The sequence below is a fragment of the Capra hircus genome, chromosome 5 (assembly GCF_001704415.2).
Source record: "Capra hircus breed San Clemente chromosome 5, ASM170441v1, whole genome shotgun sequence".
Lineage (NCBI taxonomy): Eukaryota > Metazoa > Chordata > Mammalia > Artiodactyla > Bovidae > Capra > Capra hircus.
Genome location: NC_030812.1, coordinates 41215474 through 41495999, shown reverse-complemented (window position 1 = coordinate 41495999; position 280526 = coordinate 41215474). Strand labels below are relative to the sequence as shown.

At 37.3% G+C, this 280526-nt stretch overlaps 1 protein-coding gene and 1 pseudogene across 19 annotated transcripts; both read right to left on the bottom strand.

The window, feature by feature from the left end:
- KIF21A (kinesin family member 21A) lies at positions 40638 to 225054 on the bottom strand. Of its 19 annotated transcripts, none has more exons than XM_018047922.1 (38): positions 224606 to 224982; positions 121449 to 121671; positions 121136 to 121318; positions 119608 to 119757; positions 118338 to 118472; positions 117699 to 117866; positions 115755 to 115870; positions 107939 to 108134; positions 107367 to 107556; positions 106716 to 106779; positions 97716 to 97919; positions 92937 to 92975; positions 86844 to 86934; positions 84334 to 84451; positions 83808 to 83996; positions 83170 to 83369; positions 81710 to 81817; positions 78371 to 78439; positions 78063 to 78277; positions 77766 to 77919; positions 77065 to 77259; positions 76545 to 76646; positions 75828 to 75993; positions 75333 to 75353; positions 70358 to 70418; positions 69938 to 69992; positions 67265 to 67476; positions 64772 to 64879; positions 63444 to 63572; positions 61279 to 61317; positions 60606 to 60620; positions 56257 to 56393; positions 54543 to 54723; positions 52592 to 52756; positions 50129 to 50246; positions 48538 to 48708; positions 46522 to 46721; positions 40638 to 41887 (listed from the first exon to the last, which is right to left on the bottom strand). In XM_018047922.1, exons 1-38 carry the CDS (start codon positions 224647 to 224649, stop codon positions 41794 to 41796), a joined length of 5025 nt encoding a protein of 1674 aa, XP_017903411.1. In that variant the 5' UTR covers positions 224650 to 224982; the 3' UTR covers positions 40638 to 41793. The 19 variants fall into 19 exon arrangements, with proteins under 19 accessions (XP_017903411.1, XP_017903412.1, XP_017903415.1 ...); XM_018047923.1 differs by having other exon boundaries at positions 60606 to 60617; positions 224606 to 224785; XM_018047926.1 differs by lacking the exon at positions 92937 to 92975 and having other exon boundaries at positions 224606 to 224807.
- On the bottom strand, positions 256758 to 257407 carry LOC102189463 (annotated as a pseudogene).

Here is a 280526-nt window from a genome sequence, read left to right as displayed (position 1 = left end):
GTTGACGTATTTCCAGATGCATTGCGGAGTTCCACCAGCAGAGGGGAGTGTAAGAAGCTTGGTATGGGAGGAGGTTCAGGGAGGAGTCCAGGAGGGAGCATGGGCCTTCCATACATCACCTCAAAGGGGCTCAGCCCCAGGGGCTTTCTGGACAAAGCCCGTATTCTGAGGAGAACAATTGGCAAAAGTTTAGTCCAATCCAGATGTACTTCGAGGGTTAGTTTGGTAAGGGTTTCTTTGATTATTTTATTCATCCTTTCTACCTTTCCTGAGGACTGGGGATGGTATGGAATGTGAAATTTCCAGGGTATCTGTAAGAATTGGACAAGCTGTTGGGTGACCTTGGACGTAAATTCTGGGCCATTATCAGACTGTAGGGATGAAGGCAGACCAAACCTGGGGATAATTTCTGTGAGGAGGATTTGGGCCACGGTGTGGGCTCTTGTTTGCAATGGGAAACCCATCCCGAAAAGGTGTCCACAAGGACCAGGAGGTATCTGACTCTCTGGACTGGGGGCATAAGTCTATCTGCCAGTCCTGTGCTGGGAGGCTGCCTTGCATTTGATGGGTTGGAAAGGATGTCAATTTAAGGTTGGAATTGGGGTTAGTACGTTGACATGTTTGACAGGAGTGGGTAAGGTTATCTAAATATTGTTGATCAGCATTGGATATGGGGAAGTGGTTGTGGAGGAACTGTTGGAGTGTCTTGGACAAGGGATGAAAAAGTGAGTGTAGGTAAGAGAGGATTTCTCTGGTATTGGGAGGGTAGGGTGGAGTCAGAGCTAAAATGACAGGGGACTGGAGGGAAGGATGGGACAGTGCTATCTCCTTTGCCTTCTGGTCTGCAGCATTGTTGTAGGCTAATATGAGACTTCCCTTGGGATGTCCCCTACAGTGGAGGATGGCGGCTTTGTTTGGTAAGGATGCTGCCTCTAGAAGTTTGTGGATCAGGTCTGAATTAATAATGGGGGATCCCCTTTGGGTTAGGAACCCTCTTTCTCTCCATATTAGGATGCTTGAATGAAGCATGTTATAGGCATATTTGGAGTCTGTGTGGATGTTAACCCTTAGATTTTTAGTCAGAGTTAAAGCTCTGGTGAAGATATCAGTTCTGCCTGTTGGGAGGTGGTGTCAGGTGGCAGAGATGAAGCTTCAATTGTCTGGGTTCCGTGACTGTGACAAAGGTCCCCCTGGATGATGGCATATCCTGATGCAAAGGGTGGGGATTTTTGAGAGCTGTGTGGGGTGTCTGGGTCTAGGATGGGCTGATCTGTTAAATGTTGGAAGGAGTTTGGGGTAAGATCTACTGTTCAGTTCAGTTCAGTTCAGTTCAGTCGCTCAGTCGTGTCCAACTCTTTGCGATCCCATGAATTGCAGCACGCCAGGCCTCCCTGTCCATCACCAACTCCCGGAGTTCACTCAGACTCACATCCATCGAGTCAGTGATGCCATCCAGCCATCTCATCTTCTGTCATCCCCTTCTCCTCCTGCCCCCAATCCCTCCCAGCATCAGTCTTTTCCAATGAGTCAACACTTTGTATGAGGTGGCCAAAGTACTGGAGTTTCAGCTTTAGCATCATTCCTTCCAAAGAAATCCCAGGGTTGATCTCTTTCAGAATGGGCTGGTTGGATATCCTTGCAGTCAAAGGGACTATCAAGGGTCTTTGCCAACACCACAGTTCAAAAGCATCAATTCTTTGGCACTCAGCCTTCTTCACAGTCCAACTCTCACATCCATACATGACTATTAGGCTGCAGCCATTTAGGAGGGAGTCTGTTGTAGAGGACATGGGTAATAAGCTGGCGGGGTTAAGGGGAGAGCAGGGGGAGAATGAGAGCTGAGGGTTGAGGAGAAAGGCATGTAGGACCTGTACCCTGGAAGGGGGAAGGGAGAGGAAAGCCTAATGTGATAGTAAGTCTCAGAGGGTGTGTGGAGAACAGACTGTTAAAGGGGCATATCTAGAGAGTTTATTTGCTTCAAGTACAAGGGCTGTGATAGCAGCCATGGCCTGTATACAGGGAGGCCACCCCTTGGTCACCATGTCAAGCTGTTTTGATGGATAAGCTATGGGAGCCCAGGTGTCTCTGGCCCACTGACACAGAAGTCCCAGGGCGTGTCCTTGGTTGAAATGTGCAAAAAGAAAGAATGGTCTGGTGTGATCTGGCAGGTGGAGAGCTGGCACTCGGAGGAGGCTCTGGGTGAGCTGGCAAAGAGGATTGGCAAGCGAGGAGGAATTAAAGAGGGGCTCACCCAAACATCCTTTAGTTGCCTCATAGAGTGACTTTGCAATGAGGGAGAAGTTAGGGATCCAGATATGGAAAAAGTTTAGGAGGCCGAGGATAGACAGTTCTCTTTTCATTTTTGGAAGTGGACAGTTAATTAAGGCCTGGATTCTATCTGGAGAAATAGTTCTTTGTTGATGGAATATGGAGAGCCCCAGATAGGTGATGTTTGTCTGGGCTATTTGGGCCTTAGATTGGGATACCCGATAATCCCAGGTTCCTAGGGCCCCAAGGAGTTTGGCAGTATGTTGGAGGCAGAGTTTTTGGGTTGGGCTACAAAGGAGGAGGTCATCTACATATTGGAGGAGATGACTCGGGGCTAGGTCGAATGTAGGTCCGTTTGTAAAGCCTGTCCAAAAAAAATGGGGACTGTCTCTGAACCCCTGGGGGAGAACTGTCCATGTTAGTTGTTGGGAAACGTGAGTCTCAGGGTCTTTCCAGGTGAAGACGAAAAGGGTTTGGGAGGGGGATAGAGGAGGATGGTGAAAAAGGCGTCTTTGAGATCAAATAACGTGAAGTGGGTTGCAGTTGGGGGTATGGTAGACAGAAGGGTGTAAGGGTTAGGGACTATTGGGAATGTCGATGTGAAGGCCTCATTGACTTTTCGCAGATCCTGGACCAGTCTCCAAGAGTTTGGTCCCTTCCTTACTGCCAGAATAGAGGTGTTGTGTGGTGAATGGGTAAGAATTAGGATAGAGACTTGAAGACGGTCTATGATAGGCTTAAGACCCTTGTGGGCCTCTGGGGTGAGAGAGTACTGTTGTTGGGTGATTATAATCGAGGGGTCTTTTAGGGTAATGTGGACTGGGGGATGATATTTGGCTATGGATGGGTGATTAGTGTCCCAGACTTGGGGGTCTAAGGCAGGTAGATACAAGGGAAGGTCAGGGGTGAGGGATAGGGACCATCCAGGTGCCATCTGCATGCAGAATATAGAGACTGTACTGAAGAGGGGGTATGGTAATAAAGACCCCCAATTTGGATAACAAATGTCTCCCTAGGAGTGCCATCAGAGAAGGCAATGGCACCCAACTCCAGTACTCTTGCCTGAAAAATCCCATGGGTGGCTGCAGTCCATGGGGTCGCTAAGAGTCGGATACGACTGAGCGACTTGACTTTCGCTTTTCACTTGCATGCACTGGAGAAGGAAATGGCAACCCACTCCAGTGTTCTTGCCTGGAGAATCCCAGGGACGAGGGAGCCTGGTGGGCTGTGGTCTATGGGATCACACAGAGTCGGACACGACTGAAGTGACTTAGCAACAGCAGCAGCAGCAGGAGTGCCATCAGGCATTGAGGCATTATGAGGAAGGAGTGTATAAGGGTCGATTTTCCAAATTGACAGAGTAATGGAGGGCTGATTTTTGGCCTTAGGGAAACTTCAGAGACCCCCTTGATTGTGAGTTTTGAGTCTTGAGTTGAGCCAGAGTAGAAAGTTAAGAGAGAGAAAGTGGCTCCAGTGTCTACTATAAAAGAGGTCTTTTTTCCAGCCACTACCCCGTCTACCCTAAGAGCTCGTGTTCAGGACACCGGCTGCGGGGCTGGAACCCGGGCCCCATCATTGGAACAACTCTTGTAGGGTTGGACTGGGGTTCTGGTGAGAAGGGGGAGTTCCCCCAGAGGCACCACGGCATCCCTGTGGACATTCTACTCTCCAGGTCTGGGAGGTGGGGACGTCCCCAGGGGTGCCAGGGTGTCCCTGGGGACAGTCCATCTTCCAGTGTCCCCACTGGCCAAAAGTTGGGCATGCTTTTGTGATGGCTTGTGGGTTTGGGCATGCCTTTGCCCAGTGTCCTGACTGGTTGCATTGGAAGCAGGGTCCGGGGTGGTATTAAGCCCCGTTCTGGGATGACTTGGGCCAGGCTGATCTCATCCCTTAATTGCTGCCACCAAAAAGGCATATTTAGCTTTTCTCTCATGTTCTTTTTCTCTCTTAGCCTCCTCCTCTCTATTATTGAACACCTTGAAGGCTACTTCTAGAAGATCTCTTTGGGGGATCTCAGGGCCCTTTTCTAGTTGTTGAAGCTTGTGTCTAATGTTAGAGGTGCACTGGCTGATGAATCGAGTGTGAAGGTAGAGTAAGCCAGCAGGGGTGGTGATATCTAGGTTGGTATACTTCTGGATTGCCTCTGTGAGGCATGCCAAGAATAAGGCTGGATTGTCATCTGCCCCTTGGGTGATTTCTCTGACTTTATCATAATTGACATGGATATGAGTATTTTTCTGCACTCCTTCTAGAATGCAGGTAATCATATTATTGAGTCTCCTGATACCTGGGTCACCAGGCTGGTAAGTCCAGTGGGGATCTAGCTGAGGCACCGCCTCATCAGCAACTGGGCTATCCTGGTCTTGGTTATGTAAATGATCAGCATGGGCTTTTGCCACTTTCCAGATACGGTCTTTTTCATCAGGGGTGAGAGTGGCATTTAGGGTATAATATACATCCTTCCATGTGAGGTGATAGGCCTGGGAGAGTCTCAGGAATACTTTTCTGTATCTGGTAGGATTTTCAGAAAATGATCCCAACTTTTCTTTTATCTGGCTCATATCTGACAATGAAAATGGCACATGGAATCGGGTGGGGCCCTCTGGTCCTGCCACCTCTCTCAGGGGAAATGTGTTGGGTATGTGACCATGTGGCAGAAGGGGAAGGAAGTGGGGAGGGGGAGTCGGGGAGATGGGATAGCAAGGTCAAGGGGGAGTCAGGAGAGGTTTCTGGGCCAGTAGGTGAGTTGGATGAAGGGGAAAGAGAGGATTGGTGGGGTGGGAGGTAGGAAGGGGCTCGTCCACGGGCTTGAACTCTGGGGGTGCGGAAGGTCGCAGTCTGCAGTCAGTTGAGGAAGAAGTACCCTTTTGCTTGGGAGGCAAGATGCATAGAACGACCTCGTGGGTGCAGCAGGCCTTGCATAGGGAGGGCCTGCTCTGAAGGGCCCAAAAGGCTTGGGCATATGGGAGCTCCGACCACTTGCCATTCCATTTAAGGAAGTCGGTGAGATTTTGAAGAATGTTAAAGTCAAATGTGCCGCTTTAGGCTAGCGGTCTTGATTATCTAATTGGTATTGAGGCCAAATCTGTATACAGAGTTGTTTTAAATGGTTAGCTTTGAGTTCAGTGAATGAGAGTGGTTTGAGATTTTTGAGAACACAGGTCAGAAGGGACTCTTTTGGGACAGATTGGCCAGATCCCATAATTGAAAGGCAAGCAGAGGCTCCTATTGAGAGCTAGAGTCATCACCCATAGTCGCAATAGGAGTTATGAGAAGAGAGCTCTGTGTTGAGGTGGAGCATCCCCCACCATTGCTTACAGAGTGGCCCTGCCCAGGGGGTCCCCAGGACCCAGAGAGGACTGAGTTCTAGGGTGCCTCTAGAACACCGTCCAGATCTTACCTAAATCTAGGGGCCAGCTTGAGCAGAGTGTTGCATGTAGAGCAGTCGAATGGCAAGAGTTCCCTATTCCTGGGGTCGTCAGAGAGAGAGGGAGGGAAAGCGGGTAGAGCCTCGGCCTGGGGGCATGCAAAGCACCAATAAAGCCTTAGCACAAAGCTTGCACCTCACGAAGGCACTGGGCATCCCTGAGGGGAACTTGAGCCCTGGCAGAAAAGTGAGCTCCGGGGATGTTCCTGCTCCCAGACTCTGGGGAAAAGAGAAAATAATGAGAGGGAGGGAGAGTGAGAGAGAGTGTGCCGAGTGCCTCCCCCCTTCCCAGTTTTTGGCACCAAGAATGTAAGGTATAGTTCAGGCTGAGGCAGAAAGGGGAAAGATGACCTCATCAGAAGTTCAGTTCAGTTCAGTACAGTCGCTCAGTCATGTCCAACTCTTTGCAACCCCATGAATAGCAGCACACCAGGCCTCCCTGTCCATCACCAGCTCCCAGAGTTCACTCACTCAATAAATCGAGTCAGTGATGTCATCCAGCCATCTCATCCTCTGTCGTCCCCTTCTCCTCCTGCCCCCAATCCCTCCCAGCATCAGAGTCTTTTCCAATGAGTCAACTCTTTGCATGAGGTGGCCAAAGGACTGGAGTTTCAGCTTTAGCATCATTCCTTCCAAAGAAATCCCAGGGTTGATCTCTTTCAGAATGGGCTGGTTGGATATCCTTGCAGTTGAAGGGACTATCAAGGGTCTTTGCCAACACCACAGTTCAAAAGCATCAATTCTTTGGCACTCAGCCTTCTTCACAGTCCAACTCTCACATCCATACATGACCACTGGAAAAACCATAGCCTTGACTAGACGGACCTTAGTCGGCAAAGTAATGTCTCTGCTTTTGAATATACTATCTAGGTTGGTCATAACTTTTCTTCCAAGGAGTAAGCGTCTTTTAAATCCATGGCTGCAATCACCATCTGCAGTGATTTTGGAGCCCCCCCCAAAATAAAGTCTGACACTGTTTCCACTGTTTCCCCATCTATTTCCCATAAAGAGATGGGACCAGATGCCATAATCTTCGTTTCCTGAATGTTGAGATTTAAGCCAACTTTTTCACTCTCCTCTTTCACTTTCATCAAGAGGCTTTTTTAGTTTCTCTTCACTTTCTGCCATAAGGGTGGTGTCATCTGCATGTCTGAGATTATTGATATTTCTCCCAGCAATCTTGATTCCAGCTTGTGTTTCTTCCAGTCCAGCGTTTCTCATTATGTACTCTTCATAGAAGTTAAATAAGTAGGGTGACAATACACAGCCTTGAGGTACTCCTTTTCCTATTTGGAACCAGACTGTTGTTCCATGTCCAGTTCTAACTGTTGCTTCCTGACCTACATACAGATTTCTCAAGAGGCAAGTCAGGTGATCAGGTATTCCCATCTCTTTCAGAATTTTCCACAGTTTATTGTGATCCACATAGTCAAAGGCTTTGGCATAGTCAATAAAGCAGAAATAGATGTTTTTCTGGAAGTCCCTTGCCTTTTCCAGGATCCAGCAGATGTTGGCAATTTGATCTCTGGTTCCTCTACCTTTTCTAAAACCAGCTTGACCATCAGGAAGTTCATGGTTCACATATTGCTGAAGTCTGGCTTGGAGAATTTTGAGCATTACTTTACCAGCGTGTGAGATGAGTGCAATTGTGCAGTAGTTTGAGAATTCTTTGGCATTGCCTTTCTTTGGGATTGGAATGAAAACTGACCTTTTCCAGTCCTGTGGCCACTGCTGAGTTTTCCAAATTTGCTGGCATATTGAGTGCAGCACTTTCACAGCATCATCTTTCCTTGAGAACCCCATGAACAGTATGAAAGAGCAAAATGATAGGATACTAAAAGAGGAACTCCCCAGGTCAGTAGGTGCCCAATATGCTAATGGAGGTCAGTGGAGAAATAACTCCAGAAAGAATGAAGGGATGGAGCCAAAGCAAAAACAATACCCACTGTGGATGTGACTGGTGATAGAAGCAAGGTCCGATGCTGTAAAGAGCAATATTGCATAGGAACCTGGAACGTCAGGTCCATGAATCAAGGCAAATTGGAAGTGGTCAAACAAAAGATGACAAGAGTGAATGTCGACATTCTAGGAATCAGCAAACTAAAATGGACTGGAATGGATGAATTTAACTCAGATGGCCATTACATCAACTACTGCAGGCAGGAATACCTCAGAAGAAATGGAGTAGCCATCATGGTCAACAAAAGAGCCCAAAATACAGTACTTGGATGCAATCTCAAAAACGACAGTATGATCTCTGTTCGTCTCCAAGGCAAACCATTCAATATAACAGTTATCCAAGTCTATGCGCCAACCAGTAATGCTGAAGAAGCTGAAATTGAACGATTCTATGAAGACCTATAAGACCTTGTAGAACTAACACCCCAAAAAGATGTCCTTTTCATTCTAGGGGACTGGAATGCAAAAGTAGGAAGTCAAGAAACACCTGGAGTAACAGGCAAATTTGGGCTTGGAATGCGGAATGAAGCTGGGCAAAGACTAATGGAGTTTTGCCAAGAAAATGCATTGGTCATAGAAAACACCCTCTTCCAACAACACAAGAGAAGACTCTACACATGGACATCACCAGATGGTCAACACCGAAATCAGATTGATTATATTCTTTGCAGCCAACGATGGAGAAGCTCTATACAGTCAACAAAAACAAGACCAGGAGCTGACTGTGGCTCAGATCATGAACTCCTTCTTGCCAAATTCAGACTGAAATTGAAGAAAGTAGGGGAAACCGCTAGACCATTCAGGTATAACCTAAATCAAGTCCATTATGATTATACAGTGGAAGTGAGAAATAGATTTAAGCGCCTAGATCTGATAGATAGAGTGCCTGATGAACTATGGAATGAGGTTCGTGACATTGTACAGGAGACAGGGATCAAGACCATCTCCATGGAAAAGAAAGGCAAAAAAGCAAAATGGCTGTCTGGTGAGGCCTTACAAGTAGCTATGGAAAGAAGAGAAGCAAAAAGCAAAGGAGAAAAGGAAAGATAAAAGCATCTGAATGCAGAGTTCCAGATAATAGCAAGAAGAGATAAGAAAGCCTTCTTCAGCGATCAATGCAAAGAAATAGAGGAAAAGAACAGAATAGGAAAGACTAGAGATCTCTTCAAGAAAATTAGAGATCCCAAGGGAACATTTCATGCAAAGATGGGCTCAATAAAGGACAGAAATGGTATGGACCTAACAGAAGCAGAAGATATTAAGAAGAGGTGGCAAGAATACATGGAAGAACTGTACAAAAAAGATCTTCACGACCCGGATAATCACAATGGTGTGATCACTCATCTAGAGCCAGACATCCTGGAATGTGAAGTCAAGTGGGCCTTAGAAAGCATCACTATGAACAAAGCTAGTGGAGGTGATAGAATTCCAGTTGAGTTGTTTCAAATCGACAGAAGTAGGTTAACTTTATTCTGGCAAGGAGGGGCGACTGTCAGCCTAATGATCGAGCTTAGTGTGGCGAGGGATCAGGGAGGCTCTATATTTATAGGGAGGTTTGTGGAAGCGATAAGGGAAACTTTAACCAGGTGGGATATTTGGGTTATTCTTTAACTGAGATGGCATTTGTAGTTGGGCAGCGGGTGATAAGTCTTCTGGGCAGGTGTAGGGGTGGAAGGTTTCTGGACAGGGAGTGATAAGTCCCAGAGAGATGCAATTGGCCTAGAGCATCAGGGCGGGACCTAAAGTTCTGTTTTGTTTTCTCCGAATTTAAATGATTCAACAAGGGCCTTTGAGACTGTTGTTTTCTTTTCTAGGCCCCAAAGACTCCTTTGTAGGCCCCCTCTTCTACTCTACCAGGTGGGTTTCTCCTCACCTGAGTGCTCAGTTCCCCTGCTTCTGTTCACTATCTGCTAATGTGAAAGGTCCGGGCGTTCAGAAGCAGAATCCTTCCAGAAGAGCGAAAGACCTTCCCCCTGTCTAGAAGATTCAAGCTGCAAGGCCTTGGAGTAGTCCTAAATGGGACTTGTCTCCTCAAAGTGAGGAGTTTCCCGGCCAAGGCACCAGATGTTTTAGCCACATGTTCTGGGAAACCAATTCACTCAGAAGGGCAATGCAGATAGTGAAGTGCAGTTTATTACACCGGCGGGCCCAAGGCAAAGTCTCCTCTTAGCCAAGGACCCCAACCAGTTTTTGTGAAAACCGTATATACCCTAAGTGTACGTATTCAAACCCACCTCCCCAAATTCTCTGAAAGTAGTTTGAACAAAGGAAAAGAAAGATACAATTAAAGTTAACCTGTGTTTCATATGCCTTAAACCTGTAATTCATATGCCTTAAGCCTAGGTAGTTAACAGCGGACAATTATCAATAGGCCTGTGGTCATACCCCAATAAGCATAATAGAATTTATGATTCTATTCAGTTACACAGATAATTAGGGTATTCTTTTAGGTGAAGGTATGAGCCCTGGGGCTCTTCCATCCAGGGGGTCTGGTTTTCCAGTTGGTATATCATTTCCATAGATACTGGGCACACAGCTCAAAGCCTGCAGTATGGCCCAAGATGGAGTCCTGCTTTCAAGACAGAGCCTGTTCTGTATGTCTCCTCCTTCACCTGGATATATGTAAGTAGTGGTGTCTAAAGGGAGGGTTTTTAATGTTGAGTTGGAAATAAGAATAGGATTCTTGCATTTTTATCATGAAACTTGAGACAGTATATTAATGGAAAAGTCTTGAAATAATTATGGAAAATATAGCTTTTTTGTCTTTTATGGTGTAGTAGAAAGTATTAAATTATTTCCATGTGGTAAACTTTGAAATACATAAAATCATTTCACCCTAAAATAAAATTGGCAAGTTTTTTTCTTTGTGCAGCATTTTTGTTTTTATTAGTATGAATATTTAGTCAAAGTTTGCAATCATTCTTTCCAGATAAATCAAAGCCAAATAAATGAAAAATTAAAATGTAATACTGTTCAAAAATTTAATGGTGGAACGCAGGAGGGCCTAGAGAAGCTATCCCACGTTGAAGGTCAGGAAGGGTGGCAGTGAGGAGATACCCTTCCTCCAAGGTGAGGGGCAGCGGCTGCGCTTTGCTGGAGCAGCCGTGAAGAGTTACTCCACACCCAAGGTAAGAGAAACCCAAGTAAGATGGTAGGTGTTGCAAGAGGGCATCAGAGGGCAGACACACTGAAACCATGCTCACAGAATACTAGTCAATCTAATCACACTAGGACCATAGCCTTGTCTGACTCAAAGAAACCAAGCCATGCCAGCGGGGCAACCCAAGACGGGTGGGTCATGGTGGAGAGGTCTGACAGAATGTGGTCCACTGGAGAAGGGAATGGCAAACCACTTCGGTATTCTTGACGTGAGAACCCCATGAACAGTATGAAAAGGCAAAATAATAGGATACTGAATGAGGAACTCCCCAGGTCAGTAGGTGTCCAATATGTTACTGGAGATCACTGGAGAAATAACTCCAGAAAGAAAGAAGGGATGGAGGCAAAGCAAAAACAATACCCATCTATGGATGTGATTGGTGATAGAAACAAAGTCTGATGCTGTAAAGAGCACTACTGCATAGGAACCTGGAATGTCAGGTCCATAAATGAAGGCAAATTGGAAGTGGTCAAACAAAAGATGGCAAGAGTGAATGTCAACATTCTAGGAATCAGCAAACTAAAATGGACTGGAATGGGTGAATTTAACTCAGATGACCATTACATTGACTACTGCGGGCAGGAATCCCTCAAAAGAAATGGAGTAGCCATCATGGTCAACAAAAGAGTCCAAAATACAGTACTTGGATGCAATCTCAAAAACGACAGAATGAACTCTCTTCTTCTCCAAGGCAAACCATTCAATATCACCATAATACAAGTGTATGCCTCAACCGGTAATGCTGAAGAAGCTGAAGTTGAACGGTTCTGTGAAGACCTACAAGATCTTGTAGAATTAACACCCCCAAAAGATGTTCTTTTCATTCTAGGGGACTGGAATGCAAAAGTAGGAAGTCAAGAAACACCTGGAGTAACAGGCAAGTTTGGCCTTGGAATGTGGAATGAAGCTGGGCAAAGACTAATGGAGTTTTGCCAAGAAAATGCACTGGTCATAACAAACACCCTCTTCCAACAACACAAGAGAAGACTCTACACATGGACATCACCAGATGGTCAACAACGAAATCAGATTGATTATATTCTTTGCAGCCAAAGATGGAGAAGCTCTATACAGTCAGCAAAAACAAGACCAGGAGCTGACTGTGGCTCAGATCATGAACTCCTTCTTGCCAAATTCAGACTGAAATTGAAGAAAGTAGGGAAAACCGCTAGACCATCCAGGTATAACCTAAATCAAGTCCATTATGATTATAAGGTGGAAGTGAGAAATAGATTTAAGCGCCTAGATCTGATAGATAGAGTGCCTGATGAACTATGGAATGAGGTTCGTGACATTGTACAGGAGACAGGGATCAAGACCATCTCCATGGAAAAGAAAGGCAAAAAAGCAAAATGGCTGTCTGGTGAGGCCTTACAAGTAGCTATGGAAAGAAGAGAAGCAAAAAGCAAAGGAGAAAAGGAAAGATATAAGCATCTGAATGCAGAGTTCCAGATAATAGCAAGAAGAGATAAGAAAGCCTTCTTCAGCAATCAATGCAAAGAAATAGAGGAAAACAAAAGAATGGGAAAGACTAGAGATCTCTTCAAGAAAATTAGAGATCCCAAGGGAACATTTCATGCAAAGATGGGCTCGATAAAGGGCAGAAATGGTATGGACCTAACAGAAGCAGAAGATATTAAGAAGAGGTGGCAAGAATACACGGAAGAACTGTACAAAAAAGATCTTCACGACCCGGATAATCACAATGGTGTGATCACTCATCTAGAGCCAGACATCCTAGAATGTGAAGTCAACTGAGCCTTAGAAAGCATCACTACGAACAAAGCTAGTGGAAGTGATGAAATTCCATCCAGTAGAGCTGTTTCAAATCCTGAAAGATGATGCTGTGAAAGTGCTGCACTCAATATGCCAGCAAATTTGGAAAACTCAGCAGTGGCCACAGGACTGGAAAATGTCCATTTTCATTCCAATCCCAAAGAAAGGCAATGCCAAAGAATGCTCAAACTACTGCACGATTGCACTCATCTCACACACTAGTAAAGTAATGCTCAAAATTCTCCAAGCCAGGCTTCAACAATATGTGAACCGTGAACTTCCTGATATTCAAGCTGGTTTTAGAAAAGGCAGAGGAACCAGAGATCAAATTGCCAACAACTGCTCCGTTATGGAAAAAGTAAGAGAGTTCCAGAAAAACATCTATTTCTGCTTTATTGACTATGCTAAAGCCTTTGACTATGTGGATCACAATATAATGTGGAAAGTTCTGAAAGAGATGGGAATACCAGACCACCTGACCAGCCTCTTGAGAAATCTGTATGCAGTCCAGGAAGCAACAGTTAGAACTGGACATGGAACAACAGACTGGTTCCAAATAGGAAAAGGAGTACCTCAAGGCTGTGCATTATCACCCTACTTATTCAACTTCTATGCAGAGTACATCATGAGAAACGCTGGACTGGAAGAAACACAAGCTGGAGTCAAGATTGCTGGGAGAAATATCAATAATCTCAGATATGCAGATGACACCACCCTTATGGCAGAAAGTGAAGAGGAACTCAAAAGCCTCTTGATGAAAGTGAAAGAGGAGAGTGAAAAAGTTGGCTTAAATCTCAACATTCAGAAAACGAAGATCATGGCATCCAGTCCCATCACTTCATGGGAAATAGATGGGGAAACAGTGGAAACAGTGTCAGACTTTATTTTTGGGGGGCTCCAAAATCACTGCAGATGGTGATTGCAGCCATGAAATTAAAAGACGCTTACTCCTTTGAAGGAAAGTTATGACCAACCTAGATAGCATATTCAAAAGCAGAGACTTTACTTTGCCAACAAAGGTCCGTCTAGTCAAGGCTATGGTTTTTCCAGTGGTCATGTATGGATGTGAGTGTTGGACTGTGAAGAAGGCTGAGCACCAAAGAATTGACGCTTTTGAACTGTGGTGTTGGGGAAGACCCTTGAGAGTCCCTTGGACTGCAAGGAGATCCAACCAGTCCATTCTGAAGGAGATCAGCCCTGGGATTTCTTTGGAAGGAATGATGCTAAAGCTGAAACTCCAGTACTTTGGCCACCTCATGTGAAGTGTTGACTCATTGGAAAAGACTCTGATGCTGGGAGGGATTGGGGGCAGGAGGAGAAGGGGACGACAGAGGATGAGATGGCTGGATGGCATCACTGACTTGATGGACATGAGTCTGTGTGAACTCTGGGAGTTGGTGATGGCCAAGGAGGCCTGGTGTGCTGCAATTCATGGGGTCGCAAAGAGTCAGACTTGACTGAGCAAATGAACTGAACTGAACTGAAGCAGCATCAATTTCCTTAATCATGTTCCAAGCTCTATTTCCCTTTCATTTTGATTACAAAGAATAAATTTATGAAGTTCTCCAAACATATAGCTCTTGATAATGATTATACACAAAAGTCATTATAGAATAATGAATTCTAATTTGTATGCCCCAAAGTCACTTTCATATTAATTACTACAACTAACTAATGTGGCTCCAGGATCAATATTTGTAGTTCTTCCCTATCAAAATGAAAATATCTGAATCCATCAACCACTTATCAACCATGTTATTGTACCCAGCTAGAGAAACTTCCTTTTCCCCCATTTGATCCCCATATTCCTTACAGGAGATTAGAAATTTATACCACGCCCAGGGACTCCAGGCAGCATTTATGACTGAAGTGGGGTGACAAGATGAAAAACAGGAAATGGAATGAGTATTTCCACCATAAACAGTGAATATTTCAGCCTCCTTCTCACACCTGTTCCCAGAAAACTGTAAACATGTGCATGAGCCGGATTCATTCTCTCTTTCAGAAACTGAGCTACCTCAGATACGTACTAGTTCCCCAAGGCTGGCAAGTTGCTTGACCTTCCTGCAATGAAGCCCACTTGTAGATCATAGATCTTTCATTGTATATTCTGGTACTTCACTCTTAAGAAGGAGAAAAAGGGAACCTAATGGATAGAGTGCCAGAAGAAATGTGGATGGAGGTTTGTAACATTGTACAGGAGGCAATCATCAAAACCATCATCCCCAAGAAGAATAAATGTAAAATAGAAAAAATGATTCTCTGAGGACGCCTTCCAAAGAGCTGAGAAAAGAAGACAAGCAAAAGGCAAAAGAGAAAAGGAAAGATATACTAATCTGAATACAGAGTTTTAAAGAATAGCAAGGAGAGATAAGAAAGCCTTCCTAAATGATCAATGCAAACAAATAGAGAAAAACAATAGAATGGAAAAACTAGAGATCTCTTCAAGAAAATTAGAGAAACCAAGAGAACATTTCATGTAAAGATGGGTGCAATAAAGGACAGAAATAGTTTGGTTCTAACAGAAGCAGAAGATATTAAGAGGTGACAAGAATATGCAGAAGAACTATACAAAAAAGATCTTAATGACCCAGATAACCATGATGTTGTGATCACTCACCTAGAGCCAGACAGCCTGGAGTGCATAGTCAAGTGGGCCTAAGGAAGTATCACCATGAAGAAACCTAATGGAGGTGATGGAATTCCAGCTGAGCTATTTCAAACCCTATACGATGGTGCTGTGAAAGTGCTGCAATCAATATGCTGGCAAATTTGGAAAACTTAGCAGAGGCCACAGGACTGGAAAAGATCAGTTTTCATTCAATCCCAAAGAAAGGCAATGCCAAAGAATGTTCAAACTACTGCACAATCGCACTCATCTCACACGCTAGCAAAATAATGCTCAAAATTCTCCAAACTAGGCTTCAACAGTATATGAACCAATAATTTCCAGATGTTCAAGTTGGATTTTAGAAAAGGCTGAAGAACCAGGGATCAAATTGCCAGCATCCATTGGATCATAGAAAAAGCAAGAGAATTCCAAAAAAAAAATCTACATTTTCTTCATTGACTATGCTAAAGCCTTTGATTGTGTGGATCACAACAAACTGGAAAATTCTTAAAGAGATGGGAATACCAAACCACCTTACCTGCCTCCTGAGAAATCTGCATGCAGGTTAAGAAGCAACAGCTAGAACCAGACATGAAACAACAGACTGTTTCCAAATTGGGAAAGGAATATGTATCAGTATAATCTATATTAGTGAGTTTCAGAGGGGCTTTTTTTTTTTTGCTATAGATTTTCTTTTTCTCAATAAAATCTTACTCTGGGCTTCCCTAATGGCTCAAATGGTAAAGAATCTGCCTGCAATGCAGGAGACCCAGGTTCAATCCCTAGGTGGGGAAGATCCCCTGGAGAACAGAATGGCAACCTGCAAATACAAATGGTATTCTTGCCTGGAGAATTCCATGGACAGAGAAGTCTGGCAGACCACAGTCCATGGGTTTTCAAAAAAATTGGATATGACTAAGCGACTAACACACATACTCTAAAGAATATTCACATAGAACTCAATGCATTTCTCACTAACAAGTACATGATTGTGAAGGCTGATATAACCAAAATAATTCCTTTTACTTTAGACCTAATAGGTCCCAGAATTTTGCAACTTATCTAGGCTGTGTTTATTGATGATGAAATATACTCTAGTTACCACCACGGAAAATGCCAATATATGATTTAGTGTTTGAAACAAAGCTAAAATAATCACTGAAAAGCTCAAGATCTGAAGACTAGTAAAATACTGACTGATTACTATAAAGACAATCTTCCTTCATAGTCATGTCCTTGTTAGTGAGGAATGCATTGAGTTCTATGTGAATATTCTTTAGACTATGTGTGTTCGTTGCTTAGTCATATCCAGTGTTTTGCAAACCCATGGACTGTTGTCTGCCAGGCTTCTCTGTCCATAGAATTCTCCAGGCAAGTTGGCTCCTTGAGTTACCACAAAAATAATTATTTAGGAAAACATTTTATCATTCTTCATTCAACTTTAGAGATGTGTCATTATTTTTTGAAAATTTCTCTTTTCTGTGCCTGAAGTTATATTATACCTAGTGCTAAGCCAAGTGCACCATGTTTACCAAGTGTTATATGACTAGGATATATGTGTCTGTCATTTTTTTTCTGAAATATTTGAGTGAAAGGATAGTATTAAAAAGAAGTTTTTCATTTGTCAGGGGAAAATATATTTGTGTGTTAAATAGAAGATAGGCATACTTTAATTGTATAAGAGTTGTCTGCCCATATCTGTTGGATTTTACAACACCCACATTTTGCTGAGATTGCAACACAAATTCCAGCTATGGATCCTGTCTCCTATCCCCAGATTAGATTTCTAGATATTGAGTTGACACGTATTTTGACTGTAGGATGTATGAGGTACTCTGGACTCAGACTTGGATTTAAATCTAAGCTTTGCAATGAAGAATTTATGGGATCTTATTCTTTATGATATTTTACTTCTCATGCTTAAGATGGAGTTTAAGAGGGCCTTTTCAATAGGAATCATGAGAGTACTTGATGGTACAATAAGTAAAAAGCACTGAGCATGATGCCTGGTAAGGTCAACAAAGAGATGGATTTTCCTGCCCAGTTTATACTATGAGTGTCAGGCTCAGCCATCCATTAGGACTCTGGCTTTGTCCTTCAGTTTGCCTGACACCCTGGATCCTGCCCACTCACATTTCAAAGCAAAGATGGTGATTGCATTTAGTTAGAAAAATGTCATGACCTACTATTGAGAGAAAAGCAATTTAGAAAAACATATAAACTACACAGTGCGCTGGTACTTCCATGAGGTGGACTCCCAAGTTAGGGAATAATTCTGTTTTTGAAGAAATGGTTTGAAGAAACACTATCAAAATGACAGGATCCTAGATGGTAATAGTCAGAGTTCTTTGTAATTGGATAAAGCAAAATGGGCACACAGCAGAAGAGAGGAAGTCATACTGTTTTAGGAGATGAAATGTTTTAAGCCCTCTGTTAAGCCTAAAGTAAAAGACAGACATGCCATCTCTGCCCTTCTCTGAATACAGTTGTTGCCACAGCACAGGGAAAAATACCTTCTTCATATACATTATAACTCTTCTAACACATTTATTATAATATGTGGCACTTATTTGCTGTTTAATGATTTTGGTAAGCTCCTTGAGAATGCGGAGTCAGATGCTCCTTCTTTCCCTCTCCACTTCCTGAACTTATTACAGTGGTAAACATGCAAAACAAAAGATACTTACCAAGTTGAACATGAAGTTATTTAAATTCAGACATGAATTATGTTCCACTGTGGATTTTGTACATAGGTAGTAATACCTATTAATCCTGAAATAAAAACCTACCAAAGCCTTTTGTGGATGGTATAAAATCTGAATTGTGAAGTAGGAGGAAACACACCAGAAGATAATGTATTATAAGATAATGTATTATAATCAGACACATGTAAGTCCAGAAATCTTTATGTAGTAGAAGAACAGAAATGGTCAAGCATAGAAATGTTATTTCCAGGTCTATTTTGACTCTTTCATTGGTCAAAGTTTACACCCAGGGCCAATTCCACAGCTGTCAAATGATGCTGATTCTGGGAAGCTGTGAGACTGGTTTATCATGCTGATGCTTTAGGAAAATCATAAAAATTCAAAATTACACACACATGCAGATCAAATCATTTTCCTCAGCACTTAGGAACTTGATATGCCAACTCCTTTTAAATAGATTTTTTAAAGAATCTAATTAGTAACTGGAATTTATGCATTCCCACAGCTTCTTTTTTATCTGTCTCTTTTGTCCTCTCTAGACAAGTGGTTCTCAATTCTGGTTGCATATTAGCAATTACTGGGGAACTTTTAAAATACCAGTATGGGAGTGCAAACCCAGGAGATGGCCTGAGTTAATTGGTCTAGGATAGAATCTAAGGTTCAGAATTTTTCCAAACTCCCTAAGTTACTCTAATGTGCAATCAAGTGTGGAGGAATACTCATCCAGCAATCTTATTGTTACCTAGAGCTTCAATTACTATTTATACTGAATCCAAAATTAGATCTTTGGTCCAGCCTTGCTTCTAATCTCCTGATCTAATATTTGTTGACATATTTCTTTTGTCCTGCTAGACTATAGAGTTCATGACGATGAGAAGCATGTTGGTTTGCTGCTGTTCATTTTATCCCAATATCATTCATAATTCTTGCCACATAGGAAAAACTTGTTTAATTTTTTAAATTACTTAATTTACCATTTTGGCCATCTTGCAGAATCAAGGCAGTTAATGTCTTTCAGGGAAAAAAATATCTCATTTTTAGCTGAACCAGTAGCCTTCATTGGCAGGAGAGCAAGACAACTAGAAAGATCTAGGGCATCTAAGTCTAGTCCAGTAAATTTTCTCTCTTTTATTATATGTATTCAAACTTGAGATAATGATGGCATTTACCTAGTTGCATTCTAGGGAAGTTTTGAGGGTAAATCATCCCATTTATTCAAAAATTGCTCTGAATTACTTAGAAAAGCAGGAATAAAGTGAAAAAAATGATAATTCTACTTGATTATTTATGAAGAAAATGAGTTACTCTAAGATTTTTAGAAGTTAATTCAGAAAAATTAAATTTGACCTATTGCCAGTTAGTTTTCAAAACTGTCCTCTCAAAACAGAAATAAAATATAATGAAATGGTTAAATTTTTATGTATTAAACAGCTCTTTAACACATTATCATGTATATCTTCTTGACTAAAATTTTCATCTGGTCATGAAATCTTCAACTCAAGTTAAAACCACTTGAAGGATGTGCCTAGAAATGGAAAACAATGGCAGAGTAATCTGGGCATTTTGTATTAATGTTCTACGCACTGCAAAAAAAAAAAAAAAAGGAATTGGCCTTGTCATTTTTGTGACGGTAAAAAATAGCCTTGAGAATCTGGAAACTTCTATTGTTTCCCTGAATTTTTATTCTCAGCATGTTAGCGTGAAAAGCCTTTTGAAAAGTCTATTCTACCTTAAACACTTGATAAGTGACTGAAACAAAAACCCAATTCAAGCATGTTTGTCTCCAAAACCTGTGCTTTTTCCCTTATTCCACATTACCACTATAAATGTCATCTTGATGGCATCAAGAGCCTGCTTTCCATCCTCTTACTAGAAGCTCCCTCTTAGAAGAATGATTGGCTATCACTGGTGAGTGATCTGGTGAGTCTTCTTCAGCTCCCAGCTCCCAGTAGCTTTAAGCACATTGCTTTAGATGGCTAAGCTGACTTTCCATCTCTCTTGGTCCTCACTTTCCTCTGTTGAGGAAAGCACAGGGTAGCTTTCATATCCCATTTCCTGTTTCTTTGTATCATCTAATGAGGAGAGATGAAGATCCTTTTATCTCCAAAAGCCTGAGAGAAATATAGTAACATCATTTTTAGAATTTTAGTTTTGTTCTTTCAGTTTTGCTTTCCTTTTTATCATGATTCAGTGGGAACTGAATCACAGCACTTGTGAATTTTTATAATTGCTGAGAAAATGTAAGCAAAGAGCGATAATCACTCAAAAGAAATAGTGAAAAACAATTTCACAAGGAGAAACCTTTATTTACCTAAAAATGTTTATTATTCTATTGATGACCACAGTATATATATTACAGTAACTATCACTGAATTTGATTAGTTGTGAAAAAAGAAAAATTTGGAGAAATAAGAAGCTTAAGAGACCTAATAGCTAATCAAGAAAGCTTAATAATCTCAGAGTCATCTGTAATATATCTACCCTCTTAGAAACAGATTTTCAGGACTTGCTGAATCAGAAACTCTGAAGATGAGCCTATCATTCTGTTTTTATAATAACAAGCAATACACATAATGCTGAAGCACCCAAAATTTGAAAATTACTGTGATAGAATAGTCTGTGGCTCATCCAGGTGTAGATTATAGGAATTCATTGGAAATATTAATAAAGGGTTACAGTTCTGGACTAGGCTTTGGTTGCCCTTGTCTTATTCACCTCTCTAAAAATAGAAAAATTCCTTAGCTGAAAGATATGTATTGGGGCATGCTCACCATGAATAAATCAAATGAAGTACAGATAAAGCATTTGGAATTTTTCTTGAAAAATTAGCAGATAATGGCTATAACTTCAATATTGGAGTTACACCACTCTGAATTACAGCAGCAAATTGTTTGCTTAGGACCTAGAATGCAAGGCTAGGGCCTCTCATGGTAAGCAATTAGGGCAATGATTCGGAAGAAATGGACTCTAACTTTGAAAAAGTTTTAGGAATACCAATTTATTTCATTCATGATTTCCATTGCTGTTGCACAACATAATGTATGACCAAAAAAGTATAAATAAGCCTAGAAAATACAATTTCAATAAGTACAAAGTGCTAGTTCTAATAAATAAGAAGGTATTGTGATAGGGATTAATTGACACATTTGTTTTGCCGTTAATGGTACATAAAAATAAAGATGCATGTTACAATTAATGAAATTTTAATTCTGATGAAACATGATTATCAGAGGGTCTCAGTTCAGTTCAGTTCAGACGCTTAGTCATGTCTGACTCTTTGCGACCCCATGAATCGCAGCACGCCAGGCCTCCCTGTCCATCACCAACTCCCGGACATGACTCCCGGTCACTCAGACTCATGTCCATCGAGTCAGTGATACCATCCAGCCATCTCATCCTCTGTTGTCCGCTTCTCCTCCTGCCCCCAATCCCTCCCAGCATTAGAGTCTTTTCCAATGAGTTAACTCTTCACATGAGGTGGCCAAAGTACTGGAGTTTCAGCTTCAGCATCATTCCCTCCAAAGAAATCCCAGGGCTGATCTCCTTTAGGATGGACTGGTTAGATCTCCTTGCAGTGCAAGGGACTCTCAAGAGTCTTCTCCAACAGCACAGTTCAAAAGCATCAATACTTCGGTGCTCAGCCTTCTTCGCAGTTCAACTCTCGCATCCATACATGGCCACTGGAAAAACCATGGCCTTGACTAGATGGACCTTTGTTGGCAAAGTAATGTCTCTGCTTTTGAATATGCTATCTAGGTTAGTCATAACTTTCCTTCCAAGGAGTAAGCATCTTCTAATTTCATGGCTGCAGCCACCATCTGCAATGATTTTGGAGCCCCCCCAAAAATAAAGTCTGACACTGTTTCTACTGTTTCCCCATCTATTTCCCATGAAGTGATGGGACCAGATGCCATAATTTTCGTTTTCTGAATGTTGAGCTTTCAGCCAACTTTTTCACTCTCCTCTTTCACTTTCACCAAGAGGCTTTTCAGTTCCTCTTCACATTCTGCCATAAGGGTGGTGTCATCTGCATATCTGAGGTTATTGATATTTCTCCCAGCAATCTTGAGTCCAGCCCAGCGTTTCTCATGATGTACTCTGCATAGAAGTTAAATAATCAGGGTGACAATATACAGCCTTGACATACTCCTTTTCCTATTTGGAACCAGTCTGTTGTTCCATGTCCAGTTCTAACTGTTGCTTCCTGACCTGTGTATAGGTTTCTCAAGAGGTAGGTCAGGTGATCTGGTATTCCCATCTCTTTCAGAATTTTCCACAGTTTCTTGTGATCCACACAGGCAAAGGCTTTGGCATAGTCAATAAAGCAGAAATAGATGTTTTTCTGGAACTCTCTTGCTTTTTCCATGATCCAGCAGATGTTGGCAATTTGATCTCTGGTTCCTCTGCCTTTTCTAAAACCAGCTTGAACATCTGGAAGTTCACAGTTCATGTAGTGCTGAATCCTGGCTTGGAGAATTTTGAGCATTACTTTACTAGCGTGTGAGATGAGTGCAATTATGTGGTAGTTTGAGCATTCCTTGGCATTGCCTTTCTTTGGGATTGGAATGAAAACTGACCTTTTCCAGTCCTATGGCCACTGGTGCATTTTCCAAATTTGCTGGCATATTGAATGAAGCACTTTCACAGCATCATCTTTCAGGATTTGAAATAGCTCAACTAGAATTCCATCATCTCCACTAGCTTTGCTCGTAGTGATGCTTTCTAAGACCCACTTGACTTTACATTCCAGGATGTCTGGCTCTAGGTGAGTGATCACACCATCGTGATTATCTTGGTCATGAAACTCTTTTTTGTACAGTTCTTCTGTGTATTCTTGCCACCTCCTAGAATCGTGCTAAGGATAAAAACAAATTTTGTGAAACCAATGAACTTATAAATATTTAGATGGGAAAAAAATCACACTGAGTTCTTCACTTTATTTTTTTTTTAAATAGTACACATTTCAGATTTCTCCATTTTTAACTTCACTATTTTAAATAGCTCCAAAATAGGACATTTTTTGAATTGATGCAAATTTTGGCTTTTCTTTTGAATTGATGCAAATTTTCAATTTAGTCTATTTTACCTGAATCTGTGCTACTCAAAGTGTGCTCCATGAACTAGCGATATCAGTAACACCTGGAAATTTGTTAGAAATGCAGAATCTGCATTTTAATAAGATTCTGAGATGATTCTTATGAAAATTAAGGTTTGAGAAGAACTGATGTAAATAACAATAGAACATGCTCAGTGATCTCACTTGAAATAATCTAAAATATTTATATTGTATATAATCATAGAAACTTTAAAATTTATTTTTAAAGTAAAATTTTTTTACATAACTAAAAAAAGTTACTAAAGTGTAATAAGCATATCTCATAATTAGAGATTAAACACTAGAGGAGTAGAAAATGATTAAGAGATAATTAACAGATGTTTTCACAGTTGTCTTATTCTCTACTTTGTCTATTTGCTGGCTTAGCAGTTTCAGAAAACTAATAAATAATAGTTTAGCTTTAGAAGGGTTTTGAATACTACAATAAAGACAAACCAAACCAACAAAACTCGGCTTGAAAAATAACAGTTCAGTTCAGTTGCTCAGTCTTGTCCCACTCTGCAACCCCATGGACTGCAGCATTCCAGGCTTCCCTGTCCATCACCAGCTCTCAGAGCTTGCTCGAACTCATGTCCATCAAGTCGGTGATGCCATCCAACCACCTCATCCTCTGTTATCCCTTTCAATCTTTCCTGCCTTCAATCTTTCCCAGAATCAGGATCTTTTCCAATGAATCAGTTCTTTGCATCAGGTAGACAAAGTATTGGAACTTCAGACTCAGCATCAGTCCTTCCAATAAATATTCAGGACTGATTTCCTTTAGGATTGACTGGTTGGATCTCCTTGCAGTTCAAGGGACTTTCAAGAGGATTCTCCAATGCCACAGTTCAAAAGCATCAATTCTTAGTTCTCAGCTTTATTTATAATCTAACTCTCACATCTATAAATGACTACTAGAAAAACCATAGCTTTAACTAGATAGCTTTGACCTTACCAACTAGCTCTGTTGGTAAAGTATTGTCTCTGCTTTTTAATATGCTGTCTAGGTTGGTGATAGCTTATCTTCCAAGGAGCAAGCATCTTTTAATTTCATGGCTGCAGTCACCATCTGCAGTGATTTTGGAGCCCCAGAAAAATAGTCTGTCAATGTTTCCATTGTTTCCCCATCTATTTGTCATGAAGTGATGGGACTGGATGCCAAGATCTTTATTTTTTGAATGTTGAGTTTTAGGACAGGTTTTTCACTCTCCTCTTTACTTCTTCTTCACTTTCTTCCATAACGGTGGTGTCATCTGTGTATCTGAGGTTATTGATATTTCTCCCGGCAATCTTGATTCCAGGTTGTGGTTCTTACAGCCCAGCGTTTCTCACGATGTACTCTGCATAGAAGTTAAATAAGCAGGGTGACAATATACAGCCTTGACATACTCCTTTGACGTATTCTTTTCCCAATTTGGAACCATTCCATTGTCCCATGTCCAGCTTTAACTGTTGCTTCTTGATCAGCATACGGGTTTCTCAGGAGGTGGTCTGGTATTCCCATCTCTTTCAGAATTTTCCACAGTTTGTTGTGACCCACACAGTCAAAGGCTTTGACATAGTCAATAAATGAGAAGTAGATGTTTTTCTGGAACTCTCTTGCTTTTTTTATGATCCAGCGGATGTTGGCAATTTGATTTCTGGTTCTTCTGTCTTTTCTAAATCCAGCTTGAACATCTGGAATTTCACAGCTCAGGTACTGTTGAAGCCTGGCTTGGAGAATTTTGAGCATTACTTTGCTACTGTATGAGATGAGTACAAATGTGCAGTAGTTTGAACATTCTTTGGCATTGCCTTTCTTTGGGATTGGAATGAACACTGACCTTTTCCAATCCTGTGGCCACTGGAAATGGTTAGTTATACTAACCATTGTTTTAATTTGCTCTTTGTTTCCGAAGTATTCATGCTTTGTGTTTCTTCTGCTGACTATGACTTTATTAATACTACTAGCTATATTACTTATATCCTGTATATTTTATTTGTTGTCTCTTAAGTTGTCCTATGTATAAGCAGGCCTCCACAAAATTAGTGATGGCTTAATATCTTGAGGAAATAGATCACATTTATAACTCTACACAGAATAATTGTTAAAGTGTGATTCTATGTATGGGGAAAAGCAACAAGGAAAACATTTACTGAATCTTAACAAACTACCAAGACAGGAGATCCAGAGAACCTTAAATTATCAATCAGATTTAACCCAGAAATGAACACTTTGAGTGGCGTATCAACAGAGTCTTTGACTAATCTAGGAATGAAATTTCTTAGCACCATGTGACAAAAATTGATCATGAAATGTTTCCAAAAGTGAAAATGAAGTCACTCAGTTGTGTCTGACTCTACGACCCCATGGAGTGTAGCCTACCATGCTTCTCCATCCATGGGATTTTGTTTCCCAAATAGTGGTCAAATTTATAACCAAAGTAAGGAATTGTAAATGGAAAAATGTTGCCTATATCAGTTAACAAAGGATGTTGCAGCTGTCAAGCCATCACATTACAGCCATCCTTACCAGTGAGCCCTGAGGAAACTCAGGATGGAAACAGGATGACCACCAGCAAGCAGTTGGCATTGGAGCCATCCCCAAAGACACATTCTGAGGAGACTTAGGAAGAGAAAACACGGTCTTCAACAGCCCTAGATGGCTGAGGTGCATATCAAAGAAATTATTTGAGTAAGCCCAGACCCTATATCTTCTCATACATATGAAAGGGTTAAATTCATTAACTTGAAATGTCTCATTTTCTTAAATTAGTAGTAATCTTTTGATGTTTTGACTACCTGGTTTTTGTTACAAAACTCCTACATATCAAGGCTCCTTCCTTACCTCTTTGGAGTAGTCTTTCAGAACTATCTGAGAGACTGTGCCCTCAGTTTTGACCACCAAATAAAACATAGTTCTCAATTTTTAGGTTGTGCATTTCTTTAGTCAACACTATGCTTAATAAACCACTAGACCATTCAGGTATGATCTAAATCAAATCCATTATGATTATACAGTGGAAGTGAGAAATAGATTTAAGGGCCTAGATCTGATAGAGTGCCTGATGAACTATGGAATGAGGTTCATGACATTGTACAGGAGACAAGGATCAAGACCATCCCCATGGAAAAGAAATGCAAAAAAAGGAAAATGGCTGTCTGGGGAGGCCTTACAAATAGCTATGAAAAGAAGAGAAGCAAAAAGCAGAGGAGAAAAGGAAAGATATAAGCATCTGAATGCAGAGTTCCAAAGAATAGAAAGGAGAGATAAGAAAGCCTTCCTCAGCAATCAATGCAAAGAAATAGAGGAAAACAAAAGAATGGGAAGGACTAGAGATTTCTTCAAGAAAATTAGAGATCCCAAGGGAACATTTCATGCACAGATGGGCTCGATAAAGGACAGAAATGGTAAAGGACAGAAAAGGACATAACAGAAGCAGAAGATATTAAGGAGAGGTGGCAAGAATACACAGAAGAACTGTACAAAAAAGATCTTCATGACCAAGATAATCATGATGGTGTGATCCCTCACCACCAGACATCCTGGAATGTGAAGTCAAGAGGGCTTTAGAAAGCATCACTATGAACAAAGCTAGTGGAGGTGATGAAATTACAGTGGAGCTATTTCAAATTCTGAAAGATGATGCTGTGAAAGTGCTGCACTCAATATGCCAGCAAATTTGGAAAACTCAGCAGTGGTCCCAGGACTGGAAAAGGTCCATTTTCATTCTAATCCCAAAGAAAGGGAATGCCAAAGCATGCTCAAACTACCACACAATTGCACTCATCTCACATGCTAGTAAAGTGATGCTCAAAATTCTCCAAGTCAGGCTTCAGCAGTACCTGAGCTGTGAAATTCCAGATGTTCAAGCTGGTTTTAGAAAAGGCAGAGGAACCAGAGATCAAATTGCCAACATCTGCTGGATCATGGAAAAAGCAAGAGAGTTCCAGAAAAACATCTATTTCTGCTTTATTGACTATGCCAAAGCCTTTGCCTGTGTGGATCACAAGAAACTGTGGAAAATTCTGAAAGATATGGGAATACCAGATCACCTGACCTGCCTCTTAAGAAACCTATATGCAGGTCAAGAAGCAACAGTTAGAACTGGACATGGAACAACAGACTGGTTCCAAATAGGAAAAGGAGTATGTCAAGGCTGTATATTGTCACCCTGATTATTCAACTTCTATGCAGAGTACGTCATGAGAAATGCTGGGCTGGATGAAGCACAAGCTGGACTCAAGATTGCTGGGAGAAATATCAATAACCTCAGATATGCAGATGACACCACCCTTATAGCAGAAAGTGAAGAGGAACTAAAAAGCCTCTTGATGAAAGTGAAAGAGGAGAGTGAAAAAGTTGGCTTATAGCTCAACATTCAGAAAATGAAGATCATGGCATCTGGTCCCATCAGTTCATGGAAAATAGATGGGGAAACAGTGGAAACAGTGTCAGACTTTATTTTTGGGGGGGCTCCAAAATCACTGCAGATGGTGACTGCAGCCATGAAATTAAAAGACGCTTACTCCTTGGAAGGAAAGTTGTGACCAACCTAGATAGCATATCCGAAAGCAGAGATATTACTTTGCCGACTAAGGTCCGTCTAGTCAAGGCCATGGTTTTTCCTGTGGTCATGTATGGATGCGAGAGTTGGACTGTGAGGGCTGACCGCCAAAGAATTCATACTTTTTATCTGTGGTGCTGAAGACTCTTGAGAGTCCCTTGGACTGCAAGGAGATCCAACCAGTCCATTCTGAAGCAGATCAGCCCTGGGATTCCTTTGGAAGGAATGATGCTAAAGCTGAAACTCCAGTACTTTGGCCACCTGATGAGAAGGTTTGACTCATTGGATAAGACTGTGATGCGGGGAGGGATTGGGGGCAGGAGGAGAAGGGGACGACAGAGGATGAGATGGCTGGATGGCATCACTGACTCAATGGACGTGAGTCTGTGTGTACTCCGGGAGTTGGTGATGGACAGGGAGGCCTGGCGTGCTGCGATTCATGGGGTCGCAAAGAGTCGAACATGACTGAGCGACTGAACTGAACTGAACTCTTATCTTCTGTTGGAATTCAGTTCCAAATCCACCCTAATGTTCATGGGCAGTCAGATTTAATCAGTTTTTCCCAGTCACACCAACTTCAAGTCAGAAATAAGTAAATATTGCTCTTCACCCATAATCACCAAATTTTAGAGGACATCGCTGCCCCCTGGTGGAAAAACTAAAATCTGTTTCTGAGACTGTTCTCATAAAGTTCAAAATCTAAGGACAAAAACTGCGCGCTCAACAGGAAAAAAACACAAAAACTAACCCGTTAGAAACCTACAAGTTAAAAAGGCTATAGGAGCTTAGTCACTATTATTCGATTTCTTTTTTTCCCCTCACCTACCTCTCAACCACTGATTTAGCCTCTGTGCTCTGCGTTGTCATTCAGTCGTGTCCAACTCTTTGCAGCCCCATGGACTGCAGCCGATCAAGTTCCTTAGGAGACCCTGGTTCGATTCCTGGGTTTGGAAAACATCATGGAGTCAGAATAGGCTACCACTCCAGTATTCTTGGGCTTTCCATGTGGCTCAGACAGTAAAGAATCTGCTTGCAATGTGAGTGACCAGGATTCCATCCCTACATTGGGAAGATCCCTTGGAGGAGGGCATGGCAACCCACTCCAGGTATTCTTGCCTAGGGAATCATACATTGCATCTATTTTGATTTAGCCTCAGTCACCTTAATTAATTCATCTTCAAATGGTTTCTACAATAAAAACCCTAAAAAAATTTTAGTGTCTGAAAATGAAAATTTAGTGTCTGAATTGAGATGTGCTATCAGTGTTAAATTACCCTAGGTTTACAAAAACAGTGAAAAAATAATATAAAATATCTCAACAATTTTTATTTTGATTCTATGCTGAGATAATATTTTGGATTCAGTTCAGTTCAGTCGCTCAGTCGTGTCCGACTCTTTGCGACCCCATGAATCACAGCACTCCAGGCCACCCTGTCCATCACCAACTCCCGGAGTATACACAGACTCACGTCCATTGAGTCAGTGATGCCATCCAGCCATCTCATCCTCGGTCATCCCCTTCTCCTCCTGTCCTCAATCCCTCCCAGCATCAAAGTCTTTTCCAATGAGTCAACTCTTCGCATGCGGTGGCCAAAGTATTGGAGTTTCAGCCTCAGCATCAGTCCTTCCAATGAACACACAGGACTGGTTTCCTTTAGAATGGACTGGTTGGATCTCCTTGCAGTCCAAGGGACTCTCAAGAGTCTTCTCCAACATCACAGTTCAAAATCATCAATTCTTCAGCACTCAGCCTTCTTCACAGTCCAACTCTCGCATCCATACATGACCACTGGAAAAACCATAGCCTTGACTAGACGGACCTTAGTCGGCAAAGTAATGTCTCTGCTTTTGAATATGCTATCTAGGTTGGTCATAACTTTCCTTCCAAGGAGTAAGCGTCTTTTAATTTCATGGCTGCAATCACCATCTACAGTAATTTTGGAGCCCCCCAAAATAAAGTCTGACACTGATTCCCCATCTATTTCCCATGAAGTTATGGGACCAGATGCTATGATCTTAGTTTTCTGAATGTTGAGCTTTAAGCCAACTTTTTCGCTCTCCTCTTTCACTTTCATCAAGAGGCTTTTTAGTTCCTCTTCACTTTCTGCCGTAAGAGTGGTGTCATCTGCATATCTGAGGTGATTAATATTTCTCCCGGCAATCTTGATTCCAGCTTGTGCTTCTTCCAGCCCAGCATTTCTCATGATGTACTCTGCATATAAGTTAAATAAGCAGGGTGACAATAGACAGCCTTGACGTACTCCTTTTCCTATTTGGAACCAGAACAACCATCCATTGTTGTTCCATGGATAGATTATGCTAAATAAAATATAATATTAAAAACAATTTTACCAAGACGTCCCTGCTGATCCAGTGGTTAAGACTCTGCCTTGCAGTGTGGGGGATGGCTTGCCACGATGAAAGATCCTGCATGACACGATGAAGATCCTGCATGCTGCAACTAAGACCCAACAGAGCCAAATAAATTTGTTTTTTTTTTATATTAATTTCACTTATCCTTTTTACTTTATTTTAATCTAACTGCTAAAAATTTTTTAATTATGTATGTTGCTCACATCATATTTCTATCAGAGAACACTGACTTACAAGAATTCTCCATAAAATGAATGAGTTGAAACCCTGCTCACATTTCACATACTTCCTCATCTGACTCTAACCCAGCAGGAGACCTCTCCATGCAAAGGTCAGATCTGTATTTGATGTTTCCCATCAGTGTCATGGGGTTCTCCTAATATGTTTACACTTACAATTAAGATTATCATCTGATATAAGTAGCAAGGCTACAAAAGGGAAAAGATGCCTCAAATAGATTAGCTCTGATAAATGTGCCTTGTCATAGTTCCCACAGATACAATAATACAATGTCTAAATTATCCTAGCATCAGAATTTAATAAGCAAACCCTGGGTGTTCTCAAATAATAACATAAATAAAAGAATACACAAACCCCAAATTAATAATAGTTTTTGTCCTCTATACAGAGGCGCCACTGTATCACTCTAGTTATCTTGTGTCATAATCTTTATTCAGCAGCAAAACACCAGCATTCTTTCTTGTGTTAAATAACTACAAAATAGATGTAATTGGTATCTTTTCCTATGGAGCTATTTGGTTTCAATAAAATGACAAATTGATAGGAATATATATTCTTTTCTGTGCTGGACAATTGTCAAGAGTATCAAAATTCACAGGTGAATGTCAAGTGTTTTCTAGGCAACATTAATAGAGTATGACATTGATAATTTCCTTGCATGGTGACATTTTAACATTTTGAAAATTTCATGAATCTAAGTTTTATTGTTTTCAATTCTGAATAAGCTCCTTGATGTACACGACAAGATTGTAAATTAAGAAATTATTTAAAATTTTTTGTTTAATCAGAGCGTTCTCCTTTCTGCCCAGTGGCACAGATATTATATGACTTTGTGTTTGTGTTATCATTCGTGGCGATTATAGTAGGAAAATCCTATAAGAGAAGGAAGTCTCAACTCAGCTCCACAGATATGGAAGTGATTCTTGACTAAGGATCTTCTCTAAGCCAGATAGCTGAAAAACTTAATATCATCAGATGTATCATCAGTAATTTCTCTGATTAGGTTTCCTCTTGTCCCAGGTAGTTTGATCTCTGTTTTAGTTCTATTCACAGTATCCACTTGCCCAGAGTTTGACAAAAATTTTGATCATGACCCACTGTAAGAAATACCCTTAACATGTCACCTCGACTCAGAGGCAAAAAAACTAATACGTACTTCACCAAAAATATTACCCTTACCAATAAAGATATTTTCATGTTTTCTATACTACTATTTGTTATTCATTTAAAAGATAGTAAATTGGTTTCAAGCCACTGAACTTATGTCAGAACACACTAAGTGTTGGAACCCACTGTTAGAAAAACACAACCTTAGTTTCCTTTGAACATGGGAGGAACATAGCTCTTCAAAGAATATTTTTTTAAAAACACCTTGTTCAGCCTTTGATACCATAATTGATCTTTCAATCAATGAAAATTTAAAATTTACATCATAACCTCATGATAAGTTCAGTTCAGTTCAGTTCATTTCAGTCGCTCAGTTGTGTCCGACTCTTTGCGACCCCATGAATCACAGCACGCCAGGCCTCCCTGTACATCACCATCTCCTGGAGTTAACTCAGACTCACGTTCATCGAGTCCGTGATGCCATCCAGCCATCTCATCCTCTGTCGTCCCCTTCTCTTTCTGCCCACAATCCCTCCCAGCATCACAGTCTTATCCAATGAGTCAAACCTTCTCATCAGGTGGCCAAAGTACTGGAGTTTCAGCTTTAGCATCATTCCTTCCAAAGAAATCTCAGGGTTGATCTCCTTCAGAATGGACTGGTCGGATCTCCTTACAGTCCAAGGGACTCTCAAGAGTCTTCTCCAACACCACAGTTCAAAGGCATCAATTTTTTGGCACTCAGCCTTCTTCACAGTCCAACTCTCACATCCATACATGACCACAGGAAAAACCATAGCCTTGACTAGACGGACCTTAGTCAGCAAAGTAACGTCTCTGCTTTTGAATATACTATCTAGGTTGGTCATAACTTTCCTTCCAAGGAGTAAGCCTCTTTTAATTTCATGGCTGCAATCACCATCTACAGTGATTTTGGAGCCCCAAAAAATAAACTCTGACACTGTTTCCACTGTTTCCCCATCTAATTCCCATGAAGTGATGGGACCAGATGCCATGATCTTCATTTTCTGAATGTTGAGCTTTAAGCCAACTTTTTCACTCTCCTCTTTCAGTTTCATCAAGAGGCTTTTTAGCTCCTCTTCACTTTCTGCCATAAGGGTGGTGTCATCTGCATATCTGAGGTTATTGATATTTCTCCCAGCAATCTTGATTCCAGCTTGTGTTTCTTCCAGTCCAGCGTTTCTCATGATGTACTCTGCATAGAAATTAAATAAGCAGGGTGACAATATACAGCCTTGACGCACTCCTTTTTCTATTTAGAACCAATCTGTTGTTCCCTGTCCAGTTCTAGATGTTGCTTCCTGACCTGCATACAGATTTCTCAAGAGGCAGGTCAGGTGGTCTGGTATTCCCATCTCTTTCAGAATTTTCCACAGTTTATTGTGATCCACACAGTCAAAGGCTTTGGCATAGTCAGTAAAGCAGAAATAGATGTTTTTCTGGAACTCTCTTGCTTTTTCCATGATCCAGTGGATGTCGGCAATTTGATCTCTGGTTCCTCTGCCTTTTCTAAAACCAGCTTGAACATCAGGGAGTTCACGGTTCACGTATTGCTGAAGCCTGGCTTGGAGAATTTTGAGCATCACTTTATTAGCATGTGAGATGAGTGCAATTATGTGGTAGTTTGAGCATTCTTTTGCATTGCCTTTCTTTGGAAGTGGAATGAAAACTGACCTTTTCCAGTCCTGGGACCACTGCTGAGTTTTCCAAATTTGCTGGCATATTGAGTGCAGCACTTTCACAGCGTCATCTTTCAGGATTTGAAACAGCTCAACTGGAATTCCATCATCTCCACTAGCTTTGTTCATAGTGATGCTTTCTAAGGCCCATTTGGCTTCACTTTCCAAGATGTCTGGCTCTAGATTAGTGATCACATCATCATGATTATCTTTGTCTTGAAGATCTTTTTTGTACAGTTCTTCCATGTATTCTTGCCACCTCTTCTTAATATCTTCTGCTTCTGTTAGGGCCATACCATTTCTGTCCTTTATCGAGCCCATCTTTGCATGAAATGTTCCCTTGGGATCTCTAATTTTCTTGAAGAGATCTCTAGTCTTTCCCATTCTGTTCTTTTCCTCTATTTCTTTGCACTGATCACTGAAGAAAGCTTTCTTATCTCTTCTTGCTATTCTCTGGAACTCTGCATTCAGATGCTTATATCTTTCCTTTCTCCTTTGCTTTTTGCCTCTCTTCTTTTCACAGCTATTTGTAAGGCCTCCCCAGACATCCATTTTGCTTTTTGCATTTCTTTTCCATGGTCTTTATCTCTGTCTCCTGTACAATGTCACAAACTTCATTCCATAGTTCATCAGGCACTCTATCTATCAGATCTAGGCCATTAAATCTATTTCTCACTTCCACTGTATAATCATAAGGAATTTGATTTAGGTTATACCTGAATGATCCAGCGGTTTTCCCTACTTTCTTCAATTTGAGTCTGAATTTGGTAATAAGGAGTTCAGGATTTGAGCCACAGTCAGCTCCTGGTCTTGTTTTTGTTGACTGTATAGAGCTTCTCCATCTTTGGCTGCAAAGAATATAATCAATCTGATTTCAGTGTTGAGCATCTGGTGATGTCCATGTGTAGAGTCTTCTCTTGTGTTGTTGGAAGAGGGTGTTTGTTATGACCAGTGCATTTTCTTGGCAAAACTCCATTAGTCTTTGCCTGCTTCATTCCATATTCCAAGGCCAAATTTGTCTGTTACTCCAGGTGTTTCTTGACTTCCTACTTTTGCATTCCAGTCCCCTATAATGAAAAGGACATCTTTTTTGGGTGTCAGTTGTAATAGGTCTTGTAGGTCTTCATAAAATCGTTCAACTTCAGCTTCTTCAGCATTACTGGTTGGGGCATAGACTTGGATAACTGTGATATTGAATAGTTTGCCTTGGAGACGAACAGAGATCATTCTGTCATTTTTGAGATTGCATCCAAGTACTGCATTTCGGACTCTTTTGTTGACCATGATGGCTACTCCATTTCTTTTGAGGGATTCCTGCCCGCAGTAGTAGCAAACTAAAACTAAAATGGACTGTAATGGGTGAATTTAACCTCATAATATGGCAACTATTTTTCAGATATATTTAAAAATTTAAATGATTTTTTTTCTAAAGCTGCAAAGAAAGGAAATCAATCATGTTAAAGTGAAGGGTAAATAACAGGGAGGGAACACTGCCCCCCCCCCCGCCAATCAACAGAAAATTAGATTAAAGATTTACTGAACATGGCCCCGCCCATCAGAACAAGACCCAGTTTCCCCCTTAGTCAGTCTCTCCCATGAGGAAGCTTCCATAAGCCTCATCCTTCTCCATCAGAGTGAAAACCACAATCACAGGAAACTAACCAATCTGATCACATGGACCACAGCCTTGTCTAACTCAATGAAACTATGAGCCATGCCATGTAGGGCCATCCAAGACCCTCTGGACTGTAGCCCAGTGGCCTCCTCCGTCCATGGGATTCTCCAGGCAAGAATACTGGAGTGGGTTGCCATTTCCTTCTCCGGGGGACCTTCCTGACCCAGGGATGGGACCAGTGTCTCTTATGCCTCCTTCACTGGCAGGCAGATTCTTTGCTACTAGCACCACTGGTGGGGTTGGCTGGTAATGGGGAAAAGTCTGTTCAATAAACGGTGCTGGGAAAACTGGACTGCTACATGCAAAAGAATCAAACTGGACCTCTCTCTCCCATCATGCACAAAAATAAATTCAGAAAGAAATGAGACTTAAATGTAAGGCTTGAAACTATAAAACTTCTAAAAGAAAACAGGAAGTATATTTTTGACATCAATCTTGGATGTTTCCTCAGACAAGGGAAGCAAAAACTAAAATTAAAAAAATGGGAATACATCAAACAAAAAATGTTTTTCATAGCAAAGGGAACTATCAACAAAATGAAAAGGCCTCTTACTGAATGTGAGAAGATATTTACAAACAACATGTCTGATAAAGAGTTGATATCCAAAAAATACAAAAATTTTATATTATTCAATATCACCAAAACAAATAACTTGATTAATTAATGGGTAAAGGATCTAATAGACATTTTTTGTGAAGAAGAAATACAGATGGTCAACGGACACATGAAAAGATACTCAGCATCAATAATCATCAAATAAGTGTAAAGTAAAATCTGCAATATGATATCTCACACCTGTCCGAATGACTATTATCAAAAAGATAACAAGTAAAAAGTTTTGGTTGGTGAGGATGTGGCAAAAAGGGAATGCTTGGTCATAATGTAAATTGATGTAGCCACTACGGAAAGTAGAATGGAAGGTGCTCAAAAAATTAAAAATAAGACTACCATATCATGCCACAATTCCACTGGGTACTTATCTAGATAATGAAAATTTTAATTGGAAAGTTTATATGCCCACTGATTTTCATTGCAGCACTATATACAGTAACCAAGATATGAAAGCAACTGTAGTGCCTATTGATAAATGAATGAGTAAAAAAGACATGGTATTTGAGTGTCTGTATACATAAACACTCGCCACATAAAAGAATGAAACCTTGCCACTTGGAAGAACTTCATGGACCTAGAAGGCATTATGCTAAAAGAAATAAGTCAAACAGAGAAAGACAAGTACTGTATGATTTTGCTTACATGGCTTACCTGAAAAACAAAACAAATGAACAAGCAAAACAAATCAGAAACAACCGCAGGTATGTAGAACAAAAACGCAGTTGCCAGAGGGCAGGTGGATCAGGGAGGAAAGAAATAGGTGATGGAGATATAAGAGGTATAATCTTCCAATCTCAAATTAATTTCAAATAATATCAATTAATATTTCAAATTAATTTGAAATTAATAATTTCAAATAATAGTATAAGGGACTGGATGAAAGTGAAAGAGGAGAGTGAAAAAGTTGGCTTAAAGTTCAACATTCAGAAAACGAAGATTATGGCATCTGGTCCCATCACTTCATGGGAAATAGATGGGGAAACAGTGGAAACAGTGTCAGACTTTATCTTTTGGGGCTCCAAAATCACTGCAGATGGTGATTGCAGCCATGAAATTAAAAGACACTTACTCCTTGGAAGGAAAGTTATGACCAACCTAGACAGCATATTGAAAAGCAGAGACATTACTTTGCCGACTAAGGTCTGTCTAGTCAAGGCTATGGTTTTTCCTGTGGTCATGTATGGATGTGAGAGTTGGACTGTGAAGAAAGCTGAGCACTGAAGAATTGATGCTTTTGAACTGTGGTGTTGGAGAAGACTCTTGAGAGTCCCTGGGACTGCAAGGAGATCCAACCAGTCCATTCTGAAGGAGATCAGCCCTGGGATTTCTTTGGAAGGAATGATGCTAAAGCTGAAACTCCAGTACTTTGGCCACCTCATGTGAAGAGTTGACTCATTGGAAAAGACTCTGATGCTGGAAGGGATTGAGGGCAGGAGGAGAAGGGGACGACAGAGGATGAGATGGCTGGATGGCATCACCGACTCGATGGACGTGAGTTTGAGTGAGCTCCGGGAGATGGTGATGGACAGGGAGACGTCGTGTGCTGTGATTCATGGGGTCGCAAAGAGCCGGACATGACTGAGTGACTGAACTGAACTGAACTGAACTGATAGTCAATAATTATGTAATATCTTAGTATGATGACAGACTGCAATTAGACATATCATGGTGATCATTCTGAAGTGTATAGAAATATGAAATCACTATATTGTGTAATAGGAACTAGTACAGTATTGTAGGGGCTTCCCTGGTGGTGCTAGTGGTAAAGAACCTGCCTGTCAAGCAGGTTATTTAGGAGACTCAGGTTTGATCTCTGGGTCCAGAAGATATCCTGGAGGAGGGCATGGCAACCCACTCCAATATTCTTGCCTGGAGAATTCCCATGGGCGGCGGGGCCTGACAGATTCTACAGTCCATGGGGTCACAAAGAGCTGGACATGACTGATGCAACTTAGCACGCACACACCCATAGTGTTGTAGGTCAATTATATTCCCCATGAAACAAACAATAGAAAAGAGATCAGATCTGTGATTATTAGAGGTGGGGTTAGGGAGAGGAGGAATTGGATAAAGTTTGTATAAAATATACAAACTTCCACTTATGAGATAAATAAAGACTAGGGATGTAACGTACAACTGATAGTTAAAACTGCTATATGCGATGTATGAAAATTGTTAAGAGAGCAAATCCTAAGAGTTCTCATCACAAGGAAAACATTTTTTTTCTGTTTATTTAATTTTATATCTATATGAGATTGTGGATGATGCTCATTAAACTGTCATAACCACTCCGTGATATATAAAACTCAAATCATTATGCTTACATCTTAAACTTGTACAATGCTAAATGTCAGTTATATCTCAGTTAAACTGCAAGAATAAAAAAACAGTGGTAACTACTAGATCCAGACTTAGGATCCTTTATGTGTTTATACTCAGCTTTTACTTTCCTTTTGGCCTTTAGGTATGTATGAAGGAGGCAAGCAAGTACAAAAGTTACCCTGTCCAAGTGCACATTTGCGGACGTTTTAGCGTCTTAGTGGAGATGATAGTAAGTAAGTGCAGCAAGTGTCCTGCCCAGTGGCTGCCATGACACCACGTGGGATCCAGAGACAACATAAAACCTGTATTAAATAAAATTCTGATCAAAAATTTCAGTTATTCACAGAACAATTGGTTACTAGCCACAGATAAACTATTAGTATGCCATCTCATCCAAATCTTTCCATTCAAACAGTTATTTTTATCATTTTTTAAAAAGGTATGAGAAGGAAAATATTGTGGTACTTAAAATTTTTATTTTTTAATGAAAAATTACATGAAGCCAGTTTCCTGAGCTACTAATAATTTTTAAGGAAAGAAATTCATTAATTTTTAGTGGCCTTACATAACAAGGAGTGGACATCATAGGGCACTAGGCCATATGCACCCCTTGTTCAAATTAGAAAAAGATGCCTTTCTTATCATAGTTTTTCTTCCATATGCTGAAATTATCATTGTATTCTTTTACTTTTAATAACAAGTGACTTAATGTCATGTAAACTTTTAACAAATGTATACATTGATCATTTCTAAAAGTGAATGGTATCTCTTTAGTTGTGCAGTGCACAATCTGTGCAACCATGTTTGGTAGCCCTGAGACACTCCCTCTGTGCAGAAAACCTTTTCTAGAGCTTATTTTTTTCAAAGTTCTATGTAGCTATATGTGTAACTCTGTGTGTTATTGGTTGGACTGCTTTAACAAAGGATCTTAAAATTCAGTGACTCAAAACAGATACAAGTTATCTTTCTCTGATATAACAGTTAAGCAAACTACAGCCTATGAGCCAAATTTGGTGCCCAACCTCTTTTTGCATGGTCCTCAAGCTAAGAATTTTACATATTTAAATGACTGGTAAAGAAACAAATAATAAAAAATCAAATGTATGACAGGAGAAACATATGGCCTACAAAACCTGAAATATTTATTATTTGGCCTTTTACAGAAAAAAAAATTTGCTCTCCCTAGTATATTGTCACCCTGCTTATTTAACTTACATGCAGAGTATATCATGAGAAACGCTGGGCTGGAAGAAGCACAAGCTGGAATCAAGATTGCTGGGAGAAACATCAATAACCTCAGATATGCAGATGACACCACCCTTACGGCAGAAAGTGAAGAGGAACTAAAAAGCCTCTTGATGAAAGCGAAAGACGAGAGCGAAAAAGTTGGCTTAAAGCTCAGCATTCAGAAAATGAAGATCATGGCATCTGGTCCCATCACTTCATGGGAAATAGATGGGGAAACAGTGGAAACAGTGTCAGACTTTATTTTTTTTTGGCTCCAAAATCACTGCAGATGGTGATTGCAGCCATAAAATTAAAAGACGCTTACTCCTTGGAAGGAAAGTTATGACCGACCTAGATAGCATATTGAAAAGCAGAGACATTAGTTTGCCAACAAAGGTCCATCTAGTCAAGGCTATGGTTTTTCCAGTGGTCATGTATGGATGTGACAGGTGGACTGTGAAGAAAGCTGAGCACTGAAGAATTGATGCTTTTGAACTGCGGTGTTGGAGAAGACTCTTGAGAGCCCCTTGGACTGCAAGGAGATCCAACCAGTCCATTCTGCAGATCAGCCCTCGATTTCTTTGGAAGGAATGATGCTAAAGCTGAAAGTCCAGTACTTTGGCCACCTCATACGAAAAGTTGACTCACTGGAAAAGACTCTGATGCTGGGAGGGATTGGGGGCAGGAGGAGAAGGGGACGACAGAGGATGAGATGGCTGGATGGCATCACCAACTCGATGGACTTAACTCCGGGAGTTAGTGATGGACAGGGAGGCCTGGCGTGCTGCAATTCATGGGGTCGCAAAGAGTCAGACAGGACTGAGCGACTGAACTGAACTGCAGCATAAAGTCTGTTGGATGCTCCAAACGAGAAAGAAGCCCTGTGCCACAAGGTCACTCCTCAGATTTATTCTATCATATTGTTCTACTATCCCTCACCAGGATGTCATCTTCATCTGTATGGTCAAGGTTGGTACATTACCACTATTTCCACATCCTAGTCACTGCAAAGGGTGCAGTTAGAGTAAATGTCAAGCACTTTGTTTTTTAAAAGAAGACCAGACGTTTCATGTATCACACCCTCTTGAATCACATGGCCAGAAACATGGCGTTTTGCCATGGTGAACTACGAGGTTAGGGGGAAATGTAATCTGTCTGCACAGCCATGTGCTCAGCGAAAATCCTCAGACTTCTATTACTAAAAAGTAAGAGAGGCAATACCTGGTAGTGGGTAACTACCCATTAAGTTGGACATAATTTAACACCTGAACCACCATCACCATATCCCTCTACACTCCTAGCTCACCTCCTGCAATACCTGCCTTCCATTTCCTCTCCAAGTAACCAAGGTTGCTATTATCCTAATCATTATGGGAATATTTTTATTTGTTTAATCATCTATGTTCAAATCCCTGTACTATATAGTTTAATTCCTTTAAATAGTAAGTTTCCTTGGTTCCTCCAGATTAGGTTATGGTTTACACTTTTCAAGAATATTTCACATCTTGTGTGTGTTAGTCATTCAGTTATGTCTAACACTTTGTGACCCCATGGACTGTAGCCCACGAAGCTCCTCTGTCCATGGAATTCTCCAGGCAAGAATACTAGAGTGGGTAACCATTCCCTTCTCCAGGGGATCTTCCTGACCTAAGGATCAAAGCCAGGTCTCCTGCACTTCAGGTGGATTTTTTAATAGTGAGCAAAAAAAAAAAAAGGAATGCATATGTAATGCTAAATAACAAAAAGATGCCTTTCTTTAAATCACACAGATAAAATAAACTTTTACAAACACTGCCCATTTTCATACTATTAGGAAAAGAACAAAAGAATAAAAATTATTCATAGCAACATGTTTATTTAAGCCCTAGCAAAGTTTTCATTTACAAGCAAATATTTTGGGGGGAAAGATCACAAGACAATATTTTCAAGTGTCATGTCACTCACATAAAAATTAAACTGGCAGAATTTACAAATTAATATTCTGAGCAGACATAAATTATACATCCTTTTGCAAAATCCAATCTACAGCATTTAAAATTCATAGTTACAACATAAGACATTCTTTCTTTACAGTCTACCTATTTACATAGCTTTTCCCACTGCAGATGATAAAGTTCTCATCATAGCTACCAAGGTTTGCAAACACAGTATAATTAAAATATATTTAGCAGCATATAAAAATTAGATTAAAAGGGAAAGAAATACTACTATTAAATAAAAATGAAATTAAAAGGTGGATAATAGAAACAACTCCATAGGAAAATAGATCAAAATGTATTTCTGTTAGGACATCAAAAATGTTTCCCATCACAGAATGTATGCACAGCACTAATAAAATAATTTAACAGCATTTTAGTCCTGAGCACACAAAATAGCACTGCAAAACTTTGGTCAATACAAGTAAATGTCAACATCTAACACAATCTGTTTAACATTCTTTGTTAGTAGATAAAAGTCAAATCCATTTTATGAAAAATCACTGTCAATAATATTCTCACATCTTTTTCATTACATTAAGAGCTTTTAAATTTGGGAACCCTCTGTAGACGGATATAAATACCAGACAAACCAATGTTTGACTAACATTCCCATATGATTTAAATATGTAAATCAGCTGAACAGACTACATGAATGAGATAACAGTGGGTGGCATTATATTCTAAGCGTATTTTCTGTCACAAAAGCAGACATTTTGCATTTCAGATAATTTGAAGATTTTTTTTATAGATAGGAACAAAAATCCAGCCACAATAAAAGTGAGAATCAAGCAGTGTATCAATTATAGGTTATATATGAATTGGTAGATATTAAAATTTAGCACAGAGTACACAATTTTATTAGAATACCATTTATATTCAGTAGTTGGATTCATATATATTTTCCAGTTAACTCCATTCACAAGTTTTCACGTAATAAATTCAGGACAACATTTTCCATAAAGAAGATAAAGTATTATCACAGTATTCAGTTTCTGACTATCTTCACTCATGTTTAATTACTGGCAATATCTTCCCCCAAATCTCCTGTGTCAGAGATTTGACCATCTTGCAAATTTCGAGTCTTCCAAATTCTTACAGTTCGATCACTACAAAATAATAAATTAAAAATGAATATGTGAAAACAGATAGAAAGATACAGTTCTTAGAAATACTTATCAAGAAACATTTACAGAAAAGGTCTTTAATAGATATAGATAAAAATATACATTTTCCCATAGGTATATCAATAATGAAATTAAAAATAGTTTATATTATCAAAGAGTTACTATGTGCCAGGTGTTGTTACTATGTTCCCCTCACACACATTAATGCATTTTATTCTCTTTACCTACCATGAGATATAGATAATGCTATTATACCCTATTTATGATGAGCAAATTGGGGTCCAAAGAAGTTAACTAATTTGCCCAAGATCAAGCTTCCCTGGTGGTCCAGTAGTTAAGACTTCACCCTTCCACTATGTATGCTGCACAGTGCAGCCAAAAAAATAAAAATCTGCCCAAGATCACAAAGTGACAGCACCAAGATTTGAAACCAGGCAGATTGACTCCAAGGCCCCTTCTCTTAAGGCTATATTGATATAGTCAGTATATATGGTCAGAGGTCTTCAGGCATAAAAGCCCAGAGTAAGATCACAGTGAGGAGGCCTGGGCAGGGATTTCAGAGAGTTGGTGAATCTGTCAATATTCAGGAAGAATTATATTCAGGTGAAATCAGCATAAGCCCACAGAAAAAGCAGGCAGCTAGTAGGAATCAGACAAACACTCTACCTGTCATAGAGCATAGACGATTCAATGCATTTCTGAGAAAACACTTTTATTCACCTAACATGTTGGTTCTGGGTACTAGTCATTAGACAGTTACATTTCTCCTGGCTCTAGAAAGACAGTGTTGCTTTTCTCCAATTGCTTAATAAACCCAAAGCCAAAAGAAAGAGTTGCCATGAAACTGTATAGTTTAAAAGCATTTCAAAGATTATGTGGCATATTTTAAGGATATAGAAAGTTTAGTGACTTGTCATTGTAACATTACAGAAGACAGAGTTGAGCCTAGAATCCAGGCTTTCTAGTGTGTAATCAATAATCTCCTCACCCCTAATTCTTACCACATGGGGGAAAAAAATCACATTTTTTTCTATTTTTAAAATCTACATGAGATGATGGATATTAACTAAGCTTACCACAGTAATCATTTCATTATATGTGTAAGTCAAGTCATTCTACTGTTATACCTTAAACAGTGTTATATGTCAATTATATCTCAATAAAACTGGGGGAAATAATAATCTTTCACCAGCCCACACAGCACAGATAATTGAAAATAGCAAGGGGAAATGTTCACTTGTCCACCCATTTATCCACTCCATTTATTCATTCAACCATCCATTCAACAAATGTTTATTGGGAACTTGCAGTGTCCCAGGCATTATTCTAGGTGCTTGGGATCAATTAAAAATAAATAAATAAATAACAGAATCCTATGCCTTTGTAGATCATATATTCTAGCAAAAGGAGACAGACAATAAAACATGATAAAAATTATTAGTTTATTAGAAAGTAATAAATGTGACAGAAAAATTAAGGAGTATGGCAAAGGGGATCAGGATCAGGAGTGGTAGGTGATAGGAGAGATTAAATTTTAAATAAAATCACAGGGTTATTCTTATTGAAAAAGAAAAATGTTAGAAGATCAGGATCTCTGAAGGCACTGTGGGCAAGTGTCTTAAGGCTGGAATAAGCCTGATATGTTCAAGTCCAGCAAAGATATTATCAATGCTGTAAGAGAAGGAACATGCCAGAGGGTATTAGAAGGTTAAGATGAGAGATGACAAATGCTCAAAGGGTTTAGATCAAGTACAGCTTCTACTTTAGATAAAATGGATGACCAATACAAGTTTTTGAGCAGAGAAAGAACAAGATGATCATAATTTTTAAAAATTTTTAAAAATTACTCTGGTGTCCGTGTTGAGAATAGACTACATATGGGCAAGGGACCTTGCTTGTTTAGGAGGCTATTGTAGTAATCCAAGAGCTGATGGTAACTAGGGTCAGTGAGGTAACAAAAGGCAGGGTGAGAAGTAGTCAGATTCTAGATATAATGTAAAGGTAGAATACCAACATAGTTTGCTTATGAATTGGATATAGAGTATGAAAGAAAGGGAGGAATGAAGGTGTCTGTACTGAGCAACAGAAAAAAAAGAGAAGCCTTCAACTGACATGGAAAAGGGCATAGGATGAGCAGGTTTCTCAGGAAGGCTGCGGGTTTAGTTTTGGACATACAAAATCTAAGATGCGCAAACTTCCACTACTAGTCATGACGGAGTAACCTATGCCAGGTTAACACTTCTGTGAGTTAACATAAAGTGAAAACTTGACAAAATACATGGAACAACTATTTTCAGAAACTGAGGGATGGGTACTTTAGGCCTGTAATTCCTGAGAAAAGGGAAACAGAGAAGGTGAGCTCTGTGACAGCCCTGGCTTCCCATCTGGAAGCACTTGCCACACTACAGCAAGCAAGAGGGGAAATAAACAGAAGACCACAGGATCAGAGTTGAAAAGACAGTAATAAAAATCTGGGAAGTGTGAAATAGCTGTAATTTGTAAAACCAAATAGAGAAGAGGGGAGAGCTATGCAAAAAGGACTATGCCATTCCACCAATCTACATACATAGGCGTCCCCTAATGGGTTTGACTGAAGGCTAAGCTGCACATGAGTAGAGTCAGACTACACGGCCAGACCAAAACACAGCTGTGAGAGTCAAGTTCTGACCAGTGAAGTAGAGAATAGCATCAAACATTCAAAACATTCAGTAAAAACCCAAGAGTTGAAGTCTCAAAAAGATGAGCTGAACCACAAGTAACTTACATAACTTTAAGTAAAACCCACTGTCTTTAAATGAATAAAACAAAACCCAGATACTCAAAACACAACACTACAATGTTCAGCATTCAATAAAACATATGACATAAAATCAGAAAAAAATAAGACCTATATCATAAGAAAAATCAATCAATGCAACAGATTCAGAAATCATATATGACAGAATTATTTATACAAGGACTGTGAATTACAAAGTACCTCAGTCTTCCCACCTATAAAATAGGGATTACAATAATAACTTTCTAGAGTTCTTATGAAGACTAAAGGAGTTAATGCCTGGAAACACTTAGAACAATGTCTGGTAGATACGAAGCCCCATATAAATATTTGTTAGGTAATGAATAAGTAGAACTAATTTGAAAATAGGCCTTCTGATTTTATTGATTATTTTCCTGATTTTATGTTACATGGTAAATACATCTGCATCTCATGCACCGTGGGTAACCTGAGGACATTTTCAGTTTCTCAAAAATAAAACTGTATCATGGAAGAAAAATATTACATCATACCTCAGTGATCAGACCTCAGTGAATCATAATAATTTTATAGTGTCCCACAGCTATAAGGGGTATTATTTCCTATAAATGGTCAAGGACAAATAAGTTTCTAAGGGAATAAACAAAAGTGATGAAACTTAAGAAAGTAATGTATCTCGGAAATAGCATCAATGCTATTTGCTATTTATGCAATAGCATAAGTGCTGTCGAAGCATTTAAGATAAGCATCTTAGAAAAACACAAAGGAAATCTTTGATGTATTTTAGAGATGACAGAAAGTAAATTTAAATGAGACGAGGGATTCAGTAGAAACAGCACAAATAAAAAGAGACACCACAGAAATTTAGCAGAAGTTTCAAAATAAAATCAGGGTAATTGTGTATTTAGGACAGATGAATCAAGAAGTGGCTCAATAAATTAAGCAACATAATCGGTAAACAAATGGCATAAGGAGATTTTCATGAGAAATTACATTTTGAATGAGATGAACACCTCACATTATAGTACATATGATTTCCTTTCCAAAAGTACTTATACATAATGTATTATGATATAATACATATTATGTCATTTTTATGGTCACATCTCTACACCTTCTTCAAGCATCTTCTTAAATGTCACTTTCTCAGTAAGATCTTCATTGTCCTTTCTATTGTGCAACCCCAGTTCCTAGTGATGCTCTCATCTCCCCTCCCTGCTTGCTTTTTCTCCATAGTATCTCTTACCATGTAACATACTTTACTTGTTCATTTTTTCTTCTCCTTAGAATGAAATTAGGATTTATATCTGTTTTGTTCAATTCTCTAGTCCCAAGATTTTGGAACAGTGCCTGGCACACAGGAGATTCATAATGATGAGCAAATGAGCAAATAAATTAATCAATTCAGTCATTCTAAGGAAGAGGGAGTATATATTATTATTATGTACTTAGATTTTAAAGGAGGTGGAAGAGGCATAAAAGAGGGTTTTTTTTTTATGATTTGGTCTAAATGTGAAGAATGAGGCAAGTTTTATACCTTTTCTGGAAAGACAATTTAGAAATTAATCACTTCTGAATGATTTTTTAAAAATTAAAACTGCTACAGGAAGATCTGTAGGCTAGAAGTCTACAGACTTCCTAGTCTAAGCAGAGAGCTGATACAGCAGTTACACTATTATCATATAACCTGGGGAGCCCAAACTCCGTGACCACAGTGCATCTCAGAAAATATAAATAAAATATAAATCGACCTGGAATGGCTGTAATAAAAGAAAGATTTCATATGTTCTACATTTCCAAATATTTACAACCTACATTATTTATTAAATCTGAACACAAGTAACCAATAGGAAAAACTTACTCAGCTGCAGTAAAAATGTGGGTGGAATTAACACATATGGCATTGATAGGACTCTCATGGCCTTTCATCTCTCCAACAGGCACAAAGGTGTCTATGTTCCAGAGTTTCAAAATGCCCCCTCTGCAGCCACTGAGCAAAACTGGGTGGCCTGGTACCACTGCCAGGGCACAGACCCAATCCTTATGTGCATTTGGAACTTGCTGAGAGAAAAAAGAAAAATTAGCTGCTTAAGGGAAGCCTTTCAAACTGACATTTTCGCACCAAGATAAGTTACCAAAGTTTTTATTGACAAATTCAAATTTTGGAACACTGAATTGGTCTGGAAACCATAAAAATTATTTTCTATTAAGTAACTCTTAGAGATTTAAACAGATAAATCTGTAATTTGCTCCTCAATTTATTTCTCTAGTTATCATCAGTGTTATCAGTATTAAAGGCCTACAATGTTAAAAACTCTATAGAATCTAAAACACATGGCAAGTATACTGAAATTTTCAAACACCACTTCCTCTTCAAAGGAGTAAATATCTCACCTTTCTAGAAAACTTATCTCACACAACAAGTTTGAAAACTACACGTGGTATATAGAATATAAGGATTGTCTCCTAAAATTGCTGCCTTAAATTTTGGAAGAGAACATAGAGGCCTAAAGCTTTTTGAAGAAGGCTGGAGCTAACCTACATGTTTCACAATGTGTAAACAATACTTATGGGCTTTCCTGGTGGCTCAGTGGTAAAGAATCCACATGCCAATCTAGGAGACTCAGGTTTGATTCTTGGGTTAGGGAGACCCTCTGGAGAAGGAAATGGCAACCCACTCCAGTATTCTTGCCTGGGATATCCCATGAACAGAGGAGCCTGGCAGGCTACAGTCCACAGGGTCGCAAAGGAGTCAGACACAACTTAGCGACTAAACAACAACAAACAATAATTATAAGCTCAGACCATATGACCACATTTTATGCATATATATATTCATATATATAATATAAAAGACATCCTAGAATGTATATCTATAAAAGAAAAGCTTTTGAGTGCAATGTATGTGCCTGTTGCCAGTTTTTTCTATTAACATTCATGCTACTTGTTCATTTTTTTTTTTCATCTGATTGTAAGCAGGAAAGTGTGAGCAACTGCAATACATACATACACACTCATACATTTATAAGAAAAAGCCTGAAATTGAGAACAAGTCTTCTGGGAATTAGGAAAAGCTACTGATATTTGATTATACTGAAAAACCACTTTAACCCAACTATCATTCTATACGAAATGAGAGAACCACCATTCTTGGATGTATGAAAATGAGATGAAGAATCATTTAGACTGCTTTGACCTTAGCAAAACTTGGTACTCTGTGGAATATGTGTGAAAGTATTGAAGTATTAGTTGTTCAGTCATGTCCAACTCTTTGCAATCCCATGGAAAGTAGCCCACCAGGCTTCTCCGTCCATGGAATTCTCCAGGCCAAGAATACTAGTGTGGGTTGCCATTCCCTTCTCCAGGGGATCTTCACAACCCAGGGATCAAACTTGGATCTCCTGCATTGAAGGCAGATTCTCTACCATCTGAGCCACCAGGGAAGCCCTTGGAATATGTGTACATAAAAACAAAACAAAATGAGAAACTGACTTCTTCACTTCAGGCCTGTATTTAGTAAACACATGCACAGGGCATGGAGGCCTGGCGTGCTGCGATTCATGGGGTCGCGAGGAGTCGGACACGACTGAGCGACTGAACTGAACTGAACTGAGCTGATGCACAGGGCAATCCCAGAGCTTCCAATTCTTATCAGAGTCTATTCTTCTCTTATCTACGAGATATCATTAAAGGTCTAATGTTGCCCTTTTCATAATTACTAACTCCGGTAGGTGATAATGAAACACTTTTTAAGAGAAAGCCCTGATTGATACCATCCCTAAATGTTGAAAATCTACATAGAGACTCTTTGTGTTCTTATTAGAATACTGATGACTTTGAAGTACCCACTCCATCTCATGAAAAGGTTTTTAATTACCTGTAGAAGATCTTTTTGAGCTAAATCCCATTTCTTGATTCCATTATCTCTGGACCCACTAAATAGGTTATCCCCATGTATGGTTAATGCTTCAATGCCATCATAATGAGGGGGCTCAAAATTGTGGGTGGGACTCACAGTTCCAAGGGCCCCTTCAGTTACATCAAACATCTAAATAAAAGCAAAATGAAAGTAGTCATCCTATTTAACTTACAAATAAGCACCTTAGGTATTCATTCATAGAAATACGTACACATGTATATTAACCAAATGTGACTTGTTATGAATATTTTACTAACAAAAATGACTTGCTTTGAGTGACTCAGGATGAACCTGAGCCCTAATTTTCACATGTCACATGCTTACATGTTTGTAACCTCTTAAGAAAGACAACCAATTTTTTCATGCGTAAGTATACAAATGATATGTTAAATAATAAAAAGGTTACATATAACAATCCAGTTGAAACTCAAATAAATGACATGATTGTTATTTAAACACAATCAGGCAGCTCTGCAATCTTGGTGGTTATCACAAATTCTCCAAAGCTGCTATTCAATTTCACTCCCTTCAGTTGCCCTCATTTCTCTTAACTACTGAACTTGCGAGTTTTTAAAAAGCCTAGTATAACCAAAAATAGACTTTCTGGACCACCCTTCCCCTCACAGTTACAAAAGTTTCCTTTTATTCTCAAGCATTCTCTTATCCTTCCCTTCTTTCCAAGATACTAAAGTGTACTTACTTTTTCTCAAGGTACACATCTTTGATCTGATCTGATTCTTTTTTGATCTGATTCACCAGTTACTATTACTTCACTCTTCACACTTTCCCTCTCCACTAAGCCCATTTTCTAACCATATAAACATGCTCAAGTCTACCAATACAAAATCCTCTTGCATTAACCATTCCATTTTCAAGTCATTAACCCACTTCTCATCGTAACAAAAGTTTCTAAAAGAAGATTACTTACAGTCTTTCTGTCTCTTTTTATTACTATATTCTCTTTTTGTTTCTGTTGGTCCTTACAGGATTCCCCAAGGCTGAGTCATATCAACCTCTCTCCTTTGGCCATATCAACTAGTCCTTAAACATCTGCTTCTATTTGAATGGTTCTGAAACATATGTGTCTAGTCATAACTTATCATGGACTTTGTACTTGCCTTTCAAATGGCATATTGGCTTACATGAAGAGGTCCTCTATTAGTATTTCAAATTTAACATCTCCAGAATCAAACTTTTCATCTTTCCTCATCTTATCTGCTACTGGCATAAAACAAACATGAAGACCATAATACGCTCAGTATAAAAGATGGGGGATGGTGACGATGAGCTTTAAGCATTAGTTGGATGACCGAGGTAAAAAAACGTCTTTAAAATCCCTCCCAACATATCCTCTATCAAAAAGTGAGAATACATTTTTAAATAAGATAAGAAAATCAGGAACTGAGTGAGGAAAAGATCAGGAAGAAAAAGTAAAGTCTAGAAATGAGAAAAAAGGACTGATTAAGAGAAAAGCATCCTAGGTACATCTGAATACTTCAAACTTATCATTTAATAGGAGAATATAATTCAACAGCTTTATTATACACACTTTGATGTAATGATCCTTGGAGCCAGTGATGATTAGATCTTGTCCATTAGAAATCCGATCTACAGTAAGACACATAACAGGGCCTAGATGTCCTGTTAACTTTCCTGTGGACTGAAACCTTTAAAAAGAAAGAAAAATAATTTTGTTTGAAAATATTTCTTAGTATGCTGAGGCTAAGTCTCAACAAAAATAACAGTCTTTGCTAAAACTGTTCTTTTTTGATTTAACTCCACCTCTATGCAACTATCCTCAAATTAAGAGTCAAAAAATAGCCAAACCAATTGATTCTCTGATGGAAGTTTAGGAATCCTAAATAAGTTATTCCAAAGTGACTGATGTCATTCAGATAGTAAAAAAAAAAAAAGCATCAAAAGTCCAAAAACTTGCTTAAGGCTAATTTTAACTCCAACCTAAGTCCAGATAAACCTTAATCTATTAAATGTCTCAACATGTTATAGACATATGATTGATTTATTAGCGTCAATTTTAAATTTGACTAAAACATTATGTCACTGATATAAATAGAAAATAACAATTTGAAGAAAGTAAGATTATTTTATTACACACACATATAGTATCATATACACACATATGTATATACATATATATATGCACACGTACATCATATGTACACACATACATATAGTATAATATAGTATACATATAGTATACAGAAAGTATACATATAGTATACAGAAAATATAGTCCATTTCATCAGTTATTACAAAGGTATTAAAATGGCCAGGGATATATATGACAGGTAGAAAAGTGTGATGTCCATTGTCAGGAGGTGGCAATGAACCTTTGTTTCATAATCCTACCTCAAATCAAGCTGCTGGAACACAGAGATATATCTGGCTTCTAGAATATTACTATTTCTTGTAACTCTTTTTTATAGTTAATTTGTTGAGATGAATCTGTATTTAATTATGTTGCTGAAAGCAAGCAAGTTTCAAAGGATCTAACTTTTCAGCTTCTAGAATATTACTATTTCTTGTAACTCTTTTTTATAGTTAATTTGTTGAGATGAATCTGTATTTAATTATGTTGCTGAAAGCAAGCAAGTTTCAAAGGATCTAACTTTTCAGCAGATAAGAAAGTGTAAAAATTTTTAGAAGCTGGTATCTTTTCTGCCTCATGTCATGATGCTGAGTATCTTCCTCCATGGTACTCTGAATACAAGCCAAGTTTAATATCTTTAAGAATAAACCTGGTTCTCATCACATTCCAAATTTTCTTAAACACTGTTTTCAATTTTCTACTTTTTAATCTCTAAAATGGTAGTCATGACTATGTTTCTTCTCTCTCTTCTCATTTATTTATCTATAAATTATGCTTATTATACTTTTTCAGCCAACCATTAAAATATTACAAGTAATAAATAGTTACCCTCAAAATTTCTAAAATAAATTTCCCTTTGATTTACCACTGACAAAGTGAAGTGAAAGTGAAGTCGCTCAGTCATGTCCGACTCTTTGCGACCCCATGGACTGTAGCCTATCAGGCTCCTCCGTCCATGGGATTTTCCAGGCAAGAGTGCTGGTGGATTGCCATTTCCTTCTCCAGGGGATCTTCCCGACCCAGAAATCGAACCCGGGTCTCCCGCATTGCAGGGAGACGCTTTACCATCTGAGCCACCAGGGAAGCCCACTGACAAAATCCTTCTAAATGGGATTATTACCTGAATTACCAACTTTATTCAGAATCTTGTAGTTGCCTATTTAGTGGCCTTTATTATCCATTACAAGATGAGTTCTGAGAAGATGGACATCAAATTTGTCTTGTGCAATCTATATCTCCAGTACCTACCATAGCATTGGTATAATGCCTGCCACAGTTGATGCTGAATAAATATTTGTTAACTAATAAATAAATATTCCCTTGTTGCCAACATTTTAAGAACTAGAAAAGAATCTAAAATAAACACTCAAATGAAGGATGAAAGCTCCTACTTCATGGCAAATAAAAATCAAATCAAAGATGTAATGCATGGTATTCTTTTTACTCACTTCATCTTCTTAATACTTCATCATATATACATATATAATTTTATATTCATAAAAATCCTGTGAAGATTTATGATCAAACTTTTAAGGTTTATAAATTGAAAATTTTGAAATATAAGATATATGTGATGTTACAAAAAAATAATTCTTTCAAAGGTACTGATGTAACTAGCATGAGAATCTTGTTCTCTTCTTAGTAAACAATACAACTTATTGACAAATATTAATAAAGTCTATTTTCTTTTTTTTCCCCAGCAATGGAGATTAAAAGAAAGAAAAATTTTGAGTGTGCTAATGAGGACAGAGGAGACATTTAGGGATGCTGAATCAAATAGAAAAATCTAGGATTTTATATCAACCTCTGGGGTTATATAAATTAGATTGCACCAGCACTAATATCAATGTGTGAAAATTGCGTTTGCCATATACAGGAAGTACATTTTCTTTAAAACTCTACCTTTTAAGATCCCACATTCTGACAGCATTTCCAGAGGCTGCATAGAGGAAAGTCCCAGTTGGGTTTAATGAAATTTGATTGATCTGGTTTTCCCCAGAAGGAATAGCAACTGTTCGGCTAGTACTTGCAGAACAAGCATCTCCAAGAGTAACCTGACCTGAAGACCTTAACAGAGACGAAACAAAGTAAGTCACAATTCTGGACAAGAGTTAGTCATAGAATTCCTTAAATGCCCAGGGAACGGACTGTAGGCAACATCCGTGTTCTTCACTGGATGCACTACATCTAGCATAGCACTTCACATGCACGTAGGTGGCACTAATAAATGAAAGTGCCACCTTTGTGCCACCTTTCATTTATCTTCATTGACAGATAAATGAAAAAAAAATGAATGAAGAAAATAAGATGACATGGCTTAAAACTCTTACTTTGCAAGTTATAACACTAGGAATTTGGGGGGGGCTCAATTAGTCACTGCGTCATGCGCAATCATGTTCGATTCTTTGCTACCCTATGGACGGTAGCCCGCCAGGTTCCTCTGTCCATGGAATTTTCCAGGCAAGAATACTGGAGTGGGTTGCCCTTTCCTACTCAAGGGGATCTTCCCAACCCAGGGACTGAACCCACGTCTCCTGCATCTCCTGCACCGAAAGACAGACTCTTTATCACAAAGCCACCTGGGTATCCAGGCTCTGGGCTCTATTAGAGATGACTTAAACATGATTCAGAAAAGACTAGATGACAAAGATAACAAAACTCAACAAATGATGTGTGAATGTGCTCAGTCGCTCAGTTGTGCCCAACTCTTTGTGACCCCACAGACTGTAGCCTGCCAGGCTCAACAAATGATACAGTGCCACAAAGTTAATTAATTTCCCTGCAGCTTGCAGAAGTCCACCGAGGAACAAACCAATATTTCTTTCATATATAAGATATGACCCTTTGAGTAAGAGTTTTTGTATACTTTAACCCAATCATATATGGACTGTTTACTATGTGGAAAAGACTTAAACATGATTTATTTCCTCAGCTAAATTCTAAACAGCAAATATATTTTTCAATTTTGAATCATTTTATTAGCTAACTTCTAAAAAATCAAGTTAAAATCAACATTTTCAAATGATTTTAATGAGTCAACTGGATTGGTAAATTTCTAAGATAGTGTTTTTTCCTACAAAATTTCCCTCAAGAGACTTGTATTTAGCATAGTAAATACTTAGTAGTTTCAACATATAAAATAGCATTTAAGTGTTAATAATCTTCACTCTACAAATTAGTAAAAATTAACCATCCTTAAGCTCCTTTCTCTTATTTAAACCAATAGAATTCACCTTTTAATTAAAATTTTAATTATGTGAAACAGTTCATTAATCTTATGGGAAAAAGAATCATTATTTGCTGTACGTTTTAAAGACATATATAATAACAGATGCAGAAAATAAACTCATTTTCCAATTGTCCAGTCTACAATTATGAAACACAGGCTAACATCAAATCAGTGTATCTTAAGAAAAACACTCCTCAATTATTCAGTTATTTAATAGATGTTAACAGAATTTTGCAAGTACTTCCTAATGGTCTATAATGGTGATTTCAGCCATTTTCCAAGGAGTGGCATTCATTTGAAACAACTAATGTAAATCATTTTACTACATCAAGTAATAATGAAAATTCAACTCCTTAGTTTTGGGGAAGAAGGAAATATGAAATGTGTATTGAGTCACAAATTAAATATGACTTCTCCTTTTCTGTTTAACATTAAACTATTGTATTTTATTTTCTCAATATTTTTTCACCTTATGTTATATACATTCTTATTGTAAACATTTTAATATTCTTTGCAAGTGGGCAGGTATAAATAAACAAATATGCATATATAGACCTATCTTTTCTTATATTTTATAAACAAGAACTATTTGCCCCTTATGGTATTTGTCTCTAAGTTACTTACGTCAGCGTTCGAACACACTTTGCTGAATCTCTGATATCCCACACCTTAATATAAGATGTTGACACAGTGAAGACCAAACTTGTATAATTACAATATTTTACAGATACTACATTGTTGGGATGACCTCCCAGTGACATTATCTCCTGCCCAGTCACCAGATTCCATACTTTACAAGTACGATCTAAAAGCAAATAAAAAAGAGGAAATATTGTCAATAAGAACTAAAATAGATTCTCTTAGCAATAACAATTTCTCTCCTATGAGAAAAAATGAGATAAGAAAATGGTAATTATTTAATTAACTTGCAATAGCATCCCAACTCTATCCTTGACACTTCGCAGCAGGTTCAAGGGCCAAGTAGGTATAAGGATTAGATGAAAGCTAGGATATCTGGTGTATGTATCAAGTGGTATTAAAGAATAATTATACAAAATTTTTAAATAGACATATTGATAGCCTTATTTCAAATTGCCCCTGAATTTAAAATGGCCATTCCAAATCAGCCTCTTCAAAATATTTTGTTTTGATACTCTCTTACCTTCTCACAACACTCCACACGCAGAACTACATACACATTTCTTTTCCAGAGATCGCTAATTGACTTCATTAACACAATCATACACATGATCATTAAACTATTCTATTCAAGACTTTGCCTTTCTGACATAAGTATCTAATTATCCTGGAGAAATACATTTAATTTGAGTTATTAGAAAATTATACTTTTACAGAGCAATTTTTTTTAAATTGGGGAATTGCTTGCTATTATTTACAAGTGCTGACAAGATTTTTCCCTTTATCTTGTAATATCCTTAAATGCTAAAAGGCTTTAACTAGCTTCCCAAATTCCTGCACATGTTTCCTTCTCATCTTTCCAGCCTCATTATCCACTACTACTACATATATTCTACTTTTCAAGCCAACTGGATTTAGTTTCCAAAACCATCTACCTCCATGTCTCTGCTTACACTGCTCTCTAATCTTGGTTGCCAATTTTTATTTGCCAATATCCAAACAATCCAGTAAGGTTCACCCTAAGTGCCTCCTCATCAAAGCCTTCCTTCACAGTTTAGCATAATCTCTTTCTCTTCTGAAACCCCAAATATTTAGGTATAACTCTTTAAATCATTTATAGTTAATTTCTAGTTGCCTGCAAGTGCAGGTTTGGTGATGCGCTGACCTAGGTTTCTAATCCTGGCTCTTCCACTTATTAGCTAAGCTTTTCTGGAAAAATCATTTAATTCCTGGAATCTTCAGCTTCTTGACCTGTAAAATGAGGATGCCACATTGGCGTTGTTGTGAGAATTAAATGAGGTAAAATTTACACAGTGGCTAATATAGTTTCAGACACTTATTAAGTGCTCAAGAAATGGTGGTTGCTACCCATTTTATTCTTTTACCACACTGTACATTGTAATGGCCTTTTATGGATTTTTATACAGCCTGCATTACTAAGCTCAGGGCATTGCATGCATTAGGTGCTCAATTACCAAATCAAGATGTATTCCTTCACCATTCTATTCACATAAAATCAACAGAGATTTTACTTTCTTCTCAACTATGTAATGATTTTATATTTTATATAATTCAGCAGTTGAACAATATCATCTTTCAGATTCTTATGAGTCTTAAGCAGCTTGAAATTTTTCAAAACCTGTTAAATGTAATCATTAAAAAGGTCTGCTAAATAATCACATGACACAACTATTAGCACCTTTTGATCCAGTGAAAAGAAGATCATCAGTAGAATCCACACAGAGCACAGCTTTTGTATGCCCTTCAGCTATGTGAATACACTGAAGTGGAGAAGTTCTGATTCCTTTTGAAGCTGGAAACGGGTTGATTATGCCCCTGAGGTGGGGGAAAAATAAGATTTTTTTCAGTAGCTATATCATGAAACTATTTTTTATTTCTCTGACTTTAAGAAGTTGTTCTAAATAATTGGTACTATATAAAAACCAGAGTCGGACACGACTGAGCAACTAAACTGAACTGAAAAACCAGATTGCTCCTTGTCTTTTCTTAAAGCAAAGGGACAAAGTGTGAAATTATAATAGTAGTGATGAAGTACATCAACTATTTAGGAATCTAGCAGCTGTATTCTGCAAAGAGCGAAGTCAACAATACCTTTGAATTTTCTCACTAACAATTTTATCCCTTCAAAGTTTAATGAAGTAATATTGGGAGCTATTCAAATATAGTAAATTATGAAAAAGAAGATGTATTAATGATGGAAAACTGGAAGATGTAACTATCACACTGGAATTCTATGTCAAAAAAAGACATTTTAAGGATGGTATAATACATATTACCTAAAATACTAAGAAAGCAGATTTCAAACAAATTTGAAGAAATATAAAAATGATTGCATAAATTGAAATCTAAAGGGAGAATGGCTCAAAAATAAAAAAAAAAAAGCTTTTAAAATTCTAACAATCTCAAAGATTTTTTTAAAAAGCATAAGATATTAAAAGAATAGTGATGCTCTTTAGAGCTTTCTCCTGTTTAATATTTTTTGAATTTCTGCTTTATGCCAGTGGACTATGAACTGTGGAAATGTAAAGTTTATCCAAACACTGTCCCTATCCTAAAGGAATTTAAGACAGAATCTGAATTGAAATAATTGTATTGGAAAGACTAAAAATGAGAGTGAATTAAGAAAAAAAAATACATATATATATAAGTTAGACGTATCTTTGCTCAGAGCAGGAAGAAAAGTTATGCTGAAATATGTCTATTTTATGGGCTTCCCAGGAGGCATCAGCAGTAAAGAACCTGCCAATGCAGGATATATGAGAGATGCGAGTTCAATCCTTGGGTCAGGAAGATCCTCTGGAGGAGGGCATGACAACCCTCTCCAGTATTCTTGCCTGGATAATCCCACGGACAGAGGAGCCTGGAAAGCTACAGTCCATAAGGTCACAAAGAGCCAGACATGACTGAAGTGACTTAGCACACATGCACGTGTGTCCGTTATGTAAGACAGATGGCCTAATATTGGAACAGATTCAGAGAGAAAGCTGTCTGTATCCACATTCTTGATGAATGAGAACAACTTTTAAGATGCCAGGGACAGAAATAATTCAGAAGAAATGTGAGCCCAACATAAGTTAGAACTGACAATGAACATTCAATGAGTTCAACTATTTCTATTTTTAAATTATTATATCACAAGATTTTGAAAGTATATACCATTGTGGAGGCAAAAATCATTGTTGGTATGCTAAGAGAATCAGTAAAAGGGAGAAAATATGTAGATCCAATATTCCAGAAAGGAGAAAAAAAAAAGTGGATTTCAGAAATTACAGATGGGTAAAACTTGTTGAGTTTCATAGAGGGAACCATTACTTCATGGAAAATAGATGGGGAAACAGTGGAAACAGTGTCAGACTTTATTTTGGGGGGCTCCAAAATCACTGCAGATGGTGACTGCAGCCATGAAATTAAAAGATGCTTACTCCTTGGAAGAAAAGTTATGACCAACCTAGATAGCATATTCAAAAGCAGAAACATTACTTTGCCGACTAAGGTCTGTCTAGTCAAGGCTATGGTTTTTCCTGTGGTCATGTATGGATGTGAGAGTTGGACTGTGAAGAAGGCTGAGCACCGAAGAATTGATGCTTTTGAAGTGTGGTGTTGGAGAAGACTCTTGAGAGTCCCTTGGACTGCAAGGAGATCCAACCAGTCCATTCTGAAGGAGATCAGCCCTGGGATTTCTTTGGAAGGAATGATGCTAAAGCTGAAACTCCAGTACTTTGGCCACCTCATGTGAAGAGTTGACTCATTGGAAAAGACTCTGATGCTGGGAGGGATTGGGGGCAGGAGGAGAAGGGGACGACAGAAGATGAGATGGCTGGATGGCATCACTGACTCGATGGACGTGAATCTGAGTAAACTCCAGGAGTTGGTGATGGACAGAGAGGCCTGGCATGCTGCGATTCATGGGGTCGCAAAGAATCAGACACGACTGAGCGACTGAACTGAACTGAACTGAACTGACTATTAAATAAATAATTACAAAAATTACAAACACCTAACTGCTCATGAGTAAGCGATAGCATCTCATGAGGAGTTTTTTTTTTTTTTGTAAAATTAATAGGCAGCAAACTAGGGTAATGTCATATTCATAATGTATATCGATTCCAATAAAGTCCATACAAAAAGCTTTTCAAGTGATATCCCTACATTCATGGTGGGTGAGTTTGAAATTGTTGTAGTAAGGTAGTTCCAGCAGTGGCGGTAAAATTACCCCTAGAATCAATGTTCCTCTCAATCTGGAAAAAGGTCTTCAATATCTAGTCAGTCTTTCCACTGAACTGAAGACAGATATGGCATGCTTTCTAAATTGACATATTAACGAGCTATATTGTCTAGAAAATTATTCCCAAAATCTGTTTAAGTATGTACTTAGCACTAAAACATTCACTGGATAAAATTTAAACATGAAATTTAAGTTGAAGATAGAACAGAATGCTCCAAGTAGGAAAGGGGCTTAATTAGATTTTAAAAGCTAAAGAAATTTGTTTATTGAATACAAGATTAATGAATCAACAATGTGTGATTCCTCTAACACTATTTTCAGTAACTTCTGAAATATAAGTAAATATTTCAGGAGAAAGAAATCAATAGAACTACTATACTCTGCCAAGGCTACATCTAGAATGAAGTGGAATTCTAGAGGCCACATTTTAAAAAGAGCTTTGAAAAACCTGGAAATTTTCCAAAACAGTAGAAACAAAAAGAAGGATCTGCAGACTATACCACATTAGAAACAGATTAAATTTATTGAGCTGATAAAAGAACTTTCATTGGAGAGACCATACAAAGGTACTAAATATTTAAAGAGCTGTCATATGCATGTAGAAAAGATGTACTGGATTAATGCTAGTATAGCTCAAGAGGGCTGATGACAGACCAATGAACAAACTATTTAAAGAGGTAATAAATTAGGCTCAGGATTAAGGAATATTTATTTTTAGGATTTAGGTTATAATGATTTCAAAAAGTAAAGGGAGTTTCTCAGCAGAAATAAGACCAGGAACATGGATGGATCACATAGATCATCCATCACATGGATGAATAACTACAAAATCCAAAGTATTATTTGTATATACACATTAATTTGAGATCCTTGAAATTAATGCTCAGTAATTTGTGGGTTATCTAAAAATTTAACAGATTGAAATAGAAATGGTAGCAAAACCTCCTCAAAAGTCTAAAACTGGATTTTGAAATCCTATTATGTGGAGTTTACAGTTATGAACTGAAGCCATCAAATTTTAACTGTTGCTTCAGATGTTGAAAAGTTATGATCTAATGCATAGTCTATTGCTATAATACTTACTTCCAAAACACTACATATATATGTATGTATATTTTAACAAGCTGATTATAAATAAAAGAATTCATTTTAACAAGCTTAGAGCTGCTTTGACCTGTGCAAATGCAGACTAAATGACACAAATCATCCTAAGAAAAAAGTTAAAACAGTACCCTTGGTTATTTAACACTATGTCTCCAAAGATTTCCTTCCTTAAAATTACTATCTTTATCCTAAGAATCTACATATGTTCCCTTGATGACTTAACATTCAACACAATTCTGCCATATGAAAGGCTGTAAAATTACAAAGGTAAGTATCTGCTTTCAATAATGTATGTATGGCACGCCTTAGAGACCAGGATGTCTCTTTTTCATTCTTATGTATTTTATTTATTCAGACTTCTGAAGAAAATAATTTCAACATTAAATATAATATTATATTCATTAGATACTGAAAAATACTCTCAAATATTCAGAATATTGGGGTTAATTTTTATAGCCTTTACCTGATACAAAAGATAATATTAATAGAAAAAAATAGTAATTGGAAACATAAATCAAAGGTATTTGTTTATTAAAAATCTATTTACATTATGAAATATATAACTCAACTTTAATATTGCAAACCTATACAACAGATCTGATGTGAAAGGGAAAAAAATGCTTTTTGGTCCATGAAAAACCAGTAAAGTCTTGTAATACTGTAAATGATATTGATTTCCTCTCCCTTCCCCTGCCTACCTTCTGGAGGATCTACTGATGATCAGGAAAATGGTCATGAAACATGGGAAAGTAGTGCAAAGAGAAAGAAGGAGACAAATTGATTAGTAAGAACAGGAAATGAAAGGAAAAAAAGAGAAGTTAAGGGTCCAAAAAATCCATAACATGAAAAAATGCAACATTATTTTAAAAACAGCATCTAAAATGCTTAAAATATTATGTTTTAAAAATTCTTTACTGTCTATATTTTATGTACCACAGTATACTTTTTTCCCCTAGCATACCTATTGTTTTAAAATCACAGAGCTTGCCATAAAATTTTATTTAAAATCAATAAATCAACATGAAAAAATACCTTATTCACTTCCTACACTTTGAGGTGGAAAAAATGTCTGATGAAGAGCAAACCTTGACGTTAATTTTCATAAAACTTCATTTCTTTTAAATAAAAGTTTTAGATTATAGACAGAATACGAATGGCACAAGTTTGTATACTATTATATTAAAAAAGCTTGCCATTACCTTGAAAGCTATGACTTCATAAAAGTATATTAAAATTAATGTTTAAAAATATTAGTGCATTTTTATGGCTTACAAGTTATGAGTGCAACAAAAATGAGACTTGTTTAAAGTTTCTTGGAGGGCATTTTAGAACATCAATGAAATGTCAGAACGTAGGAAAGATAGAAAGTACCTGTGTACCTCCGACAGAGAGGAATCACTTTCATCAGACCTACAGTGAAAGAGTTAGAATTATGAGGAAAAAGAAAACAGATGTCAACAGGTAAAGACACTGAGACTGAACGGATTCAGTACTATGAATAACAGAAATACAGCAAACATTTCCTTTATAGTGCATTCCTTTTCTATCTGCGCAGAATGTCAGCAAATTCATTGATAGCCAAATTAGTTAAAATTTTGTGCTTATGTTTGCTTCCAAAATTTTTTTTGGTGGGGACTTTCTATTACTGATCCACAGAACCTAATCTACTCTCACTTTCTAAAATACAGGCCCTGAAAAGGAACAGCATCAAGCCAGTGAAATACATCACCTCAAGACTCTAATTTGACTAGTAATAGAAATCTTTTCTGTCTCAATAGTCATTAATGAATTTTATTCCTCTTGATAATTACTTTATATTTAGACTCTTCATGCAGAAGTTGCACAAATACATCATATGTATACATGGAAAGCAAATCATTCAAAATTTAATAACCTTGGATTTTAATTCATCTCAAAAACATGGAGTTCTTCTGACTAGGCAGTCCCCTAGTAATAGTTAGGAGGTTTTACTGAAATTTAAAAATAGATGAGCTACTCTTGTCAGCCTTAACCTGAAACCTCCAGGACTGACAATAAGTCTAGTTACTATGAAAATCTATTTAGCTTGTATTATTATATAATATCTTGGGTTGACCACCAAGTTGATTTGGGCTTTCCCATAACGTCTTATGAAAAATTCCCAAACAAACTTTTTGGTCATTCTAATACTTGGGAAGAATGGTGATAAAGTGATTATGTAATACTGCATATTATATAATCAGAAACAATGTGTAGGACCTAATTCTATCTGGTAAAATATGCTAGTCTCAAAAAGGAGCCCAAAGAAAGTGATTCAAAAGTTAGGTGAGATTTTTGAAAGTGTAGTCAGTTATTCTAAATTTTACTTTATAGAGATGACAACAGAGTCAAATGATTGGTAGCTCATAAACAATTTCAGAAAATATGGAACTATGATTAGATTGTCAAGATTATCAAAAGACTGACACAAAAATTTTATGACTTTGAATGCAAGGGAGAGTAATTCTTCATATTGCTTGTGAAAATGGACTTCCTAAAGACATTCTTAATGTTCTACTCTTTCTCAATTAAATAAGAGATAGGATTTAACAATAACAATGTTCTCTTTTAAATATTTTTTTAAAAAGCCTATCTAGATCATTTTAAAGGACATGTCTGCATCTACTGCTAAAACTATATTAAAATCTAATAAAAATGTATCCATAAATTAAGTAGATTAAACAATCTTTCAAAATGATGATGTGCTTACGTACATAGAGCCATTTAGCATGACCTAAACACGCCAGATGGATCTTAAACAATACCTTATAAATTTCAGAAACTGATATATACAGGGAGATTATACCATAAAAGACAAAGAACTGGTGTGGGATACTGAATATCTAGTATGTATATTATCCACAATGTTATCATTCAAACTCAAAGCAGAGAAGTCAGTTAATAAATACCTTACGGCAACACTGTTAGTAGGAAATTCTTGCAAAAGAGATTCTGGCTCAATGTGGGAATATTTTTTCACTTCAAATTTAATGAAAATTATATTTTCCATCCCTCTCCAACTTCTCTTCCCCAACAACCCAGAGTTCTATGTTCTCCACCCATCAAAGTACTCTTTTACCCAAACACATATGACAATGGTTTTAGAAGATGATACATGCACCAAAAGTAAAATAATTTGCCTCTTTTCAGTGCAGGCTATCTGGATTAGAGGCTTTTATGGGCTCAATAAAGCTGAAGAATCCCAAGAAATTTAAACTTCAAGTGATCTCAAAGATTTTCAATTCTAATTTACTTGTTAAAAAACAAAAAGCAAGACAAATGTGGAAGTACAGCAATGCAAATCAATAGCAGGGAATAATGTTCAGCAGGAAAATAAATTTCTCTAATTTTGTCTGTATGGTTCATTTTCCATTGGAAAAATACATGAAATATGGGAAGAGTTTACAAGTCAGACTCCATCTCCCACACAGAGAGAGGCTAAATGTTTTTTGCAGACTGTATTGAAAGGTTCAGAATATTATAACAAATAATTGGGGCTCTTTTACTTAATGACTTACTTATCCTGCTGAACTGATGTGTTTCCCTGAGAAACAGTAAGACGATTAAAAACATTCAGCTCATTACGGGGCCGGCTTGGTGGGGAAGGAGGAGGTGAAAGACTAGCCTCTGAGGTTCCAGAATCTGAGCTACAAGAAAAAAAGAACATTACATAGGTGGCTTTAATTGGCTTTAATTTGTTAGAAATGTTATAAGAAACATGCTTTTATTTCTTAAAAAAGCTTTTCATTATAGAATTCCTTCCTTTCATCCTCTCTTCCTTCTCCAAACAATTTCATTGAAATTTTTTTCCACTGAATTTTGTCACATTGGCCACATGATGGCACTAAATAAAATGTCTGCTAAAATCTGAAGTCAGTATAAATAAAGCAAACCAAATTTAAAATTATACTATTTGAGAGTTGAGACCAAGTTGTTCACTTTACAGTTGGGGAAACAGACCCTGAGAGTTTAAGAAGAATTTGTCTATTCAGCTGATTTATTCATTTATTTTTAAATTACAAATTTGTCCTATCCCCTACCTCCTGCTTATAATTACGACATTCAATTCAGTAGAAACAGGTAAATTTCATCTCTAAATACAGGAAGAAGGTTAATTAGAAGAGTAATTTCCATGATATTCAAGTCAGCTAAACCAGTAGTCAAAGTAGAGAGTGTGCATGTTGGTACAAGGGAGGAGGAAGGTATAAGATCATCTTTGCAGGTACAGAAAATATATGAAAGCTTCTTTTTATAATTATTTTTATGTTAAAGAAATTTGCTTTACCAGTACTGATATCTAGATTAGCATTGATATTCCTACTCAAGACCATGTCAGGGATCTACCTGCTATATGTAGCTCCTGAGGTGGCCTAAGGGAGCTCTCACTATGCCATAGAGTAGAAAGGTGACAGTGGTTCTAACCCATTTAAAACTTTCTGTCTGTTGTGTTATTGTGATTTACAAATGTCCAGGTAAGTGGATCATCAGATTATATTCTGTACTGTTAAGTAAGCTAACCCTTACAAAACATACAAATAGCTATTAAAATAGTTTAACAAAAAAAAATTGAGGATAGTTATCAATTTAAACATAAAAGAACAGAAATAAAATGGCACAATGGCACATATCTTCTAATACTAGATTTTTGTTAATCACTTTAAAGAGGTGAAATCAATGTCAGTTTTATCAACTAACAGTCAAAATTAATTTCAAACTTTTCTATAAGACCAAGTCACAATCCCAGAGTAAGCCTGAATATGGAAAATAATTTCACCATTGTCCCGTAGCATCTAAGGGCATCAGACATTTCACATAATCTAGTAGACAAAGAGCGTGAATAGCTTACTGTTTTTGTTCCTTTGCCTTTGATTTTTCTGCTTTCTCATATGCCTTTCTCCTTGTTATAGGGGAAGGCTCTGGTAGCTTTTTTTCTGACATGGATGACTGCCTGGAACTAAGAGAGAAGAAGATTCTTCAACTGTCTAATTTTAAATACATACACATAATTTTGGCAGATGTTCAATTTTTAATAGATTAACACCTGGAATTTGAGAAAGATTATTTGGAAATGAAACAGAACTAGGATAGGAAAATGTCACAAATTATTTTAAATTGATGGGATCTTGACAATTGTATATTTTAATTTTTAAATTGGTAATCTTGTCAAATATACATGACCATTATCTTTGAATATAAACATAAATGCTATATTGCCAAATAGCTAAAATAATATTTTTCACTTTAAATACAAGTGTTTAAAAACATAAGTGTATAAGTTTAGTTAGAATTGCTTCAGTTGAGGGAAAATTGTCTTTACAGTTTTGCAAGAACAAAAAGATTAGAATATCAGAGTATGAGAAACAATGAGATTTAATGAATTAATATTTACACACTCACAAAAGAATACTACAGGTGATCACAAAGAACCCACAATTATTTTAGTTAACTAGTGTTTAAGCATTAGCTATATAAATTTTAGTACTAAAAATACCATTGTTTTATTATAGACTTTAAATGTTGAGTAGTGGCTATGTAATTAATAATTTAAGACTATGATTTCTGTGCATAGTGGTAATGAATTTTAATTGAAAAAATGAACTTTTTAAATGAAAAAATGATCTTTGACTAGTTATATTAGTAAGAAAAGAAAAAAAAAACACTAAGGAATTAGCAAGTGGGATCCCTAGAATGGGCTTACAATGATTCCTATTTGAGAGTGAAAACTAAATATAATTAAACTTTATGTGCCTATTTTAATTAGAGGAAAACATATTTTAGAAGTTCTGCATTATTTGAATCATAAGGCCTACTTAAGTAAATCATTTTACTTCATGCAATGGAAGTCATGTACTAATGAGTTATAAGAGTCACTGTACCAAGCAAATGACCAACTGTTAAATTTGTACAGAGCTATACAAGCATCTTAATTTATGAAAACTTGATAATAAATCATGTGAAGAGACAGTGTCTAAAAGATATTTTCTACAACCTGTCATGAATGATACATTTTTAAAACGGGGGGGCTGGGGCGGGGGCTGGGGGAAGGCAACAAGGAGGTATTACCTGCATTCTGGAATCCGGGTCATAGATTTAGTCTTGAAGTTCCAAAAGTCTCTATTCATCTGATAGACTAAATGCTGAACACATAGGAGTCTCTAAAATCTGTTCTCAGCTCTATATCACTACCTTCACCAAAAGCATTTTTTCTACTGTTATCAAAAAAGCACCGAAGCCATAAGCTATACTGGTTAGCAATCTCTAGTAGCAAATCCAATTATTAATTACATAAGTCACCTCAAGCACATGCAGGATAGCTCTGTCATCATTAATTTTGGAACTAAAGGTAGCAGATGGGCTTATTGAATGGAAGACAATGAAAATATCGGATGAAGAAAGTTATGGGAAACAGATATTCAGGTTGGGGTGGGAAGTTTGTTATATTTTATATTTACAGAGTCATATAGTGTATACCACTTTTTGGCAATATTTCTCAATGCAGTGATGCGCTCATCCAATATATCATTTGCAAGATCATATTTGAGAATTACTTTGAAATAAGGCATTAAAAATCTTTACCAAGTGAACGATTGATATAATTTTAATGTAACTAAGAAAAGACATATACCCAAACACATGCCGGCCTATGTAGGGAAATCTTTGTTCTCAAGATAATAATGAAAAATTTCTAAATAAGATTTATTTTGAAAGGAATGTTTTTTGTTAAGATTATCATCGAGGAGAGAGGAAACAGTCCCTCCTTCACATCTTTAATAACACAGTATTTACACTTTGTGTGTACACTCATCCCAGACGTACAATGTACTTCAAGGCAAAGAATTAGGAAGCTGCAAAATGTATTGTTTTTAACTGGTATTTGTACTTTTCTTCAACAGTTTCAGCCAAGGTTTATTATCCTGATCAGGCTCTTAGAACTAGGGTTTAACACAATTAAGAGCAAATTTAAAAGTCTTTTAAAGCTTCTGTTTATATAGTACTTTTATAGTTATAACTTTAATTTAGGTGTTTCTAAATAAATTTTGCCTGTAATTTATAGCTCAGCCTTTATAAAAATTATAATCTTTAAGGAAGACTCTAAAAGTTAAATATCAGACAAACAATTCAACAAAGAACATCTCATTTAAATTATTTTGAATGTGCAAAAATTAGGGGATACAACACCTAACAGAAATTACTTGGAAAACTAGAGATCTTATTTACATAAATTTTTAAAAATAGAAATAAGAAATTAGTAACATGCATAATATATATATATTTTTTTTCTTTTTTTTTTAAAGAAAAGGCAAAAGAAAGGAAGTTAGTGTAGCTGGGCCAGACTTACATGCTGCCTATCTTAGAAGGGAAGCCAGATGGGGGAGGGAGCTCTTTTTCCCTAGCAGAAGTACTTGTCTCTGTATTCATTCCAATCTCTTGCCCTTCTGCAACAGGTGTAAGAGGGCCAGGCAAGGAGGCATCTCCTGTACTAGTGTCTGAAGCTAGTTCACTGCTATCTGCATACAGCAATTCCATTTGAGTGGTGGTTCTCCTTCGGGCCTAGTCAGAGAAGGGAAGGAAAAGCAATCATATGCAAACTTCTGCAGAGAAGATGATTAGGCAATAGAGATTTAATATTAGTTTGAAATAGGTAAAACATTCAGTGTGTCTTCCTTAGCAAGTGTGTCAAACACAATATGTAAGATAGTGACAAGCCAGAGATACAGCCAGCTGAGAACTTTAGAGGTCATAATAATAGCTAATGTTTGTATTATACTTATTGTATGCCAGAAATTCTAAATAATTTACTATATTAGCATATACTATTATTATCCCAATTCACAATATGAGAGAATTAAAGTACAGGATAGCTCAGTCCAAAGTCAAACAGCTAGTAAATGGCAAAGTCAGATTCAAAACCAGACAGTCTGCCTCAATATTATTATGTTATCCTGATACTAATGGCCAGCTTTCTCATTATATCATTTTAGGAAAAAAAAAAAAGAAGGAATAAAGAAATTAAACCAAAAGATAGTTGCAGTGGCATTCAACTAAATTCTGTTCTTTCCCAGGCTTAGATGACTTATTTAATATACATTTTAATATATATTATATAATATATAAATTTATTTAATATAAATTTAAATTTTACATATCAATTTTTACATCTGTTTCTCTATTTTTATGACCCTGCTCCCCTGATGCCCTAACTGACTGTTTAATCTCCCTGATGGATATCCAACACCAGTCCATATCAGTTTTTGGCAGCATGGTAAGGCAGGTGAAGTTTATTTTATTTATTTAAGCACTCCCTTCCATACTCCTAAAAAAAACAAAGAGACTACCTTGTTGTTAATACTTAGAGCTGGCTATTATCACTAATATATTAAAAGATAATCAAAGTGTTTACCAGATTATAAACCTCTAAATGGTAGACACCCTGTTTTATTCAACTTTATATGGCTTGCATTTAATGTAGTTCTGGTACAAGTCTATTTAAGATATATAATCAATTTCATTTCTTTAATGAGTGAAAAATAAACAATATTCGATCCTTTTAGGCATCTATGGGCTTCCCTAGTGGCTCAGACAGTAAAGAATCTGCCTGCAGTGCAGGAGACCGGGGTTTGATCCCTAGGTCAGGAAGATCCTCTGGAGAAGGAAATGGCTACTCACTCCAGTGTTCTTGCCTGGAGAATTTCATGGACAGAGAAGCCTGGAAGGCTACAGTCCATGGGGTCACAAAGAGTCAGACATGACTGAGCGACTAACACTAGGCATCCATGCAGTACCAAAGGAGTGATAGATATTACCAGAAAACTTGGAAAAAGGAAGCCTTGTAGGCCAGCTTTTCACCGTATCAGTTTTCCCTATTGCCAACTGAATCATTTTCATGGGAATTCCTAATCACAGTGGTTTTTTTAAGGAGATGACCTTCAGGTTACCACTTCACATCTCTCTCTGGATTTCACAGGGCCTGAAAGACCAAGTTACCTTAAGAGATTCTCTCCTTCATGTTAAGACTCAATCCAAACTATGTTAGAATGTTTTCTTTGAGACTGGGTAATTTCTGGTCATTTAGAATAATCAAACTCAAACCACATGGCACCAAACTGGTAGTTGAAGGACCATATATAAAGCCTGGAGATGTTTTTCAATTGGCTAGCTCAGTATTTTAAAGAGAAGGAAATTCTCCATTAAAATCTATATTTAAAGCTACTCTTTAAAGAGTTAAGGATCTGGTAGTCTTAGGCCCATATTCCATGACGGCAAAAATAAGCATTAGTTAGTGATGCCTATTTGCTTTAGATGGGCCATGTCCACCTCAGGTAATCATAATGATTCCTGTTAATTATCTTATATCTAGCCAAATTATTTATCTATATTACCTGGCTAACCACTGCAGGTTATATCCATCCTGTGCATTAGTACAGTACTATTCTTTCATGTCTTGATTTCATCCATTCATCCAACAAATATTTACTAAGCACTGTAAGAATTCTTTGTTTTCAAACATCTTAAAATGGATAGTTAACTCATCTAGTAACAAATGCTATCAACATGCAATCTGAAATATACCATGTTGTTTCTCACACCTGTAACAGCATGTACACTTTATTTTTTTTAAGCTTTACAAATATGCATTATAGCCTCAATTTTTAATACAATATGATGATTAAGAGTTGGCTTATTCAAACCATCTCAAGATATGTTAAAATAAATAAGAAACTTAGCAACATATTAGAATGGTAAAATTTCAAAAATCTCCTGTCATTCTAAATTATTTTAAGCATTGTTCTCCATAATCATATCTTACCTAACAGAAAAAGTACAAGAATATAGTAAATAACAAGTTCCGCAGAGGAGAAATTTGTCAATATAAATTTTTTACAAGGGAGAATATGATAAAGAACTAAATTTCTATCATATGAAATCTTTGCCTATGCCCAAGGCCTATGCATTTAATAGTGATAATAGAGAACATCAGAAAAAATGTTTACCTGGTATTTTCTATTCTTACCTTGCTTTTTGGTTTCACTTCACCACAAAGCTTCATAAGGTCTGAAGACAGTGAGCTGTGTGCAAAAAAATAATTAATCATATGTATAAAAGGAAACAATATAGGAAACTATATGACTTCAAATGAGTTTAAGTATGGAAAAAATTTATAAGCTTATGGAAAACACAGAAAGACAAATTTAAAATAAAAATAAACTAATCAAAATAGTTCATTTTCGTTCCTTAAATATCTCAGTATTTTATTTTAAAATTTTTGATGGTTAAGCATTACTTAGTTTGGCTTCCATATTACTATTTCTGTTCTTCACTTAGCCATAAAATATAAAATTATTTGTTTTATGTTAATTGATTCAACAAGATAAAATTATTAAAAATATTACAGAAACAAGTCAACTCATTAAGTTTCTAAAGGTTCTCTTACCTTCCTTCTGATCCTGGACTGTTTAAAGGTACATCCTCATCAGTGCTGTCCTCTACATTTTCTAAAAAAAAAAAAGTCAAAAATGTAAGTATTATCCATGTCACACTTTGAATGACTGTAATGCCTATGCTATAATAAACATCAGCCTGAGGTCTCTCAACATGGGCACTTTGGTTTCAGTAACTGAGTCAAAATAGAAATGTAAAAAAAAAAAAATCTAAGAAACTTTTTATTATATGTCCTAGGATGAGAAAACTGTGTTTAAGATAGGAAAACCGTGAGTTGAATGATAAAATAAGGAAGAACAGTGTTCACAGGATGGAAATGAGACCATGTATTTATCTGACTATGTGTAATTATTTAAATATATTTTCAGAGTATGTATTTATCCCACACCATCCATTTATTCCATGTATGAAAAGCCATTGAGTAAAACATGAAAGATTAAAGTAAATACTGCACAAGCTCCCTTTAATCTACTGAGGCAACATCAAAAAATACATAAGTGTAAACATATATGTTGTATTTTATCAGTATTCCAATGTACTTATAGATTGTCCTCTATTTTTATTTTTGTTTCCAAGTAGAACGAGAGTATGTGTGTGTGAAGGTATTCAGAAGTTACACATCAGCATGCAGCTCATTCACATGTACATAAAAGACTAAAACTACAGGTTTCCATGCAATAGTTTTATAAATAAATACAAACAAACCACTGCTATTTCAGAACAGTAGCACACTGATGAAAAGAGAGAAAAGGGCAAACATATAAAACTAGTAGGAAGTCAGTAAATAAAACATTCACTTAAAGTAAATAAATTAAAATATCAGTGAGCCCCTAACACAGGTGCAAATTTTCAAAACTTATACAATTTATTATAAAGCCACTTCACAAAATTAAAGGCAATATTTTCAACAATATATGTTAATTAAAATATGTAGGATTAATCTCCTTTAACTTTTACTTTTATATCATACAGGTGTATTATGCTCATAAGTCATATTCTTAATTCCTTTCTCAGATGCTCCCATTCTTCCTCACTGTTTAGCAGACAACTGGATAGAGATTCCATAATAAATGATAGCATTATCTAAAATGGAGCCCATCTAATAGGACCCACAAAAAAGGAGTTTACTTTTTGAAATGAGGAAAATGGTGGTCTTTAGGGCAATGTGTATCTCAAAGCCCATACTTAGAGGCTGGAGGATGTGCTTCACAGACATGTTACTGAGTGCTAATGTAACTGAATTAGTTAATAACACAGAAATAGAAAGAAATGACAATTCTAGTCTTTATTTTCCCATACATAAAAGCAGGCTAAGATTAACTGTAATTTTCTTATAGGGAATGATGAAACCAGCTAGAATATCAAACATCATATAAGTGCTTAGTAAAAACTATTTAGCTCCCGCATATGCGTGTATGCTTTATTTAGAGATGATTACAGTTTGGCATAACTAACCTAGCCAGAAGATAGAGCCCTTCACCGAGACATTCACCAAATCACACACCTCTTCAAGACTGAGCTTTTCTGTGGCACTATATCCATCTGGGCAGCAGGATATGCCATCATCTCACTGCTCTACTTTCAACTCTTAAGAACATAATTCCAGCCCAGTGCCAGCTTCTTTTCTCATCGTTAAGCATTAAAGCTAAAAGCAGTGAGATTTAAAACTCCAACATGTCTTAAAGTCATCCATATCAATACATAGTTGCATAATCTCAAGTCACTAGAAGCTAACCAAACAGTTATTATGGAGAAGAGTTGACATAGTGTTTCAGGGAAGAGTCAATTATGACTCCACATTAGATCTGTTTATTTTACCTTAACCTTTGCTTACTGTTGATTTTGTTCACTAAAAGTATACTGTCCATACATAATGGCCTGCCTCAGGGAATCCTGTCCCTCTGCTTGAATGTTAAACCAAAATGCCTTTATTCAGGATCCTGTCCACCTGTAGATGCCTATAGACAGCAAGAAATTAACATATCCCCTCCCCAAGACTGGCCATTCCAGGTGATGTTTGTAAGGTTAATGGTCTTTTTACTTTATTTTCTCACCTCTCCCCATTTCTGTTCTACAAAAGAACCTGGCATCCAGATCCTGAAAAGACGATTATTTTGAGACGTTAGTCTGCCATCTTCTCAGTCAGCCAGATTTCTGAGTAAAGTCGTATTCCTTGCCTCAACATCTCATCTCTTAGCTAATTGGTCTGTTGTGCAGCGATCAGAGGGAGTCTGGACTGGGTAACAATAGCAGCCCAAGACTACTATCCTTAGAAAGGCGTTCTTACAAAGTTGGACTTTGTTATCTGGAAACTTGGCTCTCAGAATTTCTCTAGTCACCAGTTAACTAATATAGTTCATAACACCTAGGATATTTGTGCAAACAATATGGCTTATGCTGAGAATTCCTGCTTTCCTTCCAGAATCTGGAATTCTGGTACTACTATATAAAAGGAATGTATGTGACTAGTACCCAGTAAAAACCTCAGGTGCTGAGTGTCTAATGGAATTCCCTGGATGTGAACAATGCATTCATATTGCTGCGCTTTCATTCCAGAGAGAAATGTATACTCTGTGTGATGCTTCCCAGAAGGAAGAGCATAAGAAAGCCGGGATATGGATTCTTCCTTACTCCATCTGCATCTTTTCCTTTATAATACTGTTGTGCATCTTTCCTACATTGCTCTCATTAATCTTTGCCATGAATACCATTGTATGCTGAGCCCCTTGAATCTTCTAGCAAATCCCTAAAGGTAGGGAAAGATCCTAGGAAGAACAACATAAACACAGGTAGAGGAATAAGAAGGGGGAAAATAAAGATGTTCTTCAATGGCTACAATAAGATACACCTATTAGCATGGAGTACTGGCCTCTAACCTTATGTTCATCATCCCAAGCCACATACTTGTTGCTCTAGGGCACCAACCTGCTTGAAGTCTTCATACATATAATGTTGTGGCTAAATGTCCATGCTTTACCTTACTCCCTGCCAAGAGTGTCTCTTCTGCCTAGCCCCTTTCTACCTTGTCTCTTGCTTAGCTAAATCTTTTTCTTCCTTTACGTTTCAACTCAGATTTTACCGGTTCCAGAAAGCCTTCATCAACTCCTCCATGTTTTTTAGGTAGCCCCATTCTGTGATCCCATAACTCCCTGTACATATCTCAAGTCTCTTCCCTGTCACTCAGTAAGGTATAGTCCATAAGAGCAAGATTCTGTATCTTACTTATCTTTGTGTTTTTTTTTTTTAATTTTTTATTTTTTTTTAAATTTTAAAATCTTCAATTCTTACTTATCTTTGAATCCCAGCACTCAGCCCAAAGCTCAAGATAAATTGAAATTAAACAATTTTTTTTTAAGCAAGGTACATATGACCATCTAGTTTGTCTATATTTACTTCCATGTTTTTCTCCTTCTATGCTTTTCTTGCAAGCACTTCTGGGTCTAGATTATGGCCTTAGGGAAAATTTATGCCATGAGTAACAGGTTGTTATCAGTTGAATGGGTTCCTCTTCTCTGTTTTGACCCTTCTTTAAGCTATAGACAATTCAAAGTTGTGAAAAAGCAACAATACTCATCAAATAACGGCATAATATTTTCTGCACAAAACGACATCAAAGAGGGCATTGATTTTTTCTTCCAAGTTACAAGAGATAATAGACTTAAATAAGAATTTACTTATTACTGCAACTTGAGCCACTAAGATGAAGAAGCTCAAAGAAAAGGCAGAGGAGGGGGTGGGAAGAACAAAAGGATGGAGAGTGAAGAGGAAGAGGAGAGGAAATATACTTAATAACATATGGAATGGCAAAAATTCTCATTATATTCCAGGAATTTTGGCAGCCTTAACATGGTTCTTTAATATAATCAAAAATTTTTCTACCTGTCTTTGCTATAGCTTGAGCAGGTTAAAAGTCCACATCTGTATTACTGGGTTGATCTCAAGGAAATATTATTTTGAGATTTAACACACAGGGCAAATTAAGAAAGATCTAATAATACCAAACAGCTCAAATATTTTATTTGTGTAACATTCTACCATTTAAAATAAATTCAGATTCATAGACTGTTTAATGACCCAGAGAGGTAATTACATTCATCTTTAGCTACATTCTTCTCCTTCAAGAAAAATATTTCAGAAAACTTTGGACAGCTGTGTGATTATGAAAAAATGTTAGGATCAGATTTTGAAATAATTTTAAATAAAAACTATTCAAAAATAATCATTCAGGAGACTCGCAAGCAATAAAATTACCCTGATACTCCTGATCTTTCATATATATATATATATATATATATATATATATATATATATATATCTGCCAGGAGAAGCTCAGATATTATTCATGGGTGAGCATAGTTCACATGAATGTTGTCGAGGCAAGAGGTCGAAAATCTCAATACTCAAATATCTCTTAAGCTTTTTCTAACTCGAACACATTAATTATAAACATTATTTTGATCCATTCATGTAAAATTCTTTGCATAGCTTTATTCAACTTAAAATATTAAAATATATGTACTTAATTCTATAAAATTTAAGAATAACTGAGAATCTATCAAAAATAAACCAAAGACATTATATATAAAAGATATATAACACAGAAAGATATTTATGAGGGTAAAATGACAAATGCATAGATAGATTTAAAAACTAAAAAGGAATATATATCCTATTTTTTCCTACAAGAAACAGAAAGAGGGGCTTATGAAACTAGAGCCAAAACTGAAGTTCAAATAATAAAACAGAAAACTATACTTCTTTAAACATCTAAGAATTTAAAAATCAAGAAATGTGTAAGACAAAAGACTTAGTATGTTTGTGGTCACAGATACATTTCAAAGAAGATCATGCAAAAACCAGCTGGCTGTCAATAAAAATGTTTTAAATAAGATGTACCACAATTAGTGTACATGAACAATTAGTAATTCATGCAGCTGTAGTGTACACAGAAAGCTAAACATACTTACCTAATGGTACGCTATCTAGATCTGTATAAATAACAGCAAAAAGGAAACAAAAAGCAATACTCCAATCAAAACAGATCCACTGTTAAGAACTCCCACATAAAACAAGATTATGTACCACTTATAAGATATGTAGAATAGATGCCATAGCAAACACTTATACATTTATTTTTAAGACAGATATACAGAATGAAGTAATGAAATGGTTAATAATTTAAAAAACGAACTTAGAAACATTGTTGATCGTTTTTAATTCATAAAAATTATGTGCTTAATAATGCTAAGTAAGTATTTTTAAGTTACTAATCATTTCCTGTAATGACAATAATTACATCCCCCCAAATTTATACATGCAAATTAAAAAAGGAATAATTATTAAAAGCATAAGTAAATACAGCATCTATTCAATCAAGCTATAGAGGAAAGAGGTAGAGTACAGCATACTCAAAGAGCAAAGTTACCATGCAATTTATTTAACTAAAATTTAATCCAAATTACCTTGTAAAGCATGGCCTAGTAAAGCATCTAGCTCAGGATTTAATTCTGCTTTCTCTTTCAACATATGGAATAAGAGCTGGTTTTGTGTAGCACTGGTTATTTCAGTTTGTTTAAGCCGACCTTCAAGTATTTTAATTTGAGCCTCTTTCTGGGCAGCCTGAAGACCCTATAACATTTCCCCCCAGAAAAAAAATGTATCTTAGATCACACAAAACAGAATCAACTACATGAAGATCTGTATCAAATGGCAAATGCATATGATGTCGGACTTTGACATTAGATAGACCTTGATTATCATCTTTAACATTATCATCTTTAACATTTAAGCAGAAATTGCCTAAGATAAAGAGAGTGCAACTGTATTTGTTCCTGACTTTTTGAGTTGTAAACAATCATTATTAAATCAAAATTATAACACTGAGTTTGTTTGCACACTAAGAGATTTTTCTTTTACCTTTTCCTTTGTTAAAGCAAAAAAGAAATGATTAAGTTGTTTACCTGTTCTAATACACAAGCAAAATAGATGAGAAGCTAATGGAATTGATGTAAATACTGCTGACTTTTCTTAACTCTAGAGAAAGATAAAAGGAACACTTTTCATTGTAAAATAATCTCCCTCCTTATTACAAAGGAAAGGTTCATTAGAAAAAGATAAACAAAACTGTAATGAATTAACAAAAGCTTACGTTTTTCAATAATAGCGTAGTTCGATCTTACCTTATTGATGCCCATTGACAGGAAGTGATCTAGAAGGTATCGGGCTTCTGTAAGTGTGCAAGCATTAATGACTGCAGTGACATCCAATGTTTCTCCTTCTTCCTGCATCAAACCAACATATGATGTATCATTACCTTGAGCTGAATGTATTTAACAGAAGACGAACCCTATTGCTTCATGCATTTATTTGATATTATTGGATTAGCTAATGAGATTTCTCAGAAAAGCATAAAAAAATCACTACTCTAAGAAACAGATGGTCTAGTTTAAAAGATAAAACATTTAAGCGGTTAAGAATTCAAGATGGATTAATAAATGATATATATGTTTTATTAATGATAAATAACATCACACAATCAGCAGAGAAATCTAGAAAGCAGGCAGGAAGGGTATACATGCAAAAGCTGAGAACTATATTAAATCATAGATTAAAAAATCCCTTCATATAACAATTCAAAGTGCTTTTAATGACAAAAATATAAAAATACTTCTCATTAAACATTTTTTCTTAGTTACAAACCTTTGCTTCTTCCATCTGCATGATATTGGCTTGACAATCAGAAATACTATCATTGATATAATCTATATTAGCAGTTAATGACTCCATCTCTTCATTTATGTTAATCACATTTTTATCTCCTTCTCCATTCTCCTTGACTATCTTTTCCCTTCTCTTTGAAAGTTTCTCTCGTCTTTTTGTGAGTTCTTCCCGTTGCTATTGAGAAAACAGATTAGACTTTAAGAAATTATGTTCATCTTGGATCTTGAGAACTTTATGCCAAATGAAATAAGTGAGTTACAGAAGGGGTAAATCCTCCAGGATCCCACTTCTGGGAAGCATCTAAATAGTCAAACTCATAGAAGCAGTAAATAGAATGGTGGTTACCAGGGATTGAGAAGAGGAAATGGGGAATTACTGGTCAGTGGATATAAACTTTCAGTTATATAAGATGAGTAAGTTATAGAATTCTTCACAACACTGTGCTTATAGTTGACAACACTGTGCTATACATTTTAAAATGTATATTAAGAGGGCAGAGCTCATGGCATTTGTTCTTACTACAATTAAAAAAAAAATGATGTTCACTATTCATACACAATGCAATCACTACTGCCCAAAAAAACACAGCTTGGCAAATATTCAATTTACCCAGCAAACAAATGTAGAAAACAAAAAATAAACAGCTAAGAGAGAGCAAATCTGCTTTCTACTTTTCACACCTTGAGCAGCCTATTCATATCAGACTCCATATTGGAAATAGTCATTTTCTGCATGATGATGTCTGTGATCCTGCGTTCAAGAAGCTGCCATTTCATGCGAGCTGTTCTAGAAGTAAACACTCGGCCAGTCAATCCTTTCCTTTGATATTTTTTTCTATAATCATATAAAAACATACAAACATAGTTACTTATGTGCTTGTTTGATTATGTGACGCCAAATGATGAGCTGTTTTTCATGTAAGTCCAACATCCAGTGATGGAAAGATTACATTAGTAGGAACAGAAGAACATGCTTACCTGGTTCCATTTGCTGTGGGTGTAGGTAAGGCCTGGACTCTTGCCACAGGAATTCTCATTTTTTGCTGGGCTCCAGCCCTTAATGCATCTGTTTCTATAGCAGCTGCACTGGAACCTGTGTCCTGAACAGGAGTATCAGATGAGCTCAACTTCCGAGTGACTTTCCCAGCCACTTTATCTGACATGGGCCTTACTTGCCGACGAAGAGCTGTAACCTGAAATAGCAATGGAAAATGACTCATTCTCAGTCTACAGAAATACATCATTAATTTCAAAGCCAGAATGTTTCTTCCAAATGGTCAACTTGCCTCTTCTGTTTTGCGACGAAGAACCACTTCTTGGTTTCTTTTTTGGGCTTCTAGAAGTCTAAGTTGGTGCTATAAAATAATATTGAATAAGTTAAAATAGTAAACTGAAAAATAAAATACTTGTTACCTCTTCATTTTTACTGTCCCATTTCACTGAGAACTCTAAGAATTCTCAGCAGCATCTGAGCTAATAATCACCTTGCATCCATTACTATGGACTTCGCAGGTGGCACTAGAGTTAAAGAACCCACCTCCCACTGCAGGAGACATAAAGAGACACAAGTCCTATCCTTGGGTCAGGAAGATCCTCTGGAAGAGGGCATGGCAACACAGTCTAGTATTCTTGCCTGGAGAATCCCAATGACAGAAGAGCCTGGTGGGCTACAGTCCATGGGGTCACAAAGAGTCAGACATAACTGAGTGACTAAACACAACACAGCAGTAATAAAGGGCTTACTATATGCAAGTATCTTCCTAAACACTTCACAAATATCTCATTTTTGTTTTGGTTGCTGACTGAGGCATGAACAGGAAGAAACACAGTTTAGAATATTTTCAATAGAGGTATCTTACAAGGTATACAATAATTATAAACTCTGGCTTAAATATAGAGAGAACATATATTAATTGTATTAGCACTTTATAATAACTTATTTTAAGCCATTTTATAGGGATATAATTTAGGAAATGATTTTGGACTAAAAATAAAACATGTTCTGGTTCTGTCATTTATTTAACTCTGTGATCATGGGCAAAGTTTGGAGTTGGATTTGATCACAAACATCTCTTCTAGGACTTTAACTCTGTAATGTAACAAATAGCTCTCTATGTTGTGCATCCCAAATTCAAACAGATGATTCATCTCAAGTTTATATATATTCTTATCTTATCAGATAGGAATTCATTGAGAAAAGGACTCTGTCTTATCACTGTGACACCTTGCCTATACAATAATAGACATGGAAGAAAAGCTAATAAATCTTTTTACATTAATGAACTATCCAAAACTAAAATTAACCTATAGTTTCAAGCTTGTTACTAAATTCAATTTCTTTATATTAAAAATCAAATCTCAGGCTCATTCATAATTTTTGTATAACATACACAACATATTTGGTTCTCTAAGGATTCAAATTGAATATTACAAGAAACACTTTAGACAGGAGTAGAATATGCACACAAAGCAACAAATTAAAGAGAGGAAAAAGTCTGAAATGGTAGCTTTTTATATGATTAGCCAGAAAAGAGACATCGTATGTGCGGATAAAATTCAAAGGCCAGTCCTGGGAATTAATTGTTCAATATTGATCTCTCTATACACCATATGCTGTTGTTGTTTAATTGTTGTTTACAACTTAGTAATAAAGAAGTAGGTAGCATACACTGTAAGGAAATCATGCCTGTCATCCAAAAATTTCATTAAAAATGAAATAAATGGCCTAAAAGTCAAAACAACCAAAATGCCCAACAGTTAAAGAATGGATTAGCAAAATGTGCTCTGTACATATAGTCATTAAAAAAAAATGTACTATTGATATATGCTATAATATGGATAAACCTTCAAAATATACTAAATGAAAGGAGCCAGACAAAAAAGGCTACATATTATATGATTCCATGTATATAAAATGTCTAGAATAGGCAAATACATAGGCAGGAAATAGATTAGTTGCTGTCAGGAGCCAGGGAAAGAGAGGAATGGGAGTAATTGCTAATTGGTCTGGGGTTTCTTTTTAGAGTGATGAAGATGTTATGGAATGGTGATTGTTGTACAAATTTGTGAACATACTAAATACTTGAATTAAAACTTAATTTTATGGTATATGAGTTTTATCAATTTTTTAAAAAGCAGGAAAAAAAAAGAACAGACCATATGCTAGAGTGTGCTTCCACCTGATTTCAGTAACAATGTACTGACATAAACAAGATCTAAAATCACCAGGTATTAAAAATGATAAAATAGGCTGATTGTTAAAATACATTACTATCTTGGGAAAATTAATAAATACATATAGTTATAAATATGGGAGTCATCTGACTAACATATTTATTTTCCTATTTCATTAGTCATTCTCTAGCTCCCTGATTTCATCTTTAGCTCACAAAACAGATTTTTGTTTTCTAAAATATCTTGTATATTCATGTTTTATTTAGGGAGAATTTAGAAAAAGTGGGGGGAAAAATGGAACCTAATTGATATTGTGGTAAAGAAGGTGATGGCTCCTTTTTAAAAAAAAAAAAAAGTCATAAATAACTATATTGTCAAAAATTTGGAAAGAAAAAATCCAATCAACTAGAACCTATAATCTTAATACAACTGAATTTAGCATATTGATATGCATCTTTTAAATTTTTCTGTCATTGTAAATAAGCATTCATATATAAAATGTTACTCTATACTTAATGTTAAATCATAGCCATTTTTCATTTTACTATGCAGTTTCCAAATCCTAATTGTTAACAGATGAATACTCATTAAATGGAATGAATTATAATTTATTTAACTGTTACCCCTACCGTCACATATCTTAGTTAGTTTTACATTTTTCATTACTACAAATAACCTAAAGTGAAGATTTTAACATACTGTAATGTAATTTTTCTTAGTTTAAATTATTTGCTTAGTCTGAGTTCATGGAAACATAATTCTTGGGTCAAAGAATACAAACATTTGTATAGCCCTTTGTAAAGTCTCTTCTAGTGAAGTCTGGTTATTAGTTAAGGAACATTCATAAGAATCTCTGTCTTTGGAACCATCTTAAAAATCACTATTTTACTGCAACTACTTCCTTGGTCTCCCCAGAAATAATCGGTTATTATTTGCCACTTTCTTCCATCTGATCATCTAGGAAATAAGCCTCCAGTAAAACTTTTAGGAATATTATACTGTTTTTCATAAGCTTTTATATTGAATTACTATAATCTACATACTATGCTGCTAAGTCGCTTCAGTCGTGTCTGACTCTGTGCGACCCCATAGATGGCAGCCCACCAGGCTCCCCCGTCCCTGGGATTCTCCAGGCAAGAACACTGGAGTGGAATGCCATTTCCTTCTCCAATGCATGAAAGTGAAAAGTGAAAGTGAAGTCGCTCAGTCGTGTCGGACCCTTAGCGACCCCATGGACTACAGCCTACCAGGCTCCTCCATCCATGGGATTTGCCAGGCAAGAGTACTGGAGTGGGGTGCCATTGCCTTCTCTGATAATCTATATACGATAATAAATGCCACATATAAAAATGCTTTATTGTCCCTCTTTTTCATAAAGTTATCAAAAAAGTCTTCATTTATTGAACAATATTATTGACGTACAGTATTTTTACATAACTGAGTCCACTCACATCTCTTTTACGTTGATCCTTTTTCAGTTGAGCAATCTCTCTGTTTCTTCTAGATTCTGTCAATCGGGCTTTTTCTTGTTCTTCTTTCATTTGTTTCATTAAGCGAACCTAAAATATTAGGTAAATATATCTACTGTGATTACCCTTTTACAATATTCATTAAATAAATCATATGTATGCATGTATACTCTGGATTCTGAATATTGAACCAGAAAAAATGTGGAGTTTTGCAACATGTTAAATGGTCAGTTCTTATTTTTGTAAGATTAATGTATTTATATTTTGAAAACACTTCTAACATATTAATCCAGTGAACCAGTGAAGTTGCTCAGTCGAGTCTGACTCTTTGGAATCCCATGGACTGTAGCCTACTAGGCTCCTTCATCCACGGAATTTTTCAGGCAAGAGTACTGGAGTAGGTTGCCATTTCCTTCTCCAGGGGATCTTCCTGAGCCAGGGACTGAACCCAGGTCTCCCACATTGCAGGTAGACACTTTACCCTCTGAGCTACCAGGGAAGCCCTTTTTAACATATTAATACTTCTACCAAATTACTTACTGTTCTAAGCTTTTTATATTCAATGCCCAGATGTTTTATTACTAGAATAAGTTTTTGGCATTTAACTTATTATCAGTAGTTGTGTGACCTTGAACTAGTTATTTAACCATTCCAGGCTTTGGTTTTCTAATGTATAAAATGGAGGTAATATTTCTATGGAATTGGATTCCTTTGAGAATTCAATGAGTTTATATGCACGCTGTGCCTATAACAGTGCCTGGCACATAGTAAGCACTTATTATTTTAGCTATTTTTGCTGTCATCAGCAACTATACAACATAATGACCTAACTACTTTTTCGATCATTTCCATACTTTCTATTTTAAGGAAACTACGTTGATTTTCATGGCAAAATGTTAGGAATAATCTATTCTAAAACAAAAACAATAACAGACAAGAATTCACATACTCTCTTTGGTCAAGGGAAAAAAACGTGCAGTTTTTTATACATGGGAACAATAACCACCAAATTCAAGATAGTTGTTACCTCTAAGAGAAAGGAGACTATGATCAGGAAGGGATATATAGGAGGTTTTGTACACATCTATAATATTTAATACCTTAAACTAGACACTGAATATATTGTTCATTGTTATTATCTCTGACTTTTTGCATGTTTGAAATATTTTTACTTTTGCTAATCTGTATAACAGTTTTAAGAAAATGAAGATAAATATCCATTAAAGTCAGAGAAGTCCTACTGACCACATGATTTTCAGCCATTTCAAAGCAAGACTCTGATAATGGATAACTATAGGAAGCAACTACTAACTGCCAAAGGAAGTGCATCATTTCTAGGTTACAGAAAGAATAAGGAATACAGAAAGAACCAAAATAATTTTTTTTGGTCCCAAATGACACAAATATTACCATCAAACACTAATTGAAAATATAATCAATACCTTAGTTTTCTTCATTTCCATCACATCCTGTTGTAATTTCTTCAATTGTTTTTCATATTGGGACTGATTTTTAAGCAACCTTGCATGCTCTTTCTGAGCTGCCTGAAGTCTCTGCAGTTCTTTATTCATGGCTTGTAGTTTCTTTTCATATTCAGACCTAACTTTTTTTGCCTTTTCTTCTGAGTAAGATTCCACTGAGCCTAAATGACCAAACAATACTTGTATTTGTTTTTGTGAGATACATATATTTATTTTACAGATTTATAATTCATGACCTTAGAGAAGAACTACTTCCCAAATACAAACCTCAGGAGGCCAGGGTGTCTTTTAATTACTCTCTCTTTTAATATTGATTCTTACTTAACAGCCATTGAATTTTTATCTTTCTAATTTAAAAAACATTCCCAGCATAAATCAAGGCATTAAAACAATTAGCCACGACTTTGGGAAAAAAAAAAAATAGCCTAGACAGATACTAGCATGAAAAAACAAAGTGAACAGTAATATTGAACATAATCAGATAAATTAGCATTTAATGTGACTTCTAATATAATTTTTTTCCTATAAAGGAAGATAAGATAAAAATCCAATGTGGCAATTTAGTCTGAACTTTAATTTGAATTAAATATAATTCTTACCTAAGTTTTGAAGCACTTGGTCTCTTTCAAGCTGTGTGTCCCGAATTTTATGTTGTAGCATCATTAGCTTCTCTTCATACTGTTTTTTCAGTGTCTGCAGTCTTTTCTGACTATTTTCTAGTTCATCAATCAGCTTTTGCTTGATCGCAATTTCACAAGTAATGTTTGCTAAGTCTGCTTGATAATTGGCTGGTATAAAAGAAAAAAACAAAAATACTGGATAGGCTATAATCAAAGCATGAAAATCATCTCTACTTCAAGTATTCACTTGGAAGCTGTAAGGAAAATATCCTGAGTATACAGAAAACTAAAAAAGTGGCAACAAGATAAAGAGTGTTCACGTTGGTCAAAGACAAGAAATACCACTGGTTCCAAATAAAAATGGAAGTCACATAATGACTAACTACAATAAAAGATGAGTCTTGGAGGGCATACAAGGATGAGATGGAGAGTGCTTAAATTTTTCAGTCATGTTTTAAAAAATTTCCCAAAATAAATTTTTGTGCTTGCACCAAAGGACAAATACCTTTTTCATCTGATTCAGAATCTGATTCATCAGAGCTTTCACCCCCTTCAATGTCATCTTCTTCCTCCTCCTCTTCCTCTTCCTCATCTTCATGATCACTCACTTCTTGACTTTCTTCCTAAAATGTGATGTAAAAAGTGTCCATTAATAGCACAATATTGGCAAAGTAAACTGATTACCTCATTAAGAGAGACTACACAACAGAATTAGAAAAAAAAAATTTACAATTTGTATGGAAACACAAGACCTCGAATACCCAAAGTAATCTTAAGAAAGAACAGAGCTGGAAGAATCAGGCTTCCTGACTTCAGACTATACTACACAGCTACAGTCATCAAAACGGTATGGTACTGGCATAGAAACAGACATTTAGATCAATGGAATAGGACAGGAAGTTCAGAAATAAACCCACACACTTATAGCCACTTAATCTATGACAAAGGAGGCAAGAATATACAATGTGGAAAAGACAGTTTCTTCAATAAATGGCGTTGGGAAAATTGGACTGCAGCATGTGAAAGAATGAAATTAGAACACTCTCTGTCACTATACACAAATATAAATTCTAAATGGATTAAAAACCTAAATGCAAGGCCAGATACTATAAAACACTTAGAGGAAAATATAGGCAAAACACTCTGACATAAATCACAGCAAGATCTTTTTCAGTCAACTGTCTAGACTAATGAAGACAAAAACAAAAATAAACAAATGAAACCTAACTAAACTTAAAAACTTTTACACAGCAAAGGAAACCATAAACAAAAAGACAGCCTTCAGAATGGGAGAAAATATTTGCAAATGAAGCAACTGACAAAGGATTAATCTCCAAAATATACAAAGAGCTTATGAAGCTAAATATAAATATCAAAAAACAAACAATGCAATCAAAAATGGATGGAAGACTTAAATAGAAATTTCACCAAAGAAGACATACAGAAGGTCAACAAACACATGAAAGGATGCCCAGCTTCACTAATTATAAGAGAAATGCAAAATCTCACACTGGTCAGAGTGGCTATCATGAAAAAAAAATCTACAAAGAATAATGCTGGAGAAGGTGTAGAGGAAACTCTCTTACGCTATTGGTGGGAATGTAAATTGGTAGAGGCACTATAGAGAGCAGAATGGAGGTTCCTTAAAAAACTAACAATAGAGCTATCATATGACCCACCAATCCCACTCCTAAGCATATATTTGGAGAAAACCATAATTCAAAAAGATTCATGCTCCCTGTTCATTGTAGCACTATATCTAGTAGCCAGGACATGGAGACAATCTAAATGTTCATTGGCAGAGGAATGGATAAAAAAAGTGGTACATATATACAATGGAATATTGCTCAATCATAAAAAAGAACAAAATAGTACCATTTGCAGAGATATGGTGGTCTAGAGATTATCATACAGAGTGAAGTAAGTTAGAAAGAAAAAATATAGTATATTAATACATGTATTTGGAATTTAGAAAAATGATAGAGATGAATTTATTTGTAAAGCAGAAATAGAATCACAGATGAAGAGAACAAATGTATGGTTACCAAGGAGGTTGAGGAGAGGTGGGATGATTTGGAAGATAGGGATAGACATATATATATATACTACAGATAACTAATGAGAACCTATTGTATACCAAATGGAAGTCTACTTAATGATCTATGGTGACCTAAATGGGAAAGGGAAAGTGAAAGTGAAGTCGCTCAGTCGTGTCCGACTCTTTGTGACCCCATAGACTGTAACCTATCAGGCTCCTCTGTCCATGGGGTTTTCCAGGCAATAGCACTGGAGTGGATTGCCATTTCCTTCTCCAGCAGATCTTCTTGACTCAGGGATCAAACCCAGGTCTCTCGCATTGTATACAGATGCTTTACCGTCTAAACCACCAGGGGAAAGATATCTAAAAAAGAGTGGATATATGGATACATATAACTAACTCACTCTGCTGTACAGCAGAAATGAACAACATTGTAAAGCAACCACATTTCAGTAAAAAAATAAAATAAAGAAAAAACAAAAAAATAAAAATCAGTTAGAATTTTTCTTTTTCCCTCAATATTATGGAGTGTGCCTAGCAGTATGATTTAATTTTGCCCCGCCTCTATTATGATACTTCACATATTAAAATTTGCAATCAAGTCTCACTGAATAAATACAAAAAAGAGAGACTGTGTGATTATGAAGTATAAGAGCATAAAAATTTCACTTCTTGGTAAAATAAATCAATACACAATTTTAAGGTTATTTTATAATAACTTTGTCTTAAATCAAAGAGTACTTTATCTCTTAGTACTCTATCATCCCATAGAAAATGTTTTCATAATGCATAAGACTATAAGTTGCTAATATTTCATAGCTCACATTTCTGAAGAAAAGAAATCCTCAAGAAAACAGTTTAAAATGGATGCATGATAACTGATTCTCTTTTCTACATACAGGTTAGCATAGTTATTAGCAACCAAGAATAACCTAATCCAGGAACTCAAAATTCCAGGCTCATTCTTTCATACTTACAACTTCTAACTCAATGTTTTCTCTTTCTGAAATATTCTTTCCTTCTTTCTTCTCTTGGTCAGTGTCTGTATTATCCTCTTTACCAGCCACACTTAAAAAAAAAGAAACAAAAGTGTACAGTATTAAAGAGGAAAACTGTTCACTTTTCTCCTTACAGATTTTTAAAAACCATCAATTATTTCTGAAAACAAATGAGAAGAGTTCATCATTTAACAAAGAGCAAAGTTATGTCTGATGCTTCAGAGGAAAATAGAAACTGCCATTCAACTCATAGTGTAATGAATTTATATAATTGGAGAAAATCTTATTTTCTAGAAACACCGAGGAATAGATTATACCCTGGAGCATGACACCTGATAAGATATCTAAGAGCTACTCACAGTAACATTCAATAAGCTAGAATGCAGGCAAACTAATTTCAGTGGAAATTTAAAATAGTTTTGTTTTCTCATCTAAATATATAAATTTTTTCTCATCTTTATACAAAGATATAGAAACTTCATTTTTATCAATGTCCTAATACATTTAAGGATAAATCTGCCCACGGTAGGTTTGTTTACACCATCTGCATCTGTCATTGTGTTCAGATTTCCCCTGGTAATAGCACTGGCTCCTTTCTCCTAGGTCATCCCTGTAGCACAGGGCTATTTTTCATAATGTTCTCACAGAAATGGATCTCCACACATCAAAGCTGTCTGAAGTTCAGCCTGACCACTGATTTAATAGGAAATTCGAGGATCTGCCACAAGATTCACCAACTGAACAAAAGTCTCATTTTCAGGTATCAGTACAATAGCTCTAACTGCATGCTGCTGCTGCTACTGCTGCTAAGTCGCTTCAGTTGTGTCCGACTCTCTGTGACCCCATAGACAGGCAGCTCACCAGGCTCCCCTGTCCCTGGGATTCTCCAGGCAAGAACACTGGAGTGGGTTGCCATTTCCTTCTCCAATGCAGGAAAGTGAAAAGTGAAAGTGAAGTGTCTCAGTCATGTCCAACTCTTAGCGACCCCATGGACTGCAGCCTACCAGGCTCCTCTCTCCATGGGATTTTCCAGGCAAGAGTACTGGAGTGGGTTGCCACTGCCTTCTCCAAACTGATGTCAAATAATGTTATAGCTAAACTACTTCAGCCCTAGTAGCCGTGAGAAAAAGAAGAGTCCACAACAAGAAAAAATTTTAAATAGTTAAAATCACTCTGACCCTTCTTGGTTTAGCAGCCATGATTAATCATGCACAGAAGTTATACTTCTGTTTGTCAGACTCATATATTTTTATCAAGCTAGATAATATTAAGAAAATGAATTTCAAATGAATCTACATGTGAATATTTTCTTCTTGTGCTTTAGTAAACTTTTTAAAATCATTAAGAATAAAAAGAATATTTGAATAAAGCAATATTCTTGAAATAAAATTTCCTTAGAAACAGTTTTAAAATTTTATCAGAATGTCTTTATAACAGCTATCATTTCTTTCAGATATTCAGCTCCATTAAATAACTGCCCTAATACATGGACTTACTTTTAGCTTCTAGGCTAAAAAATTAATCTTATCTAGGCCCTGCTATTATTATTAATCTGTAATGTTTAACTCTAGCTCCCAATTCTCAGAGACATTTCTGAACTCAGAACAAGATGAATATAAATATTTTTCCTTTGAAAATTCTTAATTTTCAAAATTTTCATAATTCTTAATTTATGTTTATTTAGGTAGTTATTTCTTTAATTTCTATCTTCCCCACTAGATTGTTTAAGTCTCATGAGGGTAGGGATCATGTCTGTTTGGCTTAGCATTGCATGCCCAGTACCCATGGTATGTGCATAATAAATGCACATGAAGGATTTATTAAACATATTCATCCCTATGACTGTGCATGAGCACCTCCGTTTGGCACCTCTGCCTGGCACCTCTGCCTGACTGAGTCTCACATACTAATTATGTTGGAGTAAAATTGTATAAATTAAAAGATGCATAAAGATGCATGGAATACAGCACATATTTAGAGTGAGTAGAAACTACTAGCAAGAATATCAGTTAACTGGAGAGGAACCAAGTAAACTACAGCATGAGTTTGTTAAATCACTTGTTAGAGAAAAATGCTGAATATACTTGAACGCTTGTCATACATCACTTAGGATGTTGATTTTTCATCATCATGCATTTCAAGATGGAAATTTAGAAAGAAATTCCCCCTCATCCAGTCATCTGACTCAAAGGCCAGCACCTTTGAGTCAAGCAGTGCTATACTTGAGATAGACCTAAGGCTTAGAGCTAGGAAAAAAGCACGTGCATGGAGATATTTCTTACTCCCTCTTCTATGCAGTTTCCCTTCTTCATCTGCAACTGTTGCAACATACAATTTTTGTTATTATCAGTTCTTTCATTACTTCAGGTTCCAGCACAAATTTCCTTTTATTCAGGTTTATAGCCTTGTTCCAGATACTTGACCTAACACACCCTCCTACTTCCTCCAAGTCACCAGAGTCCAGCTCAACAAATGTTACTTCCTCTTACATATGAAATTAATTCATACATTATAAGCTATTTACACCAATTCTGATGCAGAAAAATCAGCAGTAAGTTTATGTTATTAATTTACCCTATATCACTTAAAGCTTCAGCTATTAAAGTACAATTTGATATTTAATGGTTATATACAGCAAATATTCATGCTTTCCTCAATAAACTGGGAAAATTTTATATCTAAAATAACTGTCTAGGCAGCAATGAAAAATATGTAAGTTTTCACTTGCCATAGAATCAGAATCTTTGATCTGGAAGACTAGTGATCAAGTGACTTAAAACCTTTGACATCTTGACCACCAACGTCAACATCTCTGTTGACAATTAAAAAAAGAAACTTTGCCATGGGGAAGTTTATCAACTCAAGGGGACTTAAAACCAGGTGTCATGACTCCAAGGCCAGTATTCTAGAACATTGCCTCAAAGTTTGGTTCACAGAGAAAGAAGCATCAGCATCATCCAGGAGCTTGTAAGATATGTAGAATCTCAGGCTCCACCTCTGTCCTATTGAGTCAGAATCTTCATATCAAACTCCCCAGGTTATCTACATGCACATTCATGTCTAAGAAGCCTTGTCCTAAAACACCAAATAATTCTGCTTTTGTTATCCATTAGGGATCATATAAATATTAGAAGCAAACTCTGTTCATTAAGTACATTTAAAGGACTTAACTACTTGAAGGTGGGAAAATGTTTCTATTACACTACTTTAACTATACATTTTATTTTGATCTTTCAAAATAGAAAATTTTTCACATTTTATTTCCCTAATTTAATCCCAATGATAAACATAGTATCCTAAACATAAACTAATTAGATGAGTCCTAAGATAACTTACAGATAGAATTATATTCTATGTGAAATTGAAAGTGAAGTCGCTCAATAGTGTCCGACTCTTTGCCACCCCATGGACTGTAGCCCACCAGGCTCCTCTGTCTGTGGGATTCTCCAGGCAAGAATATTGGAGTGGGTTGCTGCCGGGAGCCAGCGTGAGGAATCCCACCCATGACAAGGTCATGCGGAGAGGCCTGATGGGCAAGGCAAGTCAGGCCTCAGGGTTCCCCCTGGAATTTCCTGAGCATGTACCCCAAAAACCAGAATCTACCTGCCTTATTATACTGTGCTTTTCCACTCTTCTGACACACTCTGGAAAAAGTTAACTCAGGGCTTTAGTCTTCTGCATTTAAAAGGGATGTTTCAATTCAAACCCCCTCTAATAACTCTCTAGCTTGCCTAACAGATTCCCTTGGACTTTTTACAGCTTGAGAATTGCTTACAGCCCCCCAACCGCGAGAGGCACAAAGCTTAAAGCATCTTAAAGATACAGAGCATTTTCTAAAGAGCTAAATATCATATTGGTGACAGATTTCACTGTTGACTCAATGATTGCTGCCAGGCCTCCATATTCTTTATCTTTTACACACCTGGGAGGATATTAATCAATGTAATCGGGATATGGAAAAAGGTATATAGTAGTTTTGATGTTAGCAACACTAGACTTTTGAGTTAATTACTTTTCTTTTGTTATAAATCACTGTACTCCTTTTACTTGTTATAAGTTGCTGTATCTTTGCTATGTAAGAATGTAACTTTATTTAGTGTTTTTCTGAGAGTGGCACCAGACTTTGGGAAGATCAACACAAATAAGTCTTCTGGTTGACAAACCCTTATCAGAAAAAAGGCTGTAAAATGTTAATTGGCCCTTTGGCTGGAAGATGATGTAAATCACCTAAGACTTGTGTATACAACTAGGTATGCAGAGAAAAAAGCCTGGTTTTGATAAGAGTCTGGGCTGCTAACGCTGCATAATTTTGTATTACCCATTGATCTCTATGTACAATCAAAAAGATATATAAAAGGCCTTTCTAGACAATAGAGGCTGGGCCAGTCATTGGAAGGACTGGTTTCCTCTTTACTCTAATTTCAGGCTGAATTCCCATCTGGGGCATGGAGGCTCGCCATGTCTACTTACTTGGCTCGGCTTCTAAGATCCATGAGCGAGGGAGCCCAAGGCAGGGCACTCTCCGATATTCAAACAGATGTCAGTGGCCTAATGTAGATGGTGCAAATCTCTTGTCCTGGGATTTTATTGGCTTTCCACTTAAACCAAGTTATTCAGAGTCTTTTCTCCACTTAATTTTCCTACTACACTATTTCTTCCTAATCTAATATTATATTTCTGATTAAATAAATAAATAAGTTTTTTCCTCGCCTACTCCGTCTCCCCTTCAAATCGCCCTAGATCCACTGGGGCTGGACCCCGGCAGATTGCCATTTCATTCTCCAGGAGATCTTCCCAACCCAGGGCTCGAACCTGGGTCTCCCGCATTGCAGACAGATGCTTTACCATCAAAGCCACTGGGGAAGCTCATTCTAACTATAGAATATATTAAATAAGTTCTAGAATAAATTATAGAAACTTTAGAATACAAGCTTTCCTTGTGGCTCAGCTGGTAAAGAATCCACCTGCAATGCAGGAGATCCGGGTTTGATCCCTGGGTTGGGAAGATCCCCTGGAGAAGGCTAGGCACTCCTGTATTCTGGCCTGGAGAATTCCATGGACTGTATTGCAAAGAGTTGGACACAACTGAGCGACTTTCACTAGAATACAATATGTAGAATATAATTGTGGAATGTAGATTATTAAATAACTTAAAGAAAATATAATTTTAAGGTTCTAGCTATTTAAATTAAGAGATTAGTTTAACTAATTGTTGCAAAATAAAAGTTCTCAAAAGGCTTATTTTAAGTAAGAAAATTTATAAAGTGGTGCTTCTAAAATATTTAATATTATTTTGAAATCAGTTTATGTTAATCATTTTGATTATGTAATCAGGAGATGTTTAGTAAAATCAATAGAATTTCTAATAAGTAAAACAGTACTTGACACATGGTTAAATAATCATAGTACTAAACGAGTAAACTGCAAATTTTTATTATTTTGAGAGTTCAGAACTGTGCTTCTAAATTTTGCTCAAATATCAAATGGAAAAAAAAAAAGAAAAGATCCTGCTTTTGATGTTCACTTTAGATACATTTAAGTAGCAAAACTTGTTTTTCTTATTCAACCTTAAATATGCCTTATAAATCTTGTCTGTAGCAAGGCCACAGTTTCCTTTTGCCTGTTGCCATTTTAATGTTGTTTTCCCAACAAAGATTCATAAAATAAGGAAGTGAAGAGAAAGAGTCCACCCATAACTTAGCATGTGCTCCAATAAAACGTCAGTTCCCACCAAATTAACAAATCTCTGTCTATTCACAGGTTTCCAAAAGATATGTTCTGAAAGTCTAATGGTGGGGTTCTTGGGTCATTTTTAGTCACAAAAATTATAATAGTCAATATTAAATTCACATGAAATTGCCTGAATTTTAACTCACATAACTGGTGTGGGTTTTTTTCTCAAAAAGTAATTTTCATATTTTCAATGTTTTTGTTAATTTTATAATATCATCATTATTTTTAGGAACACCAAGCTAATATAGTCTGAAATATAATTCTACAACACATATCCTTGTGAATGGCAACTAAGTATTTAAATGACATTTTAATAAAAAACCTGGGAAATATTCCAACCTTCTTTCTTCTCGATTGCTTTCCTCAAGTTTCTGTAGCCTTCAAAATCACGAGGCACAGTATTGGAAGGCCAAGCCAATGAAGGACAAACCAGACAGTAAAAAGCGAAAGTGATAAGAAGGTAAAAATGATACATGAGCTTGAAGACTTTAAAATAAATTTTAAAAGATATCATCAAAGGACAATACACAGTAAAAAGGCAATACATTTTGTATAAATAAAAAGTAAGTAGAAAAACAAGCAGCACTATATCTAAGAAGAGTATATAGACTATCAGTTGAAATCACTCAGCAGTAAGATGCACATTCTCAACTTATGAAGCTGATAAACAGTACAAGTACTTGGATGCCATAGCTTTCTTAACCTGAAATGGATCAATTTTCTCAGCTTCCAAAGGGGGGGGAAAGAAAGGTCACTTTCAATGATACCGTCTTCCTTTTAAACCTTTACAAAAGACTTTTTTATGGCATCATTTAAAGAGCTTCAAAAAGTAATGCCTTTATACCATAATATGAAAATACCATTAATGCTATATACTAGGATACTAATTTTTAAACTTGTTTATAATTTTAATATACTACACATGAACATCACTAAAAATTCTATTTCAGAATTATATATGAAATGGTATTATGGTCAAATGAATATGGTTGTTATGATATCAGTGGAAAATTATAATTTTATTAACTGAAATTAATATCACTGTATTAATTACTAGACTATCAAAGGTTATATCTAAGGCAAAGGCAGCAGGAAAATGGGAAATGTAGTACTTTTCATTAGTAAGATTATTTTTTAACCAGGAAACTATGAGAAAAACTATAAATATGTATTTAGAAGTTTGAAGTTTAAAGAATATTCAATACACAGAATTGGGAATCTTTACTCAATGGAATGTACTGAATATCCATTGTCTCTCATGTAGACAAAAAGATATAGATAGATGTGCTAGGCTCTGATTAAGCATATAGCAATCTTTACATAGTACACTTCTGCTTGCAATTCCAAAAGTACTTTTCAGAATCATCAATGTTTTTAAATAAAGAGATGGAGTCTTAGCAATACATTATTTCATCAAGGCATTTCTCATCTTAATTTTATAATGTGATTTTAATTTGCAGGTCTGTGAATGTTTTCACAATCAACTTATAAACTGCTATTGCAAGAAGAGACTAGCAATCTTTCTGAGAAAAAAAAATTTCGGAGTGATATTCATCAGGGATCAAAATGTCCAGCATAATGGCTAAAAAAGGGAAAGAAAAGCCATTGCTTAAGAAATCTCTAGAGTTTCTAGAGTTTCAACCTGACACCACTAAATACAAACATAATGCAGTCTGATGAATGAGTGATTTTTTTATTGATATAATGCAAATCATTTAAAGCTAGATATCCAAAATATGGGGATTACTGTGTGAAAGGCAAATTTTATTTATCTATATAAACAAAAGAAGCAAAAAAAAATCTAATTTAGGCTTATGCTGACTATAATGAGCTATAATGGCTCAAAGAATATGGTTCTCTGGCACACAGCCCTAATTTTCTATTTTCAACAGGAAGAAATTTTGTTAACCTTACATAAGAGAGCTATATTAAAACATATGGATGATGAGAGCTAATAAACAGGCAAACTTTAGATGCCTTCCCAATTGCTTCTTTAAAAAAAATTGCAATCAATAGTTCCAAAAGACAGTAGAGGAGCAGAGATATAAACTAATAATCTGATAATTCTCCATAATTTAAAGGAGTACAGTCTTTATTTCATTTAGTTCCATTATTATGTTTCTTCCAAAGTTAAATGGGGTGGGGGACCTGTGACAAATCTTGCTAACCATTCTAACATTTGTATAACTAAATAATAAAAATAGGCAATGTTGCCTATTCAATTATTCTTCCTTACCTGCTTACTATCTACACTTGGATTATTTTACAGTTCAACAGAAAATAAGCACAGAAAGGCAGAAGAGCCAACCTTAAACCACACATATTAACAATTGGTTGTAGTTTAGATAAAAACTTTGATGCAGAAGAGGGTGAAACGTTCACATAAAACATGATTTAGGGCATACTCCTTGAAAACAAACATAGCTTCTGACTTAAAAATGATATAGTTACCATTCTTCCAACCAACACTTACAGTGTCAGAGGCCCTGTAGTAACTACAACCAAATGCTAACAACACAAAACAAAGTAAATTAAAAGACATGGAGCTTCTAAAAATTTTGCAGATTCAGTGGGAGGAATGAAAGCAGCTATGAGAACTGGGACAGCTGAGCAAAACTGAACCCAAAGGCCAAACTCCAGATAGGTTTTGGAAAGTCTCAGCCAAAAAGGGGTGTAAAAAAAAAATCTTCCCAACACCATTTAATTTTTTTTTCCTCATGAGATTTCTGCCCACATTTTCAATAGTTAGATTAATGCTTTCTCTTTCAAAATTACAAATCTCCCTAGAGGAATCTTATTAGTAATAAGTCATTTCCATTGGCATGAGTTCCTTTAGTTAAATGGCTTTGTTTCCAACTTTGAATTTAAGGAGATGAGAGAAGTAGATGATTTTGAGGTTGGGAGTGCTTTGGACTAGGGAAGAATGACATGAGAACTGACCTCATAAGGGTGGAATGAATCAAGGCACCATTGGGACACAGGAGGTCAGTAAGTAGGAATAAGAGAAACTGGCTAAGGCAGAAATTCATTTTTTCCCTCTGCTCTCCTTTTCCTATCCCCTTTTGAATTGCTTGTATTATACTATAAAATGAATAAATATCGTTTTATGTGTGTGAGGAAATCTGGACATTGTACATTTGTAACAATTTCTAGGGAAAAATTAGTTCCAAGTTGCAAACAATTTTAAACGGAACTCACTGTATATGCAAAGTTAAGGTAGCACCAAATCTTGCAATGCTCTATTTGATAAATAAATAAATAGATAGCATGTAAGACAACTCAACCAGAATCAACACATCTAAACAGGACCTACTGCCTCCAAAGAGTTCCTACAGAGATTAATCATTAACTTCAGCAAAGCTGCTATCATTCTAAACATTTCTGGACCTCTTTGTTTCAACAGTAACAAAAGACCCATTAGCTAAAATGAGAGCTTACTAACATTTTTTAAATAAGAATTTATATTACATATACATACAGCTAAAAGTTACTGTTGATAAATGAAATGTTTTATCAAACTGACTAAAATAGTAATATTTATCAATCAAAAAGCTTACAACTTTGCATTGTTACAAAAACAACCTGTATCAAAGGTATTAATTTATGGTACCTCTAATCACTATAAAAATGTCAAAAGAGCCTAGGTTTCTAATGGGATCCCTATTATTTATTATTCATACCCAACAGGTGACCATGGTAACATCTCTAAATTTACCTCAAAAGGAAAGAGCAGAATCAACTCATGACCTTGAGAAATATATCCTTGCTTACTGTTCATGAACCCAAACTACCTACACCTTTAAAAACAAGTCATACCATTTCACATTTTGACCAACTACACAACTGAATTTTACAAATAAATGATAAGTTGTATGCAAAGGTCTCATTTTCATTTCCACAGTATGTTGAGTCACACCAGTTTTGATAATTCTGTGAACACTATTACAGTTTTAAGTGCCCTACATAAAAACTAATCATTATATATTTCTAATGTTGCCATAGTCAACCACTCAAGCAATACCTATTAAGACATTAGTATCTCAAGAATGCAACTGCAATTACAATGCTCCTAAGACCATAGATGTACAATTCCTGGTCTTAATTATTCTAATAATCCCTACTTAACTCAAGGACACACAGCAGAATTAATTCTGAGAGTTTGAATCTTTAACAACTTTAGTCAACAGACTATTCAAGGAAGATATGCCTGGTTGCCAAAATAAATGTCTAAATAAATAGAGCAAAGCTGCACTAGATTAAATGTCAATAATAATTATAAAAAGTACACTTCTGTAACAAGCTATTTAACAAATAAGATATCCTATTCCCCTTTGGAATATCTAGCCAAAAATGCTTAAAATTAATTTGACCAGCATGTTTAAAATATATTCTATGTAAGCAATTTGACTGCACCATAGAATAAATATGTAAACATGTACACAATTTATGAGGTCTTAACCACTCACACATTACAAGTGGTTATATTTTAATTTTCCTCCTCTTCTTTGCATCCAGTTGATTTCAGAGGGAGATAACTACCAGGATGCAAGGAAAAGGAAACTTAGAGCAGTGGTGAAAAGCTGAGTAACTCCTTGTTGGAAGAGTCAGAAAGTCTGAAATAACATAAATAACTTTGACATAGTCAAATTAGAAGTCCTGTTGAAAATACTTAAGAGAGCAAATGACATTAAATGACAGCCTGATGAATTAATTTAGCCTTTAGTTGAACTAATCTAGACAGGAAGCAGAATATATCAATGAGACTATTTAACTGCATTAGAAAATGGAAAAAAATGAAAATACTAAGTAATGATAGAACAAACTTTGCAGAAAAGATGAATGGAATGCAAAGGCAGCTATTTGAAGAAATAAGACAATAATTTCTAATAGTAATTTTACCTTGCCATAGTCTAAATAAAATTCACTACCGTATTATTGTAATTAATTTTTTACATATAAGGAAGAGATAAATCTTTTAAAGTATATAATTATAATCTACGTTAAATGACATTTCATTTTTTAATATGAGGTTATATATACTCATTGCAACTGCAAATTAAAATATCCTTAAAAGTGAGAAGAATAGAGATTCATATAGAAGTGATTTTATAATACTACCTTTTTTTCTTCTTCTTTTCTTTTCTTTTCAGCTTCTCTAAATCTTTCTTAGCTAGGTCTATAATCTCAATGGTCTCTTTATCTGAGGATACTATAGTAGGGGAGAAAGCTGATGATCCGCTGAAATATGGTGATCTTGATGTGGCTCTTGTCAAGTTTTTTCGAAGATTCTCATTCACTGCTTCACTTTCTAATAATTTTGCCCTAGTGAATAAAAATATATTTCAGCTGTAAACATTTTATTACTGTGGTACATAACACATAAAATTTACCTCCCTAACTGTCTCTTAAGTGTACAGTTCTACAGCACAAAGTACATCCATACTGTTGTACAACCACTGCTACCATCTACCTTCAGACTTTTCCATCTTCTCCAACTGAAACTCTGCACCCATTTTATAAAATACACTATAACTTCTCATTCCCCTCTCCTCCCAGTCCCCAGCAACTACTATTCTACCTTTTATCTTTACAAACTGTACAACTCTAGGAATAAATGGAGAACACATTAAATGAGTTGTTTTGCAAGCTAAAACATTTCCCAAAACGTATTTCAACACTGCTACAAGGTACAGCTTTTTTAACAAATGTGTTCATAAACATTAGTGTTTGAGATATTTTTTAAAATTTCCTGATTAAATCATTACAAATTTGAAGTAACATTCTGTGCTCAGAAGTGCCAGTGATAATTAGATTACTTGCATTCTGGCCAATACACACTCAGTATTCTGGCTTTGTAAACCCATCATTTAAACTTAAAATGTACAAGCAGCATGGTTCCCTTCCTTCCATTCCTTATTGATCACACTATAATAACATTTCCAAATAGCTAGTCAAACATACCCCTAACTGGCTGAAAGATATCTGGTTCCTGAATATGGTAAGGAAAAAGACAAAAATCACCAAGGAAACCTGAGTCTGATAATTGAAAACATTCTTTTGTTTGCTCAAGTGGCCCTCACAATGACAGGAGAATAATGCATGTGCTGTTAGTAAAATGCAAAAACACTGAATGATGAGATCCTAAAAGAGCCTTGATTCTTGAGATTACAAGGGATTCAGAGACTACTCTAGGCCAGTTCCTTAAGTCCATTTAATTTAAACCACCATAAACATGATTATCTACCTCAATATAATACATTTCCCAGGTCAATTTGGTGCGAGGGTGACTGCGCACATGCTAAGTCACTTTGGTGGTGTCCAACACTGTGCGACCCTATGGACTGTAGCCCATCAGGCTCCTCTGTCCAGGGGATTCTTCAGGCAAGAATATTGGAGTGGGTGCCATGCCCTTCTCCAGGGGGCCTTTCCAAACCAGGGATAGAACCCACATCTGTTACGTTTCCTGCATTGCCAGGTGGGTTCTTTACCACAAGCACCACCTGGGAAGGCCAAGAGTGATTGAGGCAGAGCTAAAGGAGAAAATGCAACGTACTAGTACTACCTATTACTGCTAGCATGCACTCATCTCTGTCTCAAAACTATATTACTATGGACATTTGCATAAGTTCAAATGTTTCAGAGGAAGATGCTAGACTATTCGCAGCTACTGAGCTCTAGAAGACACAGTCAGCTCTGTGTTTTTTCACTGTCTACCAAAATTATTCCTGACACTGCTGCAATCAGCTAGAGACAGAATATACACAAATCAGTGAATATATTTTATGTGTTCTATACATTCTTTAATGAAATTGTTTTACTTTATATTCAGTGTCACAACAGCTACAATGTTTTAAAATTGTTAAATATTTTAAAATTTAAATGTTTACAGTTGTTTACAATTTAAATGTTTAAAAGTGTTAAATGTACACACTTCTAAGTTAAATGATTTCAAAATCAATTTAAAGAAGATTCTGAATATAATGATGTTATTTTTTAATAAGAAGTCAACCTAAGTATAAAAACTCAGCTTAATGATAAAAACTCAAAGTCAAAATTTACACTTTTTCATATTTTCAATATCTAGCTAGAGCCTGAGTACATAATAATGAATGCTAAGAATGACTGAAAATACAAATTAGGTATCAATAATGACGTGTTTTAATTGGTTCACTTATATAATAATCGGATAATCTGTGTTTATTAGTACCAGATTTTAACAGTTGCATTTGGTAAGGGCATATTTTTAATGCTTCAGTCCTGGTGCTAACAAAAGCTGAAACCCTTAGGGCTCACCTCCAACTCCACTAACCCCACACCACACTCCTGCTTTCTGTGAGGGCTGTAGAGATAACATCTCTCTCTTTGTAATTTCTTCTCTTTCCACTCACCCACCCACACATTTATTGCTATCTGCATTTAATTAAATTGGAGACCAATCAGTGAGGCATAAGGAGAAGTACACAAGGAAACTGACAGTTCCATCTCAGCTTTATCACTCACTGAACCCTAAAACATGATGTTGTTAAAGCTTCCACTTTTTCTTCCATAAAAGAGATGAAAATATATACTTCTCTAGCACAGTTATGAGGATGATACACAATGAATTTAAAATTTATCAAGGAATATTTTAAAAAATAGTAGCTATTATTAAAAAGTTGAAAAAATATAATTATTTAATTGTAGGTGTTTAGTTAAATCAATTACAACCATGAGATAATCATGGAGCCCTGCAAAATTCATGTTAGAAAAAATATTTAATAGCATTTTAAAATGCTCCTAATATCTTATTATATTTCAAAGAATAGATAGCAAAGAAATATATACAATGTGATAAAAATTTTACAAAAGTATGCATTGAAAAAAATAAATATTTTTTTGTGATATACAAAAATGAAACATCAGTTCTTTCTTAGAATGATGACTCTGGATGATTTCAACTTTTTTAATACTTTCCTATATTTTCAGAAATTTCTACAAAAACTTTAAACCTCAGAAAACTAGGATTAATTAGTGACGATTATCATTTCACAACAAATAATGTGATATATAAGTTTATTAAAAGGTAACTAGTTATTATTTTATAATTAAAATGATAAGACTTAAAATATAAATATTTGCATGTGGGGCAACACATTGACATAATTTGCATTAAGAAGCTGTGAATGAATGCTTTCCTAAGAGAAATTATTGATTAAAATATGGATTAGAGTAGAATTTGGTAGATAAAAACATGCTGTGAGAACTTATAACTAAATAGTAATAACACATTAGACCTTTATAGCATTTTTCAATTTAAGATTTTATACATCCTGTCCTTTTATTAGAGCCCCATAATAATTCTTTCCTCTTCATGAATTACAGTTTTGTCATGGCAAAGGGGCTTGTGTAACTCAATGAAGCAATGAGCCATGCTGTGCAGGGCCACCCAAGAGGCATGGTTCATAGTTCATGGTTCAATGTGGTCAACTGGAGAAGGGAATGACAAGTGGCGGTTTAGTCACTAAGTCATGTCTGACTCTTTTGGAGCCCATTGACTGTAGCTCACCAGGCCACTCTGTCCATCGGATTTTCCACTCAAGAATCCTGGAGTGGATTGCCATTTCCCTATCCAAGGAGTCTTCTCCACCCAGGGATCAAACCTGGGTCTCCCACACTGCAGGGTGATTCTCTACCAATTGAGCCACCAGAGAATGGCAGATCACTCCAGTATTCTTGCCACAGGAACCCCACAGTGTGATAAGGCAAAAAGATATCACACTGGAAGATGAGCCTCCCAGGTCAGAAGGTGTCCAGTGAGCTACTGGGGAAGGGCAGAGGGCAATTACTAATAGCTCCAGAAAGAATGAAGAGGCAGGGTCAAAGTAGAAATGATGCGCAGTTGTGAATGTGTTTGGTGGTGAAAGTAAAGTCCAATGCTATAAAGAACAATATTGCATAGGAACCAGGAATGTTAGGTCTATTAATCAAGGTAAATTGGATGTGGTCAAGCAGAGATGGGAAGAGTAAACATCAATATCTTAGGAATCAGTGAACTAATATGGATGGGAATGGATGAATTTAATTCAGATGACCATTACCTTTATACTGTGGGCAATAATTCTTCAGAAGAAACAGAGTACCCCTCATAGTCAACAGAAGCATCTGAAATGCAGTACTTGGGTGCAGTTTCAAAACCGACAGAATGATCTCAGTTCATTTCCAAGGCAAATCATTCAAAATCATAATAATCCCGGTCTATGATCCAACCACTGATGCTGAAGAAGCAGCAGTTAAATGGTTCTATGAAGACCTATAAGACCTTTTATAACTAAAACAGAAAAGAGATATCCTTTTCATCAAAGAGGATTGGAATGCAAATGTAAGAAGTCAAGAGATATCTGAAGTAACAGGCAAGTTTGGCCCTGGGGTACAAAATGAAGCAGGGCAAAGGCTAACAGAGTTTTGTTAAGATAACATGCTAGTCATAGCAAACATCCTCTTCCAACAACACAAGAGACAACTCTACACATGGACATCACCAAATGGTCAATACTGAAATCAGACTGATTACATTCTTTGCAGCTGAAGACGGAAAAGCTCTACATAGTCAGTAAAAACAAGGCCTGGAGCTGACTGAGGCTCAGATCATAAGCTCCTTATTGCAAAATTCAGGCTTAAATTGAAGAAAGTAGGGAAAACCACTAGGCCATTCAGGTGTGACCTAAATCAAATCCCTTATCATTACACAGTAGAAGTGATGAATAGATTCAAGGGACTAGATCTGGCAGACTGTGCCTGAAGAACTTGAGTTTGTACTATGGTACAGGAGATGGTAAACAAAACCATCCCAAAGAAAAAGAAATGCAAGAAAATAAAGTGGCATCTGAGGAAGCTTTACACATAGCTGAGGAAAGAAGAGAAGCAAAAAGCAAGGGAGAAAGGGAAAGATATACCCAGCTGAACGTAGAATTGGAGCATAGCAAGGAGAGTTAAGAATGCCTTCTTAACTAAACAGTGTAAAGGAGTAGAGGAAGACAATAGAATGGGCAAGACTAGATATACCTTCAAGAAAATGGGAGATAACAAGGGAACATTTCACACAAAGATGTGTAAAATAAAGGATAAAAATGGCAAGGACCTAACAGAACAGAAGAGATTAAAAAGAGGTGGCAAGAATACATAGAAGAACTATACAAATTGCCTGGCTGGATGAATCACAAGCTGGAATCAAGATTGCTAGGAGAACTATCAATAAACTCAGATATGCAGATGATACCACTCTAATGGCAGAAAGGAAAGAGGAACTAAAGAGCCTCTTTATGAAAGTGAAAGAGGAGAGTGAAAAAGCTGGCTTAAAACTCAATATTCAAAAACCTAAGATCATAGCATCCAGTCCCATCACTTCACGGCAAGTAGAAGAGGAAAAAGTGGCAGCAGTGACATATTTTATTATCTTGGGCTCCAAAGTCACTGCAGATGGTGACTGCAGCCATGAAATTAAAAGATGCTTGCTCCGCGGAAGAAAAGCTATGACAAATCTTGACAGCATATTGAAAAGCCAACAAAGTTTCAAAGTTCTGTATTGTCAATGCTATAGTCTTTTCAGTAGTCATGTATGGATGTGAGAGCTGGACCATAAAGAGGGCTGAGATTTGAAGAAGCGATGCCTTTGATTTGTGGTGCTGGAGAAGACCCTTGATCATCCCTTGGACTACAAGGAAGTCAGACCAGTCAATCCCAAAGGAAAGCAACCCTGATTATTCAATAGAAGGATTGCTGCTGAAGTTGAATCACCAATACTTTGGCCACCTGATTCAAAGAGCCAACTCACTGGAAAAGACCCTGATACTGGGAAAGATTAAACGTAGAGGAGAAGGGGGTAACATAACATGAGATGGCAAGATAGTATCACTGACTCAAAGGACATGAATCTGAGCAAACTCTGGGAGATAGAGAAGGACAAGGAAGCCTGGCGAGCTGTAGTCAATGGGGTCAAAAAAAGAGTTGAAAATGACCTAGTGACTGAACAACAATAACAACAAAAATTCTTTGACACTAGTGGGCATTATCTCATTTTTACAGATGAACACTAAAGATCAAAGATGTTGGGTGATTTGTCCACGTTCATATACTTAATAAACAAGATAATAATAAAAAGAATAATTTTTTATACTTAATAAACAGAATAAAACTTTCAATCAGTTAACTCAATTTAAATTCAAAGCTTATTTAAGTTTATTCCATATGTAAATTACGTTTACATGACAAATTACAGTATTGAGATTGTAGAAGAATACTCCTTATGAGTGTACCAAATAAAAGTTGGGAAAGTGGAATAAACTCAACCCATATCACAAAAGATTTGATCACCAACTGAACTCAAGGCCTAAGAGTCATCATTGTTGACTTAGGCAATAGTCTTAACTCAAGAACTTAAAGAAAAAAAAGATATAAGATGCTTCTGTTAGCTACTAGAAGGAACAGAAATGATTTAGTCAGTTTTCTAGGAAATAGTGACACTAGTCAAACCATTCATGAAATAGTGAGATCAAGCTTAGATCCAGTCTTAGAATAGCAGGATGGAAGACAGGAAATGTAGCCTAAGAACCAGAGTATGGACCAGCCTAACAACTGACCAATGCCAAGAAGATAAAAAGAAGCAGACAGGAGCAGAAAAAGAATCTTCAGAACTAAAAGAGATTAGCTTTGTCAGAAGGAGTGGTAAAGATGCACTTTAAAGAGTCAGGAAGGACTGGAAACTGGTCAGAAAACAAGTTTTTGGCAGTGGGCAAGAAAGATCATTGCCAATCCAAGATGGAAATTATAAGCCCAGGTTGGGTTGCTGACCAGAACTATAACCTAAGGCCCCAAAATTCTCCATCAAAAAGGTAAAGTTTAGAAATATACAAACAGAATAAATTCAAACTCAACGTTCAGAAAACTAAGATCATGGCATCTAGTCCCATCACTTCATGGCAAATGGATGGGGAAAAAATGGAAACAGTGACAGACTTTATTTTCTTGGGCTCCAAAATCACTGCAGACAGTGACTGCAGCCATGAAATTAAAAGACGCTTGCTTCTTGGAAGAAAAGCTATGACAAATCGAAGCAGTGTTATTAAAATTTAGCAGAGACATGACTTTGCTGACAAAGGTCCATATAATAAACGTTATGGTTTTTCTAGTAGTCATGTATTGATGTGACAGTCTGACCATAAAGAAGGCTGAACATCATAGAACTGATGCTTTCCAATTGTGGTGCTGGAGAAGACTCTTGCGAGCCCCTTGGACAGCAAGGAGATCAAACCAGTCAATCCTAAAGGAAACCAATGCTGAATATTCATTGGAAGGACTGATGCTGAAGCTCCAATACTTTGGCCAACTAATGCAAAAAGTCAACAAACTGCAAAGGACCCTGATGCTGGGAAGACTAAGGGCAAGAAGAGAAGGTGGTGACAGAGGATGAGATAGTTGGATGGCATCATCACCTCAATGGATATGAGTCTGAGCAAACTCCAAGAGATAGTGAAGACATGGGGAAGCCTCACATGCCGCAGTCTACAGGGTCGCAAAGAGTCAGACATAACTGAGTGAACAACAACAATTTGAGTATCTTTATTGCTACATCAGATGTTTTCTCATCAGTTATTACTTTTTGAAGCATTTAAGGGATTTCTGCCTTATGGAGGCAGAAATAGAAAAACTACTCATCTCTGTTTAAGTATCTCTAAAATAGCCACAGGAAGAGAAAGGGAAAGAGAGACAAACACAAGATAGAGAATTGTTAGGGTAGCTGTGAAAGATGATCTTTCACTTGATTATTTTCTGCATATGGATAGCAGAAGTGAGTTCTGAGTTATTTAGATGCCCTGATGGAGCTGACTGTAGTTTTACTTCAAGAGAAAGCAGCTCAGCCAACAGGGCAAATCATGGAACCTGAAAATATTACAGAAATAATTAGTGCTCTTGATCATCTTTCTGACCTTTATTCTCACAATCTGTGTTCAGTGGTCCCCCCCACATTCCCACAACAGGTGTGAGTGTTCCATTTACCAATTCTGGTCATGCCATTTACTACATATGACTATTTATGTAAGTTTACCCACCTAGGCTGTGAACTCCTTGTTTATGTCATACTTGTTCAATCCACGGCATGATGCTTAGCCTACAGTGAGTATTTGCTGTACGTGTGTGAAATGTGAGTGTTGAATGAGCATTATATGTACCAAGGGCAGACAAATTATAGGGATGCAATAACTTACCCATAAAAGACAGCTGGGGAAGTATAAAGGAACAGGCATAATGGGATATTTTAAAAATTAGGGATGACTTATTAATAATGAGCATTCCCAAATGGAGGGTGAGGAGCACAAGGAGGCAACTCCATTGACATAAATTATGCCTATCCTTATATAAGGTTTGGTAAGTTTCCAATTAAGGATACAACTAGAGCAGTAGAACACAGGAAGATAATGTGAGAAGAAGAAAGTAGTTTGTGACATTATGTTCCCATATGTTTCATTATAGGCAACACCTATTCCCCTAAAGTTAACCTGGCCAAAGAGCTGACATATCATTGTGAATAGTTACAACCCTATGGACTGTAGCCTGCCAGGCTCCTCTGTCCATGGGATTCCCCAGGGAAGAATACTGGAGTGGGTTGCCATGTCCTCCTCCAAAGGATCTTCCCAGCCCAGGGATCAAACCCACATCTCACGTCTCCTGCAGTGGCAGGTGGGTTATTACTAGCACCACCTGGGAAGTCCTACACAAAATAAAACCAACCAAAGTTGCTTCAGTCGTGTCTGACTCTGCAACCACATAGACGGCAGCCCACCAGGCTCCCCCATCCCTGGGATTCTCCAGGCAAGAACACTGGAGTGGGTTGCCATTTCCTTCTCCAATGCATGAAAGTGAAAAGTGAAAGTGAAGTCGCTCAGTCGTATCCGACTCTTAGCGACCCCATGGACTGCAACCTACCAGGCTCCTCCGTCCATGGGATTTTCCAGGCAAGAGTACTGGAGTGGGGTGCCATTGCCTTCTCCGACACAAAATAAGCCCAACAAATAAATAGCAGCAATAATACTTCACTGAAAAACCCAAACATGTGCATTATATATTGCAGAATATAAACTATACCTGAGATCTTCAATTTCTTTAATATAGTTATGAATCATATTACTAATCTCCTCATTCCCTTCACCTGCAAGAAAAAATAAGGAAAGGGGGAAAGAATAAACTGGGAGATTGACATTGACATATATATATATATATATATACACTGCTATATTTAAAAACAGATAATAAGAACCTACTGTATAGCACAAGGAACTCTACTCAGTTCTCTGTAATGACCTATACAGGAAAAAAATCTAAAAAAGAGTGAATATATGTATATGTGTAACATTCACTTTGCTGTACAGCAGAAACTAACATAACATTGTAAATCAACTATATGTTCCAATAAAAGTTAGTTAAAAAAAAAAAGAATTCCCTTTAAAATTCAACAGAAAAGAGTAAGAGAAAAACAAGGTTATGGAAACAAACAATAATGCTTTGAAACATAATTTAAACAGCAAATTTCCTGCCCTTAATTCCATGAGCAGAAAGATAATACGATGAAGCAAAGACACATTTCATTTCTATAAGAATGTATCATTCACAAATTAAACTTAAAATCACAGAAACTGATATTTTAACTTCAAATATTTCATGAAATTAAGAAACATGAAGAATATTTCCTGCCCTCCGAAAGTAATCCCTCACTCATTCCACAGCCTACACACGTACCTGCTCTGACAAGAACTTGGTTGGCCTGATCACTAACAAGCTGTGTGATTCTGGTCCTCAGTGCATCTACTGTCTCTTGCATGGCTTTAATCCTTACACGCAGGTTGTTATTTTCAGTCTGTAGCATTGCATTCTCATGAAACATGTCATTGATGCTTTCCACTCCCTCTTCGTCAATTATTCTTTTGCCCTAGAAAAGTTATTTCCTTGTTGGTTGAGATGTTCTAACCACGCAAGAGTTTTGTTAAAGGATACTGCAGGACTGTGTAATTCTACAACCAAGAGCCCTTTTGCCTTTAAAGCCTCAAGGCAAGAATTCATTTTTCCCTCTACTACATCACTTCATTGAGCATGTCACTAAAGAATTTGATTGAGAAAGCAGTCTTTTGAAACAAGCGGCTGATCAAGTTGTTAGACTGAACATTATTAAAGGCTACCCACAAAGAAAACTATAGAATTCTACCCCTAAAAAGAAAGATGCCACCATTATGACAACAGACTCCAGAGACATATGTGAAAGCCATCACAAAAAGGTATCACTGTGTACACAAAATGCAAAATCATTAACTTACTGTTTTATACTCCATAAGTTCCATCTGAAGTCGTGTGATCTCACTACGGAGTGCATTGATCTGCTGACTAGCTCTGTCCTGATTGACCATCACTTTGTTCTTGATATTTCTAGCTCGATTGGCATATTTCAGGGTATTTAAAGTTTCCATAAAATCTCTGTCTGAAGGGCTGACACATGCTATCATGATTGTTTGGCTGAAAGATAAAAAAAATAATTAGGGTTATAGATAAAAGCAAATATAATGGCAAAATAATCATTTTAAATACCTGTCTTTTGAATAATATCTACTCTTCAAGATACCAAAAGACTGATATTACCAAACATAAAAATAAAAGCAAATTTTAAAGCCACAATGCTACCTTAAGGAAAAAAAATTTTTTTATTGTCCCTTTTTGATACCTAATACCTTGAGAAAGCAAAAGCGCATACATTTATTTCTCATCTCTTTACAAAAAAATTTTGAAGTGATATACAGAGAATAATTCTAAAATTTAATATACCTATGAAATGTTGAAATTCAAAACCCATTGCTTTCATTATCTGCTTAATATTTCAGGATTTAAATGTTTTCTTTTTTTTACTCACTTGCATCCTGATATTTTTCTTAGCAAAATATTTCACACAAAATTCTATCACCTGCTGAAGAAAAAGTACTTAGTATATCCATATGCTTCACAATATGAAATACCATTCGTGATTGAGTGGTCAAAGTTCCAGAATTTCTGGTTAGATTACACAGGAAAAATGTGAAACATTATTTTACAGTCATGATGAATTGCTTTATCAACCAAAGAATATTTTAATAAAATCCTGATTATGCCTAAGAAATTTCTGTCAATGAATCAGACGTGGAAATTCTAATAGGCACTTAAACATACTAACAATTAAGGATGTAATTTACCTGGGCTGGTCTGCAATTTATACCTATCAGTTCTAATCTATGGCCTCCTATCCTCCTGTTCCATTGTTGCCTTCTCCTGAAAATTTCAACAAAACATTCATAGTACCCCTTCTATTTTCTTTCAAGCTTTATTTTTACTCATTTTAGAGAATATGTAGTGATGTCTCACTGTGTTTTTTCCTAATTTGTAAAAATGTTTACACAAGTTTTAAAGGTTACTTTCCATTTACAGTTACTATATCCTTGAGCCTATCGTACCAACAGTTTGCACCTCCCACTCCCCATCTTTATACTGCCTTCCTCTACACACAACTGGTAACCACTAGTTTGTTCTCTGTAACTGTAAGTCTGTTTCTTTTTTGGTATATTCACAAATTTGTTGTAGTTTTTAGATTCCACATATAAGTGATATCATACACTATTTGTCTCATTTCATTTAGCAGAAAGCCCCTCATAGTTACCCTTTCAAAGAGGGTCCCATTCCATCTATCTTTATTCCTTTGTGAACTCTTGCTCATCCTTACCCTTAGTTTTACTATTATTCAAAATTGAACTTAGAGATCTAGGCTAAGAATCCAACCCTGAGCTTGGCTATACTTTTTTCTCTCTGTTTCCTCATACCCTCTGCATACCTCTTCTTTATGGATAATGATTATGACTATATTAGAATTTTATAGATCCAAACTCTTAGACTCTAAACTGAGAGGAAAAGGATCATCAAATATTTTTTATTCATCAGATTACTTCATACAAGATAATTGGAACATATTCAGTTCAGTTCAGTCGCTCAGTTGTGTCTGACTCCTTGAGACCCCATGGACTACAGGACGCCAGGCCTCCCTGTCCATCACCAACTCCCAGAGCTTACTCAAACTCATGTCCATCAAGTCGGTGATTCCATCCAACCAACTCATTCTCTGTCATCTCCTCCACCTGCCTTCAATCTTTCCCAGCTTCAGGGTCTTTTCAAATGAGTCATTTCTTTGCATCAGGTGGCCAAAGCATTGGAGTTTCAGCTTCAGCATCAGTCCTTCCAATGAATATTCAGGACTGACTTCCTTGAATGACTGGTTTGATCTCTCTGCAGTCCAAGGGACTCTCAAGAGTCTTCTCCAACACCATAGTTCAAAAGCATCAATTATTTGGCGTTCAGCTTTCTTTATATTCCAACTCTCACATCCATACATGACTACTGGAAAAACCATAGCTTTAACTAGACTAGGACCTTTGTTGGCAAAGCAATGTCTCTGCTTTTTAATATGCTAAGTTGGTCATAGCTTTTCTATCAAGGAGCAAATGTCTTTTAATTTCATGGCTGCAGTCACCATCTGCAGTGATTTTAGGGCCTCCCCCCACCCCCTAATATTCTGTCACAGTTTCCACTGTTTCCCTATGTATTTGCCCATCTATTTGGAACATATTAGGTCACCGTTATTTGTTTGGAACATATTAGGATTTGGAACATATTCAGTTCAGTTCAGTCACTCAGTCGTGTCCAACTCTTTGCGACCCCATGAATTGCAGCATGCCAGGCCTCCCTGGCCATCACCAACTCCCAGAGTTCACTCAAACTCATGTCCATTGAGTCAGTGGTGCCATCCAGCCATCTCATCCTCTGTCATCCCCTTCTCCTCCTGCCCCCAACCCCTCCCAGCATCAGTCTTTTCCAATGAGTCAACTCTTCGCATGAGGTGGCCAAAGTACTGCAGTTTCAGCTTTAGCATCATTCCTTCCAAAGAACACCCAGGACTGATCTCCTTCACAATGGACTGGTTGGATCTCCTTGCAGTCCAAGGGACTCTCAAGAGTCTTCTCCAACACCACAGTTCAAAATCATCAATTCTTCCATGATCAGCTTTCTTCACAGTCCAACACTCACATCCATACATGACCACTGGAAAAACCATAGCCTTGACTAGATGGACCTTTGTTGGCAAAGTAATGTCTCTACTTTTCAATATGCTATCTAGGTTGGTCATAAGTTTCCTTCCAAGGAATAAGCGTCTTTTAATTTCATGGCTGCAATCACCATCTGCAGTGATTTTGGAGCCCCCCAAAATAAAGTCTGACAGTGTTCCCACTGTTTCCCCATCTATTTCCCATGAATTAATGGGACCAGATGCCATGATCTTCGTTTTCTGAATGTTAAGCTTTAAGCCAATTTTTTCACTCTCCTCTTTCACTTTCATCAAGAGGCTTTTTAGTTCCTCTTCACTTTCTGCCTTAAGGGTGGTGTCCTCTGCATATCTGAGGTTATTGATATTTCTCCTGGCAATCTTGATTCCAGCTTGTGCTTCTTCCAGCCCAGCGTTTCTCATGATGGACTCTGCATATAAGTTAAATAATCAGGGTGACAATGTACAGCCTTTACGTACTCCTTTTCCTATTTGGAACCAGTCTGTTGTTCCACGTCCAGTTCTAACTGTTGCCTCCTGACCCACATATAGGTTTCTCAAGAGGCAGGTTAGGTGGTCTGGTATTCCCATCTCTTTCAGAATTTTCCACAGTTCATTGTCATCCACACAGTCAAAGGCTTTGGCATAGTCAATAAAGCAGAAATAGATGTTTTTCTGGAACTCTTGCTTTTTCCATGATCTAGCATATTAGGTCCCTAATAATTATTCATATATCATGTGTATATTTATTTATTTGAAGTGAGAAGTTAAAATAATTCATGCACCTCTGTTGATGAAGAAGATAAGGTAATCCAATAAGAGTGATGATTATGCACACTAATTAGATGTCAGTACTACTCAAAGTCGGAGAAGGCAATGACACCCCACTCCAGTACTCTTGCCTGGAAAATCCCATGATGGAGGAGCCTGGTAGGCTGCAGTCCATGGTGTTGCGAAGAGTCGGATACGACTGAGCGACTTCACTTTCACTTTTCACTTTCATGCATTGGAGAAGGAAATGACAACCCACTCCAGTGTTCTGGCCTGGAGAATCCCAGGGACTGGGGAGCCTGGTGGGCTGCCGTCTATGGGGTTGCACAGAGTCGGACATGACTGAAGTGACTTAGCAGTAGCACTACTCAAAGTGTAGTCTCCAGTCCAGTGCCAGTCTGGGAAATTCATGACAAGTATAGAAATTGAGAGTAAGCATTTTAGAAACTTTTACAACATTTGAACTTGATGTAATCAATTAACTCATTTTATTGAATATCATATACAGCAGTTCAAGTGTTTTCAAACTCACATAATGGGATAAGCTAAATACAGTCACGTACAATATCAATCCACCATGACTGGGAAGTGGGAAAAGTAGAGAACTCTCCTTTACAAAAAGTACTGGGTTCAAGTGCTTAAGAATAGTGAAATTAGGAATGAGAGGAGCTAACGTCTATCACATAGGAAAAAGGTCACATATCAAGTAAAACCCAAAATGTACAAATTTCAAGAACAGTTTTATGAAAAATGTTTTTTAAATGAAAGTGGTTTATTTTTATATAAAATCATAACTGTCTTAAAGGAAGTCATATAACTTAAATATATTGGGTTGGCCAGAAAGTTCCTTTGGTTTTTAAGTAAAAATTAAAAGACACATTTTTCATTTTCACCAAAAACTTTATTGAACGACATATTCACCATTTTGTTCCACTACCTTCTGCTACTTTTCATGCAACTTCATAATTCCTCCTTCCCAAAACTTGTAATCTTCTTGAGCCAAGAACTGTTCCAGGTGCTTTGTATAATCCTTCTAGAAACTGAAATTTTCTGCACTGAAAGCATTTTGTAAAGATTGAGATAAATGAAAATCTGAAGATTCAATATATGGTGAATAGAACTTCCTAGACAAGCAATAATAGTTTTTGAATGGTCATCACAGAAACATATGGTCTTGCGTTATCCTGGTGGAAGATTATGCATTTTCTGTTGTCTAATTCCAGATGCTTTTCTTTGAGTGCTGCTTTCAGTTGGGAGCAGTACTTGTTGGTATTAGTTACTTGGTCTTCCAGAGGAGCTCATAAAAAGGACTCACTTCTAATCCTACTATATATACAACATCACCTTTGAATGAAGACTGCCTTTCGTGTGGTTGGTGATGGTTCATTTCACTTGCCTCATGGTCTCTTCCATTTCACATCATTTTACAGTATCTACTTTTCACTGCCCATTACAGTTTGTTTTAAAAACAATGTTTGGATTATGTTTAAGTAGAGAATTGTATGCAGAAATGTGGTTAAGAAGGTTTTTTCACGTAACTTATGTGTAACCCAAACATCAAAGCAATTAACATAACCGAGACGGTACAAATGATTTTCAGTCCTCAATGTTGATATTTTGAGTGTGTAAGCCATCTGCTGCATGGTATAACATGGATCTTTCTCAATTAATATCTTGATTTGACCACTATCAACTTCAACTAGTCTACCTGACCATAGAGCATCATCCTGAGAGAAATCTCCAGCACAAATCTTATCAAATCACTTTTGATGCATTCAATCAATCTCAGTACATTTTCCATATACTGCACAAATTGTTTTTTGCATTTCAGGTGCATTTTTACCTTTCTTGAAATAATAAAGCATAATATGCCAATAATGTTGCTTTTTTCCTTCCATATTCAATATTAAAATGACTACACAAAAATTCACTAACTTTGATAAGTTTTTTAATGCATGTTAATATGACAGATATCATGATACAGTCTAATAAAATTATTTCAAATGAAGTAAAGACAACCAAGCACTACTAGAGCCATCTTATGGAAAAATTAACAAACCTTTTGGTGACTCAGTATTAGGAAGTTCCCTGGTGGTCTAATGGTTAGGATTCAGTGCTTTCACTGATGTGGCCCAAGTTCAATCCTTTGTCAGGGAACTGAGATCCCATAAGCCATGCCATATGGCATAAATAAATAAAGTTATTTATCTTATATGTTATAATATCATATTATATTATTCATCAGGGAGGAAATATATCACAATATTAACAATAGTTACCTACAGGTAGTAGAAATATGACTAGTTTTTATTCATATTTTATATTTTTCAGAGTTTTTGCTATAAACTTTTTATGTATTAAACATTATAAACATATAAAAGCCAGGTTGGTTTTTTTAAAAAGTCACCAAATTGTTCATATAAATATATGCAACTTGTTTCCACAAATTATCTTTGATCTAATTTTTCTTTAAGAGTAATTTGTACAAACATCACAAAATGATGATGTTTTGTTCTCTAACATTTATACAAACTACAATGCTTTTGAAAGAGGAGACTAATCTCACGATTTTAAGAGGGTGATTGAAAATGGGACTGGGCTTCCCTGCTGGTCAGATGTAGGTAAAGAATCTGCCTGCAATCCAGGAGACCTGGATTCGATCCCTGGGTCAGGAAGATCCCCTAGAGAAGGGAATGGCTACCCACTCCAGTATTCTTGCCTGGAGAATTCCATGAACAGGAAGAAAGTGAAAGTGAAGTCTCTCAGTCGTGTCCGACTCTTTGCGACCCGGTGAACTGGGGGGCCCCAGGCTCCTCCGTCCTTGGGATTCTCCAGGCAAGATTACTGGATTGGGTTGCCATTTCCTTCTCCAGGGGAACTTCCCGACCCAGGGATCGAACCCAGGTCTCCCGCATTGCAGGCAGACGCTATAACCTCTGAGCCACCAGGGAAGCGAAGCCCTTAAGGAACAGAGGAGAATGGAATTAGAAGAAAGGTGTTACCACCCACACAGTGGGCTCAGATGATAAAGCGTCTGCCTACAATGCAGGAGACCTGGGTTCGATCCCTGGGTCAGGAAGATCCTCTGAAGAAGAAAATGGCAACCCTCTCCAGTATTCTAGCCTGGGTAATCCCATGGATGGAGGAGCCTGGGAAGCTACAGTCCGTGGGGTCGCAAAGAGTCCAACACGACTGAGCGACTTCACCTTACTTTACCTAGGAAATGGGTGAGGAGGAGCCTGGGAAGCTACAGTCCGTGGGGTCGCAAAGAGTCCAACACGACTGAGCGACTTCACCTTACTTTACCTAGGAAATGGGTGAGGAACATCTGAGATTCTTTAGCTGTAGCTTAGATAAACCTCAAGAGGAATACAAAATCCACAGTGCAAATATCTTAGATTATTACAGGGCAAGCAAAGTCTCAGAAGTACTGAAGTATTCAAAAGTATTGATACTGGTAAGGTGAAGATGTTTACTATCTTTTCTTTGTTACAAAACAAAGCTATACTATAAAGTAAAGAAATAAACACAGTAAAAGGTTACAATTTAGCAAACTTTAATAAGTTATATTTGGCTTAAAAAACAAAAATTTTTGTCCAGTTACAATAAGATTCAGATTGACATTGAAAGTCAAATGAAAATATAGAACAGAAGAAATAGGGACAAATGGAAGCAATACAAAGGATATGCTAGAAGAGAGATGAGTCAAGACAATGCCAATATTACAAAAGAAGCAATATAAAAATGATACTGTTAAATTCTATAAAACAAAATATTATTTCCAAATCCATCCAATCTCAGCCCAAATAAATGTAAAAAAATGTTTAATTTTTAGACTTGTAAAAAAATTAATAATATTTAACTTATTTTTTTGAATTTCATAGAAGATAGCATTTTTCAACAAAATTTTACTAGGCATCAAGTATGTGCCAAGCACTCAAAACTGAAACTCTGTATAGTAGAGAGAATGTATGCCAAAGATTTCATATGCCAAGTGACTGAATAAAATACTTAATCTCTCTGAATTTTCTTATCTATAAAATAGGAATAACAATACCTACCTCAAGAGATGTTACAAGAAATATGTGAAATGACATGCAAAAGCATTCATGCACTCAAGGCACTTAATAACTACTAGTTGCTCATTAATTTATTTTATAATAATTCTTATAAATCACTTTTCAAACATTTTAAAAATAATGAATAATTTAAATCCAAGAATATGGAGGATAAACACTTCTACATACCTATTGCCCCCAAGAGAATCCTGTAGTAGTCTTGTCAGCTTAGAATCTCTATAGGGAACATGAGTGGCCCTCTTGCTCTTGTCTCCCAATGCACTTATTACATTGCCAAGTGCCAACTAAAAGGTAGAAAGAGAGAGAGGAACATGATAAAAATGTACTAATTATAACATTTTAAAATAATGAAATCTTATAGAAAATAATATGAAGACATGGCAGAATTGAGACCAGTTCTGTTTGGTTTTACTTTACATTTGTATTTTGAAATATGAAGTAAACTTGAAGCTTTCCATATAACTACTAAAAACTGACACCAATCAAAATTTAGTGCTATATAGATATCTATAACTCACAAATACTAAAACATCTATGAAGAGATTTTCTTTAGAAATAGGAATGTTATAAGATTGATGACTTCTAAACCATACGTAGAATTATCAGAGCATCATGAAGTGTCTCTCACAAAACTGCCAATTCATGTTGCAAATTCTTCTCCTCAGCTCTATGATGAAATAAACTGCTAGTTTCACAATTTCATGGAATTTCTTTTACTATAGCTTCCTTATATGAAAACAAAATTTCTTTTAACCACAATAAACATATCAGTATGGTATCTCTGAATAAAGTATTATTAAGTACAGCAGCACTTAGAAATTCAATGAATCTATGTACTAAGCATCCAATATTTAAGAAATTAAGTCAAATTGTAGAACTCTTTAGTCCCTCTTTCCACCTGCTTCTACTTTTCCTAGTCACTGAACTAGCACCCACAGCATAAGCATTTTCCTAAATGCTTGCCATACTCGCCCGTAACCGTATTTTTGTTAGAGCTAATGGATGCTGCAGAGAGTGCATCAGCATCACACTGTGTCTTAGTCCCCTTTTCTAGAGTCTGCAATTTAAGCCACTGGCCACACTGTACCTCTACCACGCATCTGAACATGTTTCAATAGCCTGAACAAGAAAACTGAGCAATGGCTTTTGTCTTTTCCAAACAGCACAAATGTAAATACCATATCATGATTTTATATCTCAAGAAATTCCAAACAGTACACAAAGTCCAGGATCCTGCTCACTCAATCCTCTGACCACAGTATTCAACCATATGGTGGAAGCATCAGGATGCATGGTTGGAAAGACTGGCTCTCTCTAATCAGTCTCAGCTGATAATTCCCCCACAGAAGAGTTATAATCATGTAACAGCAAACATTGGGCAATGACCAAAAAAAGGACCATATGCTTGGACCCCCTGCTCTAGGAAGAAAGGGAGAGAGGCAAAGCAGAAAATACCTGTCCTGATGCTGTCAGCATCACAGAAATTTACAATGCCATTACTTTTGAGCAGGGACAAAGAACCACTTTTATAATGAAATCAATAAGAAAAAAAGATTACATAAAAATTTGGTTCAAAACATTTTCTTTCAGATAATAGAAACTTTAGGCTAACTCCAACACAAGATGTGTTCCAATCAATCAAAAACACCACTAGATGGCAGGGTATTAAAGTTAATTCCTAAAATGAGAAAATTATCATTCTGAAATAATCATTATTAAATAACATGTTATTATAATTTCCAAACTAAAGTTTGTCATAAAAATGTTAGCATAAAACTACTTTAAAGGTCATCCCACATAATATTTAATATTGAGTATATTTTTAAATTTGAGAATTTTAAAATCATTTCTATTATATATATATACCTTATGCACACATCATAAAACTTAATCCAATTAATTTTTTATACTTGAAGAAAACTTGCAATGTGAAAAGGAGAAAAAAGTTGACAGCCTGACATCAAAATTCAATGCATTACTCATAAGTTTACACTAACTTTCATTTTTCAGCTCAGTGTATGAAGGATTTCCACTTGGGTATTATATATTATAAAATGGAAAAGGATAATAAAATAACCCTGATATATTCCCAGCACAAAGTCTTAGTCTTACAAGTCCACAGTTGATGGAAATGCCTTCTTTTGCTCTCTCGCCTGTAGCTCCAGTACGCTTCAGTCTTTCTGAACCTGCCAGATCAACAAAATGGAACTTTGCAGTCAGAGTTTCAAATTCATTCATCTGTGATGATTCAGAAATCACTTTATTATCAGTTGCACTTTCCTGTAATTGAGGGAAATAATTGAAAATACCTTATTAATGTGACACTAAATATCCTTCAACCCCATCTTGCCTTCATTATTCATATAGCCAAGTATAGGCCTGTAGTCAAATAAATATAAGCACAAAAATGCCTGTTGCAACTAGAAGCTTAGACAAAGTTAGATCAAAGAGAGCTATTAACTGAGGCTTTGCTTATATCAAAGAGAAATTTGTAGCATACAGCCCTCAAAAACAAAAAGGGTCTCAAGTAACTAATCCATCACCGTACTTTCTGGCTACTGCAGACACAGAGTTAATTTTTAATTTCAAAATTTTAGACGGCTGGCCAGCTTTTGCTTAAATAAATCCAGGGACATCTCGTTAGGAAAAGGAATGATTAAACAAACTAAATTTGACACAAATATTCTCTTTGATATCATGTGATTTTATAGAAATGAAATCTGAAAGTTTAAGACATTAGAACTAACTCACAGCATCTATTTGGGGACACATTCTGGTTTGACACAAGTGAATGGTAAAAATGGCATGTGAACGAGAGCTCTGAACATTCATTTGGGTACTAGCAGTTGTCCGAGATAAAGCACCCAGCTTCAAACACTGCATCATCTGGAAAAGGGAAAGAAAGAGGGGTTTTACTTGAACAATACTTAAACTAAATCTACATAATCATAAGTCTGAGCTACTGGTTAAAATTCATCATATTAAAAGATGTACAAGAGGTAGACTATCTTATTATTTTATTTACCGGCACTTTTTGACCAGAAAGTATAAGTGTTTGTTTTTTGTAAATAGGAGAAAACACTGAGATTCCATTGTTTGCCATTTGCTGCTGTCTGCAGCTTCTATCAAAACTATTACAGTATAACACTTTGGAACAAACTAAGCAATAACCTGAATTACTCAGGCTCTTCTGTATTTTCTTATTTGTAACTTTTTTTCTTTTTGACCACTCCAAGTGACTTGCAGATCTTTGTTCCCCACCAGGAACTGAACTCAGGGCCAAGGTACTGAAAGCACTGAGTCCAAAACACTGGGCTGCCACAAAACCCCCCAGAGTAAGTTTTCCTAACAGTCCCTCTTTAGGAGCCATAATACAGGACTACACGGTATTGTTTAGCCACTGTCATGTTTGACTCTTTCGCGACCATGAACTGTAGCCTGCCAGGCTGCTCCTCTGTCCATGGAATTTCCCAGACAAGAATACTGGAGCTGGTTGCCACTTCCTTCTCCAGGGGATCTTCCCGACCCACGGACTGAATCCGCTTCTCTTGCATTGCAGGTAGCTGCTTTATCACTGAGCCACCAGGGAAGCCCCACAGCCTCCATGTGATATAGCAGAAAGCACAAAGGGCTGTGGTCTCATCCTTCACTTTGAATTATCTAACCCTCTTTTTCTAGGTGTTAAAGGAAACCATACATACAATGCTTTACATTCTTTAGATGTTATGATAAATGCACTGACTTTATCACAACTGTGACATTTTTAATAATAAAATCCTGGAAAAAATGATGAAGATAAAATTTTACCTCAATGCTACTCTTTAGGATACAAATTTCATATGGTGAGCAGCAAAGCTATTAAACAAAGCCAAATGTGCTCTAATTTTTTCCTTTGGCCGTGCCTTGAAGCTTGCAGGGATGGAACCCATGCCTTCTGCATTGAGAGTGCAGAGTCCTAACCCTTGCACCACCAGGGAATTCCTCCAAACATGCTCGATTTTAACTATAACATAAATGTCACCTCGGATTCTGTATTCACTGTACGTGTTGTGACGCCCACAGTATAAATTCCTCCAGCTGAATCTTCATGAATCCTTATATTTGATTTTTTAGTTTTTGCATCAATATCACGAGTAGTATCAAATAAGTCAAGAACCTCTTCATTATATAGCTATCAAAAGAAGTAAGTTTAACGTTAGCCAAAATTGCCTCATGGCTGTAAGAACACATATTGCATGTTATCTTTGAAACATATCTTAAAAGCTCTTCTAAGTGACATATTTATTCAAAATAACACATAAAAATGACCACAGATAAAAATCAATGCCAGAGTTCTTTACAAGGGTAAGAAGAGTAGAAGACTTAATCATGACTAATGAGTTAAGGCCTAGATAAAATGATCCACTAATCCTCTGCAAGAGATAAGTATTTATAAATACAAGTAAATTATAAAAAAATATGTATCAAATGTACACAAATCCTAAGCTTGAACGTTTAGGGAAGGTTTTAAAAGTTTTTAGCGTTTGAACTAAAAGTATTTTTCCTTTGGCCCTACAACCCTCCTTAGTGTATCTAAAAATTAATACTTAGTATTTTTGAAAGATGTGCAATATATCAATAGACTCTGATGAGACTGTGTTACCACCTTATAAGAGGATGTATATACCAATTTTTCTATCAATATACTTAAAGTCACAATGCCTAATAACATTTACAGGGTGAAAGGGAAGATAAAAGAACACTGTTTCTTTTCTTTTTCCATCATTAGTTACCTTTCTTTTGGTAGAAACATATAATTATATTCTTCTTTCTTTTTATTCAGTTGGAATGTCAATTAAAACTAGCAGTAAGATAACTGATGTTAATTTGAGTTGTTTTCTATTTTGTGCTATATAATGCTGAATAAAATGTTTCATCATTTGTCAAAATGATTTGCTTAGGTGATGTAGACTACAATTAGACTAGAATGCTCGTTGGACCAAGCGTACAGAATTATAATGGCACTGTCTACCCAATTGCAATACTGCTCAAATCTTAGATGTCTTCTTACTAGCATGACCTTCCTACCAGCCTAGACTGCCCTACATTAATCCAAACCTGCCCTAATCTTTAGATACTTCATTAAAATATACACATATTCTTGTAGTAATACCAGCTTCTGCAGCCAGACTAGTGTTGCAGCATTAATTGTATTATTCCTCATATTCTCTCCTTCCCTTTTGGTATTAGTTACTGAATTCCCAGCACTTTGTGAACCTAACTACATTACAAAAGTAATTCTCATAAAAGAAAAAAAAAATCTGAAATCAACAATATTAATTGTTTTACTCTATCGATGCTGGTCAAATATCTATAATTTAAATGCCAGTAAATAAGGAATACTTATTACCTACTATCTCTTGTTATTAGTGCCTATGTTAATTTACTCAAACAACATTTATTGAATACCATATGCCAAGCACTAAAATGGAAGCTGGACTATAAAGTCATAGGGCTATGGTCTTAAGAATAAGATTTAAAGGAAACTAATGACACAGTTAAACCATTACCTCTAAGAACTGGGCATTCACTTTAAAATCTGGAGGAGGAAGTCCGTTTTTAATGGAAGTGTGCTTTTTTTCTTCAATACTCTTGAAAAGATGTTTAACAGCACGAGAAATAATACCCTGTTCTTCCTCAATGATGTTAACATCAAATCCTGTTCCCATTGTGTATGTTTTGCCAGCTCCAGTCTGAATAAAAGAATGGAGAAAAATAGATTCTTGATCTTAATAACATAATCTCAAGCAACAAAAATGAAAGTGGAACTGAACTAACACTTCTGAAAAGTTACAGCTTCTATGAAAATAATTTGATACTTACTTGTCCATAGGCAAAAACTGTAGCATTATATCCTTCGAAACAGCCCTCAATTAGTTTTTCTATGCATTGAGTGTAGATCTGCTCTTGTTGGGAGTCAATGTCAAACACATAATCAAAAGTGAAAGCTTTATCTTTGCCTAGGAAGACTTGAGGTTCTCCAGGTGTTACAGATGTACAAATATGGCATCCCTCAATCCTTTCTTTGGCAAGCTGTGGTCTTATTCTGTAAGGCAAAAAACAGGAAGAAATAAAATAAGATACAGTAAATGGAAAAAAAGTGAAGAAGTAGGATTTTGAAAAGCCTAGCCAAGTCTTTTTAAATCACAAATGTAATCTAGTATTTACACCTTGAGCTGAAAAGTTTAAGGTAAATAATACTGAGTTAATTTCAATATGAGTTACTTAATCCAAAAAAATCATGACTAAGAGTAAAATTAATCTTAAAATTAAATACTTTTGCGAGTGAATATCTTTTCTCAACTCCATAAGAAGTAAAGACTCAGTTAAGTAAGTTCAACTACCAAAGTGCTATTTATTGTTATCTTTGTTTTAGATTTTTTTTCTTTATTTCCAAAGAGGATGATATCCAAAAGTGAGAAATTAAGAACATAGCATTTATTTTGATACCCATGACTCACCATTTTTTGCAAACTCTTCACTAATGGTTCCCAAATTTATTTGACCATAACCTTCTGTTAGCTTAACATATTTAAGCATAACCCCAGAATATATAATCCCACATTGTATATTCACTTATAAATATATGCATGTATCATATTGATTTGTTATATGATATATACAAAAGCAGAATTTTGAAAAGAATTTAAAAATAAAAACACAAAAAAGTTCTAAATATTTTCTCTCCAAAACTATTGAATCATCGTTTACATCACAGCATTATACTTGACCTACACCCAACTCTCATACTTCAGATTCTAGGACCTCCTCTTATGCATTAGCATTCTGCTTTCAAGGCCAAGTTTTCAAAGAAGGAAAGTAAATATGGTGATATGTTACTAACAGAACAGAGCAAAACCTGGGCCTGTTTTATTCACTCCATAAACAGGACCATCAGGACATACATGTCACTGATTTATTCTACTTGGGTTTTTAAGAGATTCCTATTTGCCATGGAGAAAGAGAAGCAATTTAAGGAAGAAAGTAAAGACAACCAGTAATAGAAAATATAAAATGATACAGACAGAAAATAGGATTTTAAAGAAATCTCATTTTCAGAAATAGAGATCTATAGAAGTGGAATGAGTTCATCTATTTGTTAGAAATAAAGCCAAGCCGAAGTCCAGATCACCTGAGTTTTAATCCTTGATAGTACTGAGAAGGGACTGAATTTCTGTAACCCTGGTTATCTTAAACAGAATTCTGTACTAGCATAAATGTGTTAAGTAAAGAATATTATTTATTTATGCAATTTTCCCTTCTTCTGTAATAATGATGTTTTTCTTCCATAAAGTCTTCAACTTCAATGATTTGTTTTAATAGCATGCAATAATCAATGGGGAGCTGGCTAGGTGCTGTAGAAAGAGTAATGAAGTGTCCATAGGAAACTTGGGTTCTAATACTTCTCTCACTCTATAGGTATCATATGGTCTTCTCTTGGAGCTCCAATTTCCTCACCAGTTGACAGAAACTATCATTTTCAAGATTCCTTTCAGATCTAACATTATTTGTCTGAAGAACACTGAGTAATAATATTTATATACTATTATAAAGATAAAATTATAAGAAATAAAACAAACGTTTCTTACAAGAAACTATATCCATGGACTATAAAAACAGCCCATTGTAGTAAGCAGCTTCGACTTTCTGGTTCCACATTTTCTTGATGAGTTGTCTTTCTCAAAGTTAATATTCCCTTTTTCCAAACTCCCCTTTTCCTGTCACACTCCATCCATTCATGGGGATAAATATGATAAATACAATCCTCCTCAGGAGAGTCAAGAGGAGAAAAACAAATCCCCCATGCTCCTTGGAAGAGTCACCATCCTGTCTGTTGGCCAGTTAGAAGAGTCAACTTCAATTACTCCCTATTCCATCTATCTAACCTATCTCTAAGAACTATTACTTATCTCAGAAATAGTTCATCCATTTTCTTCCCTTCCTCACCTAATCAAGCCACCATTATCTCTTACTTGGGTTATTGCAAAAGTCTTCTCACCAGAGAGCCTGCGTCAAATTTTGCCCCCTATCAATCTGTTCCACAGATTGGTACTGATATTTATAAAATATGAAGTTGATATATTTGTAAAATATGAAGTTTATATGATATTTGTAAAATATGGTTGATCACTGCCTTGCCTAAAACTCTTTGTGTGCGTGCTAAGTTGCTTCAGTTGTGTCCGACTCTTTGCAACTGTGTGGACTATAGCCCACTAGGCTACTCTATCGATGGGATTCTCCAGGCAAGAATAATGGAGTGGGATGCATGTCCTCCTCCGGGGGATCTTCTAGACCCAGGGATTGAACACACATCTCTTATGTCTCCTGCATTTGCAGGCAGGTTCTTTTACCACTAAACCCATCTGGGAAGCCCAAAGACCCTCTACTATACCCTTAAATCACTCTGCAGTCTCCTCTTGCCATGGTTAATCTTCCCATCAAAGGACTTTTGTTAGTGATGGTAGTTGTGGTGACCGTTTATTTTCAGCTAGTTTCACTAACAAATTATGCTCTTTCTAGCATCTATGCTTTCAAATATGATTTTCTCTCCTGGACATTCCTCTTTCTCAATTCCCAACTCCTTTTCCAGCCTGAACATCTTGTTTTCAATCTCTGTTTAGATTTCACTTCTTTCAGAAGGACTCATCTAATTCTGCATTCCACCATAAAGTCATATCTGAGCTGAGGCTGTGTCTCCTGAGAGCTACCCCATTTATCCCCAAATTCTGCTCTCCCTGATTTATAGCTGCACTATGAAATTTAATAAACTCCATGTAATATAACAGATAAACATAAAAACAACTAAATGAAAATCAGCACGAGGCTACTGTTTGAAATCACTGCCTCATTAATTTTAAGTAAATGACTATGACCATAGGCCATCTTATTTGGCTATTAAAATACTTTTAATTTAGTTTCAACATAAAGAATAAGCACTATTTGAATTGCAGATACTACAGCCAATTTTAGAATGCCAGTGTCACTCAGAATTTACCTAACCTCTACTCACCTGCTTATTATCCTTGCTAATGACAAGGAGGAGTGCATTTGAAAGATGGATAATATGCATTCATACCATCTGCATGGGTGGGGAGAGTGACTTTAAAAACCAAAAAGATGGATGGAACCCTTTTCTACCCAAAACAGGCAATGGCAGCTTCCCAGCAGTCTGAGAAATTCCCATCTATAAGGGGATGGTCTCTGGCACAAGCAGATAGTTGGAAGCTGACTACACTTCAAAGTTCAGAGATATATTCATTCACCTTCTCAATTTCCTTTTGAAAATTCAGATTATAAACTTTCCAAATCTCTAAAATTATACCAAAGTCAGGAATTCTCAGATAGTCTTAACCCAAATCAATTAACCTACTTTAATAATATAGGGTCTGAAATTTACATGGCAACAAGCTTCCATTTAGAAACTATAATTTGATGTTATATATAGACAAAATATACCACTATTCTGGGAAAAACAAGACTAAAACTAAAATCTGATATTTATTATTTTATATATTTTGAAATACCTTCTTTCTTAGGTTTTTATGTAAAAATAAGAACATTAAACATACTCATCTAATTCCAACATTAAGAAATAATAAAAAGCCTTGCAGTCTTTTTTAAATGTTTATAATCAAACAACTAGATATATTAGTATTTGAAACTGCTTCTTAAAGAAAAACAATTATGCATAAAACATGTCATAAATATTTAAGATATTTTAATACTACACAGCAATATTTAAAAAACCAACAACAATGTGGGTTCTATCTAAAACAGTAATTTGCTAATGGAGATGGGTTTTTTCAAATGTTACAGTGACATGAATATAGGCAAGGTGGGGCCATTATAGAAAATAGTGACAGTTTCACTAGAGAATATGCCCTGTTTCTTAGCATATTTGGAACCTTTTATCCTTTGTGGGCTATTGACCAATAGGGTGGGATCTGAAAGGGGAAAATCCATGGAGAGCCATACAGAAATAAATATACTTTGTTATAACCAGTTTTTAAGGTTGAAGGTTTGAAACAAAATATGATACAAGCTGTCAATTATTCAGTTTTAAGATAAAAGGACATGAACAAATGTATCCATGTTCTGAATCTTTCCATCAGCTTATAGCAGCTTTTTAGTTTCTGTTCTCACACTCTATTTAAACTGCTTAGACAGAAGGCACCAATGACCTTCTTATTTCCAAATACAATGGATCCTTTTTAGTCTTCATCTTACCTGACACATTTGATCCTATTCACAAACAGTAAGGGAGAAAAAAAATCTTTTTTCCTCTACCCTTCTAGATTCTCCTGACTAGGACCCTTTTGACAAGACAGATTAACAACATAAAAACAAACAAATTTATTAATTTTTGTATCATGCATATACATGGAAATATTCAGTGTTGAGTAAATCAAAGAGTGGTTGCAACTTGAATTTATATAGCATCTTAACAAAAAGAAAAAGGGCTTTGAGTTTCTTGTACAACAAACTGTCAGCATATAAATATGTGTAGGAACTAGTGGAAGATAAAGGCAAATTAAGTAAACTTTATTATGTAGGATACTTTGGTGCAGTCTCTGGTAATTAACTGCTGTCCTTGGAGCAGAGCAGAGGGAGAAAACCTTTTAAAAGCTAGGTCCTGCTTTTGGGCAAATATCTGTTTCTTTTCATTGCCTTCAGCCCAAAACAATTCTTACGTCAAATTGGCATATAATGGGGTGGCATTTTCTGCTCCCCTACAAACACATTTCTCAGTAGTTAGCTTTTGTGACATTCCTTCTGAACTAATCTTTTCCTCCTTATCTCATATGCCAAGTTGCCTTAAAATATCAGTGTTTTCCCTGCCACCAAAGCGTTCCAATTATTTAGCATGGTATCTATTCTAAGATTTTCCTAATCTGAATTCTGCCTACAATTCCACTCTCAGATCTAGTTACACTACTCAGCTACATCAAACCACTGATCATTTTTTGATCAACTAACTACATACTTTCAGTCACTGTGCCAACCTACATGCTTTTCTCTCTACCTAGAACGCTGGACTTCTATGTCTCCGCATAGCAACTTCTCTGTAATTCTTTAAGACCTAATTCAAATATCAGTACATTTATAAAGCTTTCCCCTTACTCCCAAACTTGAATTAGTCTATGCAGTTTATACAAGATTTTAGAATGTGCCAAATCGCTTCTGTCATCTTTGACTCTTTGCGACTCCATGGGCTGTAGCCTGCCAGGCTCCTCTGTCCATGGGATTCTCCAGGCAAGAATACTGGAGTGGGCTGCTGTTACCTTCTCCAGGGCATCTTCCCAACCCAGGGATCAATCCCATATTCCCTGTGTCTCCTGCATTGGCAGGCAAGTTCTTTACCACTGAGCCAAGTGGGAAGAGATTTTAGAATAACAGATATCAAATTGAATTCTTATTGATCACTAGCAAATGAATTATTTGAGAACTGAGAATATAGCTTATTTAGTCATAAAATTAATTCAACAAATGTTGATTTACTGACTCCTATAAACTGCTCTAGTTACAGGGGAGGAATATTCCAATACTGGGCATGTGACTATCACAGTAACTTAACTTTTTCTCCATCAACTCTACTCTGTACTAGAAACTTGATCTTGAGCAATCATTTAACAAATGTATGTATTAATTTTCTAATCTATAAGATGAATATAGGAGCCTATATTTAATACTCCTAAAGTTCTAACTTTAAGTTGTATTTTAATTATTCCCTTATGAAAAGCAAGGCTGACTTTAAAAGGTATCAACAAACAACTATTTTCTTCTGCCACACCTTATATCCACCATTAGTCACATTACTCATTCCACATTCTTTATAGTTCCTATTATTCTCTTCAGTTTTTACAGTAATTACTACTGTGGCCACAGGAACAAAGAACTTCCTTCATAAAAACATTATGATGGCTCTTTGCAGTGGCAGTATCTAGTGAAGACTAGAAGAGAATCTGAGAATAAGACCAGTAAGTTTTCTTAAATTGGGCCTTATTTTCTGTTCTCTGCCCAAATAATAATCATAACTGGATTTATCAAAAAAGCTAAGAGGACTAGTTCAAGATGTCCCAGATAATAGAGAAAGATAAGACAAGCATATTTGGCAGAATTGCACACAATGTGCTCAGTAACATTTGATTTTTTGTGGCCACATGGATTGTAGCCTGCCAGGCTCCTCTGCCCATGGCATTCTCCAGGCAAGAATAATGGAGTGGGTAGCCTCTCCTTTCTCCAGGGGATCTTTCTGACCCAGAGATCAAACCTGGGTCTCCCACATTGCAGGCAGATTCTTTACCATCTGAGCCACCAGGGAAGCCCAGTAATATTTAAGGTCTAATTCTGCCACATATTCTTGGAAGAAGCATCCTATCATGAGATCTTAGCATACCTATACATTCTTTTTTTTAATTTTTAATTGAGGCATAGTTGCTTTACAGTGTTGTGCTGGTTTCTCCATACAACAACATAAATCAGTCATAAGTATACATATGTCCTCTCCCTCTTGAATCCCTGAAAGTTCTTGCTCAATATGCCAAGAATGCAAAATTCTGGCAGCTCTTCTCATGGATCACTTCTCAAGGTTGCATTTGCAGCAAGCAACCGTTAGGGATAATGTCTTGCTCCTGACAAAGAGTTGGCTTGCTTCAGCAAAACAATGGAAACAATGGAAACAATGCGTAAATAATAAAAACAATGAATTCCCAAGTTCAGTGTTTCTTTTCCTTCCTATTTCATTGAGATATAATTGACATGCAAGTTGCTTCAGTTGTGTCCAACTCTTTGCAACCTTATGGACTGCAGCCAGCCAAGCTCCTCTGTCCAATGGGATTCTCCAGGCATGAATACTGGAAAGGGTTGCCATGCCCTTCTCCAGGGGATCTTTCCTGTTTATCTTTGACCCAGGGATCAAACCTGTTTTTCTTATGCCTTCTGCATTGGTAGGCATGTTCTTTACCACTAGTGCCACCTGGGAAGCACAGTAACTGATATACAGCATTGTATCTGAGAGTTTCCCAGGTGGTGCTAATGGTAAAGAATCCACCTGTCAATGCAGGAGATGCAAAAGATGCAAGTTCAATTCCTAGGTCGGGAAGATCCCCTGGAGGAGGAAATGGCAACCCACTCCAGTAGCCTTGCCTGGAAAATTCCATGGACAGAGGAGCCTGGTGGGCTACAGTACATGGAGTTGCAAAGAGTTGAACACAAGTGAACACACACACACACACTGTATATAAATTTAAGGTATACAATATAGTGATTTGACTTACATACATTATGAAATGCTTACCACAATAGTTCAATGAACTTTCATCATCTCATATAGGTACTAAAGATACAGATATTAAAGAAATAGAATATATGTTTTTTTCTTGTGATGAATAGGTTGCTGTTTCTTGATATCCCACTGTTTGCATAGCATCCATGGAACAGGTCTGCCTGCATTGCCTCTTTTGGATTAGGGGTTCAGGGATGGGGAATCAGTTCCAATCACCAGGAAACTCATGATGCTTAGTGTGTGGTGAATAATAAAAATTCTTTGTCCCCAACTCAGGAGTCTTCTATCTTCTGCCATGATATATGAAGCAGTGGAAAGACTAGCTTGTTTACTTGTAAATAAGATAAAATCCCAGACTCTGTACAGGTCTTTTAAAAAGTTTTATTTTATTTATTTGGCAGCATTGGACCTTAGTTGCAGCATGTGGGTCAAGCTATTTTCATTTTTCCCTACAAATAGAAAAGGAATAGCACACAAAATGTCATGCTTTTTGCCGCAGGCCATTGCTAATCTCTTGTCCTGTTAGAAAACACCATAGTCCTTAATCTACTGTTTCATCATCATGACAAAATTTTCCATTACCTAAATGTCTTTATAAATGGTCTCTTCTTTTTTTGCTTGAGTTATTCTGATCTCATCCCCATGTGATTTTGGTAGTTGTCTAGTTTACTCAATAATCTGACCTGATTCCTATTTTGTGTGTCTCTCTTACTTGCAGCTATCTGTAACTAGCCCATTTGGCACCTTGTGAACACCCTCGTTCTTCTTACAGGACACCAATAAATCTGAACAGATCTTTTGCCTTTTTTTAAATCTCATTTGTCAGTAGATGATCATTATTAGTGAACAATACTTATTAGTATTCAATGTGATACCTTAATTTGAATTATATCCTACTAATTTCCTCCATTCTATTTCTTAAAAGTTAGGGCATTCTGTCACCACAACTATAAGTGACTGAACTTTTTGTCCCTTGTTTGATTCTCTCCTAGTTCATTCCAGTTAGTAGACACCACTAAGAATTTTCACTACTTTAACCCTCTACCTTCTATTCTAGAAGAGACATTCTGACACACAAGAGGAACTTGCTACACATTTGTGGCCTTGCTGATTTATTTTCCTAAAAGAACAGGCACTGCCTTAATCATAAGTAACACAAATCCACAAAAATCTTCCCCTAAGTGGATCTTTAATCACAATTAGGTTGATGGGAAGAAACATATTTCTTCAAGACATTCATGAAAGAAGCACACCTCAGTAATTCCACTAAACAGATTAATTTTGAAAAAAGCCTAAGAACAATAAAGCACAACAATGTGTACCAGGGATCAGGAAGTATACGCTTCTGTGAATAACAGAGATGGTGAGAAGAACATACTTTTTAATATATTAATGATGAATCACTTTTAAAAATTGCTCAGAAATCTTATCCTAACCTGTATGATTAGCTATGTATCCTATTGCCTCATCTCTCTGTGGTCCAGCTGACTCAAGTGTTTTTCTTAGTTAGGAACACCAAAATATATGCTCAGACACATAGATTTTCAATGAAAATACTTAAAGCACAATACATATACTACTTCTAGCTCAGGCAACATAACCAACCTGCTTAATACACAGAAACAAACTTACAGAAAATAGAAAAAAATGAGGAGGCAGAGGAATATGTTAAAATGAAGGAACAAGATAGGATCTCAGAAAAAGAACTAAACAAAACAGAGATAAGCAATCTATCTGAGAAAGAGTTCAAGATAATGATCATACAGATGATCACTGAATTAGAGAGAAAAGGTGAAACAGATGATCACAGTGAGAATTTCAACAAAGAGTTAGAAAATATAAAAAAGAAGCAATCAGAGCTGATGAATATAATAACTGAAGTGAAAAATACACTAGTGGGAAACAACAGTATATTACATGACCTTGGCATACCAAGTGGTTTTCAAATCAGTCAATATTTAAATTCTTTGCCTATTTTCGAGAAAATCACTGGATCAAAAATGTCGTTAAGTGTGGTTATGCTGCTGCTGTTAAGTCGCTTCAGTCGTGTCCAACTCTGTGTGACCCCATAGACGGCAGCTCACCAGGCTCCCCTATCCCAGGGATTCTCCAGGCAAGAACACTGGAGTGGGTTGCCATTTCCTTCTCCAATGCATGAAAGTGAAAAGTGAAAGTGAAGTCACTCAGTCATGTCCAACCCTCAGAGACCCCATGGACTGCAGCCTTCCAGGCTCCTCCGTCCATGGGATTTTCCAGGCAAGAGTACTGGAGTGGGGTGTTATTGCCTTCTCCAGTGGTTATGCTAGAGGTTCCTTATTAAATCTACTATATTACATATTGAAAATAAGCTTTAATGTAGGGAAAGAAATGTCTCCCATTTGATTCTTAAAACACACACACACACACATACCAGATCAGCGATCTTGAAGACAAAGCAGTGAAAGTCAGCCAAGCTGACAGGGTAAAAAGGGGGACTTTAAAAAAGAGGGATATTTTAAGGAACCTCTGTGACAACATCAAGAATACTAACATTTGCATTATTAAGGTCCCAGAAGGAGAAGAAAGAGAAAGGGGTAGAGAATTTCTATTTGAAGAAATAATAGGTGAAAACTTTCCTGACTTGAGGAAAGAAACATACATTCAGGCCCAGGAAGCACAGAGTCCTAAACAAGATGGACCCAAAGAGGTCCACACCAAGATACAAGTAAATGGCAAGAACTAAAGATAAACAGAGAATCTGCAAAGCAACAAGAAAAAGCAAGTCATTATAAACAAGGAAATTCCTATAAGATACTTGAATTTTCAGCAGAAATTTTGCGGGCCAGGAGAGAATGGCCCAATATATTCAAAGTGAATATATTTTTTCACTTTGAAAGAAAAAAACATACAACAAAGATTATAAGAATATTCTACCTGACAAGATTGTCATTCAAAATTAGAGAAGATAAAGATTTTACAGACAAGCAAAAAAATAAAAATAAAAACTATGTCACCAATAAACTGGTCTTATAAGAAATATTGAAGAAACATCTCTAAGTAGAAAAAGCCACAACTAGAAATAAAGCAGTTATGAAAGGAAAAATCTAATGGTAAAGGCAAACATAAAGCTGGTAGGAAGGCTAAAAGACAAAAGAAGTAAAAGTACTACCTTGAAAAGTAAAATCATTAATACCTACAGTCAGTAGTTAAGGGATTCACAAAACAAAAAGATATAAAATATGATGTCAAAAACACAAAATGTTGAAATGGGTAGAGGATAGTAAAAATGAAGACCTGTTATAATGTGTCAAACTAAGAGATTATCAACTTAAAATAGACAACTATATGCATAGATTGTAATATATAGGGTAACCACAAGTTAAAAACCTATAAAGATACACAAAAATAAAGAGAAAAAAATCTAAACAAAACTCTAAAGGTAGCCATCAAATCACAGGGGAAAAGAGCAAAAGAAGAGGAAGGGAACAGAGGATAACTACAAAAATAACCAGAAAACAAGTTTAAAAGTGTCAATAAGTACCATATCTAGTAATAATTACTTTATATATAAGCAGACTAAACACTCCAATCAAGAGACAGAATGGCTAACTTGACTTTTTTAAAAAGACCTATTATATGCTGCCTACAAAAGACTCCAGATATAGAGGCACACAGAAACTGAAAGTGAGGGGACAGAAAAAGTTATCCCATACAAATGGAAATCAAAAGAAAATGAAGGTGGCAATACTGATATCAGACTTTAAGAGACAAATATATTATAAAATAAAGGTATCAATCCAACTAAAAAATATAGCAATGACAAATACATACGCACTCAACACAGGAACACCTAACTACATACAACAAATGTTAACAAGCATAAAGTGGAAATTCACAGTAACACAATAAAAGTAGGGGACTTTAGCACCCCACTTACATCAATGGACAGATCACCCATTGATCTGTTGACAGAAAATCAACGAGGAAAACATTGGCCTTAAATTTCACATTAAATCAGCCTGGGAATTAATAGATATACAAAAAATATTTTCATCCTAAAACATCAGAATACATTCTTTTCAAAAGTATATTGAGCATTATCCAGGATAGATCTCAAGTTAGGCCACAAAACAAGTTTCAATAACTTTAAGAAGACTGAAATCATATCAAGTATCTTTTCTAGACACAATGGTATGTGACTAGAAATCACCTAAAAGAAAAAAAAAAAATTCTTTAGCCATAAAAAAGAATAAAATCTTGCCATCTGCAACAACATGGATGGATCTAGAGGGCATTATGCGAAGTGAAATAAATTGGACAGAAAAGGATAAATTCCATATGATCTCACATACATGTAGTATCTAAAAAAAGAAAATGAAAAGATATTCATAGATACAGGGAATAAACTGGCAGTTGTCAGACAGAAGGGAGAGTGAGACTGGGCAAAATAGATAGAAGAGGAACAAACTTACAATTATAAAATAAATAAATCACAAGGGTATACAGCATAAAAAATACAGTCAATAATACTATAATAACTTTGTTTGAGGACAAACAAACTATAACAACTTTTTCTGAGGACAAACAAACTAGGCTTATCATCGTGATCATTTTATAATGCATTCAAATGTTGAATCAGTATGCTGTACACCTGAAACTAGTATACTATTGTATGCCAACTAGCTAACTGTACTTCACATACAAAAATAGAAACCTGCTTTTTGCTAATCAGTCCAGTTCAGTTCAGTTGCTCAGTCATGTCCGACTCTTTGTGACCCCATGAATTGCAGCACGCCAGGCCTCCTTGTCCATCACCAATTCCCAGAGTTCACTCAGACTCGCATCCATTGAGTCAGTGATGCCATCCAGCCATCTCATCCTCTATCGTCCCCTTCTTCTGCCCTCAATCCCTCCCAGCATCAAAGTCTTTTCCAATGGGTCAGCTCTTTGCATGAGGTGGCCAAAGTACTGGAGTTTCAGCTTTAGCATCATTCCTTCCAAAGAAATCCCAGGGCTGATCTCCTTCAGAATGGACTGGTTGGATCTCCTTGCAGTCCAAGGGACTCTCAAGAGTCTTCTCCAACACCACAGTTCAGAAGAAGGCTGAGCGCCGAAGAATTGATGCTTTTTTGCTAATAGTGTTTTCCATTTAAAATAAAGCCTAATAACAAGTATTAGATCTATTATTTTATAGCAATCTTATATTACATGTAGAGATACACTAGACAGAACTAGACTAAAGTGCCATTCCTAGTAACTTTGGTTTCTAGTCATTGCAGTTAACCTTCCTCACACTATAGCAGTATAATCAGTGGTTCACAGGATGTGTTCAGACAAGAAAACTCAACAGAAGTTGACAGAAGTTGAAGTTTATAAACCTGATTTTGGATTGCATTCCCTACTCCACTCTTGTTGGACAAGACTACCCCAAACATGGACAGACACAACCAGGAGGAAGGGAGGTAAGATGTGGAATATGGGTTTTTTCCCCTCAAACAACACTGGATTCCTAACATCTAAATTGATTTTCTATTGCTATGTATCAAATTTCTATTAGCTTAGGGACTAAGAGAATCCAGACATATTATCTCACATTTTCTATAGATGAGAAATTCAGGCTGAATTTCTCTGGTCAAAGTCTCATCAGGCTCAAATCAAGCCATCAGCTGGGCAGCAATCTTAGAGTTTCAGGATTCTCTTCCAAGTGCATTCAAGTTGGTGAAAAAATTCATTTGCTTGCAGTTGTAGGACTAAGGTTCTTTCTTCCCTGCTGCCACATGAGGAGCTCTCAACTCCCACATTCCACTGTCAGGTTCTAGCTGTACGGCCCTCTTAGAACATGACATCTGATTGCTTCAAAGCTACCAAGAAAAAGTTCCTGCTCCAGTCTGAAGCTGTCTTATATAACATAATGCAATTATGAGAGTGACTTCTCATCACTCTTGACAAATTCTACTGATTAGAAGCAAGTCACAGATACTGCACACACTGAAGCAGAGATTTCAGAACGGCATGAACACCATGCCTTTACTGTTGATCCAGTGATCCAGGCAAGGATCACTGAATGTCACCTTACAGTTTGTCTGCCACAGTCAAGAAAGTTCTTTCTCAGAGAATGTGATATTTGATTAGACACTTTAAGAATGAGGAATCAACTGTGTGAAAGCAATGGGCTAAGGAGGCATCCACTGGGAATACAGGGAAGGGGAAATGGGATAAGGAAGGAGACAGAACTGAAAATGACTCCTAGCCATAGCCATATTAGTTATCTTTTCATTTCATCACTTGGTGCTAATGAATGCAAATAAAGATACAGTGTGAATTTTCCAACTATCCAAGTTCTTAAAAATTTCATACCCCAAGAGGTATGCATTAATGTAAGAGACACAGAAAAAAATGATGTATAAAGTGGTAACTTTATAAAAAAGTAATGTACTCTTGTTAAAAACCAAACATATTTATAGAATGAGTATATGAAATGGAGTATAACCTAATTTTTCAGATAAAACTTGAGGCCTCCCACCAAGATATTTCCAATTTGAGAGGGTATTACACATTTTCTCTCTCTGCAATTAGGGGAACTTTGGTGGAAATGCTTGACACTCAATGCTATTTTGCTTCTAGTCTCTACTTCAAACCTCATTAAATATTAATGAGGGGAAATTTACAAATCTTAAGAAATAAAATCCTCAGTACATAATCTCAAATGTAATACACAGGAGCATATGTACCACAGTCTTTACAGGGCAAGCTATAGACTAAATTGTTAAAAAGACATTTAAATGTATATATCATGCAGTCATCCCACACTGGAGTCTTGGGCATTGTTCAGTTCAGTTCAGTCTCTCAGTCGTGTCTGACTCTTTGCGATCCCATGGGCTGCAGCACACCAGTCTTCTCTGTCCATCACCAACTCCCAGAGTTGCTCAAACTCATCCATCGAGTTGGTGATGCCATCCTACTATCTCATCCTGTCATCCCCATCTCATCCTGCCTTCAATCTTTCCCAGCATGAGGGTCTTTTCCAATGAACTGGTGCTTCACATCAGGGGGCCAAAGTATTGGAGTTTTAGCTGCAGCATCAGTCCTTCCAATGAATATTCAGGATTGATTTCCTTGAGGATTGACTGATTGGATCTCCTTGCAGTCCACGGATTCTCAACAGTCTTCTCCAACACCACAGTTCAAAAAAATTAATTCTTCGGTGCTCAGCTTTCTTTATAGTCCAACTCTTACATCCATACATGACTACTGGAGAAACCATAGCTTTGACTGGATGGACATTTGTTGGTAAAGTAACGTCTCCGTTTTTTAATATGCTGTATAGTTTGGTCATAGCTTTTCTTCTAAGGAGCAAGTGTCTTTTAATTTCATGGCTGCAGTCACTGTCTGAAGTGATTTTGGAGCCCAAGAAAATAAAGTCTCTCACTGTTTCCATTGTTTCCCCATCTATTTGCCATGAACTGATGGGACCAGATGCCATGATCTTAGTTTTCTGAATTCTGAGTTTTAAGCCAGCTTTTTCACTCTCTTCTTTCACTTTCATCAAAAGGCTCTTTAGTTCTTTGCTTTCTGCCATAAGAGTGGTGTCATCTGCATATCTGAGGTTATTGATATTTTTCCCAGCAATCTTGATTCCAGCTCGTGCTTCATCCAGCAAGGCACTTCACCTGATGTATTATGCATATAAGTTAAATAAGCAGGGTGACTACTTAAAAAGCAGAGACATTACTTTGCCAACAAAAGTCCATCTAGTCAAGGCTATGGTTTTTCCAGTAGTCATGTATGGATTTGAGAGTTGGACTGTAAAGAAAGCTGAGCATGGAAGAACTGATGCTTTTGAACTGTGGTGTTGGAGAAGACTCTAGAGAGTCCCTTGGACTGCAAGGAGATCCAACCAGTCCATCTAAAGGAGATGAGTCCTGGGTGTTCATTGGAAGGACTGATGTTGAAGCTGAAACTCCAATACTTTGCCCACCTGATGAGAAGAGCTGACTCATTTGAAAAGACCTTGTTGCTGGGAAAGATTGAGGGCAGGAGGAGAAGGGGACAACGGAGGATAAGATGGTTGGATGGCATCACAGACTCAATGGACATGAGTTTGGGTAAACTCTAGGAGTTGGTGATGGACAGGGAGGCCTGGCGTGCTGCGGTCCATGGGTCGGAAAGAGCTGGACACGACTGAGTGACTGAACTGAACGGAACTGAAGCAGGGTGACAACATACAGCATTGACACATTCCTTTCCTGATCTGGAACCAGTCTGTTGTTCCATGTTGGGCATTGTACTAAAAGCTTTTTGTTCACTGGTTGGTTGGTTTTGTTTTTGTTCTTGAAGATCCAAATGCATATCCTATTTTTTGTGGCAAAAATTTTTAACAATAGGCCAAAGTCTATTCTTTCATTTCTCTTTTTGCTATTAATAAAATTTTTATCTGAATACCCTGCATATTTCAAGCCTCCTATGCTATGCTATGCTATGCTATGCTAAGTCACTTCAGTCATGTCCAACTCTGTGCAACCCCATAAACGGCAGCCCACCAGGCTCCCCCATCCCTAGGATTCTCAAGGCATGAACACTGGAGTGGGTTGCCATTTCCTTCTCCAATGCATGAAAGCGAAAAGTAAAAGTGAAGTCGCTCAGTTGTGTCTGACTTTCAGCGACCCCACAGACCGTAGCCTGCCAGGCTGCTCCATCCATGGGATTTTCCAGGCAAGAGTACTGGAGTGGGGTGCCATTGCCTTCTCTGCTCCTTGCAGCTAGATGTGGCCATATGGTTAAGTTTGGGTTAATGTGAGCAGTTAAATAGAAGAGATGGCCTTCTCTCTCTCTCTCTTTTTTTCCCCCTCTTCCCAGTGCCTGAAATGCAGAAGTGATGGTGGTGTATCATCTTGACTCATGTGGACAAGAGCAACACTCAAAGGATGGTGGAGCAACAAAACAAGTATCCTGGATCTCCAATACAATGGAATATAGCTCTGGGCTGTGTATGCCCAGCCTGTAAGGTGGAAGGCTCTATTTTGATTAAGCCTTTGTAATTTAGGGTCATTGTTAGAGCAGCTGAACCCATTTCCTAACTAACACAGAATATGATAGCTGCCCTATCAGAACCTGGGCTTTCCAGGTAGCTAAACAGTAAAGAATCGCCTGCCAGTGCAGGAGATGTGGGTTTGAGCCCTGGGTCTAGGAGATCCCCAGAAGGCAGAAACTACAACACACTCTGGTGTTCTTGCCTGGAGAATCCCATGGACAGAGGAGCCTGGTAGGCTACAGTCCATAGGATCACAAAAGGTCAGACACAACTGAACGTGCACACACATGCTATCCGAACCTACAATATGTGGTACTGACTTCGAGATTGAATGGTAGGTGATGATGAACAGAAAGCAAGAAGATAAGTTTGCTGACTCTTGCTATGCCACAGCAAAATGTTTAGTAGAACTGTCGTCTTGAAAGTTAGCACTTTAAAAGTAATAACTAAGTCTCCAGCTTGAGAAAAAGTGAATGGAAAAAGTATGAATGGTAGTATGCATGGCTACCTTTTTGATTCTTCCAACAACAGGTTTTAAAAGATATAAATGCAGCCTAAATAAGGAAGTCTTAAGCAGATATGGAAGATAATTCAGTACTGCTCATCCCACCTGTAGTTTGAAGCCTAAATTGACTGAGTGTCTAGTAAGTGTATTGCTACCTAATTCTTCTATATTCCAGTCACACATAGTTAAAACAAGAGGTTCAGAAAGTATTGCTTAAGCTGATATGAACCTGAGATTCCAAGAGTTCAACAGTCAATGAGATTCAGCCCAGCAATCAGGAAGATATTAAGAGAACTTTCCTCTCATGTAAGCCTCAAGATAACTGACCTTGATTTAGACACTGAAGGATTTGCTGAACACAAAGGACAACAATTAAAATCCAGTTATTTATCCAAGAAACAAAATTGAATTGATTAATGTTTGACTACGTTTACTTGCACTTGAAATTAATCAGTATAAATAGGCAGAAAATGCAGTAAGGTTTTGAGGGGCTGTACTACACACACTGGCTTCCCAGTTGGCTCAGTGGTAAAGAATTCACCTGCCAATGCTGGAGATGTGAGTTTCATCCCTGGGTTGGGAAGATCCTCTGGAGGAGGGCATGGCAACCCACTCCAGTATTCTTGTCTGAAAAATCCCATGGACAGAGATACCTGGCAGTTTCAAGTCCACGGGGTCTAAAGAGTCAGATAAGACTGAGCAACTGAGCACACACACACACACACACACAGACTATAAAAGCTTATAATTGTTCAACACAAAGACAACCCTTTAGGCTCTCTTACCTGCAGTAGCAGGAAGTCAACTTTGAAAGCCATCTAATCCCTACAAAAGGTATACTTTTTTAAGGCCCACTTTAGATCTACACTTGGAGAATAACAGACAATAAAGAATTTCCCAAAGGACAAGGTCAGGAACCATGGAGAAAAATTATTCCCCCCCAAGGCAGAGGGACAAGCTTGTCAAGATGACTAACAAAGAAACTTTTCTACTATAAGGATAAAAATCTTCATGATTCCTACACACAGGATTTGACCACTGCTAAGGGACTATTAGGTTTCCCATCTTCCCCTTTTCCAAATGGGAGTGTCTTATTCTGCTTCTCTTCTACTCCTGTCTTTTGTATGTGTTACCTTGCCTCATATTTACCACTGTATATTGGATATCTATGTGGGGGGAGGGGAGAGGGGGGAGCAGAGGGCCCATAAATTGCTTTTTAGATCAGATGTGCCAAATATAGGAAGTAATATCAGGGACTGAGAAAATGAACTGACCTCACATTACACAGATATAATGAATTATGAGAAGAATGAGACTTAGAGATGGACTAAATAAGTTTCATGTTCAGGAGATAAGAGTGCACATAGCAGAAACTATTAGATGTCTCCCCAAATCCATGTTCTTTTTTTCACAGTAATGAGAATTTTAGCTAGGTATATAGCATTCTTCATTGTCTAGCTTCCTTTGCTGCTACACATGGTGATATGACTGAATTCTGCCTAATACAATGCAAGAAAATTGATGTGTGCTACTTCTGGCTCAATTCCTTTGAAGAAAGGATAAAGTCTTCCCTTTTTAGTTTCTTGATGGGAGGTAACCATGGTGGTCTCCATCCATAAACAAGATCAACATTCAAGGGACAGCAAAGTGAAAATATGGTAGGTGACTGGGTCTTCTCCAGGGGTTCCAACCTCTGGGAATTAATGCCTGATGATATGAGGAGGAACAGTTAGAACTGGACATGGACCAACAGACTGGTTCCAAATAGGAAAAGGAGTATGTAAGTCTGTATATTGTCACCCTGATTATTTAATTTCTATGCAGAATCCATCATGAGAAATGCTGGGCTGGAAGGAGCACAAGCTGGACTCAATATTGCAGGGGGAAATATCAATAACCTCAGATATGCAGATGACACCACCCTTATGGCAGAAAGCAAAGACGAACTAAAAAGCCTCTTGATGAAAGTGAAAGAGGAGAGTGAAAAAGTTGGCTTAAAGCTCAACATTCAGAAAACAAAGATCATGGCATCCGGCCCCATCACTTCATGGGAAATAGATGGGGAAACAGTGGAAACAGTGTTAGACTTTATTTTGGGGGGTTCCAAAATCACTGCAGATGATGATTGCACCCATGAAATTAAAAGACTCTTACTCCTTGGAAGAAAAGTTATGACCAACCTAGATAGCATATTCAAAAGCAGAGACATTACTTTGCCAACAAAGGTCTGTCTAGTCAAGACTAAGGTTTTTCCTGTGGTCATGTATGGATGTGAGAGTTGGACTGTGAAGAAAGCTGAGCACTGAAGAATTGATGCTTTTGAACTGTGGTGTTGGAGAAGACTCTTGAGAGTCCCTTGGACTGCAAGGAGATCCAACCAGTCCATTCTGAAGGAGATCAGTCCTGGGTGTTCTTTGGAAGGAATGATGCTAAAGCTGAAACTCCAGTACTTTGGCCACCTCATGTGAAGAGTTGACTCATTGGAAAAGACTCTGATGCTGGGAGGGATTGGGGGCAGGAGGAGAAGGGGATGACAGAGGATGATATGGCTGGATGGCATCACTGACTCAATGGATGCGAGTCTGAGTGAACTCTGGGAGTTGGTGATGGACAGGGAGGCCTGGTGTGCTGCGATTCATGGGGTCACAGAGAGTAGGACACGACTGAGCAAATGAACTGAACTGAAACTGATCTGAGGAGGAACTGATGTAATAATACTAGAAATAAAATACACAATGAATGTAATACACTTGAATCATCCCCAAACCATCCCACCCTCCCTAGTCCATGGAAAAACTGTCTTCCACAAAACCTGTCTCTCGTGTCAAAAAGGTTGGGGACTGCTACTCCAGATTCCTTGCTAATTTTGGAGTAGCATAATAATTTCTATTGTATCTAAACAACTGAGGTTTTGGATCTCTATGTTAGCAGCCAAGCCTGTATCCTTATACTTGCTTATAAAACTATACCATGAAACTTTTCAACACATTGGATAGATACATGTAGAGACACATAGAATAGATTTAAAAGCCTATTCCAGCTAAACTGTTGGGTAATTTAGATCATGACTCACTACTGAAAGAGTTAACTCTTGTAGATTGATATGAAGTCTGGGGCCTTCAAGGAGGAAGGCGTCCAAGGCCTTCAAGGAGGAGAAAGGGGTCCAGGAAAGGAGGAAAAAAGGACAAACTTTTTTGCTACATTGCTTTATCTTAGTAACATAGATATTTTTTCTTAAACTCTGAGTTGTTATGACAACAATTTTTAAGACTAACTTTCTTTAAGCCCAGAGCTAACAATTACTCAACAAAAAAACCCATCTTGCTCAAGGGAGTTTTTTCTTAAGCTCTGTACTAATGATTAAATAATAACAATGTATCTTGCTCAAGGACGTGTTTCCTCTTCTTTACAAGAAACTTCTGACAAATCTTGTTATATTAAGATGTATGTTGTGGGAGTGTGTCTAGTAAGACCTTTCTATTGTTTGTTCTAATCTTGTTAATTTAAGATGTATGTTGTGGGAGTGGGTCTGGTAAAAGTATATAAGGCTTGATAAGACTAGTGAGTGGGGCGCTCTCTGTCCCCTCTCTGTCTATTTCAGAAGCTTTTCCTGTCCTTTTTCACTGTAATAAAACTTCTGCCACACGAAAGCTCCAAATGATCAAGCCTGGTCCCTGGTCCTGAAGCTAAATCTTCCTCTTCAGAGAACACAAATCTGACATTGTTTGTGTTCACTTTAAGCTATCACTATGGTAATTCTGTATTTTCTAAAACCATTTGCTACAAAATAATAATAGTGACTAAAATACAGTGATAAATTACCAAAATTTGAAAATTTAAGAAAACTAAACAGTCTAAAATCTCACTGAAATGAAATATATTCTATATTAGAAATTGATAAGCACAATAAGAATGCCCTGAATTATAAAATTTAGGAAATAACTTGTCAAGGTGACAATTCTTAATATATAATTTTTGTATTAGCACATACATGTTTTAGAGTCATTAGAAAGGAAATTTTTCATCAGTTCATCTCCTCAATTAAAAAAAATAACTTTAAAATAAAAAAATATATATGGAATTTAGAAAGATGGTAATGATAACCCTGTTTGCGAGACAGCAAAAGAGACACAGATGTATAGAACGGACTTTTGGACTCTGCAGGAGAGGGAGAGGGTGGGATCATTTTGGAGAATGGCACTGAAACAAGTATACTGACATGTAAGAAACGAATCGCCAGTCTATGTTCAATACAGGATACAGGATGCTTGGGGCTGGTGCATGGGGATGATCCAGAGAGACGATATGGAGTGGGAGGTGGGAGGGGGGTTCAGGATTGGGAACTCATGGACACCCGTGTCTGATTCATGTCAATGTATGGCAAAACCAATACAGTATTGTAAAGCAAAGTAAAGTCCTTTTACAAGGATGAAAATGACGAAAAGATGAAAATCCTTTAAATTAGAAATTCACAGAAGCTTAAATAATTTAATACCATTTCAATTGATGATTACATGTTGTAAAGATTTATAAGTGGTTTCCACCATGCAGCCTGTCCCCTGTTGCTAGATCTTGTGGGATGTCATGCAGTCTAGGATTTGAAGACTTAACACTTTCTTCTTCCCTTATTCTACCTACCCCCACCACATACCTTACCTTCATGCGGTATATCTGTCTTTATCCCACACAAATTTCCACTCAAATTATACTTTTCAAAATATGCTTTGCTGCTGCTTTTAGTCACTAAGTTGTGTCTGATTCTCTGAAACTCCATGGACTATAGCCAGCCAGGCTCCACGGTTCATGGGATTTCCCAGGCAGGGGGAGTGGGTTGGAGTGGGTTGCCATTTTCTTCTCCAGGGCAAATTATGCTTTAGGGGATGTTAAAACCTGTAATATCTCTCACTTATCTTGTTGTGTCTCTCTTCTCCCATTTAGAACTATGCTTTCCACCGTACAGGTTCTTAGATGGTTGAGACAGGGAAGACTATGGAAACAATTCAAGATGGCAAAAAGTGAGCACTCTCCCAGCTGTGTAATCCACCCATGATACAACCTTTATACAGTATGGTATTCAGTTAATTCCTCCTACATTTTCATGACAGTTATTCAATAAATAGCTGACTGGTTGTCTTAAAGAAGGGGAAAACAATTTGTAAGCATTTAGTGAGATGATTAACAATATTGATGGAGATAATATTTATCATGTTCACTCTATATGCCAGTCACTTTACACATAATATTTTGTGCCTGCACCCACAGCATGCCTCTACCATCATTTCTTCCAGTTTCTGTTCATACAACTGTTGGCTGGTCCTCTCAGTTTGCAGTGATGTACATTTTGTTGTACATAAAGAAGGTTACCCTAGTTTTGCTCAGCATTTCTTTGAAGAATCTCACTGAATACTTGCATTCCAATCCAACAGTTATTCCACTGTTTCTTTGTGGAAAGCTCAGCACTTATACACCTTTTATCAATCATTTGTATTGGCCAGATAGTGAAATAAATGGCAGTATTCAGCCAAAGTAAAGTGCATGACACTTGGCACAGTTCCCTCAGTTCAAGGAGGAAGCTGGTGTTCTCATTAGCTAAAACCAATTGCAGCACAGTGTAATCACATTCAAGGAACAATTCACCACCATCTGTTGGGCTGGCTCTCATTGGTAAAGAGCATAAAACAAAATTCAGATCATGAGAAAATATATACTATACAGGAACTATACTAGATATTATATATGCAAGGATTATCATTTCAAAAGAAAATGTTTCAGAAATAAATAGCAATAAAGAACCTGCTATGTACTAAACTCTGTTTTTGATTTTCTGCAGCTGCACTAGCATCATCTCCTAATACTTTTACCTATACCAGCCTTACCTGGAAAGAGGGCTGGGCTCCTGGTGCTACCCTGGAACTGCAGCAGCATGGAACCAGACATGGTCTGACAAAACTCAGAGGCCCTGGCCCCTACCACTGCTTATAGACTCAAAAGATGAACTGCTCCATAGGTTGTAGGATCTGGCTTCCCAACAGTTGCCCAAAGGGCTGAGAGGAAGAACCCAGGAGAACAGGAGGCAAATACAGATCAATAAATGACAAGAGAGAGAAAGAAGAGGCAGATAAATTATTCCACTTTCTCCCTCCAAAAGACTACTGTAAAGTGAGTGTTTCCACACAGCTTATCCAGAGACATCTTTAAACACATGCCTATGTTTTCAATTCAATATATATATTTTATATGTACCATTTCATTTTCAAAGCTTTGCTTAATTTCCCCTCAGTTTTGTTACCCTCAGACTGTACTCCTGGCAAAGCATCAGCATGCTACAAGGCTTTGCCTCAGCTCTGTTGTCTAGGAAATCAGGGTGAAATAAACAGCATTAAACTAATGGAGGCATCTTTTTTACATTTTCCCCAAAGGAATAAGAGGGAAGGAATAGCGGTTTAACTACCACTGAGCATAGAGTAGAGTAAGGAGGAAAGGAATTAATACAGGTTGAACATTTACAATATACCTAGAACTATAATGGATTTTCAAGTTATTTCATATAATCTCATTTAATCTTCACAATATACCATGTAACTTTATCACTGGAAAACAAGGGAATATAAGAAAAGAGGTTAAGTTTTTAACTTATATATAATACTGAGTTCAGCACAGCAGTACAGACATCACAGCTTGGATTCAGTATAATAGTCAGCTGCTTTGTTGGCTCAGATACTAAAGAATCCACCTGCAGTGCAGGAGACCAGGGTTTGATCCCTGGGTTGGGAAGATCCCCTGAAGAAGGAATGGCTACCCACTCCAGTGTTCTTGCATGGAGAATTCCGTGGATAGACGAGCCTGGCAAGCTACAGTTCATGGGGTTGCAAACAGTCGGACAGAACTGAGTGACTAACACTGTTCAGTGTTCAGATGAGTCCAGGTGTATTCCAGAAGTTGAGAATCTGCAATGCTAAACCAAACTGCAGGAAATCCTTTAGTCCTCTTTTTCCTCTCATACTGAATGTGTGGTTTCATCATTTTCATTTCACTATTCAGATGCTAATCAAAGCTCTGCTGCTGCTAAGTCACTTCAGTCGTGTCCAACTCTGTGTGACCCCATAGATGGCAGGCAGCCCACCAGGCTCTGCCATCCCTGGGATTCTCCAGGCAAGAACACTGGAGTAGGCTGCCATTTCCTTCTCCAACGCATGAAAGTGAAAAGTGAAAGTGAATTCGCTCAGTCGTGTCCAACTCTTAGCGACCCCATGGACTGCAGCCCACTAGGCTCCTCCGCCCATGGGAGTTTTCAGAAAGGAGTACCGGTGGGGTGCCATTGCCTTCAGAGGTAGCCAAATAGCACTTTTACTAAGCCAATTCTGTAAATTCAGCAAAGCATGCAATACAAATGTCATCATCATATCAAATGTCACAGTCTTTGTCTACCTGCCTTTGTTAAGGACAGAATCTGTTGAGCTTCAGCTAATTCAACTTCATTTTCTTTAACAAGGTCTTTAAAGGAATAAGGCTTCCCTGGTAGCTCAGATAGTAAATCATCTGCCTGCAATGTGGGAGACCTGGGTTCAATCCCTGATTTGGGAAGATCCTCTGGAGAAGGAAATGGCAACCTGCTCCAGTACCCTTGACTGGAAAAGCCCATGGATGGAGGAGCCTTGTATGCTACAGTCCATGGGGTTGCAAAGAGTCGGACTCGACTGAGCGACTTCACTTCACTTTAAAGGAACAACCTGTGGTTCTATCCAAGCAATCTCCATAACTGTTATTGGCAAACCAATTTGCAAACAATCAGATATAAATAAATTATTAGCTTGCAATTTTTCAGAGCCACAGACAGAAAGATAAATGAAGAAAAATGAAACAAGTATACAAAATCTATGGGATAATATAAAAATCCCAATAAATACATAAGGGTTCAAGAAGGAGAAGAGAGAAGGAGACAAGAATGAATTTGAAGAAATTTTAGCTGAAAACTTCTCAAAACCAAAGATAGAAACAGATTTAGGTATACAAAGCACTGAAGGTCCTAAACAAGATAAAACCAAACAAACCCACACCAAAAATTATCATAATTAAACTGGCAAAAGTTAAAGAGAAGATTCTAAAGGCAGCAAGAAAAAAAAAAACAAAACCATTTACAAAAGAACCACTGTAAAGCTAACAGCAGATTTCTCTGCAGAAAATTTGCAGGCCACATGGCAGTGGCATGATATATTAAAAATCCTAAAAAAGAAAAAATGCAATCTAGGATATTCCACCCAGGAGGATTATCATTTAGAATAAGAGAGATAAAGGATTTTTCAGACAAGCAATAACAAAAAGAATTCAGCAATAGTAAACCTACCCTAAAAGAAATGTTGAAGGGTTTTCTCTAAATGGGAAAGAAGCAAGAATCTATAGGAAATGGGAAATCTCATTAAGAAAGGCAAATATATGACAAGGATTAAAGATCATATAAGTCAGTATGTAGATTAGAAAACAAAAAAATATAAAGGCAACTATAACTACAATAGATAGTAAAAAAAAAAAAACCAAGACATCAAAATTACAAAATGTGGGGGAGGGGTGAAATGAAGCTCTTTTAGAATTTGTTTGAACTTGAATGATTATCAGTTTGAAGCAAGTAGATACAGTTATGGGCCAGTATACATCAACCTCCATGGTAACCATAAATAAAACCTACAACAGATTCACAAAAAAAAAAAACAACAACAACAACAACAACAAAAGAAAGGAACTAAAATATACTACAAAAGAAAATCATCAAACTGCAAAAGGAAAAACAAAAAGAAGAAAGGAGAACTGGAAAAATCAACTGGAAAACAAGGGAAATGATGGCAATAAGTACATACCTATCAATAATTACTTTATTGTCAATGGACTAAATGCTCTGATCAAAAGACATAGGGTGGCAAATTGGATGGAAAAATAAAAGATCCTGTAATATGTTGCCTATGAGACTCATCTCAGGGTGAAAGACACACACAACACTGGAAGTGAGGGGATGGAAAAAGATATTTCATGCAAATAGACATTGACAAGAAAGTGGGCATAGCAATACCTATATCAGATAAAATATACTTTAAAACACAGGCCTTAAAGAAAGACAATGAAGGGCATTATATAATAATAATAAAGGAATCAATACAAAAAGTAGGTATTTCTTCATTAACATATATACATCCAATACAGGAGCACCCAAATATGTAAAACAAATACTAACATAAAGAGACACTGACAATAATATAATAATAGAAGGAAACTTTACCATCCCAGTGACGTCAATGGACGTATCACCCAGACAGAAAATCATAAGGCAGCAGAGGTCTGAAATGACACGACAGACCAGCTGGACTTACTTGGTACCTACAGGACACTACATCTCCCAAAAAGGAAGATACATATTGTTTTCAAGCTCACACAGAACATTCTCTAGTAGAGACTACATCCTAGGTCATAACACAAGCCTCAACACATTTACAAGGATAAAGTTGTCTTTTCCAAACTATCACAGAGAATGAAATAAGGGAACACACCCTTAATTTGATGAGCCCTGCATGATTCTGATGTAAACAACAGACCAAGACAATACAAAAGAGAAAATTACAAACCAATATCTTTGATGATTATCGATGCAAAAACCCTCAACAAAATATTACCAAAAGTTATCTGACAAAACATAAAAAGTATCACACACTATGATCATGCTGAATTCATTCCAGGGTCACAAAGATGGTTCTAAATATGCGAATCAACCCATGTGAGACACCACATTAACAAAAGGAAAGAAAAAAATACCACATGATTTTCTCAATATATGTAGAAACTGCATTTGACAAAACTCAATACTCATTCATTTTAAAAAGTCTCCTCAAAACAGACACAGGGGGAACATATCTTAATATGACAAACACCATTTACAAGAAACACACAGCAAACATTACTCTCACTGGTGAAAAGCTGAAAGCCTTCACACTAAATTCAGGAACAAGACAAGGATGGCCACTCAAACCACTTCATTTTGACACAGTACTGGAATGACCACAGTACTCAGACAAGAAAAATAAAATATATCCAAACTGAAAGAGAAGTAAATCTGTGACTACTTGTAGATGACAGGACACTTCATATAGAAAATCCTAAAGTCCATACACAAAAACTATTAGAATGAATAAATGACTTCAGCAAAATAACAAGATTAATATACAGAAATCTGTAGTGTTTCTATACATTGACAATCAAATATCAGAAAGTAAAAATAAGTTTAAAATTTCAGCAAAATAGAAATAATTAAAATAACTAGGAATAAATTTACAAAAGGAGGTGAAAGAACTATATCCTGTAAGTTACATTGATAAAGGAAATTGAAGATGACAACCGTCGGGAGCTGCGTTAGGCATTATTGACAAAATGGAGTCATGGCTCCAACCCCCTCTCCTCATCCCACAGTCACGGTCCCAGGATGAAGGAGTTAGGTCCTGTGATTCTGACTTGTTCTTTCCTTTCGTCAGTTGAGTTGGCTGGAAAGTATGCTAAGGTGCTTATTGTTCCTGAGAGAGACATGAAAAAACACAAAGCCTTCTGCAGTTATGCCCAGAAAATAATCTATAAAGTAACCATTGACATTTGTTCAAGGATCTTTACAAAGAATGTTCCAGGATGAGCACATAGGCCACAGCTTGAGGCCATGGGAAGGATTGTTATCTGAGACCTGTTTGTGAGGGAATTGTTTATGGCAAAGAAAGTTTGCTGAGTTTAGGGTTTAAAAATAATTAAAAATATTTAAAAACCTTTTCAAGAGATAGTGAGCTTAAGATACTAGGGGCAAGGAGGATTTAAACAGTTAAAAAATAAACTGAGAAATGTGGTATGTGGCCCAGACATAAACATGAGTTACAATGTAATCACAAGTAAACACGATTCTGAGAGAATCCCTGAAACAGAAACTCTGTTTAAAGGGCAACAATGAGACAATAAATCTGGGTGAGGGGGAACTGAAAATGTCAAACCTCTGACCTAATGCTTTTGTCAAAGTATAAAATAAGACCTGATGCTTAAAATAAACATGTAGTCCCGGACCTCGAGTCAGAGGCTACATCATTCTTCACCGACACCGCTCATCCCTTCAGGCTGATTCCCTGGCTGCTAGAGCTAGACTCCGACAGATAACAAAAACTGAAAACATACCCCATGCTGCTTGCCTGGAATATGGTTAAAATGGCCATACTATTCAAGGCAATCTACGAATGTAATGCAATTCCTATCAAAATACCCATAGCATTTTCCACACAACTAGAAAAAAATAATCCTAAAGTTGGTATGGAATAACTAAAGACCCAGAATTGTCAAAGCAACCCTGAGAAAACAGAACAAAGCTGGACTATAATACTACCAGAACTCAAGATTATACTACAAAACTATAGCAATCAAAACAGTGTGGTACTGGCACAAGAAAAGACACATAGACCAACAGAATAGAGACAAGAGCCCAGAAAGAAGTCCACATACCTATGATCAAATAATCTATGAAAAAAGAGGCAAGAATATACAACGGAAAAAAGTCTCCTCCATAAGTGATGCTGAGAAATTTAGAAAGCTATGTATAAAATAATGAAATACAACAATAAAGCAAAATGGTTTAAAGACCTAATTCTAGAAAAGAACATATGTAAAGCCATTTTTGATATAAAGAGTAGCAATATTTTTCTTAAATCAGTCTCACAAGGCAAAAGAAACAAAAGCAAAATAAACAAATGGGACCTAATCAACCTTAAAAACTTTTACACAACAAAGGAAATAATGAATAAACAGTCAACCTATGTAATGGGGTAAAATATTTGCAAATGATGGAACAAACAAGTGGTTAACATAAAAAAAAAAAATTCAAAGAGCTTACAGAACTAATACCAAAAACAAACAAAAAAATAGGGAGAACTTTTGACTAGATATATTACAAAAGAAGTCATACAGATGGCTAATAAGAATATGAATAGATGCTCAATATCATTATTACTAGATAAATGTAAATCAGAATGACAAATTACTTTGCAACAGTCAGAATGGTCTATCATCAAAAAGTTACAAATAATAAGTGCTGGAGAGGATGTTGGTGGGAAGGTAAAATTATGTAACTACTATGGGAAAAGTGTGGAATTTCCTTTGCTATTGTTCAGTCAGTCAGCCATGTCTGACTCCACGACCCCATGGACTGCAGGATGCCAGGCTTCCCAGTCCCTCACTGTCTCTCGGAGCTTGCTCAAACTCATATCGATTGAGTCGGTAATACCATCCAACCATTTCATCCTCTGTCAATCCATTCTCCTCCTGCCTTCAATCTTCCCCAGCATCAGGGTCTTTTCTAATCAGTCTGTGCTTCACATGAGGTGGCCAAAATACTGGAGCTTCAGCTTCAGCATCAGTCCTTCCAATGAATATTCAGGATTGATTTTCTTCGGGATTGACTGGTTTGATCTCCTTGCAATCCAAGGAACTCTCAAGAGTCTTCTGCAACACTAAAAAGCATCCATTTGGTGCTCAGGCTTCTTTATGGTACAACTCTCAAATCCATACATGACTGAAAAAGCATAGCTTTGAATATACAGACCTTTGTTAGCAAAATAATGTCTCTGCTTTTTAATATGCTGTTTAGGTTTGTCATAGCTTCTCTTCCAAGGAGCAAACGTCATTTAATTTCATGGATGCAGTCACCATGTACAGTGATTTTGGAGCCCTTAAAAATAAAATCCCTCACTGTTCCTATTGTTTCCCATCTAATTTCCATGAAGGGATTGGACTGGATGCCATGATCTTCATGTTTTGAATGTTGAGTTTTAAGCCAACTTTGTCACTCCCCTCTTTCCCTTTCATCAAGAGGCTCTATAGTTCCTCTTCACTTTAGGCCATAACGGTGCTGTCATCAGCATATCTGAGATTATTGATGTTTCTCTCAGCAGTCATGATTCCAGCTTGTGCTTCATCCAGCATGGCATTTCACACTGCATATAAGCTAAATAATGACAGGGTGACAATATACAGCCTTAACATACTCTTTTCCCAGTTTTGAATCATTCCATTGTTCCATGTCCGGTTCTAACTGTTTCTTGACTTGCATACAGATTTCTCAGGAGCAGATAAGGTGGCCTTGTATTCACATTTCTTTAAGAATTTTCCAAAGTTTGTTGTGATCCACACAGTGAGAGGCGTTAGCGTAGTCAATGAAGCAGAAGGAGATGGTTTTCTGGAAGTCTCTTGCTTTTTCTATGATCCAATGGATGTTGACAATTTGATCTCTGGTTCCTCTGCCTTTTCTAAATCCAGGTTGAACATCTGGAAGCTCTTGGTTCATGTGCTTTTGAAGCATAGCTTGAAGAATTTTGAGAAATTACTTTGCTAGAGTGTGAGAAGAATGCAGTTGTGTGGTAGTTTGAACATTGATTGGCATTACTTTGAGATTGGGATGAAACTGACCTTTTGCAGTCCTGTGGCCACTGCTGAGTTTTCCATATTTGCTGGTATATTGACTGCAACACTTTCACAGCATCATCTTTTAGGATTTGAAATAGGTCAGCTGGAATTTCAGCACCTCCACTAACCTTGTTTGTAGTGATACTTCCTAAGGCCCACTTGACTTCACACTCCAGGATGTCTGGCTCTAGGTGAGTGATAACACCATTGTGGTTATCTGGGTAACTAACATCATTATTTTACAGTCCTTCTGTGTATCCTGGAGAAGGAAATGGCAACCCGCTCCAGTGTTCTTGCCTGGAGAATCCCAGGGACTGGGGAGCCTGGTGGGCTGCCATCTATGGGGTCACATAGAGTGGGACACGACTGAAGTGACTTAGCAGCAGCAGTAGCAGTAGCAGCACCTCTTTTTAATATGCTTTGCTTCTGTTAGGTCCATACCACTTCTGTCCTCTATTGGGCCCATCTTTGCATGAAAGGTTCCCTTGGAATCTAATTTTCTTGAAGACATTTCTAGTCTTTCCCAGTCTACTGTTTTCCTCTATTTCTTTGCATTGTTAACTTATGAAGGCCTTCTAATCTCTCCTTGGAATTCTTTGGAACTCTGCATTCAGATGGGTATATCTTTCCTTTTCTCCTTTGCCTTTTGCTTCTCTTCTTTTCTCAGCTATTTGTAAGGCCTCCTCAGACAACCATTTTGCCATTTTGCATTTCTTTTTTCTTGGGGATGGTTTTGATCATGGCCTCCTGCACAATGTTATGAACCTCTGTCCATAGTTCTTCAGGCACTCTGTCTATCAGATCTAATCCCTTGAATCTATTTGTCACTTCCACTGTATAATCACAAAAGATTTGATTTAGGTCACACCAGACCATTAGGTATGACCTAAATCAAATCCCTTATGATTATACAGTGGAAGTGAGAAATAGATTTAAGGGCCTAGATCTGGTAGAGTGCCTGATGAACTATGGCATGAGGTTCGTGACATTGTACAGGAGACAGGGATCAAGATCATCCCCATGGAAAAGAAATGCAAAAAAGCAAAATGGCTGTCTGGGGAGGCCTTACAAATAGCTGTGAAAAGAAGAGAAATGAAAAGCAAAGGAGAAAAGGAAATATATAAGCATCTGAGTTCCAAGAATAGCAAGAGTTCCAAAGAATAGCAAGAAGAGATAAGAAAGCCTTCAGCGATCAATGCAAAGAAATAGAGGAAAACAACAGAATAGGAAAGACTAGAGATGTCCTCAAGAAAATTAGGGATCCCAAGGGAGCATTTTATGCAAAGATGGGCTCGATAAAGGACAGAAATGGTATGGACCTAACAGAAGCAGAAGATAGAAGAGGTGGCAAGAATACACAGAAGAACTGTACAAAAAAGATCTTCATGACCTGGATAATCACGATGGTGTTATCACTAAATCTAGAGCCAGACATTCTGGAATGTGAAGTCAAGTGGGCCTTAAAAAGCATCACAGCGAAGAAAGCTAGTGGAGATGATGGAATTCCAGTGGAGTTATTTCAAATCCTGAAAGATGATGCTGTGAAAGTGCTGCACTCAATATGCCAGCAAATTTGGAAAAGTCAGCAGTGGCTGCAGGACTAGAAAAGGTCTGTTCTCATTCCAATCCCAAAGAAAAGCAATGCCAAAGAATGCTCAAACTACCAAACAATTGCACTCATCTCACATGCTAGTAAAGTAATGCTCAAAATTCTCCAAGCCAGGCTTCAACAACATGTGAACCGTGAACTTCCTGATGTTCAAGCTGGTTTTAGAAAAGGCAGAGGAACCAGAGATCAAATTTCCCATACCCATTGGGCCATCAAAAAAGCAAGAGAGTTCCAAAAAAAACCCACATCTATTTCTGCTTTATTTGACTATGCCAAAGCCCTTGACTGTGTGGATCACAATAAACTGTGGAAAATTCTGAAAGAGATGGGAATACCAGACCACCTGACCTGCCTCTTGAGAAATCGGTATGCAGGTCAGGAAGCAACTGTTAGAACTGGACATGGAACAACAAACTGGTTCCAAATAGGAAAAGGAGTACGTCAAGGCTGTATATTGTCACCCTGCTTATTTAACTTCTATGCAGAGTACATCATGAGAAACGCTGGACTGGAAGAAACACAAGCTGGAATCAAGATTGCTGGGAGAAATATCAATAACCTCAGATACGCAGATGACACCACTCTTATGGCAGAAAGTGAAGAGGAACTCAAAAGCCTCTTGATGAAATTGAAAGAGGAGAGTGAAAAAGTTGGCTTAAAGTTCAACATTCTGAAAACGAAGATCATGGCATCTGGTCCCATCACTTCATGGGAAATAGATGGGGGAAACAGTGGAAACAGAGTCAGACTTTATTTTGGGGGGCTCCAAAAGCACTGCAGATGGTGACTGCAGCCATGAAATTAAAAGACACTTACTCCTTGGAAGAAAAGTTATGACTAACCTAGATAGCATATTCAAAAGCAGAGACAATACTTTGCCGACTAAGGTCTGTCTAGTCAAGGCTATGGTTTTTCCTGTAGTCATGTATGGATGTGAGAGTTGGGCTGTGAAGAAGGCTGAGTGCCGAAGAATTGATGCTTTTGAACTGTGGTGTTGGAGAAGACTCTTGAGAGTCCCTTGGAAAGGAGATCCAACCAGTCCATTCTGAAGGAGACCCATCCTGGGATTTCTTTGGAAGGAATGATGCTAAAGCTGAAACTCCAGTACTCTGGCCACCTCATGCGAAGAGCTGACTCACTGGAAAAGACTCTAATGCTGGGAGGGATTGGGGGCAGGAGAAGAAGGGGACGACAGAGGATGAGATGGCTGGATGGCATCACTGACTCAATGGACGCGAGTCTGAGTGAACTCTAGGAGTTGGTAATGGACAGGGGGGCCTGGTGTGCTGCAATTCATGGGGTCGCAAAGAGTTGGACATGACTGAGCGACTGAACTGAAGTGAACTGAATGCCTACTTTGGGTTTCCCTACTTTCTCTGAATTTGGCAATAAGGAGTTCACGATCTGAGCCACAGTCAGCTCCCGGTCTTGTTTTTGCTAACTGTATAGAGCTTCTCCATCTTTGGCTGCAAAGAATATAATCAATCTGATTTCGGTATTGACCATCTGGTGATATCCATGTGTAGAATCGTCTCTTGTGTTGTTGAAAGAGGATGTTTGCTATGACTAGTGCATTCTCTTAGCAAAAACTCTATTAGCCTTTGCCTGATTCATGTTGCACTCCAAGACCAAATTTACTTGTTACTCCAGGTATCTCTTGACTTCCGACTTTTTGCATTCCAGTCCCCTATGATGAAAAGGACAACTCTCATATACTTGGGAATTTCCTTAAAAAAAGTAAAAATAGAACTATTGCTCATCCCCTCCTGCAAGAGCAATAAACTGCAACTAGATGTTGAACAATTATTAACAGCAGGATGCTGGAACCTACCAAAAAAAGATATCCAAAGTCCAAAGACAAAAAAGAAGCTGCAACAAGATGGAAGGAGAGGCACAAACATGATAAAATCAAATTGCATACCCAGAGGGTGGGCAACACACAATCTGGAGAACAATAATACCAAAGAAGTTCTCCCATAGTTGTGAAGGTTCTGAACCTCACATCAGGCTTCCCAGCCTGGGGATGTGACAAACAGACTGGGAATCCTCAAGGAATCTGACTTTGAAGTCCAGTGAGATTTGGTTACAGGACTTACACAGGACTGGGTGAAATCGAGATGACACTGTTGGAGGGCACAAACAAAATCTTGAGTGTGCCAGGATACAGGGGAAAGAAGCAGTGACCCTACGGGAGAAGGAACCAGACCTACCTACTAGCATTGGAGGTTCTCCTGTGGAGGTGTGGGTTGCCAACAGCTCACCATGGGGATTGAGACATTGGCAGCATCAGTCCTAGAATGGGCCCCTTGGCATAAATCCTCTTGGAGGTCATCATTAATGCTACCATAGATCCCACAGGCCCCAGGGCTGGGTCAACTCAGGCCAAACAACTAGTAGGAAGGAGCACAACCTAACCCTTCAGTGGAAAATTGGGTTAAAGTTTTACTGAGCACAGCTCTGCCTACCAGAACAAGACGTATATTTTCCTACCAGCAGTCCCATCCCCTTAGGAGGCTTATACAAGCCTTTTAGCCTCATCTTCCAGAGGGCAGACAGAAGTAAGAAGAATGCTAATTCCACAGTGGCTAGAAAAAAGCTACATTACAGAAAGTTAATCAGGATGACAGAGCAGAGAATTATGTCCCAGATGAAGGGACAATATAAAACCCCAGAAAAACAACTAAATGAAGTGGAGATAATCTTTCAGAATAAGAATTCGGAATAATGATAGTGTAGTTGATTCAGTATCTCAGAAAAGAATGGGGAAGATACAAGAAACGTTTACCAAAGATCTAGAAGAACTAAAGAACAAAGAGAAAGGAATAATATACTAGAAGGAAACTAGAAGATTAACTGATTCAAAAGAACGGAAAAGTGATCTGGAGGACAGAACAGTGGAAATCACTGCCACAGAGCAGAATTTAGAAAAAAGAATGAAAAGAAAAATGAAGAGACCTTTGGGACAATATTAAACACACCAGCATTCACACTATAGAGGCCCAGAAGGAGAAAACAGAGAGAAAGGACCTGAGAAAATATTCAATGAGATAATAGCTGAAAAGTTCCCTAACATGGCAAAAAAATTAAACCAATCCAGGAAGCACTGAGAGTCCCAAGCAGCATAAATCCAAAGAGGAAAACACCAAGACATACAATAATCAAAATCATGAAAATTAAAATATTAAAAGCAACAAGCGAAAAACAACAAATAACATATAAGGGAATTCCCATAAGGTTATCAGCTGATTTCTCAACAGAAACTCTACAAGCCAGCAGGGAATGGCATGATATATTTAAAGTGATGAGAGCGAAGAAGGTACAGTCAAGAATCTTCTACCCAGTAAGATTATCATTCAGATTTGATGGAGAAATCAAAAGCTATCCAGACAAGCAAAAGTTAAGAGAATTTAGCACCACCAAATGAGCTTTACAACAAATACTTAAGTAATTTCTCTAGGCAGGAAACACAGAGAAGGAAAAGACATACAGAAAACAAATAAGAAAATGATAACAGGATCATACATATCAATAATTTTCTTAACTATAATGAACTAAATGCACCAACCAAAAGACATAGACTGACTGCATGGATTAGAACATGTGCAGGTTTGCACTTCCACTCACAGCATCTCTACTGAACCCCCCAAATTGTATGTAATTATTTTATATTGTTAGGTTAACAATGATTCCATTATGGCTGCAATTGTAATTATCTTTAAATTTTTTTCTGGCTATTGATTGTGAAAACTGATAAACATCATACACTACTGTGATTATGTAATTATTATACACTAAATACCATTCTATCATGAATGACTAATGGAAAATAATATAACTCTATTATTTAATTAAAACTATCATTTAATTTATAAAATTGTAATCACTATTTAAAATCCAGGTGCAAAATAGAATTATCTTGGAGTTTTTTGAAAAATAGAAATGCCCAGATATTGCTACAATTCTCCAGAGTTCCAGATATGTTTCTAATGAGCAGCCATGTTTAAAAACAATGGAACTATATGATTATCTTTTAGTTTTATCTAGCTTGTTTTATTTTTTTCTATTTCATAATCAGTACTCCCATTTCATTTACTTTATGTATTTCAACTTCTCCATCTCTTTTTGTTGCTTTGTTTCTGTTGTTCCTAATCAAGCTTTTATCAAACCTGCAAAAAAGCTATTCTATGCATACATGCATATATATATATATATATTAGATAATTTATCAATTTTTGCCTAGCTAAAAAACTTTATGACATTTTGATTCCACCTGTTTGAGTTAGTATGAATAGAATGCTACATTTCTAATTTATATTCACTAAAAAATTTGATATACTTCCATGTATTTTCACACTTAGTGTTACTGCTAAAGAAACTAGAAAATTTATTATCTTCATGATTTAAAGAAAAAAACTTAAATGAGGGTTGAAATTTCTAATTCAATTCTGAGAATATAAAGAAATACTAAATTGTAAAAAAAAAAACAAAAACAAAACAAAACAAAACAGAAAATTCATTAACAAGTGACCAAAACTATCCCTAAGAAAAGAAATGCAATAACCAAAATGATTGCCAGAGGAGGCTTACAAATAGCTGAGAAAAGAAGAGAAGCAAAAGGCAAAGGAGAAAATGAAAGACATACTCATCCGAATGCAGAGTTCCAAAAAATAACAAGGAGAAATAAGAAAGCCTTCTTAAGCGAACAATGCAAAGAAATAGAGGAAAATAACAAAATGAGAAAAACTAGAGATCTCTTCAAGAAAATTAGAGATATCAAGGGAACATTTTATGCAAAGATGGGCACAATAAAGGACAGAAATGGTATGAATCTAACAGAAGCAAAAGAGATTAAGAAGAGGTGGTAAGAATACACAGAAGAACTGTACAAAACAGGTCTTAATGACATGGATAACAACAATGCTATGATCACTCATCTAAAGTCAGACATTCTGGGGTGTGAAATCAAGTGGGCTTTAGGAAGCATTACTATGAACAAAGTTAGTGGAGGTGATAGAATTCAAGCTGAGCTATTTCAAATCCTAAAAGATGATGCTGTCAAAGTGCTACACTCAATATGCTAGCAAATTTGGAAAACTCAGCAGTGACCATGGGGCTGGAAAAGACCAGTTTTCATTCCAATCCCAAAGAAAGGCAATGCCAAAGAATGCTCAAAGTACCATACAATTGCACTCATTTCACATGCTAGCAAGGTAATACTCAAAACCCTTCAAGCTAGGCTTCAACAGTACATGAACCGAGAACTTCCAGATGTTCAAACTGGATTTAGAAAAGGCAGAGGAACCAGAGATCAAATTGCCAACATCTGTTGGATCATCAAAAAAGCATGAGAATTCCAGAAAAATATCTGCTTCACTGACTATGCTAAGGCCTCTGACTTATTTTTAAAGAGATAGATGGAATACCAGACCACCTTAACTGCCCCCTGAGGAACCTGTATGCAGGTCAAGAAGCAACAGTTAGAACGAGACTTGTTTCAAAATTGGGAAAGGAGTACATCAAGGCTGTAATTGTCACCCTGCTTATTTAACTTATATGCAGAGTACATCATGGGAAATGCCAGGCTGCACAAAGCTCAAGCTGGAGTCTACATTGTGGGAAATCTCAATAATCTCAGATATGCAGTTGATAACACCCTAATGAAAGAAATTGAAGAGAAACTAAAGAACCCCTTGATGAAAGTGAAAGAAGAGAGTGGGAAATCTGGCCTAAAACTCAAAATTCAAAAAACAAAGATCATGGCATCTCATCCCAACACTTCATGGCAAACCGATGGCGAAACAATGGAAACAGTGACAGACTTTATTTTCTTGGGCTCCAAACTCACTGCAGATGGTGACTGTGGCCATGAAATTAAAAGACACTTGCTCCTTGGAAGAAAAGCTATGACCAACCTAGACAGCATATTAAAAAGAAGATACATCATTTTGCTGACAAAGGTCCATATAGTCAATGCTACAGTTTTTACAGCAGTCATGTACAGATGTATGAATTGGACCGTAAAGAAGGCTGAGCACCAAAGAAGTGATGCTTTCAAACTGTGGTGTTAGAGGAGACTCTTGAGAGTTCCTTGGAGAGCAAGGAGATAAAACCAGTAAATCCTAAAGGAAATCAAAGCTGCATATTCATTGGAAGGACTGATGCTGAAGATCCAATACTCTGGCCACCTGATTTGAAGAGCCAACTCATTGGGAAAGACTGATGCTAGGAAAGATTGAGGGCAGGAGGAGAAGGAGACAACAGAGGATGAGACAGTTGGATGGCATCACTGACTCAATGACATGAGCTTGAGTAAATTCTGGGAGATTGTGAAGGACAGGGAAGCCTGGCATGCTTCAGTCCATGGGATCACACAGAGCCAGACACAACTGAGCAACAACAGTATTATTTATTAACTATTCAAATTTCACAAAGTTTTATGCTATGTCCATTATTTGTTTTCATAGAACTTCACATTGTGTTTAGTTGCACTGAGCAATTTCAGCTGCATGCAACAAATTCTGGTAAATTCTTTTCATTTTTATTCTATTACAATTATTTTCTAATTTTGCTTGTTATGTCTTCTTAGATACATCCATCATTTAATAGTGGACATTTAATTTCCAAATCCCTGGCTTTTGTTTAAAGTATCTTTAATATTAATTTCTCAGTTTGATACTCATTGCTTATTTAAATTCTTTCTTCTGTGAAATCACCCTCTTTTTTTTCAGTCTAACTTTATTGAGGCTTTTGATGGCTAAGTTGAAGATCTCTATTGGTAAGTGTCACATTGCATTTGAAAATATGTGGGTTATTTTCAAATATCTTTTGATATTGATTTCTAACACAATTCCACAGTGATAACAGAACAGACTGCATGATTTCAACACTTTTAGATTATGAAATTTTTGCACCTTGTTTTTATGTCCCTGGATATGTCCCAGTGTCTCCTAGTTTACAGTCTTTGGGAACTTGAATAATCTTTGGGAACTGTTGTGTGAAAACTGTACAAATCTTAATTATGTTGAATTAGTTCACAATGATTTTCAGATCTACTTTATCTTTCTACTTCTCTGTATATTCATTCTATTATTTTTTTAGAGTTTGATATTGAAACTATAACTAAAAATCTTAGTTTATCTGCTCAAAAAATAATTGTAATATATAGTGGAACTATATGTTTGCTCTCTTTTTTCCAAGTCTGCTGTAAATGTGTTATCATATGTTCATAATTTAAAATTAAATAAAAGAACTATCATGTGATCAAAGATAAATGCATGTCAATGCTAATGCAGCACAATTTCCAAAACCAAGACATGAAAGCAATCTACACACTTAAGAAGATGTGATACACACTCACTCACATGCTCTGGAATATTACTCAGCCATAAAAAGGAATTAAATTTTACCATCTGCAGCAATAGGGATGGACCTAGAAAATAAAATACTTAGTAAAATCAGTTAGAGAAAGACAAATATTATATGATATCAGTTACACGGGGAATCTAAAAAGTAATAAAAATGAAGATATATATATATATATTAAATAGACTCACAAACATAGAAAACGACTTTATGGTTACCAAAGAGGGAAGGGAGAGGGGAAAGGACAAATTGGGAATACGGGATTAACAGATACAAACTACTATACATAAAACAGATAAGCAAGAAGATTTACTGCATAACACGGTGAAATATACCCAATCTCTTATAATAACCTGTATGGAATATAATCTGTGAAAGAAAACAGAATTACTGTGCTGTATACCTTAAACTAACAAATATTGTAAATTAACTATATTCCAATAAAAAATAAAAAGATCATGTTCATGAACATAAAAATTATAATCTTATAGTTTTATCATTCAAAAATCAAAAATCAGTATCACTGGACAGGGCATTCTGGTGGCTCTAGGGGAGAATCTGTTATCTTGGCCTTTTTAAATTCTAGGGCCACTCACATTCATTGACTCATTGTCATCTTCCTCCATGCTCAAAGCCAGCAGCAGAGGTTAATTTCTTATCACACCACCTGACTTCTTCTGTCTCTCTTTTCCCTATTTAAGGACCCACTAGGCCCATTCAAATAATACAGTTTAACCTGCCCATTTTAAGACTAGCTGGTTAGTAACCTAAATATTCCATCTAGTGCCTTAATTCCCCTTGGGCATGCTATGCAACATTCACAAATTCTGGGGATTAAGACTTAATCATTTGATTGGGGAAGGGGGTTGGATATTATTCTGCTTACCAGAAAGGAAAGGTTAGCAAATGATATCATATGATATGACTCCACATCAAGTAACCATCTACTGATAGTGTTGTGCTTAGTCACTCAGTTGTGTCTGACTCTGCGATCCCATGGACTGTAGCCTGCCAGGCACCTCTGTCCACAGGATCCTCCAGGCAAGAATACTGGAGTGGGTTGCCATGCCCTCCTCCAAGAGATTTTATCCACCCAAGGATCAAACCCAGCTCTTCTGTACTGCAGGCAGCTTCTTTACCATCTGAGTCACCACGGAAACCCTCTACTGATACAATATTGGTGAAAAAGAATATTAAATGATTTCAGTCAGTATACATAATCTCTAAATATATATCAGCAAATACAGAGGCAGGAAAGTCTAAGCAGAGGAACCACAGGATAAGAACTCTCCTCATTAGATAAATCAATCTATATAGAAAGTTAGCTGAATTTTCAAAAGACAAAAAGTCTAGCAGCTGAAAAGTTGAGAACATGCTGTCTGAGAAGTATCTAACTCCAATGTATTTTAACTACTGAAATCAACCTAAGAGTTGGTTAACTGCAAGAAATAAATTTGAGAGGACTTCTGAGAAAAATTTTCAATTCAAACTCAGGATATAGAGGGGTGCAATGACAAGGAAAGACAATCCTAGACTGGAGATATCAGATAACTGAAAAGTAGGAACTACTGTTTATATAGACTAGTCATCTGGCTTTTTTCTTTTCAAGAAGTTTATCCTTTGGGAATATATATTAATGAATAATAAATACATCGAGGTAAATCTACACAGCCTCAGATTTGACAATGTAGTCCTAGATACAACATCAAAGGCATAAATAGTGAAAGAAAGAGTAGATAAAATGGACTTTATCAAAATTTAAAACGTTTTGCATCAGAGAAGATTACCAAGAAGGTGAAAATACAACCCTGAGAAAGGGAGAAAATATTTGTAAATCATGTATCAGATAAGGGTCTAATATCCAGAATATAAAAAGAACTCTTACAAATCAAAAATAAATAACCCAAAATAAAAATGGACAAAGGATCTGAATAGATATTTCTCCAAAGAACTACAAATGATCAATAAGCACATGAAAAGATGCTTCATCTCCTTGGATACTAGGGAAGTATAAATTAAAGCCACAAACAGATAGCATTACGTATGCAACAGGATGAGTTGTGATTAAAACAATAAAATAGGATACCAAGTGTTGACAAGGATTTGGAAAAACTGGAATCCTCATATATTGCTCATGGAAATATTAAATATTAAAACTACTCTGGAAAACTGAAAATACCTTTAAAAATTAAACAAGCACTAACCATAGATCCAGTAATTCTACTCCTACATCAGTTCAGTTCAGTTCAGTCGCTCAGTCATGTCTGACTCTTTGCGACCCCATGAATCGCAGCACGCCAGGCCTCCCTGCCCATCACCAACTCCCAGAGTTCACTCAGACTCACGTCCATCGAGTCCGTGATGCCATCCAGCCATCTCATCCTCTGTCGTCCCCTTCTCCTCCTGCCCCCAATCCCTCCCAGCATCAGAGTCTTTTCCAATGAGTCAACTCTTCGCATGAGGTGGCCAAAGTACTGGAGTTTCAGCTTTAGCATCATTCCTTCCAAAGAAATCCCAGGGCTGATCTCCTTCAGAATGGATTGGTTGGATCTCCTTGCAGTCCAAGGGACTCTCAAGAGTCTTCTCCAACACCACAGTTCAAAAGCATCAATTCTTTGGCGCTCAGATTTCTTCACAGTCCAACTCTCACATCCATACATGACCACAGGAAAAACCATAGCCTTGACTAGACAGACCTTAGTCAGCAAAGTAATGTTTCTGCTTTTGAATATGCTATCTTGATTAGTCATAACTTTTCTTCCAAGGTGTAAGCATCTTTTAATTTCATGGCTGCAGTCACCATCTGCAGTGATTTTGGAGCCCAAAAAAATAAAGTCTGACACTGTTCCACTGTTTCCCCATCTATTTCCCATGAAGTGATGGGACCAGATGCCATGATCTTCGTTTTCTGAATGTTGAGCTTTAAGCCAACTTTTTCACTCTCCTCTTTCACTTTCATCAAGAGGCTTTTTTGCTCCTCTTCACTTTCTGCCATAAGGGTGGTGTCATCTGCATATCTGAGGTTATTGATATTTCTCCCAGCAATCTTGATTCCAGCTTGTGTTTCTTCCAGTCCAGAGTTTCCCATGATGTACTCTGCATATAAGTTAAATAAACAGGGTACTCTGCATATAACCCATCAAAAACAAAAACATATGTCCATACAAAGACATGTGCAAATATACACAGCAGGATTATTCAAAATAGCCTAAAACTTAAGAACAATCCTAATATCCAACCATATTGTAAAGAGATAAAGTACAATACAGCCAGCAAACACATTATTAGTCTGTAATAAAAAGGAAGGAACTATTAACACATGCAACAAAATGGATGAAACTCAAAAACATATTACAAATGAAACACCTCAGCCTCAAAAGACTAAATATGTTATGATTCCTTTTATTAAACGTTTCTAGAAAAGGCAAAGCTAGAGACAAAACTTGTGGTGGCTTGGTGGTAAAGAATCCACCTATCAATGCAAGAGATGTGGGTTCCATCCCTAGGTCGAGAAGATTCCCTGGAGAAGGAAATGGCAACCCACTCCAGTATTCTTGCCTGTAAAATCTCATGGACAGCTGGGTGAGCTACTGTCTGTGGAGTCACAGAGAGTCAGACACGATTCAGCAACTAAACAAACAACAACAACACTGCTAATCCACTTTAACCAACTCTTTTTCATAGCACTTAATAATCTCTAACATATTACGGTGTTGTTTGGTCGTTAAGTCATGTCTGACTCCTTTGGGACGCCAGTGACTAAAGACCACCAGGCTCCTCTGACCATGTGATTTCCCAGGAAAGGATACTGAAGTAGGGTACCATTTCCTACTGATCTTTCTGACCCAGGAATCAAATCCACATCTCTTGCATCTTCTGTACTGGCAGGCAGATTCTTTACCACCTTAGGAAGCCCTTATATTAGCCTACAGTTGGGCAAAAGCATCCAACACAAAGCCTACTTTATAGAAAACTATTGAAAAACTCATGTGAATTATTGAATACTATACTGAAAGTAAAAAACAGAATTGTTCTAAGTATAACCACTGATCCCTCCTCTGATTAAATGGTTGACTGGGAGCTGTGCAGCAATGCCAGTGCCTCAAATCAGAAGACTGTACTCTACTGCATGTTATTAGCCCAGGAAAAGATCAAAATAAAGTACAGATTCTGCTGACTGCATATTGATTTCACCCCATCATAAAGTAGAAAAATCATTCAAATCACTGTAAGTTGGGGACCATCTATATTTTAGTCACTCAAATATTTGCTGAATAAATGAAATTTAGGTTCCTGCAAATCTGCCAAGTAGACCATCCTGAAGTGTACATCTTCCCTAGTTCTCAAAAAAAAAAAAAAAAAAAAAAAAGGCAAATTAACATTTGGGATCTACTGGCCCATGGGCAGCCCAGCCCTTCACTCATGGCCATACCAACTTGAGTGATGGGAAAAATAATCTAACAGCAAACACTGCCCACAATGATATAAATAGCTGTAGGCTGAGCTTATAGACTTAACACAATGTTAGGTGAAGTGACGAAATTCCTCAGTTTTGGAGTATGACATACAAAGCTCTGCCTCAACTGCAGCCTGCAGCCACCCACACAAATCTAACATACGACTATTAGACGGATTTTTAAATTGTATCCCAAGGTGCTTTTACTTAGCCACATGTCAAATTAACAACTAAAAAGGATTCTTCTAACTGGAATTTTAGCTGTGAACTCAAAGTAACTGACAGATTCTTATTTATCCATGGTGCCAACAATACTTTACACACTATTCAAAATATGCACTGTAGAGGACTCTGGGAAATTTACAATCTATGCTTAAAGAAACCATCTTAAGGAGGAAGGATCATTGATTCTTGTAAGCCAAGAACTGGCCATCTTTAAGATCAAATGATAGCTCATGGATAAGTTTTTACATAGAAATATAAAGAAATAAGGAGAAACAGACCTGTAATAGAAGACAATATCACAATTCCTCATCTGTCAAACAAAAATAAGTAGTATCTAATTTGGTAATTACTCAGATTGCAGTGAGACTAAAATGAAATTATTAGAAGGTACTTAGGAGCCCAAAGAAATATGTATATATTTTGTACTTGTAATATACATTTTTTACATTGTTCTCTTATCCTTCCTCTCAGATTCCTTGTAGACAGCAACTCTAATCTTTGCTCTGAAATGCGAAGCATTTACCAAACTACTATGCCTAAGGGTTCTCCATATATCAGTGCCATCAAAGAAACATTTTTAGTAGAATAAGAATTCTAAGACAAAATATTAAAAAGTCTTTTTCTCAGTGCAAGATGCTTATCTTTATTCCGTTATATTTTAAAAACAAATCTTATGTTTTGCAGATTTTAGCACTCTCTATATACAAACATTTTCATCTCATTATGACAACCAAGATGAAGGAAATGGAATCATGCATAAATGAATTATAAGAGAAAAAAGGAGAACAGACTTGCCTAAGGGAATTGAAATGTGGGGAATATGCCTTTTTAGACACTATTAAGATGCTAATGTCTTTATTTTGTGCCAGTCATCTGAAATATTTTAACATATTTATATTAGCCACTGATGATCCCTCAGTTTAAGACTGAAAGCTTCAAAACACCTGAGAGATAAATTTCAGAAAGAAACCAGCTTAGATACATGCCACATTAACCAAACAGCTTAGAAGTTCATTAAGCTCATTTATTTGTCCTACATTTTTTTAACACTGAGTTAGATGCATGGGGCACAGGATGACTATAAACTAGTAGAGGTTAGAAGCATAAAAATGAATTATTGCAATACTGTGCAATATGTGGCAATAACAGAAACCTATATGAAGGTTATGATAAACCTGGTAAAAAAGAGTTATACATTTCACAGACAATATTAATGAACGGTAGCAAAAAATATCCCACATTATTTGAGTACAAAACACTGTTTTCGCTCTTAAATTGCTACGACAGCCTTTATATTAGCCACTCCATTCTCTATTTTCTTTAACTGTTTTCTTGCTGGAGCCATCATCTCTTCTCAGAGACATTCCCATACAACAGACATTACTATATTTCTAAAACATTGTCTGATTATATTACTCCTCATGGTAAAATTTTCAATTCAAATTATTTATTATGCTATGTACAACTTCAGCATGTCTTTCTACAAACCTAATCCATCCTCCAAAGTCCAGACGGTGACCACCCTAGCATTCTAGGCCATACTGAATTTTTCCTTCTCTGAACTCCTACATCATGCATTTATTGGCTCTCTAATTCATCTTATTCTAAACTCTATTTTGTCATACACTGTCCTTTGCTATTTCTTTAATGATAATTTTTTCCGATATAGAATATAAAATCTTCAATCTCCAAACCCACTATTTGTACTTGTTTTGGAAAAAGCATAAATTCCATAAGTACTTGTTGAAATACATGGTAACTATTGCAAAAATTATTGTTTAGTTGATTTATCATGTACACACAGGTTCAAAAATGATAAAGTTAATAATCTTTATGCTATCAGATAAATTTAAGAAAGTTATTGTATATTTTTTAAAAGTTAATATTTATTACATTTTTAACTCTCTCACATTGTAAAATGTTGCTTGACAGCCAGGTTAGTAGCTTCATGGCCTTTATAACCACAACTATTCCTTATGCTTGTATGATTTTTTATAGAAGAAAAAGAATCCCACTATTTTTAAGTGAATACTCCAAAAATCATTTGGCTCCATATTCATTTATTTACTAAACAAATACTTATTGAATAACTACTATGTGCCAACCACTAGAAAATGAACACTGAATAAAACAGATTAAAGTATCTAACCTCAAGTAGCTTAAATTCTAGTTAGGAGGAAGTCAGCAAATACCCAATGGTGATAAGTGAAAAGGAAAAAACTAAAGCAGAAAAGGGAATCGGGGATCAGGGCTGAGGAAGCAAGCAGGTCACTCTTTTATGTATGGTCGTGAGAGAGGGTCTCATGGTTAGTGAAATAATATTTGATATAACAATTGAGCAAAGGCTTGAAGAAAGCGAAGTCATGTAGATATCTGGAGGAAGAGCATTAACAGACAAAAGAGAACAGCCAAGTGTAAAGGTACTCTACAAGTACTTGCTTCTAAAAATATATAAAGATGAATAAAGTGTATAGTTTGTAAGACATAGGTAAGCTTTAAAGGTGTGCCTTTAAAGAAAAGTAATTAATGAATAGCTTGTAAGACACAGCTAGAATTCATAAGACAACTTGAATACACAAATGAAATTAGTAAGTAAAGCATGTGTCCCTAAACAGAGATAGGAATGTAAGAAGGGCCAAGAGAAACCTAAATTCATGAAGCACTAAATATTCAAGAGGCTCTAGATATAATGTGATCCAGATCCATTCACAGTATACATGAATACTAAATAATCATAAGACATGAGGTATTCTTTATGTATAAGGCCTTAATTTGGTTATCCCACATGTTCTTTGTCTGAGAAATACAAAGAAAACAGCTGCTTAGTGATCTTATTGGCAAGCTACAGTTAAGGCCAGGCATACACGACCTGGGGCCCTCTTGTAGAGCAAGCATATGGCACCAGTACTACCAAGGCTAGGCCTCTCCCTCACTTCAATTCTGGTCCTCTTTGAAGTTAAAGCAGAGAGAAAAAACAACAAAACTGTGTCTCTCAAGATTAAGGGAAATGTAGTTCTAGACTTCCTTCTTGTTGTTGTTCAATCACTAAGTCATGTCTGACTCCTTGCAACCCCATGGACCGCAGCACGCCAGGCGTCTCTGTTCTTCACTATCTCCCAGAGTTTGCTAAAACTCATGTCTATTGAGTCAATGATGTTGCCTAACCATCTCATCCTCTGCTGCCCTCTTGTCCTCTTGCACTCAATCTTTCCCAGCATCAGCCTTTTCCAATGAGTTGACTTTCGCATCAGCTGGCCAGTGTATTGGAGCTTCAGCATCAGTCCTTCCAATGAATGGTCAGAGTTGATATCCTTTAAGATTGACTGGTTTGATCTCCTTGCTGTCCAAGGGTCTTCTCCAGCATCACAATTCAAAAGCATCAGTTCTTTGGTACTCAGTGTCCCTTATGGTCCAACTCTCACATCCATACATGACTACTGGAAAAACCATAGCATTGACTACATGGACCTTTGTCACTAAAGTGATGTGTCTGCTTTTATGATGCTGTCTAGGTTTGTAATACCTTCTCTTCTAAAGAGCAAGTGTCTTTCAATTTCATGACTGCAATCACCATCCACAGTGATTTTGGAGCCCAAGAAAATAAAATCTGTCACTGTTTCACTTTTTTCCCATCCATTTGCCATGAAATGATGGGACTGGATGCTATGATTTTTGTTTTGTGAATGTTGAGTTTTACGCCAGCTTTTTCACTCTCCACTTTAACCTTCATCAAGAGGCTCTTTAGTTCCTCTTCGCTTTCTGCCATAGGGGTTTTGACATCTGCATATCTGAGGCTGTTGATACTACTTCCCACAATCTTGATTCCAGTTTGTGTTATCCAGCCCTGCATTTTGCATCCTGTACTATGCATATAAGTTAAATAAGCAGTGCGACAATATACAATTGACATATTCTTTTCCCAATTTTGAATCAGTCCATTGCTACATATCCAGTTTTAACTGTTGCTTCTTGACCTGCACAAATTTCAGGAGGCAGGTAAGGTGGTCTGGTATTCCCATCTCATTAAGAGTTTTTCATGGTTTGTTGTGATCCACACAGTCAAAGACTTTAGTGTAGTCAATGAAGCAGAAGCAGATGTGGGTTTTTTTGGAATCCTCTTGTTTCTCTAGGAGGCAATTGATGTTGGCAATTTGATCTCTGGTTCCTCTTCCTCTGCCTTTTCTAAATCCAGCTTGTACATCTGGAAGTTCTTGGTTCACATATTGCTGCAGACTAGCCTGAAGGATTTTGAGCATTGCCTTGCTAGCCTGTGAAATAAGTACAATTATCTGGGAGTTTGAACATTCTTTGGCACTGCCTTCTTTGGGACTGGAATGAAAATTGACCTTTTCCAGTCCTGCAGCCACTGCTGAGTTTTCCAAATTTGCTGGTATATTGAGTACAGCACCTTAACAGCAACAGCTGCTATGATTTTAAATAGCTCAGCTGGAATTCCATCACCTCCACTATCTTTGTTCGTAGTAATGCTTCCTAAGGTCCACTTCACTTCACACTCCAGGATGTCTGGCTCTAGGTGAGTGACCACATCATCATGATTATCCGGGTCATTAAGACCTTAATGTTTAGTCCTTTTGTATATTCTTGCCACTACTTTTTAATTTCTTCTGCTTCTGTCATGTCCTTGTCATTTCTGTCCTTTATTGCAACCATCTTTGCATGAAATATTCCCTTGTTATCTCCAATTTTCTTGAAGAGATCTCTAGGCTTCCCTCATTCTATTGTTTATTTCCTTGCATTGTTCACTTAAGAAGGCTTTGTTATCTCTCCTTGCTATTCTCTGAAGCTCTGCATTCAGTGAGGTATATCTTTCCCTTTTGCTTCTCTTTTCTCAGCTACTTGGAAGACCTCCTCAGACAACCACTTTGCCTTCTTGCATTTCTTTTTCTTGGGGATGGTTGTGATCAGCACTTCCTATATAATGTTATGAACCTCTGTCCATAGGTCTTCAGGTACTCTGTCTACTAAATCTAATCCCTTGAATCTATTCATCGCTTCCACTGTATAATCATAAGGGATTTGTTTTAGGTCATATCTGAAAGGTCTAGTGGTTTTCCCTACTTTCTTCAATTTAAGCCTGATTTTTGTGGTTTTCCTCTATCCATAACTGTCTTTACAGTGCTGGATGTTCAGCACCTACTTTAGGTAATGGAATAGGAAAATGAAGTCTGGGAATCTTTTAAACACTGGATCAGGAGGGTCTTCAACTGCTGCTAATTTCTTGCTAACTCATTGGGTAAAGAAATAGAGAAAAGATGGTTTAGTATGAAACCATTCTTCTGGGGTTTTATCTTGTTCCTTCATCTGAAATATATTCATCTAACACTTCATTTTGTCTAAATTTCTATTCATATTTTGGGGATAGTTACATTTCTCAACCTGGAGAAGTGGCCCTCTGTAGGTGATGCCCTATGCATCCTAGCAATATACCTCCCTCTCATCATACAAGGGTCAGGGACTATCTGGTCCTAGGACAGTGTCAGGCCAGTCGGACTGACAGTTTCTTGCTTTGGTGTCTGCTCCCTGTTGGGCAGAGCTGGGCCCTGGCCCTCTGGTAGATAAGGCCATGGCTAGGGGATGGCTGTGGGCTCTGGAAGTCTTTAGGCAGCTGATGGGTGGAGGGCTGGGCTCCTGCCTGGTTAGTTTTTTGTCCTGAGGAATCCCAACACAGAAGCCTACAAATTGTTGGGTGGGGCCACGTCTTGGTCCTAATAAGCCAAGCAAAATGTCCAACTCTGGGAGAATTCACACAGATGGATTCTCCCCAATATGTCTACCAGCAGTTTTTATGACCCCAGTGTGAGCCACAGTACCCCCCTACCCCAGGGCTCCCCAGCAGACCTTCCAAGATCAGCAGGTAGGTCTGACCCAGGCTCCTATGAAGTTACTGCTTTTGTCCTTGGGTCCAGTGCATGTAATATTTTGTGTGTACCTTTAAATTTATGCTTTCGCCAGTCCTGAGGAACTCCTGCAATTAAGCCTCATTTCAAAGCCAAATGCTTTAGAGACTCCTCTTCTCAATGCCAGACCTTTGGGCAGGGGGGCCTAATGTGGGGCTCAGAATTCTCACTCCTGTGGGAGTGCCTCTGCAATATAATTATTCTCCAAAATTCTGAAGAATATCTTATCTCTAAAACAAAAGAGAAATGAACCACCTAAGATATGCATAAAGACGGTACATCAGAAACCAGAACCAAAAATAATCTAAAGAGAAAATGGTTAATCATACCAAAGGAGTAAAATATCTTTTGTATTAGTTTTATCAAGTTTCATGAAAACAAGTGGCTTTATAGGATTATATTAATGGAAACCAAACTAAAAGATTAATTTAAGAGAATAAATATTTACTGAGCATCCACCTTGTGAAAAGTCCCATGTTTGATACTGGTGAGAAATAAAGGTAAGACAAGAGTTCATTCTCACCAAGCATGCATTTCAGAAAACATAGACACAGACCTTTTTAAAAAAAAAGACAAAATAAGTACTGAAAAGGAGAATCAAAAATGTTCCAGGAATCAAGGGGAATTACTATTAAAAAGAAATCAGGAGCCAATATTTTGTATTAACTTTAAAAGAAGTATAATCTATAAAATTTTTGAATCACTATGTTGTATAGCTGAAGCTAATATAATATTACACAACTATATCTCATGAAAAAATAAATAAACAAAAATACTTTTTAAAAACCTAAACTTTTTAAACTATAAAAGTTGGGGCGAGGGGAGAAAATCAGAAAAAGGTCAGAGACTACAGTACAGTAAAAAGGAAAACTAGAACATTTGTAAAGAATATTTGCTACAGTAAGGAAGCTGTAATTTTCAGAAGAGCCAAAAGATCCAAGAATAATATGGGATAATAAACTTGTTTCTGGGTCAAAACAAATAAGAATAGATGGAAAGTAGAGTGTTTAAAAAAATAAAATTTTCAAATTTTTTGCCAAGTTGCTCTATTTATAAAATTTGAAAAACATTTAGCAATGTGACCCAAATTCTGAACTATAGTTACCTCATTTGTAAAGTAACTTACTTATTGCATTTATTATGAGGATAAAATGAAACAGTGAGTTTTTACAAAGCAATATGGCCAGAGCACAGATGGTAAAGTAACTGCCTGCAATGCATAGCTTCCCTTGTAGCTCAGTTGGTAGAAAATCTGCCTGCAAGGCAGGAGACCCGGATCGGATTCCTGTGTTAGGAAGATCTCCTGGAGAAGGAAATGACAACCCACTCAAGTATTCTTGCCTGGAGAATCCCATGTACAGAGGAGTCTGGCAGGTTACAGTCCATGGGGTCACAAGAGTCAGACACTACCTAGTGACTAAACCACTACCACCATAGCCAGAGCACAGGTGGTAAAGTACCTGCCTGCAATGCAGGAGACCTGGGTTCGATCTCTGAGTCAAGAAGATGCCCTGGAGAAGGGAGTGGCTACCCACTCTAGTATTCTTGCCTGGAGAATCCCATAGACAGAGAAGCCTGGCAGGCTACAATCCGTGGGTCGCTAAGTGTTGGACACAACTGAGCAACTAACACTTTCACTTTCACACTGAAAAAAATGCTTCAGATGAAAATTTAGCATTCCAAGGATTAAAAGGATGCTCATAATAAAATTTATCAACAACGGTAAAAGGCAAGTTCCCATAATTCTACAGATACTAAGACAAGTCAAAGAACTTGAGTGTTTGTTGGAGGAACACTTGTCTAAGTGCCAAACACTAAATCAAAATCAGTGCCTAGAATATCAATCAAAACCATGTCTTCACAAGAACTGTATAAAGTGTTTCCTCTAAATTTTTCTCAATTTTTTTTCAAGAAAAGTATTTTGATAGACATTTAATAATGACATTCATTTAATAATGAATGTACTTATCAATTATATGTAATACAAAGAGAATTATATAGACACATGAAAATCAATGTATTTGGGTCAGTCACAGTTGATCCAGAACATCTTTCAAACATCTGAGTCAACACACTTTCTTGCCAAACTAGTTATGAATTGCAAATTTGAGCAATAAGAAGAAAATCATTTGTATATTGGTAAGACAAAAACAAAATCAAACAAAACTAGTGGCGCACACACACACAAAAATTGTGAATTGGGACATTCTAAATAATTGACATAAGGAATAATCTGGTTCTAGGAAAAGAAAGGTAATTATGTCTCAGGAAATTTTACTCACTTAGGAAGGAAGGCCAAATACATTTTATTTTATATAACACAAAAGAATCTCTAGTAGACATATACCAGAATATTGGAAATATTTCTGAACTACCAAAACTACTTGGATAGAGCAAGAGGTCAGTCATTTCTTTCTAGAAAGAAAGGCAAAGTTATAATAGTAATTTAAAGGTTTGTTAGGTTTAGAAATATTTTCTTCAGATATTCTCTAAGGGGTTCTAGATTTTTTTAAAAATAAATGCAATCTTTTTCATATTTAGTGAAAATTTAGTTCTACCCTGGTAACACACATTGTATTACTGAAAAAAGCGTGCATATGACTTGAAATCTACAGAACACTCTATGAAGAATTACAAAATAAAATCCCAACCATTATATGATTGTTGTGTTTCTTCATTAAGCACTATTTGGCATCTGCTTGCGAGAACTGGCTTAATATATGTATTCATGACTCAAGAATATGTGTCATCAGAAATTAAAAATCAAGAGCCCAATAGTGAGCTTTTCCTATTTTAAGACCAGAATATACACCAAAATTCTTCAAACACTACCTCTTGACACAAATGCCTGAAGGTCTTTCATTTATCCATCCATTCATTTACCAAACACTTGTTGAACACCTGGGTTCTCTTTGTAAATGAGTAAGGTAGGCAGTTAGAATAAAAAGATATATATAATCCATGTCCTTATACTGCCCAGTCTAGAGCTCGTGAGATAAAGCATACGTACTGTCTAAAACTGTGCTAAAATCTAGTCAGTATATTAACTTTTTTAATTATTAGAAAACTCCAACCATGTTTGATGATGTATATATATGTGTATATGCAGGCATACCTCAGAGATATTGGAGGTTTCATTTCAGACCACTGCAATAAAGTCAATAAAGCATATCACACAATTTTTTTGCTTCCTAGTGCATCTAAAAGTTATGTTTACACTATACTACAGTCTATTAAAGTTTGCAATAGCATTTATGATCAAAAAATATAAATATCACAATTAAAAATATTTTGGTGCTAAAAATGCTAACCATCAACTGTTATAGTAGTAACATAAAAGATCACAGACTGATCACAGACCATCATTACAAATATAATAATGGAAAAGCTTGAAATACTGCAAAATTTACCAAAATGTGACACAGGAACACAAAGTGAGCTGTTGGAAAAATGGTGCTGATGGACTTGCTTGATGCAAGGTGGCCACAGATCTTCAGTTTATAAAACATACAATATCTGAGATGCAATAAAGCAAAGTGCAATAAAATTATATGCCTGTATACGTAAGTATGTATACATGTGCGTGCACACACACACACACACACACATACACTAACATATGCTTTTTAAAAAAATCTTCAATTCTAGATAGCTTATATGGTATGATATGAAAAGAGCCCTGCTCCAGGAGTCAAGACCTACATTCTAGTCAGCTCAACTGTTTCTTAGCTATATGACCTAGGGCAGGTCACAACTTTTACCAACCTGTTTCTCAACACATAAAATGAAAGTAATTATACTTGTTTTACCTACTTCACAGGCTTGTTATGAAGATTAAATAGGAAAAAATATAACAGTGCATATTCAATTGTAGTTTTATTATTTTTTTCAATAGTCATGTATGAATGTGAGAGTTGGACCATAAAGAAGGCAGAGGGCCAAAGAATGATGTTTTTGCACTGTTGTGCTGCAGAAGACTCTTGGGAGTCTCTTGGACTGTAAGGAGATCAAACCAGTAAATTCTAAAAGAAATCCACCCTGAATATTCATTGGGAGGACTGATCCTGAAGCTGAAGATCCAATACTTTGGCCACCTGATGTGAAGAGCCAACTCACTGGAAAAGATCCAATGCTGAAAAAGACTGCAGGCAAAAGGAGAAGCGGGCAGCAGCAGTTGAGATTGTTAAATGGCATCACCAACTCAATGGATCTGAGCAAATTCTGGGAGACAGTGGTGGACAGAGGAGCCCGGCATGCTACAGTCCATGAGGTCACAGTCACATATGATTTAGCGACTGAACGAGAACAACAAATTAAATTATAGAACTCTATTCAAATTTAAAATGTATTATAATGCAAATATGTAAACTTGTTATTTCTACTTCCAAAGCTTTTAAAACTGCTAAATACCATCATGTAAGTTTTTCAAGCAATCTCAGTTTAATAGCAAAGTCTTAATTCCTTTGAAGAATAATGCTGAAGATGTAATGAGATTTGAGTCAATGCTACAGAAAACCCACTTGGCCAAAGTTTCTCAAAGAAGCAGATATATCCTAATCACTTAGGAGCCTGTTAAACATATTGACTTGTAAATCTGATTTCTAGAGGGCTGAGTTTGGGAATCTACAAGTTTATCCAGTACCCAGGAGATTATTTACACACATCAAAATATAAGAGCCACTAACCTATGGCGAAAGATCACCTTATCCTTCTGCCTTTACTAGCCAATAAGATTAAGAAAAAAAGTGTTTTGATTAGAAAATAAAACATCACATAGAAATACAGCTGCATTTTCCAGCTTCTTTAAAAATATTTTATTTAAAAATAATGTGTTAAATAATATGCTTAAGCAAGAATAATATTAAGAATAAATTAGTTTCACAACTTAAATAGTGCTAAAAATAAAAACTACATCCAAAAGCAATTGGGAAATATACAATAAGCATTTTGGGCCATTAATATAAAGTCTTTTCTTTCTGTTGAAAGAAAACAATTTAGCATAAATGCTACCAACTCCTTGCAATGTCACACTAACCATCATGGTTCATGATATAGATGACAAAGTAAAATTATATAGTCAATAGTTCTGCAAGCATGCTTTCTATAATTTTAATGATAAATGAGAATTCTTACATGTTTCTAAATTGAATTTTCTATAAGTACACACAAAGCACTTCCCTGGTGGCTCAGAGGTTAAAGCGTCTGCCTCCAATGTGGGAGACCCGGGTTCAATCCCTGGGTCAGGAAGATCTCCTGGAGAAGGAAATGGCAACCCACTCCAGTATTCTTGCCTGGAGAATCCCATGGACTGAGGAGCCTGGTAGGATATAGTCCATGGGGTCGCAAAGAGTCAGACACGACTGAGCGACTTTACTTACTTACTTACTTACTTACACACAAAGAAAGTAATGGAATTGTAAGAGCTCTTCTTGGCAAATTAAATATAGAATTAGTAATACCTACTGCTATTGCAGTAAAAATAGTACCTATTTTATAGAGTTGCTGTGAAGATTACTATGATTATCATTATGATTATCATATCTTAAATTCATCCCTTACCTTCATGCCTTCCTATGCCTACCACATTTTTCTAATTCCCATTATAGCAGTCTCAAAACAGTGGCAAATTCCTAGTCTCTAATTCCTCATTCTCCTTTGACTCTCCTCCATTCAGGCATTTGTCACCATCATGCACTGAAAATTCACTATTCCAAATATTATACATTCTTTATTGAACCAACACAAATTTCAAATGCACCAATGTTAAAGAAATTCTGATAATGTAAACTAATTTTTCAAAAGCTGTTTCTTTAAGTAAAAAATACATAGTGGATGCTATTCAAATATGTAATAGAGAATTTAAAGCTATTTATGCAATGAAATTATAGTTGTGAATTTACTTTTTAAATTGTCTTAATATTAAATGCTATTCTAAAAGTGAAAAGATTATTTAGAAAAATATATAGAATTTGTTGTTCAAAAAATATACCAAAACAATTATAACATTTTTAAGGATGTCAGTATAAAACATACATTTATATAGTAAAACTATGTAAGATGTTTTGTAAAATTTTATCCATCTAATAAAACTGAAATGCAGAAAAATTTAAATGGTTGAATAAAAGCATTGCTAAAAAGCTTCATACAGTTCTTAAGATATTCCTTACATTAACTTTTAAGAAACAAAAACCTATACACACTTCTCCTTGCAGCTGCTTTATAAAAGTGTATATAAAGTTCCAAAACAAACTATGAAGAAAGGCCCTATATTACTTCTGCATGTCTCTCACTAACAGACATTTCTCTGTTTGAAACAGAGGGCCTCCTGTTCACTGAAATGGCTAACAACGTGGAGTTGGTCATTCTTAAGTAGGCATAAGGGGAAAAAAATGTGCAATTAGAAAAATAATAAATTTACTCAAATAATAGACAAAACAGTAACAAGACAGGTACAAACATCATTTTAATTTTGTAATTAATATTTCATTTTGTATACAAAGATATTTTCTTTATTTCATATATAAAGTACATTTCTAAATATTTCTTCCCTGGCCACTCTTCTTGTTCAAGTGACAAAGAAGGCTTAGAATACTAAAAAAAACTCCTGAAAGTTTTAACAGAAACCTGAAGTTACTGCACATAGACTGTTAAAAAAATTATTCCTTTACTCCCTAGCATCATCTTGCCCTCCTAAAAAAAAAAACCCTAAAAAATATTTTCTAATTTCAACAAATCTCCAAGCAATATATTTGGTATATAACATGAAATAATTCAAGGTCATTACAATATGATTATATTTCCTTTAAGCATGACTGAAATGTATTTTCTTCAGAAGGAAATGTACAAATCAATGTGTCTATCTACCCAACTACACAGGAAGTACAATCCACAGACAAGGAATTCAAAGACTTGGTGAATACATCACAGTACTGAAACCAATAGCTCAGTTGGTAAAGAATCCTCCTGCAATGCAGGAGACCCCAGTTCAATTTCTTGGTTGGGAAGATCCACTGGAGAAGGGATAGGCTACCCACTCCAGTATTCTTGGGCTTCCCTTAAGACTCAGCTAGTAAAGAATCCACCTGCAATGGAGGAGACCTGGATTTGATCCCTGGATTTGGAAGATCCCCTGGAAAAGGGAAACACTACCCACTCCAGTATTCTGGCCTGGAGAATTCCATGGACTTATATAGTCACAAAGAGTTGGACAGGACTGAGCAACTTTCACTTTCACTGAAACCAGAAATGCTAAATGTTTATCCTGTTGGCATCGACACACACTTTAATGCCCTATGATCACTTCCCACTAAAGCCACCCATGTTGCCCAAAGTGTTCACTCTCTCCCTTGAAGGGACAAAGCCTGTGATCTAGGTAATCTATCTAGCATTTATCTTTTGCTTATGTATTCTTTTAGGTATGGATCACTTAACTTAGTAGGTAGACTTTACGCTTTCAAGGGAAAAGACTGTCTTATCCTTTTCTTGGCTTCATCAGGTTCATTTACCTTTTATTCCTTCTTAAAGATATTGGGTTGCTTATCTCCTTTTCTCTCCAGTATCCACAATCCTCGCTTTAAATCATTATCACAATCTTCAAATAAGCCCTTAGCACTACCAGCATGCTCATCCATACCCAAGTTAATTTATTCATGTACTATACAAAATAACCATTTCTTCTCCAACATATCCAGCCCTACTCTAAGCTGATCCCCCTGTTTTTTATTTCAATGAGAAACACAAGCTGTCAGAATATTTCTTAAGTATTTTTCCAATCCCAAAGCTACACACACACTTTGCCGTTAAAATGAATGCACATTCCTTGTTCCTATCATAGGTCAATTTCTCCACATACACGCTGCATTCCATCATTTCTCACCTACTTGAAAACTTTATTCCTGGAAATATCCCTTCAACTCCTGCATTCTTCCCTCCCTACTAGATCACTTTCAGCATACAAACATTTTATAACTGCATTCCTATCTTTATGCTTCAGATTAAGTGGAATTAAAAATAGTACCTATTTTACAGAGTTGCTGTGAAGATTACTGTGATTATCATTACAATTATCATATCTTAAATTCATCCCTTACCTTCATGCCTTCCTATGCCTATCACATTTTTCTAATTCCCATTATAGCAATCTCAAAATAGTGGCAAATTCCTAGTCTCTAATTCCTCATTCTCCCTTGAATCTCCTCCATTCAGGCGTTTGTCACCATCATGCACTGAAAACTCACTTGACAAATACACTAATGACTACCATGTAACCAAATCCAATACTCCACCCTCAGTTCTCAAGGAAATAATAGCCAACACATAATGGAAAAAATGGAAACAATGACAGACTTTATTTGGGGGGAAGGGTGGCTCCAAAATCACTGTGGTGACTATAGCCATGAATTTGCTCTTTAGAAGAAAAGTTATGACAAACCTAGACAGCATGTTAAAAAACAGATATCACTTTGTGACAAAGGTCTGTATAGTCAAAGCTATGCTTTTTCCAGTAGTCATGTACCAATGTGAGAGCTGAACCATAAGGAAGGCTGAGTGATGAAGAATTGATGCTCTCAAACTGTGGTGCTGGAGAAGACTCTTAGGAGTCTCTTGGACAGCAAGGAGATTAAACCAGTCAATCCTAAAGGAAATCCACACTGAATATTCATTGGAAGGACTGATCCTGAAGCTGAAGATTCAATACCCTGGCCACCTGAAGTGAAGAGCCAACTCACTGGAAAAGACCCTGATGCTGGGAAAGACTGAGAAAAATGAGAAGGGGATGAGGTGAGGATGAGATGGATGGATGGCATCACTGACTCAATGGACACAAGTTTGAGTAAATTCTGGGAGATGGTAAAGGACAGGGAAGCTTGGCATGGTGCAGTCCATGGGGTTGCAAAGAGTCGGAAATGACTTAGCAACTGAACAACAACAAGTTGAACACTTACTGTCTTGCACACATGCTCATTTAACCCTCAGAATAACTCTGTGGGACAGATACTGTAATTACGTCATTTTAATGAAGAAACCAAAGCACCATGAAGTTGAGCAACTAACTCAATGTCACGGTTTACTCAATCTCTCAGCAAGTTTAGACAAAATCCCACAATTTGTCTCTACTATTTATTTTAATAAATATTCCCTACTCAGGTCCTTCACAAGCAATAAGCCAGTGTCCTTGTGTCCCTACACTATACTATTCACAATGATTCTCACTTTCTTAATTCTATGCCCATTTCAAAGAAAAATCTTCTACTAGTCTTTTATACATGATGCCTAGCATGAAACCGATAATGTCAAGAAATGAATAGAAGTAGGAAAATGTAGCCCATAATCAAGAGAAAAAGTGGATAATGGAAACAAATCAACACATGATCAAGATGTTGGAGCTAGCTAGGAATATCTTAAAATAACTATTATATATATAAATATATATATATATATATGAGGAAAGAAAAGATCTACCAAAGATTAAAAGAGAGAATTTCAAGGGAGAATTCAAATTTTTAAAAATAGATGAATGATCGGTAACTAAAAAAATGCAATATCTGAAATAAAAAACCAATTAAACAGGTTTAATAGCAGAGGATGAGATGGTTGGATGGCTTCACCGACTCAATGGACATGAGTTTGGGTAAACTCAGGGAGTTGGTGATGGACAGGGAGGCCTGGTATGATGCAGTTCATCGGGTCACAAAGAGTCAGACATGACTGATCGACTGACCTGAACTGAGACAAAGAAGACATGTTTGGCTAGCTCAAAAACATATCAATAGAAAACACACAGTCTGAAGCACAGAAAGAAAAAAGAGTGAGAAGAGAACAAAGCATCAAGAAGATACGGAACCCACTCAATATATCACATAAATGTAACTGGAGTCCCAGGAGGAGAAGAACAAGAAAATGAGACCATAGAAATACTAGAGAAGACAATGGCCAAAAAATGTCCAAAACTATTAAAAGACATAAGCTCAGAGATTTAAGGAAGTCAATTGACCCTAAGCAAATAAAGGACAATTTATGGCAAAAAATAGCACTAAAGATACGTAAGAATATTTCATAATAATTACAGGAGTGTGATAGAACAATGCCCACCCCAAAATGTCCATGCCCTAATTTCTGGAATTTGTGAAAGTGTTACCTCATGTGGCAAAAAAGGACATTGCAAATGTGAATAAATTAAGGATCTTGAGATGAAAGATTTCCCTGCATTACCAGGAATCAGACATCATGTAGACATAATTAATCACAAGAGTCTTAAGACAAAAGGCAATGTAAAGATAACAGAGACTAAAGATGCTATTCTGCTGGCTTTGGAGATGGAGAAAGGGCAATGAGCCAAGGAATATAAGGATTACAACAGCAGAAGCTAGGAAAAGCAAGGAAAGGAATTCCCCTCTAGTGCCTCTGGAGCACCTTGGTTTCTACCCAGTGAAACTTATTTTGGACTTCTGATCCCAAGAACAGGAAGATCATAAATTTGCATTGTTTTAAGCTACTAAGTTTGTGGCAACTTGTTACAGCAGTAGTAGAAAACTAGTAAAAGGCTCTATAAAACAAGAAAATAAAATAAGCCTGAATGCCTCCACCCAATAATATGACTTTAAATATAAAAAGCAAAAATTGACAGAACAAGCAAAATCTATAAATTCATTATCACAGTTGAAGAATCTTAGTTCACATTTCTTAGTAACTAGTAAAACAAGCACATTTTTTAAAAACAGTAAAGATGGACATCTAGGTTGTTTCCATGTCCTGGCTATTATAAACAGTGCTGCGATGAAAATTGGGGTACATGTGTCTCTTTCAATTCTGGTTTCCTCAGTATGTATGCCCAGCAGTGGGATTGCTGGGTCATAAGGCCATGGAAACAACCTAGATGTCCATCAGCAGATGAATGGATAAGAAAGCTGTGGTACATATACACAATGGAGTATTACTCAGCCATTAAAAAGAATACATTTGAATCAGTTCTAATGAGATGGATGAAACTGGAGCCAATCATACAGAGTGAAGCAAGCCAGAAAGAAAAACACCAGTACAGTATACTAACACATATATATGGAATTTAGAAAGATGGCAATGAAAACCCTGTATGCAAGACAGCAAAAGAGACACAGATGTGTAGAGCGGACTCTCGGACTCAGAGGGAGAGGGAGACGGTGGGATGATTTGGGAGAATGGCATTGAAACATGTACACTATCATGTAAGAAACAAATTGCCAGTCTATGTCTGATGCAGGATACAGCATGCTTGGGGCTGGTGCACGGGGATGACCCAGAGAGATGTTATGGGGAGGCAGGTGGGAGGGGGGTTCATGTTTGGGAACGCATGTACACCCGTGGTGGATTCATGTCAATGTATAGCAAAACCAATACAGTATTGCTAAGTAAAATAAAGTAAAAATTAAAATTTAAAAAATAAATTAATTAATTAAATAAAAACAGTAAACAATTAGAGGTTTCCCTGGTGGCTCATATGTTAAAGAATCTGCCTGCAATGCAGGAGGCCTCGGTTCGATCCCTGGGTCAGGAAGATCCCCTGGAGAAGGAAATGGCAACCCACTGCAGTATTCTTGCCTGGAGAATTCCATGGACAGAGGAGCTTGGCAGGCTACAGTCCAGGGGTTTGCAAAGAGTTGGACATGACTGAGTGACTATCACTCACTCACTCAAAGAATTAGAAGATTTAAGCAATGCTATTAGTTATCTTGACTTATTTGATATTTATAAAATACTAAAGGTGAATATTATAGAATACACACTTATTATACATGTATGTAACCAAAACAGGCCATCTGCTGGGTCATAAAGCAAGTCTCTACAAATTTCAGAGAACTGAAATCACACAAATTATATATTCTCTGACCACAGTAGAACTAAACTAGAAATAAACAACACAAAACTCTAAAACTCCTAAATATGGAAAATTAAACTACACAGCTCCCTCTCCCCTTCCCCCTCACACCAAGGTCTTGTATATCAGAAGCTTGAAAGGACAAAGAAAGAGGGGGACAATGATTCTCCTTGCTCAAATGTCACTGCCCTCATTCAGACTCATCTTTGTCCTTAACACTGCTCTGTTCTATATAAAGCCTTCCCTTTTGCCTTTTCACCAATTCCTGTCTGCCTTCATGGCAGCTTTTAACCTTGTTTTTACCATGAAGCAGTTCCTAATGATCTCAACTTTCCCTCACTTTTAAACTAAATATTGTCCATGTCTCCTTTAGCCTTCAGTTTCCTCTTATCTTGAAGTACTTTAAAAATATTTCACATGTATAAACACTAATTTTTCAATAACAATGTCAGTTATTTAATGATATAATCTATGAGTCAAGATATACAAGAGCAAGAAGACAGAGATAAATACAAATGTGTTCAAAGCAGTGCTTTAAGAAAGAATAATCTGATGGCAATGAAACAGATTAGAGAGGCACGTAATATAAGGCAGAGAGCATAATAGGAAAAGCATGTGATTGAACTAGGGAAACCTGGCTCTAGTCCCTGTTCTTTTATTATTCTGACACTTTCAGAATCTTTGTTTTGTCATCTTTAGAAAAAAAAAAAAAAGCTGATTAGAAGGTGCCTAATCAGCTTCCCGGGTGGCACTAGTGGTAAAGAACATGACTGTCAAGTGCAGGAGATGGAAGAGACACTGGTTCAATCCCTGGGTTGGGAAGATCCCCTGGAGGATGTCACAGTAACACACTTCAGTATTCTTTGCCAGGAAAATCCCATGGACAGAGGAATCTGTCAAACTCCAGTCCACAGGGTCGCAAAGAGTTGAACATGACTGAAGTGGCTTAGTACACATACAGCAATGAGGATTTACTCTCACTCTGCAAAGAGTCATACAAATGCTAGTTACCACAATCATTAGAGAAAAAAACCATAGCAAAACGTCAGTCATTAAGCAGTAAAGGCCAGAACTAGAGCAATCACAATGTGAATTACTAAGGACTGGCAAGGAGAAAAGTATAAGAGACACCAATGAGAAAAAAGCAGCAAGATTTGGCAACAACCAGAGGTAGGTGAAAAGAAGAGAAAATTTAAAAACGTAAGTACCAGAAGACATGATGACAACAGGCAGAGTAATGAAAAACTATTACAGTATTAAATTGTGGAAAAAATATTAAACATGAATATAACATCTAATAATACTAAAACCACATGTGTGTGTTTAGTTGCCCAGTCGTGTTCGACTCTCTGTGACCCTCATGGACTGTAGCCCACCAGGTCCCTCTGTCCATAGGATTTCCCAGGCAACACTACCGGAGTGGGTTGCCATTTCCTCCTCCAGGTCTCCTGCATCTCCAGCATTGGCAGCCTGGTTCTTTACCACTAGCGCCACCTGGGAAGACCAAAATCATGTTAGGATGGCATAAAATTCTCAAGTGGATACAATTTTGTTCAGTCATGATTATACTTTGTAATATGATACTAGCACCTATAGCTTTTCAAATCTTATTAATTTTGACCTATTTTTATGATATTGCAAAACAACAAACAGTGAATGTTTGTTGAAGCAATCAATGAATCATCTGGCTTTTAAAAATTTTTATTGAAGTATAAAATGTTGTGTTAGATTCGAATGTACAGCAGAGTGAATCAGCTATTCAGTTCAGTTCAGTCACTCAGTTGTGTCCGACTCTCCAACCCCATGAATCACAGCATGCCAGGCCTCCCTGTCCATCACCAACTCCCGGAGTTTACTCAAACTCATGTCCATTGAGTCAGTGATGCCATTCAGCCATCTCATCCTCTGTCGTCCCCTTCTCCTCCTGCCCTCAATCCCTCCCAGCATCAGAGTCTTTTCCAGTGAGTCAACTCTTTGCATGAGGTGGCCAAAGTTTTGGAGTTTCAGCTTCAGCATCATTCTTTCCAAAGAACATCCAGGACTGATCTCCTTCAGAATGGACTGGTTGGATCTCCTTGCAATCCAAGGGACTCTCAAGAGTCTTCTCCAACACCACAGCTCAAAAGCATCAATTCTTCGGTGCTCAGCTTTCTTCACAGTCCAACTCTCACATCCATACATGACCACTGGAAAAACCATAGCCTTGACTAGATGGACCTTTGTTGGCAAAGTAATGTCTTTGCTTTTGAATATGCTATCTAGGTTGGTCATAACTTTCCTTCCAAGGAGTATCTGCAGTGATTTGAGAGCCTCCAAAAATAAAGTCTGACACTGTTTCCACTGTTTCCCATCTATGTATACATATATCCCCTTGTTTTTGTATTTCCTTCCCATTTAGGTCACCACAGAGCACTCAGTAGAGTTCCCTATGCCATACAGTAGATTCTCATTAGTTATCTATTTTATTCATAGTATCAATAGTGTATTTATCTTAATCCCAATCTCACAATTCATCTCATAACCCCCTCTCCTCTTGATATCCATGTTTGTTCTTTAGGTCTGTGTCTCTATTTCTGATTTGTAAATAAGATTGTATAAACCAGTTTGTTCAAATCCATATATATGAGTTAATGTATGCTATTTGTTTTTCTCTTTCTGTCTTACTTCACTCTGTATGACAGACTCTAGGTCCATCCACACCTCCACAAATGACCCAATTTTGTTTCTTTTTATAACTGAGTACTATCCTATTATATATCATATCTTCTTTATCCATTCCTCTGCTGATGGACTTGCTGTTTCCATATCCTGGTTTGGATAGATGAGTCCACATATGGTTTTTCCATATTCTGGCTATTATAAATAGTGGTGCAATGAACACGGGTGCATGTGTCTTTCTGAATTATGGTTTTCTCTGGGTATATGCCCAGTACAAGGATGGCTGAGTCAAATAGCATCTCTATTTTTCATCTTTTTTAATACTTTTCATCCTGTTTCAATTTTTTTCATATGAAAATAACAATATATTTTTCATCATTTAAGCAACCTCCATACTGTTCTCCATAGTGGCTGTACCACCAACCACATAAGAAGGTTCCCTTTTCTCCACACCCTATCCAGGATTTGTTGTTTACAGATTTTGATGATGGCCATTCTGACAGGTGTGAGGTGATACCTCACTGTAGTTTTGATTTACACTTCTCTAATGACTGAAGAGACTTAGTATGCATGCATGCATGCAATGACTAGTGATGCTGAGTATCTTTGCATGTGATTTTTGGCCATCTGTATGTCTCCTTTGGAGAAATGTCTATTTAGGTCTTCCGTCCATTTTATGATTGGATTAACTTTTATATATAGAGAGAGAGAACTGCATGAGCTCTTTGTGTATTTTGGAGATTAATCCTTTGTCATTTGCTTTGTTTGCAAATATCATCTCCCTTTCTGAGGTTTGTCTTTTTGTCTTGTTTATGATTTCTTTTGCTGTGCAAAAGCTTTTAAGTTTAACTGGGTCCTTTCCCCCCCCCCCCGGTGGGGTGGGGGGCATTATTCTCATTACTCTAGGATCAAAAAAGATCTTCTGCAATTTGTGTCAAAGACTCTTCTGCCTATGTTTTCCTCTAAGAGTTTTACAGTGTCCACCTTTACATTTAGGTTGCTAATCCATTTTGACTTTATTTTCATGTAGATGTTAGTGAGTATTTAAATTTCATTCTTTTACATAAAGCTGTCCAGTTTCCCAGCACCACCAATTGAAGAGGATATCCTTACTCAGTTGTATATTTTAGACTCCTTTGTCATAGATTAGGTGACCATAGGTGCATAGGTTTATCTCTGGACTTTCTATATTGTACCACTGATCTATATTTCTGTTTTTGTGACAGTACCATATTGGATTGATTATGGTAGCCCTGTAGTATACTCTGAATTCAGAGAGCCTGATTCTTCCAGCTCCGTTTTTTTCCCCCTCAAGATTGCTCTTGATATTCAAGGTCTTTTGTGTTTCCATACTAATTTTTTTGTTGTAGTTCTGTGAAAAATACCATTGATCATTTCATAGGAATTACCTTGAATATGTACCTTGCTTTGGGTGGTACTGTCATTTACATAATATCGATTCTTCTACTCCAAGAACGTGGTAGATCTATCTCTTTGTGTTGTCTTTCATTTCTTTCAGCATAATTTTATCATTTTCTGCGTACTGGTCTTTCATCTCCTTAAGTAGATTTATTCTTAGGTATGTAATTTTTATTGTTGCCATGGTAAAAGAGATTCCTTAATTTCACTTTCACTAATTGATGTTTCATTGTTAGTATAATGAATGCAAGAGATTTCTGTGTTTTGATTTTGTATCCTGTGACTTTACTCAGAGAAGGTAATGGCACTCCACTCCAATACTCTCGCCTGGAAAATCCCATGGGTGGAGGAGCCTGGTAGGCTGCAGTCCATGGGGTCGCAAAGAGTCGTACACAACTGAGCGACTTCACTTTCACTTTTCACTTTCATGCATTGGAGAAGGAAATGGCAACCCATTCCAGTATTCTTGCCTGGAGAATCCCAGGGACGGGGGAGCCTGGTGGGCTGCCATCTATGGGGTCGCACTGAGTCGGACACGACTGAAGTGACTTAGCAGCAGTGACTTTACTAAACTCCTTGATTAGCTTTAGTAGTTTTCTTGGTGGCATTTCAGGATTTTCTATGTGTAGTTTCATGGCACTCTACAAACAGTGACAGTTTTACTTCTTTGCCAGTCTGTATTGTTTTATTTCTTTATCTTTGATTGTCATGGCTAGGACTTCCAAAACTATGTTGAATAATAGTGGAGAGTAATCACCTTTGTCTTGTTCTTGATTTTATAGGAACTACTTCTAGTTTTTCACCACTGAGATTAGTGTTTGCTATAGCTTTGTCATATATGGCCTTATTATGTTGAGATAGGTTCCCTCAGTGCCTACCTTCTGTAGAGTTCTTATCATAAATGGGTGTTGAATTTTGTCCAAAGTTTTTCCTGCTTCTATGGAGATGATCATATGGTTTTCATTCTTCAATCTGTTGATGTGGTATAAGCCTGGTGTGCTGCAGTCCACGGGATAGCAAACAGTTGGACATAACTGAACAACAACAACAATCACACTGACTGGTTGGCAGATACTGATCCTTGCATCCCTGGGATAAATCCTATTTGATCATAGTGTATGATCCTTTTAATGTGTTGTTAGATTCTGTTTAGGAGTATTTTGTTGAGACTTTTAACATCTATATTCATTAGTGATACTGGCCTGAAATTTTCTTTTTTTGTGTTTTCATTGTCTGTTTTGGTATCAGGGTGATGGTGGCCTTCTAGAATGAGTGGGAGTGTTCTTTTCTCTGAAGTTTTTTGGAAGAGTTTCAAAAGGGTAAGTGTTAACTCTTCTCTAAATGTTTGATAGAATTCACCTGTGAAGGCATCTGGTTCTTAACCTTTGTTCATTGGAAGACTTTTGATCACGATGCTTGTAACTTGTCTGTTCATATTTTCTATTTCTGATTCAGTCTTGGGATGATGTACTTTCCTATGAATTACATCATTCATCGTAGGTTGTCCATTTTATTGGCATATAGTTACTGATAGTAGCCTTTTATGATCCTTTGTATGTCTATGCTGTTAGTTGTAACTTCTGTTTGATTTCTAATTTTAGTAACTTGAGTCCTCTCTGTTTTTTTCTTAGTGAGTCTGGCTGAAGGTTTATCAACTGTGTTTATCTTCTCAAAAAAACAGCTTTTAGTTGCACTGGTGCTCACAATTATTTTCTTCATCTCTATTTCATTTATTTCTGTTATGATCATTATAATTATTTTTCATCTGCCAACTTTGGGTTTTGTTTGTTCTTCTTTCTCTAGTCACTTTAGGAGTAAGGTTAGGTTGTCTATAGGTGATTTTTCTTGTTTCTTGAGGTAAGATGGTATTGCTATAAATGTCACATTTAGAACTGCTTTTGCTGGCTTTTGTAGGTTTTGGAGTGTCATGTTTTCACTCTCCTTTGTTTCTAGGTATTCTATTTCCTCTTTGATTTCTTCAGTTATTTCTTATTTAGCAGCATATTGTTTAGCCTCCATGTATTTTTTCCCTAGTAATTGATTCTAATCTCATAGTACTGTGGTCAAAAGAGATGCTTGAAATGATTTCAGTTTTCCTAAATTTACTGAGGCTTTGTGACCCAAGATGTGATCTATACTAGAGAACGTTCCACATGTACTTCAGAAGAAAGTGTGTTCTGTACCAATTAGGTCTACCTGTTCTAATGTGTGTAATTTAAAGCTTCTTCTTATTTTCTCTCTGGATATTGGTGTAAGTGGAGTGTTAAAGTACCCCACTATTATTGTGTTACTGTCAATTCCCTTTCTGTGGCTGTTAGCATTTGCCTTATGTATTGAGGTGTTCCTATGTAGCGTGCATAAATATTTACCACTGCTATATATTCTTCTTGGATTGCTCCCTTAATCATTCTGTAGTGCCCTACCTTATCCCCTTCTACCAATCTTTACTTTAAAGACTATTCTGACTGATATCAGTACTGCTACTCCATCATTCTTTTCATTTCCATTTGCATGGAATAGCTTTTGTCAACCACTCGCTTTCAGTCTGTAGGTGTCCCTGGGTCTGAACTGGGTCTCTCATAGACAATATATATATATTTGGGTCTTGTTTTTGTATCCATTCAGCCAGTCCAGGATTTTAGTTAAAGTATTTAATCAATTTATATTTAAAGTAATTATTGAAATGTATGTTCCTATTTTGTTGCTGTTGTTTGGTTGCTAAGTTATGTCCAACTCTTTGCAATCCCATAGACTGCAGCATGCCATGCTCTTTTTGTGCTCCACTGTCTCACAAAGTTTGCTCAAATTCATATACATTGAGTTGGTAATACTATCTAACCATCTTATCCTCTGCCTTCCACTTTTCCTTTTTGCATCCATCTTTCCCAACATCAGAGTCATTTTCAATGAATAGGCTCTTCGCGTCAGGTAGCCAAAGTATTAGAATTTCAGCTTCAGCAATATTCCTTCAAATGAATATTCAGGACTGATTTCCTTTAGGATTGACTACTTTGATCTCCTTACAGCCAAGGGGATTCAAAAGAGTCTTCCTAAACACCACAACTCAAAAGCATCAGTTATTAGGAACTTAGCCTTCCTTAGAAAGGATCACTATGAACAAAGCTAGTGGAGGTGATGGAATTCCAGTTGAGTTATTTCAAATCCTGAAAGATGATGCTGTGAAAGTGTTGCACTCAATATGCCAGCAAAGTTGGAAAACTCAGCAGTGGCCACAGGACTGGAAAGGTCAGTTTTCATTCCAATCCCAAAGAAAGGCAATGCCAAAGAATGCTCAAACTACCGCACAAATGCACTCATCTCACACGGTAGTAAAGTAATGCTCAAAATTCTCCAAGCCAGGCTTTAACAATATGTGAACCGTGAACTTCCAGATGTTCAAGCTGGTTTTAGAAAAGGCAGAGGAATGAGAGACCAAATTGCCAACATCTGCTGGATCATTGAAAAGGTTGCTTTTTCAATGGAGAGTTCTTTTTCAATGGAGAGTTGCCCCCAAAAAACATCTATTTTTGCTTTATTGACTATGCCAAAGCCTTTGACTGTGTGGATCACAATAAACTGTGGAAAATTCTGAAAGAGATGGGAATACCAGACCACCTGACCTGCCTCTTGAGAAACCTATATGCAGGTCAGGAAGCAACAGTTAGAAATGGACATGGAACAACAGACTGGTTCCAAGTAGGAAAAGGAGTACGTCAAGGCTGTATATTGTCACCCTGCTTATTTAGCTTATAGGCAGTGTATATCATGAGAAATGCTGGGCTGGAAGAAGCATAAGCTGGACTCAAGATTGCCGGGAGAAATATCAATAACCTCATATATGCAGATGACACCACCCTTATGGCCGAAAGTGAGGAACTCAAAAGCCTCTTGATGAAGTGAAAGAGGAGATTGAAAAAGTTGTCTTAAAGCTCAACATTCAGAAAACAAAGATCATGGCATCCGGTTCATTCACTTCATGGGAAATAGATGGGGAAACAGTGGAAAAAGTGGCTGACTTTATTTTTGGGGGGCTCCAAAATCACTGCAGATGGTGACTGCAGCCATGAAATTAAAAGACTCTTACTCCTTGGAAGAAAAGTTATGACCAACCTAGATAGCATATTCAAAAGCAGAGACATTACTTTGCCAACAAAGGTCCGTCTAGTCAAGACTATGGTTTTTCCAGTGGTCATGTATGGATGTGAGAGTTGGACTGTGAAGAAAGCTGAGTGCTGAAGAATTGATGCTTTTGAGGTGTGGTGTTGGAGAAGACTCTTGAGAGTCCCTTGGATTGCAAGGAGATCCAACCAGTCCATTCTGAAGGAGATCAGCCCTGGGATTTTTTTGGAAGGAATGATGCTAAAGCTGAAACTCCAGTACTTTGGACACCTCATGCCAAAAGTTGACTCATTGGAAAAGACTCTGATGCTGGGAGGGATTGGGGGCAGGAGGAGAAGGGGGCGACAGAGGATGAGATGGATGGATGGCATCACCGACTTGATGGACGTGAGTCTGAGTGAACTCTGGGAGTTGGTGATGGACAGGGAAGCCTGGGGTGCTGCAATTCACAGGGTTGGAAAAAGTCGGACATGCCTGAGCAACTGAACTGAACTGAACTGAGCCTTCCTTATGGTCCAACTGTCATATCCACATATGAGAACTGGAAAAACCATAGCTTTAATCATATGAACCTTTGTCAGCAAAGTGATGTCTCTGCTTACTAATACTCTGTCTAGGTTTGTCATAGCTTTCCTTCCAAGTAGCAAATGTCTTTTATTTTCACGGCTGCAGTCACCATTCAGTAATTTTGAAGCCCAAGAAAATAAAATCTGTCACTGCTTCCATCTTTTTCCCCTTCTGTTTGAATGCTGAGTATTAAGCCAGCTTTTTCACTCTCCTCTTTCACCCTCATCAAGAGGCTCTTTAGTTCCTCTTTACATTCTGCCATTAGAGTTGTATCACCTGCATATCTGAAGTTGATGGTATTTCTCACAGCAATCTTGATTCCAGCTTGTGAGACATCCAGCCCAGCATTTCACATGATATACTATGCTTAGAATTTAAATAAGAATGGTGAACATACACACCCTTGTCTTACTTCTGTCCCAATTTTGAATCAGTCAGCTGTTTCACATCTGATTCTGAATGTTGCTTCTTAACTCACATGCAGGTTTCTCAGGAGACAGTCAAGGTGGTCTTGTATTCCCATCTCTATGGATTTATGCAATTTGTTGTGATCAACAAAGTCGAAGACTTTAGTCATGAAGCAGATTTTTTTCTGAAATTCTCTTGCTTTATCTATGATTGAACAAATTCTGGCAATTTGATCTCTGGTTCCTCTGCCTCTTTGAAACCCAGCTTATGCATCTAGAAGTTCTTGGTTCATGTGCTGCTGAAACTAGCTTGAAGGATTTTGAGCATAACCTTGCTAGCATGTGAAATCAGCACCACTGTATGGCAATTTGAACATTTCTTAGCATTGCTGTTGTTTGGGTATGGAATGAAAACTGACCTTTTCCAGTCCACTGAGGAGTTTTTCCATTTGCTGAAATACTGAATGCAGCACTTTAACACCATAAACTCTTAGGATTTTAAATAGCTCAGCTGGAATTCGTCACCTCTACTTGCTTTGTAGTAATGCTTCCTAAGTTCCACTTGACTCCACATTCCAAGATGTCTGGATCTAGGTGAGTGACCATATCACTGTGGTTATCTCGGTTATTAAGACCTTTTTTGTATATTCTACTGTGTATTCCTGACATCTGCTTCTATTAAGTCCTTACCATTTCTGTCCTTCATCGTGCCCAACCTTACATGAAATTTTGCCTTGATATCTCCAATTTTCTTGACAAGCTCTCTAGATTTTCCCATTCTATTGTTTTCCTCTACTTCAATGCACTGTTCATTTAAGAAGGCCTTCTTATCTCTCTTTACTACTCTCTGGAACTCTGCATTCAGTCGAGTATGTTTCCATTTGTTTCTTGCCTTTTATTGGTCTTCTTTTCTCAGCTATTTGGAAAGCTCCTCAGACAACCACTTTGCCTCTTTGCATTTGTTTTTCTTTGGGATAGTTTTGGTCACTGCCTTCTGAACAATTTTACAATCTTCCTTCCATAGTTCTTCAGGCATTCTGCCTACGAGATCTAATCCCTTGAATCTATTCTTCACCTCCACTCCATAATCATAAAATATTTGATTTAGGTCATACCTGAATGGTCTAGTGGTTTTTCCCTACTTTCTTCATTATAAGCCTGAATTTTGCAATAAGGAGCTCATGATCTGAGCCACAGTCACCTCCCTATCTTGTTTTTGCTTACTATAGAGAGCTTCTCCATCTTGGCTACAAAAAAATATAATCAATCTGACTTTGGTATTGATCATCTGGTGATGTCAATGTATAGTCATCTTATGTGTTGTTGGAAGAGGGTGTTTTCTATGATCAGCATGTTCTCTTGAGAAAAGTCTGTTAGCTTTTTCCCTGCTTCATTTTGCACTCCAAGGCCAAACTTGTCTGTTATTCCAGGTATATCTTGTCTTCTTACTTTTGCATTCCAATCCTCTATAATGCAAAGGACATCTTTATTTCGTGTTAGTTCTAGAATGTCTTGTTGTCTTCATCAGGCCAGTCAACTTCACCTTCTATGGCATCAGTGGTTGGGGCACAGACTTGGATTACTGTGATGTTGAATGGTTTGCCTTGGAAACAAAACAAAATCATTCTATTGTTCTTGAATTTGCACCCCCATACTGCATTTCAGACTCTTTATTGACTATAAGGTCTATTCCATTTCCTCTAAGAGATTCTTGCCCACGGTAGCAGGTGTAATGTTAATCTGAATTAATTTAGATGAACATTGATTCCAATCCACTTAGGTTTACTGATTCCTAAGATGTCAGCGTTCAATCTTGTCACCCTCTGCTTGACCTTGTCCAATTTACCTTGATCCAGGGAACAACATTGCAGATTCCTATGCAATACTGTTCTAACAGCACTGGACTTTACTTTCAAGGCCAGACACATCCACAACTGAGTGCCATCTCCACTTTGGCCTAGCTGCTTCACTACTTCTGGACTTACTAGTAATTGCCCTCCATTATTCCCCAATAACATATTGAACCCCTTCTAACTGGGGCCTCATCCCCCAGTTTCTTATCTTTTCACCTTTTCATGCTGTTCATGGGGGTCTCCAGGCAAGAATACTGGAGTGGTTTGCCATTTCATCCTCCAGTGGACCATGTTTTGTCACAATTCTTCTTTATGACCCATCCATCTTGGGTGGCCCTGCAGAGAATGGCTTATAGCTTCACTGAATTATGTAAGCCCCTTCACCAGGACAAGGCTGTGATCCATGAAGGGGATGTTCCAGTTACCATTTTATTAATTGTTTATGATTTGTTTTTGTAGGTCATTTTTTTCTCTTGTGTTTCTTGCTTAGATAAGTTCTTTTAGCATTTCTTGCAAAGCTGGTCTGATGGTGCTGAATTCTTTAAGCTTTTTTATGTCTGTAAAACTTTTAATTTTTCTGTCAAATCTAAATGCTGGTAAAGTAATCTTAGTTGTAGGTTTTACCTTTTCATCATTTTAAATATATCCTGCCACTCCCTTCCAGCCTGCAGAGTTTCTGCTGAAAGATAGCTGATAACCCTATAGGGATTCCCCTCTATTTGTTGCTTTTTGCTTGATGCTTTTAATATTTTTCCTTTGTATTTAATCTTGATAGTTTGATTAATATGTGTCTCAGCATGTTTCTCCTTGGCTTTATCCTAAATGGGGCTCTCTGCACTTCTTGGATTTGACTATTTTTTTCCCCCATGCTAAGGAAGTTTTCAACTACAATCTCTTTAAATATTTTTTCAGACCCTTCTCTTTCTCTTCTCTGGGACTCCTATAATCAATGTTTAATGTTGTCCCAGAGATTTTTAAGACTGTCTTGAATTCTTTTAATTTTTCATTCTGTTCTGAGCAGTTTTTCTGCACAAATTCTAGCATCTGGCTCACTTATCCATTCTTCTGCCTGTTTGTCTGCAATTTATTCTTTCTAGTGTATTTTTAATTTCAGTTATTGTATTGTTCATCATGGTTTGTTCTTTAGTTCTTCTAGGTCATTGCCAAACATTTCTTGTATTTCCTCCATTCTATTTCCAAGTTTTTGAATTATCTTTACTATCATTACTCTGAATTCTTTTTCAGGTATATTACCTATTTTCTCTTCATTTATTTGGCCTTGAAACTTTTTACCTTGCTTGTTCATCTGCAACATATTTCTTTGTCTTCCTGTTTTGTCTAACTTTCAGTGCTTGAGGTCTTCCTTCCACAGGTTGCAGGGTCATAGTTCCACTTGCTTCTGGTGTCTGCCCCAGGTGGGTGAGGTTGGTCCAATGACTTGTATAAGCATCCTCAAGGGAGGGATTGGTGCCTGCATCCTGGTGGGTTCAGCTGTGTCTTTTCCTTTTGATAGAGAGGCAGTGTCAATTGGTGTGTTTTGGGCTGTCTGTGACCTTAGAACAGCGTGGCTTTGTGTTCCTATCTTCCTTGGTATTTGGTGTGGGATGTTCAGCACTGGAGCCTACAGCCAGTTGGGTGGAGCCAGATCTTGGAGCTGAGATCAAACTCTGGGAGAGCTCTTGCCAATTAATATTCCCTAGGGCTGGAAATTCTCTGGCATTCCAGAATCCTGCACTGAGAGCTCACACAGCACAGGTTCAGGCCTACCCTGTCATCATAACTAAAACCCAATAAGCCACATGGCTCTGCAAAAAAGGGGGGAGGAAAAGAAAAGATAAAAGAAGATGGGGAGGAAAAACATAGGTAGAATGAAAACAGACAAAATCTAAGACAAATAGCAAAGACAAAAACAAGCAAACAACAATTAAAACCAACCAAACGAACAAACAAAAGCCCAAACAAATGGTAAAAGACCAAAGAAAACCAAACAAACAAACAAAAGAAACACATGCACAGACAAAATAAGAAACAAAACAGAGAAAACAAAAAACAAGAGAATAACTGGACAAATAAAAGAATCCCAAGGCGGCGGGGGTGGGGGGGGGGGGAGGGAGGAGGGAGACTAACAAAAACAAAAAACAAAAGCAGAATGCAAACTGAAGGGTAAAGCAAACAAAACACACAAAATTATTTTTAAAATCTTAAAAAGATAAAGAAAAGAACAAATAAAAGGAAAAAAGGTAAAAACATAGAACAAAGAGAGAAAAACAAGGGAAAAGCACAGAACAAAAAATTAAGGTAGAAATAGAAATAAAAAAAAATATTAAAAATTTTAAATGAAAACACAAAAGATAAAAATAAAAAATAACAAGAGAAAGACAACAAACAAAACAAAACAAAAAATAGTAATAATTATATTTTCCTAAGGTCTCAGCTGCCAGTATCATTTTCTCCATTATGAGTCACCTCCACCTCCCCAGGATGCTCTCTAAAACTTCTAGAGAGTTCCCTGGTTCCTCTGTGTGCACCTTGGTGGGTAGCTCAGACTCTGAGCTGGCCTAATACCCATGGGTACTAGACCCCCAAGTCTACCGCTGCTATAGCTATACCAGTTTCATTTATAAGAACACTGATTGTCCATTCAGATATTCCATAGATGCAGGGCTTACCAAGCCAATTGCAGGGATTTAATCAGTGGTTTGTGTAGCTGCACAGAAATATTTTTGTTCCTCTTAGTCACCCCACCCTGGGTCTCAGTTGTGATTTTAGCCCCACCTCTGTATGTAGGCCACCCACAGGAGCCTCCTCCCAAGGCTACCCTGGAGCATTTGTACCCTATCTGTCCCCTGTAAGGACAGGGTACAAATGTGGCACAACTGCCTGTGTCACAAGGACCTGGTGATGACACGTATGTAGGAAAGCCACAGGCCACTAGCATGAGAGATCCAGCCCTAATGGGAGCCTTTCCTAGTGCCTGGGAGCAGGAGTGAGGTCAGCCCTTGCTGGGGCTTTTCTTAGCACCTGGAAGGGCAGGTGTCCAACAAGTGGGGAGAAAGAGTCTACAGTGGTGGCTCCATCCCCGTGTGTCACTCAACAGTAGCACCTTGCTTCTGTGGCAGTCTGGATTTCCTCCACAAGCATTCCTGGTTGCAAATTTCCTCCCTCCCATCCCCTCTGGCTATCTCCTCACAGCCAACAGTAGTCTTCTTCCCGGGTTTACTCTCCAATCCCCATATTCCAGCTCTCATCCTCCATGTACACTGGCAGACACATGTCCCAGTCTGGGACATGCAGGGCTGTAGCATGACCTTCTGTACAAGTCTCACTCTGTCCTGTCTGCCACAGACCAGCTGTTTCACACTCCCCTGACAGCCTCAGATGCTCCCCTTCAGTCCCAACAAATCCTCTGCTGGTGAGAAGGCTTCCCCAGATGTAGGAACCTCTCCTCTGCTTCAACTTTCATGATGGATGGTCAGAGCATCATGGAAGGAAGGTCTCTGCTCTTCAGAATGGTCATATCATACTGGTCCACATTATTAACCAAAACACCAATATAATCATATAGGCATTACATAATTTAAACGGGACACAGATCCCATCTCATTTCCTCTCCTCTTCTTTTTTCCTTCTTTCTTTCATCCTTCTCAGATATGTGGGGATCTTTCTTGTCCTTTCCAGTGTCCAACATCTTCTGCTAGCATTCAGTTGGTGTTCTGTGAGAACTGTTCCATATGTAAATGTGTTCTTGATGCATTTGTGGAAAGAGATGAAGTCCATGACTTCCTACTCCTCCACCATCTTGGTTAACCTCCTCAGCTGGACATGTTTTAACTTATAAAGGGAAACTGCAGAGATACTTCATATTACTTTGCAAATGCAGTGAACAAGGAAAAGGTATTGCTTCCTTCATCTTGTCAACTGTTTTGTTCTGGAAAGGCTACAGCCAACAAAATAATCCTTAATAACTCTAGATTTTATGGTCAGAGCAGCATGGAAGGAAGGTCTGCTCTTCAGAATGCCTATCATACTGGTCTACAGCATTAATCAAAACACCACTGTAATCATACAGGCATTACATAATTTAAAACCTCAACACTAGATTGGTGCCAAAGGAATTGGGAAAAAAAATGGTATAGATATAAGACAATGAAAACAACACATCTAAACATGAATATGGAATGACAAGGGTTCTACCACCTCCATTACACTGGTGGGAATTCAATTAGGTGCCCCTTCTGTGCAATGCCTAATTCTATCATTTGAATGAGCAAAGTGTAACTAGACAGAATAATATTCAGAAAACACTGGCTTTGTAAGGTCTAATATATATCTGGAGAAAGATGATTAGTAATAGCTTTGAGGACCACCTAGTTAGTAATTCTAGGAATAACATACATACATGAAGTGCCACATTCAGTAATGAGAGGCATAGCGTATAATGTTGACCAATCTCCTCCAACAGTGCAATTGATTCTTCTTCTCTTAACTTAGATACCCGATACATAAAAACAATATAGGGTTTCCTGGGGATATTCTATTAAGTTCATTGTCTGTTGACCCTATCTTATTATAATACCTGACCTGAACACATAAACATGAGGGCATTTGGAAATACTGGAAAACTACAGAAGCAAGAAAAATTATGAACCATAGCCATTTAATTCTTCAATGGCTTCAACCAAAGCCAATGCTCTTCAATGACTGGTGAGTATTTACAAGTATTTACAGTAGCATCAGTGAGAATTAACAAGTAATAAGTAAAAGAAAGGCCTGGTTCTGAAATAAGAACTAACTGCTTAGTACCTATGATGATGATATTCCATAATTATATTTTATTAATAAAGCACTTTGAGTACCCAGGAATCATCAAAAATTTAGCAATAATATGGTTCAAACAGTGGAACTAAGGACATGTTCAACTGGCTTAATTGCCCTTAATACTTTTCAAGGAGTTACTATGTATCAGAAACTATACTTAGAATCTATTTCTGTTACTTTATTTGCTATTTGCTCAACTACCTTTTTCAATTGTGGTTACTTTCTCCTCTCTCTGGAGAAAAGATACATTATCTACCTTGTATGTGAAATCAATGCAATGAATGGATTCATATGAGTAAATAGAATAGTATTTGTTAAATGAATCAATTAATTACAAAATAATGAAAAGGGAAAGAAAGGAAAGGAATGGAGATATGGTAATAGTAATGATACGGTATGATATAGAATGGTATGGTATATAGTATGCTATGGTATGGTACAGTATGGTACAGTATGGTGTGGTTGTTGTTGTTCAGTCACTCAGTCATGTCTGACTCTTTGTGACCCCATGGACTGCAGCACAACTGGCTTGCTTGCCCTTCAGCTCCCAGAGTTTGCTAAAACTGATGTTAATTGAGTCAATGATGCCATCCACGCATCTCATCCTCTGCATTCCCCTTCTCCTCCTGCCCTAAATCTTTCCCAGCATTAGGGTCTTTTCCAATGAGTCGGCTCTTTGCATCCAGTGGCCAAAGTATTGGAACTTCAGCTTCAGCATCAGTCCTTTCTATAAATATTCAGGGTTGATTCCCTTTAGGGCTGACTGGTTTGATCTCCTTGCAGTCCAAGGGATTCTCAAGTGTCTTCTCCAGCACCACAGTTTGAAAGCAGCAATTCTTCAGTGCTTATCCTTCTTTATGGTCCAAATCTCACATCTGTACAAAACCATAGCTTTGATGATACAGACCTTTGTTGGCAAAGTGATGTCTCTGGTTTTTAATACACTCTCTAGGTTTGTCGTAGTTTTTCATCTAAGGAGCAAGTGTCTTAATTTCATGGCTGCAGTCACCATCAGCAGTGATTTTGGAGCCCAAGAAAATAAAGTCTGTCATTGGTTCCATTGCTTCCCCATCTTTTTGCCATGAAGTGATGGGATGGGATGCCATGATCTTAGTTTTTTCAATGGTGAGTTTTAAGCCAACTTTTTCATTCTCCTCTTTCACCTTCATCAAGAGGCTCTCCAGTTCCTCTTCACTTTCTGCCATTAGGATGGTGTCATCTGCATATATGAGGTTATTGATATTTCTCCTGGCAATCTTGATTTCAGCTTGTGATTCATCCAGCCCAGTATTTCACACATTATGGTAATGATAAGGTAATCCCATGGTATAGTATGGCATGATATGGTAATTGGACGGTATGGTATGATATGGTGATGGTATGAAATGTCTTGGAGATGATATGATATTAGGATAGGACAGTAATGGCTCTATTCTGAAAATTCCACATCCATGGATAATCTGTTGACAAGTTACTAGAGTGGTATAGTGATAAGAATGTTTTGGAAACTGACTCATCAATTTTAAAGACAGACAGAATCTTGGAGGGAATATAGTCTAACTTTCATTTTAAATATAAGACCAAGAGAAAATATGTGATTTACCTAATGTAACAAAAAAATATGTGTTTTGCCTAATATAACTCATCTACTTACTAGGGGAAGCAGGGTTGAGCCTTAGGTCTTTTAACTTTCATTCCTGTAGTATAAACAGCTTCTCTTTTTCACCACTCCCTTGGGAGCTGAGTGGAGCTCCTTTGTGAAGGAGACATACTGACCAGCAATACTTACTATGATATCACTCCACTAATTCACATAATAAAATGCCAGCAGTTATAACAAAGAATGAAATTTTTCTTGTGGTCTCATAATTTCAACTACAAGCCTCAAGAAAAGTTTCTAGACATATCCCTACAACATTTACGAAGAGTTGACCAAACCAGTCCATCAACTATCAGTCCTAACCTCTTATCTTCAGGTTATTTAAAGTAAGATTCAAGATCCATGGTGGAGATACTTTGAAGAGAATTCACAGATATAGAGAACACTGTTTTCTCTTTTCCTTTCCAAAATATAGTAAGGCAAAATTTTTCTCCTCTATCAAAACAAGTGAGTGAGTGATCCAAGGTTTTCTTTACTTACAGAGCTATAAGAAGAGGACTGTAGCATTTCACTTCTGCAGAATGCACAGTATCCCGTCTAAAATGCCCATATCATAAAGTTCAGGCCAGTCTCAGAGTGCCCAGGAGCACTCAGAGAGGAGGGGGGAGAGAATTCCTAGGAAAATCTAATGTATGTCCTTTGGAATCTAGGTACTGTTATATATGAATACCTGGAAAAGTATGAAGATAGGAGATAAAAAAAAAAAATTGGAGGGTAGCAATTGAACATGCAAGTTGTACATCTGCTATTTAACAAGTCACAGATACATGATATTTTTCATTGTTCAAGTGGACAAAAACAAGAGCAGCCAAACAATAAGTCATTTCACAGGAATTCTGCCAAGGAAAGTTGACTATCACCAAGGCAAATGGACATTCAGTGTAACAGACTATAGGTGTATGAGGAGGATAGAAGGGAAAAGGAGATAGAGCATCCCTCAAAAAGTCAAGCAGAGGGTGCAACTCTTATTACAGATATAGCAAGGAGATTGTCCTCAAGGGGTTGCTCTACAAAAAACCCAAGGGCATAATGGTCAGTTAGTAAAAGCCAAGGGGGAAAAAAAACTACAAAGAGCACTGAGAAGAGAGGTACAAAGAATATGAATTTTAAAAACATCTGTTCTTCTTCATTAAATGTCTCCCCAGTCCCTCTTTGGAAGGCCCAGAAGAGGCAGAGGAGACAAAGGAAGGAAGGAAAAGTGGAAGAGCAAACTGAGGCAAAGAAGGTGAACAAAGGGAGTCCCCCTTTCCAAAGGGAAATAAGCACTCAGGTCTGAGATGGATGAAAACAGAACAGTGAATTGGATATTTTTGGTTTAGATTGGGCAGTACTTTAATTCCTGAAAATGAGACCATTCTTATAACTGAAAATAAACCTAAAAGTAATGGGATCTAATAAAAAGGAGATTGGAATGAAAAAATGCAACAAAGTTTTTAGAGGTAATTCTGACATTCATCCTTGAAAGGCAAATTTTGAGTGAAGCATAAAGCAAAGTTTCCTAGCTATAAGCTACCAAATTTAGTCCATTCAACAAATCAGTTATATAGGCTTTAAGAATCAGATTTGAGAATATCACTTAATGACCTAGGAAAATACTCAGGAAATTTAAAACTGTGAAGTGAAAAAAAAAAAAGATGAAAAACTATATATGCAATGATATAATTTTATTATTTTATATAAATAATATGACACTATATTTTAAAAATATGGGTTTCTCTGGTGGCTCAGATGATAAAGGTGGCTCCCTGCAATGTGGGAGACCTGGGTTGGATGCTCAAGTTGGGAAAATCCCCTGGAGGAGGGCATGGCAACACACCCAAGTATTTTTGCCTGGATAATCCAGTGAACAGAGGATCCTGGTGGGCTGCAGTCCATGCAGTTGCAAAGAGTTGGACACGACTAAGTGACTAAGCACAGCACATATTAAAATATAATAACTAGATATATATTCTTATTGGATAGTGAAATTCTTATAAATTTTCTAAAATGAACCAAAAATACTTTTTATAATCAGAAAAAATACACTATTAAAATGCTTGCAAGTAACTTTGTGGAAAAATGTGAAAATTTTTACTATTATAATCAAAATCAACTTCTATCTTCTTTTCAGTGCCATTAGTACTGTTCTGAATCTTGCAGCCAAGAGCAGTTGCTTTAATAATATCAGATGATGAGAAATACAACAATGCTTGAATTTCAGGGCCAGGAAGAGAAACTGGTCCATATTATGTTCATCCAAGATTGTCAAATGAGCTCTCTACAAGACAATAACATGGCAGAGCACTGCTACCAGAATATAATCAATTGCCCTTCTACCTCCTCTCAGTGGTGTCACTGGCTAACTCAAAATTTTCATTACTCACTTTCTACCAGCCCCCAGGAACACCAGCCATCTAAGATCTTCAAATTGCTCTTTGGTCCAAAATATAGAAAAAGCTCATCAAACCCCTGTTCACCACACTAGCCATCAGAAGTCCAAGCTTTCCAAATCATCCTTCAGTATAAAAATGCTCATTCAATACTACCTTGCATAGCTTCTAATTTGGTCCCACCCTCTATCCTTCACTTCCTTTCTAAATGCTGTGTGTTAGAAATTACACTCCATCAGCAACAGTATAGACCAGTCAGTAAGCCTGGAACAAGGGCTTCCCTGATAGCTCAGCTGGTAAAGAATCTGCCTGCAATGCAGAGATCCCAGTTTGATTCCTGGGTCAGGAAGACCCACTGGAGAAGGGACAGGCTACCCACTCCAGTATTCTTGGGCTTCCCTTGGGGCTCAGTTGGTAAAGAATCTGCCTGGGTTTGATCCCTAGGTTAGGAAGATGCCCTCTAGAAGACAAAGGCTACCCACTTCTGTATTCTGGCCTGGAGAATTCCATGGACTGTATAGTCCACAGGGTCACAAAGAGCTGGACACGACTAAGTGACTTTAACTGTCACTTTCATTTCATTTTCACTGCCTGAAACCAAGTTCACCAGCCCTGTCACTTAAAGCTATGTGACCACAGGCAAATTGCTTAAATTCTCAATTTTCTCATTCATAAAGAGGAATTAATAATAGTACCTATAAGATTATCATTAGGTTTATGTGAGTTAATGTGTATTTAGAGTTTAGAACATTTGCTTCTCCCACATAATGAGTGTTTGATAATTCATGTATTTTTATTAGAAAATGCACCTTGACTCTCAACCTAAGCCTTACATGTTCATCCTGAGGACGTGGCTCTTCCTGAAGTGCTCCCAAGTAAGGCTATTTTTTTCTTTCACATCATGTATGTATAAGACACTGCCTGGAGATGAGGTTTCTTCTTGCTTCTGAGTGCAGTTTCCAGTCTATCGTTCCTCTTCCAAAGATTGCATCTTCTTTGAAGCACCTGTAGTCAGATCTTGCTACAAGCTGCTCTTTGCCATACTGCCTCATCCACTGATCTCACCTGTGGGCCACTCTATCAGCTACTTCTATCACCACTACTTCTTTCAGCATTCTTAGTAACCTCAAACCCCTTAGGTAATACATCCAACTATTTTCTCACAATTCTTTGGCCTCCTTAAAACCAATTTCATTTTTGTTAAAAAAAAAAAAGAAAAGAAAAAGAAGATGATGATGATGCAGTCAGAAGAGATCTACTCCATCTTCATCTTCATGCTTCCAGATCCAAACTATATTTCATCTATATTCACAAATTCTGGGAGGCTTTTCTGTTATAACATAAGTGTCACTGATTCTATTTAAGGCCACTCTCTCAACTTTTTCTCCTCAATCTTATCCCTATTCTCCGTCCCAAGGACTTTACTCCTACAAATATCTCCTCTTTTTCTTATACCACCCATCTAAACAATTTACTTGATTTTTCTCTTTCCCTTGCACTCTTTATCAGCAAACCCTAACAGTTCTATCTCCAAAATATACCTCAGATCTACTGTTTACCACCTGTACTGCTCTTGCTTAGACCAAGCTGCTTCCAGCTGTCTCCTGGAACAAAATAACAGCATTCTCATTGGTCTTCCACCTCCATTTTTAACTCTTATAACACAATCCATCTTCTATATAGCAACAAGTTATCTTATTAAAATGTAAATCATATCTCCACTTAAAGCTTCCTAAAGACTTCCCACTAAAATTAAGTCCCAAATTCCCATTCTAGACAACAAGGCTCTAAACAGTCTGGCTCCTGCCTATATCTCTGTCATTATTTCCATCCTCATTTTCATTTACTGTATCTGGCTATCCTGCTCTTCTTCATTTCAGTTCAGTTCAGTCGCTCAGTCATGTCCGACTCTTTGTGACCCCAGGCACTGCAGCATGCCAGGCCTCCGTGTCCATCACCAACTCCCGGAGTCCACCCAAACCCATGTCTATCAAGTTGGTGATGCCATCCAGCCATCTCATCCTCTGTCGTCCCCTTCTCCTCCTGCCTCCAATCCCTCCCAACATCAGAGTCTTTTCCAATGAGTCAACTCTTCGCATGAGGTGGCCAAAGTACTGGAGTTTCAGCTTTAGCATCATTCCTTCCAAAGAAATCCCAGGGCTGATCTCCTTCAGAATGGACTGGTAGGATCTCCTTGCAGTCCAAGGGACTCTCAAGAGTCTTCTCCAACACCACACTTCAAAAGCATCAATTCTTCAGCACTCAGCTTTCTTCACAGTCCAACTCTCATATCCATACATGACCACTGGAAAAATCATAGCCTTGACTAGATGGACCTTAGTTGGCATAGTAATGTCTCTGCTTTTCAATATGCTGTCTAGGTTGGTCATAACTTTCCTTCCAAGGAGTAAGCGTGTTTTAATTTCATGACTGCAATCACCATCTGCAATGATTTTGGAGCCCAGAAAAAGAAAATCAGCCACTGTTTCCCCATCTATTTGCCATGAAGTGATGGGACCTGCTCCTCTTACCATCACAGTAACCATATCACCTTATTTTTCATGGCTTCTGCATTTGCTTTTGCATAAAATGATGTTCTCTCTGATCTTCTCATGGCTCACTTTTCTATATTCACATTTAATTCAAATGTCTCCTTTCAAACTACCCTCAAGCATACTGTCTCATCTTCTCCACAGCACTTATCAACATCTGAGGCTATTTTTTTAATGTTTATTGTCTCTATCTTCACCCAACATTAACTTCTTGAAAGTAGAAACACTTGTCTTATATCTATATCCTCCACACCCAGACAGCCTTTCTGGAACATCAATGGTGGTCAAATATTTCTTGACAGACTTATTAAAATCCTCATAATAATCAGGAGTAGACTATATTTTTCTTCTCTGGTATTGAGGGCCAGGTCTGACATGCCTGGGGTCAGGAATGTCCCCTGGAGTAGGAAATGCAACCTGCTCCAGTATTCTGGCTTGGAGAATTTCATGGACAGAGGAGTCTGATGGCTACAGTTCATGCTGTCACAGGTCAGACAGTACTGAACAACTGAGCATGCACTGACATGTCTACTGATGGGTTAAGCATTTCACAGAAAAGGAAAAATAAAAATACTCCTGCTTTTAAATAATTCAAGATCCATTTAAGGAAGAAGAGCTACTAACCCAAGTCACTAAAATACTACACTTGGCCCTTGAACAACACAGCTTTTAACTACACCTGTCAACTCACTTTTTTTTTTAAATAAACATGTACCACTGTACTAAACAATTCAAGATCAGTTGAATCCATGGATGAAGAACTACAGATGAAAGGGCTGACTGTAAAGTTATATGAGGATTTCTGACTGTATGGAGGGGAAGGTTGGCGCCTCTAACCTTGGTATTGTTCAAGGATCAGCTGTATTTACAAAGCAAACTATCATGTTCCATATGTTAGACTTACATATGTATACACAGTAGAAATTGGCAAGAGAGGAATCCTTAGGGAAAAATAATTCTATTAATATGAGTATATATCATTTTATAGATGAGGAAACTGAGGTTCAGGCAGCTCAAACAATTCACCCAAAGTTAAAAACTAGGCAAGACAACACTATCACTACAGTACTGTAAAGTAATTAGCCTCCAATTAAAATAAATTAATTAATTTTAAAAAATAGGAAAGAGGTCAAGTTCAAACACACCTCTTGATGTCAAAACCCATTCTCCTCATAGGAACCTGTTTCAGTCAGGTCCTTATAACAAGAGCTGGCTACTACAAAAGATACATCTACCAGAAGTAAGACTATAATATCTGTCAGGGACATCTGGAAGTCTATAACTCCACCAATATTAAATTCCCAAAAGACTTGAGTCCTTGAGTCTTGAAATATAAAACAGATCATCAGTTCCCTGAAAAAAAAAACAGAGCCTATTACCCACAGGACACTAGGACTGATGAAGTAAAAAGATTAACAGTTAACAAAGGGATTTTTAAATTTTATTCAAACTATCCTTAGAAGTGAGATGTTTTAGGAAACTTTCCATAGAAGCTTCCTGCCTCACTAAGATCCAAGCTAGCCACTCTGAATGAATTATTTATTAATTATACAGGAAAAAAATGTGTGTTTATGTATGAGTATCCACAGATGTGCATGTATACAAGTCTTTTTATGAGCAAATGAGCTGTTGTCAATAAACTTTTGCAATTAATATCTGATGAAAATAGGATGAAATTTATGGAAAGGGATTTTTTAATGGAATGAGCATGAAAATTGGGAAAGATGAGAAAGGATAAGAAACAGAGGGAAAATAAGCAAATAGATGAACATGGCTATGTTTAAGATTAGGAGAATGGAAAGATTAGATGTCATGGGACAGATTACTAAGACAATGTTGCTGTTTGGAAAATAAAGAGTCATTTTTCTGTGTTAGAAAGTATGCTAATGTGATCACAATGTCTCTAGAGGTATACCACGCTAATAACTTGCATGTAATGTGTTTAAACTTAATTGTTGGCATGGTTCATGGGAAAGCCATCTTATAACCCAACTGAACTGAGTTTCTCAAGGGCAAGTTCCACATCTGATTCATCTTTCATTTCCCAGTGCCTAGCAAAGTGTTTTGAATGTACTTAATTATAGGGGTGCAATAACTAATAAATTGAATAGGACTAAACTGAGATACATTGAATTTACTTGGTCAAATTGAATTAGAATGGTCAGGAATGGGAACTATTAATTACCCTCACAAATGCACTTTTATTCTTCCATTTTAGACACCAAAATATACTTACTTAAGTAACTTCTGTTCTACTTACAATAAGCTTAGTATAGCCCTCTTTTTACACTTTTACTATCTATACTTTACAAACAGGCTGTAATGTACATAGCAGAAGTATAATCCACTTTATAAAGAGATGAAATTGAGTCATAGAGAGACATCATATTATTTTTCCACAGGATTACTTTTATATTACTGCCACATAGAAGTGAGTCAGTGGAACAAAGGAGATCTGAACTCAAACTCCAAAAGCATTACTTTCCTCACCAAAGTTCATCTTAAAAGATTCAATCATAAAAGCAAAATTATGTAATATGCAAATAGACATATTTGATAGTCAAAAAAAGGCACAAAGATGACTGCTTTCAGAAACAGAAGTTTCTGTTACTGCATTCTTTTTTCACATAAAATAGAGAGCATGGTTCTTATCAGAATGTACAGAGAACAAACATATAAGCAAGGGCAGGGAATCTACTGGATGATTTTGCAGAATACTCATCCTCTACTGCTGTGTTTATTATTTTGATAACTGACATTTGTAGTATTTTTCTGCTTGTCAAAGACAGCAAGTGGGACTAGTCTTAAGTGCTAAGGCAGTCTTAAATCATCTTCAATAGTTCACTTAACTTTCTATTACATATTTTTAAAATTCAATTTGTCATCACACTTTTATCTTTTTTACCAACTGAGCTATCAGGGAAGCTTTTATTTCACAGTAAACCAATGTGTAAAGGACACAAAAAGTATTTATTTTACCAGTTCAATCAATTTTGTCTTCTAAATAGGTTAACTTCTAAAAGTGAAACTTGTTTTCAAGATCATTTCTGTTTCTGACTTGGTTTGTTGATCCTGTATCACTCAGAAACCTGTTTTTCAATGCAAACCAAACTAGCCATCTACTCAAAGGTTTCAGTGGCTACTATTATATAAAAAGGAAGACCTGGATTTTGAAAAAGGTCCTAAGAAAAAAAGAGTCACAAGTTGATTTTATTTCTTCTTTAATCACAGTAATTAAACTAAAAATTTGCAAAATAACATCTCATAATATGAATTACTAAAAACGGAAGGCTAAAATTAAGCCAATGTCTTTTTAAGTTAGCAAGGGAACTCTGTCACCTCAAATTTTTCAGTTATCTCACATTAGGCATGGAAATAGTGAGATGTTTACCTAGGGATCATTTATAAAGTGAGTGTGTACGTACGTGTGTATATGTGTATGAGCATGCATGTGTATGTCCATGTGTATAAGCATGTGTGCCTATGTACATGTGAACTGAGGACATGAGCATGTGTGTATTTCTGATCACTTTTGAGGTCTTAGCAAAACTTCTGTTGGCATAAGTAGAATGTGCTCACGTTAACAATATAGCAAGGAATATACTTAAGAGTTTAAGGATTAAGGTGTCAGTCAGCTCACCTTACCAGGTGAACAGTTGGAAATCAATTAGTATTCCCATGTCCTTAAAGATAAACAGGAAAGAAATGTAATTCTTTATCTACAAAAGAGAACAAAGATTATTAAGAAAATATTTTATTTAACCTGGTCAAGAAAGCATAATGATCTGCCTTGACTTTCACAACTCAATACATTCATAAAGACAAATAATGGTATTCATTCTACCATATAAATACAATGCTGATAACATCAGCTGATAACATGGAGGCAATTTATTATTTAATATAAATGTACTCTTACCATCTTTTCTTACAGCTTTATTGAAATATTTTGTTGTTGCTTTTGTTTAGTCACTCAGTCATGTCTGACTCTTTTGAGACCCCTTGGACTGTAGCCGGCCAGGTTTCTCTGTCCATGGGATTTTCCAGGAAAGATCACTGGAGCGGCTTGCCATTTCCTACTCTGGAGATCTTCCCAACCCAGGAATCAAACCCAAGTCCCCGTCTCTCCTGCATTGCAGGTGCATTCTTTACCACTGTGCCATGGGGAAGCCCTTAGTGAGATATAATCAACAAAATCATAAGATATTTACATTATGATGATCCTGATATAAACATGTGAAAGGGTTCCTCCCTTCAATTCACACAATCATTACCTCACATATTTGCCATTATTTTAAAAAGAACATTTAAGTTCTCCCAGCAAATTTCAATTATGCAACACAATGTTAACAACTATAACTGCCATGTTATATATTAAGGTCTCAAAACTTATTCTTCTTACAACTCAAAGTCTGTGCCCTTTTACCAATCTCTTCCTATTTCTTCCATAGCCCATTATCCCTTTGCTTTGTCTTTAGAAACAGATATAATACATTGTAAAAAGGGGCTTCAAGTAAAGACTCAAAAGAATCCCTGCTAAAGAAATAAAATTTTGCAAGTTAATGACTACAACTGACATTTATCAAGGCCTACTATATGCCACTGGAGAAGAAGTGGCAACCCATTCCAGTATTCTTGCCTGGAAAATTCCATGGATAGAGGAGCCTAATGGGCTACAGTCCATGGGGTTGCAAAGAGTCAGACGCAAGTGAGCATACACACAAAATGACTATATGCCAAGCATTATTCTGAGTGCTTTATAAATATGTCAATTAATTCTCACTATCTTATGAGATTAGTACTGTTATTTCTCCATTTCACAGAGAAACTAAGAACAAGAGCTCACCAAAGAAATTATCCAGATCTTGAGGTGAATAGAAAGAAATTGTGGTTGGTCACTGTAAGTCTTATCCATAAGAGGAAAATGTGAGATTTAAAGAGGTGTGTGTGTGTGTGTGTGTGTGTGTGTGTGTGTGTGTGTGTGTGTGTACACACACAGAGAGATAAGAGGCAGCAGGAAGTGAGGGAAGGAGCAATAACTAAAAAAGGAATAAAGAATCTAACATCTCCCAAGTACTTTTAAATGCAAGGCATTTATAACATTCATATAATCTTAATAGTCTTATCAAGAAGGTATTAACTCCATTTTACAGATGAAAAAATAAGGGTCATAAAGGTTAAGTGGCTGTCCTAAAATTTTGAACTCCAATCTTTGTGACTAAAATCCAAACTCTTTTCAATAAGCCATGCTGTAAAGGAAAATAAAATTAAGGCAAGGATGGAGTAAAGGGATAATAAAGAATGCAAATCCAGAAAAAAGACTGGAGATAAACCAGCTTTTAGAAGTTCTTTGATGGATACTGGGATAAGACAGAGCACTACTGTCACAGAGCTATGATGCTTTTAAACTAGAATGCAGGGCTGTCAGAAGCCAGAACAGCTATTTGATTTCAAGAATCAGTGCCCTTGATCCCTTCAACATTATTCTTCTTGCCTACCCTATCTCATTGTCAGGAAATCTGCTATTAAAAAAAGCAATGGCCGACTCACCTAGATTCGCTAGTCCCACACAGAGCAATTGCAGAGCGCATAAAAGTGGCCTGGCCTAGCTCAGCACACAGTCTTTGGACAGCTTTACCCAAATTGAGATGCCAGTCCATCAGTGTATATATGTTACATGGCCACAGCGGAAGCCACGAAACATTTTCATATTGATGTGAAGGTAGGTACAGTTCAGGCGTGACTAAAATTTTCCATTTCAAAATGATGGCAATAGGACCACAAATGAGGACTCAAAATTTCAGTTTCCTAACAATCCCAATGTATCATTTTTGATCAAAGTATCATAAAGACAAGTTGAGAATCTTTGCCATCAACTTAGATTTTAAAATAAATATCAATTTATTTTGTTTATGAACATAAATATATTTTATACTATATTGGCCAGATTCATCAACTTCTAGTAGATTTTATCTTTTGTGGGGGGGCAGGGGTGTGTATATACGTGTGTTTATATGTTTCATGTCAATCCCTTACCAAAATCACAGTTTGTTGATTTCAGGTAAAATCTGTTTCAAAACATACTGGGGCCTCCAGGTTGGCATGGATAAAGGGAGAAAGAAGGTTGGACAACTAGCCTGGCCAGAGGCCTAGGTGACATGGAAGTGAAGTAAGGTCCAGAGTGACCCAGGTTTGATCACTGGCAGCACAGGTACAATACTAGATTCAACCTTATAAAGTGGTAAATATCAAGCTATAACAGTGTATACACATTGCAGCAATTTTAAAAAATATGTAAGTACAAACAAGAAAACAGGTTAAAAATAAATATACCAAAAAGCTAGTAGTAATTATAACAGGGTGGTAACCTATAATTGATTGCTTTTCTCATCTTTTCTCAGGTATTTTTTTTCTAATTTGATTACATTATTTCATTAACAGGAAAATAAATCAAATAAAAATAACATGAAATTATAAGCTGATTTTGAAGATAGACTATGCCTGCAAGATCTATTTTCTGCTTCTAAGTATTAGCCTTTTAAAAAAATGCTTTCAGCTAAGTTTTCATATAGATCTGTCAATGAACTCTGCAGGAGCATTGCCCATCAGCTCTAGGTATGAGAAAAAAAATACAGATAATTTAAACTCATTTTCAAAATTCTATGTCATTATTACTTCAGGTCTTTTTACTTAGTTTACTCCTTAAGATGCTCTTTAATCCACAGCTTGGTTTAGTGTATTGCTGCCAAGGTTGATGAGAGAAAGCAAGACAAGCACTGGCAACATTTTCAAAAATCTGGTGCAAGCCAGTTCAGAAAGAAAATTCACATTATTATTAACCAATTCAGTCATCAATGTCTTACATCAGGTCAAGCAACTAACAGCAAATACAACAATATTATTGTTAATCTCACAAAGTGCGTTGTATTAACTGTAACTTTACAAACACTAAACACCATGCCAACTGAAAGTCTTGTGTGGGAAAAGAAAGAATAAAAATGGTGGATTATACTAAACTATATAAAAGGAATTTGGTAAACTAGAGAGGGATGGTATGTGATTTACATGTTAAAAACAAAATGAAAACTAAGCGACTGTTGTAACGAAAGGTTTTTAACTATTTATATACATTTCTGCTCTATTCATAGTGATATAAGGAATAGGCACTTAAAAAGCAAAAGAACAGAGACAACACCTATAATGTACTTCAAATTGAAGTTATGGATTATATATTAGAGAATGACTAATCTAATTGCTAGGGAGAAGGCAATGACAACCCACTCCAGTACTCTTGCCTGAATAATCCTATGGATGGAGGAGCCTGGTGGGCTGCAGTCCATGGGGTCGCGACTGAGAGACTTCACTTTTACTTTCCACTTTCATGCATTGGAGAAGGAAATGGCAACCCACTCCAGTGTTCTTGCCTGGAGAATCCCAGGGACGGCGGAGCCTGATGGGCTGCCGTGTACGGGGTCGCACAGAGTTGGACACGACTAAAGCAACTTAGCAGCAGCAGCAGCAGCAGCAGCAGCAGCAGCAATCTAATTGCTAGACTTTGAATTTAACCAATATACTCCTTGTTGGTTATACATCCAACTCATCACTAATAATATTATTGCCTGTGTTTGTATAAAAACTATTTTCCAAATGCTTTCACATGGTTGTCTCTGCTGATCTTCTCCCAAGTCCACTGAAGTAAGTGGATATCAATACACAAAGCCAAGTTTATCACTGGTTAAGACCAAAACATCTATTTCTGCCTTATTGACTTTGCCAAAGCCTTTGACTGTGCGGATCACAATGAACTGTGGAAAATTCTGAAGGAGATGGGAATACCAGACCACCTGACCTGCCTCTTGAGAAACCTACATGCAGGTCAGGAAGCAACAGTTAGAAATGGACATGGAACAACAGACTGGTTCCAAATAGGAAAAGGAGTACGTCAAGGCTGTATATTGTCACCCTGCTTATTTAGCTTATATGCAGAGTACATCATGAGAAACGCTGGGCTGAAAGAAGCACAAGCTGGACTCAAAATTGCCGGGAGAAATATCAATAACCTCATATATGCAGATGACACCACCCTTATGGCAGAAAGTGAAGAGTACTAAAAAGCCTCTTGATGAAAGTGAAAGAGGAGAGTGAAAAAGTTGGCTTAAAGCTCAACATTCAGAAAACGAAGATCATGGCATCTGGTCCCACCACTTCATGGGAAATAGATGGGGAAACAGTGGAAAAAGTGTCAGACTTTATTTTTCTGGGCTCCAAAATCACTGCAGATGGTGACTGCAGCCATGAAATTAAAAGACGCTTACTCCTTGGAAGGACATTTATGACCAACCTAGATCCCATATTAAAAAGCAGAGATATTACTTTGCCAACAAAGGTCCATCTAGTCAAGGCTATGGTTTTTCCAGTGGTCATGTATGGATGTGAGAGCTGGACTATGAAGAAAGCTGAGTGCCTACTGTGGTGTTGGAGAAGACTCTTGAGAGTCCCTTGGACTGCAAGGAGATCCAACCAGTCCATCCTAAAGGAGATCAGCCCTGGGTGTTCATTGGAAGGACTGATGCTAAAGCTGAAACTCCAATACTCTGGCCACCTGATGTGAAGAGTTGACTCATTGGAAAAGACCCTGATGCTGGGGGGGATTGGGGGCAGGAGGAGAAGGGGATGACAGAGGATGAGATGGCTGGATGGCATCACTGACTCGATGCACATGAGTTTGAGTGAACTCCTGGAGCTGGTGATGGACAGGGAAGCCTGGTGTGCTGCGATTCATGGGGTTGCAAAGAGTCGGACATGACTGAGCGACTGAACTGAACTGAACCAAACTGAACACCGAAACAGTTTTCTAAATATCCAAAGTTCATTCTATTACATCATATTACTTCCAGCAGCTTTAATGCCTCTAACTTATGTGATTCTAATGCACAACAGACATTCAATAATTATGTAATAAATGAATGAATGTTGATCTAAAAATGTAAATAACATTATAAAGAATATAACTGAGAGCAGAGGTGCCTCATGCCTTATTAGTACACCATGTGCTCAACATACCACTTCATAACAGTTACTATAGCTTGACCCTCTCCAAGGCTCCTTGTTTCTGTTTGCTGAAAGAAAAAGTCTCTATTCTATGGAGCTATGTCAAATAATGTGAATATCTACTGTGAAAAATATAATTCATTCATCCTACTCAGAAGAACTGATATTGTGATGCCTAAGTGACAGACATAGCTCCCCCAAATTGAGAATAAGGTAAAATCCAATCTCAAAAACTAAAATTTTACTACACACTAAGATCCAAGGAGTAGGGAATAAACTTTAAAGTATCCATGATTTAGCCCCTGGCTGGGCTCATGATGCCCACCTCGCTACACCCAAGTTTGAACAACTTCTTTGTTTTCTTGCTCTTATTTAAGAAGTAGATGGAAGTGTACAGTGCCCAAGTAAATTGAGCCTAGGATTAAATCCTGAATGGCCTCCATTTCAAATCTGGACAGGCAAATACCACCTTGTTTCAATTCAGTAAATCCAATGTCCTTCAAATGTTCTAATAGTGCTTTCAGTGTATTAGCATCTTTTAAAAAGAAAAAGTCAAATATTCTCTCAGGTTAGGGGACATTTCAAATCAAACAGTGAAAATCATCATATTGTGTATACCTCTCACACAGGAATTTTAGAGAGAGAAAGAGAGAGAATCAGATAAATAAATAAATAAGGCCCCAGAAGGCAGAAGTTTCCCTGCATAAAGTTTAGAAAGGCTTCAAGCAGAAATGGGATTTAGGGTATTTTTTGGATGCAAGGCCAAATGTATAGCCAAAATGTGTTGTATCCTTACATCCTTCTAAAGTAAGGATAGAAGGGACTGATGTTATTTTAAAGTTTAAGAACCACCTTTCTAGTGAAGTAATTCTCAAAGGGTTTTATTTTTAAACCACTTGGATGTCTACCTCCAGCTCCACTTTCAGATCCCAGTGAATATACCACACTGATCCCACTCTATCTCCACCTTTCCCCACTCTCCAATCATCCCCCCTGACAGTGAGGTTGTCACTATTAATGGAACGTGCTCTAATCATCAAATCTACTGAGGTAGGGGAAAAAATTTAAGAACCAAGGTGACGGCAAAGGGAGGTCACATGTCCCAGGCCTAGCATTCAAAAAAATTCTATTTACATGATTAATACTATTTCCAAATTAAGCTACCAGGATATTGTATTTCTGTGGTTGTTAAAGCATTAATGTGGTACATGCATATGCTGAAATCAGTCTGTTTTAACAATTTTTATAACCTAGTGTTGGTATTTTTTCACAGTTTAATATAATAGGAACCTTAAAATATAACCTGGATTTCTACTCTAGGGATCCCTCGAGAGAGAGAGAGAGAGAGAGAGAGAGAGAGAGAGGTCCTTCTTAGAATCATTGGTCTAGTTTGTAGAATTGAGGCAATCATAAAGCCAAAATAAAGGGCACTGAGATTGGAGGCACTCATTTAAATGTTAAATTAAACTTTTAAAAGGGCACTTGAGGGATTAAAACTGTAGTTTACAAAATACAAATTTATTATATTTCTGGGATGTTTGCCAGCAAAACATGGAATCCTAAAAAATCCAAAGCAACAGTCTACAGAAGACCCGAGCTGATAACTGCAGGGACCTTGAGAAATTCCCTCAATTGCTCTGGGTCTCTGTTACCTCAATTATCTTGAAGGGGCTTCAACCAGCTAGTTCCTTCACGGTCCCTTTCAGTCTTAAAATGTATTTCAAACCCAATAATTACAGAGGTACTAAATCCTAAAGGAAATCAGTCCTCAGTGTTCATTGGAAGGACTGATGCTGAAGCTGAAACTCCAGTACTTTGGCCACCTTATGTGAAGAATTGACTCATTGGAAAAGACCTTGATGCTGGGAGAGATTGGGAGCAGGAGGAGAAGGGGACGACAGAGGGTGAGATGGCTGGATGGCATCACTGACTCGATGGACATGAGTTTGGGTAAACTTCGGGAGTTGGTGATGGACTGGGAGGCCTTGCATGCTGCAAATCATGGGGTTGCATAGAATCGGGTACAACTGAGCAACTGAACTGAACTGAAAAGTTATGCTCAATATATAAATGTCTAATAATTTCAAAACAAAGGAATCAAATATAATTCTTAAACATTAAGAACTATCTCATAATAATTGTAGAACTTCATAAAAATGGTCCCATTGGCTGTGTCATTTGCTTCAAATAAAGCCTGAGCCACGAGAAAACTATTTTAACACCCTGAGAAGATTAAATACTTAATCCACTGGGAAACCAAGTTCAAAGACAGAATTCACAAATCCACTCTCCAGAGAGAAGCATTAAAAATAACAACCATCCATTTTATTTTTAATAAAATCATTTTAATGACACACCGAATACAAATGATACCATCTAGCATGCATTTTCACTGATGTGTCTTCCTTCCTAAATCTGAAACTTAGATAGTTTCATATCTAATGTTGACAGAAAATAACAATTTATAAGTTAAGGTCACATAGGTGAGCTATCACATGTCTTGTGAGAAACTATCCATAATAATGGATATTTCAAGTTCATTTCTTTGAAGAGAAATGGATGAGAACTGGAAGATTGGTCACATTATGAAATTAACTACAAAGCTTTCATGGCTTCACTAAACTGGAATTTCTAGTGCATCATTTACAAACCCATAATTATGCATCAAAATATTAACTAATTAGCAGGTAAGAGGGTAAGAGCTCAAGGGGTAGTAATAATTAGACATGAAATCTGAACTTCTGCGGAGTTCCAAATAACAATCAGGCCTCCCACACTATAAACTTAATAAACCTTATCTGAAGAAAAAGTATCAACTCATATTTAAATAAATAATTTCACTGACTTTAAGCTCATATCATCCACAAGCTCTTTAGTCTCCTCTGTTTCATTTCCTTTACTTTATGATCCAAATACAAAGGCATACAAGTAGGGTACACATGCCACACATACAAAAATGGAAATATCTTTCTAATGCACAGGCTTTGGAGTCCAAACTTTGTATGACATATGCTTGTAAGCGGGGCACAATTTCTGTTTTTTAAGTCACTGTCCTTCAGGAAAGTATGAACTAAAAAAATGCTATTGAAGAAAATAAGTGACAGATAAAAACTAAACTGCAACAACTTTCTTTAATTTCTAGTTTGTGTTACTGATGTGTTTTATGTTAGATTCAACAGTTTGTGCACTAAAAGAGCCTCACATTGCTAGGTCTAAGCTCCATGAAAGTGGGAACCACATCTCTCATGTATGTTCTATATCCTCAGTAGTAGGGACGTGTTCTGCACATAGTAGGTACATAATAAATACTTGATGCATGAAAGAAGGAATAAACAAATGATCGAACAGCAGATAACCATCTGTTTCCACAAAATATTTCTAAAAGCCTTGTTTATCTGCCTCCACATTCTTTGGACATTAAATTGTTTCAAATAAGTTACATCACATGTATATTTGTGTTTTAGCTGGAAAGATCCTTATTACACTGACATTAATATGTGAAATATTTTGAAAACATTTGGAAATATGTTTAAGAATAAAGAAACAGGTACCAGAGGCCTGAGTTTGAGTTCCATTTCTGGTATTTAGTGGCTGAGAAACCTTGAACATTTTTCAAATATATATATATATGTATATATATATATATATATATGTATATATATATATATATAACACAGAAAATACATTAAATTTTCATCAGAAATAATTTAGATAATCTAAATAATAAGTATTTAAAAAAAATAATAAGTATTTAGATTTGATAAACTTTACAGTTAAAAAACAGGTCCATATAACTACATTGTTTCAGGCATACCTACAAGCTTTCCAAAAACTAAATGGACAGTTTTTAAATTTAATTAACATTAAATAAAATTTAAAATTTATCTTCTAGTGTTGAAACCAAGCAACACTTCAGGGCCTTCCTGGGGACAGACACCTAGTATCTTTGAGACTCATTTTTCCATCTGTAAGATAGGGATAATATCTGTCCAGCCCACCTCATATGGTTTTAATGTATATTAAATAAAATATTGCATATTTGTATTACAGCCAGAATTGGACAAAGAGACCACCAAAGCTGAAAAGTTTCCTCTTAAGTAAGAGCAGTACCTACAATAAATATATTGTGGGAAAGTCAAGTTTAAAATGTTAAAATAGTTCCTTCCTATCAATAAAGAGGCAGCACTAGTGCCAACAGTTTGGCTAACAAAAAAAACCCATACATTTAATATACTGCATATCGAAAGTTCTTACAACCCTTAATACCTCAGCATGAGGAAAAAGAAAAGTTCGAGGAGGTCACATTGCAAATCAGTGCCAGTGAAGGACTCAAAACAGCATTTACAATCCAACCAGCACTTAAGCTAGCTGAGCAATGTCACTTCTTAAAAATGCTGTAGTAAGGTAAAAAACACAGCAAATTAAACACATTACACACTAATCCGAACTTGCTGTCAAGGATACGTCCTGTTCTCTGCCAAAGCTAAGCAAAAAAATCTTAGCTCACAACCACATAGACAATGACATAAAAACACAATGGTCCTTTCTGCATCTCCATTTTCCTTCAGTTCCTCTCATATTTTGAAAGCTAAAATTCTTGGGGAAAAAGTTTCAAATATTATATCAGCATCAGACCTGGAAAGTATGAATGGAGCCTTGCAGCAAGCACTGTACTTTCCTTCACATCATTTCATAAAGTTCCAGATTTAGAATTCAAAATGTTTGAGTTTAAAATGTGAACTGAATGGTTCAATTCAGTATACTATTAGGTAATAAGAATAGAATATACACTAAACCTCATTGCTTATTTTTGTAGATGGCGTCTATCAGCTTACTACATTTTCTAGGAAGTCAGTTACCATCAACCTATTACCCATAACTTTCTATACCTATGCAACCCAGAGGGGAAAAATGTTACTGTTAAATCAAATCTTACATGGATATATGTACATACATAGATACATATGTATGTGTGTTTATATATACAACCACTCTAAAACAGACACCCAATATTTTGGTATTTTCTTAATCTACAGAAAATACCAGATGGTGGCTATCAACAGTTTTTTGGTTTTTCACTTTTTTATTGGAGCCTAGTTGCTTTACACTGCTGTATCAGTTTCTGCTCTACAGCAAAGTGAATCAGCCATACATATAAATCCCCTCTTTCGAGGATTTCCTTCCCTAATTAGGTCACCACAGAGCACTGAGTACAGTTCCCCATGCTATAGAGTAGGTTCTCATTAGTTATCTGTTTTATACATAGCAGTGTGTATGTGTCAGTCGCAATTTCCCAATGCATCCCACCCCCTAATTCCCCCTTGGTATCCATATACTTGTTCTCTACATCTATGTCTCTATTTCTGCTTTACAAATAAGATTATCTGTACCATTTTTCTGGATTTCACCTATATGCATTAATATGTGATATCTGTTTTCCTCTCTTCTGACTTACTTCACTCTGTATGAAGTAAGGCAGCCTCTAATCCATTTATGTCTCTGCAAGTGACACAATTTCATTCCATTTTATGGCTAAGTAATATTTGTGAACAATTTTTTTTCTATACTCTTTCTCACATTTTTAAAAACCTGTAGAGCAGCACTATTCAATAGAAATATCATGGCAACAACATTATATTTAATTTTAAAATTTCTGGTAGCCACGTTTTAAAAAAGGAAAAGTTGATGACATTATTATAATGTTAATATTTTATTTAACTCAACATATCAAAATACCATCATTTTAATATATAATCAATATAAAAATCATTGATATATTTACATCCATTTTCTCATACTGTTTTTGAAGTCAAATATATATATATATATATATATGTATAACACAGAAAATACATGTCAATCTGGAGACTAAATTTCCATCAGAAATACTTCATAAGTATTTAGATTTGATAAACTTTACAGTTAAAAAATAGGTCCATATAACTACATTGTTTCAGACATACCTACAAGCTTTCCAAAAACTAAATGGATAGTTTTTAAATTTAATTAACATTAAATAAAATTTAAAATTTATCTTCTTAGTAGTGCTGAAACCAAGCAACCCTTCAGGGTCATCCTGGGAACAGATGGGGGACATCCTGGGGACCCCACCCTATGTCACCAAGCTCTTGTTTGCAGAAAAGTTTTAGCTGTCCCCAAGTTCTTAAGAGCATATTTAATCACAGTAATGCAGATAGAAAAGAAAACCATCAAGCAAGACAAAGTACTAACAGGTTCATTTGTATTAAAACTAAGTCAAAGGCCATTAGTTTCTCCACAAGGGCTATAGATAATATTCTGAGACACAACCCTTAGTGGTTTTACAGATACTAAAACCCCCACCAAATGGAAGAAGTTAACCTCATGCTGACCACAAGCAGGTAGACCCCACACCAGTTGGAACCAGAAGGTTGATGATGTTAACTCCTGAAATATCACCCTGTTACCTCACCACCAACCAATTAGATAGATACCCAAAAGCTGATCCGGCACTCTGTGACCCTGTCCCTCACCTTGCCCTTAAACATCCTTCTCTGAAAGCCATCAGGGAATTTGCATCTTTTGAGCATGAACTGCCCATTCTCCTTGCTTGGCCCCACAGTGGGTAGTCTTCAATAAGCTATCCTTTACTTTACCACAACCTGGTGTCAACAGATTGGCTTTGCTGTATGATGGGAGAGTGAAACCAAGTTTGGTTTGGTTACAGCATTAATCATCATTTGAGTGCTCAATAGTCACATGGGGTTGCATAGTGGTGGAGGGGGGTCCTAAATCCACATCTACACAATGAGAGAAAGATACCCTAAAGAACAACTCCATGCATGCTAAATTGCTTCAGTTGTATCCAACTCTGTGCGACTGCATGGACTATAGCCCACCAGGGCCCTCTCCATGGGATTTCCCAGGCAAGAATACTAGAGTGAGTTACCATTTCCTTCTCCAGAGAATCTTTCTGACCCAGGGATTGAACCTGTATTTCTTAGGTCTCCTGCATTGGCAAGCAGGCTCTTTATCACCAGTGCCACCAACATCTCAGATATCCTCTACCCAAAGGCATTTTTCAGAAATTGAATTTAAAATGTTCTCCTGAAATAAGAAATTTTCTATTTAACTTCTTTTTCCAAAGGTCATATAATATGACCCATGCACTTATTTTGAGAAACCTAAAATACAGTCATCAACTTTAACACATTGGTAAATCTCCATATCTGATAAAATACAAAGACCTCTAGGACACTGTGCATTTACACAAGTACAGCCAACTTTCTATTACTTGTCATTACATTCATTGAAGGGTAAAAGTTAATCAACTGTTCTGAACATTTGTGTCTATGTGTTGATTTATTTACCCTGCTGATAAAGTCTATCACAAACTGGAAAGTAAGACTGGAGGTCACTGCAGAGATTTAAAAATCAGGAGAACAGTTTAGGTAAGTTCAGGTTTCCCTTTCTGAGCTCTATCTTTTCTAGAAATATAAGGCATAAAAATCCTGTCAAAGTCATTCATTTTTAATTAAACTAGTTCAGAACCAGGAAGAGGCAAGCGACCTTAAGCTAAGTAAAGGTTTGCAAAGGATGTTCTTGTCTCTCACCTGTATAGATTTAATGGTTAAGAATTTGAGCTCTAGAATCAAGCTGTCTAGAGTTAGAACACTATTTCTGCCACTTGCTACCAGTTTAACTTGGGGAAGATCACCTAATCCTGTGTCTCACCTGTAAAATGGCCATAGTAATAACAGATCTAAGTCAAAGATTGTTATGAGAAATAAATGCAAATTCACAGCATATAAAACATCTTAACACACAGCACTGATCCTGGCACATACTGTGTGTCCAATAATTATTTCTATTTTTAGCTCAGAGGTTAGGACAAAAGATAGAACTTAATTTCAATAAGTATCTGTTGTAAATGGAAATTAATGCCCATATATTTTATAAATACAGAAGTGCTATCTAAGCTATTCTTATCCTATGCAAAATAAGTTTAACCAGTGAATCTATTCAATGTATTTAATAAAAATATAACAGACCCTCAAAATATGGCTTACTTCACAACGTGTTTTTATAAAGCCTTTCTCCAACAAAGAGACCCACACATATTTCCTTTTTAAAAAGCTAATATGCATATCAAAAGCAAATATAAGTTATTTATCTGTCAATATCACTTTGCGGTGATTCATTACTCTGTTTATCTCCATTGCAAGCAGCATCAGTTTTAACTGCATGGTCAATAAACTACCCTATGATATTCTACAGAATTCACAGATAAAAATATTAACTTTGTAACAACAGCTTGTTTCTCTGATAGCCAATTTTTTAAATTTTCATTACTATTTTATGCTCCTTCACCTTCTTTGACCAGATCTGCTAATTAACAAGACTGCTTCTTATTGAGTTTCTGCTTTTTCCTTTCCCTTCCTCTGTGGTGGTAGAGTCACTAGTAAGTGTTAAAAGGCTAAAAGAGAGATAGCAACAGTAAACAGGAGAAACAGCTAATCCAACAACAGAATAAATAGCCCTAAAATAACCAGAGAGGCCAAATTAAAACTTCAAAAGTTTTATAATAGGTGATTCTAAACAGTCATAAAAATGTCACCTCCATGGGTGGTTATCTCCTGGTCTGTAAAGGGAATGACAAATATCTTTGAAATTAATCTTATTCTTTAGATTGATTAAAATACAAAGTATATATAAAACTACCATTTCTATAACTAACAAGATTTGTCACTAAATTGTCACTATATTGTTTAACACAGAAAATTAATTGTCACTAGTTTGTCACTATATTGAAATGCTGACATGATAGGATAAGAACAGCTTTTCAGAAAGACTACAAGGGTGGAGAATTTAAAAAAAATAATTTCTCAGAGAAAACAGATTATTTTTATAATCCTATAAGGTGTACATAAAGAGAAATGAACTCACAGTAAAGTATCAGAGCTATGAAAGAAACGCACTTATTCTACCATGAAGCCTTCATTAATATTTCAGTGATGATGTTGCAATTTTCCATGAGCAACTGTCAGAGCTCCGCTTCTCGATACGTATCAAAACAATCCAAATTACGTTCGATTCTCATGTATCTGTCCTTGACCAAATTACAATTTTGATGTATCTAGTATTTAAAAACTCACACTCGGGAATGTGTAATATTATATTGTAACCACCCTGCTGAACCGCAGGATGTTTCTTTTTCACCACTCCCTCATTTAACCCTTCCACTTACTGAAGAGTCTTCTTGCTTCTACAGACTGATCACCAATGAAGTTTCCCTTAAATATAATATCTCTTGCAACGCCAGAAATGTCTTCAACACCCACAAACTGCTGCTATCTAGTCCCCGCCAGTGCTTAACAATACGTCCATTTATTTGCACAGAGATCTAGACCCCCGCGGTTGGCAGCGCTGTGCTGAGGCTTTGTCTCCTGCCTACGAAGGCCGGAGTTGCAGGTACCCTTACAGACAGTCACGTTACAAATACAAGAAGCGCACCACAACCCTTGCAGAGAGGCAGCTCCTCTGGGCAAAGCCCGACAGACGATCGCCCAAGGCGGCCAAACCTGAGGCAACTCTTCCTCACGTGCGCGACCCGGAGCGGGCAGAAGGCGACGGCTTCTCCCGCTGAGGAGTTAGGACGTCCCCCGGGACCCGGCGCCGCCCGTCACCTGCAAACGCCAGGGGGCCGAGGGCGCCAGGTTTTCCGGCCAGCACCCGGCCTCGCGCGCCAGGCCGGCGGGGACCCGCGGGCTCGGTTTCCAGAGCTCAGCGCAGATCCTCTCAGGGAGCCCGCAGCCTGCCCTTCGCCGCGTCCGTCCTTACCTGACAGCCACCCGCACCGAGCTCTCGTCCGGGGCGCCCCACATGCCGGCGGCGAGCGACAGCCGGGTCCCTGGGCCTCTGCACCGCAGAACTGAGGCGCCTCTGGAGCCGCGGCGATCGCGCTCAGGAGGCTGAAGCTGCAGGGGGCGGTCGGCTCACCTCCGCCGCACTCCAGCCATGTTGGGCGACTGAATGGAAAGGTGGCGGCGGCTGAGGCAGGAGGAGGAGGTGGTGATTCACTGCTCGCGGGCGCCCGCCCCTTCTCCCCAGCTCAACCCCCAGACTGGGGCGGAGACGAGGCGCGCTGAATGGCGAGCTCGGCGGTGGCGGCGGAGCCAGCAGGCCGCCGGCGGCCTGCTGTTGGCCGGGTGAGCGCGCCCTGCCCCCTCCGATGGGAACGCGGCCTGCGGGCGGCCGGGCTGAACCCTCCACGCCTGCCTGGACTCTCCCGCTGCTGGCCCGCACTGCGTCAGCGGCAGCCGAGCTGCCGGCCCCACCTATAGCGCTGCCCAGCCTGCGCCCCGCCCTGCCCTCGGTGGGCACTGCCAGGCGCTGCTTGCCGGGAGGCGCACGGGGGAGGGATGCTGGCCGCGGGTTGCCCACGCCCCGGGGTGACGAGCCCGGACCCCTGCCAGGCTGTGAGAACGCCGCGGCTAGTGCCCGCCCTGCTGCAGCCTGCGCCTTCTAAAAGCAAAGCTTCATTCCCCAGTGCAGAGCTTGCAATCTGCACGCTGCCGCTCTGGTTCGCCTTTGTTTCCACCCTTAGCTTATTGTCCTCTCTCCAGCTTGGACTCTGACCCTTATCCCCAGCCCCCTCTGAACGCCCTCCTTCCCAGGAGTCAGCCATTCATACTAAACCCAGCTCCCTGGTTTGGCCACTGCCTCTGGGCAGCTGGGTTGTTCTGCAGTCCATCGCCTGTGGGATGTGGTAATGATTGACTCTTGAGACCCTTGAATGCCTTCCTGTTAAATCATTTGTACACTGGTAAATCAACCGCACCCTGGTACTGCCAAGACTCCCCAGAACTGTATATCCACCAAGACCTGCTGTGTAGTACATCCTTCTCAACTGACTTTCCCTTCTGGCCTTCAAAAAGCACCTCCAAATCCCGTGATTATATCAACATTGACCCATTGTGATTTCTGCTTGCGGCTATTGTTCTTCACCATGCCTTCAGATAGCTCTGTGGAAACTTTGCTCAGATAGCTCTTTATTAACTTTGCCACAGAGTATCTTTTGTGGGTTGCCCCATATGTGTGTGTGTGTGTGTGTGTGTGTGTGTGTCTTCATATGAAAGTATAATGCACTAAATGGCTCCATCCAAATAAAGACACTGACCCAAGTACCAACAATGGCACTTGTAATCATCCATATCAGAGACACAGCAGCATGGGTCAGGGGCAGTGGCACACATTGGGACGTACAATAAGTGTTCAGTGATCTTAAGTGAAGGCCTATGTGATATGTAATAATAGAAGTTTTAAATTTATTCCATCCCTTAACCTCAATACTCTTCTGAGTCCTAACAGACTAATAAGTAGGAAGTAAAGAGGGCAGAAGTGGTATCTTGTGCAGGTCAAATTGGTGGCAAAGCTCTCCAATGGCTGCCCTCTGGAGAGCCTCCTTTCCTTCACTGTTTTGTCTGTCAACAAATCAGAGCACAGTTTCCTCCTTCCCTGGCAGTCCCACATTTGGGTGGATCTGGTCTGGCCACCTTGCTTCTAAAAGCTACAAGGTAGGCAAGTAAAGCCAAACAAATATAGCAAGAAAACTGAGAAAAAAAAAGTATAATTTAAAATTTTTTTATTAAAAAAAAATTCTCATTTAAAATAGCAGTAGTACATTCATATCACATACACAAGTGTCACCAGGAGCCAGACAAATAATTTAAGTGAGTTTAGCAAGCAGAGTGAGAACTGTGCTAAAATAGAGAACATAGGCTTCTTACAAAGGCAACGACCCTCCTTGGCTCTGGTCGACTGGAATGCAGACCCAATGTTGCCAAGCTTTTTGTTTGCTTACATGTTTGTTACTTCTCAAGAGATAGAGAAAAGTAAGACTTTTTTGTGAAAATTCCTTGGTTTTAAACATTAATAACTAATTCAGCACTATATTTGCATTCTATGCAAATCAATCAAAATAGGTCTGGGGCCAACTTCAATCCCAGACCATCAGTTTGGAAAAGTGAAAGTCACTATAGTGCATGGAATTCTCCAGGCCAAATACTGGAGTGTGTAGCCTTTCGCTTCTCCAGGGGATCTCCTCAACCCAGGGATCAAACCCAGTTCTCCCACTTCACAGATTCTTTACCAGCTGAGCCCAAAGGAAGCCCAAGAATACTGGACTGGGTAGCCTATCCCTTCTCCAGCAGATCTTCCCAACCCAGGAATCCAACCAGGGTCTCCTGCACTGCAGACAGATTCTTTACCAACTGGGCTATCAGGGAAGCCCACATCAGTTTGGAACTTGCAGTGAAAATATTAATACCTGTAATAGCTGTGTCTTTGGATACATGTTGCATATGGATTCAGGAAGAGGTAACATAAAAATTGAAATTCCTATTGTGATTGAGTCAGTATTTTTCTCCCAAATTTCAACATTTTTAAATCAACTATATATTTTTTATTTGCTTCAGATTCCTTATGTCTGCTATAACCCCTTTCCTTTTGAATCTTCTAATTATCTTAAGTTGAAGAAGATTCTGAGGAAACAGCTTCTACCATAGGAGTAGTTATTTTTCCTAATGATTCACTCAATAAATATTTAATAAGTGACTACAATATGCACGCCATGCTGGGCACTAGTTATATGGAGAGAATTAAGACTGTCTAACAGTTTAGTTGAGAAAGACAAATTTGAAAAGCTGTAAGTGCATGAGAAACGCTGGGCTGGAAGAAGCACAAGCTGGAATCAAGATTGCCGGGAGAAATATCAATAATCTCAGATATGCAGAGGACACCACCCTTATGGCAGAAAGTGAAGAGCAACTAAAAAGCCTCTTGATGAAAGTGAAAGAGGAGAGTGAAAAAGTTGGCTTAAAGCTCAACATTCAGAAAACGAAGATCATGGCATTTGGTCGCATCACTTCATGGGAAATAGATGGGGAAGCAGTGGAAACAGTGGCTGACTTTATTTTGGGGAGCTCCAAAGTCACTGCAGATGGTGACTGCAGCCATGAAATTAAAAGACGTTTACTCCTTGGAAAAAAAGTTATGACCAACCTAGAGAGGATATTGAAAAGCAGAGACATTACTTTGCCAACAAAGGTCCGTCTAACCAAGGCTATGGTTTTTCCAGTGGTCATGTATGGATGTGGGAGTTGGACTGTTGAAGAAAGCTGAGCACTGAAGAATTGATGCTTTTGAACTGTGGTGCTGGAGAAGACTCTTGAGAGTCCCTTGGACTGCAGGGAGATCCAACCAGTCCATTCTGAAGGAGATCAGCCCTGGGATTTCTTTGGAGGGAATGATGCTGAAGCTGAAACTCCAATACTTTGGCCACCTCATGCGAAGAGTTGACTCATTGGAAAAGACTGATGCTGGGAGGGATTGGGGGCAGGAGGAGAAGGGGACGACAGAGGATGAGATGGCTGGATGGCATCACTGACTCGATGGACGTGAGTCTGAGTGAACTCTGGGAGTTGATGATGGACAGGGAGGCCTGGTGTGCTGCAATTCATGGGGTAGCAAAGAGTCGGACACGACTGAGCAACTGAACTGAACTGAAGTGCAATAATAGAAATTATGACAAATTCCATCTGGAAGGGTGAAGAGTTCTTCAGGTATAGACCACTCAGGATGATCTCCCTGAGTCCACTATTGTATCTGCACTGCAAAAAAAAAAAAAAAAGATCTCTTAAAACATAAGTCATCTATGTTATTCCTCTGCCTGAAACATACCAATAGCTAACTAACACAAATAGAATGAATTCTTCTAGATTCAAAGCTCTTCACACTCTGGCCTCTCCAAACTCTAACCTTATCTTATGCCACTCCAAATTTTAAAAACTACTTTTTGGTGAAATTAGCTTTTTTTCTGTTTCTTGAAAACAATTTCTTTGCCTTAGGACATTTGCTCTAACTGATCCCTCTACCTGAAATGTTTTCCCCTGAATCTTCCTGCGGCTGGCTTCTTTTGGTCTTTTAGATGTCAGTTTAAATGCAGTCTCTTCAGAGGGAACTCTCCTGATAATTCAGTCTAAAGTAGCACTCCCAGAAGGCCAGCTCACATGATTTGCATGATCCAGTGCAAAGTGAAAATGCAGAGTATCTTATTATAAAAGCAATGCAATAATGTTATTAATGTTAGTAAAAAATAAAAGCTTTTTCTTTTCTTCTGAGCTTTCCCACTCAACTTGTCATGGTTTTTCTTTTTTTTTTTTAACTTAGTATTTAATGTTATTTTCCATAAAGAAAAATTAAAAATTTTAATTATTGGCAAAATTTACTATTCATCTTTATATTAATGCCAACTTTTAAATATGAATAGAAAAGCACTTAACACATTTGTGGAATTATAAATTATACAATTCCTCTAAGATGGCAGAGATCTTTTCTGTTTTATTCACTACTGTATCTGTAGCTCCTACAACAGTGTCTGACATATAGTACAGGTCATTAAATGTTAGCTGAGTGACTATGTGACTTTGGGCAAGATGCTTCTTGAATGTATTTTTGGCCTTATGAAATTGTCTTGTAGATTGAGAGCTTTGCTTATCACATGTTAATCACAGCACTAACACAATAAGTGCACAATAAAGTTAGCTATAAAAAGGGCTACATACATATTTAATATACAATATAAATATATTTATAAATATGAATTGTTTTACAAAGCAGGTACTGATGCTTTAGCTGCACCTGCCTGAGGTGTATTTGGATGAAAGACACCTTCAAGCTTCCCAGATGGCACAGTGGTAAAGAATCTGTTTGCCAATGCAGGAGACGCAGGAGACTATGGGTCGGGAAGATCCCCTGGAGGAGGGCATAGCAACCCATTCCAGTATCCTGTAACTCACCAGGCTTCTCTGTCCATGGAATTCTGCAGGCAAGAATACTGGAGTGGGTAGCCATTCACCTCTCCAGAGGATCTTCCTGACCCAGGGATTGAACCCAGGTCTCCTATACTGCAGGCAGATTCTTTACCAGCTGAGCTGTCAGGGAAGCCCAGCACACCCTAAAGGAGCATCCAAAAGAAAGCTACAACATGCATGAGAACAACCATCACCAGTTTTTTCCTTCTAGACTGTTTACTTTGTGTTTTTTTCTTTTTTTTTTTTTTTTGGTTTCCACATTCTAATCAGTCATTAAAATTTATTTGCTTCTAGCAGAAAGATTAAAAGAACTACTACTGATTACAACTCTATGTGCAAACAGCAGGCTTTGGAAGAGCATGCCCAGACAAATATCTCCTCAGAAATATTTTTGGAAAAAACCTTTAGAAGACTAATCCTTAATACCATAATCAGAAATATCAATTTTCCTTCAATGATTAGATTTTTTATGCATTGTCCCTATTAATAACAATGCTAAGCATGTATAGGGCTTCTCCACCATGCTAGTGCAATGTGTTAAGTGACTGACGTGCATTATTTCCCTTGATTCAATGATTCTAGTAGATGGGTACAATTATCACTTCCATTTTGCAAATGAGTAAACAGAAGCTTCCCCAAAAATCTCTATTAAAATCTTGTCCATGTGTCAGGCCCAACTCAAAAATCACTTCCTTCTTCAGACTTTTCCTGATTTCACTCCTCCTCTGGACCAGATGTATATTATTTTTCTTCTTCCATATCTCCTTTGTACTTCATATATATCTTTGTTGTTGTAATCGTTACTTTTTAACTCCTCAACTAAATCGTGAATTCCTAATGGGTGGAGTTTGTGGAAAATTCTAGAGTGCAGCCAATGCTTCCTTGTATAAATCAGTGATTCCCAGAAGGACATGGTATGCATCAGTACAGAACAAGTTTTCACTGTAGATCACCTGCTGCCCATTGGTAACGGTCATCAGAGAGACTGTGTCCTGACCATAGTGTCTATTAGAAGTGGCATGCAAACTATCAGGAAGGAAACCAGAGCACCTGAGCCGAGAAAATGTAAGCAAGATTTCGTTAATTTTGGAAACAGAGGACACTTTACAATTCTAGTTCACCTCTTTCATTTTACAGATAAGGAAACAGTTCTTGAGAGAACTGATCACCACACCAGTTCCCCCTGTTCCCAACACAAACACATATTACACAGTTAATTACTAGCAGAGCTAAATAAAAATCCAAGCATCTTCACTCTCTGTTCTGGACTCTTTGGTTTTCACTCTTGGTTTCATTATATGTTTTGGAGACTTAGAAAATCTCAGTCTAAACTACAAGTGTTTGCATATGAAGAATATATTATTGAAAAGTGACACAAGGAGAGCTTAAATACTTATCATAGTAGTTTCTCTCATGATAAAAGAAGTTTAATATCTTGTAAATTTATTTTAATGACTAAAAGATCAAACTTTTACCTGTATACACTTTTTCCATTTATGTTTATTTTAAATATTGGTGAGAATTATTTCTGCGTGGAAAACAAAGGTTTAAGTGATTTTTTTCTTTCTTTGTATCTTGCTTGAAAATTTAAAAATAACATAAATCACTTTTTCAGAAACAGTGAAATTTTTCTTCTAAAAGAAAAAAATGGCAAGTAGGTAAACTTCTCTTTATTAAGAATAAACAATTAGATAGAGGTTATATTTCATTGTTTACACTTAAGATCAGAATTTGAAATCTAAAATTGCATTTAAAGTCTTGGACTTGAATTCCAAATCTAAGAGAAATTCAAATAAAGACTCTTCTCTCCAGTCTCTCCAGGGTTTGGACTTTCATTGAGTTTTCAGCATATGTGTATTGCATGCAACTTGATTACCCCAAAGTACTGGCCCAGTTAATTGCATTCAAATGCAAATTACAGCTATTAAGTCATGCTGGTCTTGAGCCAACATCTTGTGCCAAGCTAGTAAGAGGAGTGTGTTTTTTCTAACTGTGCAGGACAGAACTTGATAAGCTATTTGGATCATCATTCACTAAAACCTCATTCTTTGTGTGTGTGTGTTTTTAAATTTGGAAATATAGAACTCAATCACCAAAAGATAATTTTATTAGTTTTTAATTGTAAACATTCCACTATTTACTAGCCCATCCTTTTTTACTTATTCATCAATACCACCAACCCCATATCTGCTGATTGAAATCACTGCCTTCATTTAATTTTTATTGGGGTACAGTTGCTTTGCAATGTTGTGTTAGTTTCTGCTGTACAGTGAAGTGAATCAGCTATGTGTATTCATATACTCCCTCCCTCTTGGACCTCCCTCCACCACCCCCATCCCATCCATCTAGGTTGCCACAGAGCACCAAGCTGAACTCCCTGCACAATACAACAGGTTCCCACTAGCTCTGTTTTACACATGGTAGGCACGTACATCAATCCCAAATCTCCCAGTTCATCACCCTCTACCTTCCCCCTTGTCCACATGTTTATTCCCTATGATTGCATAGAGATGCAATCCTCCTGCCCTCCAGACAGGTTCTTCTGTACCATTTTTCTAGATTCCACATACATGCATTAATATATGATACTTGTTTTTCTGAGTTGCTTCATACCGTATGACAGACTATAGATCCATCCATGTTTCTACAAATGACCCAGTTCTGTTCTTTTTATAGCTGAGTAATATTACATTGTATATAAAAGTACCACATCTTCATTGTCCATTCATCTGTCAATGGTCATTTAGATTTTTTCCACATACTGGTTATGGTAAACAGTGCTGCAATGAACATTATGATGTGTTGTGTCTTTTCAATTAGCATTTTCTCAGGGTATTTCCATGGGTCATATGGTAGTTCTGTTTTTATTTATTTATTTATATTTTTAATTAATTAATCTATTTTTTATTTTTTTAAGGAACCCTAATACTGTTCTCCATAGTGGCTGTATCAATCTACATTCCCAAAAATGCAGGAGGCTTCCCTTTTCTACATACCCTCTCCAGCATTTATTGTTGGTAGATTATTTTCTGTTTTCTAAACATTTTCTTTTCTTATACTTCTACATGAGTATTTTTCAAATTCTCATAGTTCTAAATACCCTGAAACCAAAAGATTAATGAAGTTCTGTGTTTTTGTCCTTAATCTATTTTTAAAAGACCTAATCAAGATTGTATATTGTCACTCTGCTTACTTATATGCAGAGTACATTATGAGAAACACTGGTCTGGAAGAAGCACAAGTTGGAATCAAGACTGCCAGGAGAAATATCAATAACCTCAGATATGCAAACGACACCACCCTTATGGCAGAAAGTGAAGAGGAACTAAAAAGCCCCTTGATGAAAGTGAAAGAGGAGAGTGAAAAAGTTGGCTTAAAGCTCAACATTCAGAAAATGAAGATCATGGCATCCGGTCCCATCACTTCATGGGAAATAGATGGGGAAAACAGTGGCAGACTTTATTTGGGGGAGCTCCAAAATCACTGCAGATGGTGATTGCAGCCATGAAATTAAAAGACCCTTACTCCTTGGAAGGAAAATTATGACCAACCTAAATAGCATATTCAAAAGCAGAGATATTACTTTGCCAACAAAGGTCCGTCTAGTCAAGGCTATGGTTTTTCCAGTGGTCATGTATGGATATGAGAGTTGGGCTGTGAAGAAAGCTGAGCACTGAAGAATTGATGCTTTTGAACTGTGGTGTTGGAGAAGACTCTTGAGAGTTCCTTGGACTGCAAGGAGATCCAACCAGTCCATCCTAAAGGAGACAGTCTTGGGTGTTCATTGGAAGGACTGATGCTGAAGCTGAAACTCCAGTACTTTGGCCACCTCGTGCGAAGAGTTGACTCATTGGAAAAGACCCTGATGCTGGAAGGGATTTGGAGCAGGAGGAGAAGAGGACAACAGAGGATGAGAAGGCTGGATGGCATCACTGACTCAATGCACATGAGTTTGGGTGAACTCCGGGAGTTGGTGATGGACAGGGAGGCCTGATGTACTGTGATTCATGGGGTCACAAAGAGTCAGACATGACTGAGCAACTGAACTGAACTGAAAGCAATTAAAAATATAACATTAAAGTTAATTATAATTTATAGCTATATGGTAAATATTTTATCAACTTTTGCAAAAAAATATGCTTTAGATTTATCTCAATAAAAGTATCCATTTGGCAGAATTAGAGCTTTTTAAGGGAAAACACACAAGTTAAATGTCATGAAACTTTACCTAAATCAATATCAATTCTGTTTTTATTTCCTTGATTTGATCAGTTTTCACAGTAGACTCCACCAAGAAAAGCCTCCCAGACAGGAGAAACTGGTGACATTTGTATTTGTTTTATGTTCCCAAGCCACCTCTTCAATTTTTGCAGAAGTGCAAAAGGGAAAAATTATTTCTGTTAAGAAAATTGTTGTTAAACTTTCTTTTTAGCCAAACATAAGAATTTAAAAGACTTCTTTCTACTTCTGACATTGGCAACAGAGATATGTACACAGTAAGATGTCAATGGACAGTAAATTAGCAGCAAGTTAATGGCAGCCCCTAAATACATTTGCTTATGCATTCAGCATAAAAAAGTATGTTTCAATATCAAAGAGAAATAACATGGGTAGGATCTGGAAAGCAGAGGAGTTTAGACTGATGAAAGTAGAATATAATATGACATTTAAATCTGTATGACAAGATTTAATATAATTATATACTTATTAATATAATTTATTGTCATCTTCCTTATTTAACTTATATGCAGAGTATATCATACGAAATGCCAGGCTGAACAAAGCAAGAGTTGGAATCATGATTGCCGGGAGAAATATCAATAACCTCAGATATGCAGATGACACCACCCTTATGGCTGAAAGCAAAGAGGAACTAAAGAACCTCTTGATGAAAGTGAAAGAGGAGAGTGAAAAAGCTGGTTTAAAACTCACCATTGAAAAAACTAAGATCATGGCATCTTGTCCCATCACTTCATGGCAAATCAATGGGGAAACAATGGAAACAGTGACAGACTTTACTTCCTTGGGGTCCAAAATCACTGCAGATGGTGAGTGCAGCCATGAAATTAAAAGATGCTTGCTCTTTGGAAGAAAAGCTATGAGAAACCTAGACAGCATGTTAAAGAGCAGACGTTACTTTGCTGACAAAGTTTCATCTACTCAGAGCTGTGGTTTATCCAGTAGTCATGTATGGATGTGAGAGTTGGACTATAAAGAAAGCTGAGCACCAAAGAATTGATGCTTTTGAACTGTGGTGTTGGAGAAGACTCTTGAGTCCCTTGGACTGCAGGGACACCAAACCAGTTAATCCTAAAGATCAGTCCTGAATATTCACTGGGAGGACTGATGCTGAAGCTGAAACTCCAATAGTTTGGCCACCTGATGAGAAGAGCTGACTCATTAGAAAGACCCTGATGCTGGAAAAGATTGAAAGGCAGGAGGAGAAGGAGATGACAGAGGATGAGATGGTTGGATGGCATCACCAACCCAATTGACATGAGTTTGGGCAAGCTCAGAGAGTTGGTGATGGACAGGGAAGCCTGGTGTGCTGCAGTCCATGAGGTCACAAAGACCTCAGTCATGTGGTCCGAGCAACTGAACTGACTGCACTGAATAAGACAGAAGCAGTATTTTAAAATAATAAACATTTATTTTATTTTTAAAATTAAAAATTTTAAATAAATAAAATGTAAAATAAAATTTTAAAAATATTCTGAGTCTGACCCAAGTCTGTGAGATGAATTTGGGAGGCTTACTCAGGCAATGATATCATACTAAATAAATTATGATATGGTAAGGGCCTAAACTAGGCATCTTAATAAACTATGGTGAAAATGCAGAAGTAGGACTTAGAATTGAAAGACATCCTTAGGGAAGAATAATAGGAATTAGCAATATTGAGGAATAAAAGTGGATTTGATATTAAATGTCCAGCATAGGCAAGAAAAAGACTGGATAAAGAGACCACTTAAAAAAATGCATCAACTGGATAGAACTAGGTAGATATGTCAATTTTCCAGTAGTCATGCACAGATAAAAAAAAATAAAAAAGGCTGAGCGCTGAATAACTGATCCCTTCAAACCATGGTGCTGGAGAAGACTCTTGAAAGTCCCTTGGATATCAAGGAGATCAATCCAGTGAATCCTAAGGGAAATCCACCCCAAATATTCATTGGAAGGACTGATGCTGAAGTCGAAGTTCCAATACTTTGGCCACCTGATGCAAAGAGCCAACTCATTGAAAAATACCCTGATGCTGGGAAAGATTGAAGACTGGAGGAGAAGGGGATGTAGAGGATGAGATGGTTGGATGGCATCATTGACTCAATGGACATGAATTTGAGCAAACTCCAGGAGACAGTGAAGGACAGGGAAGTCTGGCATGCTGCAGTCTATGGGGTCACAGAGTCGAACATGACTGAGCGACTGAACAAGAGAGTCCTTCAATCAAATACTGTGAATTTATAAAGTAGTTCAAAAATATCAATAAATGCCAGTGTCTATGAAAAATTAATAGTCTTAGAAGGAATTGGAAAATTTTATTTACTCCAACCTCAGGATTATAACTGAGGAGACAGTCTAACAGAGAGCTCTGAGAATTGTTCTGAAGAGGTAAAGCAGAGGCCAGTGTGTATGTGATTTTTGTGAAGGGAATATGTTCAATCATGGAGTCACAAAGAGTCAGACATGACTGAGCGACTGAACTGAACTGAATGGGCAATAAAGCACATATCTTGCTAGAAGGTCACAGTTATTTGAAAGGAACATTCACGTTAGTTAATGGTTTTAGTGCTTTTCTAAGTATTGGGAAGAGGCACGATCAAAAATCTTCTCTGGAAAATATCTATCTGAGGGCCAGTTCTGTCATTTTTCACAGAGCACAGAGTGTCTCATCCTGATCTTCACTCTGAATTCCTTTCAGGATGTATTGTAGGTCAGCAACTGCAGTGCCTAATGACTGGATTCTTGTAGAACTGGATGGTGGGCAACATTCTTTACTTTACATTCCCCTCCCTTTTTATCTTAATTTTCGATCAGACTTTAGGAGACATCTCACAGCCAGTTTTTCCCAAGGCACTAAGAATGCTTATTCTCAAATCAGGGAAGAATTTCATTGATAGGACACTCAATGTTCTATTCCTGGACTAGGTTATGTTGTGCGCATGCATATCCTTTGCAACCCCATGGACTGTAGCCTGCCGGGCTCCTATCTTCATAAGATTGAGAAAGGAAAGTCACCTTCTAAGGAATTACATGGCTGGCACCAGAAGTAGAAAAATTGATCTTTATGGTTGAGAAGGTATTTCTGCCATTGGCGAAGTCTGGTTAATACATAATGCAGAATCATAATGCACATTAGAAGGGAAGGAAAGGACAAAGGACAAAGAAAATATTTTATGTTTAAATTTTTCTTGTCTTGCCTTAATATTTGAGTTTTTATTTCATCCTAGGTAGCTGAAATAATAATTGCAGTGTTATTAATAATTGAGTGGAAGGAAGAGAGAGCTCATCTGGTAGAAGAAAGCAGAAAGAAAAAGTGAATAGTCAAAGACTTGGGATGAAGAAATATGACAAAAATAAAGGTAGAGACAATGTCAAATGGTGGGCAGAACACAAGCATAAAAGCAGTGGAGATATAAAGGGAAAGAGAACAGAGGAACAATCAATGAATCTATCAGATCAACACAGCTAGTTGTAAACATAGAGGGTAGCTTTAGAAGGACAGGCGAATGGAGAGCTAGGTGTCCAGGGAGTGAAGGATTGTTGATAGGAAGGTAAGAGGACAGTTATTCTCTTGAGGTGCTTGTAATGAAGATAAAAAAGAATTTGAACTAAATTCTATTTCTACTTATAAGTCATTAAATCAATTCAAAAAGTGTTTTAGTACTGAAATGACATCATATTTAAAACTACTTTCATTAACTTATCTCCATTTTAACCCTTATGTTTTTGGCCAAATTCTGCCCAATCTTGAAAGTGTTCTGAGGCTCTTCTTTAAAAACCCTCACACTTAAATTAGATCAAAGAGACCCCCTTTATATATTCACATTGAACATGGGCATTATTAAAGTTATTAATTTTCTTTGAATTATCTGTTTAACAATGTTTCTCCCACTAGATTATAAGCTCACTATATTTGTATCTCCAAACAATACATATTATTTGATGCTTAGTAAATGTTCATAAATGACTGAACGTCCACCTTTATTGTTCTTGAATTCCAAATAGCAATTAATAGTTGACTGTGCTCTTTTATTCCTGAGATACTTGCTACATTTAAACCAGTAATTCAGGTGACTGTATTTTGGACTTCTTTGCAGGCCTTCACTTCCCAGTTTGTAAGGTTTGAAACTCGAAAGTCTTGGTCCAGGGCCCTTTTCTCTTTTCTTTTTATACTTTATTCCACTGCTTAAATTTAATCTGTATGGTGATTACTACTCATTCATGCAACCATTTATTCAGTATCTATAGTGTGTAAACCAGTTTTACACACTGGAAATACAACAGAAAACAAATGCGCAAAAAGTTTTGCCTTCACGCAGCTTGCATTTTTAGGAGAGAGAAAGACAATAAACAATATAAACACAACACAATACATATTTAATGATGATTAATACTATACAAACAAAAGGAGTATACAGAATGCATGGGTGATGGTAATGTTTTGTATTTTAAGGAAAATAATCAGGAAGAATCTCAATAAGAGGATGACATTGAGTAAAGACCTGAAAAGAAGTGAAAGGATGAGACATGAGGAAACCAGAATAACATCCCTGGTAGAGGGAACAGTAAATGCAAAGACCTGCAAGTGAAAACACATCTGATGTTTGTTTAAGGGGCAATGAAATGGCCAATATGACTGGATCCAGGAAGAATGGGAAATGAGATTACAGAAGTGGAGGATGGTGATAGTACAAGGTAGAAAAGGCCAAAGTGTCATCAAATTGTCGTGCAAGGTATATCTTGTATGCCACTGAAATCAAGGAGTGGGATAGAATGCCATAGGATCACACTGAGCTAAGCGATGACATAACTCACTATGTTCTAATAGAGTCACTATGAAACTCCTTGAGGAGAACATAGGCAAAACACTGTCCGACATACATCACAGCAGGATCCTCTATGACCCTCCTCCCAGAATATTGGAAATCAAAGCAAAAATAAACAAATGGGACCTAATTAAACTTAAAAGCTTCTGCACAACAAAGGAAACTATAAGCAAGGTGAAAAGACAGCCTTCAGAAGGGGAGAAAATAATAGCAAATGAAGCAACTGACAAACAACTAATCTCAAAAATATACAAGAAACTTGTGCAGCTCAATTCCAGAAAAATAAATGACCCAACCAAAAAATAGGCCAAAGAACTAAATAGACATTTCTCCAAAGAAGACATACAGATGGCTAACAAACACATGAAAAGATGCTCAACATCACTCATTATCAGAGAAATGGAAATCAAAACCACAATGAGGTACCATTTCATGCCAGTCAGAATGGCTGCGATCCAAAAGTCTACAAGCAATATATGCTGGAGAGGGTGTGGAGAAAAGGGAACCCTCTTACACTGTTGGTGGGAATGCAAACTAGTACAGCCACTATGGAGAACATGTGGAGATTCCTTAAAAAACTGGAAATAGAACTGCTTTATGACCCAGCAATCCCACTGCTGGGCATACACACCGAGGAAACCAGAATTGAAAGAGACACGTGTACCCCAATGTGTATCGCAGCACTGTTTATTATAGCCGGGACATAGAAGCAACCTAGATGTCCATCAGCAGACGAATGGATAAGAAAGCTGTGGTACATATACACAATGGAATATTACTCAGCCATTAAAAAGAATGCATTTGAATCAGTTCTAATGAGGTGGATGAAACTGGAGCCAATTATACAGAGTGAAGTAAGCCAGAAAGAAAAACACCAATACAGTATACTAACACATATACATGGAATTTAGAAAGATGGTAACAATAACCCTGTATGTGAGACAGCAAAAGAGACACAGATGTATAGAACAGTCTTTTGGACTCTGTGGGAGAGGGCGAGGGTGGGATGATTTGGGAGAAAGGCATTGAAACATGTATAATATCATAAATGAAACGAATCTCCAGTCCAGGTTCGACGCATGATACTGGATGCTTGGGTGCACTGAGACGACCCAGAGGGATGGTACGGGGAGGGAGGAGGGAGGGGGGTTCAGGATGGGGAACACGTGTATACCTGTGGAGGACTCATATTGATGTATGGCAAAGCCAATAAAATATTGTAAAGTAATTAACCTCCAATTAAAATAAATAAATATATATAAAAAAAATAGAGTCACTATGAACAGTGGGTTGGAAATAAACTGAGAGAAGCTAGCAATAGAATGTGGGAGATGTTTAGGCAGCTATTTCTGTAATCTAAGCAGGAGATGATCTGACCAGTACCAGTAAAGGGAGTGAGAACTGGTCAGATTCTGGAGATATACACACACACACATGAATGTCCGTTTCATTTATAGTTTTTTATTTTGAAATAATTTTAGGCCTAAAAAGAGTTGTGAAAGTAGAACAAAGAGTTCCCTTACATTCAGCTCCCTTAATACAATAACACATATAAATATCCCTGTAGATCAGGAGGAGAAGGAGGAGGAAGAGAAGGGGACGACAGAGGATAAGATGGTTGGATGGCATCCCCGACTCAATGGACATGAGTTTAAGTAAACTCTGGGAATTGGTGATAGACAGAGAAGCCTGGTGTGCTGCAGTCCATGGAGTCGCAAAGAGTTGGACACGACTGAGCAACTGAACTTAACTGATAAATATCCCATAATTATCAAACCAGAGTATCAACATTATTACATACTTGAAATACTCTTTTTAAAATAAGTTAGGGAGAACAAGATGGCAGAGGAGTAGGTGAACATGGAGTACATCTCTCTCCACGGATATATCAGGAATACACCTTCAGTCACAGAAGTGCATGCAGAACACCAGCTGAGAATGGACAGGAGTAACTGACCAGTGAAAAAGAATATATAGAACCATACAAAACTCAGTAGGATGAAGGAACTGGGGTGGGGGGGGGGGAACAGGAGTGTTAGTAGGACTGGGCCTGCCCTCAGCAGATGGGGGAACTGAAGCAGGGGTCCGATCCTCACATTGAAGCAATTGTCTGAGTCAGAAGAGAAACATTCAAGGCTGGGAGTGAAACAGCTGATCTGTGTAAGCCTCAATGGAATAAGAATCAGACAGTCCTTGCCGCAGCCATATATACCCCAAACAGGGATGCAGGTCCTCTGGAAGGCGCAGCAGCTAGAAGCTGGAATTTAGGAATTGTGGAGCAATGCCAGGGTGAGGGCTGCTGTTGACTGTGGAGAGAGAGATGGGATGCTGTTGACTGCAGAGAGACAAATCGAAGGGATGTGAGGGAGGAGATTGTGGTGTGAAATGCCTGTGGAGGAAAGTCAAGGAGCCATGGACGCAAGGTAATACTGCTGAGTCACATGTAGGGAGTGGACCCATCACTATATCCTCTCTCTCCCTACATGCCAGCATTGGCAGCTGAACAATAGACAGGCTGGCCCATCAACTCCTGATGCACTGAACTACAGGGTAGGACACGACCAAGGGTGCTCCTTTAAGTAACTGATGCGTAAAGCTACAGAGTAGGACCCTACCCAGGGTGCCCCATTAAGTGCCTGATGCACCAATCTACAGAGTAGGACCCCAGTCGGGGTGGGGGCGGGGAGACCTCTATGTGCCTGATGCACTGAACAACAGAGAAGGACCCTGGGAAAGGGAAACGTCTAAGGAAGCTCTGCCTGAATGGACAGAGCTACAGAGAAAGACTAGTCAAAGAGGCCTTTTGATCGCCAGATACAAGAGGCTTGAAAAAAAGGCTTAGATAGGGCCATAACTCCTGGGGCAGAGGCAGACCATGTCCCTGCACACATTGTGCTGCCAGGGTCCCCACAAGCCAAGCAGCCACATCACCTTCATGCTTAACTCTCACTGGGGCAGAGCTGCCATAGGCAAAAAAAAAGTCTTGTGTCTATACGTTCAGGGTCACTTCCATCATGTCCAACTCTATGGGACCCTGTAGAGTGTGGCCTGCAAAGCTACTCTGTCAGGTTGGTTCTCCAGGCAAAGATACAGGAGTGTATTGGCCAATCCTGGTTGCCTTACCCTTCTAGAGCACTAAATTTCCTGCTGCCCTAGCCGCCAACTCCCCTGAGTACCTGGTGCTGCCAGAACCCCTGTGACCCAGAACCCTCACCACCTCCACTCCTGGCCCTCACGGGGGCAAACCCAAGTCCTTGAAGGCAGCCTCAGGTGCAAACCCCACATGCAAAGGTGAAAATAAAACCACAATTGAAACCCAGGGGCAATGTGGCTAAGGAAGAAGACCCCAAACCTTCCCACCAGCTATACAAGCTGCAGATTAAATCCACATGATCAACTGTGTCTATGGAATATATAAAAGGACATTGAGAGCTCCCACAAAAGAAAACACACCAGTTCAGATAGCTGTGGACACTGGAGGCAAGAACAGATAGGGGTAGGACCAGATTAGAAACTGAGCTGCCCCCACAACAGGTCCAGAGATCAGCACAGTGTTGGAGGGCATCTTAGGGAGGTGAGGTGGATTGTGACTCTCAGCGAGGAAAGGACTCTGACAGCAGTGACTCAAGAAAAATATTTATTATTCTCATTTTCACTTGTTCTGTATATTCTTTTGGATTTTTTTCCCTCCCCCCTCCCCCTGCCCCACCCCCATGGTAGTTGTCAATTTTATTGGCACTATGAAATCTGATTAAGCTTTTGAGCTTTTAATTTTTTTTCCACTCACATTTTGTACTGTCATGAACCTCTGCCTCTACATTGGGCTTTTGCAGTACTGTGGAGTTTTCCTTTTTTTCTCTCTGTCTTTTTAATTTTAATTTTTAAAATCTGTTATTATTTTTTCTATATTTATGCCTATGTTTGCTTTTCCTACTCTTCTTTTTCCCCTTGCAACTAATCTTTAATGTATATAAAGCTTCTTTATCTACCTCTATTTAACTTGCATATCTATTCTTTCTTTCTTTTCTTTCTCTCCTCTCCTTTAAACATATTTGTTAGTTTTATTTTCATTGCTTTATTCCCCAGTTGACACCTTGCTTTAATTTTGTTTTCTAGTTTGTGCTTTAGTTACTTTTATTCTTAACTGGTAGATATAATTTTTGGTATCCTTTGTTAGCCAGGTCAACCTATGGTACTTTATTTTTGTTGTACTGCTTTGATTTTGCTTATGGGTGTATATGTATATGTGTATATTCGGTCACACTTTTTATTGTTGTTATTAACCTCTACCTCTATTTTGGGCTTTTTTGCAGTTCTGTGGAGTTTTCTTTTTCTTTTTCCTTTTTTTTCTTTCTTCTTCATTTTTTATTTCTTTTCTCTTTTTTATAATTTTAATTTTTTAACCATTATATTTTTTCTACATTTATTCCTTTGTTTGCCTTTCCTGTTCTTTCCCCCTTGCAGTTAATCTTTAATGTATATAAGTCTTCTTCATCTACCTCTGTTTAACTTTGCATATCTATTCTTGCTTTCTGTTCTTTCTTTCCTTTCCTCTCAACATATTTGTTAGTTTTGTTTTCTTTGATTTATTCCCCAATTGGCACCTTGTGTTAGTTTTGTTTTCCAGTTTGTGCTTTAGTTAGTTTTATTCTTAACTGGTAAATATAATTTTTGATTTCCTTCGTTCATCAGGTCAATCTACTGCACTTTTTGTTGGATTGTTGGACTTTGCTTATGGGTATACATGTATATGTGTATATTCCATTATTTTAATTATCGTTTGCCTGATTTTGTAACTGCCATTTTTCTGGGGTTCATCTTTGGTTTCTCATTTTAGGGTACTTGTTTTAATCTCACTTAATGCCATAACAAACCACTTGTGGAATCTTCATTCCTGACCAGAGATCAAGCCCTAAACCTTTGGAGTGGGAGCACTGACTCCAAGACCCTAGACTATCAGAGAAATAACCCTACGGAGTATCAAATAGTGAGAACTCACACAAAGGAAACCACTGGAATACAAGACCCAGCATCACCCAACCACCAGTATTACCCTGTGCAGGACGCCTCAACTAAAAAACAAGCAAAACAAAAATGCAAACCCAGTCATCAGCAGACAGGATTACCACCTCACTAAGCCGTGCCCATCAGAAGAAAAACAAACAAGAACTCAGCGTAAATCTTGCACAAAAAGCTTGCACAAACCACTGGACCAAACTTAGGAGGGAAGAAACCAAAGGGAAGTAAGAATTCAGCCTTGAAGTCTGGGAAAAGACCTCAAACACTATAAGTTTAAAAAAAAAAATAATGAAAAGACAGAGAAATACTACACAAATGAAGGAACAAATGGGAAACACAGAAGTCCAAATAAAGGAAGAGGATATTGGCAAACTACCTGAAAAAGAATTCAGAATAATGATAGCAAAAATGATCTAAAGCCTTGAAAAGAAAATGGAGAAAATGCAAGAATCAATTGACAAAGACCTAGAAGACTTAACGAATAAACATACAGAGACAAACAATACAATTACTGAAATTAAAAACACTCTAGAAGGAATCAATAGCAGAATGTCTGAAGCAGAAGAACGAATCAGTGAGCTGGAAGATAAAATGGTGGAAATAACTTCTGAAGAGCAGAATAAAGTAAAAAGAATGGAAAGAACTGAGGATAGTCTCAGAGACCTCTGGGACAATATCAAATACATCAATATTTGAATTATAAGGGTCCCAGAAGAAGAAGAGAAAAAGAAAGGATATGAGAAAAAATTTGAAGAGATTATAGTTGAAAATTTCCCCAACTTGGAAAAGGAAATAGTAAATCAAGTCCAAGAGTCCCATACAGGGTAAACCCAAGGAGAAACACTCCAAGACACATACTAATCAAACTAACAAAGACTAAACACAAAGAAAGAATATTAAAAGCAGCAAGGGAAAGGCAATAAGTAACATACAAGGGAAACCCCATACATTTAACAGCTGATCTTTCAGCAGAAACTGCAGGCCAGAAGGAAATAGCAGGATATATTTAAAGTACTGAAAGGGAAAAATCTACAACCAAGATTATTGTACCCAGCAAGGATCTCATTCAGAATTGATGGTGAAATAAAAAGCTTTACAGAAAAGCAAAAGTTAACAGAATTAAGTGCCACCAAACCAGCTTTACAACAAATGTTGAAGGGACTTATATAAGTCAAGAAATACAAGAGAAAGAAAAAGATTTACAAAATCAACCCCAAGCAATTCATTCCACACAACACTGTTGAAACACCAGAACAGCTGTCAAATTATCTTCAAATTAATTTGTTATTAAGATTTTGGAAATATTTGAGTGCTTTGTTAAAAAAATTAACATAGCAAATCAAAACATTAATAGTGTAATGTGCTGTATACACAAGCATTTTTCTAAAAGAATACTTCCCCAAATAATCATTTTTTACTATGTCTATGAACCTGATAAAGATTCCACAGAATAGTGTTGTTTTCAAATTAAGATCAAAGAACAATCTGGGGGACTTTCCTCATGATCCAGTTAAGAATCTGCCTTGCAATACAGGAGATGAGGGTTCTATCCCTGGTCAGGGAACTAAGATCCCACATGCTTTGGAGCAACTAAGCCTGCATGCCACAACTAGAGACAGTCTGTGCACCACAACAAAAGAGCCACATGTTGCCACAAAGATTCCTCATTCTGCAAGTAAAATCTGATGCAGGCATATGAATAAATCAATCAGTTATAATTATGCATAAATAAAAATAAAATCAAAGAATAGTTTTATATGTATGTTTCTAAGACACATTATTTGTTATCTTCATACCGGAGATTTCCCTGCCCTTTTCAGAGTTCTCTATCCTCTTAACAGTTTAAGCCTCCTGTTCAAACTTCCACCTTGATCACATCCATGTTACATGTTCTCTATCAAATCTTTGTCTTCTTCATGTATTTTTTTCCTTATCATTTGACTGAAAACTCTACTTGGGGCTTCCTTGGTGGCTCAGACATAAAGAATCTGCTTGCAGTGCAGGAGACCCAAGTTCAATGACTGAGTTGGGAAGATCCCCTGGGGAAAGGAATGGATACCCACTCCAGTATTCTTCCACTTGACTGTAATTTCCAGCAAAGCCTGTGTCTTATTCACTCCTTTGCATCCAGTGTCTACCATGGTGCAATAGCACAAGGTAGATGTTCAAGAAATATTTACTCAATAAAAGGATAAATGAACACCACTTTCTTCAAGCCCAAACATTAACTGACACAAACTTTAGTTAAGGAAAAGCTGCTATTCATGGAGCATAGGTATACCAATTAAGTTGCAGCACCTTTACTGAACATCCAGGGTATGCAGATGTGCCCAGGGGGTTTTGTTTTGATCCTGCTATTTTTTAATTTGAAAAACAGCTCAGGATAACATACAAAAAAAGATGTGTGGTGTTTTATTATGCCAAATATCTCTCATATTCTGAACTGAGAGGTTGGACTCAGATGCTAAATATAAACAAAATGTTGTGAGTTTTCATAGGAAAAAAGCACTCACATGTGTACTATGGTGCATTAGTAATTTTTTGCTTCTCATATTTTCTTATACCCTTCATTAATACGTATTTGATGCTTTTATTTAGTAACACATAATAACACTATCTGATTATTTAAAATAATTTTAATTTCTTAGTTAATCTAAATACAAAATTATTTTGTTTGGTTTTTTCTAGTGGGTGGAATGCTTTTAAAATGTCTTGTTTCTCCAAGTCCAGGCTCTGCACTTCCCATGTGGAGTTACAAGCCTAAGGTAAGGCCAAGGCCAGGACAGTAGTACCAAGACCATGTGCATGAAGTCTTTGCTGCCATCACCAGAGTCGTGGTATCCAGCATGCATCAGATGCTGAAGGACATAGACTTTGAAAGAAGTATCCAGTTGATAACCTTGAATGACAATGGCTATAAGGCTCCTTGTCATCCTAGCCATAATTGGCACTATTCTATGTATCATTCTTTCTAGAAAGGGTAGGCAAATGGTATGCCCCAATACACTGGGCTGCTACTGCCTGCACTGAGCCAACCACTGTGAACACACTGAAGTGGCACAGCTTCTGCTTTATTGTGGGCTAACCTCAGAGTTGCAAGATACTACTTAGCAACTAAACAACAAGCCTCTGAGAGGCAGATGATGACACCATCTCTGGTCAACCCAGCTCTGAAGGTTATTTAGGAGGAAAATATGACCTAATGCACAGGAATAGTGACTGTTATAGGATGAATATTGTGTCCACCTCTAATTTATATACTGAAGTCCTAGACCCCAGTGTGTCAGTATTCAGAGATGGGGCTTTAGAAGAAGTTTGGGTTTACATGAACTCACAAAGTTGGGACACCCATGATGAGATTCAGTTCAGTCGCTCAGTCATGTCTGACTCTGCGACCCCATGAACCACAGCACACCAGGCCTCCCTGTCCATCCAAACCCATGTCCATTGAGCCAGTGATGCCATCCAACTATTTCATTCTCTGTCATCCCCTTCTCCTCCTGCTCTCAATCTTTGCCAGCATCAGGGTCTTTTCAAATGAGCCAGCTCTTCGCATCAGGTGGCCAAAGTATGGAGTTAGTGACTTTTAAAAAGAGACACCAGAAAGCAGTCTCTTTTCCAGTGTGTGCAAAGAGGAGGTCATCTGAGCAAGCAGCAAGAAGGCAGCCATAGGAAGCCAGGAAGAGTTCTCACCAGGCACATAAGTCAGCCAGCACACTGATTTTGGACTTTACAGCCTTCAGAAATGTAAGAAATAAATTGCTGTTGTTTAAGCCTCCCTGTCTGTGGCATTTTGCTATGGCAGCTGAGCCACTTTAATAAGAAAGTAACCTGCTTACCCATTGGATTATCACTCTTCCATCTCACACTGCCTCTCAATGATACTCATCTGGATGTCCATGTACTGCCCCAGGGTTAGCTTCCATATGCAGGGTAGAAAACTAAGATTGGGAAAGAATTAATCAGATTACCTACTCTTATTTTTTTAAGAGGCCAGAGTATAGATAAAAGGCAAATTTGAGGGGATGTGAAGTGCAAGTGCTCAAACCTGGACAGATGACCAAATTCCAGATTATTCGTGTGAAGATTCCTATTCTTATGGGAAGAAAAAGGGAGACCCATTTCTCATTCTATACAGAAAAATAAACTAGGATATTAAATACCCACATATAAAATCCAAAAGTATGTAGATATCAGATGAAAATGTAAAACATGTGACATAAAAGCCATAAAGAAAAATCTTGACAAACCTGAGTACATAAAAATTTTAAGCTAGAACAAAAAGACAGCTTGAACAAATTCAAAAGATAAATAAAAACTAAGGGAAAATACTGCTCTATATTACAATGGGTTCATATCCAGGTTGTTATAAAACTCCTATAAATCATAAAAACACCCAGAAAATGTATAAAGTGATCAAAGGATATGAGTTGACCCATCAGATGAGATAATACCATAAAACAAATAAACAAACAAAACAACAACACTACCAACAACAGCAACAAAAAAACACACTCAAGAAGATACCCTTACTAATAATTAGGAAAACGCAAAGTAAAACAGTCAATAGCATTTTTTATCCTTCGGTTTGTTAACAATAATAATAATGACATTCTGGTGGAATATTCAGTGCCAACAAAGGTTTGGTGCTCTTAAGGACTTCTTACAATGTACCACGCTCTCTTTCTAGTATTTTACATATATCAAAACATTTAATTCTCATAAAAACCCTGTAGGTAACTGTCATATTGTCATTTTCACTTTACAGTTGAACTGAGGGACATGTTGTTCTTCAGTTGCTAAGTCATATCTGACTCTTTGTGACCTCATGGACTGTAGCATGCGAGTCCTCTGTTCTCCCCTATCTCCCAGAGTTTGCTCAAATTCAAGTCCATTGAGTCAGTGATGCTATCTACCTGATGGAACACGTTTTAGTGACATATACCAAGATCTCAGAGTTTTTAAGTGCCTCTCTATTCCACACTTCTGACCATTAGACTAGACTTCCTATAAGCTGGTAGTGGTTTCTCTGGATGGCAGTTTGGCTGTAATGAATATTTTTAAATGGACGCACAAACTGTTGAGTCTTGAGTAGTCTGGGGTCTGAAATTAAATTAAATTCCAACTTAAATTCCAACTTAGGTTGGAATCTGAACCCCACTAACTACTAAACAAGTCCGTTTACATATCTGAGTCCCAGAATTTTTATCTTTAAAATGGTTATATAACTTTTCCTCTGTAAGTGTATTGTGAGAATTAAAGTACATAATGTATATTAAAGCATTTTTCAAACTGAAAGCATTGTAAGATGTTCTCATCATTTTACTGATTTTTTTCTTCTTTAGGGAAGCATCTCTTCTTGGTGTTTGAGTGTTTGAGTTTGCTGAATAAAAATATTTTCATGGAAAACTAGTAGTTTTTCCCTGTTTGATGATTCCTATAGTTTCTTTTTTAATTAAAAAATTTTTTTGGACTTGGTCATCAGTATTTATTCAAAACTAAATACTAACATGAGAATTCACTTGCAACAAGAAGTGGCAAACAGAGGAAAAGGACTCACAATGATTTCACTTCAAAATTTGTCTTTGCCTTAGGATTACTTAACATGCACCTTTGTGAATGAACATTTACAAAACAGTACAGCAACATGTAACACAGTTAACATTCAGTTCAGTTCAGTTCAGTCGCTCAGTCGTGTCTGACTCTTTGCGACCCCATGAATTGCAGCACGCCAGGCCTCCCTCAGAGAAGGCAATAGCACCCCACTCCAGTACTCTTGCCTGGAGGCTCCTCAGTCCATGGGGTCGCTAAGAGTCATGCACGACTGAACAACTTCATTTTTACTTTTCACTTTATGCATTGGAGAAGGAAATGGCAACCCACTCCAGTATTCTTGCCTGGAGAATCCCACAGACAGAGGAGCTTAGTGGGCTGCCATCTATGGGGTTGCACAGAGTCAGACACGACTGAAGCAACTTAGCAGCAGCAGCAGCAGCAGCAGGCCTCCCTGTCCATCACCAACTCCCGGAGTTCACTCAAACTTACGTCCACCGAGTTCGTAATGCCATCCAGCCTCTGTTGTCCCCTTCTCCTCCTGCCTCCAATCCCTCCCAGCATCAGAGTCTTTTCCAATGAATCAACTCTTCACATGACTTGGCCAAAATATTGGAGTTAACATTAAGACAAAATTATAGTAAAGTTCTTGAAAGCAAAACGTTATTTGGTATCAGACAAGGCCTAATTCATATCTAGTTTTCTTTAGTTTCTTAAAATAGAAATAGCACCACCTACAAGGAAGGGTTATCTTGAAGATTATTTAGCATAAGTAAAATGCTTATTATACACAGTCCCTGGCATAAAGTAAGTGTCTATGCTATTAATTCTAGCTTCAAAGAGTAGTCAGAAATAAAAGTAGAAGAATGAACACTCTTAAAAAATCAAATAGGAATTCAGTAAAGTGTACTTAAAATATTCTTTAAGAAAGAAAAAGTAGAAATGATATTTTTCAAAATGCTACTCTCATTTAGAATGGGAATTTTTACATACTGGAACAAATGAATCTGAAAATGTGAAGACAGCACGAGCAGCCAAAATTTAAATGTAAGAATTGCAATTTTGGTGAATAATAGAAAAAATAAAATTATATTGCTCCACCTATTCATTTACATTTAGATCCCAGTGCATAAGCTGTTATAAAATTTCTCACACTTTAGGCTTCTGGTTTAAGATGGCAAAGTAGAAGGATGTGTGCTCATATCTTCCTGTGAGAACACCAAAATTGCAACTACCTGTTGAACAATCAGCAAGACAACATTAGAATCCATCACACACTCACACACACACAGAAAGACACCCCATGTCCAAAGACAAAGAAGAAGTTGCAGTGAGATGGTAAGAGGGGTGCAGTCATGATAAAATCAAATAACATACCCACGAGGTGGTGACCCACAAACTGGAGAACAATAGTACCAAAAAAGTTCTCCCGCGGTTGTGATGCTTCTGAACCAAACATCAAGTTTCCCAGCCTGGGGATTTGGCTAAGGGATTGGGAATCCCCAGGGAATTAACCTTGAAGGCCAGTAGGATTTGATTATAGGATTTCCACAGGACTGGAATAGACAGAGACTCTGGTCTTGGAAGACATAAACAAAATCTTGCTCACACCAAAACCCAGAGGAAAGGAGCAATGACCCCATAGGAGACTGAATCAAAAAAACCCTAATTGTGTTGGAGGGTCTCCTGTGGAAGCGTCTGTCAGCAGAGGCATAGCACAGCACAAAGGGACTGGCAGCAGCAGCCCTGAAAGGACTCCTTTTGTGTTAGCCCTTTTGGAGGCCACCATTAACCCCACCATACAGCCTGTAGACCCCAAGGCTGGGTCACCTCAGGCCAAACAACTTACAGGGAGTGCAACCCAACCATCAACAGATAATTGGATTAAAGCTTAACTGAGCAAGGCCCTGCCCACTGGAGTAAGACCCAGTTTTTTCCAATGCCAGTCCCTCGCTTCAGGAAGCATACACAAGCCCCTTAGCTTCATCCATCAGAGGGCATACAAAGAAGCAAAAAGAACCACAATCCCACAGTGGTTAGAACAAAAGACATCAGAAACTTAAACAGGATGAAAAAGCAGAAAGTTATGTCCCAGATGAAGGGACAAGATAAAACCCCAGAAAAACAACTAAATGAAGTGGAGAGAGGCAACCTTCCAGAAAAGGAGTTCAGAATAATGATAGTGAAGGTGACCCCGAAACTCAGAAAAACAGTGAAGAAAATGCAAGAAGTGTTTACCAAAGATCTAGAACTAAAGAACAAGTGAACACAGATGAATACAAGAAGGAATCAATAGAAGAAAAACAGAGGTGGAAGAATGAATAAATGATCTGGAGGATAGAATGGTGGAAATTACTGCTGTAGAACAAAATATAGAAAAAAGAATGAAAAAAAAGAAGCCTACAATACCTCTGGGATAACATTAAATGCACCAGATTTGCATTATAGGGGTCCCAGTGGAGAAGGCAATGGCACCCCACTCCAGTACTCTTGCCTGGAAAATCCCATGGAGGGAAGAACCTGGTAGGCTGCAGTCCATGGGGTCGCTAAGAGTCGGACACAACTGAACGACTTCACTTTCACTTTTCACTTTCATGCATTGGAGAAGGAGATGGCAACCCACTCCAGTGTTCTTGCCTGGAGAATCCCAGGGATGGGGGAGCCTGGTGGGCTGCTGTCTCTGGGGTCGCACAGAGTCGGACACGACTGAAGTGACTTAGCAGTAGCAGCAGCAGAAGTAGAAGAGAGAGAAAGGACCTGAGAAAATATTTGAAGAAATAAAAGTTGAAAACTTTCCTAACATGGGAAAGGAAATAGTCAGTCAAGTACAGGAAGCACAGACAGCCCCAGGCAGATAAACCCAAGGAGGAATCAAACACAGTAATCAAACACATAGTAATCAAACAGACAAAAATTAAAGACAAAGATAAAATATTAAAAGCAGCAAGGGAAGATGACAAATAACATATGAAGGAACTCCCATAATGTTATCAGCTGAAAGGAATGGCACAATATATTTAAAGTGATAAAAGGGAAGAACCTACAACCAAAGAGAAATTTTCTGATGGAGAAATCAAAAGCTTTCCCGACAAGCAAAAGTTAAGAGAACTCAGCACCATCACTCCAGCTTTACAATACATACTAAAGGAACTTCACTAGGCAGAAAAAGATCTACAGAAAATAAACCCAAAACAATTAAGAAAATGGTAATAGGATCATACATATGGATAACTACCTTAAATATAAATGGATTAAAGGCACCAACCAAAAGACATAGACTGGCTAGGCAGATGAAAACATACCACATCACTCTGCTTGACTATCCCCCAAACTGTATGTAATTATTTTGTATTGTTAGGTTAATCATATTCCTATCATGGCTTGCAATTATAATTATCTTTTATTTTTTGTCTGACTATTGATTGTGAAAACTGGTAAACATCTTTTACTATTGTGATTATGTAACTGTTATTCACTTAATACAATTGTATATGATTGGTCAACAGAAAAACAATAGAATTCTATATCACCAAAACTGCCCTTTAATAGGAAAGCCTGTAATCACTTTTTAAAATCCAGATGGATATCAAGATTATCTTGGAATTTTCTGAAAAATACAAATGTCCAGGGATTGTTTTCTTTCTCCAAAGTTCCAGATATGTTTCTAATAAGCCGCCATTTTTAAAAACAACTGAGTTATGATGATCTTTTACTTTTATCCGGTTTCTTTCACTTTTTCTATTTTATATTCATTGCTTCCATTTCATTTACTTTATATTCTCCAATTTCTCCGTTTCTTCTTTTTTTTTTTTTTGACGTTCTTTCTCAAGCCTTTATCAAGTGTAGTAGAAAAGTTTTTGTATGCATGTATGTAAATAGTAGGTATTATATATATATATAAGAAAACTTATGAATTTTTGCCTAAAATTTTTATGATATTTTGTTTCCACTACTTTGACTTAGTATGAATAGAATGCTAATTTCTAATTAAAAAATAGATATACAAAATTTGTCACACTTTATGAAAAAGTATAGTAACCTCTCTGATTTTAAAAAAAATCATGTTTTACAGAAAAAAAGGCAACAGTGACATCTTCCATTATTAAACTGAAGTTGTTGTTGTTCAGTCTCTAAGTTGGGTTCGAGTGTTTGTGACCTCATGAACTGCTGCACTCCAAGCATCCCTGTCTTTCATTTATTTGTATGTACAAGTGAAGACCCAAGTAAAACTTTAGATGAAACTTGAATTCAAAGTTTCATGTTTTTTTAATTAACTGATGTTATTTATTTAACATTTTTAGGTTTATAGGGAAATTGAGTGGAAAGTACAGAGTTCCCACATACCTCCTCAACCCTCCCCAGATTCCTGTATTAATAACATTTGGCATTAGTGGGATACATTTGTTAAAATCAATGAGCCAGTATTGATACATTGTTATTAAGTACAGAGTTTATACAATATTAGGATTCATTCTCTGTATTGTATATTCTATGCATTTTGATAAATGTATAATGATGTGTGTCTCCATTTTAATGTCACACAGAGTACTCTATCTGCCCCCAAAATCTCTCACATACTCATCTTTCCCCTTTATAAACCCATAGGAATGGCTAGTTTTTCATAACTGCCTTCATAATTTTGCTTCTTCCATAAAGTTGCCTTTTTTAAAACAAAATATTTGTGTCACACCTTGGCTGAGAAACCTAAAATTAGCTACAATAAACACTGAACTACTGGGAAATTATTTTATCAATAACAAAGATATTTGTCACTTAACATCAATATTATCACAAAGGAAAAGGATATATAGTTGAATGAATATGTGCCATGTGTGCTTAGCCACCCAGTCATGTCCAACTCTTTGTGACCACATGGGCGGTAGCCCACCAGGCTCCTCTGTCCAAAGGGATTTTCCAGGCAAGAATACTGAAGTAGGTTCTCCAGGGGATCTTCCAAACCCAGGGATCAAACCCAGGCCTCCTTCATTGCAGGCTGATTCTTTCTTATCTGAGCCACCAGGGAAGCCCTGAATGAACATGGATTTGGATAACTAAGTAAAATTAGTTATGTGCTGAATACAAAGCAAATATTGATATCTGTGTGGTACATATATGAGAGAGAAGGGCTTGATGATTTTATTTTGTTATGGAAAACCTATACCACTAGTGGAGAGATTTTCCTGTTGCTGTGGAAAGTGTCATTCAACATATTTATGATAGAGGAAGTTTGCTAGTGGAATAGAATTTTAGTGCAGAATAGATTTTTATTTTTTTTCTAATTTAGAATCTCAGACACACAATTTTTTCCATTTTCAGTGCCTTGGTTGACTCTCTTCAACTTTTTATGTACATGTCTATTTCTCCTACTAAATTACAGTTGTCCTTGAAAGGTTTATTTATCTTTACATTTGCCAGTGCTTAATATGCAAAGAGTTGACTCATTGGAAAAGGCTCTGATGCTGGGAGGGGTTGGGGGCAGAAGGAGAAGGGGACGACAGAGGATGAGATGGCTGGGTGGCATCACCGACTGGATGGACGTGTTTGGGTGAACAGTGGGAGCTGGTGATGGACAGGGAGGCCTGGCGTGCTGCAATTCATGGGGTTGCAGAGTCGGACACGACTGAGTGACTGAACTGAACTGAACTGAATATGCTAGTACGTAGACAACTGATGTCTGCTATGTAAAATTTTATGAGTAAAACATGTATTGAAAATCTACATTTGCTCCTTTATTTCTCCTATATCCTGAACAAAACTGATCCATTTCTTTGTAAACACTAATTTTGAAAAGCCAAGAATGTTTCAAGATATTGGAAATAATATATTTGGAATATATTTTCATGGCAAAAAAATAAAAGAGGAAAACATAAAACAACATAAAGGAAAACAACTCTTTCTTCATCATCTCATGATTTCCATTTCCCAGATTAGCTGATTTATGCCTAGTCTTTCAGAAACTTGTTAGGCATATAGACTTATGCTGCAGTCCATGGGGTCGATAAGAGTCCGGCACGAATGAGCGACTTCACTTTCACTTTTCACTTTCATACATTGGAGAAGGAAATGGCAACCCACTCCAGTGTTCTTGCCTGGAGAATCCCAGGGACAGAGGAGCCTGGTGGGCTGCTGTCTATGGGGTCACACAGAGTAGGACACGACTGAAGCGACTTAGCAGCAGCAGCAGGACTGATGCTAAACCTGAAGCTCCAGTACTCTGGCCACCTCATGCGAAGAGCTGACTCGTTGGAAAAGACTCTGATGCTGGGAGGGATTGGGGGCAGGAGGAGAAGGGGACGACAGAGGATGAGATGGCTGGATGGCATCACCGCCTAGATGGACATGAGTTTGGGTGAACTCCGGGAGTTGGTGATGGACAGGGAGGCCTGGCGTGCTACTATTCATGGGGTCACAAAGAGTCGAACATGACTGAGCAACTGAATTGAACTGAACTGAACTGAATATAAAAGGGTGCACCTGGAAATTAAATCTAAAAAAAGAACACAAACGTAGCACGGAAAGACAAAAGATGAAACAAAGTTAAAGAGATCGTAAAAATGTATGAAGGACATGGTGAAAAGACCTTTTATATGTTTCATTCTAAGGCCCAGAATGATTAAAGAGAACAAGAAAGTTATGGATTGACTTTTACTTATCTTGCTTATAACCTTTCAGCTTCCTGAATCTCATAATGTATGACTGTCAATCATTCATGAAAATTATGTTTTTCATCTTTTAAAATATTGCTTATGTTGATAGTGGTCTTCCCTGGTGGCTCAGTTGGTAAAGAATCTGCCTGCTGCAATGAAGGAAACCTGGATTTGATCCTTGGGTTGGGAAGATCCCTTGGAGAAGGGGACAGCTACCCATTCCAGTATTTTTGCCTGAAGAATTCCATGGACAGAAGAGCCTGGCAGCCCATGGGGTCACAAAGAGTCAGACGTGACAGCAAATTTCAGCATGATGATAGTAAATATTTTCAGTTTTTATTTGCTTAAAATGTTTTTCCTTCCTTTTAAAAGAGTGTTTCATTGAGTTAGAGAATTTTAAATTTGCTAGTTATTTCTTCTCAACATTTTGAAAATGTCATTTCAATATTTTTTCATAACTAATATTGTCCTTGGGGCAGCTGTCAATCTAATGGTGTGCTGAATTTTGCAGGTGTGCTGAATTTTCTTTCCTCTGTTTTTTAAAGATATTTGAAATATAACTTTATTTTGATTCTAAATAAAAAAGAATAGGAATAGCAGTAACAAACAAGACTCCACCACTGAATACGGTGATGTGACTGTAGCAAGGAGGAAACACTGTTCCAAAGTAGCTCAATATGCAGATCTAAAAAAGGAAGGTATTTTAGCTGCCACATTCACTCTGAAGCCCATTCATTTCCTTTAGCATCCCAAAGATTAAGCACATGTTCTATTTAGCTATTCAATAATGTGGCAAATGCTGGACTGCCATAAAACTAAACTTCTGACTCTGGTCTCCAGCTTTACTTTCTCACAAGTCATCATCTTCATTTGGGAGAGCTGTTTTCTGAGCAACCTCCAGCTCATGCTCATGTGCTGCCAAGACTGGGCCATGACTATCTCTGGTGTGGCAAGAGCATGCATGGAGATGAACTTCAAGTTACTGTCTCTAATCAGTTTTCTAGCAAGCCAGAGGAAGGGCTTTTCAAAGTTGTAGTTACTTTTGACAGAAATGTCATAGTACTGAAAATTCTTCTTTCAGTGGAAGACAATTGACTTTGCTTTTATCTTTCCATCCTTAATATCCACTTTGCTTCCGTACACCACACTGAGGATGTTTGCATATAGTCTTTTCACATCACTATGCCAATTAGGCACATTCTTGCAAGTAATTCTCAATGTTATATCAAACATTATAATGGAATACTGAGCTTGGATATAATAGCCATCTCTCAGTTCACCAAATAACTCCTGACCAGTTGTAACCCATATATTGAAGTTAATAGGTCCTCTGTTGGAATGGAACACAAAGAGATGAACTTCAGTGCCCAAGGTAGCTATTGCATACACTTTCTCAAATTCACCAGTCTGATGCTGTTTCATGAATGTAGTTCTTCCAGTACCACCATCATCAATCAATACAAGCTTGAGCTGAACTTGGGGTTCTCCTTGAGCAGACATTGTGATGTTACTTCCATACCCATCTCTCTTTCCTGTATGTTTAATATCATCTGTTTGGTATTCTACAGAAATTCAATAAAGAAATTTGAGGGGGGGAAATAATCCCAGATATCCCAGAGATGCTAGAGGAATGATGAACAAAGAAAAAAAGTAGATATAATTAAAGCTAAATAAATGATAAAATGTATAATTATTGGCATAGGAGCCAAATAATTATTGGCAGGCAGAGATGTTACAAAGCCCACTCTTGCAGAGGGGCTTGGCAGATGCTTCCATAGCTAGAGCTTGCATAGGAACTTGGAATGTTAGGTACATCAATCAAGATAAATTGGAAGTAGTCAAACAGGAGATGGCAAGAGTGAACATCGACATTTTAGGAATCAGTGAATTAAAATGGCCAGAATGGGTGAATTTAATTCAGATGAACATTTTATCTACTACTGTGCCCAAGAATCTTGTAGAAGAAATAGAGTAACCCTCACAGTAAACAAGAGAGTCCAAAATGCAGTACTTGGGTGCAATCTCAAAAACAACAGAATGATCTCTGTTCATTTTCAAGACAAACCATTCAATATCACAGTAATTCAAGTCTATGCCCCAATCACTAATGCTGAAGAAGCTGAAATTGAACGGTTCTATGAAGACCTACAAGACATCCTACAACTAGCACCAAAAAAAAAAAAAAAAATGCCCTCTTCAATATAGGGGACTGGAATGCAAAAGTAGGAAGTCGAGAGACACCTGGAGTAACAGGCAAGTTTGGCTTTGGAGTACAAAAGGAAGAAGGGCAAAAGCTAACAGAGTTTTGCCAAGAGAACACACTGGTCATGGCAAACACCCTCTTCCAACAACACAAGAGAAGACTCTACACATGGACTTCATCAAATCAATTCCAAAATCAGATTGATTATATTCATTGCAGCCAAAATGGAGAAGCTCTCTACAGTCAGCAAAAACAAGACTGGGAGCTGACTGTGGCACAGATCATGAACTCATTGCAAAATTCAGACTTAAATTGAAGAAAGTGGGGAAAACCACTAGATCATAGATGTATTACCTAAATCAAATCCCTTACGATTATGCAGTGGAAGTGAGAAATAGATTCAAGGAATTAGATTTGATAGAGTGCCTGAAGAATTATGGATGGAGGTTTGTGACATTGTATGGGAGGACATGAATAAAACCATCCCCAAGGGAAAAAAAGGCAAAATGGTTGTCTAAAGAGGCCTTACAAATAGTTGAGAAAAGAAGAGAAGCTAAAGACAAAGGAGAAAAGGAAGGATATATCCATCTGAATGTAGAGTTCCAAAGAACAGCCAGGAGAGATAAGAAAGCTTCCTAACAATGAATGCACAGTAATAGAGGAAAACAATAGAATGGGAAAGACTAGAGATCTCCTCAAAAAAATTAGAGATACCAAAGGAACATGTCATTCAAAGATGGGCACAATAAAGGACAGAAACAGTATGGACATAACAGAAGCAGAAGATATTAAGAAGAGGTGGCAAGAATACACAGAAGAACTATACAAAAAAGATCTTAATGTCCCAGATAACCTTGATGGTGTGATGACTCACCTAGAGCCAGACATCTTGGAGTGTAAAGTCAAGTGGGTTTAGGAAGCATCACTATGAAAAAAGCTCATGGAAGTGATGAAATTCCAGCTGAGCTATTTCAAATCCAAAAAGATGCTGCTGCTAAAGTACAGCATGCAATGTGTTTGGAAAACCCAGCTGTGGCTACAGGACTGTAAAAGGTCAGTTTTCCTTCCAATTCCAAAGAAAGGCAATGCCAGAGAATGTTCAGACTACCAAAAGATTTCACTCATTTCACATGCTAGGAAAGTAATGCTCAAAATTCTCCAAGCTAGTTTTCAACAGTACATGAACCTCGAACTTCCAGATGTTCAAGCTGAATTTAGAAAAAGCCAAGGAATCAGAGATCAAATTGGTAACATCTGTTGGATCATAGAAAAAGCAAACAAATTCCAGAAAAACATCTCCTTCTGCTTCATTGACTACACTAAACCCTTTAACTCTATGGGTCACAACAAACCATAAGAAGTCCTTAAAGAGATGGGAATATCAGATGACTTTACCTGCCTCCTGAGAAACCTATATGCAGGTCAAGAAGCAATAGTTAGAAACCAGATATGGAAAAATGGACTGGTTCAAAAGTGGGAAAGGAGTACAAGAAGGCTGTATATTGTCACCTTGTTTATTCAACTTATATGCAGAGCACATCATGCAGAATGCTAGGCTAGATGAAGCACAAGCTGGAATCAATATTGCCAAGAGAAATATCAATAACCTCAGATATGCAGATGATACCACCCTTTATGGCAGAAAGTGAAGAGGAACTAAACAGCCTCTTGAGGAAAGGGAAAGAGGAGAGTAAAAAAGCTGGCTTAAAATCCAACATTTGAAAAACTAAGATCATGGCATCTGGTCCCATTGCTTCATGGCAAATAGATGGGGAAACAGTGGAAACAGTGGCAGACTGTATTTTCTTGGGCTCCAAGATCACTGCAGATGGTGACTGGAGCCATGAAATTAAAAGACGCTTGATCCTTGGAGGAATGCTCTGACAAACCTAGACAGCCTATTAAAAGAGCAGAGACATTACTCTGCTGGCAAAGGTCCATCTAGTCAAAGCTATATTTTTTCCAGTAGTTATGTTTGAATGTGAGTGTTGGACCATAAAAAAGGTTGAATGCCAATGAATTGATGCCTTTGTGCTGTGGTGTTGGAGAAGACTTTAGAAAGCCCCTTGGACAGCAAGGAGATCAAGTCAGTCAATCCTAAAGGAAATCAGTCCTGAATATTCATTAGAAGGACTGAAGCTGAGACTCACAATTGAAAAATAATAGGAGTGAATAAATGAATAATAAAAACAGCAAATATTTAAAATATTCTAAAAATCTTATCACAAAAGATTTAAATATATGTAAAATAGACAAAGTTCTAGAAAAAATAGAAATTATCAATCTAAAATAGAAATCTGTATCTTTATAAAGCAAGAAATAGAGCATCTATATGCCCATTAGGAATAAAAGAAATTGAACCCCTAGATTGAAATGGTACTATAATAAAACCCTAGGCCCAGATAGTTTTATGAGTCCCACCAATAATTTAAGAAACATATAATTTTGATTTTAATCTATTTTCAGATAGTATAAAGGGGGGAACATTTGCCAACTTCTTTAATAAAAATGAAAGGAGCTTTATATCAAATTCAGACAAGAACACACAAAAAGATAATTATAGTAGAATCTCTCTCCTGACTGAAGAATCGATTCTAACTGAGATATCAGCAGATTAGCCCTCTAGCATACTATTAAGGCAATATATCAAATTGAAATTGGATTAATTAGAGGAATAGAAAGTTTGTTCAGAATTAGAATATCTAAACATCTGCATTAAAAACTATTATTGCAATAGATGCAGAAAAGAGCATTGCATAACATTTAACAACAATTCTTGATAAATGTTCTTATTGACATAGAAGTTTCTTTAATTTTATGAAAGATATCTACACACATACACGCAAACACACAAAATGTAACAAGTATCCTACTTAACAGTGATGCCTCAGAAGCAAGAAGCGGTTCCTTTTTCTATTTTTTCTTCCAGTTTTATTGAGATATAATTGACATACAGCACTGTGTAAGTTTAAAATATAATGATTTGACTTATACACATCATAATATGATTATCATATTCAATAAGTTTAGTGAAATCCATCATATGATATAGCTACAAAATTAAAGAAAAAAATTTCTCTCTTGATGCGAACTCTTAAGGTTTACTCTCACTTTCACATCTAACATATATAAAAGTTAATTGTATTTATCTTTTTGTTCATTACATCCTTAATACTTATTTATCTCATGACTGGAAGTTTATACCCTTTGACTGCCTTCATTCAATTCACCCTGATCTCACCTCTCCTAACCCTGGTAACCACAAATCTGATCTCTTTTCTCATCAGTTTATTTGTTCATTCATTTTTGAAATAGTGACCTGCAACACTGTGTTAGTTCCTGTTATACAACAGAGTGATTTGGTGTTTCTGTACATTCCAAATTATTCACCAGAATAAGTCTAGTTAGGATATGTTACCATACAAAGACATGACATAGTTATTGGCTATATTCTCCACACTGTACATTACATACCTGTGACTCACTTATTTTGCAACTAGAAGTATATATCTCTTAAACTCTCTCACCTATTTCTTTCTTCCCCTATTGCACTCTCCTCAGGCAACCACCTGTTTCATTCTCTGTGTCTATAATTCTGTTCCTGTTTGGTTATGTTTGTCTGTTTGTTTTATTTTTTTAGGCTTCACTTGTAAGTGAAAACATACAGAATTTGTCTTTCTGTCTGATTTAGTTCATTTAGTGTAATGCCTTCTAGTTCATTCACATTATCACAAATGGCAAAAATTCATTCTTATGGCTCAGTAATATTCTGTTTTATATATGTATACCGCCTCTTCTATATTCATTCATCTGTAAATAAACACATGGGTTGATTTCGTATTGGCTATCCTAAATAGAGCTGCAATGAACATAATGATGCACATATATGTTGAAACTAGTGTGTTTTTGTTTTCTCTGGACAAATATCTGAGAATGGAATTGCTGGATCACATGTAGTTCTATTTTTAATTTTTTGAGGAATATTTTCTGTTTATTCATTTTTCTTTTCAGCTTCAGTGATTTTCACTTCCCTCTCTTCCATCTGGCTGATCTGATCCTCTGTTTCATCTAATGACTATGCCAAAGCCTTTGACTGTGTAGGTCACCATAAACTGTGGAAAATTCTGAAAGAGATGGGAATACCAGACCACCTGACCTGCCTCTTGAGAAATCTGTATGCAGATCAGGAAGCAGCAGTTAGAACTGGACATGGAACAACAGACTGGTTCCAAATAGAAAAAGGAGTACATCAAAGCTGTATATTGTCACCCTGCTTATTTAACTTATATGCAGAGTACATCATGAGAAACCCTGGACTGGAAGAAACACAAGCTGGAATCAAGATTGCGGGAGAAATATCAATAACCTCAGATATGCAGAGGACACCACCCTTATGGCAGAAAGTGAAGAGGAGCTAAAAAGCCTTTTGATGAAAGTGAAAGAGGAGAGTGAAAAAGTTGGCTTAAAGCTCAACATTCAGAAAACGAAGATCATGGCATCCAGTCCCATCACTTCATGGGAAATAGATGGGGAAACAGTGGAAACAGTGTCAGACTTTATTTTGGGGGGCTCTAAAATCACTGCAGATGGTGACTGCAGCCATGAAATTAAAAGACGCTTACTCCTTGGAAGAAAAGTTATGACCAACCTAGATAGCATATTCAAAAGCAGAGACATTACTTTGCCGACTAAGGTCCGTCTAGTCAAGGCTATGGTTTTTCCTGCAGTCATGTATGGATATGAGAGTTGGACTGTGAAGAAGACTGAGCGCCGAAGAATTGATGCTTTTGGACTGTGGTGTTGGAGAAGACTCTTGAGAGTCCCTTGGACTGCAAGGAGATCCTACCAGTCCATTCTGAAGGAGATCAGCCCTGGGATATCTTTGGAAGGAATGATGCTAAAGCTGAAACTCCAGTACTTTGGCCACCTCATGCAAAGAGTTGACTCATTGGAAAAGACTTTGATGCTGGGAGGGATTGGGGGCAGGAGGAGAAGGGGATGACAGAGGATGAGATGGCTGGATGGCATCACTGACTCGATGGATGTGAGTCTGAGTGAACTCCGGGAATTGGTGATGGACAGGGAGGCCTGGCATGCTGTGATTCATGGGGTCACAAAGAGTCAGACACGACTGAGCGACTGAACTGAACTGAACTGTTGATTCCTTCTACTGTATTTTCCACTTCAGTTATTGTATTTTTATCTGTTTTGTTCTTCTTTATATTTTCTTACTCTTTGTTAAAAGTTTCTAATTCCTCACTCTATTCCAGTTTTCTGCCAAGTTTTTTCTTTTTTTTTTTTTTTTTAGTATCTTCACAATCTCCGCCTTGATCTGTTAAGGTTTCTAGACTGCCTAACTTCATGTCATTAGTTCTTTTTCTGGGGTTTTATCTTGTTCATTCGTTTGAGACATATTCCTCTGTTACCTCCTTCTGCCTGATTTGTTGGGTTTTTCTCCCATATATTTGGTAGGTTAGTTATGTTTCCTGACCTTGGGGAAGTGGTTTTTTGTAGGAGGCATCCTATGTGTCCCAACAGCATACTCCCTTCTGGTCACCAGAGCTATCACCTCTAAGGGTACTCCCTACTGGGGCTGCATGAGTCTGTTGTGGCAGGCTGACTACTGTAGGCAGTTTACTAGATATGGCTGGCTTTGTCCCTTTGGTTTCCAGGCCCTGCCTTGTGTAAAAGCTGCTGGTTACTGATGGATTGGGTAGGATCCCAATACTGCTGGCTGAGAAGTTTCAGTGGTGCCAGGGTTATTGCTGGAGCATTGGTGGGCAAACACAGGTTCTGGTGTGGTTGCAATGCTGGGGGTCCCAGATATAGTGTCTGCCTGCTTGTGCTTAGGGCTAGTTCCTGAGGCCACTGGTTATGGTGTCTGTAGGTCCCAAAGCTGGGAAATTGAACACTGGGATGGGGCTGAGAACCCAGGGTGTCTCAGAGCTGGGGTTGGACTGCCGGTGGGTGGACCTGGAGCTCCAGAAGGTCCTAACCCTTGTGTTGGCCTGCTCTTTGGTGGGGCTGGGTTCTGGCAGGTCCTGGAGCCAATGTAGGCTCATTGGTGATTGGAGCCCTGTTCCAGGGTCTCTTGCTGCAAGGCTCTGGGAGTTCTGGAGCTGGTGTCAGCCAACCAGTGGATAAGGCTGGATTCTAGCGTGGCTGACTGAGGGTCCCCAGGTGTCCGAGTTGGTGGGTCCTGGAACTGGTGTTAGCCCACTGGTGGGTGGAGCTGAGTCCCAAGGGTCTACAGGTTAGTGCCGGGTCACTGGTGGATGAGTATGGTCTTGGGGCTAGTGTCAGGTCGCTGGTATGCAGGGCTGGGTCTCAATACAGCTCAATACTAGGTCTGGTAGGTGGGCCTGAGGTGTCCCAGCACTCGTGCCCCACAGGCTAGTGAGAGGGTCCGGCACTAATAAACTAGAGGAACAACTCCACAAATGGCACTTGGCAGCGCCAATATCCATGTGGTAGAACAAGCTCCCCAAAATACTGCTGCCAGTATCCTTTGCCTCTTACCTCTCTAAGAGGCTTTCCAAGATCAGCAGGTGGGTCTGATCCAGACTTCTTTCAAATTACTTCTTCTTCCCTGGGTCCTGGAGTGTGTGAGATTTCATGTGTATCCTTTAAGAGCTGAGTCTCTGTTTCCCAAAGCGCTCTGGCTCTTCTAAAAATAAGTCCCACTGGCCTTAAAAGACAAACATTCTCGGTTTTCAACTCCTCAGTGCAAGACTTCAGGGCTGGGGAGCCCAATGTAGGGCTTGGACTCCTCACTCTTTGGGGAGAATCTCTGCAGTTGTAAATATCCTCCTATTTGTGGGTTGCCCACTTGAGTGTATGCATCTTAACCATACCATGCCTCCACATCTCCTACCATCAGGTTGTGGTTCCTTTTAAAAAATCTTTACTTGCAGAAAGCCTTTTCTACTGGTATTCCAGTTTTTCTCATCAGTAGTTGCTCTGGAGGTGAAATTTTGGTGTGCCCATGGAAGGGGTCTTCACACTCCGCCATCTTGGCCATTCCTCCCAATGACTCTTCTTTCAACATTGTCCTAAAGATCCTAGCAGCTGCAATCCAGACAGAAAAATAAATAAAATGTATCAAAGTAGGCAAGAAAGAAATTAAACTGTGGTTATTTGAAAATGACTGTCACTATTGAAAACAAAATAATCTTTGGGCAAATTATTAGTATTAACATGACTGTCAACTAGAAATCATCATTGAGAAGTCAATCACATCTCCACATACCAGTAACAGATAAAGTTTCATTAAAGAGAAAGAATGATTTGAGTACCAATCTCAGAGAAAATCCCACAATTAGTAGACATTTAATCTGTGCTGGAGATGGCACTGGAAGAAAGTGAAGAAAGGACGAACTTTCTCATAAATGGCATTCGGAAAAATGTGAATAAGAAAAATAGGAAAATGGGCTCCAGCTTCAGTACTAAAAAACATAGTTAATTTAGGCACAGTAAAACTCTAAATATAAAAGGCAAAATTATAAACATTTTAGAAGTTATACAGGAGACAGTATTTAAGATCTCAGGGAAGAATTTCTTAAATAAGAATTTTAAAACACACTAACTATAAAGGTAAATATTGATAAATTTGACTACATTAAAAATAGAACTTCTCTCTGAAAATACAGAATCAGTGAATCTGTAGTTGTCTCAAAATAAAATGGTTTTTAAAAAATTGCCTAGTTAAATTCAAACACATTATCAGAAACATAAAGATAAGCAAAAACCTAGGAAAAGTGACTTGCTCACATAAAGGTGACAATGAATTAGGATACCATATTCCAATAGTAGGTATACATAATGTATTCTTGTTCGGTTCAGTTCAGTTCAGTTGCTCAGTTGTGTCCGACTCTTTGAGACCTCATGGACTGCAGCACGCCAGGCTTCCCTGTCCATCACCAACTCCTGGAGTTTACTCAAACTCATGTCCATTGAGTCAGTGATGCCATTCAACCATCTTATACTCTGTAATCCCCTTCTCCTCCCACCTTCAATCTTTCCCAGCATCAGGGTCTTTTCAAATGAGTCAGTTCTTTGGATCAGGTGGACAAAGTATTGGAGTTTCAGCTTCAGCATCAGTACTCTCAATGAATATTCAGGACTGATTTCCTTTAGGATTGACTGGTTGGATCTCCTTGCCGTCCAAGGGACTCTCAAGAGTCTTCTCCAACACCACAATTCAAAAGCATCAATTCTTCAGCACTCAGATAATCCAACTCTCACATCCATACATGACTACTGGAAAAACCATAGGCTTGACTAGACAGACTTTGTTGACAAAGTAACGTCTCTGCTTTTCAATATGCTCTCTAGGTTGGTCATAACTTTTCTTTCAAGGAGTAAGCGTCTTTTAATTTCATGGCTGCAGTCACCATCTGCAGTGATTTTGGAGCCCAAGAAAAACAGTCCGTCACTGTTTTCCCCTCTATTTGCCATGAAGTGATAGGACCAGATGCCATGATCTTCGTTTTCTGAATGTTGAGCTTTAAGCCAACTTTTTCACTCTCCTCTTTCATTTTCATCAAGAGGCTCTTTAGCTCTTCACTTTCTGCCATAAGGGTGGTGTCATCTGCATATTTGAGGTTATTGATATTTCTCCTGGGGAATCTTGATTCCAGTGTGTGCTTCATCCAGCCCAGCATTTCTCACGATGTACTCTGCATATAAGTTAAATAAGCAGGGTGACAATATACAGCCTTGACCTACTCCTTTCCCAAAATGGAACCAGTCTGTTGTCTCATGTCCAATTTTAACTGTTGCTTCTTGACCCAAATACAGATTACTCTAGAGGCAAGTAAGGTGGTTTGATATCCCTGTCTCTTGAAGAATTTTCCATAGTTTGTGATGATCCACACAGTCAAAGGCTTTGGCATACTCAATAAAGCAGAAGTAGATGTTTTTTTCTGAAACTCACTTGCTTTTTCAATGATCTAACAGATGTTGGCAATTTGATCTCTGGTTCTCTGCCTTTTTTAAAACCAGCTTGAACATCTGGAAGCTCATGGTTCACGTATTGCTGAAGTCTGGCTTGGAGAATTTTGAGCATTACTTTATTAGCGTGTGAGATGAGTGCAACTGTGTGGTAGTTTGAGCATTCTTTGGCATTGCCTTTCTTCGGGATTGGAATGAAAACTGGCCTTTCCAGTCCTGTGGCCACTGCTGGGTTTTCCAAATCTGCTGGCATATTAAGCCAGAACGTGGTAAATACAAAGATGTCTGAAATAGAAACATTTGGTCTTGGAAATAGTCTTGGAAACATTTCAAATAGCAATGAATGAAGAGTACAATAGATAAATTGTGGTACACTAGGATGTTAAACAGGGAAATTTAAAAATTAACCTTTACCTTGGATATAGCATAAATATTTCAATGCAATGATGCCAAATAAAAAATTTTTAATATAGTGGAATATACACAGTTTTATTTTATTTAACAAATATTTTAACATGTAATTACCATGTTAGAATAGTCATTTTATGATTATTGATTCATTTAATCCTCTAAGCAATTCAATAGTATAAATTTTATTGTTGGCTTCAGTTTACAGATGCTGAAACTGAGGCATGGAAAGGTTAAGTAACTACTCAATGTCACATGTCTAGTCATGGGAATGGGCAATGTGGTTCCAGGGTCTAGAGTATCATTCCATTCATGAAAAATTCAAAAGCAGGTACAGCTAAATAGAGTATGAGTATTATATATATATAATATATACATATATGTGTGTGTATATATATATATATAACTATTTCAAAATGTTAAAAGAAAGATTAACACAAAACATTAAGAGAGTCAAGGAAGTTGTCAATGTTCTCTTTCCTTTTCTCCCTCTAGTTTTATTGAGGTACAATTGACATAACAACACTGTTTAATATGTTTGACATTTACAGTGTAATATGTTTAACATATACAGTGTAATCAGTTGACTTACATTACTTAAATGATTACCACAATAAGTTTGGTTAACACACATCATCTCTTACAGATATGAAAAAAAAGGTGAAAAAAAGAATTTCTTTTCCTTGTGGGGAAAACTTGTAGCAATATTTTGTTTCTTAAGAGAGCATCTGGGAGGTGTGTATATGGTTGTCAATTTTTATTATTACTATTACTGTTCTCTGAACTATACATATACATTATATATGGTATTTCTCAGTATGTCATACTTCTCAATTTTAAAAAAGGTTAAAAGAGAGAGGTTGATCCTGAACAGAAGGTCCTTGAAGTGAAGTAGAAATCTGTACTTTCAGAACTCTTCTGTGAGTTAAGCCTGTGCCAAAGAAGATTGAATTATCCTGAAAGAACCCTACCCAAGAGGACAGCCATGCAAGGTGAGGGAACCCCAACAGAAAGAGGGTGAGTGGGTAGGATAGGAGAAGCTGTGGCCTACCTGAGGGAAGACAATGTAATGAGGGCACTGGGCAGTTGGAATAAGGAGAGGTGCCCAGAGAGCTCACAGAGACAGCCCGAGAGAGAAGAGCCGGCATCTGAACTTCTGCCAGACTATAACGGCATCACAAAAGCAGGTGGCAGAGGTAGTAAAGAGAGAAGAGATGAAGATAGAAGCATAAGGCAGAAGAGTACAGAAGTGAAGGCAGAGGAGAGAAGCTTTGAACTGGATAAGATTATTCTTGATATTAGATTGGCCTGGACTTTATGATGCTTACAAGTGAGGCTTTTTGGAAATTCAAGCTAATGACAGGGAAAAGTTAAGGGGCTTTGTCTGAGATATTTTCCAGAATGGAAGATCTTGCAGTGCTTGTTTGAAGTCTAGTGGGGAGAATAAATAAATTTGTTTCCTTCTTGCACTTTATCAAGTTCAATAAACTAACAAATCTGGATAATACATAAATCACTATCCCATTACCTATTAAAATAATAGCTTTACTGAGATAGGATTCATATAATTTAATATTCAATTTTTAAAGTATAAAAAGATCAGCGGTTTTTAATACATTCACAAGGTTGTAAAGTCATAACCATTATCTAATTCCAGAATATTTTCTTACCCCCCAAAAAGACATTATAAAATTATCAATTCCACCTGTGACAATCACTAATCTATTTTCTATTTCTATGGAAAATGTCTATTCTGAACATTTCATATAAATGGAATCATGCAATATGCAGCCTTGTGTGTCTAGCTTCTTTTACTTAGCAAGGTGTTTTCAAGGTTCACCTATGTTATAGAATATACATCATGTTCTATCCTTTCCCTGGCTATATAGGATACCATTGTATAGCTATACCATATTCAGTTATTGTTGAAAGACATTTCTGTTTCCACATTTGGGCCATTATGAATAATGCCACTATGATCAAAAATTCATAAGGTTTTGTGTGAACATCTACTTTTAATACTCTTTGGTATATACCTAAGAGTGGAATTACTGTAACGTATGGTAAACTATTTTTAATAATTCATGTGACTGTATAATTTTACAACCTCATCAGCAGTGTTTGAGAATTCCAATTCTCCACATTCTCCCAAACATTTGTTGTTCATCTTTTATTTTTGCCATTCTACTGGGAGCAAAATAGTATCTCATTATGATTTTGATTTGCATTTCTCTGATGACTAATAATGTTGAATGTCTTTTTGTGTGCTAATTAGACATTTATATATCTTCTTTGGAGAAATGTCTATTTAGGTCCTTTGCCCATTTTTAACTGGTTGCCTTTATTATTGGTGTAAGAGTTCTTTATATATTTTGGATGCCAATCCCTTATTATATAGATAGTTTTCACATCTTTTCTCCCATTCTATGTGTTGCCTTTTTACTTTCTTTGTGATGTCCTTTGGAACCCCAAATCTCTTCATTTTGATGAAGTTCTGTGTCTGTATTTTTTCTCTCATTGCTTGCACTATCTTTAAAAAAAAAAACCACACAAGTAAAACCATAGTATACTCATAATTATTCAACTTGTTATGTCTCCATAATTCTTGGGCATCTTTTCATATCTCTCTACCTCATTGTCATCTTTATCTCTTTATCTATAATATATATTTTAAAAGACTTCTGATTATCATTTTATGGCTGTAATTAACAATTTCTTCATTGATGGACTTTTAGTTTTTTGCAACTTATTGCTATTAGAGCAAACATTCCTAAAAATGTGTATATTATTATATACATATGTGTACATGTAGTGTACTTCTAATTATAAGAGTGTTGGTTTAAAGAGTGTTTGCACTTAAAATGTCGAGAAGTACTACCAAATTATCTCTAGTGATATATATATATATGTATCAATTCAGTTCAGTCACTCACTTACGTACTACTCTTTGCAACCCCATTGACTGCAGCATGCCAGGCTTCCCTGTCCATCATCAACTCTCAGAGCTTGCTCAAACTCATGTCCATTGAGTCAGTGATGCCATTCAACCATCTCATCCTCTGTCCTCCCCTTCTCCTACTGCCTTCAATCTTTTCCAGCATCAGAGTCTTTTCACATGAATTGACTCTTCACATCAGGTGGATTGGAACTTCAGCTTCAGTCCTTCTAATGAATATTCAGGACTGATTTCCTTTAGGATTGACTGGTTGTATCTCCTTGCAGTCCAAGGGACTCTCAAGGGTCTTCTCCAACACCACAGTTCAAAAGCATCAATTATTTGGCTCTTTAACTCAGCTGTGATATTTGAACCTTCATATTTGGAGAGAACTCTTTAGTTACAGAAGTTCTCAAAGGTTCCTAGGCATCAGTCAAAAGGGTGTTTTCTAAAAATGAGTGAAACCTGAATATATATCATTCACAGCAAAAAGAGAGTTTCAATATGTTCAGGCAAGAAATTAACTGGAGAAACTTTTTAGTAATGAACAGAAGTGTCTTCAATTTGGAGTTCAATTAGTTTAACTATTACTGGAACTCTACTAAGTCTCTTTCCTGTTTTTTGTTACAACAGGTTTCCCTAGTGGCTCAGCTGGTAAAGAATCCACCTGCCAAGCGGAAGACCTGGGTTCAACCCTTGGGTTGGGAAGAAGGGAACAGCTACCCACTCCAGGATTCTGGCCAGGAGAATTCCATGGGGTTGCAAAGAGTTGGAAACGAGTGAGTGACTTACTTTTATGTCTGCAAAATTGTGTCACAAATAACAACAGCCATTTTTCTGTACTCTTGATCATATATCCAAAACCCTGGAATTACTCTTACAAAAATATAGTTTGACTTTTGGTTATTAATAATGCCATTTTGAACTCCATAGGCAATTAGTGATACCATTTTTCAGAGTTTTGCTTCTAAAATTAAATAATTGTATTAAAGACATACAGTTATAAAAAAATCTTCATGGCAATAAGATTTGGAAATGAATCTATAAGGGAACTGCGCATAATAATGGGTTATACAACTAAGAGCTAAATAGGGCAAAACAGTTTCAAAAGTTTTATAGTAAATCAGTATAGAATGAAATGAGGAGGTTTAACTGAATGATTTCTAACCTGATGCTGTACAATTTTTTTAATTCAAGAGATTTTTATAGGGATTTCCCTGGCAAATAGAAGACTGCGCTTCCACTGCAAGGGTTTCAGGCTTGATCCCTGGTCAGGGAAGAACCCACAGGTCTGGCAGCACAGAAAAGAAAAGAGGGGTTTATAGAAAAACAGAATTTAGGATAGGGAAAGGGATACTTGAAACTTACACACATGGAAAACTACAAGAGAAAGCTTCAGTTCAATGTACAACCAAAAAGTAGAAAGTGTGATTCTCTGTGTGTTTGGAGGAAGAAGGCTGAAGGGATTACATGAAGGTGTTGGCAGGTCATGGAGGCCTAACTATAGAGGCTAGAGGCAAAGTGGCTACTCAAAGCCCTGAAGTGAAAACCAAAATCAGAATCTGAGCTATCTGACCCAAATTGGATGGTATCTGGGAAGACAAATCCAGTTATTTCACACCCAAGTTTAAACTTCTTTTATGACTCCTTACTGTCTGATAATGAATTCCAAACTCCATAAAAAAGTCCTATGAGGTCCTTCATACTATGGATACAAGTAACCTTACTGTATTTATCTTCTAATCCTAAGAACACCTGTACTCCATTCATTCCATATTTGCTCCATGCCTTGTCCATGCTATGTTCTTTTATTCCTCCATGTTTTTCCTGCATAGTTTGTATGTCTGCTTTTATCTTGGCAATTTTTGCAACCTTCATTTCATCAAATCCAACTTTAATGGCTCCTCTTGGAAAGTTTATGCTATTATGATAGCATTTCCTCTTTCATTATTTTGTGACAGTGTTCATTCTGGTAGTAATGCTTTTTAAAATTTTTTTACATTTATTTTTACATTTATTTTTGGCTACCCTAGATCTTCTTGCTGCATGCAGGCTTTCTCTAGTTGTGGTGAGTACAAGCTACTCTCCATTGAGGTGCATGAGCTTCTCAATGCAGTGGCTTCTCTTGTTGTAGAGTGTAGGCTCCAGGCATGTGGACTTAAGTAGTTGTGGCACATGGCCTCAGTAGTTTCAACTAGTGGACTGTAGTGCATGGGCTCAGTATCATGGCACAAAGGCTTAGTTTCCCTGAGGCATGTGGGATCTTCCCACACCAGGGATTGAACTGGTGTCCCCTGCATTGTAAAGTGGATTATTTTTCCCAGAAAACCCTGGAAGTCCCAGTAATTACTTTTTATGGACCTTCCTCCCCATCTACTTAGAGCTACTCAAACTCAGATACCACATCATATTCATGTTTGTATTTCTATAGATTTTAGATCCAAGTCATATGATAGAAAGAGCTCTGTATTAGTAGTTATAATATTCCCCTTAAAAAAAAAACAAATATCAGAGAAATTGGATTAGTCCATGAGAAGCTGTATTTATAACTTGGATTCTCCTAAGGTAAGTCTCAAAGGCAGGACCGACTGTCTTCTGCTAGTCTAATGGTACAAGCCCTCCTCAATATAACAATCTAATTTGATGTGATAGTAAAGGCAAAATTCTAAAATGGAATTATATTATTTATTGTCTTCAAACTTTATTGAGTCATAACTGATATATAGCATTGTATAAGTTTAAGAATTTGTGACATTGTGAGTTATAATAAGAAATATATATTTGGTCTCTATGTTTCTAACAGAGTTCATAGAATCCTTGGAACTCTCTAAGCAATGAGAACATAAAAACGTCATTTTTTATGTTGATGAGGTAAATTCAGAACACAGTTAAAAATTGAGACTCATTGTCAGGAAACCAACTCTGAAATTAGAGCACTGGAACATTCCATCCCACCCCACCAACTTCAGGGAGGGGAGAGGAACTGGAAGTTGAATCAATAGCCAATGGCTTGATGATTTCATCAATTATGCCCGTGTAATGAAACCTCCAGGAAAACTGGAAAGGATGATATTCAGAGAGTTTTTGTGATGATGAATATGTGGAGGTTTGGGGAAAGTGGCACAACCTCTTCCTACATACTTTGCCCTATGCATGTCCTCCATCTAGCTGTTCCTGAGTTGTAAACTTTTTTTTATAACAAACTGGTGGTCTGCTAAGTGAAATGTTTCTCTGAGTTCTGTGAACCAGTCTAACAAATTAATCAAACCTGGGGAGGGAGATTTTGGAACCTCAGATCTTATAGCTAGTTAGTGAGAGGCACAAGTGACAACCTGGACTTGCAACTGATTCTTGAAGAGGGGACGAGAAATGTTGAAGGATTGATCCCTTAACCTGTAGAATCTGATGCTATACAGTGTTTGAATTTCATTAAATTGTAGGACACCCAGATGTTTAAGAATTACTTGGTGTATGGGATCCCTCCTCCCAGACATTGGAACTGGGTGTTAGAATCATCAGAACTTTTATGTGTACAATGTGATGAATTGATACACATATATATTGTGAAATGTTCACCACAATAAGGTTAGTTACATCCTTTGTTGTTGTTGTTGTTTAGACACTTAAAGTCCTACTGTTTGGCAACTCCATGGAATATAGCCTGAGAGGCTCCTCTATCCATGGGATTTCCCAAGCAAGCATATTAGAGTGGGTTGCCATTTCCTTCTCCAGGGCATCTTCCCAGCCCAGGGATTGAACCCATATCTCCTGTTTTAACAGGTGGGTTCTTTACCACTGAGCCACCAGGGCAGCCTAACATATCCTTCACCCCACATAATTACCATTTTGTTGTTGTTTTTATAATGAGAACATCAAAGCTCCACTCTTACAGCAAATATTTTTTAAGGTTCTTCAGTGATCTTTGGGTTTATAAAACTTGTGATTATTTCCCCTAATAATGTGCAAACTATTTAAGAACGTGCAATTATTCTATAAAAGATAAGAAAAATGGTGAAATTCATGAAAAATGTCAAGCATAGGTAGTAAATAAATTATTAGTTTACAGTATATAGTTGAAGCTCACATGATGTAAACCGAGGGATTGCATAAAAGATTCAGATAGTGTGGTATCAGTTCAGTTCAGTTCAGTTCAGTCACTCAGTCGTGTCCAACTCTTTGCAGCCCCATGAATTGCAGCACGCCAGGCCTCCCTGTCCATCACCAACTCCCGCAGTTCACTCAGACTCACATCCATCGAGTCGGTGATGCCATCCAGCCATCTCATCCTCTGTTGTCCCCTTCTCCTCCTGTCCCCAATACCTCCCAGCATCAGAGTCTTTTCCAATGAGTCAACTCTTCACATGAGGTGGCCAAAGTAATGGAACTTCAGCTTTAGCATCATTTCTTCCAAAGAAATCCCAGGGCTGATCTCATTCAGAATGGACTGGTTGGATCTCCTTGCAGTCCAAGGGACTCTCAAGAGTCTTCTCCAACACCACACTTCAAAAGCATCAATTCTTCAGCACTCAGCTTTCTTCACAGTCCAACTCTCACATCCATACATGATTACTGGAAAAACTATAGCCTTGACTAGATGGACCTTTGTTGGCAAAGTAATGTCTCTGCTTTTGAATATGCTATCTAGGTTGGTCATAACTTTTCTTCCAAGGAGTAAGCATCTTTTAATTTCATGGCTACAGTCACCATCTGCAGTGATTTTGGAGCCCCCCAAAATAAAGTCTGACACTGTTTCCACTGTTTCCCCATCTATTTCCCATGAAATGATGGGACCAGATGCTATGATCTTCGTTTAGGATATGTTAAATAGAGTATGTTGATATATGCAAACTCATATATAGAATTATCAAGAGTAAATTAATAATCTATGTCATGCCCCAAATGGGTAGAATCAATAGAGAATATGATGATGGAAAAATTGTTACTTTAAAATAGAAATAAGTGTAAAAACCAATTAATGAACATGACTGCTCTGGACAATGATAGCACACAGTATGGTCCCATTCTGGTCCCAAGTTGTTTTTCTTCTCAATCCAAGAAACACAAATAAAAATTGTAGTGACTCATCAGGCTAATTGACCTTCATTTTCTGATACAGCAAGTGCGTATCATTACCCTAGACATTTCTCATCTGTGGGCCCCTTTATTCAAACCTCAGCTATGATTCTCATAATTGTATCTTAAGCTGGGAGACATGCTGCAGCAAAGAGAGAGAGAACAGCCATAAGAACTTTGCAAAAGGGATTTACGTAGTGTGGTATTTCCCCTTGTAACATTTTCTAAGTGTGCTAACTTAGTCCATCTCTTTTATCTGGTTTCACATTAATATTTTAAAATTATTTAATTAAATTTAACTTGCACTTATGTTTTATTCTTTTCTAAGATTCTTTCTCTTCCGTGGGACACAGGGACCTTTCTGAATACTGAGATAGCTTGTCTGGTAGTATACTTGGGGGCTACTGTTGAATGAGAACTAAAGAACTGATGATTTCAAGTTGTGGTGCTGGACAAGACTCTTGAGAGTTCTCTTAGGCAGCTAGGAGATCAAACCAGTCAGTTCTAAAGGAAATCAACCCTGAATATTCATTGGAAGGACTGATGCTGAAACTGAAGCTCCAATACTTTGACTGCTTGATGTGAAGGGTCAACTCACTGGAAAATACTCTGATGCTGGGAAAACTGAAGACAGGAGTAGAATGGGGCATCAGAGGATGAGATGGTTGGATGGCATCACCAAATAAATGGACATGAATTTGAGTAAACTCCATGAGATAGTGAAGGACAGGGAAGCCTTGCATGTTGCATTCCATGGGGTCACAAAGAACTGGACATGAGTTAGTGATTGATTGGGGCTTCCCTTGTGGCTCAGCTGGTAAAGAATCCACCTGCAATGTGGGAGACCTGAGTTCAATCCCTGGATTGGGAAGATCCTCTGGAGAAGGAAAAGGCTACCCACTCCAGTATTTTAGCCTGGAGAATTCCATGGACTGTATAGTCCATGGGGATGCAAAGAGTTGGACATGACTGAATGTTTTTCACTTTCACTTTATTAACTGAACAACAACAACAATTTCCTCTGTGACAAATAAGATTGTAGGTTCTATTGGATTCTTTGGGATTACATTTTTCAGGTGAAGTGAGTAAATGAAGAAATATATGAGCCAAGAAGATAATCTTTTCAATTAAGAACAAAACATTTATGTTAGCCAAATATTCATGAAACTTTTAAATAAAAGTCACTGTATGATGTTAGGGAATGTTCTAATTTCATTATTTTACCTGTAGCTGTTCAATTTTCCTGGCACTACTTATTGAAGAGATTGTCTTTTCTCCATTGTACATTCTTGCCTCCTTTGTCAGAGATTGTGGGTTTATTTTTGACCATTCTATCCTGTTCCATTGATATTTATTTCTGTTTTTGTGCCAGTACCATACTGTTTTCATTATTATAGCTTTGTAGTACAGTCTGAAATCAGGAAGCTTGATTCCTCCAGCTTGTTTCTTTTTTCCCCTCAACACTGCTTTTGCTCTTTGAGGTCTTTTGTGTTTCCATACAAATTAGAAAACTTTTTTGTTCTAATTCTGTGGAAAATGCCTTGGCAATTTGATGGTCATTGCATTGAATCTGCAGCTGCCTTGGGTAACACAGTCATTTGGACAATATTGATTTCATCAATTTAAGAATGAAGGATATCTTTCCATCAATTTGTGTCATATTTGACTTCTTTCATCACTGTCTTAAAATTTTTGGTGTATATGTCTTTTATTTTCTTCAGTAAGATTATTCCTAGATATTTTCTCCTTCTTCATACAACGGTAAATGGAATTGTTTCCTTAATTTCTCTTTCTGATCTTCCATTGTTAGAGTATAGAAATGAAACAGAATTCTGTGCATTAATTTTGTATCCTGCAACTTTACCAAATTCATTGATGAGCTCCAGTTGTTTTCAGGTAGCATTTTTAGAATGTTTCTATGTATAGCGTCATGTCACCTACAAACTGTGACAGTTTTACTTCTTTCTTTCCAAGTTGGACTCTTTTTATTTCTTTTTCTTTTCTGATTGTTGTGGCTGTGTGTGTGCATGTACTCTGTCACTCAGATGTGTCCAACTCTTTGTAACCCTATGGACTGTAGCCTACCAGCCTCCTCTGTCCATGGGATTTTCCAGGCAAAAATACTGGAGTGGGTTGCCATGGCCTCTTCCAGGGGGCCTTCCCAACCCAGGAGTTGAACCCGTGTCTCCAGTGTCTCTCATATTGTGAGCAGATTTTTCACCCACTGAGTCACCTGGGAAGCCTAATTACTATGGCTAGAACTTCTAAAACTGTGTTGGATAATAGTGATGAAAGTGAACATCCTTATCTTGTTCCTGATCTTAGAGGAAATGCTTTCAGGTTTTCATCATCCAGGATGATGTTAGCTATGGATTTCTTTTAGATGACCTTTATGAAATGGATTAAAGACATAAATGTATGACTGGATACTATAAAACTCCTGGAAGAAGACACAGATAGAACTCTCTTAGACATAAATTGCAGCAATATCTTTACAAATTCATCTCCTAGGGTAATCGAAATAAAAACAAAAGTAAACAAATGACAGCTAATTAACTTAAAAGCTTTTGTACAGCAAAAAGGCCTATAAGTTGAATGAAAAAGCAGCCTACACAGTGGGAGAAAATATTTGCAGATGATGCAACTGGTGAGGGATTAATCTCCAAAATATATGAAGAGCTTATACAGCTCAATACCAAAAAAATCAAACAACTCAATAAAAAAAGTGGGTAGTAGTTCTAAATAGATGTTTCTCCAAAGAGGATATAGACATGGCCAAAAGGCACATGAGAAGATGCTCAATATTGCTAATTATCAGAAAAATGCAAATCAAAACTACAGTGAGGTACCTCACACCAGTCAGAATGGCCATCATCAAAAAGTCTACAAATAATGAATTTTGGAGATGGTGTGGAGAAAAAAGAACCCTCCTAAACATTGGTGGGAATACACATTTGTACAACTACTATGGAGAAAAGTAGGGAGGGTCCTTCAAAAGCTAAATATAGAGCTACAGTGATTCTTCAATCCCATTCCTGAGAATATAACTGGAGAAAGCCATAATTCAAAAAGATATATGCATATTTATTGTAGCACTTTTTTATAATAGCCAAGACATGGAAGCAACCTAAGTGCCCATTGACAGATGAATAGATAAAGAAGATGTGGTATATATACACAATGGAATATTATTCAGCTATAAAAAGAAAGAAATAATGCCATCACAGCAAAATGATGGGCCTAAGTTTACTATACCAAGTGAAATAAGCCAGAGAAAGAGAAATATCATATGATATCACTTATATGTGGAATCTAAAAAAACTGATACAAATGAACTTAAATAAAAAACAGAAGTAGACCCACAGACTAGGAAAATGAACTTATGATTGCCAAAGTGGAAGTGGGGGATGGGATAATTTAGGAGTTTGAGATTAACATAAATACACTACTACATATACAACAAACAATGAACAGGAACTTACTATATAGCATAGGAACTATATTCAATATTTTGTAATAACCTGTAAAGGAAAAGAATCTGAAAAAAAATAGGTATCACTGAATCACTTTATTGTACACCTGAAATGAAGGCAACCTTGAAAATCAACTACATTTCAATTTTTAAAAAAATCCTTGTGATGGAGGAAATAAGTTCCTTTCTAGATACTAGATATGAGCTTTGTTGAAGGCATTCAAGTGAGGTAATAGAGTGGATCAATGCAAAGAAATAGAGGAAAACAATAGAATGAGAAAGACTAGAGTTATCTTCAAGACAATTAGAGATACCAAGGGAACATTTCATGCAAAAATGGGCACAATAAAGGACAGAAATGGTATCGACCTAACAGAAGCAGAAAATATTAAGACAAAGTGGCAAGAATACACAGAAGAACTATACAAAAAAGATCTTCATGACCCAGATAATCACGATGGTGTGATCACTCACCTAAAGCCAGACATTCCAGAATGCAAAGTCAAGTGGGCCTTAGGAAGTATCACTATGAACAAAGCTAGTGGAGGTGATGGAATTCAAGCTGATCTATTTCAAATCCTAAAAGATGATGCTGTGAAAGTGCTGCACTCAATATACCAGCAAATTTAGAAAACTCAGAAGTGGCCACAGGACAGGAAAAGGTCAGTTTTCATCCCAATGCCAAAGAAAAGCAATGCCAAAGAATGCTCAAACCACTGCACAATTTAACTCATCTCACACACTGGCAAAATAGTGCTCAAAATTATCCAAGCCAGACTTCAACAGTATGTGAACCATGAACTTCCACATGTTCAAGCTGGATTTAGAAAAGGCAGAGGAACTGGAAATCAAATTGGCAACATCCGTTGGATCATCAAACAAGAAAGTGTTCCAAAAAACATCTATTTCTGCTTATTGGCTATGCCAAAGCCTTTGACTGTGTGGACCACAACAAACTGTGGAAAATTCTTCAAAAGATGGGAATGCCAGACCACCTGACCTGCCTCTTGAGAAATCTATATGCAGGTCAAGAAGCAACAGTTAGAAATGGACATGGAACAACAGACTGGTTCCAAATAGGGAAAGGAATATGTCAAGGCTGTATATTGTCACCCTGCTTATTTAACTTCTATGCAGAGTACATCATGAGAAACACTGGGTTGTATGAAGCACATGCTAGAATCAAGATTCCCCGGGAGAAATATCAATAACCTCAGATATGCAGATGACACTACCCTTATGGCAGAAAGCAAAGAAGAACTAAAGAGCCTCTTCATGAAAGTGAAAGAGGAGAGTGAAAAAGTTGGCTTAAAGCTCAACATTCAGAAAACTATGATCATGGCATCTGGTCCTATCACTTCATGGCAAATAGTGGAAACAGTAACAGACTTTATTTTGGGGGGCTCCAAAATTACTGCAGATGGTGACTGCAGCCATGAAATTAAAAGACACTTACTCCTTGGAAGAAAAGTATGAACAACGTATCAGTGTATTATAAAGCAGAGACATTACTTTGCCAACAAAGGTCCGTCTAGTGAGTTCAGTTCAGTTCAGTTGCTCAGCCGTGTCCTATTCT

Bases quoted from the DNA above. Each gene is read 5' to 3' on its own strand.
- KIF21A (XM_018047922.1), bottom strand. From the start codon at position 224,649: ATGTGGGGCGCCCCGGACGAGAGCTCGGTGCGGGTGGCTGTCAG. The intron at 107,557-107,938 runs GTAAGTTAATGA...TAACTTTTCTAG, and splicing joins AACTTATGGAGTATAAAACA to GGCAAAAGAATAATTGACGA. The intron at 64,880-67,264 runs GTAAGTCTGGCC...CTTCTCTCTTAG, and splicing joins CCTTCTAAGATAGGCAGCAT to TTCCAGGCAGTCATCCATGT.